Consider the following 273,762-nt stretch of genomic DNA (forward strand, 5'->3'; position numbering starts at 1 on the left):
ACTATGCGAACTGGACCGATCTGAAAGTCCCATTGTAATCGCAAAGAGAGACAAGCTGCTCAAAAGTCTTGCCTTTAACCCGACCACGAATCAGTACCACTTTGATCCCCGCAATCTTATCCGCGACTTGGAAACCATCACCCAGGTCGAGAAGGATCGTGCTGCCACGCCAGACCTGAATTTTCCCATGACATATTCAGGAATTCATGCCATCGCTTCCCTCGTGTTGCTAGATAAATGTATGTACTCCGATTGCTTGCACATCTTGGAGACAATTTACGCCGTGTATCGGAACGTCCCACCCAACGCAATGCATCCCGACCTTGCAGCAGGAATTTTGGTTTGTTGTATGAGAATGGAAAAGGAAAAGGTGGTGCTAGAAAAATGGGCAGAAGAAGTGCGCTTATGTTGTCGTCTTCACAGTGCCGCGACAAAGGTGGATTTGACTGGATAATGGATTCCAGGCCGTACGGCCCGAAGGGCCGTACTGGGCCTGACCATGCACTAGATAAAATGAGGTTTTATGATAAAACTACTGAAATCATGAAGTTTTGATGAAGAACTTAATTTATGCTAGTTTCAATTGCATAGTGAGTTGATCTGAATCCATTCTAACCCACTAGTTATTACATATTGAAACTTTTTCTTAGACATTTGGTCATTTTACGGCCAAATTTGTAATTTGTAATTTCTCAAGACCCTGGCCTCACAATTTAGGCCTAGGCCTCTGGTCAGAGGCTATAGGCCTCTCCATTTAAAAGTGAGGCCAACGACCTCTCGGCCTCTCATCGGGAATCTTACGCGTCAGTGCGGCCGGTCTCGGCCTCGTTAGTTTTCAAAATATAGGCTTCAGACCTCACTGGGCTCGACCTCAATATCTTCAAAGTGCCCGAGGCTTCCCATTACTGTTTAGGCTCATGTATGTATTTTTCCTTGAGGAATCCATATTTTTGTTCTTCAAATTTGTATCTTGGTTATTTGTATTTCCTAGTTTAATCTATTATCTTCCTGTTAGCTTGTTTTTACCATTTTATTACTTAAGTAAATTTCAAAAATTTCTCGAACTCAGCGTAGTACTACAAAACTTTTATATGTTCCCGAACTTATGAACTTTAATCTTATGCAGACATCAAGGATGTAAGGCGTGCGCATTAATTTAAGCCCTTTCCCTTATGACTAACATAATGCACTCAAATAATTTTTAATTTCATTATATTTATGCGATACTTTTAGCGCAATTTCAGGCGTAATCAGAATCTGTAATCAGTTTTTTTTGTAGCTTGTTTGGTTCAGAAATGCGAATTAAAAAGCAGCAAGCACTCAAGAAAGACAGGAAAAAGGCAGTACACGACTTCCACGCTGTGGATCTCGAGCGGACAAAAATTACACAATACTAAACAGATATGGGGAACAAGAAACAAATACTTTTAAAAATCTTAGTTTCAGATCTGCTGTCCAGCGACGAAGAAAATGTGAAGAAAGCTGGAGAAAGCGTTTATGACCAATGTAAATGTTTTAAGCCGTGCTGTGGCACCTTATCAAAGTCGTACATACGTCAGACGAAAGCTATCAAGTTAGGGATGAAGACTTTGTAAGTAATTTCAGCCCCCAAGTACAATGACGCACAAAAAAATTCGTGATATTACGAACTGTCAGAAAAAAAGGCGCTGACAGAAAAAAGTCGATTTTTTGAAAGGGAAAACGCTTCCAAACTCCCCCAAACTCATCCGATAGAAAGGTTTTGGGCGTTATATGAAAGAAAACATTCCCCCAGAAAAAACGTAGCCAAAAACGTCCATCATTTTTTTCGCACTTGCAGTGGGACTACCAAGAAAGTTTCAAAACGAGTGGACAAGCCATAACTGCGAGCGCTGGGCAAAAAATTCGAAACAGAGTTAACAATTGAGAATTGGGAGTTTTCAGGACTGTACTTAAATCGTAAAATACACACAGCTAACATGATTAAAATTTGTCTACAGTCATTCTTTCCGTTTTATTATTAAAATTATTTTTCAAAAAGGGCTTAAGTTAATGGGCACGGCATACTTCAATTTTTAGAAATATTAAATTTAAAAGATGTTTAAAATGTCAAACTCAAGCCGGTATTTTTTTTAGTGAAGCCATTTTAAAATAGTTTTAATTTTCAATTTTTTATGCATTTTTAATGATGCAGGCATAACATGAAAATTTTAGATTTTAGAAGTTTTTAAAAATGAATTTAAATAATTACAGGGGAGTAATTCTGAGCAAGAATCGTGCTTAACTTTTGAAATCGGGTTAAAATTCGAAAAGTGAATTTAATAAATGTAATAATACCGCCACAGGCGAAAATACAATGCACATTCTAGAAAACGCAAAAATATTGGTAGGTTGATTTTGATGCTTCAACAATAAAAATTAGTCCGGTCGTAATAGGAGATAATCACCTTACATCTCTGCTCTGTAACCCCAAGCTAATAACATACATAATTCGATTTCTCGGTCATTTATCTAGCGATTTTGATTAAGTTTTGAAGGGCAATGGGAAAAATATATGAAAAATGTGTTCTTCCCATTTTCCTGAAAATGTGAGTTTCTACCAGTCGAAACCCTGATTTTGGCCAGACTGGTTCTAAATTTTAATGGCTATAAAAAAGGCCGTACAATTGTTCAAAAATCCAGGCCCCTCATTCGCTTGTCGCGGCACTGCGTCTTCATGCCGGTACGTTGGAACATGTTCGGGCAGGAGATCATCCCACACTGCCGGAAAACTTGAAAAAATTTGGGATTGAATTCTTCACTGATTGATTGGGGGATATTTTTTATTTCCGGCTATTTTTGTACGTATTTCGTATGAGTTTAGCATATGGTAATTTTCTTTTGAAAGATGTTAGCTTCAATTGATGAATTTGATGGATAATAAAATTGAAATAAGTGAAAATATCGCCTTTTTAAGTGTCTGGGACTAGTTATTTCCATATTACCTTGTCGTGTCATGTATTTTGCCCTCTTCGTTTTAATTATTGAGCTAAATATCACTTCAATTTTTGTTTTCAGTTTGAAAATTAATTTGACAAGAGGATTGAACACTAAGTAATTTACATGCATACATATTTCAAGCAATTGTCATTTTAATCGTCCTTTTTAGCCTTCTTTTTCCCCTCCTTGTCAACCTTGGTCTTGTCATCCTTCGCAGTCTCTTGTGGTTTGGGCGGCTTGGCGGGATACAGCAACATGGTGAACACGGTCAATCCGACGACCGGACCCAACCAGTAGACGAGGACGTGCTCCCACACCGCATTACCCGCACAGTTGAACTGCAATGTCGATGCGAGGATGGGGTTGAGGAAGCCGCCGGTTAAAGACATTCCTGAGGATCAGAGAAAAATTAGAATTATGTTTTAATTCGTAAATATCAGGTATGAAAAATTGAGATTTTTTCTGTAGGACGAGACGTTCAGAATTCTAATTGCATGCATGTTGAATAGTCGCGAAAGGGTGAGGACAGAGGGAACAGGACCTCAAGTTGTTTGATGTCCCCATCGTCTGGCCAGTTATATAAACCCCTCCCTCCCATATCCTATCCCATATGTCCCACGGCTTTTGCGGCCACTGTGCGTGTTTAATGTAAAACATGATTACAATTTTTACTGAAGCTCGGTTTATTTATGTGCTCATGAAAATCTTTTAAAAATCCAATTTTTTGATTGTCTAATAATCAAAAGTATCAGTATCACCTGCCATGCCAAGTAGAAAGCTTGTGAAATCAAAAAATGGAATTGAATGCATGACACGAATCACTCGTATGCACCCAATCTTCGTGAAGATTTCGTATTTTCTGACCGGTAATTTCTGAATTACGTATTAACAGAGCTACATAAACATTGCATGTTTTTTTGTACTAATGTACATAAATATACTCGCATTAAGCAGTTGGCGCGTCCAGAGTTACGACAGACAAGGTAGAATTGCAACGTATATAAAAATGTGTACAAATTCGCACCTTTTGTACATACATTAATTTGTCGTCATTCAGGTACATTATTTTCCTTACCAACAATTTTAATCGCGGCGAGAGCTCCCGGTACTGTGACGAAATTGTACTGCAGCGTTCGCAGAATTCGTGCACAAATGTTGAACGCAAGGGTTCCAAAGGCCTCGAGAAATGCTCCATTGTACACGCCGACCTAAAAATATTGCTAAAAATTTGACAAATGCCAATTTGCACTTAATGTTGCAAAAAATACGTATATTTTAACATGGCATTTTTCAATTTCTTGCAAAAATTAAGGACAAACTTCACTATCACACCTTCAGAAATGAAGAACACGACGCCACCCCGGCCAATCTGGCTGTGTGAATCGGCAAGAATCCCAGTCCCCAGTATTGCTTTACGTAAAACGGGAATACTAAACTGGCTGCGAAAATTTCTGCCAAAATAAATCCTACGCTTTCCACTTTACTCCCGTTACCCTTAATCATGTCGACGATGTGATTGTGTGGCGCAGCCGTCGCGCCACGCCACGACCTGCCCCAATAATTCGCCATGATGATTAACGCAATCACGAAGGCTGGGAGGCCGTAAGTCTGCAAAACTGCAAATACATAATTAGTATTTATTAATTTAATTATTTCTTTCTTCCATGCAATTTTGAATTTGCGCTTACGGATCCCTATTTCAAAAACGGTCGCCAGAAATTCGAAAGTCGCTAAAAATTCGAGAATCGCCCTCTGCAAGAATGGCGATGTGACAAAGGACAAAAGTATGCTTCTTGTGACTGCAACGAGAAATGCGGTCGCGAATATGTAACCAGAAGAGACTATGAGAACGGATGTGTCCATTTTTTTTACAGAAATTTTTAAAGATTTAAGGCCAATTGTACAACTAAATTTATGTATTAAGTTTTATTTGACTAAATTTATACTGCGGAGATTCGCCAGCTGACATGACATGACTGGTGAGAATCTTGTCCAGGTTGGAGAGTGCATATGTACACAAGTCCATATGTACATACGGTGAAGATGAGAGTGGGGAATTACGTAATGTGCTCTCACTAAATCATTTTACACGGTATGGAAAAGAATATCCGTGTTATGAGCATCTCCTGGACTATGTGCATGTACGTTATCTTACGTGGGAAAACCGGTTAAGCAGTGGGATGTGTAAGTATGTATGCACATAAACCTGTATGCATAAGGATGGATGAATGCCAGGTAACCCTTTCCTCTTGGGTTAAATAGCAAGTATTTATGTATGTAACTGCAATGCAACATCTTATGATAAGTAACTTGCGTGGTGAGAGATAAATATATGTATATATGTACAGTATACATAACATATTTATATGTGCAAAAATGAGCTATGTATGTATATATGCAGGTGTATTTATTTATACATATTATATGTATGCAAATATCTATGTAGCATTTAAATATGTACGTATATACATATGTGCATATAAACTGTTTGTTTACGCATCTAATTATAAAATTATAAAATAATGTATAATTATAAATTATACATAGTTAGTTTCGAGATAAGCCTTGTATACATTTAATGTCTCTCTGGATACAGATATAGTTATTTTAGTATACCGGTTCGACATATTCGTCATTGAATATGTACATAAATCGAGACAGATGTGAAGTTTCAGACATAACGTCCATCTGCGGACTTATGCAACTCCTACAGAAAGTATAAACACGTTGGTGAAAGCCGTATCTGGAAATTAGTATCCATCCTAAATATCGTGGATACATGCAAACAAAATATTTCCATAAAGGGGTAGCATTTCATTTCACCTCTTAATACATATGCATGTACATAAATCGACTAGTCGGAGTTGATTGATTTGGTTGATTGGTTAACTTTCGCACAGTATTATGTCGAGCAATCGAATATTTATGTAAATATGTACATACATAATAATAAGAGCTAGATATATGTGCCACGGAATCTCTAACCAACTCAATTACTCTATATATACCGTCTGAATTGATAACCTCGTCACCTTATTTACAGTTAATCTTCTCCATTCGAAAATTCGGTACGCAATTTCAACAATCACGCTAATTCCGAGTCCTCCTATCCAAGCTAAAAATACGATTTGCATCCCTTCACTGGTTTTCCCACGTGCTAACTGCTGACTTACAACGTTAAGATCTGTCTCATCTACATCTGCGCTCACGTTATTCTTTCCGACATGATTGTACTTCTCAAACCAAAGTATTTCGTTGTAAATTCCAAAATCCAAGAAATTCTTAAAGCCTCGCACCAATTTATGAGTCTGATCGGTCGGGAAATTCCATAACTTGACTGCAACACGAATATGATCTCGACTTATGTGAAATTTTTTCGCGGTGGGATATTTCTTTTGTAAGTAATCCTTATATGATTCTGTGTCCTGCTTGGTTCCAACGTACACTGATTTTCCACAAAGGAGTAATTCCTCCTCAATTGCGGGCCAAATTTGTGCATACGGAATTTCCTTAGGTTTCTCCAGAAAAGAGATAAGCTTCTTAGGAAATGGGCGTTGTCTCGGATCTAAGAGCCGTTTTAATAAAGGCAAATCGGAGGATTTACCTGCCCATGCAGACAAACTTGTAGGTGCGAAAAAATAGTGGAAAGAGTAACTTTCTACGCTGAAATAGTCCAACAATGGAATTGATGCAATCCTTGGAGCTGAAAGGGTACTGTAGCAGGATGCGTTGGTGATAACAGATCTTCGATATTTAGTTACGTTCGGGTAAAGAAGTCTAAATACTATGACTTGATGGAAGTACAGCGGGTGAGAAATATCTTAAAATAGAAGAGAATACGTACATATATATTTTGGTGAGAACGCTTATACAGCTTGTTCCTAATGAAAATGAGTGTTTAGAGTAAATGTGCTACCGTATATGTCCCATTTATTTTGGAAATTAATTGGGAAGGGTGGGAGAGGCCCAGCATGACAAGAGATTTCCTACGGTAAAGAAATACATATTTATGAACTTATAATGAAATTTTTGTTGCGGTTCACCTGACAAAGGTCAACGCCTAACAATTTTCCCGCGGCGCCGAATTTTGATGATTTTTCGACGGCGTGGCGCGGCACTCCAATGTTAAAATAATAGGCTTTCAGATTTATCAGCGGCGTTCACCCCTGCTCTCTCCATTCTCAGTGTAACGTTTAAACGATAAGGATTGATTTACATGAAATTAAACAAACTCACCTCAAACGTGTCGGGAAAAACGAGTCCCAACGGTGAATTTAAACTCATAATGATCAAACTTCTATACCCATGTGTCATCACGGTGCAGACCAAGATCCAAACTCCGACGAGGATTCGGAATGCGGAATAGCGTCCCACTTTCATCCCAACTGTTTCGATTTGTTCGAGTAGCGTGCCAATCACCCAATACAGTAGAATAAACGTGTCCAGCCCATTCCTACATTTTGCCATCCCGCCCAACTTAGCTTGTTCAACACTTATCAATTTAAGGCTAACGGTCACCACTAGAGCTGATAGACCCACCCCAGTCCAAGTTACCCCATCAAACGGTTTCGCATAAAGGTTTAAGCTACTCTCCGTCTTCGAGTTGCACGTCAAGAAATGCACGTTTTTTGATCCAGTAACCACCGTTGAAGAATACCAAATTGTCTGTTCCCACCACTGCGTCGAAATATCTGCCCAAACCTGGGGCATATTGCATTCGTACGTTTCATAGTCTTGGCACCGGTTTTTCAGTGTGATGTTTAGGGATTTCCCTAACGCTATGAGAAGGATGTACATATCTCCCGCCTGAATTTGGTTTAACCGCTTCACACCAGCCGCCTTTTTCCAGCTGTCGGAAGAAATCCCGGGAAATCCGATCCCAATGAGGAATAAGTTTTGATCTTCGGTTGCTCTCATTCGATTCATTATTTGGCTACCATGTTCGCTCGAACATTGTACATTTGCATACACCGGTGGCGACATTTTTGGAGAGTGGGTACATATCGTAGCCGGAGCAGGATCCCTGGGCAGCAGGAGGACCCCAAAATGTTGCACTATTGATAAGGTGTTATATTTTGTCTCAGTTTCTTTCAGAAGATATGCGTACAATGCGTTCTCCTTGGATATATTATTGGTAACCGATAAGGCGTAGCAGTTTGGGGTTAGAAACGTTTGATAGTTTAAGGTCATTCTAATATTTTCGAGTGGGTAGAAGAGCAAAATGTGGAAACGCAAGAGGTGTCCGAGGGTTTCGGGGTCAAAGGGTGGATTTGCGTAGAAGAGGAAAAAGTGGCAGAAGCCTTGGTGATGAAGGGTTTGGCGGACGTGGTCATGTTTCTTTGTCGTATTTACGAGATGATTGAACCCTTCCGGCCAGGAGAGGGTGGGTGGGGTTGGAAATGTGACGATGGGATGGACACCTTTGGCTTGGTCGTAGTTATGGAAATCCAAGTTGTGATGGACAATGTGGGTGATACAGGGGTGCGTTTGGGATATTATGTTGGTGAGATGGGGTTGTGCAAATGTGCCAAAATTGGGGGTGCCCAGGGAATTCGAAAAATTGGAAAGTATAATAAGAAATAGTGGAAAATGTGCAAATTTCCGGTTAATTCGTGGCGTCATTTTTCCAGTCAATGGGAATGAACTTTGGGTAGAATGAGAAACCAAGTATGTAAGTGTGCGTTTCAACGGTGCATATAATATTTCCGCAACAAAATACTGAAATTACCTAATGATTCACTAAAGAAGTATTCTACCACCGGATTATAACCGACGAAGCTAAAAAAAGAGTGGAAACATTAATGATGTGTCAAAACGAGAGGACAATTCAAGGTCATAACACTCACCGAACGTGGGCTATCCATCTATGTTCATGTAATTCTGCAAATAAATTATTTGGGGTAAATGTGAAAGTTTCATCTGAAAGTTTATGATAATTGGATAATTATGCATACTCATTTGAGCAAGGTGGCCGGTTACACCTGTGCGAAAAATGTTAAATTATTCAGAACATGCGGGAAGCGGATTAAATGTCTTAATTTCTTATTCAGCCGGAATACCTGTATTTATAATATGCTTACTTCCCCATAATTGCAGCCCAATTCCGGCTCGCATATACAATTATTTTTACACTAAATAAATTTGTGTAAAATTTACTCAAGGCAGAGTAAAATAGGGGATGGTATACAAAAATGGGGCAAAATTTATTCACTGTTCCGTAAAATGTGTCCAAGCGTTGAATAAATTTTACCCAATTGTTTTGTCAATGACTATTTTACTTGAGTAAAATGTACACGATTTTTATTTATGTAGAGAGTGTAAATGAATATTTAATAGTAATCAGGGCATAGCATACATATCTGTATATATCTGTACCACTCGCACAGTTAATGTACATATGTAGATAAGTACAACTAGATAACACACTTCACTAAAGTATGCATTCATATATGAAAATTGTATTGAGACAATTGCCTCAATACGAAATACGTCAGAAAATAATTTTAATTATAATTCAAAGACATAATTTACATTTTGTAGTCGTAATTGTAATTTAGAATTTATAACAGAACTATGATATACATACATACATAGATAATTGTAATTTGATTTTTAACTAATTTTGGCAGGCCTGTACATAACAGGTTTGAGTCAAATTTCAAAATCTTTTACACAAACACTTTATTTCCATATCAAAACTTACGAACTCTTAAAGTGCTGATTAATGTCATATGTGCAATGACGTTATCACTAATAATAATCATCCCATTCCCGTTCCCATTCCCATTCCCGGTCCCATTCCCGGTCCCATTCCCGTTCCCGCTCCCGTTCCCATTCCCGTTCCCGTCTCATATCCTTGTCTCGGAATGCTAAATAATCTAAATTCGCCACAGTGAGTATTGTACTCTAGGGGATCATAATACCATCTCCTGTCGAATGGGCAAAAATATTTTCCGAAAATCCAGTTGCTAAAGGAGTGAAGTCCATCACCGATGTCGGTGAGAAGGCCGCGACCCTGGTGTTTAACTGGAAAAGTAATTGTCAAAAACAGTACCCAGGTATTACTCATTGTTACTCAAGTTACCCGAGTGCTTTGCTTCGTGCTCATCCTCATCAGGTTCTTCGGATTCTATGACATAAATATGAATAAATTATATAGATTAACTTGCACTGCACTAAAAAAACTGTTCGGGTTAGCACTAATTTATTACTACCTGAAGATTATTAAGAAGATGAAGATAATTACCTGAAGATTCTGCAGATTTTTCATCCTCGTCGAAATTATACCTTCGAACTTTATAAGTGCGACGGAGACCCTGACTCATACCTATATGATATTTAAAGTGAGACCAAAAAATCATCATGAATTAATTATGTACTAAGAAAAAATAAATCGTAGAAATGTTAACATTATTTTTTGCTAGTCTGATGTTCGGTCATATGGATACTGGATACTCATAATTACGTAGATGTTGCCAAATGGAAGGAAACCGTATGTTCGGGAAAATTTATATTCAACATTGACACCGTAATTAATTTGAGAATGATATTTATCATTTGGCGAGAAATTATAACCAAGCGGCCTAGTAACTCTGCAAGGTAACGATTATATTTCTAGTACACATATTACATTTTTACCTGCTTGGAGAACCAGTAGGACTGCAAATAATAGAAAAAGGCGTTGCTGCAGAAGAAACGCCTCCATGACTGGCACCCTTCGTTATTCCATGTAATTAATAAATTCCTGGGTTTTACTGAATCGGGATAATTTATTACTTAGCAGTAAAATGCTACGTGTGAAATTAATTAGCACGATAAGTCATTTTTCGTTTCCTGGGTTACTTACATAACAATATGAGGAAGTTGATAGATAACAATGTTTACGGGAATACCTACGCCTTTAACTGGAACAAAAAAATTGACTGCGGTTCAGTGTTTATACAAAAAAATAGTGCTTCATACATGTGCGCATATTTATGTATGTCTGCAAAGTGCCTATATAGCAAAATTTGCGTGTATGGTCATAAATCTACATACGTGTACTGCCATGAATTCATAAAAATAATTTATTTTAGTATTTTTAAAATCACCATCTTCAATTATACTTTACATACCTATTTACATGCTTATAACATTTATCCTACGCTTTATTGTTTATATCGTTATTTAAATCTAACAATTAGTTTAACCTTATCTGAGTTACAAATAGGCCTACATATTTAAACAAATTGATAGCTCCACTACAGGAATTACAATAGATACATACATAAGTACTTACATACTCATCATTTCAATTCATTGATTGATTGATTGATTGATTGAAGTTTTTATTAATGGTGTCGTATGAGCGTCAGCACAAGTGCTGGTTTTCAGCCCTGGACACCAAGCGACAATTTCGAATAAAATTCATCCTAATGTTTCATTTAAAAGTCCATGGATCTGGCGAAAACATCCCGCCACTTCAGCAGCATATTGTCTCCATTTCAAAAACAAGTATCGCAACCCCTGCCATTTAATCGATTCACCCAGAAAAATCAGTAATCCAGCCCCAAAAAGTACTCCCACCAGCGGAGGAACGCTGTCCAAAGCAGAAACCGATACGGATTTCTCCTCTTCAAACACAATTTCTTTTCTTACTTTATACAACCGAGTAATTACCACTTTACGATACAGCTCGTCCGTCGTATATTTCCTCACTGTATTCATCAATTCCGAAAAACTGGTAAGTTCTATCCAAAAATCATACAATCCTGACTGAGCCAATTGACCAAACCCATGGGAAATGAAGGGATAGAAAAACCAGCGTTTCACCAGGATCGGATTTTGTAGAAAAAATATTGGTTCTTCTAAACTTGTTACAATGTGAGGATCCCCTTTCAACCCTATCCCGGCCAATATTTCGGCTAAATCACCCTCCAAATTTAGCACTGCAAACGTATCCGCAGCTTTTTTAACTTCTCCAGAGTCAAATTGCACACGCCATGATTCAGAAATATTAAGCCCCACGGTAAAAGAGGAATGAGTAGGGATGAATTCAACACTCTTATTTAGCTTGGAAAGTATGCGGAGAAGTCCCGTGTCACTTTTCGTCATAATGCTAATTTCGTCCCTGAGTAAGTCGCGCAACATTGAGCCGTATCCATGATGGTTAGTATATCTATATGTTGTAGTAATAATCTGAATTTCTGAGTCCACCACGGATTCCAGATCTGAACTGAAGCTTGGTGGCTGCATCGCAATCAGGGATGAAAATATGGCCCCCTGATAGAAAACTGTCCCCACGAGGAAGAACATTACGACCCAGAAAATCACAAATACCGCGCAGGAAAGCGCCGTCACACTTAAAATTGCCGGAGTTCCGTGGTACTGTCCACACAAACAGCAGAAGATCCAGTACGCGCATTGAGTAAAATTTGAGACACAATCTCTCACTACCCCAGACTTCTTGTAGCCAATTCCCCCCAATAAGATGGATATGAGAATAAAGCTAATCCCCGACGCGGCCCACGTGTAGACATCGAGGGGCAATGTGATACCCTGAACACCATCCACTTTCAACTTTTCGAATGTCACGACAGCCAATTTAAACTGATAGATCGTTCCACAATTTGGCAGCCAAGAATACAATGTTCTAACGGGGTGCAAGATGCCTTCGAAAGTTTGCTTTGTAACGGCCATGTTGTACAAGATATCGGGATAAGCCCTTGGTTCGTCGGGGGGATACTGGCGTCCAGGTATTTTAACATCGGTGTAATTATACTTATCCCCAAGGGTTAATTGGGCGCATGTGAGCACGTGCGAAAAGGCGCGGTTACCCCGTTTGATGGCTCTACAAGTGAATTTATTTGGGTCGAAGGATACTGAGGCGTATGCCTGGATATGGTAGTGATGTAGGTTTGAATTTTCCCGCTTCCAGTAAGCATAGAGGGCGTTGATGTCGTCTACACTTTCAGCGGGAACCTCCACCAGTTGAACTGGGCAGGTGTGACAGATAACATAGATGTGAACTAGGTCGGAAATAATAGACGGATGATGCATTACGAACAGACTTGTCGTTTGCCCCGCCCACGCATGAATATCAATTTTTTGTATCGTGGATAATATGAGAAACATATATGTTGGATTCTCTCCGCAGTAATTTAATTTGTTTTGGAGGTCGTAAAACATTTGGGGCTCTATTTTGGGGAGAAATATGACAAAAATCTTGGTGGCGTAGTGCAAATAATATTTTGGGTTGTCAGTGTACTGGTTGTGGCTACAATTCTGATACTGCAAACTGTGTTCGATATCATTGTTTGGAAGAGGGTGCAATACTTTAGAAAATTTCAAATTTTGTTGTAAAAATTTGAAAAGTTTGTAGTCAAAAAGCTTAGGATGTGAGGTGTTGAAATCGCCCATGATATTTAATACGGATTGGTGAGGGAATAACCGATCAATGTGGGAAATATTGACTTGGCCGGGTTTTGAGGTGACGGAAATGGTTTGGAGAAAAATAGCGAAATATATTTTGAGCAACATTTTTCTGAAAATGTAAAGCTTCAAGGTACGAAATTTGGAATTACTTGTAGTTTCAATAAAGTGCATGACGGAATTGAGAAAGAAATTAATTCTGATGAAAATATTTTTAACTTATTGTTTTCCACGTGTGGAGGCGAGTTTATGATAAAATTCTTTTTAAAGATTAAATAAGGCGGGGTAAATATATGTGTACAAAATATTATACGATATTTTACACAACAACAGTATTTGACCAAATTGATATGAAGTAATTAAGCGAACCTATTTACATATATATGTACATACATATGTACGACTGATCGACACGCATTTAAGTAATCATTTTTGACGCTGGAAAGCTCATTCGTGATATGATTTTGATTCCCAAAGTTTCTAGATTAGAGGAGAAACACGCGCGAACTTGTTGCGCACTGTGTAAATATGTACAGATGTACATAAATATGTAAAACAGAAATAAAAATATGTATGCATGTATATACCTACTTCTAAATAATGCACATAATACGTATGTTTTTATGCTATATATTTACTTACTAATAAAATGCATATACTTAGCATGAACGTGCACATGTGCTGGTCCCTGTTTTGATTAAATGTATTTGCGCTCATACATACATATGTTTGTATACCTTGAAGTGTAGATTGGATACATACATATATATGGAAATACATATGAATGTACATATGTACATATGTATCTCTCACATAGAGGAGATTTCATGAAGCCATGCAAACTATTTAATTGCACAGTATTAATTGATTAAACTCATCCGTAGTAAATAAAATAGTGAAACTTTTTTCTTGCAGATAATGAAAATCGTGCAACTACACACTATGTACATACGTATGTACATATATATCCACATAAATATATATGTTTATGTGAATGCCAAATAGCGAATGGATCAGTGGAACGACATGAAAAAAATGAGATACCACATAATGCACTTTTAGATTCGATTTACTTATTTAATATTTATAAATCTGTTCTGTCCATTTATTTCGAATTCATTTTTACGCATGTTAAACAAAATTGTACGCAATTTCGGTACATTAAGATTTATTAATTCGATTTATTAAGTGAGAAAATATAAATTAATGTTAAATTATATAAATTCTCATTTGCATAAAGCATCACACTCTTCTTTTGTATTAAACTGATTCCGATTCCCTCCACACCCGCCGTAAGTGAACTTCGAACAGCCCTTTTCCTGGTCGTAGTAATACATGGGGATGATGGCCTTGCATAGACCGGGCCCCACGGGAAGGGCGCAGTCCTTCTTGCTCTTCGCCAACTCCTGGTCCTTCTCCTTTTCCACGAGGTACGGCGTCTGACACGAGTTGATGCAGTTGTCCGTGTTGGCAAAGGTATTCTTATTACCGCCACACCCTTTATATATCATGGGGGCACATTTTTCGCTCAAGGGGTCAAAGTAGAATGCCTTCGCTTCTTCGGACGCCTTGCCTGGGCAGGCCTCGCCATGATCGGGTTGCATGATGCAAACGGTTTGGGCGTATGTAGCTGAAAGAGGTACATGTGCTAATTAGCTGGGGGTTAAACTGTGGGTTTTTCGAGAGTTGTAGAATTTTTTGAAATTTTTATGTTTTAAAATAATCTAAGTTGAAGTCAATCATGCATGTTTTGTGCTACCGTTTATTAGATATGTAATTATTAAATTGTATCAAAATTCACGAGAAATTTGCAAAACAAAAGTACCTAGTGCGTGAAGCAATGTTTAAAATAGTATTCGAACGAATTGCTTCATTTCATGACGTGCTGATTTTTTATTAAATTTTGAGCAATACCTGGAACAATTATGCTATGCGTGCTTACGTTTTTTTGCAGATGCGAGCCCCACTGCGAGTACGATGATGTTAAGTACGATGACGGACCGGAAGGCCATGGCTGCAGGAAAAAAAATGTCACTTTTTGTAAAACTGTTTCGCTGTCGAGAGGAGGATGATATTTGAATGAGAGGATTTTCAGAAAATTCATGAATTAGGTAGCTTATAATTTTATAACTTTTCAAAACACATAAAACTAGGCATTGTTCTTAAGGAACAATTGAGATATGGGTGGATGTGACGGTTGGGTTTATTCCAGACGGACAGATTCCTATATAACACAAATTTCATGTTGATGACGTGGATTGGAAGTACTAATTTCTTAATGGGCATCCTGTTATGCGATTCATATACAAATATGGGAGAACAGTTTTTTAAGAACCGTTCAGAAATTACGGGACTAATTTATTCAATGAGACATTTTTTATCATATCGTCCCAAGTAAGTACTTAATACTGGATCATACATATACGTAGTCACGATTTTTTACGATGTAAAACCTGAACGGTCCTCCTGGGTTCGCTATTTTACCTACATGCATACATACATCAGTTGTCAGTATTTACAATTTACATCCGCATACTCTTCTCGCACATGGCACGCGGTGATATCAAAATCAATCGAAAATTAACAATGAACTTGACAATCTTTGTAATTTTTTCGTATTTCCTTCAACAGAGAAAAAATTTAAACAGTTCATATGCATGTATGTACATATGTACTTCGTAAAGGACATTGTGAAACATTAACGCATTTATATGACTAGATAGCCAAAATCAGCACATTTTTTATCATTTCTCGGCTCTGGGAATTTGCTTACAATTCTGAACAACAAATTTGTGGATCAGGTCGTCGTCAATTTAAAAAATACATACGCTCCAGATTTAACAGTTTTTGAAGGTCGGACTCAGCAGAGATATCAAAGTTTGAGAAGCCTTCAGGAAAATTTGTATTTCTCGAAACTGGCTTAAAAACCTCACTGCCATTTTATTAATCAACTTATTGACCACAAATTTGTCGTCCAGAAGTTGAAAATAAATTTACAAACTAGACCAATCGTTAATACTGTGTTTATATGCACGATTTTGGTGATGAATCATCCAGCACTACCTTAAGCTGTATGTACATACATATGTACATATGCATATGTGTAATTACTGTATGTGAAAAATTATACAAATATTCATCAAGGAAACAAGATCACATTTATTGAAAGTGTGTAAGCAATACACTGATTTATAATTCTAGAAAATGAATTTGAAATAAAATATATTTGCATATTTCCCATGAAAAATTTGAACTCTGAAAATGTATCATTACGTCACAGCAAGTATTTAATCCGTGCTTTTCTCTGTAAGAAATATTTCCCTCAATTCCTCAAATTCTTCCTCTTATCGAACCTCGGCTTGTAGGTGGTGAGCATTTGAAGCGTCCTGTTATTCGATGAACCTAACCTCCCCCTTTGTCCAGGAAGTTCGAACGATCTTCCCGATGGGGTTTGATTGATCAAAAATCCGAACGCGACATTTAGTCCGGCTGCGATGAAAGGAGCGCCAAAGCAGCCGATGACATACGGCGTCATAGCCTGAATAACGACGGTGCCGGCACACTGGGAAAATGCGGCGTAGGATTTGCAATAGTATTCCTTCCCGTTAAACACCTCTGTAAAATTATGCGTATAAAAATGTTTGCAAAAATATTATCGATTTTTGTCAAGTTTTGGAACAGTACCTGCCAATTTGAAGCAGGGCTCCGCCTTTGGGATAATTTCGTTTCGCAAGGATTCTGGAAAATTCTCCCCAAAAAATATGGCAGCTGCGACTTGATCGAGTGCACCTTCTTCGTCGATCTAGGGAAATTTGTGGAATGGGATAAATTTGCATTATGCACAAAAATTGGTACACAAATTCAAGCAGTTATTGATAACGTGTAAAATCAGCAAAATGAAAAGATGCCCTTGATCTGACAATGAGTATGTTTACAAAAATGTGTAGATTATTTTTCTTCAGTAATTCGGTGGTTTAGTAAACGTTTTGGTACCAGTGTGACGCTGCCAAGTTTAATAATATACAGTTCGGCGACGGCTTTAATTTGTCACCAATTGATAGTAAACTTTTACTTCGCGCTAAATACTGTTACCGGTTTTTTGCAGAATTATTCTACATTCGGTAAGTCGGTAATCTTGCAAAATTATTAAGGAGCTTCCACACTTACCAAGGCCAACTCGGATAAAAGGCATTTCACAAAACACTGTAAATAATATCAGTTAGTTAAACCCATTTGTTAATTTTACTTAACGTAAATAAATTATGTTGCGTTTTATTAGAATATTTTCTCACAAATAGTCGTGTCACAACTTCACCGAGGTTTTGGATTTTGAACGAATTTGCTAAACATGGTCCCACCGCGTCAAACACGATACTGAGGAGGTCAAAGATCCATTTTTGACATGATTTCTCCACCGGTGCCTCAACTTCACCTTCGTCTTGACAAAGGATGGGAGAAATTAGCTGTAAATAGCAAATTTTCATAAATTCCATTGGCATCGAATTAAAAATAGATATTTATGAAACTACATATTTAAAAAAAAGTAAACCAAATAAATTTTTGTCATACCAAAACTATGATTGCGCTGTAAATTCCAAAAGTGCAAACGAACTTCATTTTTATTAAATTTCCTAACAAACGACAAAATTTGTAAGTATTTTAAACCTGGTCTGGCCAGCTACCAGAATTCGACACTGGTCAAAACATCCATCGAACTGTCGCTTTTATTTGCACTGGAAAATGTCAGGTTCATGGCGAAAAAATGTTTCCGACGATGCGGAAGCATCACTTTTTTGACATTGATCTTGATATTGGAAATTATTTTATGGTCAATAAACACCATAACTTTCACCTCGATAAGCATTTTTTATTAAAAATTTTTATTTATCATAAACTCCTGGAGCGTGTATTTAAACAGATATTTATGAACAACTGGATGGCGAGTTAAATGAGTAAATCCTGGTTTAATTATTGGAACCATAAATTGAAGGGATAATACTTGCATGCGGAAGTTACCTACATAGGTAGTTTGTCACATTGTTTAGAAATGGACAATTAAAATTTTTAATTATGGGTTTATTTATGTAGTATAAAAACTTAATTTTTATCATGCCATGATCCTGCGTGAACAATGTGCTTCTATGCATGTGAACATATATCTATGTACGTACGTACAGATATACGCATACATTTTTATGTAAATTAGATATGGTGGTGAATTGTGCCATATCAAATTATGTATACAAAATAATTGGTCATACAGTATAGGCAGAAAGTCATTATACCCTTATACTTTTTGTACATAAAGCCTCATATTTTTCGAGAAGCTTGAGAGGATGAACTGCAATTTTGCACAATTACTTACTATGATGCAGGGTTTCCAGAACCATACTTTGGATAACGGTGTGATACAAGCAACGACACGGTGATATTATATCCAAAATTCCGACAGGAAAAAAGTCTTTATACCCCAATTAAAGTTTAATAGAAAATGTGTTGATAATTTTTTTGTGTCAAATAACAGTCAAATTAGCACCTGGGATGTCCTCCCCCATCGCTTAGGAAGGCAAAGACACATCTTGGCATCGAGCCAAAAAATAAGCTAGTGACAGAAGTGTCCTAATTCTCCTATTCAAGCCTTATGGCGAGGACCAGTCCTTTGAGGTTGGATAGCGTGTGCTGAGAAATTTTGGGTTTCATTGTTGATCATAAATGTCATTTAGCATGCTGTCCGATGATTGTGGAAGGCAATTCAACAATTCAACCTCCTTCGTTCTAAATCAAATCCTCAATAATTTTGATGTATGCTTAGGATCGCCTTACTATTTGAAAATATAATTATTCCCCAACGGTTATTTCCTCACGTTACCATCAAATTCCAACTCAGAACGTCGCAGAGGTAGTTGGAGTACATTATTACTTCGATTGTACTAAAGTTTCGGACGCCCTTCCATAACGTCACGCCCAAAAAATTCGATTTCCTCCCCATTCTGAATGGTTAGCGTACGGTAGTTGATTTTGTAAGCGTCTCTTTGCTGAATCCATATTCCACTGGTCCCAATTTGAACCAAAGAGGTTGATGTTGACGTCGGCGAACAATATCAGGAGTTTCTAATATTTAGCCGTCCAATTACCATGATTTTTAGCACATTTAGAGCTGTCTGCAATATAGGCCTCGCGGAGAAATAGAATTCTCCATGTTGCTCGCTATGCAAATTCATCTTAAGCGATCCTACCCTTTGTAATTCGAACAGAACTCGAAGATTTTATTCCTCCCTCGTTTTTAAGTTGATTTTTCGTGGAGATAACCGTGAAATCTTTGGCTTTTGGAGAACTTGCCGTGATCCGTCCATGGGGGCGTGATCCATGTACACGATAAAGCTGTTAAATTCCATTCGATCCCAAACTTTTTGCAGTTCTAGACTATTCTGGCAACTCTACCATTCTTAATGGGTAGTTAGTCGGAAATTCTTTGGTGTCGAAGCCTTTCATCATCAAAATTTACGACAATTTGTTTCAGGCCGGGATTAAGGTGTTTTTGAGTGATTATGAGCTAATTTTAGTAATGGACAACCAGTTCAGTATGAGACAAATGTTATTTTTCAATTAATAATGAATCATTTGGTGCGAGAAGGGCGATTTAAGATTTTATTTTCAAAAATTACATTAAAAGTACCAAAAAGTCAATGGGTATAAACACTTTTTTCCTGTCGGAATTTTGGATATAATTTCACAGTGTCGTTGCTTGTGCCAGGCCGTTATCCAAAGTATGGTTCCGGAAACCTTGCATCATAGTAAGTAATTGTGCAAAATTGCAGTTCGTCCTCTCAAGCTTCTCGAACTATATGAGGCTTTATGTACATAAAGTATGAGGGTATAATGACTTTCTGCCTATACTGTAACTACATACAAATGCATAAATAGCAGTATGTGCATAAACAACTCTCAATTTTTTAAAATACTGCAATTCATAAATACAAACTGTTTATACAATTGAATATAGAATTTCGGTGTATGTACATATATAATTTATTATGTCAGTATGTAACCCCTCCATAGCAAAGTTAAAACAATTACGATAATTAATATTTAAATATTTGGTTGATAAAAAATATAGTTAATTAGTTCCAGCGTAATTTTTGGGGATATTGAAGTTAACTAGTAAAAGAAGCTATGATTTGTATATATAGCGAGAGGAAACCTGATTAATTTTACGGAATTTTATTTATGTACTTATGTACATAACGTGCTATTTAGCCCTCACTACGTATTTATCTATCAAATTTAAAGTTATTTAATAAAATTTGGGAAAAAAATGTCTTAAAATAACTTTAGGTATTTAAAAAATTAGACAAACACAAGGTATTTAAGTCAAACAATGCACTATTACTTAGAAATTTGGTCTACATATTTGTAGTCACGCAGGTATTGATTTCTCAGTGTCAAACCAGCTACGGCTTGGTATTAAAATTATACCAGCCCGTAAAAATAAGTATGCTACCAATATGGCAGAACTTTAATACCGAGTTATTACTCCATAGTATCACTTATCTATGAATACTACTTTGGTATAGGCTCATAAGTATATAAATATGTACCTCTTGGTATTATTTAATGCTGGATTTGGATAAGAGTGTATGCACAAATGCAAATATGAATAAATGGTATTGCTATCTTGCTGTTATTTTTTTGTATTTTTTTAAAATAATGACAAGAGAAATAAATTAAAATCCCGACACCATGTCCCGTTCTTCATTTTTATTTGACATTTCGTTCCTAAAATATGAAACACGGTCCACCGCAACTCCACTGTCTACGGCAGTGTCTGCCATCTTCGCAGGGGACATAGACACCACTCTGGCCGTAAAACTCGGTCGTGTAGCACCACCCAAAATCACACTTGGCCCAACACAACCCTTTGTGACATCCGCAGTCCTTACTGTATAGGCACTCTAGCATGCGCCGGCCAAAGGAAGGGTGACCACGGTCGTGATGGTGTCGTTTGGCACGGGGTTGTGTCACGTTAATCAGGGATATCGCAGCGGTGGGTGAGTCAGCTACTGAAAATATGTCATTTAATAGAAGTTAGTAAACTGATAGCACCTGCTGAAACTCATTTGAAATAAGGTTAAAATTAGAGTTGCATATTTTTACACATTCGCGAGAGACATAATAAAGAGAGTTTATACAACATGGAAAGCCCGTATCGCCAAAAATGGACATAGTGAGACTTCTGCAAATGAGGGTGGAATTATAAATGCCGAATGAATTTCGAGTTAAAAGCTAGAAATGAATTTTAACTACTTGTTAATAGGTTTTACGCACTAGGTTCGTTCGAACTCTGAGGTTCGTAATTAAAGAAATAACTTACTGTCTCCAACAATATCGGCTGAAACAACGTCGTCTCTGAGGCAAGCTACTGTAAGAAGAATGAGGAGACATGTCATCCGAAAAGCTGTCGGACCCTCCATCCCGGCTGACCATATAAATTTCACCAATTTATGGGTGATCCATAAATTACGTCACGCAAAAATCGCGATTTTCAAGACCCCCCCTCCCCCCTTTAACATGGATTGGAGCCTTAGACCCCCCCCCCCTCCCCCCTCTCGCGTGACATAATTTATGGACCGTCCCTTAGCAAATATTTTTGTATTAAAGTTTGATTTGTATTTGCCATATGTTTACATACCGTACATAAAATTTGGAACCGTGCGATGGAAAATGTATGTTTGTAAAGGAAGGCTGGTCGAGCTGGTTGGTCTTTAAGCTTTAAATGAGGACTCGGAACGAATTGTATTGCGAATATAGGTATTCACAAATTGGTCTTATGGGTACTTGATATGACCTTTAATTCAAAACAATAAAGACCAAGTTCAATATCTTCACATTTTCAATTGTATAATAATACCTATATGTACCTACAGATATCCCACTAAGAATCATACCCTGTAAATCGAGCATATTTTGTTGAAAACATTGTAAATCGCTAGGAAATGTAAATGACATGTACTTTGGTTCACTGAAACATGGATTATACAGTCTGACATTTATTATGTAATCAAAACGAGGTTAGAATTGGCATTTTATAGATTAGTAAAGTGGTAGTATTATGTTTCCGTAAACCACCGTAAAACACATGTAGTAAGTCCGTAAAACTTGGCCAATAATACAAGCATATTTCACTCTATATAATGAACGTAATACCCCAATATGCGCGGCCACGCTTTTCTCGCCTCACCTCCTCGCAGCAGTGAGATCTTGGACGGTGTCTCGAGAAATCTCTATTAATTTGACCAACTTGTCAATTTCGAAATTTTAAATATTCGAACCATTGGATTATCCGAATCGGTGTAGTACAATCCTGTTTGGTAAGTTTTCTTAGAAATTATTGGTATGAGAATTATATGCAACCCGGTTTGCCTTATCGCTTTTTATTTTGTATTTAGGGACTACAATGTTTGCTGTTGTCCACTTCACGTCATCAGACGACGATTCAGTGCAACTCGTTCCGTCATCATGGTTGGATAAGACCAGAACTCAGTGTCGGTGGCCATCGGGACCGAAAGCAAATCAAATTGCTGCATCCCTTATCAAATCCTGCTCACTACCACAAGACAATTGGCCTTATCTGCCTTGTTCGTTTAAGAAATCTTTTTGTAAGCACAAAATATATTTAGTTAAAATTTATATGAAATTTTTTAAGACATAATTAGAATCTAAATCGTATTTTTTTGAATTACAATCTAGCTGATTATCAAGCTGGGAGACGGACTGAAAAGAAAATAGCAGAAGATTCAAATCTCTCTTCCTCCGATCCTGACGTTGGGGCTGGCAGGTTAAGGAAAAGATCCAGAATTACGAAGAAATTATCAAAACACATTGAAAAAGAATCGGATGATGATTTGCGGTCGACCTCCCCTGTTATTGAGTCGGATGATGAAGCTGTAGCAAAACTTCCAAAACTCGGTAAATCTTGAAGGATGAAGGATTGTGTGACCAAAGTGAGATATCGTTGTATACCGTAGTTAAATTTGTAGGTCATAACCCAAACAACGTGGGACAATTCAGTCAGGGGATTATTGGCACGAGCTCGGTCGACCACATCGAAGAATTAAACAATCCTATGTCAACTACTTATTTATACGTGGATGCAAATAGTCTGAATTTGGACTTGAATGAAGAAAATTTGGATTTGGAATCAAGGAATACAGATGAAACTGATCGCAATTTAAACACCATTAGCACCTTCATTAATTTGCCACCAAGTTTGCCGACGAATTTGCAGCCGGAATCAACCCGTCGGGAAAACTTTTACAGATTTGTGGAATAGACAAATTGGTATGTTTTTTTTATTATTATAAAGAATTCAACTTGGAGCTATTTATACAAAAATGAACAAATATTTTATTAGCTCTTGAGAAACTTGTGGTTTCATCGTTCTCAGCAATTAACAGTGGAATCGGTCAACTACTTTTAAGAACTAAACAGCCCAGTAAATCCAAAGAAATACAGCTTCCAATCCAACTACCGTTGCAGTCAATCGAGGACGTCCAAAAATTAGAAGAGTGGATAACTCTGGAATCCAACGCTCAAGATTTGGTGAGATTAATCCAATAAAAACCAATATCAATTCTGTCATTCCAAATAAAAATATGCATCTTAATAAATTCAGGTGGAGGTCCTGGGCTCATTTGGAGGAACCACGCCACAGAAGGTGGTGACTACTATGTTATTAAATCTCCTGTCTAACTCGTTGGCAATTAAAACGAATTTCATTGGAGCAAACGATAAATTTGGATTCAAGGATTCCAAGCTGTTTGCATCTGTAATTAGTAAGTTAATAACAGTGGTCTAATTATTTATAATCTTATTTAAATTTATTAATTAATAGTCAAGATAAAACTCCTACAATATATTTAATTGTAGGAGCTCTTAACGAAAACGACGTATGCCGATCTTCAAAGAAAGCTGAATTTATCAAGTGGATTCAAACTTGGTTACAGAACGCCAGACCAAAAAAGAACGAAAATGTCGTACAGCACGAGGCGGAGGAAAATTAATCAAGAGATCGCATCTAATCTAAATTTTTTAAACAACATCTCCCAACAAGTATCTCAAGCTGAAACCCCATCCCCACGCGGTGCATTATTTTCATATCGTAAACAATCTATCCAAGACCTTCCAGATTTAGTCATTGATGAACCAGATCTCAGGATTAGTTTAGCACAATCTAGTACAGAAATTTTATCTTTGCCGGATAGTCTTAGACAATGGAGTTTTAATAATAATATTACTCATCATGCGCTGGACGCGCTGTTAAAAATAATTTCACCGCACATTCCAGAGTCTCAAAACTTACCTCTTTGCTCAAAAACATTGCTACAAACCCCTAAAATAATTCGAACCACAAATATTGTAGGTGGTAAATATTTTTACTTTGGTATCAGAAAACAAATTGTTAAATTCTGTCAAGCGGGTAACTTTTCATTGTCAAAATTACCAATTGTATCCAAAATGTGTCAGAATTTAGGAAATGTTATTTCAATTAGTATCGGAACCGACGGTTTTCCTGTATGTAAGAGTAGTAATGTACATATGTGGCCTATTTTGTTCATAATTGATCAGTTTAGAGGGTTGCAACCGATGTTGGCAGGTTTATATTGTGGTGAAGGTAAACCAGGCTGCCTTATAGAATTTCTCGAGCAATTTATTAATGAAGCTAGAGATTTAGAAATTAATGGAATAGATATTTGTGGAGTACATTACAATTTTAGGATTAGTTGTATTATTGCAGACGCCCCTGCACGTAGTTTTATTAAAGGTTGCAAAAATCATAATGCGTATCACGGATGTGAAAGATGTATAGATGAAGGCGAGTGGGATAAAAGAGTTTATTTTTCGTTCAAACCATCTGCAGATAGATCTGATGATAGTTTTAGTGAAAAAAGAGATGCAGATCATCATATGTATGATTCGCCACTAAATATTTTACAAATTGGACTAGTGTCACAGGTAGTTATCGATTATATGCATTGCATATGCTTAGGAGTAATGAAAAAGCTCTTGTTGTATTGGATTTCGGGTCCCCTCAAAACTCGCCTACCATCAACATCCATTTCCCAAATTTCGAATTATCTGAATTCTGTATCAAATCATCTTCCATTTGAATTTAAAAGAAAACCTCGTGGATTGAAGGATGTAAAGAGATACAAGGCTACGGAATTCAGGCAATTCTTGCTATATACAGGGCCTATTGCACTTCGTGGAATTTTGCCTGATAATTTGTACAGCCATTTTTTATTGCTAAGTTCTGCTAGTTATGTTTTACTATCATGCAGCGCCAGTGACCCAAACTGGAACGCCATAGCCAGACAGTGGATGCACAATTTCGTTGAAGGGATGACATTTAATTATGGAAACACGTCAGTCATTTATAATGTGCATTCACTTTTGCATATTTCAGATGATGCTAAAAATTTTGGTGGCCTTGACAACGTTAGCGCCTTTCCCTTTGAAAACTACTTACAATTCCTAAAGTCGTTAGTTAGAAGTAAAAGGTTAATGCTGGAACAAGTAGTGAAGCGTGTTACAGAGCATGACAATTATAATTTTATAAGAGACAGGAAAATAATAAAGCGTGGAGCAGTTGGGATCAAAAACGGGTTCGCTAGAAAGTATTATTTACCAAAATTTTCTGTAGGTTTAAGAAAGGGAGACAATTGTTTTGTTTTAAGTAATGATCAAATTGTACTTGTTGATAAAATTAAAATTTGTAGTGATCATCGTGTTACTGTCGTTGTAAGAAAAGTTTTATGTCGCACGGATATTAGCCGGTACCCAATACGAAGTAGCAAGTTGAACATATTTAAATGTGGGTCAAGCGTGTCTGATAGGATTGAGTTAAATATTTTAGATTTGAGACAAAAATGTGTAATGTTGCCGTTTAGAAATGATATTAATTCTTTCGTATGTATTCCTATGTTAGAAAATTATGCAAATTAATTATAATTAATATTTAGTAATGCCTTTTAAGTAATTTAATTCATTGTAATCATCAATTGGGATTTTTCTTAATAAATTAAAATTTTAGCAATGCAATATAATTTCAAATGATTTTACACTCGTTTTACTGCTTTATAATACATCAGTCTAACGAGCATCCCATGTCACAATATTACGGTGGAATTACACTCGTTTTACATAATTGATGTATCACTGTAAATTCAATGTTTTACGCACGTAAAATTAATGAGTATTAAGGCCGTCACTTTCTTCCAAATACTGTGCAGTTTACTGGGCCTTTTTACCTAATGTAAAACGCCTGATTCACAGGGAAAATTCTTATTGGGATACTCTTACAATGCGATGTTGCGAAGCGTAACCTTCGGAATTGGTTGAAATTTTAAAATTATATCGTCCAAGTCATATGTACAACCAATGTTTCTTGAGGCAGTTTGTGCGATGGGTGCAATTAGTCAAAATATTTGAGGTCAAAGTTGAAAGATGGGCGATTCTTACCAAGCGGAAGAAGCTATAACCCCACTTCCATTACCTCCGAATGGAAAAATCATTTTTCAGCTTTCACCTCAAATATTTTGACAAATTCCAATCGATGGTTGGAACATACTGCCTCAAGAACCAATGGTTTTGATAATCTTAAAATTTCAACCAATTCGGAGGGTTACACTTCACAACATCGCATTGTAAGAGTATATTTATGTATGTAAATATGTATTAAACAATTGAAAATGAGAAGATAAGTATTGAACATGGTTTTTATTATTTTGAATTAAAAGGCCATATCAAGTAATCCTGACACCAATTTCGAATAATTTTGTTCGTAATAAATAGATTTCTAATCCTAAGTGGGAAGTATGACCATCAGGGGAATAAATTTACAAGGGATAAGTCTATCCAAAACTAATTATATGATCGCAGCAGATCGCACCCTAATTTGACTTTTATTCGACAATTCGTTCCTAAAATATGAAACACGGTCCACCGCAACTCCACTGTTTGCGACAGTATGTGCCATCGTGACACGGGACATAGACGCCACTCTGGCTGTACAACTCGGTCGTGTAGCACCACCCAAAATCACACTTGGCCCAACACAACCCTTTGTGACATCCGCACGTTTTACTGGTCAGGCACTCCGGGAAGTGGCGTCGGGCAAAGGAAGCCGATATGTACATAGATATTCAGAATATTTTGAGCATCCTAGAAAAATGAACGGGGCGAATACAGAAACTTATTGATCTAAGTTAGTATGAAGGAAGGGGTATTTTAGCTAAATTTTTGCAATGAGAAGGAATGAATTTTGAGTTAATAGATAAAAAAATGAATTTTAAATGAATATTTAACTAGGTTTTACCAGGTTCGTAATAAAAATATGACTTACTGCCTCCCAGAATATCAGCTGAAACGTCGTCCCTGAGGCAAACCGTTGTAAGGACGAGGAGACATGCCATCCGAAAAGCTGTTGAACTCTCCATCACGGCTGACCATATAAATTTAACCGGTTTAACAAATATCAATCAAGCAATTTCTGTTTTAAAGTTCAATTTGTATTTGTCATACCTCAAAAATTTTGAACCGTGCAGTGGAAAATGTATGTATTTATGTAATGGAAGGCTAATCGTCTTATTTAGTATTCAAAATTTAAATGGGAACTCGAAATGAATTTTAGTACCAGTAACATTATTCACGTTACAAATTGGTCTCAGGGTTCTTTAGTACTCCCATCCCATAAATTTTAAAGGGCAGCAAACGCCAAGTTCGATCTCGTCTTATTTTCAATTGTTATATACATATGCAAACAATGGAACGTCCTTTGGTTCGATTATTGATGTATGCATACAAATAGTTAGTATGACGTATGTAGATCAGGGGCATTTTAGATGGCAAGATATGGATTCTTCTGTACTGTGTAGCTTTGGGAAGAAATTGGTAAATTTGATTTATTACACTCTAAAAAAACCGGTAGCAAGGCCGCTACCACGTGGTAAATACATACATGTGACGCTACCCGCATGTTAATAATTGTCTTTAATTTTATTAAGTGAACATTTAATATCTCTCCAGGTAATTTGGATCGAATAGGTAAAGTTAACAGGTAAATATTACGAATAAGTCATTTAAACTTAATCCAAAATCAGCTTGACTACTGCACCGACGATAACGAGGAGGAAGGACGCCCCCAAAATTTGTCCTCCTCCATCCGAGCGAGGCGTTGTTGGTTCCCCAATGTCATAAATCTCCCGGAATCGGTCACAGTGAGAATAATCTCCCGTATTTGCGATCACCATGTCGCAGATGTAGTCCAACTTACAACTCACAGTGTAACAGGGGCTCCGGGCATCGGAATCTTTGTGGTAAAATCTGCCACAAATTGAGAAAGGTTTAAAAATACCGTAAATATTAACATATTTTGGACTTGATGACTACTAAAATCGTCAAATTTAACAAATATTTTAAATTGTTTCTCGGCTCTGGGAACCTATTTTAAAATTCCGGACGGTCAGTTTGTTTAATTAAGTTTGGATAAGTTACAGTTTTTCCGAACCGTTCTAAAACTTGAGATACCCTAATTCAAAAATTGTCAAAATCTGGAGTATATATTTTTAAAAAATTGGTAACAACCTGCTCCAAAAATTTGTCGTTCATAATTTTAAAATAAGTTCCAAGGCCGAGAATTGATTAAAAATGTGCCGATTTTGGCAATGAGTCCAACGTTAAATTCACTATTTTTTTTACCTGTGATACATCGCAAAAAGCTTATCATCAAACAACATCCTTTTCGCCAAACCGTCGAAATCCTTCGGTCTGAAGGACGTCATGTTAAACGCCTCCTTCGCCGAGTACATTTTCTTCCAAGGCATCGGCCCATTCGGCTCGACATTGGTGTTGGCCTCGGTCAAGTTGTAAATCCAGGTCTCGTGGTCCATAATTTCCCACGTGGAATCAGCCCCTCTCCCCCCGTCGGCATAGTACACTTTAAACCCGGGATTCAGATTGGTCAGGGCGGTCGTGGAGGCTCCGATGTATAAAGAATTCGCTGGACGGGGCGGTTTTTCGGAGGAATCGTAAAAAATCTGGACCGCGTCGTTATGCGTGTGACCGTAAAATTGCGCCATAATTGTGGCCTCATACCGGACAATGATCCTTTCAAACTGCGCGCTCCACGTGGACCAACAGTCGCTCGAGCCGGGCGGCATGTGGCCGAGAATGAAGACCTTTTCGTTACTCGCTTCAGCAGCTTCGAGGGTGTTGGACAACCATTGAAGTTGACCTTCGGCGTCGGGCAGGTGGTAAAACAGCCAGAAATTTAGGGTGTAGCCAAAGTTCGTGTTGATAGCGATGATGCGTAAATTGGTATCTTTATGTTTTATGGTGTAGTAGCCGGTTTGGCGGAATTGGGCGAGCGCGACGGGGTCCTTGATTTGGTCGGCGTAGGCATCAGCGAAAGCGTTGTACATCCAGGACTTGTCGAAGTTGGATTCGTTCCAGACGGACCGGGGTGGGTAGAGGTTGCACGGGTGGGGTTCGTGGTTGCCAAGGACGGGGTAAATCGGGACGGATCGGTCGGTCGGGAAGAGTTTGAGGAGCCGGTCGTTGGTTCGCTTGTAATGTTCCAGGTTACCGAGAAGGGTCGTGTTCCAAATGTTGTGCGGGGGTATGTCACCGGTCATCATGACGAAGTCGTAGTTCTGAAATAGAGGGGTAAGTTGAGAATGGTAAAGTGCAAAAATTTGAGGCAAGGTGGAATCGAATGGAAGAATTTACTAGAAAACGGTCAGATTAGCCAGAATCCTTATGGCGAAAAGCTTTCGCCATAAAATCGTTCCATTTAGCGAAAAAATCTCTCATTTTTAAAGTATTTTGAAATTAATTTCACCCATCTAAATAATCTAATAATATTCAAACAATTTATTTTAAGTGATTTGGCATGAATAATTGAAATTCATATTTCGCCAAATTTAATTTTAGGAGTTTTATTTTTTTGCAAAATGTGAGATTAATTTCGCCATCTGGTACTTCACGACATTTGGTTCTCACACTGGCCAAAGTTTATTTCCGCCAATTTGACTTTCGCCCAACTGATTATTGATCGAAATTTACATATATCTACTTACATAGCCTGGGAGCGCCGCGGAATATTCGAACAGCTCATTCATCGCGGAGATTGGCATGTCGCACTTGAAATCGCCATGCGGTCCGGCACTCGTTCCGTTGGCGTCGACCCCATCTGCCTCCCAGGTTTGGCAGCACATAGGTTTTCCACAATCTGTATCCTTCCCAACTGCATAGTCAAGGTCGAGATGGATATCGGTCAGTTGGAGGATCTTGACCGGGACGGCGGATTCCGGGACGGGAGCGAGTTCAACAATGGCTGGTTTTCCGTCTTTCAGGGTTGTTGTCCAGTTGAAGAATTCTTCAGTTCTATTACCCTCACAATCTTCTCCAGATTTTCCGAGAAGAATGGTGCACACATCGATCGCTTTGAGGGCGGGGTTATTGTCGATGATGTAATGGAGATCGTCCTAAAAGGATTAAGATTAAGGATTTAATTTTCTTAAGGTTTATATTTAAATAGGAGTAAGGATTAGGATTTGGGATTAAATTTAATACGAGATTAGGATCAAAATTTGATTAATCTTCCTAGAATTAATTGTTTCGCATTAAATTTTATTATGCTAGACTTTAACTACTGAGATTTTGTAAAAAAATCTAGATTATGCTAAAACTTGGAATTTTGTTTTAAAAATTGTATTAAAAGTAAGATTTTCGTCACTAATTATTTTCACGCGAAAGTGACAAAAGTTTAATCCGCGAAGATAAATATGCTAAAACACTAGTTTTCTCCAGTTAAATATGTGTACATATGTATGTACTTACCGCGTACATGTCCAACGCTCCGGTGCAAACGTCTGGATGAAGGACATTGATAACGTCCGCAGCAAAACAACCGATAAGTTTTAATATCGCGATTATGGCCCCAATGCTGTCAGTTGCTCGCATTAATTCCATATAAACGTTCATCACCACGCGGCAAGCGAGACACGGGACGGATGCACGACCCGCCCTGGGTTGCGACAAGGTCAAGTCCAGCAACCAGTCACGTGCGAGGTCGCTAAAATATGAGGCAAATTTAGTATCCAATTTTTTGCAAAACTTTTTACTATGAAGAGAACAAAATAATTTATCCTAATATTTAAAAATGCATACATACAAAAATGAGAAAAAAATAAATAACTTGAAGTCTGCTATAAATTTAAAGAATGAGGAAATTCACAAAGTCTTTGGTAACATTTAAAATAAATACGTAAGCTCTGAAAAATAATTTTGCAAACTTTTGCCAAATACACTCTTAGAAAATTCAATATCTTTTCATGAAGTAAAATGGAACGTTATGCGCTTTAAAGTAAACCTCACTTGATTCGAAGTAAAATGGTTAACTTCATTCGAAGTAATGACAAAAGTCACCAAATGTGAAGTAAAACCACTATTTTCTAAACCATAAAGTAAGCTATTATACCATTTAGAGTAAGCAAACCCCATTTAGGATATTCTTGGTCAAACCAGACGCTGACTTTTCCCTCGCTCTCATTACAACTCGCAGCTCATCCAGTCAGTGCTGGTTAGTTAAATTGATAATTAATTTATTAGTTAGTTATTAACTTATAAGCAAATAATGGAGGCAACAATTTGGACGGGGACGCTGAAGGGTAAGAAATTTGCATAATTTATACACAAATTTAATTTACATTGCGTTTAATTTTTATTTTAATTGTCTTTAAACAGATGATGATATTACGGACGAGACTCTGTTAATAATTTCAGGAGAAAATTGTCAGGTTTTCTAGGTCATTTTAGGTCGGCTTTGGAATGCATTGTACAATTTGTGAGAACTTGGTATATCTTTGTTTTAAGTGCAAAACTAATTTTAAACCTTTAGTATAACATGAAAAAAATTATCTTAAGTTAACAGGGTCCAGCGTTTACAAATATCCTCACTAGTGGTTCATAATAAGGGTAATTTGTAATGCAATGTTGGATGTGAAATAAAATATATTATTAAAGTACTAAATACTGCGACTACGCTTAAGTAACTTTTCCTGGGGTCATCAAAGCAAGAAAGTAAAGTCATAATCAACGCGATTTAGGGTTACGGTCGTTACCCTATTGGGCGCTCAGTTACCCTGTGAATATTGTTACAGGGTAAAATGGCTTACTTTGTGGCCGAGAGAGAGCGATTCGCTATAAGTGGGGTAGTGGCACTTTGGAAGTTATATCGGGTTATATTTTACGTCATATAAAGTATGGATTTCTAAGAGTGTAAATCGCCCTTGATCTGTGTAAATGTACAAAAAAAATTTAGGCTAATTTACTACTTAATTTTCCTTAGAAATGTTTGTAAAAGTTTACAAGTTTACAGAATTTACGGATTTTACAATACAATGTTACCAAGGTCTGTTTGAATTCCCTCAATGAGTTTCTTAAGTAGAATCGATAGAATTTCACAAAAAATTCCTAAATGGACCATGACGTGCTTTATGCACGGTCCCAGCCCCACAAAATTTTTGCATATTACGTTTTAAACTTACTAATGCTGAATTAGATCATCCTGAAATTCTTTTTTTACTGGGAGCTGTCGCACAAGGTCGATCTGTTCTTGAGACATTTTCCCCTCCGTGGACCCACTAAAGGTCACGGCAATGAAACACATGGTCAGTAAAGCCCAGCAGAACTTCATGGTGATGAGTTGGTTGTAAATTTGCGACTGGTACGAAGGTCTTTGGAGTAAGACTGAGGTCACATTTATTTAATTGGGCACGGTTCTCGAGTGATCTGTGTACGAAGCGAATTCCAATCGATCGATTGCAAAAGAGTGGGATGATTTCGTTGGTATTGGTTTGATTGGTTTGGACATTGATGTTGCAATGGGATGAACAATTGTTGTTAAGTGCGATGTGCGGATAGATAAGTTGAATACATATTTAGGTAAAGTATGTATGCACATAATGGGTGTAAAGGTGACAAGTGTCAGGGTTACGTACTGCTTATCAGCGTGTTCTTTGTGTGATCAGTCGGCGGTGGGTGGGTGTGTTTTATTGGTTAAACTCAACTGACCCGAGGTTATAAATATGATGGATTCGCTCTGGAAAGCATTTTAAAGTAAAATACTACATAATAAATATTTATTAATAGAAGCGACTTTTTTCATGTTTTAGAGGTATTTTTTATGCACAATTGTTTTTAACCAGGTAGACATTGCTTAAAAGCAATTGTATTTGAATACATTATTTTATGTATTTTCTATTTTGTTTGGGGTTGATAAATATTACAATTAAACTATGTATGTACATGTGTATGTACATGCGTTGCAGAAATTCACAAAATCCACAAACACCCATGCACATGAATCATAAAACGGTCATAACTAAATTAGAAAAATATTGTCAATTGTGTTTTTCGTAACCCTGTTTTTATAGATGTGTGTGCATGCATATTTACATATATGTATATACATATCTATTTATACATACATACATACATACATAATTGTAAAAGTGCTAATCATTCAATTAATTGACAATCAATTGTGAAATACCCAACGGTAAACTGATTCCTGATCTGGAACCATTTTTTCTCAAGTTAAGTAATTACGTAGGTAAATTACGGTTGGGGTTGGGGTACAATGTACATAAATGGTTTGGCCAGTTCATAACGTTGACATACATATGTACATATTTACATATTTACATCGATTTGTGCCTTAATGATACGTGCACATCTTCCTAATTAGTATATATGTATGTAATTGTATTTCAAACTTCACTATCATAGACGTGTAGACTAGCTGCTGGACAGATACATATTTATTTAACTTTGTAACATTGCGGTACTTTAATAGTTTAAAATTTAGGGACAAAACCACTTTAGGAAAGTATGTACATCAGAGTGTAATCTCCATGAGAAGAAGTGCATATTACGTAATTTAACACCTGTAGTCCTCCACAACAAATTATCTCTTTCTCCATTTAAACAAGCGTGACCACGCCCTCCAAAGAAGTAAAAGCATTACTTTTCCCCATTTCCAAGTCTTGACAAATCCCCTCATAATTTTAGCCCTATGCCCGACCACGATTTCCAGCATGGCTGAACCAATGGCAAGAAGTAAGGTGGCCCCACCAATGACAAATATGGTCAAGAGATTTCCCCTCAAACCTGCGGCTTTCTGCTTTCCTACCGAATTAAGAGCAACATTAGGATTATGTTCGATGCGTCTCTGCCGCCTAATTTCCTCTTGTCGATCACTGAGCTCCACCCACTTTGCAAATATTCCTGAATGTTGTAAACTCCAGAGTCGAATTAGCATGGAGAAGTGTCCCCAGCGATGAATTTGCCATCCGTACTGTAAAGATTATAATAAGCAAAACTGAGAATTAGGATTTTACACTAAATTTTCACACAAACGCTAAGTTTATCGTTTGTATAAATCGTGAGAATTTAATGTGAAAACCCCTTTAATTCTCAATCACCCCAATAATAAAAATCGTCACAATCATCAAATTGTCACCGAGCGTAGCCATCAATAAAAAGCATCATGGTATTTTTTTCGAAGGGTAACTAACACTACTTTTCCAAGGGGTTACGATACAGCGGTATAAAATTTCCAGTGCCACCAGACGGTATAAAGTTCTAGTGGAAACCCTCGATGAAAATTTTGTTAGTAAATAAACATTTACATACGATTGATTTGAAAAAGACATCCTTCCCCAAACCGACTTTTTCTCGGATGTGTGCAAATTCTCGCCAAGACAGCAAATTTTGGTAAACATATTTCAAAGCTGTTTTCGAATAACGGCCGTACTTCCACCATCCAAGTAGGGCGATATTATTGCATCTGCCGACCACATCCTCATACGATGTTACAAAGGATGGGTACACATACATATCGGCGGCGTCCTTATGCAGGGTTATCTGCCCTTCGTCATACAACCGTCTGAACAGCTTGAACTCGGTGGTATTTTCGCCTGGGCGCCAAATCAGAGACTGTCTGTTAAGAATGTAGATTAACCCGTAGATTTCTGTCCGCAGGTCGGAGTTGGTTATGGTGGGTTGGTCGCCGTCGTCGAAGTTATCGTAGTTTGTAGTGAAATCGCGATATAAGTCTGAAAAGTAAATATACACAGGAATGCAATATTTATTTGGAGAGTTAATTGATGAATGAAGTGTCTAAAACAGCCATTTTAACCACATTTGCTTAAAACTTGCGATTTCTACTTTCGAGTTCAATGAATGCATCGAAATAAACAATTTATTGCAAAATTATGTAATTTTTTTTTACTAACAAGGGAAACTTTCCATATGACACACGCCAATTTCTTTCCAATAGGTATTGAATGAAAGATAGACCACACTCGATCACAGAATACCTATTTACATAAAGTGGAAAGTTCGAAAGATAGGAATAAGCGAACTCATAACTAGGAAATATTCAACCCAATTTTGGAAAATATTAAAATTTTAATAATTTAGCTTTCCTATATTATATCGTATGACTGTGCGTTACACATTTTACTTACCAGTATCAGGAAAACTATAAAGTTCGAACTTCTCCTTCTCAAGTTGGTCCAAATGTTCGAACGGTTTATTCACCAGTGGAGCAATAATCGCCGTAAAGTTTTCCCCCTTGTACGCATTCGTCACCACGACGGCCATCAAGATCCAAACGCCACAAACGAAATACATCCAGTTCAACTTTTTCGAATTAATGGCAAGATCGTCACCCTGTTCTAGAAGGACTTTCAACCCCATAAAGTACGGGGTCGCCTCCATGGAAAACCTTGATGCACCCGACATCCAGAAGACGGCATGCAAAAATACACCCACGCCGACATAAAAGGCGCCAATTGCGACCCACACGGCCATCTGGAAGGCTGAGATGTATCCGCTGAAATTAATTCTGGCCTCGTTTAACACCCCGCAAGACAAAAAAGTGAAGAAATCTTCCTCCCGCCGAATCGCGACGCCCCAGCCTTGCCTATAAAAATCGGCGCGTGGGTACGAATCATCCTTATTGTAGGTGTCACATCGCCCCGAATCAATGTCTGCATCGTGCCCGCAAGGAAATTCGGAAAAGTGCGTGAAAACTGTGGCGTTATCGATTAGTATGCGGAACAGGATATCGTTTATCGTGATTCCTCTGATTTTTGTGATCTCCTTTAGATTTCTGAAAGAAAGTTCCCTCTTTAATTTAGAATATGGCGTAGTGTAGAATATTTTTGTGTCGCGAAAAACAAAATTTACGGCCGGGACGACCCATTTTGTTGAGCGGGCGGCAAAATCAAGTGCGTCGAAGGTGGTCGCGATATCTGGCAGGGTTAAGGGTCCTCGATACGGGATGTATTTCCGGATGTTTACCGTGCAGAATTTGCAGCCGAGTTTGAGAGTAAAATTGGTTTGATTTGGAGGATGAAATTCCAGGACGATAAGGTAACTCGTGTGGTGATGCTCGAGAACGTCGTTGAGAGCAAAGTTAAATTCGATTTGGATCTTTTTTGAAGAAATTTCTTCACTCTGAACGACGAGGAGGTGGTACCAGGGGTGGGTTAGGGTGTCGAAGTAGTCAATCTGCTTGAATTTAGAATGGTACGTGTTCATCCAGGTTTTTTGGAATGATCGCGGAATTTGCTGGAACCATCTACATTTCTGGGAATGCAAGATAATTTATGAATGATGAAAAGTTAATTCATGTCAAATTCAGTTCTTAACGGGATTACATATGTATTTTTTAATCAGGTATTTTTTATTTTCAGATTTAAAATAGAAACGATAGAATACAAGTGGCTTCGGGTGAAAGTAACCACTTCCAGGAAATAACGTGAAGAAAAAGGTTCTTTTGCAGATATTTGACCTGCAAGAAATGCAGTTTCTTGAACCTTGTATTTCTTGTTTTTCAGTGCATTAAACTAGAAAACCTGCGAAAGACGAGCCACGAAAATACATATTTACATATACCTACATACATATGTACGTATACCCTCTTTGATTGCACACATATTGATCACAAATTTCTCTGGGGATCTAAAACTATTCCTGCTAAAATTTGGCATCTAACATTTTTGTATGCATAACCTTACCGAGTCTCTCGACGTGGATTCTTCAGGTGGGAACAGGTAGATTTGCAGGGAACACGACCACCCACGGTAACTATTGGCTCGATAGATTAGAGGAACATATTCCTCCGTATATTTCCACCGCTCTTTCGACACTTCGATTTCTTTTGGTAATTGGGTACCATTTTCTAACAAGAATTGAACATAATCCAGCCTCCGGGTTGAGTTTAGGAAATCCTTGTTTATCAGGACGTAGTCGTATCGTGAAATTGCTACCGGAACTTGAGCATCCGTAGCTATATCGATATTCTGGTAATTTATGAGGTGAACGAAACAGTGGGAAAAGAGGGTTGTGATGGGGTCCAGGTTTTTATAAGAGAAATTCAAGTAGTTCGGACTTGTTGGCCAGAGTCCATCGTTAACTAGGCGGGGGTCCAAGGAGGTTGATTTTACAGATGAGGAATAAATTAAAAGGAGAAGAATGACCGTAAAAATTGGCATATTTATGTATTTGATTTGTAGAGATTGTATATACGTAGGTTTTAAAAGATATGTATGATGGATATGATATTTATGTAGCAACTATTTTCTATGTAACTCATGTTTTCCGAAGTCGGACATGGTAAAGATTTTGACCATATCTATTTACCACTTGAAAAAGAATGTATTCTTTTTTCAGGCACAAACATTCGTGACAAAAAGAGTATACTCTTTTGTCACGAATGCTTGTGTAACCAATATTCCATTCATTCCATTAGGATATTCCTTAGTAAATGGCATTTATTTAATTATGTATTTGTAACTCTAGGTTTGTATGCATACATATTTATGAATGTACTTTAGGTTTTTGCATAATTTGACTTCAGAGCAATCAAGCGACATTAAAAACCGTTCCTCAGCGTACTTAAGTATGTACATACGTACATAATATGTACATATTATGTACATTTCTGTATGAATTTAATGAAATAAATAAATGCTTAATTATGTACCTAGTCGGAAACACTCAAGTGTCAATGACATATAGCTTTATTACTTTTGTAATTCTCAACTTAGCAATTTTTGATTTATTTTACCGAAAAGCCAGATAAATTTCAATTCAAAAACAATTTTTTGTCTTAATAATTTCCTCCTCCTGCGTCAATGCCACGCTGAAGACGAGACGACCACTCCTCGATGGAATTACGCACAGATTTCGGGGACACTTTCTGGCATTCCGGGGTTAGAAATTTTTTCCAAACCTCCGCACTTCTACGGGGCTTAGAACACACCTTTGCCCATAACTTTGACCATTTTTCATATTCCGGTGGTTCAAATCCATCAAGGATGATGACCATTTCTGATTGGAGATAAAGACCGGAATTTGTTTTTTTAGCTACGCTTGGGTCATTTTTTGCACTATAAATTCGTGCTGAGTCCTCCTGAGAGGTCCCATCGATTCCATTGAATTGGATCTCACTTAGGGGATGTACCACGGACTCAAAAACATATTTTAAGAAATTTAATTCCCCCACCTCCCCCCAATTTTCAGCAAAATGTAGAGAAATTACCCCAATTAGCTCCCACCTGCCAAAACCATGACAAAACCTGGATAATGTGACTTTTTGACCTTTTGTCTATATCGGGGGATGTCTCTGACCGATTTTGCGTAGATTAGGACAACTTGTTTGTTAAAAGATTTTTCCGATGTTAAAATCTCCTCATTTGTAAAAAGAATCCTGCTCACTTTTTTGGAGCGTACCGCTTGAGGTGACTCATGCATTTATTTAATTTGGTTTTCCTTTGGGGTACGATCAGGATGTGTCAAGTACCACATTTCAAAGCCTTAAGCCCAAGCTTCAATTTGAGCACTCATTGGATAATTTGCATCGACAGTGTCAGCAGTGAGCTCGGTTTCCGTTGGAATTTCGTGAATTTCTTATAATTCCAGGCTTGAGAGGCTTCACGATGGGTGTGGTCCTTCGAGGTTTTCAAAAATTCTTCTTCGACTGTTCTTAGTGGATTCGGTCCCCATGAACCTTTTTATAGTCCGTTGGGCTAAATTAAAGTACACCTTTGACTTTTTCAGCACATGTCAAATTCACTATTTTTCTTCGATTTTTTTTGTGAAAAACTATCGCCGCCCACTTCTCTTCAATTTCCTATGTATTTATCCAGATGTTCAAAAATTACGAAGTCCATAGTGAATCATAATGTAAATCGCATGGCGAATCTAATGCACTTATCAGATTTTAATTTTGCAGCGTAGTTTTTTAGCAATCAGCTGTTGACACTTGAGTGTTTCCGACTAGGTACATACATACATGTATGTACATGTGTAGTAATGTACACATACATCTCGACGAATACACTTTGTAGATTTTTATAGTAAGAACATTTACAAATACGTACATAGGTATGTATTATGTACATATGTACATGTATGTATGCAGTCGTAACAAGAAATACATATTTACGTAGTGGATACGTTACATAATAATACATATTTACATACATACGTATGCGAATATGGATGTGTGCGTACAATTTCTACGCGTATAACATGCCAATTTTGAACACGGTTCTTTTACTAATGCCAAAATTCCTTTTGCAATATCCCGATATGATCCAAAACAGTATCGTGATAGATAACTAATTAAAACGCTGGCAAGTATTCTTCAGAATATGTATTTATTTCACTTTAGAACTATGCATATACATACAATTCTTTCAAAAGTTGACATATTTTCGTCACCCTCATATGTAAATTAATTAACTCCTCCTTCGTCCATTGTTGGTCTCACGCGAGATAGGCCGCACATTAACGGAAGGATTTTCCGTAAAGAAGTTTAACGGTTTGAACCAGAATCCAATATTTTCGACCGGCATCACTGGCAAATCTTCCACGCGGACGATGTGCGTCACCCCGAAGACGTGCCACAGGACGACGTCCGTGTCCGTAATGTCGACATCGGGATCATCATCGACCCACTTTTCCAGGCCGGACGAATTTAAATAAAATCCTCCTGCGTAAAGTTGGTCTTCTTTGTAGGGCGTGACCCAAACGTCGTAATCGACAAAGGAGAACCTCGAGTGTTGGACAGAGTCGGCTTTCATCATGAGGTGGATGGCGTGATCGGGGGATAAGCGCCATCCCATGGGGTCACCCGATATCGGGTTTTTTTTGTTAGGGTCACCAATTATTCGCCAAAATCGAGCCTTTACTGGTTCAGCTTTAGTCCGAGCTTCGGATGGGGTGGTTAGAACGGTTTCGGAAATTGTGAACCCGTTACCGTACGGATTTGTGGTGCTGTTGGAGGGTTCTGGAATGTGCGACAGGATGCATAGAATTATTTATATTTTTGATGTGCAAAAATCAAAACGTTGAAAATTTGCAAACACATGGAAATTGTTTAAGTCTTAAACTTTAAGGGTGTGTAAAAATGTACAGTTGTTTTTTATGAGAATAGGACGCTCATTTTTTTTTAAATGCTACAGACTTAAATTTGCACATTCAAAAAACGGGGCAAAAATGTAAAGATCTTACAAAAATAAAGTTCACTAATTCTGAGAATTTGCGAAATTTCTCAAAGGAAATTAATTGCACAAAGTATGAAACACTTTTTGACTAATATCTTGTACAATTTAAATACAATTTAAATTTCTTGAAAAAGTAAAATTTAGCGAATGTGTTGTAAAAAATGCAAATAATTGTGCGAATTTGTTCATCTAAATTTCAGCTATTTTTTAACCACATCTTACCAACATCTGGTACTGCATCCACGACGGAGACGGTATTTTTATTGCCATCGATCTCCACGTCTAATCTGGCCGTGAAGAAGTGCTGGTGGTATTGGGCGTTGACATTTGGCATGCCAATGGTGCCATGACCCATCGGGTTGCCCTCTGCCCCCACCAAATTCTGACTAACAATCCCTGTCAAAACAAGGTTCAGCCGGATTGAGGCATCCTGATAAAACTCCCATTTGATTTGGTAATCGTAGTTTGACACCGTCGTGATAAACGTGACGACCAAGCGTTGAGATCGGGCGGTGAGGACGCGTCTGTGAAAATTGATATATGTAATTAATATAATAATCATAACACAGTCTTAGAGTCGAGACTAATTTTGTCATGGGAAAAAATCATTATTTAAATTTTGCCAAAAATATATGTATTCAAATATAAATATTCGTACAAGGGGAGTATTCATTACAAGTTCGCATGTTCACATAATTTTGAAAAAAATTGCGAACTACAAATACATACTATATAGTTATGCAAATGTTATTAAGTTCACAAATAAATTGTCAGGCCAATTTTTTTTATCTTGCGAACCTTTTTTCCTAACGATGTGAAGTCATACTTAATACCTCAAATATTTAGCACACACATTAAAATGTTAGCAATTTGATGGAATATTTTTGCAAAAACAAATAGTTGCTAAAAAGTGCACTGTTTCAAAAAGACGCAGCTTCGCCGGAACTTGTTTTGTTGCATTTTTCGTGATATTAGTGATTTTCCAAATTACGTGAGAAAATTTTTTTAATTAAATTTTTTAAATGAGTGCGATACCCTGTAATTGTGTGCATCTTCCTCCACAAAATTCCTGCATCCTCTTCATACACACAAATCCCATTTTTGATTGCTTGTCCACTTCCGGCCATGTCGTTGGTGATGAGGTCGATGAAGTAGGTCGTACCACGGCAGCCGTCTGGGGAGCGGAGCTCAGACGCAGAAAATCCGAGACCATATTCCCCTACATCCATGGCCTAAATAGAGTTTCAAAAATTCAGACCAGTTAAAAATCGGGGAAACTTTCAAAAATTTAGAAAACGAAGATTTAGCAAAACTCCTTTCTTCCTCTCGCAAAATTGAAACCTAATTTTTAAATAATTATAAATTCTGCTTACCGTTTTTCGGTGATACGGCGGTCTGGGGTCCTATATATTATATAAATTTGATTTTTTTCCTATATCATTCATAATTTTTGACATCCTTACTCCATAAGGGACGAACAATTCTGAAAGGGACGCTCTGTAAATCAAGGGGCGCACGGTGTTGGAGTCATTGTAACTGATAAGATGCAAGATAAGCCCCTCACGCCCATTATGTCTGTAAAATGAGAGAAAATAATTTTTTCCATCCCATGAATTTGCCATTCTTGTGCATACCCGATCCGCATCTTAAAATTCTGCCACTCTAATTTGTTCCCATCGATGGAGTAACTAGGTCCGCCGGGTTGTTCGATGTTGATGGGTTTAATGTCGTCCCGATACCACCTGGAATTAGGTTTGGTAAATCAGATCCGATAATACCCGATCGGATCGGATTTTTTTACTCGACCGTTTTCGATAACATGGATCTGACAATACCCTATTCTTCGGATCGTGTCAGATGGATTTGTCTGACCCATATTATAATAAGTGGCCGAATAATCCGATCGGATCGGATATCTGATTACCTGGAAGTTATTTCTGGGTCGAAGTTACCCGGTTCGTCGGGCACCTTGTCTCCGTCTCGGTTTCCCGTGTCGAAACTGTCCTGGATTGGCAATTCTTCGATGGCGACGACTTTATTTTTTAGGGTGTCCACTATAGCGAGGAATCCCATGGGGTGGGCTAAATCAAAATTTCAAATTTTATGGGTATTTTTGAAATGTGGATTTTCGTATTTTATTTTTCATTTACCGTAAAAATTGTCATTCTCTCCGGTTGTTAAATTTCTTCCGTAAAAGTAAACTTGAGACATTCGCTGGCCTGTGTAGTTGTCTCCTTTGTAACCATATTTCCTGGGAATGTACATATTCAGGTACTTACATATTTATAAATTTTGAATGCAACAAAATAAAAATTCCGAAATTAATTAGTTTAATTAGCATTATCTAGTGGACATACATATATATGTACTTATGTACTAAACCTACACATACGTAACTCATAAATTGAGTAACATCAAATTTGAGAAATTTCGCAAAACTTTTTGATCGAAAACCAGGAGATTTTTTAAAATTAAATTTAGTTAACAAATGAACATATACTTTTATTTACCCAGATTATTTCATAAAATATTTTGCAAATTAGATTCTATGATAGACTGTGACGTGAATACGCCCATTGTATTATATATTTTTGCATTTGAGGCAAGTTGAGACAGATTGAAAATAATCTCTATAATTTATAAAATTCTGATATTTTTTTACAAAAACTTACCACACGTCGGCAATCACATTTTTCGGATCGCCGTAAAAATCGCCATATTTGCTCAATCTTTCCAGCACGGTGGCATCTTTAAGAACCATTTCAGAAATTTCGGTCATCTCATCTCGAGCAAAACTTGTATCCGCACTTGTTCCCAATTTTACGAAAGAATCGACCTTCTCTTTGTCCAGGTCGACTATGCCCTCGTATGCGGATCCGTCTGCAGGATTCCACGCTACAGCGATTGCTTTCCTACAAAATTACGGCAGAATTTATGAATTCCATACAAAATTTTCAAGAAAGTTAATTATGAATTTGTCCAGTTTGTAAAATTTATAAAAACTTTAATAAGTTGTAATCAAATTTCAACTTTGTACAATAATTGTTTTAGGAAGAAAACGGAAGGATGTAAAATATGGAGAATAAATGAGCCAAATCACGCAGGTCTTCGTAAAATCCGTAAACTTACAAACTTTTAAAAATATTTGTAACGAAAATTATTTTACAAAGTTTACAAAACTTTGTAAAAATGAATGCGTGAATTGTTTCAATGAAAAATTGTTGACCGTATTTTAAGCCAACGTTTTTTTCTACTAGTAAATTATGAATTACAGTATGCACACATATAGTGGATTATAACGCATGACGATTACTTTATGAATAAATAATAGTTCGCAGAACTTTATAAAAATTTGCAACATTTCGAAAAATTATTCCTATGCATGTATGTACATATTTACTTCTCAATTCTGAGTCAAATTATCTGTATAATTTTTATTCGTGCTTAAAACGTCAAATAGAAAATTATCCCAAAGGTTTATAACCATGTAAATTTATTAACTTTCGACACGCTTGCCCAGATTATGAAGGAGGAAAATTTGCTATAAATCGATCGATGAATTGATTTTATTTTTTATGAAATTTTAAATATTTTGCAAAGTTATTAATACTAATGTTAGAGTTACTTAAAATCCAGGTTTTAAGAATAGTTGAGAAAATAATGGTAATTTCTGACCTTGGAATAACACCGGGTGGAGGATCCCTGTCCTCCAGGAAGTAGTCCAGCATGGCAGACTTTTCCGGTTCTTTGAGCATCACCCAGATAAAAATCCAGGTAACTTTCTTCATATGATCGCGAAATATGTGGGACGTTTTGTTAATTTCGGATCGGGAGAGGGGATCGAGTGGGTGGGGATCATAGTCCCACGCCTCCTCCTCACCTGTAAATGAAATGTTATAAAAATTTAAATTTTACGAGGTGTTTGCAAAGTTGTAATGAGATGCATCCGTTTAAACAAGCTAACAAAGATTACATAAAATTAGGTTATGAATATGTATATTGGGCGTACTCAACACAACCTTCATAATTCTGGCAAACCTAATAAATACGTCAACAAACTTGCTAAGTTGTGCTAAGAAATGTTCCCTAAAAATTTAGCTTGTATTTTCTAAATTCTCCAAGAAAATTGGAATATCATTGTTTGGATAAGTTATTCCGCAAACTTTGTTCTAAATGATTTATGACAAATATTGCAGTGAATCTGCCCACTGAACATATGCATATTTAGCTTTTGAAATTTTTTGAAATATATAGAATTGTACAAAATTTCCACGATTTCGCTCGGTTACAAAAATCCGAGTGAACTCAATAATCTCATTATGTACGAATTGTTTAAAATCCAACAAAAATTACCTGAATCTCCAAGAACAACATTTTGAATGAACAAAATCCCCGTAACACACAAAATTAGTAATAATCTCATTTTTCTCTCGGTTAAATCTGAATTAAAAATTTAGATGAAAAATACGGATTGTTTAATGTCCCATCTCAAACCTTAGTGTCCCATTCAAATGTGAAGTGCACTCCTTTTTATAAAAATTTTTAATTCATTGCATTTTTATGAAATTTGTGTTACATGTTTGTTATCATCACGAGACGATAAGAATGAATTGACACCACGCCACTTTATCTCCCTCGATGAATAGCATCTTGACAAATAAAACAATAAATCACTCATCCGTAGGTACATACAAACTCTTGGTTTAAGGAAATTTCCTTTTAAACCAAGATGGGTTAAGGAATGCAATAAATACAAATACGTCTGGTGGACGTCTCCGCTGGACTTATCAAGAGATAACATAACCTTCATGAATTATGTAATCTTCGTAGGTGTGCATTAGTCCATACTTACCCCTGCAACGATTTTAAGCATAAACATACATATTTACATACATATGTACACATTTAAATATTTACATAAGTAAATATCTACATTGATAAAGTACAGGAGCTGTGTTGCACCCATTTTTATTATGTATTCATATTTCCACACTTTTGATCCGTCATGAAAGACAAGTTTGTTCTTTGCGGAGATATGTATGTATGATATCAATCGAACAACACATGTCATTTATTCAATTTATTTAACTGAAGAAATGTATTCATCGGTAAAGTCTAGACTTTCCCCTTAATGCAAGAAAGAAAAGTTTGATAATTATGTAAGGGGTAATTTGTGCTCATTTTTATGTATACTTATTGTGATACTTGCCTAATTAGACTTTCGCTTGACAACATAAATTTCAATATAAAGCCAAACCCCACACAAAAATAGACAGATGACATTTAAATGCATGCATAAATATGTATATGTATATGTATGTATGTACATATGTACATATTCGCTTATACATACAGATACATATGTACATATGCACATACACAATTCTTGTAGATATTCTTGTATTGTAGACATTTATCATGTATCATTGTATTGTATGTATTATGTATAAGATCATTAGGAGCATGCTTTACTTATGTGTGATCCGTAATTGAAAATTGTAAATAGGTACAATTTAATATACATATTTAGTTATTTCTGCGCTGGTGATATAAATAAACATGGACAAGATGCATATATGTACATACTTAGCTGGTATCTCATAATAGAGATATTGTCATCCCGAAATAGTAATTGCACATGGGTCGAGTACAAAATTAACACCCTGTTCAACTTATAAATATTAACATAATAATATGTATGTAACTAAAACTAGCCATGACCCTGATTGCAATGAAATGATCTTGACAATGAGCATTTATTATTTTGGGTACATGTAATAATTACACGATTCGTACTGTGGATGAAGTTCTAACCCTGCAGACTTATTACACCGCTTTGTAGCATTAATTTCACGACGTCACCGGTCAAAAAAATTTTTTCCTCCAAACTGGTCCAAAATAAAAGTCTAGCATGGGAATAGTATAGAAAAATTATTTTTAGCGTTCTATGACCCCATCAAGGGCCCCTGAAGGGTCAAATAGCGTTCCCTGATAACCCCATGCAAATGGGGTATCAAATTAATCCCCTGGACCAGGGGAACCAGAAAAATATTTTTATAAATTTTTATGACCCTTGAGTCGTGAACTAGGAGCCCTTGAAGGGTTAAATATCATTCCCTCACAACTAAAGGCAAGTGGGGTATCAAATTAATCCCCTGGACAAGGGGAACCCAAAAAATATTTTTCTGGATTTTTTTGACCCTCAGGTCAAGAGTTAATGGCCCCCGAAGGGTCAAAATAGTAACCATGGTAACCCCATGCAAGTGGGGTATCAAATTAATCCCCTGGCAAAGGGCAAGCATAAAAATATTTTCCTGAATTTTTTTGACCTATCGGGCAACAGTTAAGGGTCCCTGAAGGGTCAACATAGTAACCATGGTAACTAAGGTGAATGGGGTATCAAATTAATCCCCTGGACCAGGGGAATCAGAAAAATATTTTTTGGTTTTTGTGACGTATAGGTCAAGAGTTAAGGGCCCCTGAAGGGTCAAATAATAACTTATTGTATTTTACTAAACGGGACATTATTTTAAAGTTTTCAGTTTTGCAAGAATGTTAAGTAGAGAGGGGTAGGCATATTTTTGAAAATTTCGTACAAATTTAATGAATAATAATTCTTAACACTATGTACAAATCGGATTCACTATTTATAATATTTATTATGTATTGAATCCATTGAAGTTAAAATCTAGGTTGATTCTGGTGGGAAGGTTAATCTCCTCCTAGAAGTTGCACATTCTTCTTCAGGCAAGTCTTCTTCTTCCCCAGCCTGTGAGTATTCAATATCATTGTGTATTTGCATTCGGAATCTATCAACTACTTCGTCAACATCGTCAGGGTCCTCATCTTCGTCGTCAGACACATCATCTGCTGCTGTAATCTGTATATTATGTATAAGTTATGTATTTTTTTACTAATAGTTTACTGTCACCAAGAACTCACTCGAATGGGGTTGGCTGAAGCTACACGTGTTTGGAAGTCATCAAGGAAGTCATCAAAATGTCCATCATTTTTCCAATACTCGTCCTCCAATCTATTTACAATAATAATGTAGAAATTGCGAATTATTCCCATAATAGCGAATCTTGGTTTTACGAACCGGTGCACATGTTTGATGTGTTTCTGCCATTGTTCCTTTGTGTATGTTGTCATAATTCTCTCAGCCTCAGCTTGTGCAAACTCAGCGGTCCCCTGTGTGTTTGCAGCCCTAACTGCGTGCTTGATGTCTTTCCACACGTACTCAATTGGGTTCAAGTCGCTAAAAATAGTTATTACATGAATATTCTTATTACCGTTACCTATGATTACCAGTTCTTACCAGTTATATGGGGGTAATCTGGAAAATACGTAAATACAGTGTTTAAATAAATATTACAAATTATTAGTAAATTACCCATGAATAGAAAATAACTTTACCGGACAACAGTGTTTCCATATTTCAATGCCTCCTTATCCACAATGTAATATTCATTTCCGTTTTTAAGGTCTTGAACCATTTTCCATAATTCAGGTCGTCTCATTTGCTTTACAGGTTTTAGTTTCAGCTTTTCAGGGCCCTCTAAATTATCATTCAGCCAGTCGTATAGCTCTTGTTTTCGGGATGTAGATTTTGGGGCTTCCTTGGTGCTGTGATACGGAGCTGACAAATTTAAATAAATGAAATTCAAATTAAAATGGAATTTACAAATACAAATTATTGGATGATATTACCGTTATCAATAACAATTATGCATGGACCATAATTATCTTTTATCTTTTGATTAAGATCCTTCCACCAAGCCATGTAAGCGACACCGTTAACGTTTGCGTGGTAATCCATCTGGACTTTCTTCTTTGATACTGGATATACCTTCATAGCGCCAGGTACGAATCCATCCTCTCCACCTGTGAAGATAATTATTATTTTGAAATAATTTCCTATTTAATGTGGATAGTTGAACTGCACCTGCATGCATCACAATGATACGTGGTCCTCTAGAAATTTTCGGGTTTTGGAAGGAGTATAAAGCCGCTTCATGAAATGACTTTGGTGAATTAATAACCCAGCCTTTTCCAGTTCTAGCATAACTATCGACCCACGTTTCATCTGAATAAATATAATGCATTAATAATTATATTAAATTAAATTAAAACATTTTTGATATTTAATCAGCCAAACCTGTGTAGACAACACATTTTGGGTTCTCGGACTGACGATTTTTAATCATTACGGACAGATATTCATATCGCTTCTGCACGATGTCTGATCTCATGAGGATAACTGCTCGCTTATCAACAGTTTTGAATCTAAATCCTAATTGCTTAATGAGTTTTCTTAACGTCCACTTGGAACATTTGAACGCTGTAAGAGTTTCTCCTCGGGCTATCCGACCATCTTCTTCTTCCTTGACTTCCTCCATCAGTTTTGTGTATACGTTATGCATTGTTGGTGCTTGATTATTAGCATAGAATTGATGAATGATTCGTTTAACGTGCTCAGTTCGGAAGTCGTCAAACTGATCCATCACTGGCGTTGGTCTAATACGTTTCTTACCAGGTGTTTTTATACTATTCGTTTTGTAATTCTCCATTGTCTGATAAACTGTTCTCTCTCCAATTCCTAGAATCTGGCTAGTTTTGGTGACAGAGTTTCCTGTTAGTATTTCACACTGTACCTGGTTACTGTCAAAGAATACTTTGGCGTTGACAATTAACTTTTGAGCTGTCGCCTGTAGTGAAACACCAAGTAGTTGGAATGGGAGTTTAGTATTTGGTTGTTTACAGTCGTTTTTCGCTTTCGGTGTTGCTTTCTCAATTTCAAAGGCTAATTGTTGCATAGGAAAACTCGTAGGACTGCACCTCGAAAGACTAAGGTAAGGTTTGGTTCCATCATTCCGTCTAGGAACATCAGATAAAGGAATTCGCATTTCACCTTCCCCCAATACCTGTTCTTTAGCTCTGAGAAGGGAATAGAAATATCCACACTCAGAATCCGGACAAGGAGGACCAACAATTAGGACATCTTGAATGAACTCGTTTATAAGGTTCATCTTTTCGTCGTTTATGGGGGTTGGGAGATAGCCTACCGTGTCACTGCCGGGTGGAACATTTTGGATTAGTGAAAAAGATTGAACTGCTTGATGAAATTGCCCTTGATTGTGTCCGAAGTGAAGTAAAATTATGCAGTACGTCAATGACTCGGCAGGTAAGATTCCTTCGAGATGGTCACTAGTAATCTGGCTGTCAGAAAACAACATATCTGGTGCAACTTGTTTCGATCCGAGGACAAAGTAGAAATTTTTTATTTTGCGTTGCGTAGTTTGTTTCTCTTGTATGATTGAGAAGATCTTGTTCTGGAAAGATGCGTACATTACTTGGTGGATAGTCATCCCGCCCACAAGGATTATTTCAACGAATCCGTTAAGTGAATTAGTTTTTGGAGGACGAGCGCCTTGGGCAAATACGAACATGTTCAATAAACGAAATCTGGTTATCATCATTCTTGGTTGCAAATTCGTTCAAAATCATCCTACATCCCCCTTTGTAAGGGGCCGTTGGGTAAATGTCTGTTCCCACACATGTATCTTCACCTTCTGTACTCTTGGATGCATACTCTGTATTTGAAGTGTCCATTGGTGATTCACCGCCAGGAGCTGACCCTTCCCCTAACTCTTCACGTTGTCCACAGTGCCCACGTTCATCATCTCCATCACCATCCTCCTGTATTGATCAGAACAAAAACGTACATGAGCTTGTTACTACAATAACAATTTCACGATGTCCCCCACAACATCCGCGGTCGCTGCTATTTATAAATATGTTGCAATATTTCTCACAAGTGCGTCTGCATTGGTGTCCATTTCATCCACATTTGAGCATGGCATGACGAGGGAATTCATGTCAGACTGTTTTTGCTAAAAGTGATAAACTTGTATGAAATGCGTCTGTGCTCTCAGACAATAAATCGATGAATCTGAGCTAGCATTAATAGTGCAAAAATATAATCTTACATCGATATGCGGTGGATTTACATTAGTTTCTGGATCCACCGTGTAGCAGCTCCCTAGCCAAATATTTTGCAGAATACTTATCCACTTTGACTCCTGAGCTTGGCCTTCCCAGATGGTTGTTAGTGTTCCTGCTGAAGTTTTATCGTACACCGTTTCATGTGCAAAATGCAAAGTTAAACTGGGATAAAATCCTGCTGGGTAGAAATATAAGAAGGATGTATAGGACCCTCCAATTTGACTTTCGAAATATTTTTTGGCACTCATTGCGGCCGCAAAAAGTGGGAACAGATCTTTTCGATGTAATTGCACAGTAGTTAGAAGTGCCTCGTCTGCCTCTGATGGTAGAACCCCTAGCAAATAATCGACGTCATGTTTGCGGCATGCTGCATCTGTGAATAATATCAACACACAAATTATAAAATTAATTTTCACAAATTTGACTTGGTTAGTGTATGAGCATAAATTGGGCAACAATTACCAACAGCATTTATTGGGCCACCGAGATCATCCTGCTTCTCAATATCGGTGGCAGGCCCGCAATATCTTAATTAATACCAATAATAAAATTATGTTAATAAAGAATCATTTCATAAAGATTCCAATCGCAACTTTAAAAATAAAAAAACTCATCCAAAATAACCAATTACCTATATCCAGGGAGATTGAAAGGTAATCCGCTTGGCGCCTTTTTAACTTTAGCTTTCTCCAAGGAAAGTATAATACCACGTGGGCGTCGGAGAGATCCAGGATGGAAAAATGCATCTTGACGAAGATGAAAGCAAGATGGCAATTTACCTTCGTTGGTAGGAATAAACGTGTGCTTTCTGGCAAAGAAGGCTGAATGCAGGAGACTTGTGTAGTTGAACCTGATGCATGATATTTGGTTGCACAGAATTAGAACTGTGCATGCAGAAGGAAGAGGAGTAGTGCCTTGAATAGCTTTAGTTACTGCTTGCTTGGTGGTACAGTTCTTCGTTTCAGCCGCTATATTACAATAAGTGTCACTAATTTTTTCCTGAGTTAAGTCGGATAGTTTATTAAATGTGTGGTTGGCGTTTGAAATTGTGATGTTATTTAGTAGATAACGGCTGGCATCCACGAAACTTTTAAAATAAAAAGTTACATAGCTTTCACTTCCCCATATCCGTATCTTTTTATTTTCATACTCTACTTCTTCAATTTTGATAGTGTCACTGAAGAACATAACAGTTTCATTAATTTCCATACACATCGTTTGATTACATATCAGAAATTCACTGCAATTGGATGGTAATGTCTCCTTGAACCAGATAACCAATCCACCCAGGTTATCCGTCTCATCACACACAACTTTAACCTGTTTATCTATTTCTATTTTATCGACATTCGCGCAACTTTTACCACAAACACAATGAACTATATATAACACATACAGTGTTCCATAAATTAAGTTATGCAACGTCATCTTCAATTTTAAAAATTAATAATTGAGCGGATACCAGTAAGTACAAACTCCAAAACTTAAATTTCAAAATGTCGACTGGAGAAGCCAGCAAGGATAAGGGGTCTCCCATCACCTCATATATTTATAATGCATCAGTTTTTAGGGGATATTCATCACCCCAACCATTAACCCAATCCTTCCCCAAACAAGATGGTGCATAAAGATATGTATATGAGAAAGGGACCAGTTTATACAAACATAAGTATGCTGCCTGAGACAGACTATGAAGCCTGGTTACCATGGTTACTATGTTGACCCTTCAGGGACCCTTAACTGTTGCCCGATAGGTCAAAAAAATTCAGGAAAATATTTTTATGCTTGCCCTTTGCCAGGGGATTAATTTGATACCCCACTTGCATGGGGTTACCATGGTTACTATTTTGACCCTTCGGGGGCCCTTAACTCTTGACCTGAGGGTCAAAAAAATCCAGAAAAATATTTTTTGGGTTCCCGTTGTCCAGGGGATTAATTTGATACCCCACTTGCCTTTAGTTGTGAGGGAATGATATTTAACCCTTCAAGGGCTCCTAGTTCACGACTCAAGGGTCATAAAAATTTATAAAAATATTTTTCTGGTTCCCCTGGTCCAGGGGATTAATTTGATACCCCATTTGCATGGGGTTATCAGGGAACGCTATTTGACCCTTCAGGGGCCCTTAATTCATGACCCAGGGGTCATAGAACGCTAAAAATAATTTTTCTATACTATTCCCATGCTAGACTTTTATTTTGGACCAGTTTGGAGGAAAAAATTTTTTTGACCGGTGACGTCGTGAAATTAATGCTACAAAGCGGTGTAATAAGTCTGCAGGGTTAGAACTTCATCCACAGTACTACTTACGTCATTAAATGAGCATTACATTAAGGTTTGCGATAAATTGTGCTTTCTTTGTTAAATGTAAAGGATTCGACATTTATAATGCATTTATTAATTTGGCTGGCTGTGCAAATACATAATGACACCAGACCCATACAAAGATATCATATTATGATATCTATTTCCGTGCCGATCTCTACAAATTTTTCAGGAAAGATACAAAAAAATTGTACTCTCGGAAACAAAACCAAAAAAAATGCTATGTAAGGTGGTGTTTGTAACCCTACTACTAAACAAGATCTACTTATGTACATAGTCCGACCATATGTTCCCGTGAATGCATTTCCGGTGATAAAGCCCAAAGTATTAGAGCTATCTGATAGAAATTTTTGTGGATGAACAAGGTATTAATCTTGTTTAGAAATCATAACTTCGTTTTCACAATTTCCTCCACGGGCTTGTACACAAGACATAAGTCGTGGCGAAAACTGCTCGATCGCGGCACGCGCCAATTTTCGTGGGAAAAGCGCCAGATCTTCAGTAAGTGCGACCTCAGCCCTTCCACACTTGGGTGAAATTTAGAGCATACTTGTACCTATAATTTTCACCACCAGTCATAATTTAGGGGATTAAGGTCTGCAGATACTGAGCACCGTTCTACGGATGAAAAAAGTCATGAAAATTCGTCTGAAGCCAGTTTTGGACAACTTTGCACCTTGCGCAGGAACAGGGTCTTGTTGAAAGGTCCAATGTCGATTTTCGGAGGGTCCAGGGTTCAGGTTATTAACGTTTGGCTTTAGGACACTCTGAAAATAATTCTTGGCTTCAACTTGTACCCTTTGCGGTAAAAAACAGAGATTTCATTTCTCCAGCCAACTTGCTCCCATGCACACCACGGTGATGACTTCGTATTGACTTCCGCATACTTAAACGGATGTCAGACTTCTGTACAACAAATACAGTCAATGGAAAAAGTATTGGCAACCCCCATGCCAGCTAAATAAAATTGGCTGTAACCTTGTAATGCATTATACAATTGGCATGAAAATTTGTTCGCATTTAGCAAATATAACGTAGTTTTCGATTATAATCATGATTTATTAATTAAAATTAAATAAACACAGTTTTTAAATAAGTTATTGGAAAATTTGCAAAATTCACCAGCAAAAAGTATTGGCAACATGTGGCCAAATTAATTACGCGAAACAACTTTCTTAATCAACTACCACACTTCATTACGGTAAGTTAATTAGGTGACAAAATACGACGATAGCTACATTTTAAGTCAGCAGTTGTGTTGTCTGGAACCAAAATGGCGACACCTAACGAACTGTATTTGGTGCGGTGAGAAATATTCATTTCTTTTTCGCAAAAAAAACTTGGACATCGAAAAATCAATGGAAAACATACTTTTCCATATTTACTGTTGGAAATGTAGCCAAGAAATATAAAATGGCAATCTTAGTTTCTGCTTTTCCATGATGCAGAGGAAAAAAAGTCACCTACGCCCGACCGCAAATGATGAATCAAAAAACAAATTACTAGAAATCCGAAGATTTCAACACCCAAAACCACTTAGAATTTGAGAACCAACTGTGGAGTCAATATTTCATACAATATGGTGATCAATCAAAAATCACGTCATGGAGTTTCCGGGTCCAGTAGCCCCATAAAAGGGAAGGCTCCCGAAACGAACCAACTCAAGGTATTTAAATCAGCTAAATACCACCCTAAATAGACTTCCAATGGATGAAGAAGGGTCTAGTGGTCTCACATAAGTAAATTTAACTTATTCGGTGCGGGTTGGATGGTTAGAGTTTGGAGGGTGCAAAATGAGGCTCTCAAAATGAATGCTGCCGTCTGGTAGTCAAGCTCGGAAAAGGATCGATTATGGTTTGGGGTTGAATGACTAGGTCGTTGCGTAGTTAGCTGGTCACTATCGATGAAGTTATGACCAATGAGGTCTAATTAATCATTCGAAACGATAATTTGAAAACATTTCACAAAAACCTGACCTAGGAAGTAATTTCATATTACAAAAATGCGGTGGCCCCAAAACATGCATCCACATTAACCATGCACATTTTTGGAGACAGAAAAGACTAAGCTTCTTTCGTTAGCTGCACAGTCTCCCGATGTGATTCTGATTGTCCGGGATGAGAAAAGAGAGACTGGTGGGAAATCACTCTACAAGAAACGAGCTTGTCAAAAGTTCGAAAGAAGATTGGGAAACCATAATATCCAAAAGCGTTATAAAGAAATCTGTCCAGTCAATTCCAAGGCGTATTTCTGCTCTTATTGCATCGAGACGAGGTGCTACGCGGTACTGGAAGCAGTTTATCGAAACAAAATTGCCGTGTCTTTGATAATGACTTTTAAAGTTAAGGGTTGCCAATACTTCTTGCGGGTTAATTTCGCAAATTTTCCAACAAATTATTTAAAAACTGTGTTTATCCAATTTGAATCATTAAAACATGATTATAATCGAAAACTACATTATATTTGCTAAATGCTTACAAATTTGCATGCCAATTGTATAATGCATTCCAAGGTTATAGCCAATTTTATTTAGCTAGCGTGGGGGTTGCCAATACTTTTTCCATTGACTGTATCTGGCCTTTTTTTCTATTAAATTTTTTGCCAACGGTGAAAAGTCTGAAATACTTTTTGCACGAAAATTGGCGCGTACCACGATCAACCTGTGGCCGTCACGAGTTATGTCTTGTCTAATTGCCCGTGGACGAAATCTTGACAAAGAAGTTATGATTTCTAAACAATATTAATACCTTGTTAATCCATAAAAATTTCGAACAGATAGCTCTAATACTTTGGGATTTATTACCGGAAATGCATTCATGAGAACTTATGACCCCACTATGTACATATGTACATACAACATCTAGGAAGGTAATGGGAATGGGAATGGGAAAGTACTTATTTATAGTACACATGGACTGATCTATAATGTACAAATATATAATAAGTATGCTTAATGTCAGTGTATTTGATAATTCTTAATATCATGGGCTTGTCGTCGGGTGTTAGTGCAATTATCATAATCCCACTAATTGTGCAAACTTCGCAGCAAGCTATGCACTTTTCTCCCCCGTTCTTCCCGAGGTACGCCCAGTTTCATAAAATATTTCATCCAACCAAGTCTTATCAACTTTGTATAAACAAATTTGAATCCTAGATAAAATGGAAGTTTTCCAATTTTCAAAATTTTCAAAATTATCCATCATATTTTTATTTTCTGTCCTATATGTCCACTCCGCCCTAGGAAGAATCCCGATATCCTACAGCGTTCTCCCAATCACGGAAAGTTTAACCTTCATCGCGGCTGAGACAACGTTGCAATTTAACGATTCTTGCAAATGGGGAGACGAACTAAAGCAACGCGACGGATTTCGAAAGATACAGAATTTGACGATGGGCAGTGACGAGGAGCAGGTCATTCTGCACGAATCCATAAAACAAACGGAACAACAGGGCGTCTTTTTTTGCGGAGATGTCCGAATGCTTGTCTGCAACCAGGAGACAAGTAGATGCGTTTGTGGACAGACCCAGGCAGCGGTACATAAAATATTTTATAGAATTTAGAAAATTATTATTGAGCGTGTATCTACACGACAATATCTTACTGCGACTCATATAGCTATCTAATTTGCGAAGTTCAAAAATTTTTTATTGTGCGGGGATTCGCAAAATTTAATTTGACAAATCTGTGCAAACAGTTCTGTTATCATATTTTAATTTTCATGGATTATTTGCAATTTCTAAAGCATTTCATAGAGATGATTTCACGAATAATCTTGCGAAATATACAAACATGCCCCTTTGCTAGGTAAATTTACGGAAACAATTGTTTCGTTTTACAGCAACATCTTTGCAAAATCTCGTAAATTTCGCAACTTAAATATGTTACAATTTCCGAGATCCAAATGTCGACGTGAGTACGCTCATTATTTTTAAATATGTAGGTATCTTTAAATTGAAACAGAAAGCCCTTGTAATCTGTACTCAAGTTAAAAAGCTTTGACATATTTTTAACCTGTGTGAAAATTCTCGGTTAACTTAAGAAAAACTAGTTTCTTCCAAATTTTATAAATAATTCCATTGACATTATTCAGTGATATTTATTTGCTATTCAACATAAAGATTGAGACCTGATACCAATACTCAAAATTTTGATGGACGTACATATATAAAAATTAGTGTTTACTTTCCAATTTTCATAATTTTGAGGACAGAATATTCTATGCAAATAGGTCGTTCAAGGCGACGCCTACAAGCCTTCGGCCTATATCACGGAACAGGACGGCAATGGCGAAACGGTGTGTCGATGGGGCGAATCGACGCATTGTATCCCACCTGGAAACAAGTACAACGAGGGCCTTAATTTCTACAATGTCGAGCTGCCCCCACTCCAATGTGCTCACGGATTGGAATGTTTATCCTCGAAGGATGGTGTCAAATGCAGTAATGAAACGGTGAAAGGATACTTTGAAGATAAATTTGGTAAGGAAAATAAACCCGTGACGAACGGACTGCTCTGGGAAGAATTGTTGTCCGGAAAGATTTGCACGTGCGGAAAATTAAAAACAACATAATTTTCAAAAACTGAAATTGATGGAAATAAAAAAAGTTTATTAATATAAATAATACTATTTAGGAAATATTGCTTCCCATAACAAAGTCATTTTTAGGCCTTTTAAGATGGCCTTATAGATTTACCAAGAGGTTTGTCTGTCCGTCCGTCTGTGCGCACGATAACTCTCTTTAAACACAAGCTATCGACTTGAAATTTTGCACACTTCATCTTCGGGTCAAAAGTAAGGATGAGTTCGGAGATGGGCATGATCGGCCAAGTAGTTGGCCAGTGGGGGTCTTTTCCACCCAAATGTGTTGCCATTAACTACCAAGATGGTATAATGCCATCTTAAAAGGCCCCGCAAAGTTGCTTGGAGTAGGTTTTATACATAGTTCTGAAATCGTTAAGCGGTCACATGATGTGACTCACACTCACATCAAGAACATTTTACATGTCACGGATCAAATTGAATTTTTTCAACTTATTCGACATATTTACTATTATTTAAGTCATAAATAAAAAACAACGTATCGTATCTTCCACCGAAAATAGGACGAGAAACTTATCCAGAATTACCTAAAACCAAAAATTAACTTACTAAAATAACCAAATCTCATATCTGTTCGAAATTTGTAACACTTACCGCTTTCAAAAAAATTATATCCCATCAATGTCATTTTGTCTAAAATATGAGGTCCAAAAATCCGGGCCGGTTCCAAACATCCAAACGCCACGATGAAATCATGTTTCACAATTTCAATCCACTTCTTAATAAATGATGCACTCGACGCCCCATTGGTCAAATGAACCCACAAGATGGTCATGGATGAAAATACTGCAGGCAAAGGCATGACGGTCTCTTCAGTGACGAAGTGAACCTAAATACATATTTGAATACATAAATACTGATATTTACTGATATTTTGTCGGATTAAAAATATTGAATGCAACCTTTTCCAAGATGGTCAAAGCTTCTCGGTACATCTCCAATGCGACGAGTCTTGTAGATAGCCCCATAAATACTGGATCCATTAAGAACACATCCAACTTTGGATTCACTTTTTGTAGCGAATCCAACTCTACAATATTTCTTATAATTTTTTTGGCCATTTTTGGATTCAAATAGTTCCCTTGCACCGAACGTCGAATGGATTCCAAGACCTGCTTTCTCCGTTCCGTGATTAATGATCCGTCCTCCTTCCCCTGAAGCTCACAGAGGAGGCAGGTGCACGTGAATTCATACTCTCTAAAAAGGGCCGTCCTCTCTGGGAAATCATTGTCCGGATTGATGTACGCAATGAGGACCTCGTCCCCCTCTGAAATTGGTCTCGCGGCACGAACGAACATGAAATCTCCGTAAATATACCAGGACGCGTTGGCCTCGGAACATGAGTGATTAATGAAGGCCGGGAGCGTCCAAATCCCGCTGATGTCCGCGGTCGTCCCGAGATTCCGGGGGGAGAAACTGTTGAACGTTACGATCCGATAGATCTCCTGGACCGTTTGGAGGTCACCTTCTTTCTGGAACGGACGCAAATCTTCTTCCGCTCCAGAGAAAAGGTCGCGAAATTCCTGACTTAATTCGTTTTCGAGTGCGATTTTCTGCATAATCTTTTTCGTGATTTCTAATTTGGCGTCAGTCGCGTCAGTATCTTGATCGGGTTTGTGGTAGGCAAATGCTTTGCAGCACATGAGGAGCTCGCCAGCCTTGAAGGATTTCTTTGCCACGGTTCCAAAACCCTTTCCTGAAATCTCGGTGATTTGCAAGTACCCGAAAAATTCACCAATGTCGGGATTTTTGTGGTCATCTTCACACGTCTTGATAATGTTGACCATGTCGTAGATCCCAGTCTTACTGTGGATGTGTAATTGTTCCCCCAGATTTACCAGGTCGGACAGCGCGGTTTCCTTTCTCAGGTGTGGGAATGTTTTGAATTTGTTTATCAAAAATGTTAATCCTTTCTCGTATTTGCAGAGCCCCCAGAGAGCTCGAACGTGTCGGTAGATTCCTTTCATATGGCTGGAATCCTGCTCCAGAACGGCGGCAGTATCGATAAGGGCGACCCGATAGCAACCAATTTTGATATAAGTGGCGGCTCGATTCGATAAGAGGTCAATTTTCAGAATGACGTCTTGAGAAAGATCCAGTGCATTTGTGTAGAAGAGAATCGCGTCAAAATATTTCTGCTCGATGAATGCCTTATTCCCCGAGTTTTTTGCGGCGATGGCTTTCACTTCATTATCTGCCGAATTGATAACCCCGTTCCAGGAAAGAGTTGGAAATGTGGTGGCAAAAGTTGCTTCCGAAATGGGGATTATGTTGGCAGGTTGGTCGCATTGAAGGATAAGACCGCCATCCCGGCCCACCTTGAGGAGGGGGTTCATCACCGACAGGATTAATCCGACGGGGAGGAGAGACCTCAAATTGTCACCGGTCAGGTCGGAATAGTTGTAGAGGGCGAGTCGAACTGCGTTTTCACCTTCGGGGTCCTCCACAATTAGCAGGATTCCCAACGTCGCCGAGGGGGGAGCGATTACACGACAGAGGAAGAATTTGTCGGTAATTGTGTGGTTTAAATGGGCGAGCAAGGTAGCAATGTTGACACGGTTTTCCTCGAGGAGTTTTATTCCACTGTCGGGGTACGTGGGTATGGAAGGGACAAAATCCGTTGAATTGGGAACATCATCGGCATTTTCCAGCTGGACAAAACGTTCTTGATATGTCAAGAGGTGAGCCTTGCTAAGCCATAAGTGGTATTTTAATGAGCGTGTTATTGTGGGGCCGCTGGAACTATGACCACGTCCAACAGGCCGCCCCAAGTTGGCGAAAGATTTGACCATGTCTTCCATCTAAAAATACACATACATAATTCATGAGGTAAAAATTAAAAATGCATTAATGCTAAATGCGCAAGTTGGACTTGCTGGTTGAATTGATAAGCTCTATCCTACATACATTTATTTGAACTTGTACAATGGCAAATTTCAAATTCTTGCGGTGTGGAAGATTTTGAGGATAGCCTAAATAATGTAAACATTGTGTAATTCACGTAAACCAAATTAATACAATAGTTGAAAATTTAGCTTAAATAGGTTTTCACCTCTTCTAACTACTTAATTTAATTTAAAATTCGAGACCACCTCACACGTCCATCATTATCGACAAGAGGTCACACTGTCACAGGTTTCCGAGTGAGAAGACAAATCTGAAACAGAGGGAACAGATTAATTAAATTGGGCCCAGATTTTTGTTTAACCATCTTTTAATTAGTTGTAATTACGTTACACTGCGAAACAATGTCAAATTTTGTAAAAAAAAAAGTGGAGAAGAAAATAATATCAACAAAACAAACATCACCTGTTCACTGTTTGCAGCCTGGTTTTATACCCGGTAGTCAAGTTTGAATTTCCTTTAAATATTGGGGTAGCGTGCGCCTCAGTTGAGGTATTACAGTTGAAAAGGTCAAAATTTGACCTTTTAAGCATAAGGTTAAAATCTCATCAAATCGTTACCCTATCATAAGATTACGATTTGATGTCCTATGGATCCCAGATAACAGGTCGCTATGAATTCGCTTAGAGAATTCGCAGAGAATGTCGCGCAAAAACAGAGAACTCGAATTCTCTCAGATTTCTTTATTATTATCGTATCGAACTCGCATCGAATTCGGTAACTATTTTTATTTAAATTCGATATTAAGCTCATTTCAGAATTCGTAATGAATTAGACTCGAATTCTTAGAGAATTCATCTATAGAATTCGATACGACTTCACTATGAATTCTTATATTAATTCGCTGTTATTGTAGTGAGGAATTCTCCCCGATTTCGATAGGATTTCTTCTTACAGGAATGGGAGACTATAAACTGTTCGCCTTGAATCTCGAATTCGTAAATAATTCTCAGAGAATTCACTGTGATTTCTCTCTTTCACGCTTTTATTGTATTTTTAAGTAATTTTAGCTGCCACATTCAAATCGTTCCTCATGGGAAGGAGACGACTTTTTCAGTTGAGTGCTCGCCACAAAAGAAGACTTTTAAAAAAACCAAGTGAAATTTTCGAGGAAAATTTAAGTAACGACCTAGTCCAGGCCGAAGAAGAAAACATTTATTCAGAACAAGCGTTCGAGGAAGATCTGGAAGAAAGTGAAGTCGAAAGTAACACGAGTGAAGTAAGTTCAGCTGAAAAATTTAGCTCGGAAAGTGAGGGTGAAATTAATACTTTTGATATTAGACATAGTATCCAAAATTGGTCCCTTGAATTTAAAATTCCTCATAATGCAATTTCAAGTTTATTAAAAATTTTAAATGAACACGAGTGCTTCAATTACTTGCCATTAGACGCCAGAACTCTTTTAAAAACGCCAACGTTTACTCCGATAAAACAAGTTTCTCCTGGGCGATATTGTCATATAGGATTGACTAATGCAGTTAAAAAAAATTTTAGTTAAAATAATCTGCCATCAAAAATCGAACTGCTTTTTAATATTGATGGATTGCCAATACATAATAGTTCCACCTCCCAACTCTGGCCAATTCTTTGCAGTGCAGTTAATTATTCGAAGGTTTTTGTGGTAGGTATTTATGAAGGACACAGTAAGCCAGATGATGTAAATGAGTTCTTGCAAGACTTTGTTGATGAGGCAATAGAATTGACTAAATCAGGATTTTCTCAAGACGGTCGCAGTGCTCAAATAATTATTAAAGGATTTATCTGCGATGCTCCGGCCAGAGCCTTTATTACCTGCATAAAAAGCCACACAGGATACTATGGTTGTGGAAAATGCTCAGCAAAAGGCAAACATCTTGAAAACCGTGTTGTTCTTCTTAAATCAGATGCAGAATTACGGACAGATACATCATTTAGATCAAAAATTCAACCCCAGCATCATACGGGATTTTCAATTCTTGAGAAACTACCCGTAGATATGGTGGGTGGATTTCCTTATGAATACATGCATCTTATACTTTTGGGCGTGACAAGAAAATTGCTTAGATTGTGGACCGCTAGCAAATTTTCCAGTTTCAAACTTTCTCCACGAATAATTAAAAAAATATCAACGCACATTTCTTTTGTACACAGGAATTATAGTGCTTCCGAAATACCTTCCAGAAAATCACTATAAACTATTTTTGTGCCTATCGATTTCAATAAGAATTTTGTGCACAAATTCATCAGAAAGAAATATTTGCTATGCAGACTCACTATTAAAGTATTTTGTAGAAGAGTTTAAACTATTATACAGAAAACATAACGTATCCTATAATGTTCATGGGCTATTACATCTTGCTGATGACGTAAGATATTTTGGAAATTTGGATTTATTCAGTGCGTTTAAGTTTGAAAGCAAGCTTGGAGATATTAAAAGGTTCATAAGAAAATCATCATTAACTCTATCACAATTACATCATCGCCTCTATGAACAAGATCAAATCTCGCATGAGGCAAGAAGTTCTGAAAAAATAATTATAATGGGAAAATTAAATCCTGATAATACATACCAGAATATTAAATGTGATACGTTTCTAATTGCCCCAACCATAAAGAATGGCATCTTTCAAGTTCGAACTGGTGATGTTGTACAAGTGAAAAATATTACTCAGTCGTCTAACAATGATAATATTGTGCTAGAAGGTCAAATTATTTTTATCACTGACGAATTTAGTTCCCCGTGTCTGTCATCAAAGTTGGGAATTTATACTTCAAATTTAAACGAAATAATAAGTGACACAATATGTCTTTCTATTTCAGACATTAAAAGTAAGTGTGTGTGTATGCCAAAATCTCGTGATTCGTATATTGTGTTCCCGTTGTTACATACACAACCCAAAAAATGAGTCGCTTCGCTATTGTCAAATTCCCAAAAGAAAATAATGCCGTCGCAGTAGTCCCTAAATCATGGTTGAAGGACGATTGTTGTTATTGGCCGCCCAGAGGAGCTGACTCAGGCAAAATGGCGAAAAAAGATACAGCTCCAGATACTGATAAGTGGTCAAAATGTGAAGCGATTGTGATACAATATTTTGGTATGTAAAAAATACTTCATTGGCTTATATTTGTACTATTCATTGCAACAAACTAATCAATTCATTTTTAAATTTGCCTAGACGACTATAAGGATGCCAGAAAAAATTTGAATCCAGCAACAATTTCATCCGATCTGGATTCCAATGACTCAGTCCGTAAGGAAAAGCCGACCCATGAACTTCCCCTCCCGGATTTAGATGAGGACGTTAACGGACAAGATGACATGGGAGGAAATTCATTAATTGCTAATGACGATCATCAGGGGGGGTCATCTTCATTTGTTTATATTATTGACGTGCAAAAGGAAGAGAAATCAACTCAAACCGCAGAATTTCAAGATACTGAAAAGCGTAATTTTTTTGGTTGATGATTTTAATGCCCATTGCTATTTAAATGGTGTTTATTTAATGTCGAATTTATTTTTCAGTTTTCTCGCGAATAGATGCCATTGATTTGAAACTAAAGGAAATCATTCAGATGCTAGTACCAATTTTAGCTAGTAAACAAGTTCCAATTTCTGCAGAAGCTTGCCCAGAAATAAATAGCCTAAATTTTCCATTAAAATCAGAGGAAGAATTAACTAACTTTTCCGAGCTTTTGCTTTCAATTTCCCAAGCTGCACCAACTATGGTATTATACCTCTTTAAAATTATTTAAACTAAATAATGTTATTACGTTTAATTATATTAATGATTATGTGAATTTCTATTTTGATTCAGATTGAAAAATTAAAATCTGCTGGTGGATCTGAAGTGGCTACCGTGGTCGAGAGTATTCTCAAGAAGCTGATGACTGATGAGTTGCAAGCTAAGTATAGTCTTTACGGAGCAAAGGGAAAGAACTCTTTGGTGAAAGTTAAGGGGTTAAGACAACTCATTAAAGGTATTTTAGCATCTAATTAAGCAACACTCTAAAACATCTAAAAAAATATGTTAATCTCAGATGCGGTGGCAGCTCACCCTAGGACTCCAAATTATCCAGACGAGGGCACAGTTGACGAGGAAATACAAAAATCCCTTAAGAAAGTCGCAGATAGAGTTGGGAAGCGTATGAGGTACAAAATACTATCGATAATAACTGTTGCAAAAGATTTTAGAAATAATATTAGTATATTTTCAATAGGAAGTGACTTGACGTCGAGGCAAATTTCACGACCCGGGTCATCTGATTATTCAACTTATATTAATTTTAATACAACCATGTCAGGCCAAAATGAAACATGTTTTTTTTCTGATAGGGGCGATCAATCTTTTGATGACACACTCTTTCAAATATATAAAGCCCAAAATTCATCGTCTTGGTGGAAGCGAATAGATTTGAGACGCTCCCATTTTTGTCGATTCCCACCCATTTTTATGTATTTTATTGGCAATTTTTCTTGGGTTTGAATTTATATTTTGAACGAAGGTCATTTTTACTCACATGAGTGAGTAGAACTTTACACGATTGACGCTTCGAGGTCAGCGGAGAAGTAGTTTTCATCATCCATGACGTCAAATTTCTGGGAGTCGATTTTAACATTTTCTCAACAAGTTTTCCACAAATTGCTTTGGCTCATCCTTTTTTAACTTCATTGTATTTTGGCGCGGTTTTTGTTTTGTAAGTTTTGAAGCCCACCTTATTGGGTTTGATCTTGCTAAGATAGATAAGTTTCTGAAATTTTTACTTGTCTGGGTGTGACCCTCACGGATATGTTGGGGTTGCCTCCAAAAGATTTTTTCACGTTTCTCGTCAGTATATCGGTCTAATGGCGGACAGGTAGGCAAAGCCAAATTTTATATTTGCATTTTCACGATCCTTAGATATCTCTACTAGAGATTCTCTAGTGTATGACTAATTTTGTCCAGGTCATCCCCTGAAGAATGAAGTGGTGACGAGTCCTTTTCTGATTCGAGAAAAATACTTTTTTGACCGAGTGGCAAACTAATTTTTCCACTTCCTCCAAATTTTGTGCTGTCATTTCACTCATCACAAAACAATTCCGGATTTATAGTTGCAATTTTCTAGCTGTCGGTTGTTTTGGGCGTCATTTTCTCCTTGTGCAAACCATAGCTCGCAATGAACCATGGTCCACTGGACCAAAATTTTCCATCATGGACCATGGACCACAATTGTCCATGGTCCATCTGGACCATGGACCATGGACCACAAAAAAATTGGTCCATCGATGGACCATGGACCATGGACCATTTTTCAAGTGGTCCATCGATGGACCATGGACCATGGACCATTTTTTAGATTGTCCATCGATGGACCATGGACCATGGACCATTTTTCAAGTGGTCCATCGATGGACCATGGACCATGGACCATTTTTTAGATTGTCCATCGATGGACCATGGACCATGGACCATTTTTCAAGTGGTCCATCGATGGACCATGGACCATTTTTTAGATTGTCCATCGATGGACCATGGACCATGGACCAATTTTCAGATGGTCCATCGATGGACCATGGACCATGGATCATGGACCATTTTTCAAGTGGTCCATCGATGGACCATTTTTCAAGTGGTCCATCGATGGACCATGGACCATGGACCATTTGTGATGGACCATGGACCATGGACCATTTGTGATGGACCATGGACCAATTTATTGGGAGCTATGGTGCAAACAAGTTCAAAACCAGGTAACGCAAATGACTAATAAACCATTGCAAACGAAATGTAGCAAAAGGGTCACCCGATCTCGGGTACAAGTGACAAGAAGTTGTCACTTTAACACAATTGATTTAATTAAAAAAAACCTTAATCTAGATTTAACTCACAAGGGACACTCACGACCTGTCGTTTGAGTCCAGGGTACCCACTATGTTTTTTAGAATTTACTAGGACCCCCGATGAAGGATTCATTCATATTTCCGTGTAAAACTCATATTTGGCGACGTGGCGTGGCGCCAAATTCGCCAAAATTGAATGTTTTTATTTTTGAAACCGCCATAACTTTTGAAATCCTGGACGGATTTTCAAAATTTTTGGCAAAAATCATGACAAGGAGTTCAACTTTCTTATTCCATGAAATTTTTTCTAAAATTATCGCTTTTAACTTTTCGCAAACTTTTCGGGTTGTTTGACTGGTACGTGGGGTCTGACTTTGTCGCCACTTCATTCACCAGTTTGACCGATAATTCCAACTTTATGGTCAACATTGCTTTGTGGGCGGATGGAAAGAGGGGCTTCACGGTGGGGTCACCCTACAAGAAATTGAGCCAGGATATCTTGCACGTTGTGGAGAAGCATTTAATCGAGGAGGGATTTCAAAAGGAATATTTCGTCTATTTGGATTACGACCTGTGTTGAAGTGATCATGATTGTTTTTTATGCAAAAATTGTTGTTCTAGTTCGATTACTTAGGTTTTGGCATTTCAAGTCATCAACTTGTTAATCAACACAAAAATATTTGACTAAATTAAATCCAAAATTTAAACAATTGTCAACAATTGACAAACCTGGTCCAGTCTGAAGCCAAGCATTTGGAAAATATGGTAATAAAAAAAGACATGAACTTTCAATGAGTTGCAAATTTATTCCTGTTGTCAAATAATCTTTTCACCGAGCTATCCTTAACACGAGACTCTGTAACGAGGCAAACTGAAAAACTAATTACTTTTCACCAACGCAAAAATCCTGACGCCATGGGTCGTTTTCAGTTAGAAATTTGCCACGATCTGCTTAGAGGAATGAAATATTTGCACTCCAAACAAATTTTACACTGTGACTTGAAGCCGGATAATATTTTATTTACCATGTTTGCAGTTAACTCGTTGGAGAAATTTTGACGAAAATGGGAAGCACAGATTTTTTAAAATCCCGTGGCTTGTCCATGACTTTTGATGCAAGTATGAAAAATAAATTTTGCATGTACGGCAGGGAAAATCTGCGCTATCAAGCGCCCAAGGTGTGACTTGGTGAGGAAAAAACGACCCTCAGCTCGGAAATTTACTCGATAGGTTTAATCATTTTGGAAGTTTTGTTCCCATGCGATCAGAATTGAGCGATCTGGCAGAAAAATTGGTTGTGAATTATGGATGAAATAGCTGTACAAGAAGTGATATTTGGATTGAGATCATTTCTGCAAAGTGAGGAAAAGGACAGGATGACGGTACAAGAGTTTCAAATGTTTGATCTAGACTGGCTACATTTGCATAATTTCGGTCGGGTCAAAGTGCAAGAAAGACTTAGAGAAATTCTTGGACAAGCGGAATGATTTTATTAATTGTATCGAAATCAACTTTATTTCATAATAATAGCAATTAACACATTTCACTTATCTAAATGTATTGAATCAATCTTAAATATGTATGTTGCTTATTGCACAGTAATAAATAAGCCATGTATAATTTATTACGTTTTACTTCATTTTTTTGGTTAAGTTAGATTAATTTGTAGTTTGGAATATTTGCAGAAATTTCATGTATATACATAAGTATGGACATGACATCCACGGCTTCATCATTAGGAAAATTTTTCTCAAATTAGTTGAAAAATTAAATTTTATGGATTTGCACCACAATTAAATTAAAACAAATCCTAATCAATTCGAAGAACGTGTTGAACAAAAATGGAACATATAAAATTGAAAAGGAAAGCATACTTACTTAGGTATATCAAACCGCTTCAACTTCGAGCATCTCAATAAAACCGCACGCCAGACCTAGTCCCACCCCTTCTGGTCGTGTTACCTCAACTTGAAGAAAATTTCCTAAAGTCGTAAACTCTCCATAATTTGTGACCACTCGGTTGAACATGTTTGCAGGGAACACGTCTTCGTTCAGGTTCAAATTAACTCGATCAGTTTGGCTGTAATTTCTGCGATAGTTGTAGTAGACCTGACCAGATAAGGTCACCACGAGTTTAGTCCAACCGTCCTGCTGCACCATTTGGTAGGGTGGTTTCAAGCAAATTTTCAAATGGTCCTGTTCACCTGTCGCGCAAATTTCGTTGTCGAGCTTACACTCCGATTCACTCCCATTGGAAATTGACAATGTGGCTTGCACTAAATCGTACAAATATTTCGAGCTAGTGCTGTTAACTTGCAAAATTGTTGTGGGAACCGAAATGGACTTGAGGAAAACATTTTCACTGGCACGAATCCTGAGAAACAATTACAGCCAAAGTAAATACTTGTCTGTATATTATCAAGTTTTATTGACTATTTAATAACCAAAGCTGTGCTTGTACATATATGTACTTAACTCGTTGGTAACTTGCGGCATAGTTAAATTATAATAAAATTGGCACTATAAGTTACCAAGGAGTGGCATAAAAAAACTGTTACAAACTTGAGCAGCGATCCGGACAGATGAAGAGATGCGCAAAATTCGCAAATCTTTGAATACGAATAGATGTTCAAATACTTACATTATTGTCTCTGTGCCATTTGCATTTCCGAATGAATCGACGTTATCAATTGATCTTTCGTTGCCAGCAACGGCGCGAGTAATGACTGTCTCTCCACTAATGAAGTTGCGAGGGCTTGATACAAATCGACCAGGTGGAAGCATGTTTCTGTGCATGGTGCAGATATTAAATTCCAAATTGGCAGATAGATAATGAAATTCTAATTACCTCCTCTTCGGTGGAACGAGGAAACAGGTGACCAGTTCCATTGACTCATCCATGTTAAGAAGCTTCTTAGAAGTCACGTTCAGAGCAAATTCGGCAGGGTCCATTAGTGGGAAGCGGACGTGGCTCAACGGTTTGCGAGACAGGTTTTAAGATTCTCGACGTTTGCAGGATCCAAATTTTTTCGAGTGCACTCGGCCACACCCCACCTGGATTGATAAGTATACTTTAATTTACAAAATTAACTAAGGAGGGGATTCACTATTTCTTACGTATGGTTCGTATCGCAAAATAGTTTCGAAAAAAACCTATAGGTCAAACTTAGTAGCGCAATTTATGATGACAAAATCTTTCGACGCTTACAAAATCGCGTAACCGTCGTAACTTATTTTACGATACGAAGAACACTAAAGGATGATACACAAAGGAATGATAAATATGATTATGATTATTTCTCACCGATGTACTGCCTCAAAAACCTTCATTTCATTCAAAACTTTAAGCGAGTCCTGTTGTATTATTTCTACCAGACATTCTAAACGTAGCTTGGCGAAGTCCTCGCATTTCAGGATTGTCGCGGAATTCCTACGTTCCGTACGAAAAATTAAAAACAATGTGAAAAAACCAGAGTTCGATAGCGGTCCAAATTAATTATGGATAATCATACTCGCAAATAAAGTTCAGCGTGGACTGAATAAAATCCCCGTGAGCGTATTCCATCCCACTTTGGAACAAGGCGAGCACATTGTCGAGGGACAAGTCCCCCTTCAAAACAGTCGCACACTCGTCCCTTAACCCGGAAACTTCATACTCCGTAGCGAGCTGCATTAGTTCCAAGGCGTCGACCATTTCCACGTTTGATTTCCCAGTGTAAAAATACTGGAAATAAAATAATAACGTCGTAAATGGTGAGTAATTCCATACGTATAAAAACGACAAGCTTATTTAATTATTCACCTGGAGAAGAATTTTAAAAATACGGGTGTCCACATTGTCAATAATTAGCTCTTCGGTGGACTTGGTTATCTTGCCATTTAGCACTTGCGACCCAGCCTGGAGGAAGATTCGATGGACCGGAACCTATTTATTTATTTATAGTAGACCATAAATTAATAAGATATAACTTATTAAGTACATACAAATTGTTTATAATAGCTAATTAATTTTTACTAATTAACGTCGACCAACCTTTAACCCTTCTTGACCCAGGACAAGGATCAGATCACTTTGGAATCCGGTCATGAGTAGATTTTGCAGTCGTTGGTCGTGACATCCAATCCATTCCCATGCGGAAACGTCATTTCCGTTTCTTGGAATAGCTCCATTGTCGCCCATATCGCCAATTATTACCTTACTCTCGAATTAATCTACCTACTTAATTAAAAGAGGATTTAATGTTAAGTTTTAAGTTTTAACCGAAACTCGAAATTAAATTTAACAGTTAAATTAAATCGTATGCATGTACAGACTGAAGTATCACTATTACTTATTGCTTCTTACTGCAATAATTATTCAAAGTTGAATTAAATGTGAAACTTTTCTAAAATAATTAATTTGCTTTGTGCTTACTATTAGTTGAAGTTAAATATGCATTTCTTGAAGGGGAGTGAAAGATGACAGATGCATTTTTATGTAAAAGATAAAAAATATACATATTATGTAGACATATGTATTATGCATATTGCATAGCAGCCGCATCCTCTTTGTTCACTTTTTGCATGGAAAAGTATTAATTACCGAAGCTGCTATCGAAGTAAGTGTGCACGAATTAGCGATATTAAACTCCAGATTTTTGAATAAGGACGAAATTACTAAATTAGTAGTCCTAGATAAATAAGTCAATATGTGTAAAGTGAGTAGAATTATTGCATGCAATCATGCAAGTTGCATGATTCATTATTCTAAAATAATTTATGATAAATATGTAAATGAGCTCTATTTTGACTATGCACAAACCACTGCAACCTACAAAACAACATTATAAATTCAGAAATCTAATTTTTCTAATCTATTTTCCTAATAAATCCAACAGATTGTATACGGTTGACAGTAATTTTAGTATAAAATTTAGCATGATGAAACTAGAGAAATGAACGTCTATTCTGCATGTGTGAATATCTGGCTAAATTACTTATTTATATTGCGGTGTACTGATGTAAGGAAACAAAATACTATGAATTTAATAATTTTTCAGTTGGGAAATAAATGACACCTGAGATACATAGATTTAAATTGAAGGAATTATATTTATGACTTCATTCTCATTGGTACATATGTTAAATTTTTGTACTATGTCGTAATAAGCATTCAATTATGTGTTCATTAGTTAATTAACAGTTCGACTTATTCAAAACGTTTGAATTACAAAAATACTTTTACATAAATATATGTGTGTTATTCAATAACGGAACTTTAATTTTCTGAGAGACAAATATAAATAGATCATTTCTTCTTCATAAATAGTTGGCATTTAATATTTATAACATAAAGTGTCTTGGGTGAAATACATAAATTAATTATTATCAAAAGTAACATCACACACTTGCACCTGATTATCTGAGCTAATGACTTACAATTAAGGTACAAAACTGTAGAGAAAATAAGTTTCTGTAAAAAAATTGGTTGATTATTCCTCCTCCACGTTATTATGACTGGGACGCCGCGATCTTTTTGTAAGCTGCCATGTCCTACAAAAATCAGGCCATTGTAATATTTTCATACATCTCCCCTCAGAGATTATCTTACTGAACTTACCGCATGGTAACGTTCTTTGTCCCTTTGCGCCATAATTTCGTATTTTTGCCTAGTTTCGGCATCAGCCTGGCCCCACAATCGTCCCAGTTCTTTGGCACTCTCGCTCATCCCGTAGTCCGGAAACTGCTCCTTCACTTTGGGCCGCTCGTCGTGGCAAAACCAAAAAAAAGCGGAGAGAGATCTTTTCGGTGCGAGGGGATCTTTCCGGCGGCGCTGGCAACGTTTCTTCTCGACCATGAAGGATGGATCGTATCTGTGCATTTCCTCCTCAAATCGAGCCTTGTCACGGTCAGACATCACGTGAAAAGGTTTCTTCTCCTGGTCGGACATGGTCTACAGAAACATATATCATTTCATAAATGTGTTCATCGAAGCAACTCACGCAGTCCTTGGTAACTTGTACAAAAATTTGTCAGCAAATTTTCCTTAGAAATATTTGTCGTAAAAGTTTATAAGTTTCCAGAATTTGCGGATTTTGCAAAGTTACCAAGGCTTGCGTGAATTGTCTAAGTTACAAAATAAGCGCATTATTAACGACCTTCCAGCGGTCCGCAGCTTTCCGAGAGAATTCAGAAAAAGCATAGCTCTTATCTGGAGCCGTTCTCATAACTTCTTCTCGGTATGCATGGACGAAGAAGGCGTACGCAGTGATGCGACCGCGCGGTTTCGAGATGTTTCTTGCTCGTCCTGGCATTTCTGGTTTGATTAGATTATGACGACTGAGGGGGACTTAATGTCCTTGCGAGAATAGATAAGTCTTCAACGGCGACGGGGAGAAATCAGTCGAGGGTCTGAAATTAATAGTGTTCATTAATGTATAGTTGTTGTTTTTTTAATTTATTTGTGACAATTTGACCTCAACTCTCTTACACGCCAAACGCTGACCAAATTTTGGATCTAAATTGACTAGATTTTGATTACCATTAGGCAAAAACTTTTTAAACCATTTAAACTTCAAACTTGTCTGGAAATATGAAAAATGTTGATTTAAATACTGCTGCCCACAATTATATTCGATAAGGATAAAATTGTACGTAAACTTACCAGATAATGCAACTACTACATACGTATGTAGGCTCTCACTTATTTTTCTTTGTAATTGACACGGAAATTATAAATCAATCGATTAATTAAACTAGCTTCCTGAAATTTCAGACTGCGATGAAAAGTCAGAGCAGATGACGACTGGCCGATTGCCGCTCTCTTTGTCCAAAACGTTTTTGCATGCAATGCTACTGGGCCTGACGTAAAGAATGTAGCTAATAATTTTTCAAAAATTCGGACTTACTACAAAAAATGATTATGCGAAATAAATAATTTCAAATAAGTGAGAATAAGCTGTTTTGATACCTTGAACGATTCTTTATTGTGATATATCACAAACCAAGAATTAAAAAATGCAACACCATGTGGAAAGATTTTGTGTCAAGACAGATAATTCACCTAAAATCAACGTCATGTTATCAAAATAAAAAAAGCGTCCCTTACAATGTTTGCATTTTCCGTGCAAATTTTATCGAATAAAAAGCGTCAAAAAAATGTGGAACGCTTCACGATTTTGCGTGTCATCCTTGCGCAGGGGCCATGCTAATCTTCTCTGTATCGTTCCAATTTTAGTATATGTCCTCCCGAAGGAGGACAAAGTTACTTGGAGGGCTCTTCATATTTATAATACACTTTTTCACCCTTTCAGTTCTCCAAACTTAATTTTAGTTTACACAATGTTATCATCATTGTCATATACATCAGCATATTCTAATTCCAATAATTACACAAGACAAGTTAAAGTGAGGCTAATTATGCATTAAAAGTATCAAAAATTGTTAAGATAAGCTTGAAAATTAGTAATAAGATGTTACCATTGTATGCAATGGAGTAATCAAGGTGTCCAAAACATAGCCCATGTGTTTGTAGGTTAGACGAGTTGAGACTTTTGGACAGCAGTGGAGAATTTTTGTGGGTGCAGGTTTTGCTATTGGGTAGCTCTCTTCGCACGTGGAAGCGCCCATGTAGCACGTGGTGAAAAAAGTGATTTTTTACAATAAGTAGTACTTAAGTAGTACTAGTACAATCATAGCTCGCAATAAATTGGTCCGTGGTCCATGGTCCATTGCGAGCTATGAGTACAATAAGTAATAAGTAGTATAAGTAGTATGGATCTGGGATGGTGGTGACGTAGATTGTGAATATATTTTCAGTTTTTCATATCTCGCATGACACGGATAGAGGGAGGATGCTTCCTGTTCATGAAACTGCGTTTCGGCGAAAGAATCCGATAAGCATGAAAACTTTGTTTGAAAATTGTAACATTTTTATCAAACTTGATGAATAAATTTGATAAATTGTTAAAACACCCCTTATGCAGTTTTTTAGAAAAGCATGTTGACTAAATTAACTTGTTAATTAACGTTGATACATACGCATGTATTTCGATGGTCAAGGACATGCAATTCCATTTTTTCGTTTAATATATGTAAGTTTTTATTATAAGTAGTGAGCTATCATTATAGAACGAAAATTTCCATATGAGAGAGCACTGAAATTAAACGGATTCAAAATTACCTACATATAATCTTCAGGAATTGATCGCTCACTACAACAAAAAATCTACGTACATACATAAAATTATCTTATTTCAAGTTGTAAAAAACGACGCATCCCCTTGTTAAAGTTGATTAACATCTCCAACTCAACAGCTCGACGATATTTGTCCTCCTCCAAATGACGAGAGAAGGCTGTGAAATGTTTAAAATCCAAAACTTTCAAGGAATAACGCTGCAAACTTCGCAAACAACATTGGAGCATATCACGAATAAATATGCCGTTATTTTCTCGGCTCAAAATGTCTCGAAGAGTTTCATGATGGTCTTCCAAATAAGAAATTTCACAATATTGTTTCGCAAGTTGGAGAACTCTGTCGGACTGGATGTGGGCAAAGGTGACACTGTCAAACCTTTCGTAGTAGTCGGTCACGAAAATGTGACACATTTCTGGGTCAAAAAAGGAGTGAAATCGGCCGAAAATCGTGGTAATATAGGTATCCTCGATTTCTTCTTCGCGATCCTGAACATTGTTTCTAACGTAGGCCTCAATTCTTTCTGTAAATCATAGATAATATGTAAATTTTTGATTTAAATAATGATTCGACTTATGTATGCAACATAAATACCTGCACAGTCTTTGACTTCAATATAGCGGAGACAGTCCACTAAATTCCTTATCGTGGCAGTGCTACCATTAGCACTTGACCAGGCATCTATAATACTAGTGAATAGGTCAAATGGGGTCTGATTGACATTGAGCTGTACAAACTTGTGACCGTGAATTTCGGAAGGACCGAGGTATGCAACAAATCGAGACCAATCATTTACTATTATCGGATCGTTAATTAGAATATCCACTATTCTAGGTTTTTGCCTGGAAGAAATTTTGCAATCCATCGAGACGACGGTTGGCAGAGGATAGAATGAAGTTTGTAGTTGATGGTATAACTTTAGGGCATCATGGTAATATATGTATGTGGGATGTAAATATGCCTGTTGAAATGTTATCAGGCTCCGAATGGACAAGTGTTAAAGTGATAAGAGCTGATCTACAGGCATTTGTTTGTGACATGTTCATTACTAATTGGAGGTGGACGTTCAATCGCAAGGTCTGATTTGCAGCAGGCTCACGAATAAAAGTAGTGCGGTTAATGAGCCGAGCTGGCTGGCTCACCTCGATAGTAGACGAGCCGAGCTAAACCACTGGTTGGGCTTGATATTTTCCAGGAAGTAATTCTGAGCAAAATTTGGGTTTAACTTTAGAAATGGGGTTAAAATTCGAAAAGTTACAGCGTTTTTAAAAATCCAGATTTTGACTGAATTTTTTTAAAAATTCCGCAACGGGCGTAAACATGCCCTTTCAGGAAAACAAAAAAATATGGGTCCACTTATTTTTGAGTGTGAACAACTTAAAATTAGTCCGGTCGATAACTACCTCACACCATCGCATTGTCAGCTAAAAACCCGGTTCGCTCGCTTCGTGACTAGCACTGTTGATTTACTGGACAATTTCCTGCTTATCGTCAGTTCGTTATCATCGCCTCTCTTTGTCGTAGATAAGTTTTATGCTTCATTACCTTGTGACGACGTGTGTATGATCAGATCGTACATATGTGTGTAACATACGTATTTCGCTCTTTGCAAAATCGCACTATACGTGAATAAGCCATAACATAATTCCAGTGAATTAATTACATCAATATATTGATTTGAATTGAGGAAAAAATATAGATAATTCTTCAATAAGTCTTCAAGAATCTACAATCTTTGGAAATGGAGAGTTTCAAGTTGAAAAACTGTTTCCGAAAATTGGTCCCAATCATAGCAGACGAATTATCCGAGGTAATACATAAATAAAGGCAAATAGATTACAAGAAAAAATTGATACTCTTTTATCACAGGAGTATAATACCGATGACGACGGTACCCGTTTGTCCAAAGTATTCGACATTGATGCAAAATTTTCTTTACTATTCCAAAAACACAAAGATGTAAAACTGCGAACCCAAAAAATAATCCACTACTGGATCCTTATAAATGGGGGAAACCCAACAGTAACAGACCTTCTAACCTTACTGGACAGGAATGGGATGTCCAAGGCGAAAAGTAATTAAAAATACGTGCTTAAAAATTATTATGAGTTGGTAATTACATAGATAAAGGGAAAAAAATTTAGTTTATGAGAATGCATTGTCTGTCCGTATCCACAAAAACGCTTGTACCGATTTGATATTTACAAACGTGTTTCTATTTTTCGAAAGAAACTAAGTTCTAAGATGGGCGTTGTTGTAGGTAACAAGGTCCAAAATGTGAAAATTTAAACTTTTGCCGTTTTAGATATTTAGGCGATTTAAAATGCGATACCCCATTTCACATTTGGTTTCACCCCTTTGCTGCATTCGGTTTAAACGGTTTATTATTATTTAATTTTTAGACGCAATTTTGACAAAGATATCCATCGGCCGATCTGAATTATTGGACAACGACGGTGAGATTTAGCAATTAATTTTATCCAGCAGTTACTTTATGCTTTCCCCATTTTCTTCCAGAACCAGGACACATTTCGCGTCTGAAAGAAATTGCTGCAGCTTCCGAAATATTTTATGATAATCAAAGTCTTCTAGTCTATGGCGAAATTGGGGTCGGGAAAACGTATTTTGTTAAACGATTGCTAAAAATTGCCTTTCACGATAGTACACTAATTGGTCCTAAGGATATCATTGTTTGGCTGGACTTTACCAATTTCTTGAATTCTTTGGAAGAAACATGTTTGAATTTGGGAATTGATATGAAAGAAAGACAACCGTATGACTTAGTGACAGATTTCCTAAAAGCTCAACCGGATTTCGTAATTGTAGACGGGTTCAGTTTTACGCACGAACTGGGACTAAAATACCTCACACTGTGTCAAGACTTTCAGAAGGAGTTTTATTTTAAACTAATTGTAATCACTGACGATGAAAAATGCAGGACAGATTTTGATGTAATGGTTCAAATCAAACCATTCGACGAAGGACAGGTACTGAAATTTTTACCAGAATTGGGACACCTCTTGCATGAAATAACTGACCACTGGGATAGGAACGCAGCCGTCTTGAAGAGATTAAAGACGTTAATGAAAGAAGGGACACTAACTGAAGAAGGCTTGAAAATGCTGATCGGCCAAAACTTCAAAATTGGCAAGAAAGATACTGATTCAGATACAGGTGAGCTTATAGAAAATTAAAAACAACTAAAACAACACAATTTTTGATAATTATGTAAAGGTATCAGACACGCATATATAAATATGTACACTCTAAAAAAATTCGGTGACTAACGTGATGATGTAACCGAGCATTCCCACGTGGTGATTCCGCTAAAACCATTAAATAATCGTTATTTACGTACGTAGATGTGTCTCCTAAACTTGCACCCTGCGATGCAAAAATCATGGCGTCACCTATCCACGTGGGGGAGCCAGTTCAAATCGTTAATTTCAAACTCCTTCCCAATCAACCATCCCGACTAGTCTTGCACAAACAAAATCTGGAGCACATCCTACGACAGGTAGGAAACACTCCCATCTGCCTCATCTCCATCGCCGGTGCATCCCGTCAAGGTAAATCATTCCTCCTCACAGTCGTTCTAAACGCGCTTGAATGCTTATCTCGAGGACAAACCGAATACTGGAAGGATCTCGACCGGTTGAATAGCCTGAGCGGATTTCACTTCAAAAATGGCACTGAACGTGACACTGTTGGTTTGTGGTTATGGTCGAAGCCATTCTTCGTCACGAAATCGGATCGTACAAAAATTGCTGTCATGCTGATGGACACTCAAGGAGTTTTTGACGCCTACACGACGGAAAGGGACTGGGCGATGATTGTCGGTCTCAGCCTTATCACCTCTTCCTGCCTTATCTACAACTTATTCACCAACATCCAGGAAGATACGTTGAAAATATTTCATAATTTTGTCGAATTTGGAATGCTTTCACTAGAAGAGGATTCCACTGCTACGAGTGCTTTTCAAAAGCTCATCTTTCTCATACGGTATTATAAATATTTAATATATGCAAATTTGTCTAAAACGTAACACTAATCCATAGTTTTCGAGTAACATCTAAAACGACTGTAAAATTATAGAACATTGAAAAATAGTAAAATTACAAGAAAATTATCTATTGTAGGGACTGGAATTTTCCAAACACTCACGCATACGGACCGCTCGGTGGTTCCGACTTTCTCGAAAAGAAACTATCCGTGGAACCCAATATGCCACCGGAAGTTACCAAGGTGAGACAAACGCTGACCAAATGTTTTGAAGAAATTTCTTGCTTTCTCATGCCCAACCCGGGCGAGGCCGCAAAGGAAAATAACTTTTCCGGAGCTTTGAGTACTCTTAGTGAAGCATTTCGTGAAAATCTGCGCATCTTTGTGGACAATCTGATTACTTTTGATGATCTAAAACCAATCAAAATTGGCAAAAATATCATTGACGGAACCAGCCTGCTAAGTTACTTTGAAAAATACATTGAGGTTTTCAACGGGAAAACGATGCCACCACCAAAATCACTGTATCAAGCCATGGAGGAAGCCAGGTTGGGTTCAGCAATTACAAACTGCTGCGAACAGGCGAAGGAAAAATTGGAAACAGTTCTAAAATCATCTGAATACATTCCGAGCCATGAGTTCAAACTGTACTGCGACACTTTAGCACAATATAAGGCAATTTTGGCAGAGAAAACACAACAAACTCTTCTCGAACAAGAGTTGGAAGACATAATAGAATTTGAAAAGAAAAACGTTCTACTTAAAATTCGTCAAGATTTTGAAAGAATGGATGACGCATTTCAGAAGGAGGCTGAATCCAAAATCAAAGAGTTAGTGGACATAGAAAACACAGCAATTAGAGACCAAAATTCCACTAGATTTAAGGAAATTGAACGCATCTGTCAAATATTGCTCCACAATTGTACCCAGCAATACTACAGTCTTATGAACCTTGCTTTAGGAAGCGATCTAAAAAATGGCACACATGAAAAACTGAGGCAAACTCACAAGACGTGCGAATCCATGGTCCTTCCCAAATTCATGGGACCACTCGAAAACGAGTCACAAATAATCCGTGGCCACTTTCATCATCAATTTAACTCTGCAGTCAATCAGATTCTAGGACAATATGCAGAAAAATTCTGCTCAGCTCGAGATGGAGCGTCATCAGTTGCAACAAATTTGTACAAAGAATCGTTCAACGCTTACACGACAGCAATGACCGCACTGGCGGAGTCTGGCACCGCTTCGGAAACTGACCTCAAGATGGAGCACCAGTTCAGAGTTTTGGAAGCATGCCACAAATTGAACCAAATTCATATTATTTGCTCCCCAGAGGAGGGGAACGAGTTCGAAAACAATATGCGAGAAGAAACCACACACTTTTATGACAATCTTATCGCTGATATGCAAAAACATAGGGAACAATTCGTGCAAAATGCGGTAGAAGTTTACGATAGAGAAATTAAGAGTTTAGTCCATTCCCCGGCTGATGCACCATTGTCAAATGAGGATTTTGTAAATAAGCATGAAGAAATTCTTGGCAAAATTTTGAGCAAGGTCTCCGTGTCGGAGTGGATCACTGCTGAAAATCGTCCAACTGTAAAAACCCAAATCATCCGAGAGGTTCAAAATTCGTATCAAGTTGCGCAAGCCAGAAACAATTGCAACTTAGAACAGGCTGAATTGACAGCGTTAGAAAAATCTAAAACTTTCCTTGCCATGTATGATGTAAAAATGGATGCACTGATATCCAGAATTGTCCCACCCGTCCAGCAAACTGAGCTAGAAAGCACTCATAAAAATTTGGAACAAGAAATAAGAAGAATTATAATGCAGACGTTTGCAAATTTGCCAAAATACATTGCTGATTCAATCTTGGCAAAATTAAAGCAGGATATGAACAACAGTTTTGCAAACTTTAAGGAAAAATTGGACTTGAAAGCCAAACAAGATCAAGTAAAAATGTCACAACTAATTTCAGATCATGTAGAAATGTATGAGTCGGACATGAATAATTTAATTAGGACCTCAAAAAATATTACGGATGCAGAGCTGGTCAGATTCCATGAACGAAGTAAATCCACGAGTGTACGACAACTTGGCTATGTCCTTCGCCTGAAGGAAAATTTTGATCGCGAACAAGTGCAGAAAGAACTTGAGGAGAAAATTGAACAAGTTTTTTCCAAAATTCGCAAGGATACTTCCTATCTTCTCAAAAATATTGACGCCCAAATTTTCGAGCTGCGCAAAACTGCTAAAATTAAATACCAGAAAAAAATTAAAGAAAGACAAATCGATGCTCAAAATGAGGAGGAGGTGAGGAAAATACACGAAATCGTATTATCCAAAGTTTTAGACGAATTTGAACACAGTTTTGCAGAGATTGGAGATATGCAAAGGTTCCGGCAAGAGAAAGTTGCTCTGCAATCCGAACTCCAAGATTTACATAGAAAATTTGTCGATGATTTCCTTGAAACGAATCTCCAAAACGACAAGAAAATTAGACACGCAATTAACGATACCTTGGAGAGGTACAAGACACTGATACAATCTGAGTTGGACCGATATTATTGTGTGTCGGATACAAAATTGCAAACCCTACACGACCGTGTATTTTCCGACGTATTGAAACAATTTCAACAAACCGCAAAAATTCCTCTAAACTCAAATGCAAAAGTTTATGATGACCTGATTCGACAAAAAATTAACGAGGCTTTTAAATTATTCAAGAGTAAAAACATCGCCAAAAATGAATCCTTGCGAAATACCATTAAAGATCGAGTGGTCCAACTTTCCAAAAAATTTGAAGCCGAGCTCAACACAATAAATAAAGTGGATGACATGACTTTGAAGAAAACGACCGTGAAGTACATCAAATTATGCGTCGATTCTGTGACCAACGAATTTTATATTGATGACGATGCAAGTGTCGCTGCTTTATGTGAATCTCAAATGACGGATGCTTGTATGAATGTAATTGATACTTGGAAGCAAACTGAAGTCCCACATGCCGAGGCGGATTTCCATCTTCACAAAGCTAGAGATACCTATATAGATGAAATGGATAAAAGTATTTCCTCCCGTCCTGGAAAATTTTTACCTATGGCCGAGCTTCATAAAATCCATATCAAAGTCTCCACCCTGGTGAAGGACATATTCGAAAACAGTGTTCGACAAACTCCCAAAATTCAGCAGCGGTTTCACGACATGCTTCACGACCTATATCGAAAATATGATCAAGATAACACCCTCCGAGCATCGGAAATTGCAGAACCCTCGATAGGAATCGACCTGGGGACGACGTACTCTTGCGCAGCAATCTACGACAAAGGGAAAATCATTATGATACCAGATCACAGCACTCATAAGAATGTCACTCCAAGTTATGTCCTTTTTGAAAATCTGAAGCAATTCGTAGTCGGAGAATCTGCAAAAGACCAAGCACCCATTTATCCCGACGCCTCAATCTTTGACATCAAACGATTGATTGGACGCAAATTTACGGATGCCATCACACAAAAAGATATTAAGACGTGGCCGTTCAAAGTGGTTTGTGACGGTGGGGGAAAGAATCGTCCAAAAATTGAAGTTTTTGACCAAACTTATCACCCAGAAGAGATCAGTGCAAAGATTTTGCAGAAATTGAAAGACGACGCTGAAAAATATTTGGGTCGCAAGGTCGAAAATGCTGTTATCACGGTGCCCGCTTATTTCAATGATGCGCAGAAATTAGCGACGAAAAACGCTGGGAATCTTGCGGGTCTTAAGGTGATGGGAATCTTAAATGAACCCACGTCCGCAGCAATTGCATACAGTTTGAATTACACGGACGACAAGGAGAGAAATATTTTGGTGTATGACCTGGGTGGTGGTACTTTTGATGTATCGGTGTTGACGGTGAAAGGAGGCGATATAAATGTTCGAGCGGTTGGAGGAAATAACCACTTGGGAGGTGAGGATTTCGATACGAACATGCTCACCTATTGCATCCAAGAGTTTCAAGCAGAGCACAATATTCAGCTTGATAAGGATGGGATTGAATATGAGAGAAATTCACGACTTGGACGAATCCGAGCACGATGTGAAAAAGCAAAGATTAACCTTTCGGTGTCAGAAAAAGTAAAAATTGTTGTTGATCGAATTTATCAGGATTATCACTTGCAAGTGGAAATTACAAGGGAGAAGTTTAACGAATTGAATGAGCCCTTGTTTCAAAAGACATTAACAATTGTTGGGAAAGCATTAGAAGATGCCAAGATGGAGATAGAAGCGATAAGTGACGTTGTTCTTGTTGGAGGATCCACAAGGATTCCAAGAGTTCAGGAAATTCTGAAGGAATATCTCAAAGGGAAAAGTTTTAACTTGGCGATAAATCCAGATGAAGTAGTGGTAAGTGCATGTCTAAATTAAATACACTGTGTTTGTAATACTTTTGGCACTTTTATTTGGTTGAATTTATGTAAGCGATATGAATTTCATCTGATTGTTAAATATGCAACTTTAGGCACAGGGAGCTGCTATTTTAGCAGCGATGAAAAGTGCTGCGAATGTGAAGGAACTAGGTCAAATTCAGGTAATCGTAATGTCGATATCTGAATAAATATATTCCTCTTTACACCATCAGTTAACCCATTCGCCTTCTAGTTGTCCGACGTGGCACCCTTCTCCTTAGGAATCGAGGTAGTAGGGGGCAGATTTTCAACCATCATAAAGCGCAACACAAAGGTCCCCTGTAATAAAACGGAGGTTTATGTCACATCGGAAAACCAACAGACGGTCGTCAAGATTTCCATTTATGAGGGGGAGGATAAAGGCGCGGCGAATAATAATTTACTCGGAAAATTTGTGCTGAGTGGAATTCCTCCAGCTCCTGCGGGCAAAGAATCTATCGATGTCACGATGTCTTGTGACGCGGAGGGGATCTTGCATGTCACTGCAACATGCAATTCGACCGGTGGGTCGAGGGACATTACCATCAAGTCGAAAAAGACTGGACTGACCGAAGAAGAAATGAAGGACTTAAAGGTGATACATAAATATGTACGCAAATAAATTTGTATCGAGGTTGCAACTTAAATACTAATTTTGTTTATATTGGCAGGAAAAATAGCTTTCCTTGTCATGCTCGGTGATGGTATGGCTGAAGAAATCGACATCCAATATTCTCGAATATCCAATATTTTGATTTTTATCTACTCCTGATTGGCCCCACGTTTCAAACGCAAATGGCAAACAAAGGTTTTCCTGGACACAATAAATAATGGTTGCGGTGTATCAAGCAGTATTTTTGTCCAATTTTCTCCTCATTTTTTCATTATTGGCGATGCACCAAACCTCAAATTTTAAACTTGACCGTGTGTATTTATCTACCAGAGATGCCTTTACAGACAATATTACCTTCCTAACCATAATAAATAAACATGCTCAAACCACAAACACTTCGCCATACATAATGGGTGTAACAGACAGAACAAAGCATGTAAATAAGAGATAAACCATATAGAGAACTTCATCTTTAATTTCGGAACTGAAGCGTGCACTTTGCAACATGAAAATGCACCTGAAATAAAGATCAACAACAGACAACTGCAAGAGTTCAAGTTCAAGTTCGCAATTTAATGATGAGTTTCACTCTCACTGAAAATCAGTCAACCACACAAAACATGATCTCACGCACCACTTTTAGTTTTATCTCAACCTAAATAGATTGAAGTTTTAAATGGAAACGTAACTAAATCTAGTTTAATTATGTGTGCAGCTTTTAGTTAGAAAAATATTTAGTCTGCAGTGCCAGTTTAGCTGACCCCATGGGGTCTCATTTTAAGTGATATTTTTAATTAGTATTTAGAAATTTTGAAATGATTTTAAAGTGACATGACCCTTACTCGAACTGCTTTGCACGTAAAAGTGGTCATAATAATATTAATTTCCATCCTGGTAAAATTTTCTCTTCAAGAAATGGTATCTCAAGAATCAAAAATAAACTCTCGACGCCCAATCAAGTTACTCAAATCAGAACCCGAATATATTCAGACAAAATTTCCGAAATCCATCGTTCTTAAAAAGAGTCGGAAATATTATAAAGAACCGAAAACCCCAGCTCCTCAATCGTACGAAGTTGTGGATCATTTTCATGAAACGCTACCCCCACAAGAAGAAGATCACGGTGACCTTATTGACCACGAACCCGCATTCTTTGAGCCAGGCCCACCACGAAGTGTGTCACAGTTGGAGAAACGTGTAAAAAAGTTAAAATTTGGCACGCCCAGATTTCACTTTGAGGTAGAAGTTCCCACGAAGAAGGCGCACCCAGAGCCGCCACGTGCTCACGTCCACCCACACGCGGGAAGAAGGAGGAGGAAACCACCCCCCAGATCTCGTCGACCGAGAAGATGGAGAAAAAAGGTTGATTTTTTTTGTGTGGAAATTTTAATTTTGAATTTTTTGAAATTATATTTATTTAAGATTTGTGTTTTACTTAACAGAGTCGAACATTTACTAAGATCGGAGCCACTCTTGACTTTGCTAACAGTGTACGAAAAAGAATAAAGAAACGGGTAGGAAGAATTATTGCTGGCTCGGTTACCTTGAAAGCCAGGGTGTTAGCGAAACTTATAAATTTTGTGTTCTCATTTTAAATATTTGTTCATAGGGAGTTAAGAAAGATGAATAAATTATAGATATAATTAATCTGTAAATTATGTTAAATAAATCTGTAATATCAATATGTAACTATCATTATTTTAATTAGTAAGTCGTACAATCACAGTGATTTTTTTTGCAAAAATTCCAAGTTTACAATGGGCGTACTCACGTCAGCGTCTTATTCCGCATCGTAGTTAACTCATCTTTTGAACAAACAACATATCAATTTGTTAGATAAATTTACGAACAAAAATTTCATGGGTTTTTAACAAAAACTTTTGCAAAATTTAGCAAATTTGATATTTCGCAAAATTTTACAAGACATATTTTTTGTTTATTATATTATTTGTCATATGCAAAATTTGCGACCTATGCAAAGATTGTCGCGTGAGTACGCCCACAATTTTAAACGTGAATTTGAACATTACACTTTCTTAAATTTTAACAACTTATTTAGTCGAGCCGTTAACTTTGATATTAATCAACTCTTACTAAAAAGCTCTGTAAAAATGGCGTGACTATTTCCATCCGTCATAAACCAGTCATCTTCTTGTGGGCATTTGCACCTGTGCTGGTAGTACTTGAGATGTCTCCTCCCCCGCAACATGTCCCACCTGTCGAAACGGTCGATACAGCGATCTCCAACGACTTCCAGCTCCTCCAGCACCGGTGTTTGGGCGACGAGTTGGGTCAAGTTTAATTCCCCAATCTGCAGCAATTAATTAAATATAGATAAATCTAATTACGCTGTGAATTAAATCAAATGAACTCCCCCAGACTCACCCAGATCAATTTTAGCACCTTCAAATTTGCAAAGACGTCACCAGGTGTAAAAACCCGGCGAAAATTTAGCATCTCTGTTTTCTCCCAGCACCACCGTTCCGTCCAATCGCCCGGATTTGCATCCCATATTTCAATCTCTGGAATAAATTATGACAGAAACTTTGGCAATAATTTTGAAATTTCAATACAATTTTCACACCTGAACAAATCCTATGTGGAAATAACCCTTTGACATCGTCCCCTTCACCATCCCCTTGATACCCCAAGACCCTTAATTCTCTCAGCCGTTCGGCAAACTCTGTCGCCATCATGGACACCGTGTACCCCCTCCTACTCTCCAAATTGGACATTCGTATCCTCCCCAAGTTTGGAAACTTTTGCAAAATTCTGACACAGAATTCCCCATAGTTTTCCAAAACGGTATAATTTCTATAAATTTGAAACTCTCTCCTCGACGGGAATCTGATCTCTGCCGTGACCACGGTTTCATGCGGGTTGTCCACCCACCAATAATAGTAAGAATTTGGCGTCTGTTCCAGCGCGTAGACCCAGTCCCAATAAGTCGCCCGGATTTCGGTGAGTTGCGGAAACCTGGTCATCGTCACGGTGGGGAAGGAAAGTTGGGAATTGCCCGCATTGAGAAGTTTCACATGCGGCATGAGTGGGGGGAAGGGGACCGGAGAGAGGACGGATTCTGATCCCGTGATGAAATGCAGTTCTGTCAACTGATCAGCGAGAAGGGCGAGGATTTCGGAAAGGTCGGGATAGGTGACGGGGACCGTGACCTTGGTCAATATTCGGGTCATGCTGGACGAAAGTAAGCGTGTGAGAGGGAGGGAGGTCACATTGAGGTGGAGGGAGGTCAATTTTCCCAACATTTTGAGTCCTTCCGGGGTCTGGAGAGCTTTCCAGAGCTCATCCCCATAGGAAATTTCCGAAATTTTGAGATCTTTCAGCTTCGGTGCGTTTTGGAGGAGGTGGATCCAAAATGTGGGTGGGACATCCTCGCCCCCGTTGTTACTGACTGATACGGCGGTGAGGTGGGGATAAGTGTGGGTAAGAGGGAGGGTGGCTTTAATTGTGAATTTTTGAAGGTGCAGTTCCACCAATTGTTTCGAAATGGGGGGAATTGTGTCGGTTATTTGCACCCCAGTGGAAGCTTGCAAGTATAACCGGAGAGCGGATGCGTGTTGAAGTTGCAGGGCTATAAAATCGTTCCAAATGCAGAGATGGAATGAAAACCCGAAAAATTTTGAAGGCGTTTTTACCCTGTAATAAATAATTATTGTTTATCTAGTGATAAATATTTTAAATTAATGGATAAGCAACCTTTGAGGAACAGTAAACTTAAGAAATGTCTCCAATTTGGCGATAGAGTCGATTCGGACGAAAGATTTTGTTCGGATCACGGACCAGGCATTTTTAGCCCATTGCAAATTTACAAAGCGGCACGTTTTCACGTCTTTAAGCGACATTTGCGCAAAAATTGAGCGAAGGATCTGGAAATTAAGTGAAAGTTAAGTATGTAAATAGAAATAAAATGCAATCTTACCGGGTCCAATGCGAATATTTTTTGACATAATTCCTCCTCCTTGACACTCCCATAGCCCTGTAAAGCTTGATGGCACGACATTCAGAGTAATTTAATTAGTACAAGTAGAATTCAAAAGAAGAATATTTGCGAAATATTGCAAATTTTTAAGTAAACAGAGAAATAATACGGATTCCGTATTACGGAACAGGGAAAAGCAGCTGATTCATTAGTGGTGGATCGGTTGAGAGGAAGGGGGCCGTGCATAAAGAACTTCGTTTTATTTGATTATCTAATGTTTGGTTATCGATCATTACAAGACGACGCGTTGAGAATCTCAACTTGAGATAAGACGTTGTTTCAGATTGAATCAAATTACCCATATACATTATGCACAGCCCCAATATTTCATGGCGTTTGGGGCATGATTTTCCATGCAAAATTTCAACAATTTATTCATTTTCGATAAAATTTCAGATTTTATTAAGCCACACGAAGTTATTTACGAAATGTATATAATTTCTAAATTGCATATTGCATATTGCACTCTTCATTTTTTATTTCGCATCGTCATGTTGTTGTGTTGCAAGGACGGAGAAAAGTTCGTAAATTTTTAATAATAAGTATTTTGTTTTAATTTTTCAAGAAAGAGTTTTACATATTTTTTAATTTTCTTCAGCTTGAAAGAAAAATTTATGTACAAGTCTTCATCAAGAAGTTATGTATTTCATAGAAATTTACGTCTTCACAAAGTTTGACGTTATACAATTGACCACAGTTACACAAAATGACTGATTAGACATCATAATTATATATGTAAATTGTTTAAAATCGGTTATATAAAGTTACGTATTTATTAAATTCGACATACTTAACATGAAAACTTTTGATTGTGTGACTCACTCATTAAAATTCCGTGCGTGTCAACCACATCTGAAGCTTTATTGACCGGAGGCAGTGCTAAATATAATTTGCCATTTCGCCTGCTCGATAATTATTGTGACCCAGATAAAATCGGAAATTTCAAGTGGTACGAATGTACAATTTCATGCGTATACCTCTTTGTCAAAGGGACATTCAGAAATTTTGTGAATTATATTGCATTTTTTAATACAAATATGGGAATTTTACAAATCGGGAAACCTATTTAAAAATGGGGAATTTTAAAAATTGCATCTTAAAAAATTGCGAGTATTTCATTAATATTGCACAATTTACGAATGTTCCGTAAATAAATATGTGACAAATTTCTTTTGAGGATACGTAAGTGGCGGATGTGATGCAGGAACCTGACCTTTGCTCCGAGAAAAAAGAAAGTATCGTGACAAAAGCGTAAAGAATCATGTTTGTGCATAATACCCGTACAAGTGTACTACCCGGGTAGCTTAGAAGTGCGAAGTTGGACAAGTGGAAATTCGCGTGTGGTCGCGATATATTTATGAATACGGGGCAGCAAGCTTGTTCATCACTCTCCGGGGATCGTAATCTCACCTGAGAAATCGGGACAGGTGGAAAAAAATCAAAGAATGCTTTGCCTTAACTTTGCTTACGTGCGAGGTTAGGGTTGTTTTTTAGGGGAGGTGGTTTAAATGGGAGATTTCATGATTTATGCAAATTTTCAGAGTGTTACACATTTCTAAAATTACAAATTGTCAATATGTTATCCACATTAAATGTATGCATTTTTAGGACAATATTATCCGTTTGCATACATATATAAATCTATTTTAACCATTATGAGAACAAAATTGTCAACATTTTGGTAATGAACGGTGACAATGCTTATGTATGCATTATTGTACTCCACAAAATTTTAATTTATCACACTGCAGTTACAAATCTATATTGGTTTAATGTCGTATGATCTGATTACCAGTAAAAAATAAATTGCAAGCACATTTTCACAAATTTACTAGCTCTGTGCCCAAAAAAGCTAACAATTTTAATGAAAATTATTGCAATTCTTTTCGGAACCCTGTTTCAAGTTGTATACATACATACGTAAATACAAACACATAGTAATAATCTAAATATATGAAACATACATACATACATATGTAATAATAACTGGAGACCCGCATTACAATGTAGCCACCCCTCCCTCTCTCCGTAGTGAAACCACAGGTTTGACCACAATAACAAATTAATCTTCCCGTGTGTCATAACAAGGTGGAAAAGAGAAATAAAATATGGACAACCTTTTGATTCCGATTCTGAGTGCACTGCAGGCCTTAACCTTGCACCAGAGTGGACTATCGATCACGGTCAGATTTTATAGATCTCGGATCAGATTGTGGTTTCCCAGTTATGATACGGACAAAAATTATGGTGACCGGATATAACAAAGTGGCGGTAGTGGCGAAACTAGGGGGGCGTTCTACGGTGGTAGTTGCTATTAAAAATTGTGGGTGTTCATTACGAGTTCGCATTTTCGCAAATTTTCCCCAACTGATTTAGCAATTCATTTGCTTAACCAAATTTGCAATTCTTTTTTTCTAACAATGCAACCTCTTGGCGAATACCCTCATTGTTTTTGGCATTGACTGACAGTCCTAGACCTCAAGAATTACTTTGCATGTAGACATCTGAGAATGAATCTTCAAAATGTGAACCCTTCCACAGGACGGACACATGGACGGACCAACTGTTCCCATAAAGCAGCTTATCCTGCATAAAAATCTGTACGACTGCATAGAACTGCAGACGAACATGTTCTTATTTACGTATATAAATCACCAGGAGGTGAAAGGTGAAAGCAAAGTGAGCCATGAAAGCAAATGTACATTTGTAGCCAGGAAAGAATTAATTTGCAAAGTCCGATTCGGTCAAGTCCAGTCGAGAGGAAAGAAAAAGAATTGGCCTTGTCGGGTTGGTTGTAAATCGCAGAATAAAATCAGTTAGCAATTAGTCGGCACGGAAAGTGGTGTGTGTTCTTGCTGTGTTAATGGAACATAAAAATCTGTGTCAAAGAAGCGTTAAAACTGCATAAAGGCTAAAATTCATGGGAGATTTTATTGGCGTGTCTGCTTTAAGAAAATCACTAGTTCAAGTGCGACTTTGCAGACAGCAACACGACTTTTTTGTCCGTAGTTATCGGTCAAGTATGTAGTGTGGAGAAAATAAAATTTGTGTCAAAATGCGTATTTGCATATGTGCATAACTAGCAACGGACATTGTGTTAAGTTATGTGCAGAGATAAACAATGGATAAAGGAATACTATACTGCGAACAAAGTGATCATCATTTGTGTCAAATATTAAATTTCGTTACCGGCTGTGAATTTAATTCTCAAGCAGACTGAGTTTCTATAATTGTCAAAATATAAAATATACAATATCGCAAAATCTGACACTTTGTCGCAAAAATTACTAAAAAAAATTAATCAAATAATACGCTAACTTTATTTTGTGGGCAATTAACGCGCACAATTGCACGTGGTGTGGAATTAGCTTCATGTATCCCGGAAATCAATCCTAGATTGATTCCGGATTGACACAAATCGAATTTTAGACTAGACTATTTGTTGTTCGTAACGAATTTAAAATGCCGCCAAGACACAAGAATTGGAAAGGAACTCTCTTTCTGCTCTGTTGTTTGGGTGTACTCAAAGGATTTCATGGACCCTCAACGTTATCTCTGGTCGACTATGTCGTCGAGAATAAAAATTTCACGTTTGACCAGGTAATATCATATACCGAAGAAAAATACATATGTACATATGTTTGAAGTTTTTGCACAATGTAAGATAACAAATGTGAAGTATTATCTATTAATTTCATATAATTATATATGTGGAAAATTGTTTCATATAAATATGCAAAGATACAGTGTTTCGGGTGCATGTAACCACCTGCAAGAAATAACCGCAAGAAATTGGTTTCTTGCAGCTATTTCTACCCGCAAGAAATGCAAAGTGCAAGAAACTCCTTCCCGCCGCCATAGTTCTGTAGGCGCGTCACTAGATGGCGCTGTGTTTCTTGCACTTTCTTGCATTTCTTGCACCTTGCATTTCTTGCGTTTCTTGCTTTGCAGTGCAAAGAATGAGAAAAACCCGCAAGAAACGAAACACTGCAAAGATATTTAAATTTACATTGAAAACAAAACAAGAAATCTGTAAATTTTCCTTGCAAACTTTTAAACTACATATTTATGCAGCTTATGCATGTTCCTGTGTAGTTGCAACTTTACAAATTTCTGAACCAAATGTCTCATTTTAGTTTGGCATTAACTTTTTGCACAAGTGCATATGTATGTACATAAATATTTAGGTACATATGGGTAATATGTACATATTATGTAACTTACACATTTCTCATTTTCTAGATGATCTACGAAGTTATCCCTGCCATAATTCCATCGCTCATGCTCTCCTTCACCATCCTTCTCATGATCACGGACGCCTTGAATTACAAACCCATAATTGTGGTGGGGTCAATATGCAGCGTATCCGCGTGGGTCGTCCTCATCTGGTTTTACGACAGCGTCACATTGACCAGGGTAAGTTGGCCGGCAGTAAAAAAAATTAACGATGCGACCCAGACAACTTAAAAAGTCGGCTGGAGTGACATAATTATTTTTTACGATTATGTGCGTCCTGCACAGACGAGAAACTCAAGGAATAAAACTTTTCTTTGAGTGTACTCACAAGTCACAATAACGTCTTAGATAATTCGCATCGCAACTCATTTAGCAAACTTATGAGACTTAAAAAACTATCGGGGAATTCGCCAAATATGATTTCGCAGATTTCCCAAATCTGTACAAAAATTTATTGCCAGGTAAAATTGTATGATTTTTCGACAAAAGTTTTGCGAAATTTCGCAAACTTCGCAACTTATGTATGTGGCTATATATCCTCAATTGCCGAGATATGCGAGATACACGAAACTGACGCTATTAATAGTACGCTCTTTATTAATGTTTCCCTATGAATTTTAATATTTCCTGAAAATTTTGACTTCAGGTCCACCAATGGATACACGGCGCCCACACCGCAGCCTATGAACTCGCCTACTACACCTACATTTACACCCAGATCGACAAATCGGACTACCTCCGAGCCACCGCGGCCACCCATGCGGCCGTCCTTCTCGGCCAATTCCTGTCCTCCCTAGCTCCTCAAATCCTCCTTCCCGCCAAAATTCTCACCCTTCCCCAATTAACCTATTCCTACCTAGGCGCCGCCATCGCCACCCTATTAATCAGTCTCATCCTCCCCAAAGTATTCGACGCCGTGGTCGACGAGCACAACGACATGCACGTCTACACCGTCCCCACGGTGCCACAGCGTAGAAAAAACCAAGTCTTTACGACCTCCGAGGGCGACGATTATAATCGCACGGGCGACCTCCAAACGCCAAATGACGCTTGGTACCTGAAATACCGCAACTCAAACGGTCCCGCTGTGCAGAAGCGGTTTTTTCAAAAGATGAAAGAAGCACCGACCCAGTCCCGCCTAAATTTTGTGCACGCCTATGGAAACATGCGGATTTTGAAGTGGTGCATCTGGTACGCGTCATCGTACGGGGTTTTCTGGCAGGCAGAAGCGTATCTGCCGACCGTGCTGTGGGGAGAGATGGGGGGAAGGAAGAGGGGCAAGTGGGATGGGGGTGTGGTGCTTGGGGTGGGCGCAGTATTTAGCGCCGTGGTGGCGTTAATCGTTTGGGGAACGAGGTTAGGCAGAATGTTCGAGTGGAGAAAGTGGGACGGTTATGTGCTGGGTGGGGGGTCCATTGTGCAAGGGGTGGGGTTACTCGTGGTGGCAAAGACGGCGGATTTGTATGTCGCGTGGGGTGGGTGGGTCGTATTTGTGGGGGTTTTTCATGTCCTGGTGGTCGCGGTAAAGTAAGTGGAATGTTCTTAGCTTATGATTGGTCTAATTGGTTGTATTTTTAAGTAGTGGAGCCCCTTTTAAATTGACGTAATTCACGCAAGGCTTGGTAACATTGTAAAATCCTTAAATTCTGTAAACTTACAAAGTTTTATCAAACTTTACAAATATTTCTAACGGAAAATAGCTTGCAAACTTCTGTGAATGTACTGAGATAAGATCAAGGACGTCTTTTATTTTTTTTAAAGTTGGTAAAATTATTTTACAAAATGCACGGATGACGGCGTGAATTGAGTCATAATATTTTTGAAATTCTGTATACTTTTTACAAATCGTACAAAGTTTAGTACAAACTTTTTAAACTTCAACTTAAAACTTGTCGGGGAAGGATTGATTATAGTAAACAAAAACATTTCTAATTTAAAATACATCTTTTTCCATGTTACACATAATTTTATAAATTTGCATATTTATCTCTTCAATTGTCCCCCAGTTTGCGATTTTCCTCTAATTGTATTCATTCTGTCATTCATTTGCAGAGCCAAGATTGCCGAAGCCATTCTTGAACGGAGTGAGGCATTCATTTTCGGAATCAATAGTTTAATGGGGTCAATAATTTATGCCAGTTTCACGTTCGTCATCACTTCAAGATTTGGACTGCAACTCGGGATCAGAGAACAGACCTCATTTCTGGGAGGATTTGCCCTCCTTTTGGGGATAGGTTTCATAATTTTGGGGATTTTGAAGTGGAAAAAGGACGGGCATTTTACACCTTGTGCGAAATTCTTGGAGAAAGGGAAATGTTGCAAGAGAAGGGATGGTCAAGCCGCTTGATATTCAGTGGGGTAGGAAATTGTTTTCGGAATTTTGCAAAATTTCGAAAAACATGTTAATGGCGATTGACCCTATTTACGAATCGGGCACACATTTGCGTATTCCTATACCTTGTTAATTACTTGTGACTTTCCATTTCAAAATCGTGAGGAGTCGATAGTTTCAAATCCTTGTTAAAAACTAAAATTCCAAAAATGTCTATAATAAGTCAAAAATTATTTATATTTAGTCTTACATACATAATTGTCCCTAAATAGATTGTAACTAGTCCTAAATGCATATATTTACTATCTCTATCTATTCTCTATTGCCGATGACCTGTTCTAATTAAATTACATTATATGTAAAACATACGAATTATACATGCATGATAAATATGTAACTAAATAATAATCATATGATATGACTAAATACTTAACTGAGAATAAAAACATTACTTTATTTACTGTAACTTAATTGTGTCGATTTCGCTGCCAGAGGCAGATAGTGTCAAAAGGAAATGAAGTAATTAATTTCCACATTTATACAACCAACCTATGAAAATTTGTGCATACAATTTGCATAAGATAAATCCAGAAGAAAAATCGGGTTACAAATGCACGCAAATTTAAATATACTAAATTAGTCGGACATCTCTTTTAGTATAATTTTTTATAATTTATGCAGATATATAATATGTATGTATGTCTTTATTGCATAAATGGCCATTAGCCCTTGCAAATCATTTTGTTATTTACAAATATACAGGGATTATTATAAATCATGGTGAGAGAAAATTTTATAAATAATTTATGCAGATATTCAAATACAAATTTTGCATAAATATTTAACGAGACAACCGGAGAAAATCTGCACATGAGGGAATTTTAAATTCATTCATAGTCTGTCAGCCGCAACGTCTTGACGAATCTCACTCTGACTGAGGTGTAAAAGACAAAAAATATTCCCCACTTGGGTACACCCCCCCACTGCAAAAAGAATCAAAACTAGTTGGAGACTGGACATGGGTCCTAAAAAAATGCAGCCCCCTCAGCCAGGTCAAAAGAGAAAGGGCGCCGTAGCCGGACACCCAGAAAAAGGTTCCATCCTTCGCGACACGACGAGGGGAAACGTTATCTCCGTCATGAATCGCATCCATCGTGAGGTTATCGATCCCAAAAAATTTGAGGAAACTCGATCTCGCCGTAAAGAGCGAGAGTTAATGGTCTTGCAGTATCCAGATAATAATCACTCCGAGTATGACGAGAGCATGGAGGTGGAACTGAAAATGGAAAATTGTGTCAGTATCGACACCTTGGTGAAGAACGTGGGACAGGTACGAATTGCGGGGTCAATTAGTCAAAAGTAATGCATGTCATAATTTAATTGATATGTTGTTTTGATTTTAACAGGTTTTGAAAGGGAAGTTTTTACTGTGTCGAACGATAACCCCGTCGAGCAAGATGGTCGGAGTGGACGCTGGTGTGGAGGATGTCAAAGGAGAGAAAGCCATGCGACTTGCCTTCTTCAATTACTCGGTTGATGCTAGAATGGGGAAGTCGGATTTCGAGACGGTCCTCCCCTTGGGGATGATGCTGATCGTGAAGAACCCCGTGTTTAAGAAGCCAATTCCCGAATCACCCAACTTCGGGCTGATTGTTGATAATCCAGCCGATGTCGAATTACTCAGTCCGAAGAGAATGGAGGCACTCTTTCCAGGTAAAATTTGGACATGATTTATTCAGATTTATATATGTAGTTGATTAATAAATATTCTTTTGTCCAGATGTCCACTGGAAGTCTGATCTGCCCGTAGAATCTCGAGCCTTGTTTAAATGTCCCCTCTTCTGGGAATTCTTTTCTACCCAGAGTGATCTCCAGATTGCTACCAAGTTGAAGAACGTGGGAAACAAGGCTTTCGTCGAGAATAGGACAACCGACGCGATCCGATTTTACGACCTTGCTTTTGAATACATACTTGTGGAGGAGGAAGAGGCTCAAGCGTCGTCAGCACTTTTAATGGACATCTTGTCCAACAAGGCTGCCTCTCTGATTAAATTGGAATGTTTTAATTCAGCCCTAATTTGCACGGAAAAGGTTCTAGGAATTAATAGTGGTCATGTCAAGGCGATCTACCGCCACGCCAAAGCCCTCATCGGACTTGGACGCTACTCTGAAGCCGACAAATTTCTGGACGAAAAGCTCAAGCAGCTCGGAGATGAAGAGAATAAAGATATTCTGAGATTGAGGTGCGATTTAAAATCCAAAATTATTTTCAATATGTATTTCAATCAATGATTGGAAATTTTGCTTTCATCCAGATCGGTTGTTCCTGATCTGTTGAAACCACCAGGAAAAGAAATTATCCGTACGTTGAGAACCCCCCGACTAATAACTGGGTCTGATCAGCCTCAGCCAGATTTGCCAGTCGGAATGGCTGACCGCATCTCCGAATTTCTGGGACCAATTGAACTCGGGAAAAGCAAAATTTGCGATGGTGATGGTCTCTTTGCCACTGAAGATCTCGAACCTGGAACAATTCTCCTGGTTGGCAAACCTTTCTCCGCGCTATATGTTCCGCCAGAGGACAAGGAGGCATTTTTATTGAACACGACCACCCACTCGTATCACATCGGGGTGATAGCAAACAAGATCTGGCTGGATCCCGACCTTGGGCGTGACCTTTACAAACTGTGGGCTGGGCCTGACCTAAAACCCTTGCTGGATAATGCGGATCCCAAAATAACAAAAGTTGACATCGCTCGAATCAATAAGATTTGCGACTATAACGTCGCCTTTTCTTACGGTGATCTGGAGAAGGAAGAAACTTATATCTCCGAAGGTGTTTATCCCTCCGCGTCGAAAATAAATCACAGCTGCATTGACGCCAACGTTATCTATGCGCATCATGATTCCAGTCTTGTTATGACGATCACAACTTTTAAACAGGTGAAAAAAGGAGAAGAAATTCTTATGAGTTATGTCGACGTGCCGCTGCCAAGCGAAGATTTTATGGAGATTTATGGTGAGTATCATACTTTTATTTTTTAGAGATCATCAATAATTTGATGAAATTTTACACGAAAAATTGTATGTAATATACAAAAATTGAGTAGTAAAGTTATAATTATTAAAATAACTTAGACAAAAAATCCCTTTACTTCTGTATTCTGTAGTAATCTGTTACAGATTATCTGTACCTATATATCTTTCTAATGTTTTGACGTTTCTTCATAAATATTAAAAATATACTTCCGCTTGTATCTACTTACATCTCTATGTTATCAATAATACGTTAGATGACAAATGATATCAATTCGTATATTTTTGCAGGTTTTATTTGTAACTGTCGACTATGCGAACTGGACCGATCTGAAAGTCCCGTCGTGTTAGCAAAGAGAGAAAATCTTCTCGAAAGTCTGGCCTATAACAAGGACACGAAGAGGTATTTATTTCATCCCCTCCTTCTCGCCAACGACTTGGCAATACTCTGTCAACTGGAACGTCTCCGCGCCGAGACGCCAGACCTGAATTTCGCCATGGCGTATGCTGGAATTTATAAAATTGCCTCCCTCCTATTCGAGTTACTGGGTCGGTATCCAGAGGCTTTGTCCATCTTAGAAAAGACTTACGCCGTGTACCAGAACCTCCCAACCAATATTAACCATCCTAAGATTGTTGCAACCATTTTGGCGTGTTGCGTGAAAATGAACAAGGAAAAGGGACTTCTGGAAAAATGGACGGAGGAACTAAGGAAAAATTGTCGACTTTATGCCGGTACGCTGGAGCATGTTCGAAAATTGGATCATCCCACACTTCCAGAGGACTTGAGAAAATTTGGGATTGAATTCTTCAATGAGATGGATTATTGAATTGAATTGATGCTCAACTTATGTTTTTTTACTGTTTTTTAACAGTACTGTTTGTACGGATATTTATGACTTGATGTATTGCATAATTATTGTTAATTTTCTTTTGATCATTTAATGTTATGAGTTTGATGAACATACTTATTTACGCAATAAATAATTTTTAAATTTGAATATGATATGTTAAATTCCCATGCAAAACTGCTTGAGGAATCCATTGCACTTATCTGGCTTTTATTATCTCCAGCTATTTTGAAGCTAAGAGCAGTGTTTCTTTTTGTACGCACGAAATTAGTTTTATGCATGCATAAAAATGCATGAGACTGGATGAAAATGAATGAAAACAAATGAAATGCTATTCATGCAGGGAATTTCATATTTTCAAGAAATTTTATATTTTATTACCCTATCAAATGGGGTTCAGATTCAGTTATCTAAACTTCCACTGGTTTCGAGCCTTACCACACCATTTTCTGTCAAGGCTTATGACATAAGCCTTATGTACCCATCATAGTTGTCATCGATTACGCCAAAACTTACCTTATCGATTTGGAATTCGTTACACATATCGAATAGCATAAGATTGCTATTTACTTGCCAAGAAAATTTCAATCACGGATTTGTTTTGTAATAAAATACAGCGTTCATCATCAAATTCGTTCATTTTCAAAACTTGCATTCATTTTTCATACTAAAAAATGGGGATGCCACTAAAATAGTAAAATAACGAGGAAAGTATGACACAATAGCACAAAGACTTTTTAATTAATCGAATATGTATAGCTATTAATATTTGCAAGAAAATGATTTTCGTGCATTTTTGTGCATTTTCATGCACTTTTCCTGATTTTTGATGGGTGCGAAATGACACGCGAAATGACACGCGAGGGAATTCTAAACTCACGCAATCAGTCAGCTGCTTCTCCATCTAACTCAACACACAAGTCTCTTTGTGAGGTGTATAAAATAAAATAATAATTCCCACTCACTAATTCCCCCCTCTTGGGCACACCCCCCACTGCAAAAAAGTCAAAACTAGCAGGAGACTGGACATGGGTCCTAAAAAAATGAAGCCCCCTCAGCCAGGTCAAAAGACGAAGGGCGCCGAACCGCCAGGGCCGTCCGTTGCGGTTCCGTCGGAACAAGAGTCCATCCTTCACGACACGTCGAGAGAAAACGTCATCTCTGTCATGAATCGCATCCATCGTGAAGTTATCGATCCCAGAAAATTTGATCAAGACGGATCCGGCAGCAAAGAGCGAGACTTTATGGTTTTGCAGTATCCGGATGACCATGCCGTGTACGATGCGGCCATGGAGGTGGAAATGATAATTGAAAATTGTGTTAATATGGACGCACTGGTGGAGAATATGGGACAGGTGAGTGTTAAGATAAAGGTAGTTAATCCAAAATTCCGAATTAATTGATTAAAAAATTGTGATTTGTTTTTTATCAAGGTCTTGGCCGGCAGGTTTTTACTGTGTCGAACTATAACCCTATCCAGCAAGTTGGTCGGGGTGGACGCTGGTGTGGAGGATCTCGAAGGAGAGAAAGCCATGCGACTTGCCCTCTTCAATTACTCGATGGAGGCGAAAATGGGGATAACTAATTTTGAGACGGTCCTCCCCTTGGGGACGGTGATGATCGTCAAGAATCCCGTGTTTAAGAAGCCCACTCCCGAATCGGGCAGCTTTGGACTGATTGTTGATAATCCGGCCGATGTCGAATTGCTCAGTCCGAAGAGAATGGAAGAACTCTTTCCAGGTGATATTTGGACGCGATTTATTTAGTTAGCTGATAATAATTTATAATACATTTTTTGTCCAGATGTCTGCTGGAAGTCAGATCTGCCCGTGGAATCTCGAGCTCTGTTTAATTCTCCCCTGTTCTGGGAATTCTTTTCTACCCAGAGTGACTTCGAGATTGCTACTAAACTAAAGAATGTGGGAAACAGGGCTTTCGTCGAAAATCGATCAACGGATGCCATCCGATTCTACAACCTTGCCCTCGAATACTTATCTGATATGGAGCAGGATGACGCATACATACTTTTGATGGACATCTTATCCAACAAGGCGGCCGCTCTGATTAAATTGGAGTGTTTTAATCCAGCTTTAATCTGCACTGGAAAAGTTCTTGAGATCAACAATGCTCATGTCAAGGCGATCTATCGTCACGCCAAAGCTCTCGTTGGACTCGGACGGTACGTTGAAGGTGGCGAATTTGTGGACAAAAAACTCTCCGAATACCCATCCCTTGAAGAGGAGAGTAAAGATATTCTCAAGCTGAGGTTTGATTTAAAATCCTAAATTATTTGCAATTTATATTTTAATGATTGGAAATTTTACTTCTTTGATCCAGATCGCAGATTCCTGACTTGTTGAAACCACCAGGAAAAGATATTATCCGTGCGTTGCGAAACCCACGGCCACGTGGGACTGACCGGCCTCAGCCAGATTTGCCAGATGGGATGGTAGACCGCATCTCCGAATTCCGGGGACCAGTTGAACTCGGGGAGAGCATCGTTGGCGACGGCGAAGGACTTTTTGCCACTGAAGATCTCGAAACTGGAACAATTCTCCTGGTTTGTAAACCCTTCGCCGCGCTGTATCTTCGGCCAGAGGAGAAGGAGGCATTTTTATTAAGCATGTCCACCCACGAACATCTCGTCGGTGTGATGGCCAACAAGATCTGGCTTGATCCCGCCCTTGGCCGTGACCTGTACAAACTGTGGGCTGGACCTGACCTGAAACCCTTGACGGATGATGAAGACCTCGAAATGTCGAAAGTTGACATTGCCCGAATCACCAAGATTTGCGACTATAACATCACCATTTCTTACGGTGACGCCGAGGACGAGGAAAGTTGTATCTCCGATGGCATTTGGCTCCCCTCGGCGAAAATAAATCACAGTTGTGTTGATGCAAACGTTACGCTTTGTCATCATGATTCCGCCCTCGTCACTTTGGTCACTACTTTCAAACAGGTGAAGAAAGGAGAAGAAATTCTTACGTCCTATTCCGACCCGTTGAATCCGATGTCAAGCAAAAATTATGTGGAGACTCATGGTGAGTATCGTGCATACAACGGTTTATAAAAAATGATTTATTTTGCCAACGAGCTCATGCAGTCAGTCATTGGTAAGTTGTAAAATCCGAAAGTTTTGTGAAAAAGAACCTCAAAGGGTAACAAAATTGTAACCTAACTTTCCTTATAAATATTTCTACCATTTATTAAGTTTACAGAATTTACGGATTTTACAATGTTACAAAGGCTTTCCGTGAATTGCCTCAATATTCGATGAGATTTTAGACAAAAATTCGTGGGTTCGATTTTTAGTGCAAAATGCGGGAACAAACCCTTTTTATGGTCCGCATGTTAATTTTCCGGGATTTTATTCACCCTGTTGCCCTATAAAAACAGAAATCAAACCCATGCGAAAAATTGGCAAACAATTCTAGTACAAAAAATGAGCGGCATAATTCGAATTGCATATTATAATAATTTGGCCAAGCAATCTTTACTTAAATGTTTTCGAAATATTGTTCGTAAATTTTAAAAACATGTTTCCGCTATTTTCCAAACACACTTACACATCACCATTCTAATGCTGTGATTAATACGTTGCATTTATCTATACGTGAAAAATGATACCAATTTTTGTATTATTGCAGGTTTTCTTTGCAAATGTCGACTCTGCGAGTTGGACCGATCTGAAAATCCCGCTGACATTGCACATAAAGATAAGCTCCTCAAAAGTATGGCTTATGACAACGACACGAACGTGTATAAATATCATCCCCTCATGCTCGCCCGCGATTTGCGAACAATCGCTCAAGTGGAACGTCTCCGCGCCGCCACGCCCGACCTGAATTTAGCCATAACCTATTCTGGGATTTATACTATTGCCTCCACCGTCCTGTTCGGGAACCTGCGTCGATATTCCGTGGCTTTGCCCATCTTAGAAAAGATTTACGCCGTGTACCTCAACGTCCCAACGAACCATAATCATGCTCAAATAACTGGGACCATTTTGATGTGTTGCGTGAAAATGAAGAAGGAAAAGGCAGTTCTGGAGAAATGGACGGAAGAACTACGGAAAAATTGTCGACTTTATGCCGGTTCGCTGAGACATGTTCGGGCCCTAGAGCATTTCACACTTCCAGAGGAATTGAAAAAATTCGGGATTGAATTCTTCAACGAGACGGATTAATTAATTGAATTGAATTGGTGTTCAACTTGTGGTTTCTACTGTTTTTTTAATAATAATAATATGGGTATATGTATTTTTCGACTATTTCTGATATTTATGAGGTGGTATCTCCTTAATTTTTCTTAATTTTCTTTGAATAACTTAATCTTATGAATTTGATGATTTGATGTACACAATGGATAATTACATTGGAATAAATAGATACATACATTTGTATGTCCTATGTCCATAAGTGACGAGCAAAGTTAGTGTGCTTCTTTTCCAACCCACAATTAACATTTCGCAGCATTTATGTATGTACCTCGCACCGTTGCAACTTGATGCTCAAAAGGTTGTAACTCTTTTGCAAGAAATTAGAACACAAAATCCTCTTCCTCCGGTTCATTACAAATTTATTATAATAATTTCATAACTTCAGAAAATTATATGAACTATTTTTAACATGTGTATATGTACCTATTCTCGTTCAATTTTTATAAAAGTATACAAAATTCGATGTCTTCTGTTAATTTTTTTTCACTGGATGATCAAAATATCTGTAGGAATTTTGAAAGCAGCCTAAAATCCGGTAGTGTATTTTACCAGCAATATGCGTACAGTGAAATTATTTGTGTTAGTCGCCTCATTTGCATACATATTTTCACGCGTTCTGTATTTATAAAGGCAGAGTTACATATTTACATGGAAAACCCATATCACCGAAAAGAGGCATAGTGAGATTTGTGCAAATGAGGTGAAACAAGTAATTCCACTGTAATTCACTGTATGTTTGTTATGTATTGCATACAATTACAATACGTACATATCTATACTATACATACGTACAAACATACACCTGTATGAATGAAACGATGAGGATTATTTATAACCTATCATAATATATATACTTCTGTAGGTATAGGATTGCGTAGTATATATGTACATAATATGTACATATTATGTATGTACTATACTTGAAGTGATTTAGTTATGTGCTGTGCGGATGGAGCTAAAATCACGAGAAACCCTAGTCTCAGCGCAAGATACTTTAGGAGGCCGTAGGTTTAAGCTCCACCCGCACAGAACATAACTAACTCACTTTATGTATAGCGTATAGCCCGGCCAAGGCCGGGTTCTAGAGTTCCAGTGGGGGGTGTGCCCAAAGCGAAAAATCCGTCATACTATACTTTAAATAATTCCCAGTGGAGACTTTGTCATACCACATACATACATCAGAGTGAGGGTTTGCCCAAGTCATACTGCATTTTAATTAATCTGGTCACAGTACAATTTGATTCCCCCCTGTGGGAGTAGTTGAATAGCTAATTACTTAAATTCCCGTCGCGTATTAGTAACTGCATAGCTAACTATTGAAATTCCCACGCTTCACGCTCCCGTTAAGTTCCATAAACCCCGTTAGCTTCTACAATTAACGCCAAGCTATTGACGGATTCGGATTCAGCGTCAAAAAACATTCGAATTGATATGCGACTCGCTGTGGGTGAAGTTTCTCAAACTAAAATAATTAATTAATAGTGTTTATCAAGATCACTTATCATGATAACCACTATTGATGAGTGATGTATGGATGTATACTGCTCACTCACTCAATTTACTTGCACACTGTGTTTATATACAAAGGCATTTAATTTGAGATTGATGGCAAGCGTACGTGAAAGTCACATGCAGGCGAAGTGAGACTCATGCAGTATGAAAATTCATGCATGCAGTGGTTGCTCCGCTTCCTTCTTTGTCTCTCTACGGGGCAACTTGCATTGAGAGCCACAGGGACCCAGCCAGGCAGCCAGAACTTAACACTAACGCTTTATTAGAGTAGACTAGCGTATAGCCCGGCCAAGGCCGGGTTCTAGAGTGGGGGGTGTGCCCAAAGCGAAAAATCCGTCATACTATACTTTAAATAATTCGCAGTGAAGACTTTGTCATACTACATACATACATCAGAGTGAGGGTTTGCCCAAATCATACTGCATTTTAATTAACCTGGTCACAGTACAATTTAATTTCCCCCTGTGGGGGTAGTTGAATAGTTAATTACTTAAATTCCCGTCGCGTGGGAGTAACTGCATAGCTAACTATTTAAATTCCCACGCTTCACGCTCCCGTTAAGTTCCATAAACCCCGTTAACTTCTACAATTAACGCCAAGCTATTGACGGATTCGGATTCAGCATCAAAAATACATTCGAATTGATATGCGACATAACGAATAAGCCATATTTGGACACCACGGTCACGGCAAGGTCACGGGGGCCTCGGAGGTCAAAACCATTAATGGCGTTGGATTCAGCGTAAAAAATACATTCGAATTGATATGCCACTCGCTGTGGGTGGAGTTTCTCAAACTAAAATAATTAATTAATAGTGTTTATCAAGATCACTTATCATGATAACCACTATTGATGAGTGATGTATGGATGTATACTGCTCACTCACTCAATTTACTTGCACACTGCAAATATACAAAGACATTTAATTTGAGATTGATGGCAAGCGTACGTGAAAGTCACGTGCAGGCGAAGTGAGACTCATGCAGAAAATTCATGCATGCAACCGTTGCTCCACGTCCTTCTTTGTCTCCTCTACGGGGCAATTTGCATTGAGAGCCACAGGGACCCAGGCAGAACTTAACACTAACGCTTTATGGAAGTAGATGTGCATACAACAGAAAAAGTGGGACTCATGCTCGAACAAAGGCACAAGCTCACCTGAGTATATATTTATGTATTACCGCTACATTGCTAGATTGGTTTTTCCGTTGTAACACGTTAAGTTAGAGCAGGTCTGGAGGAGTTATTTACCCATCCTCCCCCCAAGCAGCCCATATAGCACAGCGGTCTTCACGGCAAGCCTCAAAGTTTTGGGGTCGTGGGTTCGAACCCCGGTCGCGGCATTTATCCTCGTTTGCATTTTTCTTGATTTTGTAGACCTTTTTTTAGTGGGGGTTTCATAACTTTGACATATGATGACCTGGTGACTATGTGCACCGAAACCGAATTATCCTAATATTTTACACCAGTTCATTTTATTTTGGCGTTCAAATTATTAAATTTGGATAGTTGAATGATTTTCACGCCAAACTAAAATAAACTGGTGTTAAATAATAGGATCATTCGGATGATTCGGCTAATTTACTTCGATTATATTACCCGAATCAGCCGAATTATCCTATTATTTAACACCAGTTTATTTTAGTTTGGCGTGAAAATCATTCAACTATCCAAATTTAATAATTTGAACGCCAAAATAAAATGAACTGGTGTAAAATATTAGGATAATTCGGTTTCGGTGCACATAGTCACCAGGTCATCATATGTCAAAGTTATGAAACCCCCACTAAAAAAAGGTCTACAAAATCAAGAAAAATGCAAACGAGGATAAATGCCGCGACCGGGGTTCGAACCCACGACCCCAAAACGCTTGCCGCGAAGACCGCTGTGCTATATGGGCTGCTTGGGGGGAGGATGGGTAAATAACTCCTCCAGACCTGCTCTAACTTAACGTGTTACAACGGAAAAACCAATCTAGCAATGTAGCGGTAATATGTGACTGTCTCCATGAAAAGGGACCTTATTCACCAAATATCTACTTTAGCGACTTTAATTTATTATGGAAGTTCTTGCCTCAGGCTTTAATTTGCCATTTATTTTAGCTCAATCTGTTAACTACAAGTAAAGTTATTTAAATTCAAAGTGCTGCATCGAAAATATGGCAAAACGACATTTTGGCGAAAATTTTTATATTGATTAAATTTAGAACACTGTTTTAAAATTTAGTATTGTAGCTCATATGGCGCTAATAATAGATTTGCATAGGCCAATACAGGCCTGAATGACCTTACATTTTAAATTTGAGGTTTATCGCCCCAGGTTAAGTGTCTAGGTCACGTTAAGGTGCTCAAAAAGGTCAAGGCGCAAATTTCATTATTTTATTAGGTAAAGCAAACCTGTACAACCTTAAGTTTTAAATTTGAAGTGGAATGCTTAACATTAATATTTATTTCGCCAATTCAGCTTTTTCTATTTTTTCTATCCACGTTCACTTGCTGGATGTGTATATGAAAGGTATAGTATGTCAGCAGACACTCCAATGTTAAATAAAAATGCTCGTGTGGCGAAACCTTACAAGATAGAAAGATAAGGTAAAAGAACTTTATGACCGTCTCCCAAATCTAGGTATAGGGCACGCATACCGTTTTTCGAAATTTTGAAACGTTTTTGAAATATGCACCAAAACGTTTTGTTTTACAAAATAACACTAAATACCACCGTAAATGATTTAGGCCAAAGATTAAAAAAAACCAGCGACAGGGTTATATCCACAGGTGGAATAGCTACAAATTTTAGTCGGAAATTTTTTTCATATCATGCCTCCTTTTGGCGCGAAAATTCAAAATGTCGATTTTCGGGTCGTGTCATTCTGACAAGGGTAGCATGAACAAGATTGACTTTTTGAAGATATTGCAACTAGATAATTATTCCTCAGAGCTATGTGGTATTTCCTCTCATAAACCATTTTTCGAAATGCAGCTTGTGTCTGGCGCTAAGTTCAAAGCTTTGAAAATTTTCGCAATTTCGGCTGCAAATTTCTTACCAATACTACAGCCAAGATGTTACATTCTAGCGACCGAAGCAAAGTGGGACCGTCTTTGGAATGGCCCACCTTAGATTTCTCCTATTTACAATTTATTCGAAATCGACCTGGTTTTTGAGCTATGGCGGGATATCCAAAATTCGACTTTTAATGGGCATAATCGTGGGATATAACGTACTTAGTGTTAAAAAATAGTTCTTTTCCGCGGTTTTACCGCATAACTTGTTGACGAAATGGGTTTCGCTGAAAGTTTTCTGTTTTGGTATTTTGCCGCTTGTAGAAAATGAGAAAAGTATGAACAAGGTCCCTTTTCATGGAGACAGCCACATATGTGCCCAGCCCATACTAAATTTCTTGGAATTTCCCCATTTATAGCAGAGCTAAATATACCGATATGTACATGTTTATATTTACAATAATGATTATTGTCCCAGTCAAATTATTATCTGATTATTGAATAATCCGATAATAATTTGACCGCCACAGGATATCCTCACGAGCTTAATAAATAAGTACATATTTGTGACAGGATATGGACACCAAATTACTTAATAATGACAAAACATTATTTTAGTCATCACTAAGGGAGCGTCCATAAATCACGTGATCGATTTTTGGACAATTTTGACCCCCTCCCCCCCCTTGGTGACCGGTGGTGATAATTTCGCTACCCCCCCCCCACCGGTCACGTGACAGGAGATGATGCTCAAATTAAATCATGTTGTCCGGAATAACAACATTTTTTAAATCATTAATCAAATTAGAGGTACAATACACACGTGTAAATAACTGTTTAACACGCCAGTCAGACATAAGAATTTAAGTCGAAGCAAGTTTCTAAATATGCTAAATGAAAATCAAATTTATATAAAGTGCGTGTGGTATGGCAAGAGAGTATAACTCTCATGACATTTATTGACGTATATAAAAGTTAAAAACTTTTACTCATATCACGTGACATCTGACCATCTACCCCCCCCCCCACCGTGATAATTGGTGACAAATTTCAGACCCCCTCCCCCCTCTAATCGATCACGTGATTTATGGACGCTCCCTAAATACCAACGGATGTGCTGATACGGTCAAGCATTTCAGAGTGGATTCAACTCCACTCAAAACTGATAAGATTAACCACATTTAGCAGATAAATACATACGTATGTACATACTTATTTATGACGTATAGTGTGGAAGTAGTTCAATCAATTTTATGCCCAAATGATAAAAATATGTGCATATGTACATGGAAGTTTGACCCTTCACCTTTATTCCTTAAGGGTGCCGATTGAATTACTTTTTTGAGTATCAATCCTTTAAAGTTCGAAAGTATAGAATTTGGAATACTGTAGTCGTTAATGTGAATCCAAGTCTATGTAATACATACTTGCATTTCTAATCTCTATGCCAAAAAAGGTGAATGGAATTGTTTACGTCACGAGTTCATATAAATCATCCTACACTTAATCTAATCAAATCAATTGTGCACCACTTTACTTAATCGTGCCCCCAAATATATAAGTACAAAACTTACTATATCACTCAGATCATTTTGTTGTCTGACCTTTAGTCAAGTTTAATTATTCGAACGGACAGCAAACAGAAGCCAATATTTGCTACAAATAGATCGACACTTCATCGCTACACTGTCTTTTACGTTGTAGATATTGGAAAACAATGGCTCAAAACCCAGGTAAAACAAATGTTTTAACAACAATGTGATTGTATAAAAAGTGGTAGTCGCCATGAGGCTATCAAAATGCATAAGTAAAAAAAGACCATTGCTTTGAGCTTTAGTATCAGTAAAAAAAATGTCATTTCATTATATTTAATCCTATCCTCCAGGTCACCCATGGGATTTCGAAACCCTAGAACTTTTAGGAAGTGGCGCGTTCGGCGTTGTAATTTCTGCCTTTAATAAAATTGACGAGTCCATCAGTGCCGTAAAACTAATAGTCAATCGAGACGAAGGAATTCAAGTGGAGGAAAATGCGAAAATAATCAAAGAAGCGAAAAATTGCGCAAAGCTAAACCATAAAAATATCGTCAAGTACAAAACCTGCAACTTTTTCCACTTTCAATCCCTCGAACTAAAAGAAATTCTTCGACCTGGTGCCGAAAATCTGCCCGAATTTATCCACGACTGCTTAGATTCTGGTGACGAGACGAGCATAATTTCCGGTTTGTATATTCAAATGGAACTTTGCGGCTACACTTTGCGATCTTGGTTAATTAAGGAGTCAGACGATTTAGAAGGAGTGGATGAAGATTTTTCAAGAAAGTTCGATAGAGCCGAAATATGTCAAGGGTTGATCGATGGGGTCAACTATATTCATCGGGAGGGTCTAATTCATCGAGATTTAAGACCGGAAAACGTCTATTTTAGTATCCCTATGAAAAATGGAGATTTTGGCCTCCCTATAAAAATTGGGGATTTTGGCTTATCAAAATTACTATGGCTGGAGGAAACTAACCGAGTAGCCATAACTATGACGGAAAAAGTCGGAAATGAGACTTATCGCGCGCCCGAAATGGATATCAGCCATCCAAATAAACCCGGCATGGCGCGGTACGGTCAAGCCGTGGATGTTTATGCGGTTGGGCTTATCATTTCAGAGATTTTCGATCCATATCCGCAAGATAATTTTGCGAGGGTGAAAAAATTTGAAAAGATAACGTATAGTGGCATCGTTGGGGAAAGGTTGGCCAGAAATTATCCAGAATTGGGCAAATTTGTGGTCAAATTGGCAAGTGAAGATCCAAGAAAGAGGCAGGATTCGGATTTGAGAGGGCGTCTCGTTCCAATCGAGGTGGGCAGGAAGCACTTTTTCCGACATGGGAGCAGCGATAATTTTGGTTCTTATGTAGCAAGAAATGAAGGATCAAATTACGTCGACTCAAGAAAATTTGACGACAGCACAGAATTTTATACCCATCAATGTGTATATTCTGGTATGAAATCTTGGGGGTATTCATTATGAGTTCGCATGGGGAAATAATTTTGAAAAAATCGTGCGGACTATTTAGTCTTGCAGCCACATAAATAAGTTCCCAAATGAAATTTCAAGTCAATATTTTTGGTAAAATTGCTTCCCATGCGAAGTCGTAATGAATGCCTCCCTTAATTTTATTCCGGTATTTGTGTCTTAAGTGTAAAATAATTTTGGATTTGCAGACCCTGGCATGCGTAAAGTAGAATATCTCCAGACGCATAATGAGCCCAATAGCTGTCCAACTTTAACCCAGAGTCCTCTTAAGAAACAGAGTAATTAAAAATATTTTAATTGGATAAGCCAATATGCATAAGTTGCCATTACATATATGTTTAAACAACTTTCTTCAATTTAGATATTCAATTTTTGCGAGAATTGCTGCAAAAATGTAAGCAAATTTGGACATATGAAAACATTTCGCTGTTTTTCAACAATCTAGAGAAGACCGATGCACACAAGCCGGAAAATTTCTTCAAACCGAGTTTGAAAACCACTGTAAATGAAAATTTGTACAGATTGGAGAAAGAAAAATCGTTTCTTTTGAGCAGTAAAAACTTGAAAAGTGCCGTGGACAAGTGTGGAGTCAGACACTTGGCAGGTTTGAAGAAATTTATTTTACTTATTTATGAATTATGATGGAACGTAATAATATTTAAGTATTCGTTTTTTTCAGGAAAAATTGACGAACTGTTTAATAAACAGTGTTTATATGATGACAAAACGGTGTAGTTACATAAATATTATATCAAATATGTGTAAAGTGAAAATGTTCCTATGAACATATACAAATTCCTAGAAGAAATTCTATGCTAAAATTTTTGTTTCGATATGTGTATCTAATTTAATACCACTTATTTACATGCATATGTACATACCTACATTAATTTAAAATAAATTAATATGTAGATAGATTTCCAGATTGTAACGTGGCTAGAATGAAATAATTTGTTTCGTACATACATATTTACATATGTACACATTTTATAATTAAGTATTTTGCATGTAAACTTATGAAATGTCGTTAATTATGATTGGAGAATTGAAATAAAATGTTCCCAACGAGTTCCAATCACTTTCTTTAAGTGATTAACAATTACATATGGCAGAGCACGCCATGATTATCGACATAAATGTACATTGCCCAGACAAACAAGGATCATCCTCCAAGATGGATTACAATTACATTGAGGATACTATATAAGTTAACCCATTGTTTATTTAACACGCGGTGGAAGAGTGCTCTCTAAAAATCCTTAAAAATATACACAATTCACCAACATAAATGCATGCATAAATATGATCTAGGTATACAAAGCGAGTGTTGGGAGAATATTAGCATGGAAAATTTTGGAAATATTCCACAAACTCCTTTGTGAGTCAACTTGAGGTCCAAGGGTCTCAAAAAACTTGGGATTTCCAGACGGGGTCGTCAGTGTACATATGTAAAAATGCATTTGTAGAACGACAGTTGCCAATCTTACGGATATTTTTAAGGTGCACTAGCAGTACGCCACCCAAAAACATGGAATCCATGGTCAATTTTTGGTACTTGTAAAAATCAGTGTAGATTCGATAATATGTAAATATGTTCTTTGCGTGAAGGATGTGATCGATTTTTTTACCCCTTTCGTTGAACTCAACACACAGTAATTTCCAATCAGAGGGACATGCTGGTACCCTTGAACAATCGCATGCTTCATACACGTGATGAACCTCGCTTGATTTACAGACAGATTTGTCACAACTCATGGGAAATCCCATCCTACAAAAGGCGTTAGGACATGGTTTTGACGAATTCGCGGATGAATATCTCTGGCGGGGAGTTGAATTTTGAACTGATTTTTTGTAGGCTGTAAGATCATACTCTCAGAAAGATATGTTTAAAATTTTAGGGCGATAGCTTCAAAAATCCCCCTTCAGTGCCCCCAGAGTTGGAAGGAGCCAAAAAAACACTTTCCAAACTGAATTACTCATATAGCATGATAACCCAAGAGGTCAGAGGTGGATGATTGTTAATATTACAACCCTAGATAATCATTGCATGAAATAATAAAAGAATCCACAATGAATTACATAACGTTGTGCCTCCATCGTCGCTGATACTTTTCCATGAAAAGTGATAAATCGGACCGTGCACCGGGAAATTGACCTGCTGACCTTGAAAACGGACAGACTGGGTCAAATGAAGATTGAGGGTAAAGCTGGAAGTGTCCTAAGTAATATTAAAACAAACAGTCAAGATTTTGTATAAACAGTTTTAGAGAAGGACCCGAGTTAATCAGCTGTCGCGGAATCCTAAAAAACTCGTGAACTTATTTGGAAAATTAATGGTAAAATTTTTTCGAAAATAAATTTTAATAATCTTTTTGTGTCCCCTACTGCAGAACTATTTTATCTACAAGGTACAAGTGCCAAAATAATAAAATTATTGCGTTTTGGTTAGTCAAATTCGTCGTACACAATCAGGTAAAACTATTTAGACTAATTTTTTACCTAAATTTTCCAAATTATTGTTTCCTTTAATACAAAGTTTCAATGGAGTGATCAACTCAAACAAATTTTTAAACCGATTTTTCCCGTAATGTCTAGAAATAATCCGTATCTTTTCATTTTTGTAAGGACGCAGAATGACCGAATTTTCAAATATTTTAGAAATAGAATCTATATCGTTCAAAATCGTGCAACTTTTTTAAAAAATTGACAAAAATTGAAAAAATTACTCTTCAAAATTTACAAGTTCGTTTTTATAAAATTGCCAATTTAAATCTAAAAATTTGTATTTATTTTTCAGAAATGCTGTCAATGCGAGTCATCCTTTCCTGCGTGGTGGTCCTGCTGATGGTCGCGTCCCTAACGGAGGGTCAAGTGGGGAGCTCGGGGTGCAGCAGCAAATGGCCGCCAGCCGGGTGGTGTTGGCGATACTGTTCGGGATCTTCGGGGAGCTGGTGTTACACGGGGAAACAGGGGCCATGTGAGACTGCCTCCTGCACGGGGGGCTCCTGTTCGGACATCAGTTGTGAGGGGGCTGACCCCGGTTGCGTCGGTTTCTGCCCGTGATCTCTGCATTTGAAGAAATACAATTTATTGTTTTCATATTATATTATTCAATAATTTTGTTAAAAATTCACAATTTATAGCTGATTTTAAAATTGACAATAAATAAAATCTTATTGACTCATATTCAAAACAATCTTATTTTTAATCGATGTAAACTGAACAGCAAGAAAACAGAAATATACTGTGGAATTATTTGTGCGTGTCAGTCACCTCATTTGCATATTTCGACGCATTCGAGGAGGGACAGAGTTTAATTAACGTGGAAAGGAAAGTCCGAAAATGGACATCGTGAGATTTATGCAAATGAGGTGACACGCACAAATAACTCCACTGTATGGCCATAAAGTGTTAGTTGAACGCAATTTTTTTAACCGATTGAGACAAAATGATAAGCATGTTAAAAGCATTATTGTTATTTGACTTACAATCGGAGGTTAAGTAACGTCCCATGCAACTTACTGATATCAATATGATATCAAAATGATACAAAAACTTGGATATGAACATATCCACACGACATCAGTGAGCGTCAGAACTACATCAGTGTATGTCTAGATTGGATCGCTATTTCCCAACTTTTGATATCATAAAGATGTTCACTCCGACATCGCCACGATGTCAGACTAAGTCTAACCGCTGATATTGTTTAGATATCGTATTGATGTCTGATGGATGTCATGCGTTGGCACAAAAATGACATACACTGACATGGTATTATTTTCTTCAAAATTTATTTATTTACTTAACATTCTACAAACAGTACACGCATTAATGATTTTAAGCTAAAAAATTATTTAGTATTGGATTTTTTAGTAGTTTGCTCAGCCTTCAGTCGGTCACCTGCGTGCTGGAACCAGGAAATTACAGCTTTAGCCAATTCTTTCTCTGAAATTTCCGGTTTGGCTTCACCTATGTAATCTATGGAATGAGACATTTACAATCAGTACATATTTATACTGATTGCAATTACTATATACTATAATATTATGCATACGGTACCTGACATGACAGTCCAGCACGTTGTTGATGAAAAATTGTAATTTTGCTTTAACCCTTTAAAGCTAATCCCAAGAGCTAAAAAGTTAGTAAATAGCTTCTTTAGGATGTCGCCAACGACTTCCGGGACTTTTGAGCTACCTCCACGAGAAATGTGACGCTTCTGTAAAAAATACATGATTAATATTTAAATAATTCTCTCAAAAAATAGTTCATATTTATATATAAACAAGCCATCTTACAAGTCTTAGTTGTCTTCCTTCATTGTGCATAAGTGACTCGTCAAATGCGAGAAACTCAGCTAAATTGTCAAATGGTTTTTCAATTATTGGCGGTTCCTTGGATTTTAAATCCTCCTTGCAAAAATTTGTGAGCCTCTTATTTATATTATCCAAGTTAAGTTTAATTAATGCCACGTCCGTAAGAAGTTTGCTCCACTCAGCTAAATTTAATAAAATCATAAAAGTTACAATGTTTATGGAAATAAAAAGTGTTACGTCCACCAAAAAATGTTACCTTTTGGAATATTGGTCACAAATAATGGCTGTGAGGCTTCAGCTACTGTCCACTCCATGTTCTGCCGTAAAATTTCAGAACCTTCGGCGCACTCAACGTTTAGTTTTCCAACAACGTTCGAAGGATTTTGACTACTTGACCCAGAAGCGCAGTTGAGCTGATCCATGTTTAGTTCACCTATTTTTAATTAATAATATTTTAATACAACAAAAGGAACTAAGGATAAAGTAAATGGGAGAAGATAAATGATAAATGCATTGTATAATTTTTTACTTACCCACGTCCAAATTCGTCATCACAATTTGTGATGATGACGAATTTGCTAGAATAGCACCATCTGCATTCTCAAGTACGACGTCCGCGTTTTCTAATGAATCCGATGTTTTATCATCGGTACAATGTCCAACTAGTGCAAGACTAGGCATTTCCGGAAGGTGAGTTTTGACGACCTCAGTGGTTATTTTCGAATGTGCGGAAGCTGTTGAGAAAAATAAAATTAATGAAATATTAAGAAGGAGATAAGAGAAGCGATAAAACAGACTTTTATTTACGTTTCTGACCTCTTAAATCGTGTAAAACGTTGTCGTCATCTGAGTCCTCTACGTCATTATCGCTTCCAGGAGATGTGAATCGTTGCGGTTTTCTAGTCCTTTTGTGAGGTAAATCATCCGCCTCGGTACTAGATAAATCTGAAGTCAACTCGGCTTGCACAATTTTCTTCCGGGCCTCCTCGTATGTGGCTGAAATAATAACAAAATAACTAAGAACAAAGAACAATACCAACGCAATTAACTAAATCATAAAATATCACACCATATGCATGAAGAATCCTAGCGGCATATCGGGGAAAGGATGATTTTGGGGGGCGGCCGGATTTTACGACTACTGCTGCATTTTTTGAATTTGGCCATGCACACGTCTGGTTGTCGAAATATGATTGTGGCACCACTGCAACCCATTTCTTTTCGTCCTCCTTCATTTCAACAATGTAGAACATCTTAAAGCTGGTGAACTAGTGGAAAGACGGCGATAACTCCTGCAGAGATAGGAAATACTTGGCATTTATATACAACCTCGGAAGCACGAATTTGACAGAGTTTATAATGATTTTCGTCAGCTCTATAAATCTGAAGCACTTTTGACGAACACGGCTGGGAAAATAACGAGTCCAATTTACTGTACTTATGTCCAACTAAATAAATCTCACTGGTATCATTGTCTTGAAGAATGTTAAGAATCCGAAGCACTGCGCATTCACGTATTAACACGAAAGTATCGCGGCGAAGCCTACAGTTAATTGTATAATTCGGTGTAATTAATACGTGATACTGAGTAAAATTTCCAATAGATTCTTCTAGATGTGGTCCATTGTTGTGCTGTGAGGATGGCCCGTTTATTTGAATGTTTCGCGCCTCCAATTTTAGTTCCCTCTCCAATAATCTTTGTTTCAGTTGCTCCAGTGGCAAATTGGGCGTCCTAACTAATTTTCTTAACTGTCCAAGTTCATTTTCAAATTTGAATGTGCTAAATCTGTCCAACACACCAAAATTTTTCACGTCTTCCGCTAAATGAATGAGACCGTGAATGTTGTAAGACACCTGTTCTTCTCCATATAGGATTTTGAAGGCTTGGACAAAGTAAATTAGTAATGACTTTGCATAATTGTTAAGGGAAATATGTAATGTTTCAGAACACAATATTCTAATCGCAATGGATAAACTTAAAAATAAATTGTAATTTTCGTCAGTTATAATATTTTTCAATACCACAGGGCCACAATAAAGTAAAAAGTATCTCAGTTCCGTTGCCTTCCATTTGTCAACTTCTTCTAATGATCGTGGTTGACGGGAAAATTCAGATGAAGTAAATTTTTTGAATACTTTTAATCTTGCTGAAATTTGAGATATCTGGAAAGCTGACAATTTTTGATGCTTTGGTTTACCCTTTATCCACAGTTTCAAAAGTTTTTTGACTACCCCTAAACAGACTAAGTGCATGTAGTCGATAGGGAATGAATTAATCATGTGCAATCCATCTATCTTCGTCAATTCCGTTGTTCCAATATGATGGTCTTCGTCATTTTGTTGGCGAAATTGTAAATCAGTTCTCAGTTCTTTGTTAATTTCGAAAAAACTCATACGCCGATTTATACTCCTTCCAACCGCGCAGCACTTATCACAACCATGGTAGCCATTATGCCCTTTAATTGCCTTCACAAACGACTTTGCCGGCGCGTCGCAAACAAAACACTGTATTTTAAATTTGTCTTTTGTTGTAATTTGTTCTGCATTGACATCCGCAACTAATTTTTGAAGGTATAAGTTGACATTCTCTGGTTTCTTATTTCCACTATAAACTCCAATCACAAATGGATTGAAATTTAATCCACCAAAATATCCCAGTATTGGCCAAAATGATAATGAACAGCTTTTGAAAACTTGAAGACCATCAATATTGATTTGAAGGGGGATTGAATTTAATGTCGGGTGTAGCTTTGTGACCTGCTGAGTATATGTCTTCAATCCAAAATGCACATATTCTCCAGGGACAACTGTTTCTGTAGGGGCGTTAAACTTCACGGGCTTGATAAGAGTTCTGCTGTCTGACGGAAAGGTTTTAAAACAATCATGGGTACCTAGGATTTTTAGAAGTCCAGTTAACTGACTGTGATTAATTGAGTAGTCAAAGGCCCAAGATTTTATGCTTTCTAGGGTTTCAGTAGAGGATGAGGTCACTTTTTCACAATTTTTATAATCACTTTCATCATCACAATCTGAAAATTGGATGGAATTGTCACTAGAACTTGTGGAATTAATATAACTTTCCTCGTGATTATCAATTCCCTCCTCGGACAAACTATTTATTAACTGATCTGGTTCGTGTAACTGACTACTTGATTGATAAGTTATACCAACAGATATTTCGTTAGTTTCTTTTTTTGCAAGTTGTTGTAATCTCTTTTTACCTACTATACTTTTTCTCATTTTTATTGTAAACAAATTCTACTTAAAAAATTACCTTTTTAACAGAACTTGATGTCCACGCCGCTACACTCCAACTTGCACTAATTGAATATTGCGGTTCAGTTTCAACTTGGACCATATCCTATTCATGTCATATCTCGTGATATGTCAACGACATCATAGTCTGATGTCGTTACGATATCATATAGATATCGCAAACTGATGTCGTTTTTAAATCATGTAAATGACGTGCTGGAGACTTGATCACTGATGTCGTTCCGATATCAATATGACAATCGATTCCTGATATCAGGCAATATCTTAGAATGATCTTGTTCTGATATCAGATCGATATGGAATGTTGCATGGGGTTAGACTCGGATTTTTATGATAAGAAACCTCTGCTGAGGTAATTTGGTCAATCCGTAAAATTTAGTAATTTTATAACTAGGCGAAAACGCTCGTTTCTTCAAGAAAAAATATTTTCTAGCAGCTAGATAAAGTCAATTAATCCTTTATTAAACTGTCAACAAATTTCAATTAAAATAGACCAACTCGTTTTTCATTAAATTTACTAATATGTAAATATGTACAATAGAGGGAACGTCCATATATTAGGTCATTATTTTAGTGGGTGAGTGGTTTGTTCCTATATTTCCCATGTTAAAATTCCCTATCCCTTAATGTATAGTATACGTTGGGTGGGTGATACAATCGAGAATTTTTGACGACGTAATATATGGTAAGCCCAGATGGTGGTCTTTAGAATATGACCTGGCGATTTTTCGGTTTATGAGCGAGATACTAAATTGATACTATTAATGTATGGCATATGTATGCACATCGATCATAATTAAGGTGCACATCGATTTTCCTTTTTTGGGCCTCATTATGCAAACCTAAGCTCTTTTGCCTCAAAACTTTGTATGACTATCTGGTAGGTTAATTTTCGTTTCGAAGTGCAGCTGGTAAAATAAATTATCATTTTTCCAGATATATTTTTAACTGTACATAAACGGCCTGGCCCTTACGGGCCCGAAACTACGAAAAATACACATCTTGCAGCTAATCACTTAGGCTCTTCGTACCAAGCTTCTACGGTTGTTTGCCCAGTTGAGCTAGTTTCAGTTGAACTAGGCTCAGTATGGTCAGGCTCGGTAGAGCTAGGCTCAGTATAGTCTGGTTCGGTAAAGCTAGGCTCCGAGGTGCTGGGCTCAGTATAGTCAGGCTCGGTAGGGTCCGTAGTGCTGGGCTCTGTATAGTCAGGCTCGGTAGGGTCCGTAGTGCTGGGCTCAGTATAGTCAGGCTCGGTAGGGTCCGTAGTGCTGGGCTCAGTATAGTCAGGCTCGGTAAAGCTAGGCTCCGTAGTGCTGGGCTCAGTATAGTCAGGCTCGGTAAAGCTAGGCTCCGTAGTGCTGGGCTCAGTATAGTCAGGCTCGGTAAAGCTAGGCTCCGTAGAGCTAAGCTCGGTAGAAGTAGGCTCCGTAGAGCTAAGCTCGGTAGAAGTAGGCTCCGTAGTGCTGGGCTCCTCAGTATAGCCAGGCTCGGTAGAACTAGGCTCCGTAGAGCTAAGCTCGGTAGAAGTAGGCTCCGTAGTGCTGGGCTCCTCAGTATAGCCAGGCTCCGTAGAACTAGGTTCCGTAGAGCTAGGCTCCGTAGAACTCGTATAGCTAGGCGTACTTCTAGAACAAGGGTAACTTGTAGAGCTATTTGGCATAACTGTATATTTACCCCTATGTTGTGCAGTAGACTGCATATTTTCTTCGTTATCTTCATATTTTTCCTCTATTTCTTCCCTATCCGTTCGGAACACCCAAACTCCCGGTTGTCCCGTTTTAGATGTGGATGCCAGTTGCGCCACCTCTGCACTGCATGATCCTGGAAGATTGTGCACATAGCGTTCCTGGCCTTGCCTCCATGTAGCTACGAACCCGACTTGCGTATGCATCGATTTTTTCCCATGATGCGGGTGAGCTATAATAAACATCACAATAATTGTTAAACGTATGTAATAATGAAAATAAGCATAGAGCTGTAGGGACATATGGGGGCATTAGCATTGAAGGGTTGGGTAAGGAGGTATTTGCATACTATGGGTAGATGATGGAGACATAGAATAACCGTGGGGACGTTCTCCTACACGGTGAAAATAGGCAATTCGTTCGTTCCTTAAAATACATATGTATCAACTTTACCCGGGCATTGCTCCGGAGCATCTACCCATTCTAGCTGTTTATACAGAAAAATGGTATAGGACTCCTTCGGGCCGGCGACAATCATGATTTGAATTCTGTTCTTGGGTCCTCCACAAGCGGGGACTTCGATGGATCCATGCCTCGACTTTTTGTTGTACGTGATGACGTATGTCCACGTGAGATTGCCTGCCTCTGGGAAAGCAGGTGCAATGAGACCTTTGACCGAGTTCATGATTGCAGGATCTATCGTCACCCTGTGCGTCACAGTACCCTTGTCCTTCGATGACTCGAAATAATTAAAGAAAGCCAGCACGGAAGGGTGCGTAGTTGGACCGGTGCAGAAACCACCGTCCACGTTCGTAACGTCATAGTTGACTGGGAATAATAAACAAAATATAGTAAAATTCTTAATTCTGTAATGGACGTGTGACATTGAGGCAATTCACGTCAACCTTCGTAACTCCGTAATCATGTAAACTTGCGAAGATGAGCTCACGAACTAAAAATATGCCTTTGATCTTCGTAAGGTTTTGTAATTTCGTAAGAAAAAATTATCTTAGAAAGTTTCATCAAAAGTTCGTAAGTTTCGTTAGTTTAAGTGGTTACGGTCTGACATGAATTGTCTCATTGATTCTGTAAAGCCTTTTGTGAGCGGTACATGTGCATATCTCTTAAATTGAGGCATTTTACGTCAGCTTTCGTAACTCCGTAACCATGTAAACTTATGTATGAACATCTCGAAAGTATCATCGCTTACGAACCTACAAAAGCTTACGAAGATACTTAAAAGGCATGTTTTTAGTTCGTACACTGATAATCGTAAGCTTTCGTAGTCACAGAGTTCCAAAGGCTGACGTGACATGCCCAATATTCAACTTACAATCTCCATGTCCAAAGTAAACACCTCCGAATTCGGCTTTTGCGCAGATAAAAATTTCTGCTTTAGCCAAGAAGTTGATCGGGGTGCCTCGTTCTTTCAGCGGACCGGAAGTGGACACGTCGATGCAGGAAGGAATGAGTGCGGTATATGCCACCTTTTCGTCTCCGTATTTTTCTCCAAAGGGAAGAAATGTTAGTTGGGATAAGCTTTGTTCTGGGCGTTCTGTGACTGGTGCTGGTTCCTCCAGGACCTGAGCAAGGGCTCCCCGTAAATATTCTGTAAGGAGCAGCACCCTCAAGTATGCAGCCATTAGAGCGATGAATGCGAATAATTTTCGCTTTCATTTTATAAACATATGTATGTACCTTCCACTTTGAGAATTGAATTTGACATGGGACAAATTAAGGTCAAATTTAACTTTTCGAGGTTAATTTCCCCATTCACAATTAATGAGCTGATTGATAAAGTAATACTGTCAGGGTTTGTTGGATAATGTTTTTTTGTCGGCTTTTTAATACTGGTCTTTTTTTCGGGATTTAAAAAATGTTAATGTTTCATACAACAAACAGTTTTCGGGTGACCCTGCTCAAGGTATATTTTTCAGGGGCACCTTGATTTTGTAAACTTTAGCACAATGCAAGGAAGTAACAAAATTTTTCCTGTATCAAAATTTTATTATATTTTGCCCACCTACGACTTTAACATCTTGAAAGTTTGTCATAATGCAGGAAATCATGCTTACAAGGGACACTCACGACCTGTCGTTTGAGTCCAGGGTACCCACTATGTTTTTTAGAATCTACTAGGACCCCAGATGAAGGATCCATTCATATTTCCGTGTAAAACTCATATTTGGCGTCGTGCCGTGGCGCAAACTTAAAAATTTGCATTTTCGACCAACTTCAAACCCCCATAACTTTTGTAATTTATGTCGGATTTTCAAACATTTATGTTTAAAATGATCACAAAAGTCGAAATTTTTGACAAAAAAATAAAAACAAAAAATTTTGAATTTTTGAAATATTTTTAGCATTTTTTTGACGAACCCCCATTTCTAAGAAAATTAAGAAATTTTGTGAAAAGTTAAAAGCGATAATTTTGGGAAAAATTTCATGGAATATGAAAGTTGAACTCCTTGTCATGATTTTTGCCAAAAATTTTGAAAATCCGTCCAGGATTTCAAAAATTATGGCGGTTTCAAAAATAAAAACATTCAAATTTGGCGAATTTGGCGCCACGGCACGACGCCAAATATGAGTTTTACACGGAAATATGAATGGATCCTTCATCTGGGGTCCTAGTAGATTCCAAAAAACATAGTGGGTACCCTGGACTCAAACGACAGGTCGTGAGTGTGCCTTGTTAGCCTATTTTTAGGACCATGGTCCTAAAATTTTGTGGTCATATCGGAGAAGAAAATGCATTTTCGTGAATTGCCTCAATATTTAACTTGCAATCGAGATTATTCATATAAATAGCGTTATTTACAGGGTAGAGTGGAATTCTTGTTGTAGCAGGTCACCGAATTTGCATATTTTGACGCGAGAGACATAGAGCTTATTTTTAAAAATCCTTAACTTTTTTATTTCAATTATTAAATTTTCGTCATAACAAATTTCCTAAATTTTTTACAGACTCCTTAGCAGAACATATGCATAGTTGGAAAAATATAACAAGAGAACTGCTGAATTACCAGTCTGTCTTTTTCCGTCAAAAAGTATACTTATTTTTACTTGCTTACTAAATCAGCACATAAATACCTGTTACTACATAAGATTTGCGTCATAACAAAATCGGGTTTTACCATTCTGGCCTACATAATTGTACAAATTAAGGCGGTAAATATTTCAACCGTGATCTTTCTGAAGCATTCCTGTGCCTTTTCTCATGACGAGTTAGAAGCGACTTCTGTTTAAATTCTCGCCCACAAAGTGAACATTTATATGTAATTTGGAACGCACTGACTGCAGGATGGCTGGATCTAATGTGGGAGTCGAGATCGTCATGCGTGTCAAAATTAATGGCACACTGGACACAGCGAAAATCATGTAATTCAGTCATATTATGAGTGTGACACCCTAGGTGTTTGTCCAGTTCTTCCTTTTTGAGAAATTTCTTTTCACACAAGCGACAAAGGAATATCGTCCCGTTGTGGGCGCTAAGAACGTGTCTGAAATAAAAATAATTGTCATTAAATTTCATGCCATAATCTATGTAAACACAACATACATACCTAAACACGAGGTGCTTATATATGAACGTTTTTCCACAAGTGGGACAAGGATATCGGGTTTTGGGTCCGATGTTGTTCATGTTCAGTGAAGTTTCCGAATTTATCGCTCCCACTTGACAAGACGATTTGGAAGTACGCCGCTTTTTAGTCGGACCTCCTATGAATACCTGATGATAAAAAATAACGGTCTTACAATTAAGGTCATTTCTTGCACCCGAAACACTGGATTTATTTAATTTTATTTAATTCTACTTGTGGTTGGGTGGATGAATAACCAGGATCAGGAATGTCGCCAAGTGGGTCGTCAAGAAAAACTTCACCTTCCTCCGGTTCCCCCTCCCACGATGGAAACTTACAATTTGTGGTAAGAACATTATCTTCATTTTGGTATTCAACTTTAATTGTGTGATCGATTTCGATTTCGACGTCCGAATCCACATTGTGATAATCAGACGACATTGGATTGGACGACGTGGCCATGTCGGCATTTTCGTGTGGAATGGGGAACGGGTTATCTTAATTAGGAAATCAAAATACAACATGATACATGTAAAAAGTTTTCTTTAGTAGATATTTTGCAAAAATGTGAGAATATGTATTCGTACTTCGTACCAGGTTTGTAATTTGTCCATTTTACTAATTGTGATACCATTGCTTCCAGAGAAGCAACTCGTTCCAATAGTGCTTCCATATTTGTTAATTTTTAAAAATTGAGGAAGAAAATCAAGTGCTTTAAAATAATCAAGTATTTTCTGAGGAAAGAAACTGAGGTGAAATTTTATGCAGCTGAATGAAATAGTGAAACCGCCTTCACGTTCGCAACCCACCGGCAACCGGTGAGAAACGAACTTTCACCGCAAACATCTCTTGCATGGAATACTTTTTCATGGAAACTTTTTAAAAAATCTTCTCATTATTAAGTAGCGTCAGCTACTTATTGTGATCGTTTTGTCCGTCCGTCTGTCTGTCCGTCTGTCCGTAAGCAGGATATCTCCAGAACGAGTCAACATAATCAAACCCCGTTTTCGCCATTCTGCTTCTGATTTTTAGTTCTCGGTCGAGTTCGGAAATTGGGTCAATCGGACCACACCCAACGGCGCCAGGGGGTGTGGTCGAAATTAAATTGGACGTTAATTTTCATGTGGGGTGTCATTTTAAAGGAAATTTGATGGAGATCTCAAATATGTTAGTAGTTTTGACCTCATGACCTTGACGACGAGGTCAAAGGTCAAAAATACATAATTGTCATATGGGGTGTCATTTTAAAGGACATTTGACGGAGATTTCAAATATGTTAATAGTTTTGACCTCGTGACCTTGACGACGAGGTCAAAGGTCACAAAATAAACAATTGTCATATGGGGTGTCATTTTAAAGGAAATTTTACGGCGATTTCAAGGACGTTAATATTTTTGACCTCATGACCTTGAGATCAAGGGTCAAAGATACATGATTGATGATTGAGATATGGGATAATTGTAAAGGAAACTTGGATCACTCTGACGCTACTTTTTTATATTCGTTTGGAGGGTTTATTTTATATTTCCTAACATTTCTAAACATTGCAAATTTAGGAACTAACATTCAGACTATGACGGAATTGGCTAAACCTGAAATGTGTCAGCCTAAAATTGTAGAAATCAATTTGTTGTAAATATCCGCAGAGCTTTTTAATTAGCCACATTTCTAACTAATTAGTAATTGATAATTAGAAGAAAAATATTTTGTCTAATTAATTGGTAAATAGTAATTAAACTGAGTTTGCTAATTAAGCCAATTAATTAGCTAATTAATTCGCCCATTGACCAATTAATTGGTGATTTTTAGTGATTTTATAGTTAATTAGTAATTATAATTAGCCTCGGTAGTACTAGTTAAGGTTAATTAGTAATTAATAATTAGTTTAATCATGCTATTTAATTAGATAATTAATTGGATTGACTAATTAATTAGAAAGCTTTGAATATCCGATATATTGCATGTGTAGGTAGTAAGTTCATTTTCTGATGATGAGACTTGGATAACATGTGCTACAACAGTGGTAAAAAATATTTTGCATCAAATACGAGGGGCTGTGCATGACGCAAACAGAAATTCGCCGATGTTTGAATGCGATGATCGGAAATTGAGCAACTGTTAAATTTCCAGGACGAAATTAAATTCAAAATCAATCTGTTATGGTATGAACAGTAGACTAATTTGCATACCGAATAATAAGTTTTAAATGGAAAATGTAATTGTGCATTAGTTTATTCAATGAAATCCTTCAGAATTTATTGATTGCCAAAGACACATGTCCAATATTTGTTGTAGCTGCAGTTCGAACAATCCTGCACGGCACACCCCACGTGCTTAAAGTTTCCCAAAATATTAGCCTTGTGTCCGGACGAGTTCATCCAGCTATTCATCACAGATTTGCAGTCGCCCTGTCCCGCCGCGATATTTTCGCCCGCTCCGGTCCACCTAAAAGTATTACCAGAAAATAGTATTGGTAAAAATTTCGGCGAAATATAATCCGTAAAAGTTTAATGAAATCATTCAATTTTGAACTTTTGTGCCAAATTATAACCATTTCAGGCAGCCATTGATTTCTCGGGATATTAATGTTCCACCGCTTGGTATTAAAATTATACCGATCCGTAAAAATTTACTACCAATTTGCTAAAACTTTAATACGGAGCTATGTATTCCTACGCGGCATTAGTTATCGATATCACCTTGGTGGGGTCATATATGAATACCGCTTGGTATTAGATTAATACTGAATTTCTAAGAGTATCTATGTGTACCTGTATCCAGTCGCGGAGACACGGTCGCCTAAACTGGGTTCGCCGGAACATTGATGGCTAAAGCAGTTCTTGGAGGTCATGACGGAATTGTGGTTTCTGGCGGCTTGTTCGAGCTGGGAGCTGTAGGCGAGGGGACCCTTCCCATTTTGGGAGCGGTATGAGTTATGATCATCTAGGCAAAGTCCAGCCGCGCGAGTTTCAATGGTTTCACCCGTCCCGAAATTATTATTCCCTATCGCGTCAGACTCAAAGTTCTTAACGGAGAGGGAGTTTCCAATAATTCCGCTGGATAAGGCTGACAGGAAACAATAAAAAAAAATATAATTAAAATAGTACAAAAGTTTGGCACCTGTTAAACCGCTGAATTTTTCTGTCTAGTCACTTCATTTGAATATTTTGACGTATTAGCGACGGACGTAGAGTTTGATTGACATGGAAAGTCCGTATGTATGGGCATAGTAAGATTTATGCAAATGAGGTGACCCACAACAAAAAATCTACTATCAATGGGGACGCAAGCCATGTTCAATCCAGATTATTTTGACAATGTTAGTTTGAAGAACAACTCTTTAGAAACAACCTTCGGTGCGGCGGTTGAGCAGATGCGTAAAATGGGCGCCACAAGTTCGAGAAAACTGGCAAGGCACAGATTCCGGTGGGAAACTAGTTTTTCGCGAATTTGTGGCGCCTAAAATTTGCCGAATTTTTCGCATCTGTGCAACTTCCGCACTGAATGTTGTTTCTTAAGAGTTGTCCTTCAAAATAACATGGTTAAGAAGTAATCTGGGTTTAACATGATTTGCGTCCCCATTGTAAATATATCTATGCTTTTTCAAAATAACGTACAAATTTTTAGAAAATTGTAGTTAGTTAGATTGGAAGCATCCGAAAAAATTTCCAAAATTTGACTAAATAAACTACTTATTCTGCGTGCGAACAATTTTATTTATTACCTCCATTACACCCTAGCACGACAACGAGGACAGTTAAAGAAACTGGGAGAGCCATTTTGGTTAATTTATTATTCTTATTAAGGGTTCTATGTATGTATGTATGTACCTCAGAGAAAAGTTGAATGAATGATTAACAAATTGCACACTTGATGTCTTTTTATATCGAGTTGGTACGCATTCTGCATAATGTGATGTCATTGCTTATTACTCTTTATGTATCATTGACACATGTAATGTATGGACATTCTGGGAAATTAATTCCATAGAATATTTCATCGATTGGAATTACTAATAAATTTAAATTTTGAATGTCGCTTTCAGTAGAAAATATTGTTAAATCGGTACATAAATCATGTCTGTTTATGCGGAATTGTACGAATCAATTTAACCCGGATCTGGTTGTGGGTGAGTTTCTGAGTAAGCGAACAATTTACGTGTGGCAATGTGTCATCAAATTGTTTATTTATTGACGTGAGGAATATATTTTTGTACTGCGTTAAATTCTAGGAAGTAATTAGTACGGAAAAATTGATGAATTGTACTATGGCATTAATTTCTATGTACTTTATTAGAATTAGTCGTTTATATATGTATGATATGTACATACCTGATATGTATGTATCTATGGATGATAATCATAGGTTTGCTTACAACTTATACGCATACAAACACAAATTAGTAACTTTGTTGTACAAGAACCCTTATCTGAGTTCATTTTAAGCAATTTGCGAACGTGAAGATATCGATCAGTCAAAATTACAGTAAATTATCCAGTTTTTTTAAACTATGTAACAAATGCAAATTTATTAGTTTGTTGGACTAAAATGCGGTTGTTTACGTTTCCCAATTATGTATGCTACAAACTATCATGTTGTACAGATACTTTCAGCGTTTTTTAAGAGCAGATGTACATAAATTCAGTAATATGAATGTGTGGGAAACCTTAACTCATTTACCTATCTGGACAGGCTAAATTATTTGTCGTTAGTTAACATTTGCGTTAACAAAATTAATTAGTTAACAACTTTGCTACCCCATAACCAATTATCATGTACATAAATACAGAGGGGTGGGACAGAAGAAGGAGCCACTTTGCCTAAATTTATTCCGGCCTTATTATTCGTTTGTGAAGTTTGGTAATTGGTTCAGTGTGAAGCCCTTTAGTTTATCTAACGAGCCTCAGTCGCTTTTTCCAACCAGTCATGACCTTTGACACAATTTTCAGAGTGATTCTGCACCACTCGTCCTGAACACTTTTCCAAAGTCCATCAAAACGCACGCGTTTTCCTTTCAAGAAGGCTCTGTTTTAAGTACTCGAATCCAAAAAAAAAACATCGGATTGATATCAGAGGAACTAACGAGAGTTTCTATAGTAGGAATAATTGTTATACCCAAACTTTTTTTAAAATCCTTCGTGTAGGCTGATATTTTGTGAAAAATAAGTTGGGATGAGAGCATGATCTCGGGATTTCCTACGAGTCACTTGCTGTAGGTCATTGTGAATGACTCTAGAAATGTTCTCCTACTAACGTTTAACATTTTCGCCATGCAACTTTTAGTTGGTGGATTTACCGTTTTGGCGAAAAATTGATTTTCCGGATAAACTTTTTGGTTCAAGCGGATCTTGGGTATCCTTTCCGTGGGGGTGGAGCTCTAACCGCTTTTTCCCTCCGCTTGATTCCAACGTTTTTAAGTACATTAGAAACGTACTTTCGATCGACGATAAATCCATTTGCAGCAAATTTTCTAACAATCGCTCTCTGGCTCAGTATGTCTTTGGAAAACACTTTTATGCGTGCCTCGCACTCTGGGGGGTGCTGCAGGGGCATTTTTAACCGTAGGGAAAATCTGAATAGTGCTAAATTTTCGTTAACTATCTGGGTATGACATATGCAAATTTTGAAAATGCCGCGACTGTGCATCACACGCCACCCCTAAAATTCAAGTGGCTCCTTCTTCTGTCCCACCCCTGTAAATAGTACTTACATATATCTGAATAATTATACACTTTTGTGCATCGAAAACTCATGTACCCAGATAAATATGTACATATGTACATATGAGCATTATGAGTCCATTTTAATCGGCCACATGAATCACCAACTAAATGCATCTAAATACAAACAATGAATGCATGCATCTAATATCAATGTGTATGTAAAAGCCATAATAAAATAGTTCTGTTTTACAATTCAAGTTTATAAACATGATTACAAACTCAACAGGCTAACTTGACGAATTATGGAAACCGGTTATTTTAGAAACATGTCACTTACTTACATATGAATGCAGCATATCCATAAATATATTTCAAATACACTTGCATAGCAGTTAGCATGTTACGGCAGAGAATCTGTTTTAAATCTGACCTGAATTTTCGGTATTCTCATTGTCACTAATGTTGCCAAACAGTGGCGTTGGGACCGTTCAATCATTTGTTGAGGGAAAAAACTGATGAATCCATAATCTTATCTAATTTGCATATGTATGCATACCATACTCCCATTTTGTATGTATTTGGCAAGCATAAAATAGTAGAAATGGGACCGACTGCCCAAATTGATGACATAATATTTGGACGAGATTTTTTATTTATGTTGTACCGACCGGTGTCTATTTGCATAATCCAAGTCTTAAAACCTAGATTTGTTGTCAGTCTCATTTCATAAGTCGACATGCCACGATCCGGATTTGCTATTCACGTCTCAAACGTGATACTAATTTTTATTAATCTTATTAGCCCCGGAAATTTTGAAGAGTTTAGGGAAGCTTTATTCCGACGAAATTTTACAATACGTGGGGGAGACATTAGTTTTAATGAAAAAAGTAATAAAAATAAAAATATTATTGAGGTAATTCACCCGAAAAGTTGTACATTGTGATAAAAAGTTTTGGAAACGCGCAGTCCTTTTGTGATTTGTTTATCAATATTTAAGATGATTTTCGTTAAATTATTAAATTTCCGAATTTGTTGCAAAGTTTGCAATATTTATGCGAGTGAATTTCTCAACGAATTTCCATGAAATATTTACAAAGGTGTAAAATACTTTCCATTTCATAGATTCGTCAAATTTCCGAACTTCTCGCCAATTCGGTACTTATCCCGGAGTTCCGATAAGTTGTTATTATTGCAACATGTTCTACGGGACGGCGGGCAACTACGGTGGGGACGGGAATTACGAACCCGATGATAATTATCACGGATTTGAAGGGCAACCAGACTGGAGTGATTTTTCCGAATCTGGGAACATTCAAAGCCACGGGGATCGCGTTTATGGCGGATGGTTCGCGAAAAATGGACAATGGCCGTTCGTCGTTGAAGTTTATGTTAGCGGTGCTTCTTGTACGGGATCTCTGTACGATGTTAACACCATCATCACGGCGGCACACTGGTATGAGATACGTATATATTTAGGCATATTTTTATAGTCGCATGTAAATATAAAAAATTGTAACTTTAGCTTAGATGATGTTGAAGAATGAATGGTTACACATATAATTTGGAAACGCGAATGTATATAATTACTAACTCGATTTTCAACAAGTTCTGAAAGGAAAACATATAAGCGTTCTATTATCAATAACTAATTTTTGCGTCGAAAATTCTACACAGTTTATCCAAGGAAATCTAAAGTTTTTGACCTCAGTGTGGAACAAATTTGTGAACAATTTAAAAGAAAGATCTCTGATCAGATTGTATTTAGCAACTTGTTAAATTTGTCATAAAACTATTTCACCTTCAATTGTAAGGCTTTGCTTTTTTGTATGTTTGTGTAAATACATTTGAAATTGTTACCATTCATTCCTTCACATCCTCTAACAATGCGATGGTGTGAAGTGTAACCCTCCGATTTGGCTGAAATTTTGAAATTAGGTGGTCCAAGTCAATACAACTAACGTTTCTTCAGCCAGTTTGTGCGATGGTTGGAGTTACTCAAAATATTTGAGGTCAAAGTTGAAAAACGGCCGACTTTTTTCAGGCGGAGTGAGAAAACTCCACTACCATTCTCTTCCCCTCGCTTTGATTTTATTCAGCCTGGTCACTCACACATACGCCTTCATACACAAGCATAAGCAGTGATGCAAAATAACCAATATAAAATATTATTAATTTCGGCTTAAGTAAGAATTAACACGCCTCATACTCGCCTAATTTAATTCATAACTGAATAAGTGAGATTTTTACTTCTTTGGATTAAAAATTATACAAACATTAATTTATAAATTCATCAGCGGCAAATAAATATGGACAAACTTAACTTGCTTTCCATTTCGAAACCGTTGGTTATTCTGATTTCCAATTCATTTGAAAACAAAGACCAAGACATATGTGCAATGAATAATTAATGTTTTTCTATAATAAATTAAATTTAAAATTGATGAAATGGATTATTTTTCGGAGCGAAAATCAATGCGAGAGGAAGAGAATGGAAGTGGAGTTTTCTCACTCCGCCTGAAAAAAGTCGGCCGTTTTTTCAACTTTGACCTCAAATATTTTGAGTAACTCCAACCATCGCACAAACTGGGTGAAGAAACGTTAGCTGTATTGACTTGGACCACCTAATTTCAAAATTTCAGCCAAATCGGAGGGTTACACTTCGCACCATCGCATTGTAAGTATTTTTATAATAAGAAAAAATATTGATGGCCGATTTTTATTCTATTTTTCAGCGTAGTTTCCGAGAAAAATGTAGTTTCTACTGCAGACTCCGTAAGGATTTATGCAGGGTCGGTGGTGCATGGAAAAGGAGTGCATCGCTATGTCGAGAGCGTCAATCCCCACCCGAAATACAAGCCCCATCTCGGCACCTACTTGTACGACATTGCCATAATCAAAGTTACCGCGCCGTACAATCTGAGTGACACGATTCGACCCATACCCATCAAGCAGGGCGTGTCCTTGCCGGTGAATAGTGAGTCGCTTACGTTTCAGTGTTTTATAAATTTTATGGTCAAATTAGTAAACAATTGGTAACTTCAGTTAATGAAGTTTTCGTTACTTATAATGCACATCCACAAAGTGAGTTTCTCTGATTTTCACCGAATTAATTTCAAATTCATCACTCACAGAAATAAGTATATCCGTATTTTTGAGTTTTCTTGAATGCGCTGGTTTTCGCCTGTGGCACAATATTTATATAAATTTTAAATAAGTCTAAATCAGGCTTTCTATTGGCTGTAGCTTTTCGAATTTTTACCCGACTTCAATAATTAAAATCATTAAAATACAGATAGGAAAATATAGATCGGCTTATTTCTGTGCTTGAAAAATTAAAAATTAATCCGGTAAAAATCAGAGAAAATCACGCAATTGTTAGATAATCAAATAAATTTTTCTCTTGGTTGAAACAGCACGGTGCATAATCACTGGATTTGGGGCAATAACGTAAGTAATGCGTCCTAGATAGTTTTGAGGCAAAATCAATAACCGATTCATAAATTCGGAAATTCTTTAAATTAGTGGAAAACCTGGCGAAGCTGAGCATAACCTGACCTATGCCAATATGAGGATACGATCAAACAAGCTATGCGTTGACACTTACGGTGCATCTGATTACAAATCGGCTATTACGATTTGTGCGGGAGGACTTGGGACGAGCATGTGCTACGGAGATTCCGGCGGTAAATTTAAAGTTTTGATATTAACATTACTTGATGCATTTCGTGTCTTATCAAGGTTTATGGACGTATTCTTGATGTACGTATTTATGTAGGGCCGTAAATTTCAGTGGGGCTTATTTACATAAAAACAGCAGAAATCGCAATATTCGAAAATTCCCTGAAATATTTTTACCACGATATTCTCCACGAGATGTGAATATGTATTTATGTCAGTATTTTTATTTATTTACGTAGGTCCACTCCACTGTCCGAATCCGAACGGTCATGGTCGCGTCCTATTTGGCGTTGTTAGTTTCTCGTATGACGGAGATGATAAGAATAAGCCCTGTAACAGCCCGTATCCCGGTATGCATACAGAAATTTGTGCACGTAATATTATCGATAAATAAATATGTGTTGCCTAATTTTTTCACGTACGTACGTAGGCGTCTTCGTGCGAGTACCTGCATTCCATCGCTGGATAAAGAACTGTGCTGCGGGAAATTGTCGGCTTCCGACTGGGTGATGAGAAAATGGGCGATCACATGCATGGAAATATGTACAAATTATGGAGAATACGTATGCATGCACTGCGCTTTTGTCGATTAATGCGGAACTCGAAATTCGACACTGGTTTAAACAGGCGTTTTCCCATCATAGTTATTTCCCCTATTTACATATTCTTCGACAACAAGGACGAGTGTAAAGACAAGTCTAAAACATGACCTCAAATGCTTTCAAGTATGTACATAATACGGATTAATAAATATTTAGCTGAAGATGAGTGTATATTTAAACGTACTTGTTATCTGTAGATGCAAAAAAATGACGTTCATTTTTTGTTCATGAAGTTGTTACAAATTTTAAAATTATGTTTAATTGACTTAAGTCATGTTCCTCATGGTGATACATAAATACATATGTCAATACGCTACGCACAAATAATATATGTATAAGAACTTGAGCTAATAAAAAACCTGTATTATTTTCTTAATACAACTTTATAAAAAAAACTACAAATTTGTACCCTGCCGAATACCTAGCCCGGTCACCATCTTTTTTCGTACAAATGTACTTTACAGAGATTCGCATGTCTATCTGAAAACGAATTTGTCGTTGAATAACCCCGGACCGGTATGTCGCAGCGGGTCAAAATTTTGAACAGACGAGCATGTTATCCTCAGATGGGTTTGTGCAAAAATCCAACTCTCTAATTTCAAAACTGCCTCCCCCACAGCCCCCAGAAGTCGAGACTGTCATTTCAACTCTTTCCAAACTCCGGCTAAAAAATTCGGTTTCCGCAGAATTTTTTTTCTTTTCACGTATCCGGCCTCAAATAAGCCCATTTGACTTACATCGGGGGATTGTACAGGTATTTCACTATTCAAAATGATTTTTATCCCCAATATACCCTCAAGGTTCTTTGCATAATCTTGGGTCAACTTTGCGGTCTGGGAAGACGCTCCGTCATAATGAAAAATCACCTAATTTATTTTTTTGCCGTACAGTTTGGGAAAATGGTATTCTAAAAGTGGTTTCAATACACGGTCCACACAATACTTCGAAGATTCCTTCACTTTTTGGAGGACTTTTATAAGTGGGAGGACACCACGACCCGACATTGCACACACGACCATAAAATGTTTGGAAAAGTTCTCCTCACGGGAAAGCACCAACTTGCGTGAATTGTTTTCGGCATTTGTCGTATAGTAAGCTCTTTGAACCCAATTAGTAACTTAGAGAAAATAGTGCTTCGTCAAATGTCACCAAAAACTCACTCTTATTCCTTAACAGAAAATTTGAATAATTTTTTTTGCAAACACGGACGCGATTTTTTTCCTGTTTTTCGGTCAGCTTATGCACACGAGTTTTCCGACGAAGTCGTTTCTTCAAAATCTTAATTTCTCTTTTCACTCAAGGCTTAGACACCCCAACCTTACGGGAAATTTACTTTTGGGTCGGTGGATTGTCTTTTGAGATCACAAGGTCAATTTTTCTAAGTACGGTCGGAATTAACACTTTTCTTTGCTTTCTTCTAGGGGTGGTGGTTGCCCTTTACTCAAAATTTCTCACTTTTCACCTATATTTTTCAATACCTTATTGATTCTAGATTTCGAAAATGTATTCCTTTCACTTTCAAGATGTTTAATTATTTTGGTGTATGAGCATTTAAGTTTGGAAAGACTTTTTATGACTGTCTCGACTTCTGGGGGCTGTGAGGGAGGCAGTTTTGAAATTAGAGAGTTGGATTTTTGCACAAACCCATCTGAGGATAACATGCTCGTCTGTTCAAAATTTTGACCCGCTGCGACATACCGGTCCGGGGTTATTCAACGACAAATTCGTTTTCAGATAGACATGCGAATCTCTGTATCTGTTGTTCTCGTAAAAAAAACTCGTTGTGGTATCGTAGTTTTCGTATTGTACATATCAATGGTTAAATATGTCATAAAATAACAATTTTCAGAGGAACAACAACCCCACTCATAAACATTTGAGTACTAAAAAATCAACTTAAACCTGGCTAGCGAAAAGCGGATAGGTTTTATGTATATTATGTAAACCGGTTATTTTAGAAACTTGTTAATTATTTATTTGGCATATCCATAAATGTATCCAACAGGTAGATGAGTATCAGTATGTTAAAGGCGTTTAATAATATTAAATAAGAATACATACATTTGAAGGTACATATTTACATATGTGCAATCTACCATTCAATCTGACCTGCATTTGAGGTTTTTGCCCACACACTTTACGCAGTGTCACGAATATGGTTCTATGTTGACTTCGACTCGTTCAAATAATACGTCGTGGAATAACAACTTCTGATGCATTTCATACATTTGCAGACATATTTATATAGCATTATGGACGATAAATAGAGATATGTTGAAGGCAAAATTCATAATGCGACCAAATTGATGGCGTCGCAAGTGAACGGGGTTTTGTTTACTGATGAATGTCCATCAAATTAGCCGAATTTTTTAAACTTGCACAGATTATTTGTCAGTCTCACTTGATAGGTCGACATCGACATGTCACTTCGTATCTCCAACTTGTGGTTAGTGATTTTCCTAGTTTTTATAGATCGTATTAACCTTGGAAATTTAGAAAAATTTAAGGAAACTTTGATCGGACAAAATTTTACGATACGTGGGCGAAATATCCACTTCGGTTTTACGAATGAAAAAAGTATTATAAAAATTCATTGAATGCATGCAATTCACTCGGAGCTTTGTAAATTGTGTATAACCACAAAATTTTAGAGGCAGAATTTTTACGATAGAATATAATTACATATAAAAAATCATAATATTTCGGAATTTACACGGTTACAGACATCGGAGTAAATTGCTTAACAAAATATCCACATAAACTAGATAAGTATAAAAACGTAAAATAATTTCCATTCCATATACCACAGATTCGTCAAGTTTCCGAACGTCGCGCCAATTCACTTCGTATCCAGGAGTTCCGATAAGTTGCTATTATTGCAACGTGCTCTACGGAACAGCGGGAAATTACGGCGGGGGCGGGAATTACGAACCCGATCATAATTATTACGGATTTGAAGGACAACCAGACTGGAGTGATTTCTCTGAATCTGGGGACATTCAAAACCACGGTGATCGCGTTTATGGTGGATACTATGCAAAAACTGGTCAGTGGCCGTTCGTCGTGGAGGTCAGTGTGAACGGTGGTTCTTGTACGGGATCCCTGTACGATGTCTACACCATCATCACGGCGGCACATTGGTATGAGACCGTTCTTTTCGAAATGCATGTTTGTAAGGCTAAAAAATTAGTTACTACGTAAATATGTTGTGACTTGTGACATGTGTTATTGTGTGAACACTGTACAACTTCAAGATGCTAAAATGTTCACATTAAGTTACGGTTTGATTTTTTTAATAAAGAAGCTTTGCATGTAAAAAAAAGTTTCTTAAAAAAATTCAAAAAGTTAAAAAATCCAACCATATGCTGTAAATCAGCAATAATACTACCATTAAAAATAAGTGAAAAAAATTAGGACCTTTGGCCTGTTTCATCTTTATCCGAAACAGGAAAGGTGCCACCCTCATTGTGGGTTATGTATGTACAATCCTGCAAATTTTCAAATTTTTGTATTTTGAGAAATATTCGAACATTTTTTATGGTAGTATAGACTTTGTGTCGATATCGACGGGGCAGTTCCTCTTGTTAATCCCTCAAGTTTACTTATCTTTAATATAATGTTTATTATACACCCTTTGCAATATTCATTATTGATGAGGCCAATTTTTTATGTACTTCTGCAGTGTCGTTAACATGCAAAATGTCGTCACCCCGGCAGGATTCGTTGTAATTTTTGCGGGGGCGGTCGCACACGGGAAGGGAATCCGTCGTTTTGCCGATAGCGTGCACCCCCATCCGAAATATAAGCCTAAAACTGGCATCATTCTTTATGACATTGCCATAATTAAAATTTCCACGCCGTACAAGCTGAGTGACACGATTCGACCCATACCCATCAAGCAAGGGACGTCCTTACCAGTGAACAGTGAGTGGCTTAAATTTGTGTACTTACAATGCGATGACGCCAGCGGTCTCGCTCTGATTTTGACGAAACAACGATAATTATGTAGCTTTCCACAAATAATTGAACACGTGTTTCGGGATTTTTCATAATGCTCAGCTTAAACGAAATTATGACGTGATCCGTGAGCGAGAATTCCCATTTCCACCGTGACATTTTTCTCGTGAGGGAGAAAAATCCAGATTCAGGCTTAGCGATTTAATTTTAATTTTGTTTAAACTTAAAATGCGTGGGCATGAAGTGGTTTTCTACCGATTTCAAATTGCTCGCACAAATTTTGAAAAATTTTGAAAATTTTGAAAATTTTGAAAATTTTGAAAATTTTGAAAATTTTGAAAATTTTGAAAATTCAACAAAACAGAAATTTCGAAAATCAACATTTTTGAAAACCAGATTTTTCTTAAGTTACTCAATGTAATTATGTGCAAAAATCTTTATGCATTTTTGAAACCGGATAAAGATTTGAAAATTTACCGCATTTCGATAAATCCTTAATTTGGCTTAAAATTTATTCCAAAATTCAGCCACAACCGAAATAACCCTACCCGTTTTTTTACTTTTTCATGAAGACGCGTGATTTCGGTTGTAGCGGAAATTGAGTGACTTAAGAAAATTCGATTGAGTAACTTAAGAAAAATCTGGTTTTCAAAAAGTTTGATTTTTCGAAATTTCTGGTTTGTTGAATTTTCAAAATTTTCAAAATTTTTCAAAATTTGTGCAAGCAATTTGAAATCGGTAGAGAACCACTTCATGCCCACGCATTTTAGGTTTAAACAAAATTATGATGGAATCGCTAAGCGTGAATCTGGATTTTTCTCCCTCACGAGAAAAATGTCACGGTAGAAATTGAAATTCTCGCTCACGGATCACGTCATAATTTCGTTTAAGCTGAGGATTATGAAAAATCCCGAAACACGTGTTCAATTATTTGTGTAAGGTTTCATAATTATCGTTGTTTCGTCAAAATCGGAGCGAGACCGCTGGCGTCATCGCATTGTTAGTAATTTTACGACCAAATGACTACCGAGGGAACGTACAAAACTGGTAACTTCAGAAAGTTTCCGATAAATTTAAATTTCTCTCTTGGTTGAAACAGCACAGTGTATAATCACCGGATTTGGGGCAATATTGTAAGTAATGCTTCCTCCTTACAATGCAGATCGCCCAGCGAGTGATCTCAGATTTTGAACAAATTAGTCTTAATCAATCACAAATACATACAACATTTGAACAAGTAACTTTCCGCCAATGATCAATTTCAGCGAGATGATTGCATCCAGAGGGAACATGTCATAGTAAACTTGACAAATATTACACTTTTCAAATTTACTGCGCGTTTTCTCCTCTTCGGATGCCAATATTTCTTGCAAAACATTGGGAGTTCGTGTCTTGTGCAAAATGTGTAGATTTGAAAAAGATTGACACTTGTTTGGTCAGGTTACATGTCACTTTGCATAATGCATTTTGCATACAAAATTATCCCCTACTGCATTTGACCTAAAGAGTTACTTTGCATACGAGGTCATTTTGCATACTACTGTTTTGCATACATGTATCTGTTCTCTCTTTTTCTTTATCGCTATCCATTATATATTCACTACACCATCAATCAAGTTTTAAAATATGTAATGTTAATAATGGATACATTATTAAATTCTTATTAAAGTCTTATTAAAGATTACAAACTTATCAAAAGTACCAAAAATGAGTACCTGGTTGCTTTTTATAGATATATTTTTGAAAAGAATCATGTTAATGGGAGTACTGAATACTGCGTGTGCAGATAAAATCCAAAGGTTGCACTGGAGGAATATATTGTACACGGAAATGTGTCGAAATTTTGCAGGTAGGGCAGCTACATTGGCTGTTAGAGATTCAAAAGTTACATGGTATTAGTAAAAGACAAATTTATCTATGTGAGACTTAACATCAGAGTCTGATGATCAGACTAATGAATGTCGTTGAATCGTATACATACGTTGCAATATTCGCAAATTATGCAATTTATGAGAAAATGTATTATGGAAAGTGGTTATTTATACCATGTGACTTTTATGGAATAAAAATTCTGCAATATAACCGTTATGGAAAAGGGATTATGCAAAGTTACCGGACACGGTTTGGTCAAAATCGGAGAGCCTACGCTGAGAATGGCTGAGATACCTCCCTTGTCAGTTTGACAATTAAAAAATCAATAACTTAAATTGATATTTTCATTTAGTGGACGAAAGAATGAAATTCAACGCAACATGACCTATGCAAATATGAAGATCCGATCCAACAAGTTGTGCGTGGATACCTATGACACCGCTCATTACAAACCGTCCATTACTCTATGTGCAGGAGGATATGGGACAAGCATGTGTTACGGTGATTCCGGCGGTAAATTTAAACTTATAATTAGCATGCAAAATCAAAAATCTTCGCAAGTTTCCAAAATTTCTCGAAATATTATATGTATGTATCGTGGAATTATCTATTTGTGCTAGTCACCGCATTCCCATATTTTGATGCATTCTCGAGAAATAGAACTTATTCAGCACAGAAATCTTATATCGCCGAAGGTGGGCATAGTGAGATTTATGCTAATGAAGTGACACGTACATATAATTCCACTGATTTATGTATATTTATGTGTGTATGCATATGCATATTAATTAAGTAATGTATAAATTTAGGTCCACTCCACTGTCCGAATCCGAATGGTCATGGTCGCGTCCTTTTTGGCGTTGTTAGTTACTCGTACGACGGCGATGATAAGAATCAACCATGCAACAGCCCGTTTCCTGGTACGTAGGCATTCGTCCAGATAATTTCATATTTGATGCACGTCCCTCAATCCTTCATACCTATATTTTATTTTAGGAATTTTTACACGCGCACCTGCATTTGATCACTGGATTAAAAATTGTGCAGCGGGAAACTGTGGGCTTCCTAGTGGATGATAATAGTTTTAAGGAAATTTATAGCGAAAAATTGGCAAATGAGTTAACTATTTTTTTCAAATCGAATTGCTTCTAGTACCGAGAATTAGATTTAGATTATTTAAAATATCAAAAGTTGCATTTATCTCAAAACTTATGGAGTTGATTCAATTTTAGAAATTGCATGTAAAGACATTGGATAGGGTGAGATTTACATATAATTTGATAGGTAATTTTATTTATTATATTACTGTTTAATGGTCAGGAATGGAAGACATAAAATTCAGTTGAGATCCAAATTTGGAAAGAAATTAACATTATTGATGTCTGCATTGTTTTGAAAAAGTGATTGGTCTTGAACGTTCTTCCATTAATAAAAAAAATCCCAGAGTCCTGGAGGACTTGGTATTTATGAATATCTTTCATATTTCTCTCATATAGTTAACTAGCGTATAAGCCCGTCTGCCGCCGGGCGAGAGTTGATTTAGTTTTTAATATTAACCATTTAAATTGTCTGCATTATTAGCTGAACCTTTGATGCCGATGGAAGTGAAACAAATTTGTAAAGAATGTCAAGAAAGTGAAAGCAAGTGGAACGTTGATGGTAGGAAACTAAAATAATATATCTCGAAAAAATTCACATGGCTTACTATATTCACCATTTATACCTTCCCATATATTTCTCAGCTCGATCCACACTCCAGACAAACATTACAATTATAGCATTGGGCTGACTGCATGTCGGCAATAAGTTAGGAATTCGACTTGGCCTATTACACTCTGCCAGTCCAAACTGCCATACGCAGTGCCATTGGCATTGGCAGTGGCAGTAATAGTGGAAGTCTAACTGGGTGATACGCGTCTACTGTCTACCAACCAAGACCGCCACTGGCAATGCCAACGGCAACGGCAAGATAACCGCCCAAATTAATTAACAATGGCAACAACGCCCGATTACCCCCATTAGGCCGTAACACCTCGATAACCACCAACAGGGCGCCACACCCCGATAACCACCATCAGGCAACAAAGACCCGATAACCACTATCAGGCAACAAAGACGCGATAACCACCATCAGGGCGGCACACCCCGATAACTACCAGGCAACAAAGACCCGATAACCACCATCAGGCAACAAAGACCCGATAACCCCCATCAGACAGCACACTCCGATAATCATCATCAGGGCCCCACACCCCGATAACCACCATCAGCGAGTAAAGTCTCGATAACCCCACTAGGGCACCACACATTGATAACCAACATTTATATTTTAAATTAAAGTTTTTGAATTTTCGCGCCATTCGAAACTTGACATTCACTACTTTCACTTCCGTCACGGACAAACTTCCGTCACACAGATTTACTTTCACTTCCGTTGTTACAGACATTGCCTCTTATAATATAGATTATTGAGCGTACTCACGTCAACCTTCGCATATCTCGGATATTTCGCAAATTGAGCGTAGCAACATAACTTGCGAACTTTTGCGAGCGAGATTTCGCAAAAATTTTGCCGGAAAATCATGTGATTTTTTCGCCAATTTACCCAGCATTCATTAATTGGGCATGTTCGCAAACTCATCCTCACCATCGCCAGCAGGAGAAATTAAAGAAATCCATGTACATTTATATATACAAACATATTCAGCAATCTATGAGTAAGGTTTAATTTTAACCAAATAAAAATTCCTAATACGAAATAATTTATATGTATCTTCCAATTAAATCTATATGTTTCAGATTAAAATCTGATTAGAGTAGAGCATACGTCTTATAAATTACAAGGTTAAGCTTCAGCACTATCCACGTTAAAATTTTGTTTGAAAACGAAAAGTTAGATGATGTCTGGATTTGTTAAAACTTCATGCGAATTAAGGAATTAATTCGAATTCGAATTATTTATTTTTTATTAACCTTTTAAGCATTTACATTTTATAGTCGAAAATGGGGAATGAACTTTGACCATGAATGTCATGGAGAAAAATTTTACACCAAGTTTCCAAAACCATGGTGTTCATGTCATATTTTTTATACATCGTAAGACCAAAGCCATGTTAGTCATGGTCACAAAAATTTGCATTGCAGGACCAATACCATCAAAGTCATGGCGATTGTTTTTGCAAGAAAATACTTTGACCATGACATACATGGAAGTCGAAAATAATAATTTTCACAGCTTTTTAGCCCGAGTTAGGGCTTATGGAACCGTCATGTCCGTCCGTCCGTCCGTCCGTAAACACGATAACTCTCTTTAAACACAAGCTACCGACTTGAAATTTTTACCATGTGCATATTGGACAAAGTTAGGAATCGAGTTCGAAGATGGGCGAAATCGGTCAACTGGTTACCCGGTGGGGGTCATCTGAGTGGGTGGGGTCTTATGCACCAAAATTTCAAAATTGTCGTAGAAAGCTGAAATTTGGCACAGAGGTTGCTAATGGCTCCTAATAGATAAAAATGTGTTCAAGTTGGAAAAAATTTCATGTTGAGGGACCCTAGGGGGTCCCCATACGGATTTTTCAAAATCGTCATACCGAGCTGAAATTTGATATGAAGGCTAAAAACCACTTTTGGATAGCAAATACAGCTTTGTCCAAATTCAAGATGTTAAATAAGCCCACTGATCCTTGTAGTAACGGGAAAAATTTGTAAATCCTTCAAAAAAATTGGTGCCAAATAGAAAATACCTAGCAAACATTTAACCGTCCATAAACCGGAGGTTGGTGATATTATGTCGATAATTCGGAGAATTTAGAAGCGGGTTGTGACTCACCGAGTCAGGGACTCTGTCCCTGACTCGGGCTAAATGAAGTCTACACTGTAGGTTTTTACGTTTATAATTTCTTAAAAATACTCTTCGTTCGTCAAAATTGTTATAAAACTCGCTTCCTTCTAGCCAATTCATGGCCCTACATCATGCTATTTGGAAAAACTTGCCTGAAAAACTGAAAAATAACCGTACTAGAGTAGAACTCATTTATAAAACCTATCAGTAAAGCTTTGCTTAGCCCGAACCAGGATTGATTATCAAACCCTTGTTTGTCAGAATGTAGCAGTCAGTTGTTAGTATTACTTGGCACCAAATTCTAAAAATTTCAGCTTTTTAAGACAATTTCTGAATATCAATATGGGTATGGGTCACCCCAACGGGTCCTGGCATATGAAAATTTTATCAATTTCACTTCATATTCTTCCATTAGGGGCCTCTATACCAATTTTCAGCTCGATTGGATGAATTTGAAAAATCGGTATGGGTCACCCCCTCGGGTACCTCTGGTTGACAAATTTTTCCAATTTCACTTCATATTCTTCCTTTAGGAGCAACTAGAACGCTCTATGTCGAATTTCAGCTTTCTAACCAATTTTGAAATTTTGGTGCATAATACCCTACCCACTTATATCACCCCCACCGGTTCAAAACTTTTCTGATCGAACCCATCTTCTAACTCGGTCGTTGCATTGCCCAGATACATGTCTGCACCAAATTTGGTCAAAATTGGTTAACTCGTTCGACAGTTCGACTGACATAACAATTACATAAGCCCTGGTTCGGGCTAAAAATCACGACTCGAGAAAAAGTCAGTCTTTGGATGTAATCCGAATATTTTAACGTTGCGATGTGATTAAAAGTCGACAATAATTACTTAATAAATTTCGTAAAAAATTGATATATGTAACTAAGGACGGATCTTTTTAATTGTTGTGTTTTCGTCCGGCACTTCGTGTAAAATTGTTCGCCATGACATACATGGTCAAAATGCTTAAAGGTTAAAAAAGTTTGCAAGTCATTAAAATAAATGAACCCAATAAAATCAACTTTCTAATTGTTCAAGTATACTATTTTGTCTCATTTTGCCTCAACAAAGATTTTGTCGTCCGGCAGGCTATAGCAACTTGAATATTTGGTTGTTGTCTTGAATCACATGACAGCTCTACGTTCTACGTTTTTCTTACAACCAGACCAGAACTTTAACTATTTTGTGTTATCAATTGTTAATTTAATTGTAAGCTTACCCAATCCACAAATAATTAGTGAATTACCATCCATCCATTAAACATGACGGGACGACCTGCCAGTAATTTTTTAACTACTTTACATACATCGCACTTTTTTAAATACGTTTTTAATTAATTAATTTTTTTCAGAATCTTCCACCAACGGAGGTGCTGATACAAGTCGTCGTGCCAACAAGCGTACCGCTGCCACGCCCTCAAGCAAGAAGATGGCCCAACATTACGTCGACTTATCAGATGAATCCTCCTCCGACGAGGAAGTTGAAGTACGGGGCGCTACGTCGAAAAATACGAGCACAGCAGAGACGAAAAAATCTAAAATTAGTGACGACCGGGAGGAGAGCGACGAGGAGAATGAGCCCCCCAAGAAAAAAACGGCCCGATCTGGAACATCGGCTTCTGACAAGCAGTCGAAGAAATATGACGATGTATCTATGTACATAGTTCATTACGAACATTTTTGGCAGGATGATAAGATTTTTAAACCCATTCGTTGACAGTCCCCACGGCCGCGGAAGCCATGCCATTGGGATATTGAAATTGTAGGATAGGGGGGAGGGGTTTATTTATATACCATGGGCAGATAATGGGGACATCAAATAAACGTGGGGACATTGTCCCTCTTTCTGTCCCCGGGAAAGCGTGGGGATAGTGGCTGGGAAAGTTTCTCGGCCACTATCCTCTATCCAGTTGTGCGACACGATTTGGCCCGACTTTGCTGTATATCATATCTTTAATTTACAAAATTAAAAATATTATCCTTAGAATCTTTGTAGCAGAGTTCATCAAATGAGTGAATTAACTTTAAAAAGTGTCTGTTTTGTTTGTTTAGGGGGTGCCACCTGTCCGCCCAGAGTTGGGTGACCATCTCGACTGCACCATCTGTCTGGATAAGCCGGCCTATCCACAGTTGCGCCAATGGCCACATCATTTGCGGGATCTGTGCCGACAAGGTGCAAAATTGTGGCCTGTGTCAGACGGCGTTGCACGTGTCAGCTGTTGCGGAACGGCTTTCTCGACAGGTTTGTCTTGTTAACTTCGATTTTTGCTATAGTTTAGAAAATATAATAATGCACGATTAAACGATTGTCCAGCTCTAATTGAAATTGTCGTGTCTAAACCAAAATTCTGGGTGTACTGAAGTGATTTCTGCTACAGAAATGAAAAAACATCTTCTAAATTGTGACTATCGGTATGTATTAATTATTTTGTGAAGTTCCATAACTCAAATTAAATCACTAATTCCCTTATCAGTGAAATAATTTGCACCGAAGGATCTCATGGAACGACAAAAGTGGTCATGCACGAGTACGTCAAACATTTAACGGAATTCCATAAGTGTCGTGAGCGATCATCTCGACGTTACTCGTTGACATTGAAGGATAACAAAATATCGCGTAAGTGTCTCATAACTTTAACAACTAAAGAACCCGTTCTCCGAATTATTCTCTAAATTAATCTCTAATCCATGAGAGATTAATTTTTGTTTCCGCCCATTGATTTCAGACGACATGTTGGGTCGCAGATGGCCAATCGAGATATTGGAAAAGGACGGAAATACTTTCCTCCTACATTCTCGCATTAGTGCGGATGATACGGTCTACTTCTGGATGACAGTGCTTGGTGGCAAGGAAACCGCAGAAAAGTACATGTTTGAGTTTAAATTGCTCAAAAACATTGGAGGAGGGAAACAGGTAAAATGTAACGAAAATAATGAGGAGGAGTAACTAATGATTAGTTACTAATCAAAATTTTTCAATACGTCGTAGATCGAGGCTTCATGGAAAATGCCGGTCTTTGCGTTTCACGATCGACCGAGTTATGTGAAAGGTTTGCCTTGCTACTATGTTGTCATCCCAGCGAAAATGTTGGGATCCAAACATGCGGGCTTATTTGAGTTGCAGTTTGATGCGTCTTACAAAATTATTTAGAGAATTTGTCTTGACTCAATATGAACTATGTATTTTTAACGTTGTGTGCAAATATGCATAATATTTATTTATAAAAAAGCGAGCATTAATGACAATTTATTGATTGATTTCGAATATGATTTTCGCATATGTATTTTCCGATATTTAATATTTTTATATTTAAAACTACATACCCGAAAGATTTTCGAATTTTAGAAACCAAACCCCGAAGTTGGACATTTCGTTTAGACACGTATAGTAGCGCAGTTTTACAATTGGAATACGCAGAGCTTATTGCGATAAATATTATTGAGCACATCCATAGGTCCAAGTTTATTGAAACCAGTGTTGTCGAACGCTTCGACTGTAAATCTGAAAGACATAATTTCGTTGAGAAAGCTGGCAGGATTTAAATTGTTGGGATACTGTGCACCTAGGTCCTTGACATAGTTTTACTGCTACACCGGTTGAATCAGCAGCTTGGAATCCCACAGAAATCCAAAACTCCATGAATATTCTTTTAGATGAATAAACCGGCGATTAATTTCGGAAGAAAGTTTCTTCCTCAGCTTATCGAAGAAATTTGATCTACTTAAATCTTTCCAGATTTGTCAGTCATCGAGCTTCTACTTAATTCGGCTCGTCCGTGTACCGCCTATTCAATCCGTCTTCGCCGAACATATTCAAAACCAGTTTATAAATCAGTCACAACTCTGCTTGCAAACTCTTCAAAAAGTACATTTGACTAATAAAATCCGTAAAGAGTAAAATCTTTAAGTAATAACTGAAGGGTCCTCAACTTCTTGACAGCAATATCACTGTCAAGATTCATGTCTTGTAATTTCAATTGGCAAAGATTGATCTGGAATAAAATGCCGGGGATGCGGGTACCGGATAACCACCCGGTACCCGGGGCAATGTTTTGCTAATAACTTCCCCTTCATGCTGAGAAAGTTTCCTCAGTTGTCTGCCTAAAGATTTAGACTGGATCACAGCCTGGGATCCAGTCGAAACCTTTCCTTTCCTGGCATGTCCTGGAAAGCTAGATTATTTTTCGCTAGCAACAGGATTGCATTCCGAATATCCTGGAAAACGGTTCTCCAGTACTTCACATTTTCAGAAATAGGTAGAAGCTTACAGGAACTTTCCTCGTTAGAGATAATGGCCCCTTTACATATGGTTATAATCTTGAAATCTAGTTTTTCTGCGTTCCCAATTTGTCCAAGGTGTCTGAAGCGAACTCTTAATCGAAAATACACAGCAGGACAAGAAAACTTTCGACAAGAAAGGGCAAGAAAATAAACACCATTTGACATGTTACTGTAAAGGAGCCAGCCTCGAAAACATAATTTTCAGTTCGTTTCCCTTGCCGAGTAATATTTTACTAAAATAGGTGTCCCTCAACTGGATCAAACGTGTTTGTTGATTCTGAATCCAATAAATTTGGCAGCAAAAGCAGAATTAATTTTCCATCGTTTAAGCTTAGCGGATGAAATTAATTAATTAATTAATTGGTTCCATCAGCCGCGTCATACTAATAGGTACATATTGCCTCTAGCATTAAAATTTACTGCCATTTGATGATCTTGGATCGACGGTTCAGAATCGGACTCGGACGAAATGGACGAATTGTCCTTACTTGCGCCAACAATATTTTCCTGATTTTTGTCATTAAGACGGGCATATAGGCTAGTAAATTATAAAAATATAACAACATTAAATTTTATAATTCGTGGGATATACACTCTCATCGCTTTCATTTGTTTAAGACTTGCAAAATTGCTATTATTTTTTATCGTTTACGAGCGCCGGAGGGTTCCTTTCCGTGTTACTGACAGGTTTTTTGTGACTGCTTTCCGGTTCCGTACCATTTTATTTTCTTATGCATAGAAATGAAGTTTGTAATTTTGTAACTATTAATATCGCAACGAATATATGCCCATGAGAAAAAAATAACCTGTTATATAATTAGAAATATGAATTTCGTCACAAAAAATTCTCTGACTTTCCAACTATGAGATGTATGGAAAATCTTTCCAGCGCTGAAGTCATTTTTAATTTGCACAAAATTTATTTAAAACGATGTCGTTTATGTTTTCGACAAATTTAATTTTTTTCTGGGACGCAGGCCCGGCCCCTGCGGGGCCCGGCCCTGGTGTGGTACACCACCTGCACGCGGAGGCCCTGCGTATAAAATAAGAAATGCTTTATTGATAAAGAAGTGTGACCATTTATTTCCATTTACTTTACATCAACATGATAAATATATAAATTACAACATTGCAAATTTTACCAAAAATATAGATAAAGTCTTGTACAAAATACATTGTTGTCAGTATTCTTAATACAAATTCTGCCGTAGAATCCAAGAATATCATCTCTGTAATATGAAATACATAAATTTCATTTCATAAATAGAATACCACTCAGGAGGACAACCCTTCACCGACAGAATCACCGATCTTGATGCCCTTTGGATATGTTGTAGTCCTAGGTGAGTCTAGCAAAAGTGAAGAAGGATTTCATTCAATGGCCCCATTTGCGCCCGCCACACCCACTCAAAGGTGCGAAAATACCCTGTTTTGGTTCATTAAAAAAATCACCAAAAATCCAATTTTGGTCGGATTTTCACAATTTAAGCATTTTTGTGACCCTAGATAGTTGCTTTATCATATCCAATAGCAAACTCAACTTTTTTGAAATTTTGATTTTTTCGAAATCTACGAAATTTTCGAAAATATTCAAAAAATTCAAAAAATTGAAATTCATGTCGGATACGATAAAACAACTATCTGGGATCAAAAAGGTGCAAAAATTATCAAATTATCATTAAAAATGGATTTTTGGTGAATTTTTTAATGCGACCAGTTTGGCATAAGATTCCTCTTTGAGTGGGTGTGGCGGGCGCAAATGGGGCCATGGAATGAAATCCTCCTTCACTTTTACTAGACTCACCTAGGACTACAACATATCCAAAGGGCATCAAGATCGGTGATTCTGTCGGTGAAGGGTTGTCCTCCTCAGTTAAGGATTTGACTGTCCAATCATTCTCACATGTTAATTAGAAATTATATAAAAATTTACAATCTAAAAAAAGTTTGTCAGACGTCTCTCGCATTTATAAATCGTCAACGCTATCATGATCTTCATCGGGGTCAAGAATGTCGAAAATCCCACTACTCGTAACACCATTCTCATAAAACTCTTCCATTTCATCGCCTTCCAGTTTCACGCCACCCACCATGTCAGCACCTTCCGCGTCTAGTTCCGATAACAACGAGCTTTCATAATCATCCACGTCTAGCTCTTCTTTAATAATCATTTCTTCATCTTTTACTAAGACAACGCTGTTCTCTTCCTCAACGTCATCCTGGGATGCATGTTTTAGCGCCAAGTGGGCGTAAAGTTTGTTGCCGAGGTCGAAACTCTCCCCGCAAATGGCGCACTGACGCCCACCTTCGTCCCCGTTTTTCTTTTCATGAACAAGTCTAATGTGAACTTGCAAGGAGGGAGGACTGGGGAACGACTTTCGACATGTGAAAACGGGACAAGTACGACGTTCACAACTGGAAATAAATAAAAATCTAAATACAAATTGTCCTTGATGGAACTGTAGGAGAGAAGAATGTCCATAAATAATGCTCCAATATTAAGTAATTAAATAATTACTTACGTTTTATTTTGTAAGTGTCGTCGCAATGATCTAGTGTAAAGAAATGTGACGTTACACTTGTCACACTTTATTACTCTTCTTGCCTTCCTAGAATTGCGACTCCCTTTGGGGACAGGGGGCGAGTGAGAGTGACTTTTCATGTGTTGCTCATAGTGACGCTCAGAGTACGTTCGGGTTTTGGGTTTAATTGGTCCGGTACGCTTAAAGCGAGGGTGCTTTTGACTGACGAAAGTGAAAACAATGTTATGCATTAGATAAAATATCCTGATTTTATGGCCATCTTTATGTAACATACCGTATTCTTCTTAAACGAGCTAATTGGGTTCGGTTGGAACAACTAAAAAATACGAAATACAATACAAATTAATGTGTCTAATGTTTAAGTGATAATTTTAATGACTCGATTTAATTCAAAACTCACTCTTTGACGTAGTTCTGGTGTCGTCCGAGTGAATAATTCGAAGCAAAGGTGAGTCCACATTTGTCACAACTTATTCTCCCCAATGCACTTTTTTCCCTTAATGGAATACAACTGCAAGAAACAAAAATCCAATTAATTTTCTAAAAATATAATAAAATTAACTAGCCAATTAAGTGTTGTATTCCTTAAATGTTGTTCCAATGAGCTAGCTTAAAGAAATATGACGTCGCACTTATCACACTTTATTACTTGCCTAATAGCATTAGTTTCGGCAGGGGACGAGTTGAAGTTAGTTTTCAGTTTCACGTGTTGCTCGTAGTGAATTTGAGATCTATCGATTGCGACAGTTTTGGGTCCAGTAAAACCTACCCGCTGCCTAGGGATTAGCGAACGTGAAAATAAGATGTGTTAAAATGTTAAGGTCATTTTCATTTAACATAACGTACCGTTTTCTGATTAGCTGAGCGAGTATGATTTTGTTGGAACAGCTAAAAAATACGGAATTCAAATTAGTGTTAGTAATTTTAATGACTCAATTTAATTAAAAACTCACTCTTTAACGTTAGTCTGGTGTCGTTCGAGTGAATAATTTGAGGCAAAATTGAGTCCACATTTGCCACAAATTATTCTCCCCAATGGCAGTGCACTTTTTCTCCTTAATGGAACAGGTGTTTTGACGTTGAAACAACTGTAAGAAACATAAAAAACTAAAATTCTGTCGACACATCAAAGAAAATTAAGTGGGCTAGACAATAAAGTAATTACGTTTTATTGTTTAAATGTCGTTCCAGTGAACTAGCGTGAATAAATGTGGCGTCGCATTTGTTACACTTTATTCTCCCTGTCTTCTTCATATTGCTACTCGATGGAGTTTTGACGCTCGAGCAACTTTAAGAAGCAAAAGTGTATCATAAAAGTTTGCATTTAGAAAATCCAATAAAATTAACTAATCTGTAAAGTAAAAGTAATCACCTATTGTTGCTTAAATGTCGTTTCAATGAAGTAGCGTGAACAAATATGACGTCGCACTTGTCACAAGATAGATCGATCGCGACACGCTGACACTGTCGGACCCTGTTTTTGCGTTTATCTGGTCCAGTAAAATCTACCCGCTCACTGAAAATAAACCAACGTGAAGAAACATGTACCAAAAAATTAACATCATTTCAATTCAACGTACCGTATGGTTAGGTTGGAACAGCTATAAAAGACAGGATACAAATTAATCCTTTAGTTTAATGAGTCGAAAATTTTGTGTCAAAATACTCACTTTTTAACGATTTCCTGGTGTCGTCGGAGTGTAAAATTTGTGGAAAAAGTTCTCCCACATTTGTCACAAGTCAATTTAGTTTTTACTCCTGTGTCGGATTGTATTTGTACCGGAGGGAGAGATTTGGTATCGGCCAGGGTTGCATTTCCTGCGAAAATGGGAGCCGTTTTAGTTAAAAGTTCGCAAAATCATTTTACATGATTTGCAGAATTATGCGTATAGCACACGTATTTATAAGATTAGATTAATTTTGTAAATTGAGTTGAGGAAAATAAAAACGAGGAGGTGAATAAAAACACAATTTCATCATAAATTATATACAAATTTACGAACTACCCCACAATTTACCTGCATTTTGGAGTGTCATTAGTCCTTGCACCACAGCTTGAAAACCTTCATGAACGGTTTCTTCTTTAATCTCATCATAAGAGCGAAATTTTGCGATGAACTGTTTTCTCTTTCTGACAGGATTTTCGGAACTTAGAGGAATACCTATTAGGTAATATTCTAGTATGTATAACTAGACTTGGAAACCTTCAAAATTTTCAGTTCCACAATAAATTTATTTATGAATAATTACTTGATCTAGATTCCTCCAAAGGTTCGCATAGTTCGACGACGTTTTCAAACTCAAACTCCGTCTCCATCTCGACCTCGACTGGGACGAATAGCGGACTGGCTGCAAATTCTTCATCAAGATCAGTTTCTATTTCCGGTGCTTCGACAAGTAATTTGTCCAATTTTAATATTGGCGTGGGAAAGGGGACCGTGCTCCATCCGGCAGAACTAGGTCTGTATAATAAGGTCAAGGTTATGGATGAGTACAGTAATTAATAATTAATTTATTATTCTGAAATTCATCCTCACTTTCCATGCCCAGCAGTCCAAAGATGAATTGCGGCCAGGGGTTTGGAACGGAAAAAGGTGCCACACTTGTCACACTGGTAAAACACAGGGCCTACAACATATGACATTACTATTTTTTATTAAAATAAACGATTTAATTAAACATTATATTTACTGCCAACCATAAAATAAAATATTTAAGAGTAAAATTTGAATATCATGTTCGTACCTGATTCTTGTTTTCCATTTTCCTTGATGTTATCTTTCATTGACGACATGACTAATTCCTGAAGGCATAATAACAAACAAATCAAAACCCGAAATTCAAACTTAGTTTATTTAATCTCTAATCTAAATTTAAAATTTATTAATTTAGATAATTTAGAATACTTACATTTTCTGAAATATCTCTCACCCAGGCAGCATAATGAGTTAAATATGACCTGACTTTAAATAGAAATTAGCAAACTTACAGTAGATTAGAAAACACAAATAATTAGTAAATTGCAATATTTCTCAATTTACACTTTAATTTTCATTTATTTTTTTCGTTTAATTAGCTCAGCTGCTGCTCATGCTAGTGTGCTGGTTCCCGCAACACGTTTGCAATTTGTTCAGTGAGACGACGGCTTTGTTCATCAGCAGCGTATGAAAATGAAAATGAAAGTGTACGAAAGTTATCAAATTTTGCTATTTCGTGGGTTTGAATTGTGGTGAGGTTGACGTTGTCGTCACCTTGCGAAAATATTTAGAAAATTTCAGGTTTTCCAGCATTTTAAATAAATTTTTGAACATTTTTTGGAAATTTGGAAAATTTCCGGAAAATATCCAGCATTTTTGGAAATTTTGACCTTCTTTGTTTTTTTCGGGTCTGTTTTTTACGAGGGGTGGCAATTTATTTTCTTCTCCCCGTTTTTCTGGAATCAAGTATACATAAATCGAACCAACTTATTACTTTATTATGTCCAAACTGAAAAACGCACAAAACTGGATTAATGTTTACATACATAGGTAATCAAATATTGCAATTTTGATAATTTTGCTGTTATATAATAAATAGCTTAATAAGAAATTTACATTCATTCTGATTTTATGAATTTCATTTGCTCTGAGCTTGTTTTTTGCTGAAAATGATGAAACAATTGGTAAATGGTAAACAATTGGTAACGTTTAGCCCGTTGCAAAAACTTGTAACGGGCTAAATTTTCGTATCTTTTTGAAAATTAGTAAAGAAATTGATGACAAATTTTTCATAATCATCAAATATCTAAAATCTGAATCATCACAAATATCACAAGTCCCACATTTAAGGCGGTAATACAAATATTCAAAGTTATTCTTGAGAGACAAAGAGAATGAAAAGTGTAAAATATAAAATTCTGCTCCGATTTCCGGTTTTCAATTTAAATCTAAATTCGCAATTTTTGATGTCAAATGTTAATTAATAGTTAGCTATTCAAGTAGTTCATACAGTAGCATTTAATAAATTTGCATAGTTATTTTACATCAGGGAAAGGAAACATGGCTCAAAATTTTTGTTGGTTAACCGAAAATGGTGTCTCGGTAAGTTGTATGATAAGGGTACTCAATAATAACAAGTAGTTAGGTTAGGTTTGATAAGCCTGAAAAACATTGTTGTTATTAAGTTATTAATATTAACTAATTGCAGAAGCTGATGAATGGAGAGGACATTAAGAAACCAATTTTCCAAGTTTTAGTATGCATAAGATGACCGTTATTTATTTTCATAATTTGGTTTTAAATCTGTGTTTCTCTTCCCCAATTGTGACAGGATTTCAAAAAAATATTGTTGAGAAACCGTCAAGACCACTTTATCATAACGCTTTCGGATTCCACCCAGTTTCACTCGTTCGCCATCTTATCGAATCTGATTAACATAAATCTAGTCAAATTCTTGGCCAAGAATTGTTTAATTCAGGTGGACGAAATTTTTTCAAAAATATTTTGTGGCGAGTAAGAAATTCAATAGTTCAAATATAATTCGTTATTTATTATCAATAAAGGATCTTTAATTGACGTATTATACTATACGACTTGTCTCTTTTTGCAGGCGTGTCGTAGTGATTCTTCAAGTCACCGTGTTGAGACATTAACATGAAGCTGGGAAATCCTGTCCCGTTCAGAAGCCATTTTCAAGTCAGATCAGGGTCAAATTTGGATGAAACAGGGCCGTTGAAAGGTATTTTTGCCGAATTTGTACTGCGTTTTCTTAGTTAAATATTTAATGATTCATTGATTATTTTAGTTTCAGAGCCGTGTCGACACAATGACCGTAAATATACCGCATCAATTAGAAATGAAGTTTCTGCCTCGGATTCGCGACCTTCAACACCAATTCGTGATATTAATCCGTATATTAGCAGGTTAATAAATTAAGTAGTTTGGAGGAGTAATTAGTTAATTGAATGAACGAATAACCATAATTATTAAGCTAGTTAAATTTTACAGCAATGTACTACTCAGAGCTAGCCGAGTAACTAGCAAGAGCCCTATCAATACTTGGTCGAATTCGAGAAGAAGTGGCAAATTATTTAAGATAGACTTGTTAGATGACAGTGGAGAAATTCGTATGACTGCGTTTAATCAGCAAGTCGACGAGTTATATGATTTTGTCAAGGTTGGAATTTCGAGAATACTGTTTTGTCAACTTTGTTTCGAATTGTTATTGAATTTTGCAGTATTTTATTTATTACGCAGGTTGGATGTGTCTACACGTTTCGAAATTTCGGTGTGAAAGAAGCAAACAAGAAGTTTGTCATGCTGAAAAATGACTATGAATTGATTGCCACTCAAAATACCAAGCTTGCTCGCTGTACGGACCCCAGTAATATTCCCGTTGTGTCGTTCGATTTTATGAAAATTGCAAATATTGAGCAGGCTGAAAAAGACAAGGTTATTGGTAAGTAAATTTCAGATAGATTAAATAAATATGATAATTATGGGCGTAAATATTTATGACAACGTCTACTTTCGCATCGCAATTCAAGGGTTGCTAAATGAGAAGATGCAAAAATTTTGGGATAAATTTGCAAAGAAAAATCTTATTGTTTTCGTGCAATTTTTTTGCAAATTCTCGCAAAATTTACAACTGCATGCTTTATTTGCAAGATATGCGAAGATATGTAATTGTCGTGAGTACGCCCACCACAAATATTCGTGTAACTAACTAACCTTGCCAACAATATTGTACTCTGCATATGTACATAGATGTTATCGGAGTGTGCAAAAAACTTGGTGATGTGCAGACTTTCACGGCAAAAACTACCGGTAGACAAGTGACAAAGAGGGATATCACTTTGGTCGACAAAACCAAACAGGTAATTAAATAGTCAGATAACATCGGTAATATTATCATATCATCAAGTAATTTAATTATCCTTAATCTTTACTACAATTTAGATTAATCTCACCTTGTGGGGAAAACAAGCTGAAGACTTTCGCGACGACGATAATCCAGTAGTTGCTGTCAAACGAGTGAAAGTTTCTGATTTTAATGGAAAGAGTATTTCTTGTACTATGGCTTCTACAATCCTGGTAATTGCATGTGTACATATGTACACTTACACTCATTATGCGCATAGACCAAATATATGCAAACACATACACATGTATGCAAATTTATTTTTCGTTTTGCCCAGTTGAACCCTGACCTCCCCGAAGCGCAAACCTTAAGGGAATGGTATGATGATGATGATGATGTTACGACGCAGATAGGGTCACACTGACGGATCAACTTAATAATTCTGTAATAAATTAATTTTGTTGTGCATTAATTAATCCAAAGTGAAATTACTTATTATGCCACTTTTGCTTCAAACATGGGTATGTATGCATTTAAGCCTATTTACGATTTCAAAATAAGTTCCAAAAAATTTGTAGATGATTAGATCACGAGTTAATAATTTTGGCATATTTGTTATCATCTATTTTCCCTTGTTTTTTTATTATTTCGGAACTTATCTGCTTAGAATTTAGATCTACATATGTACATATGTAAACAACGTTCAATTCGAAACGTCCAAGCTATTTGGCCCCGTTCACAAATTTGTTCCTATTTTCGTCGATTCAATTTCCCGTATCGATCCGAATCTGCCCCTTCATCCCGTAAATTGGAGACTCTATGAAAACCTGGACCAGTCCGAAGAGGACGGAATCAGCAATTTCGAAATAGAGGGGGAGATTTTCCTCTTCGGGAAAGTTGCACAGAAGCATATCCTTAAGTTTTTCATAGTCTTGGATGTTATCGCTGAAAAAAGTTATAAATTCTAGTCAAAATAAATTCACTATTCGATACAAGCTACATTTTCACAAAATTAAAGAACTTAAGTTTGAAAAATTAATGAGACAATTCAGACAATTCAAAAAATTTTACAGATTTCTAAGGAAAATTGACATACAAATTTTTGCAAACTTAGTCAGATGAAGGACTTCTTGTTACTTTGTAACAGTTTGTAAAATTGTTTTACAAAACTAACGAATTTTATAAATTACCAATGACTGCATGAATTGCCTCATTGTGTCTTAAAAATTAATTTAAGTTTTGTTAGCATACTTTACATTTTTTTGTTCATTTCTGTGCAAGTGAAAATATGTCTACAGTATCTCACTTTATTGTAGATGCAAGGCATGCGTGCATTATATATGTAGTACAAATACTCCACAACGGGTTAATATTTAAAATTAGTTTTTAGACCAATTATTAGCAATACTAATACTACATTCGTGCAAAATTTCAAATGAATTGGGCTAAAACTGACAAAATTATGGACATTTAAATGTCAAAAAGTTGCATATTGCATGCCACAAAATTGTAGATGCAGCTGAACAACCAATTCAATATGTTGCTGACCTACTTTTAGCGGCAATGCCAGCTTGAATTCGTATTAACATCGAATCTACCAATCTATTAGTGACACTTTGGTCAATCTTCCACCACTCTTTTGTGACTATGGTTTTCAGAGAAGCTGCATTTGTCGGTTTCCGTTCTGCCGCAGGAAGCTTCAGGGCCCACCATGAATGCTAGATCGGACTGAGGCCAGGGGATTGAAAAACCCAACCCAACACCTCTATTCCATTACCCTTGAAGCATTTTGAGAAGATTTTTTTAAATATTTATATAATACTCGCCATGTTGAAGGATAAATCGCTGACCAAAGTCAGCTTTTGTTATAAATCGACAAAGATTTATTTTCAGCAAGTCAAGATAAGCCTTGTTTGTCATGACCTAAGCGACAGATTTGAGTGTTAATACCCCGACCTAACTGTGACTGCCCCCAACAATTACATTCCTGCAAGAATTCAGAGGTTTCACACCATATACTATATGTACCCACAGCTAAGATTTCCTTGACACGTCTATTTTTTACAATTGGTCTAAGAAATCAATTTATCGAACTTTCGTTTTGATACCGCACTCTGGTTACTCCATCTGACCCAGGAAATGGAATTTTGGCGTAATCTGGAAACTAAAATTTTTTCCTGACACAAACGGACGTCCTGACTTCTGCCTAACCAAGGCTAAGTAGTTCTTATGGCCTCTCCTTGAGATCTTTGGTGTTTATTTTGCCAAATCTCCCGATAATTCAGTGAATACCTCCCTGTTTATAATCCATTATAGGTGGTCATCAGTTCATAGGTCACTTTAAACACTTTTCGGAATTTTTGGTTTGAGCAGACGAGGATTATCCTCACTGTTCTTATAATTGCGTCATCGTCACTCGGCGATGTGCTGCGTTTTTGACCACGGAAATGATTGTTCACAAGAGTTTCCATCTAATCCCATTCTTTTGACAATATTTTGTGAAATTTCATGTTCTCCGAAAATTTTTCCACAACTTAACCCTTTTTATAACTCACGACATTTTCTGCCCGAAATCCTAGATTGACCTCGTTGTCATGTACGATTTTGGAATAAAATTTCTACAAAATATTTTCTATTGACAATATAAACAACTGTTCTTACCCAAAATAAACATTCTCGAGCAAAATTTGTATGTAGACTGAAAGACTGGGTCGTTATCGTAATTAAACTCAGCTGCATCTACAATTTTGTGGCGTGCAATTTGCAACTTTTTGACATTAAAGTATCTGTAACTTCACCAGTTTTAGCCCAATTCATTTGAAATTTTGCACAAATGTAGTATGAAATATTGCTAATAATTGGCCTAAAAACGAATTTGAAATATTAACCCGTTGTGGAGTATTTGTGATTTATATAATGCATACATGGCTTGCATCTACAATAAAGTGACATACTGTATATATATAATTTAATTATCACCCCAAAATTGCCACCTCCTCATCCAACGCTCGTTTAAGTGGCGTTCCTCTCTTCACCTTGAACATGACGATCCCATTGCTTTCACCATTTTTGATATCCTTTTGTAATCCGAGGATGTCATTGAAGGCGGCCGAAATGTCATCCATGACGCCACGAAATCGTGCAAACACCGGATCTCCAGTAAGCTTAGGAGTTAACGTAGCCGTTTTCGTGATTGCGATGATTTCGACCATTAGCAATATTGAACCATCCTATTAAACAAAATATTGAAAAATTGACAAAAAATTAGCAGTTTTATCACAACTTCCCAAAACGAAACCATGATTTTTACTATATTCATCATAAATTACAAGCTCAAAACTATCAGAAGATTGGAATTTGGAACTTTTGTTTTTGCAAAAATTCTCATTTAACCACTTCGCCCCTATAACGACTATGTGGCGTATTTGACCTTTACACCGAATACGACCATGTGGCGTAAGTTCCCTTGGCTCCGGAGTACGACGATGTGTCGTATTGACCCTTGACAACGGATACGACTATGTGGCGTATTGCCCGTTCACACCGGCCTACGACTATGTGTCGTATTCGAAAAAAAATTAGGTCATTGCCCTTCCAAGTCCAGGAAAGTATAGTTTTGAGACAATAACCCTTTTTTGGACGGAAGATGAATTGCCTCTTCGGAATCAATGTTATAAATGATAGTAGAAACAATTTATAGCCAGGTGGCTATATCTAGCCAACACGCCCAGTTTTGAAAATTCCTGTGAGACGGGATTTTCGTCATCTATTTCAACAGCGCTATCAGATAAGACTAGAGAAATTGTTTTTCTCGGATTTGGAACGCACCAACGGGCGTTTTTGGCGGGAAAACTAAACGTTCGATGAATTGTATGAAATTAATATTATAGGACGAAATACGTCAAAATTAATTATTACGCATCTGGAGCTGGTGAAATCTCTTTAGGCGGGAAAATTAAGCGACTGCCTGGAATTAATAGCATTTAATTTTCCCGCTTAAGATTGAGTTCTATTCACCAAATGCGTTAAAGTCTGGCTTAGAAAAGTGGATGCTATAATTATTCATTCCCGCTGTTGTCAATTTAAACTAATTTTAAGAACTTTTGGTCTTCCCGCCCAAAGTGTGCGTAAATTTTATGCAAGCTAGATGTACAAGAAACAATTTTTACACATTTTAATGTAACCACTAAATTAATTATAGCCTATGTAAAGAATTGAAAGCAAGAATTGCGAAGTTTAATTTTCCCGCCCAAATCGGCTTTTGGGGCGCTTGAGGCGCGATAATCGATTTTTTGCGAATTTACGTACTATTATGTAAGTATTACTCAATGTTTGTATCACTTTCAATGCAATTACAATCACTTTTAAAATTCGGCGTGTTGGCTATTTTCGGCTATAAACATTAGTGGTCGAAAAAATGCACAAATGCAAATTACAACTCAAAATCCGTTCCCAAATGGTTATTCGTATCAACTTTCATAAAAAACTGTCCAGAATAATTCCGTTGGGAACACCATTTTTCAATTCATTTCCTAGTAATTAACGTCATGCAGTAGGTGAAAATTCCGGGGTCAAGGGAAGAAAAAATTCCACGTTGTTAGGGGTGAAAGGTATGAAAATATGCGTCTCTCAGGGGTGAAGTGGTTAATTTAAATAATGCGAATCCAATTTAGTTGCGAATATTTAACTTGGTTTTATTTTCTCACAATTGCTCTAAAGTGCCGTTGCGTGCTGAGGGAATAATCATCCATTTGCCCGTCTGCCAGTAACAAAGCGACGTGAACGTCCTTAAATAATTTTTCGAAAAACCAACGCTGATCGAGAGCGTTCTCTCTGCTTCCGAAAATCGTCTCGGTGTCTAGCCCAACTTCAAATGCGGATCCGAGCAGCATCGCGGCATATTTGTTGGACTGGATTTCCTTGTTTTTGAAAAGCTTGAGCTGAATGGCTTCTTCTGTTAGTAAACAGAATTTAAACGACATATTTGAAGAAATATTTGATTAAAAAGTCTGAAATTTCGATGAAATCTGAATTTCTTCGGAGAGAAAATCATTGAGCGTACTCAAGTCAACCTTTCGCATATATATCGCATATTTCGCATATCATAAACTGAAATTTGCAATATTCTAGCAGATGAGTTTACTGTTAAGAATCCGGTAATGAAAGTAGAAACTGAACTGCAATTTAGTAATGAGATTAGTGATTATTGTATGAAAACTCTAAACTATATGATATGACACCAGTTGAAATAAGTATAGGAGAAGTGCAAAAATGCGTCACTGCTACGAAAAATAGAGGAACCAATTCTAATATTTATCCAAGTAGGGACATAATAAAAAAGTGTTTAAATATTCAGTTGTCTCTCACACTACTCTTTGCTCAAATGTTATCATACTTTGTAATTCCACAAGCCCTAAAAACTTCAATGATTACTCCTATATACAAAGGGAAGGGCGGTACAAAAGTTGCAAAAAACTACAGACCAATATCAATTATCAATGTTTATTGTAAAATCTTTGAGAGATTTCTATTCAATAGATTAAGTATGAGAGTGGAAGCACAATTAGTTGATGAACAACATGCTTACAGAAAAAGTAGATCATGTATAACAGCAATTAAATTATTATCTCAATACATTTACAATGAACTAAACAAACCAAATGTAAAAGTTTTACCCATATTCATAGATCTAACTAAATGTTTTGATTCGATACCACATCAAGAACTTATAAGGAAACTAATGTATAATTTTAAATTAGAGCCATGGTATATCACGATAATTAATGAACTATTTCGCAATCGGTTATTTAGGATTAATAATGACAGAAAATACCACGTAATGCGGAGAGGCTTATGCCAGGGCTCGGGACTTGCTTCATTATTATATAGTTGTTATTCAAATGACGTCACAAAAAACCTATTATGTAACACCTTATTGTATTCTGATGACATGGTTATATATAAATCTGGCACTGATATAGATTTGTTAAAAAAAGAACTAACCAATGAACTCGTGAAAGTAAATGAATGGTGCAAAGAAAACGGAGTAAATATGAACTTTGATAAAACCAAATTTATGATATTTAAAAAACCATGTGACAAAACGTGTGATAAAATAAGTAGCATTAAACTAAATGATGACATAGAAATTGAAAGGGTTGTTAGCTTTAAGTACCTTGGTGTTATTTTAGATCCTCACATGTCCTTTAATTTACACTATGACCATGTTGTAAAAAAAGTAGCAAGTAATCTCAAATTTATGTACGGTATAAGACGCAACCTTAATGACCATGTGATGAGAATAATGCTAAATGCGTATGTACACTCAGCAATAGACTATGCATTAGAAATCTGGGCAGTCCAACCACAACAGAAATTGAAATCACTGCAAAACAAAATCGACAGATTCCTAATAGGTTATTTCTATCCGATAATTGTAAGGAAAAGTAAGAAAAAAGGAAGAATTAAACTAAATAATATTGATGCGAATGTAATCAGAGCGAAATGCAAATTCCTGACTGTCTCTGAAAGACGCGACTTTGTTACATTAAAGGGTGCATATAAAGACTACAAAAGAAACAAGCTATCTTTATCACAAAGAACAATAACAAATTGTAAACCCTTAATAGCCAGCCATAATGTAAAAGCTGAAATTTAAAAGAAATCAATAGATCATAGAACCAAAATATTATGGAATGATCTACCGAGATCACTCAATGTCTCCGAAATGAACTTCACTACTTTTAAAGAAGAAATAACGGAAATCATTGTACAGAAAAGAACTAAAGAATTTTTATACTATTAACTAGTTAGCAATAATTAGTAATATAGAATAGTTAAATATATGGTATATGACCAGTGTGTCACCAGTGGTAGACCATTGTTGTTGTACTTGTACGATAAATGCAATGAATTGGGAAAGACAGTAATAAAGATATACATACATACATACATACGCATATCTCGTAAATTTATCATATCAACATGACTTAAGAAGTTTTATGAAATTTACGAAAATATTTTGCTGGAAGATTTTATTCGCAAACTTACCCAGCAATTGTCTTTATTTCGCAAGATTTTTTCGCTAATCATCCTTTCTAAATGCTTTAGAAATCTCAACTAATCCGTGGAAATAAAATTAAGATCGGATAACAGAAATACTCATACAGATTTGCAAGATTTACAAATTCATGTTTGGCGAATCCCCTCAAGATATTTTTCTTCGCTTCGAGATATATGAGAGCGTTTTATTTCGCTTATGCGAAATAAAACGCTGTCGTGAGTACGCTCATTTATATTTTTACGATAAAATTGTATTAATTTTTTTCATACCGATTAGAGCGACATCCAAGGTTCGTAACTCATTTATCGAGTTGTGCAAGGTTTCCACCCCGTGGCGCAAGAGGGTCGTATCCAATCCGTAAAATAATTCTTTATCATCCGCCATGAAATCGAGTAAGAGTCCAATCGCCATGGGTTTTGCAATGCTGAGAAATAAAGCGGAATCGAGAGCCACGTGCGGACCGCAGAAGGTCACATAGGTCACGACATGTCTCGCAATTTTGGTTGAACTCCCAGACTTCAAAACCGTGGGAAATTGGTTGTCCAGCCAGGACGCCAGTGTACGTTGAAGACCTTCCAGGATTTGGATGTCATCCCGTTCTGGGCGGATTACAAAGTTTGCGTTAAATAAATCGTAGAAGCATAGGTACTGGAGAAAGTAGTTCTCGTGAAATAAAAGTATTACTGGTGTTCAAAATTATTATGTATGCGGTAAAAATCTAAAAAGGTTATTTGGCGAAGAATTGGGTTCCATAATTTGATTTTGTCTAAAAATACACTATTCTCCAACTTTTATCAGATTTTCAACTAAAAAGCAGAATAAATATGCACAATTTTGAGGACTTTAGTGCATATTAATTCTGAACGAATAGTAGCAAGAATTTGTATTTGTAGGCATATATATAATTATATCAAAAATTGTACGAAATCTTAGTGTACACTTATAAAATTTAAGAATTGCAATTTGCATAAGCGCAATTGAAACGTACTGATAAATAATGTATTGGGTGTACTCACCTCAAAGTCTTATTTTATATTGTAGTAACTCAAAGTAATTCACGAGGTAAAAACACTACCAGTTTACTGAGAAATTTTGTTAAGCAGAAATTTCCAGGAAAAAACAAGTTGGAAATATGTATACGAAATTTCCAAGTACTTTGGCTATACTAAATATGCTAAATTTATAAAAGTTCGTCACAACAGCAAATATTTACCTGCGTTGGTCAGATCTTCAAAACTCTTCCGGTACAGCGTGGGAAGGAAAAATGGGGTTGTAAACTCATACTTATTTCCACTCACAGATTTTACACTTTGTTTAATCGCGTTAGAAAATTTATCTGACACAGCAAAATTGATTGATACTTGAATCTTGACTGCCTGCATTTTCTTCACTATTGATTTAATTCTATCAAAATTTTAAGGAAATCTTACCATGCTACGGCTGAGAGTGAGAAATTCATACTGTTTATCATTTGTAAGCTCGATGTGTGATTATATTTGAATTTTACTAAAATGCATAGCATGCCATTAAATGTGGGAGTCCCTAATTTGAAGGTCAAGGTGAATAGTGCGTTCCCAGTTTTTAAACAGCGATGTATAAGAAAATCATATTGTTATCGAAGAAATTAGATAGTCCTGCAATTTCCCTAATATATGGATAAATACGTGCAAATTACAGTAAATAAAATACCCAACTTCTTATGTACATATGTATGTACATATATGCATACGTACTGTGCATGCATAGTGAGAAATACAGTCTTCTACTTCTACTTCTGTAGGTGGTGAAGAAGTTTCCATGATTTTTTTTTAATCATGTCCAACACGCTTTGCGTTTAGAGGATCCGGAGTTATGGGAAAAAATTCATTTCAGATTTTCAGTCTGTGGACGCGTTTTTGTGAAACAGTTGCATCATGCATATCCAATCATCATGAATCATCCTTTAGATAACTACGTATACATATAATTAAGTATGAAACAAGAATTGAAAATTTTAATCATTTCAAATTTTCGGTAAAAATACTTACTTATTTAAGACAAAAATTCTCCGAGTAAAATGTTTATATATATACATATATCACATTGTCATTAAAAGTATGGGTATGTTGACCTCTAACCCCAGGTATTTAAATCGACTACTAAATATGCAAGATGTACATATGTATACACTCACCTGCTGTATAATGGTACTACATAGTTTAGTTGAACTGTTTTACACGGACAGTTTTTATCTAATTATGTCATCCGGTCCAATTTAATTTACATTTAGACCAGGCAAATAATCAATGCATACATACAATTATTAGTAAATGAGCCAGATTCTTATGTGCCAAGTCGTATACCTAGTTGTAAAGGCTCAAGTGTCAGTAACTTAGAGGGCTATAACTTTTGTAATTTTAGCAATACAAATTTCTGATTGATTGCATTTAAAAGCCAGTTAAATTTCAAGTTGGACACAATTTTTAGTCCTAAAAAGTTCCTCCTCCGGCGTCAATGCCACGCTGAAGACGAGACGACCACTCCTCAATGGAATTACGCACAGATTCCTGGGGCATTTTGTGTAATTCCGGGGTCAGAAATTTTTTCCAAGCTTCCGCACTTCTACGGGGCTTAGAACACACCTTTGCCCCTAACTTTGACCATTTTTCATATTCCCAGGATTCAAATCCAGCAAGGATGCTGACCATTTCTGATTAGAGATAAAGACCGGAATTTGTTTTTTTTAGCTACGCTGGGGTCATTTTTTGCACTGTAAATTCGTGCTGAGTCCTGCTGAGAGGTCCCATCGATTCCATTGAATTGGATTTCACTTAAGGGATGTACCACGGACTCAAAAACATATTTTAAGAAATTTTATTTCCCCACCTCCCCCCCATTTTCAGCAAAATGTCGAGAAATTGACCCAATTAGCTCCTACCGGCCAAAATCATCAAAAAACCTGGATGATGTGACCTTCTGACCTTTTGTCTATATCGGGGAATGTCTTTGACCGATTTTACGTAGATTAGATCAACTCGCTTGTTAAAAGATTTTTCTGATGTGAAAATCTTCTCATTTGTAAAAAGAATCCTGCTCTCTGTTTTGGAGCGTACCGCTTTAGGTGACTCCTACATTTCTTTAATCTGGCCTTCCTCTGGGGTACGATCAGCAGGTGGCAAGTACTTCGTTTCAAAGCCCTAAGCCTAGGGTTCAGTTTGAACACTTATTGGATAAGTTGCATCCACACTGTCAGCAGTGAGCCCGGTTTCCGTTGGAATTTCATGAATTTCTTCGGATTTCAGGCTTGAGAGGTTTCACGATGGGTGTGGTCCTTGGAGGTTTTCAAAAAATTCTTCTTCGAATGTTCTTTGTCGATACGGTCCCCATGAACCTTTTTATAGTCCGTTGGGCTAAATTAAAGTACAACTTTGACTTTTTCAACACATATAAAATTCACTATATTTCTTTGATTTTTTTTGTGAAAAACTATCGCCGCCCGCTTCTCTTCAATTTCCTATGTATTTATCCAGATGTTCAAAAATTACGAAGTCCATAGTGAATCATAATGTAAATCGCATGGCGAATCTAATGCACTTATCAGATTTTAATTCTGGAGCGTAGTTTTTTAGCAATCAGCTAGTGACACTTGAGCCTTTACAACTAGGTATATGTACATAGATTGTCACACAATAATCACAATACTTAAATACATATGTATCGTACACACAAGTCAGAATTTTGTCCCCTAATATGATGTATGTCATGCTTTACTGGACGAGTCTTATCTTATCATTTGATTGACCACCAATTATTAATTTTATCCGATGAACACACCGAATGAAAAGTGGAGCTCGCAGTCTGCTAAGGCATCATTCGATTAATTAAAATTAGTGAGAATACATACATACCCTTAAAAATGAGTAAATTACGGCTCCTATCGATTGTCTTGCTCTCCGCGATATCCGAATCGTGGGGGCAAGTTATTCCAGCTAACATCATCTTTTACCGAAGTGACGGCCAGTCGTATCCCACGGGGGGCTTACTCCCTTTAGAGGTACCTGACATGAGTATGGCGACAGAGTTAGTAACCTTTCTAACCCCACCAGCCGGAGTGACCATTATTGCGTGTGCCACAGGGATGTAAGTCAGAAATATACGTATGCAAATGCGTTTTGGGCCTGACTAAAGATGTACATAAATACGTCAATTTAAATTTAAAAGCCGCAAAAATTTAACTATTTAAAAAAATGCTTTCAATTTTTATAATCGCATCAGAATTTAGAACGAAACAGCATTTTAAAACTCCCACTCCGGGGCGACAGTCAAATTCTTCCATTTTGCAGCCAGTTTGAAATACAAGGCGCAAGAAACCACTTCCCGCTATATTTTGTACGGCTCTTGACTAGATGGCGCATGTATCTTGCACCTTGCATTTCTTGCTTTTCCGTGCAAAAATTGAACCAACCCGCAAAAAGCGAAACACTTTATGCAACGAGTTTAAGGTCATATGTAAAAATTTAAATTAAACCCCTAGATGGAGATTCTTTCCCCTCCCTACTTATGAAGTTGTCAACCCCTCCGTGATGGGATATCAACTCGGGGCGAATGATAAGGAGATATGTTACAATGTTGGGACCGGAATCGAACTCAGGGGCTCACGTTCATATCGAAGTATTAGCGAACAAGATTTGAATCTGGACGCTATTCACATCTTTACCGAAACTTACGGGGGTGGAAGCAGAAAAACCTTGCCCCCATACGCAACCGATGGGGAAGATGTAGAAGCCAATATCCCCTCACTTTTCGGCAACGTCAGATCCTTCGCCATCACGGGAGCTCAGCCGTCTACCCCAGACGCTACTGGCGGAAATACACCGGTTATCAAAATCATGTCAGACCCCTTAGGAAATCCGGCCAACGGAGCGGTCTGTTTTATTCTCAACGGGCAAATTAGTGCTACGGAAATTGGACGGATGCATTTTCAACAGGTCATGAGATACGTTGATGACGCTGATGGATTGACAAAAGAACTAACGATGGGAAGTTTTCGCCATTTTACGCTCGATTTGGAGGGCGCTGCTCCTACGGATTGTCCAGTAAGGTCCACAGTCGGCCAGCTGAGGACACCAGCGTTTGGAATTCCGCAGATGTTTGAGAGGGTGGAGAATTTTAAGAAATTTGATTAGTTTTCATGCTATGGAAATTTTAAACAAAATTGTATGCAGTTTTTATTGTACATGATTGGGGTTAGAAAGTTTGTAATAAAGTTGAATTGCCAAATTTCGAAATAAAAATATTTCGTTTATTTTATCTGTGTCGATATGGTTACATGCTTAATATGTGCATATATATTAAGGAAATAAATATACATACATACATTAGGCAAATGCGATGTGGGCAAATGGTTTTTTGGAGTATGTCAGAATGATTGGGCTACTGATAAGTCCATTTGTGAGAGATAAGTGGACACAATTGGGTGTTATGTCACCTTGTTAAAAGTTCAGGCTAAATTTTCACACGCCAATAATGTGTCCATTCCTTTTAGGCCATACCATTTTTATTTGAGTATAACTACAGTATGTACATATGTAGGTAAAACTGTACGCTCACCGTGTGCAAATGTATATGCAATTGATACCTAAAACGAACTAGTGTATGTAAAATGTGTCAATAGATACGAAATGATGTTCAGCTTTCAATGCAAATCTTTCCTGGAATTTTTGCAACATTAGTTGATTTATTCATTTAAATGTTCAACTCATTTCGAATTTACATATTTCGTATGAATTGGTACATACCGTCTGAAGATAATTAGTTCGTAATGTATACAAATTTGATTCCTGTGTCTTTTTATCATCAAATGGCAAGTTTTCAGATTTATGCAAACCTGGATACATAATTGAGAAAAGAAATACCACTTATCTTATGGGCTTATTGGGGGGAAGGTTATCGGTCCTGCGGGTACTGTGGGGAAAGTTATCGGTGCGATGGATACTGGTATCGTAGGGAAGGTTACCGGTCCGGTGGGTGCTGTGGGGAAAGTTACCGGTCCGGTGGACAATTGTACTGTAGGGAACGTTACCGGTCCGGTGGACAATTGTACTGTAGGGAACGTTACCGGTCCGGTGGACAATTGTACTGTAGGGAACGTTACCGGTCCGGTGGGTACTGTAGGAAACGTTACTGGTTCAGGGGGTACTGTAGGGAAAGTGACTGGTCCTGTAGGTACAGTGGGGAAAGTTGCCGGAGTAGGTGGTACCGTAGGGAAAGTTACCGGTCCTGTAGGCGCTGTGGGGAACGTTCCCGGTACGGTTGGTGTAGAAGACCCTTCATCAATTGTTGCAAAAGTTTCTGAACCATTATTTCCCATTATTAAGAAAGCAAAAATAAATTAATGTTCGAAAGTTGAATATGAAAAACCTGAAGCTGTTGACGGACTAATAGTTGTTGCAGGATCGGGTGGAGGAGGAGGAGGATTTGCAGCGTTGAAAATTCTGGTCAAAATGTTCTCAAGATACCATTTTCCTGGCAATTTTATTTTCCTCCCGTTCCGGAATCCAGTGATTTTGTCGGAATCTTTGACTAAATTATGAGATGCGGGATTCTGGAAAATTGGGAATTGTCCACTTCATTATTATTTATACGTATAAATATGTTAATGCGATTTTTAAGAACAATGGGCGTACTCATGGTAACTTTTGCAAAATCGCAAACTGAGGAGGTTAACCTAATCGGACAAGTTTAGCAAAATTTTCGAGATTTTGTACAGCTTGCTGTAAAACGATGGAATTTTTGTTCGAAAATGTGTCTAAAAAATTAATTTATTCATATGCTTTTATTTCGTACGACTATTTGCTAAATAACATGGGAAACTAAATAACACGGTGTCGTGTCGTGAGTACACCCAAAACAATTATGGACAAAAATGCTACGACAAAAATTAAAATTTTTTGAAAATTACCTCAATACTTCCTCCCCCATTGGCCGGACTTAAACCTGTAGTTAAAACTATGAAAAGAACACATAACAAATGTCGACGTCCCCTAATATTAGTTAAGTAGCTCATGTTTTATTTCGTTAAAATCTGGGAACAAATTAAGTACCGTAAAGTGATTTGAAACCAAGTGATCAATTTAACAGACAGTTGATTTATTTATATGCACCAGAAAAACTCCAGACAACCTTGTGCATAATTTCTGTCCTAGATTTTCATAATCTTCCATATCGGAATTTGTCGCATGCATTAGCAGCCCCACATTCCAGGTGTGGTCTGACTCAATTAAGTGACCTGACCAATATGCGATACTGGTAACAGGTAAGCAAACGTTATCCACTCAAGAATTTCCTGCCGGATGTGTATCAGAATTTGTCCCCGTTGGCTTGGCGAACTAAACTAAATGCTAGTAGATAATGCGTACGCATATGCAAACTTGAAATGCATTACAGTTCCTAATCTTATCCATACTTTTCATATTCATTTCAGTGTCATTTTGCAAAGTTTTACTTTCATTTTCCACTCTGTAAAATATACGACTACAAAAACGACTAAAATAACTTTGCAAAAATGCAAATTGCAATTTCAAAATTTTATCACAAAGATGGAAAAACGTCTTAGAAATCCAGTATTAAAATATCTGTAATATGTACGTACCAAGCGGTATTCATAAATATACATAAATACATATGTATGCACATACATATGCCTCTGTTCTGTCCAATTGGTATTGATTGATAAGTACCGTGAAGTAATACCTCGGTATTAAAGTTTTACCATACATTTGCTTCTGTATTTACCCGACATGTGATTAAAAACGCATTCGGTTTGAAAAACATCATGCACCAGAAATTGTTTTTTTGCAGGCATAATTTCTTGCACTAGTGTAATTAACACTGTAAAAATGCAAGAAATAAGCACCATTTAACGCACAATTAGATATATTTAGTGTGAATAGTGGGCAGATATGTAGCGCTTACTTATTTCTTACAAAGCAGTAGTGCAATAAATATGGAAAAGGTACAAGAAATTAATCACTTTTGGTTTGAACAATAATTTTTATTTAGCACAAAATTTAAATTCGTCGCAATCATAAAATATCCTTAAAACAATGCTGACCGCGTGGGTGGCGACCCCGTCGGTGGTATTCCACTCGGGCTGCACATGGACACTTCAAACGGTATTCGGCAAGCAAACCTGTCCCACTTGAAGACAAGAACCAAAATTTGAAGTTATTTACGTACTTAATTAACTTTTACATATAAACTTTAACGTATATTTACATAATTACCGAATCAAAAAAGTATCCCCCACCGCATATTTCTAAAACTGGAGTGGCTGGTGGGGCACAAGTGTAATAAAGCGAGCAGTTGAATGGGTGACCAATGTTTCCGGCATAGCCGTCCGGACAAACCCAGTCGATGGGATCCTTCTTATTTCAACATGTAAATAGTTTATTAAATTTCTACACTCTTAGAAATCCAGTATTAAAATAATACCAAGCGGTATTCATATAAATATATGACTCTACCAAGGTGGTATTAATAATACCGTGTAGTAATAGTTCAGTATTAAAGTTTTACCATGTCGGTAGGAAACGGAACCGGTATAACAAGCTATTCAACTTTAATACCGAGAAATCAATACCTGCCTGACTATACTAAATTTCTAACTGTATGCAACTTACCAATGTGCTTCCTGGTGAAGTTGTGGGCGGTCGTGGCGATCCTGTCGGTGGGACTCCCGAACTGCACATCGGTACTTCGAACGGTATCCGGCAAGCAAACCTCTCCCACTGGATGACAAGTGTATACATACACAAAATTTGAATAATTACCAAATCAAAATAGTAGCCATTTAATTGGAGTAACTGCATACTAAGTTTAATAATTACCGAATCAAAAAAGTATCCCCCGCCACACAATTTTAAGATTGGCGTGGTATCTGGGTCACATGTGTAGTAGAGCGAGCAGTTGTACGGTGACCAATGTTACCGGTATAGCCGTCCGGACAAACCCAGTCGATGGGATCCTTAACGTAAATATTTTAGTAAATTTATTTTCTCAGGGAAAATTTGCAGTTGACTTCTCAACTTACGAGAGTGGTTACTGAACCCGTAGGAGACGAGGTGGGGGCTAATGTGGTCGTTGGTGGTGTGGTTGTGGTCACTACTTCGGTCGTAGCAGTCGGGTCGGTCGTGGTTGCTTCGGTTGTCGCGGTGGTTTCTTCAGTCGTGGCAGTCGAATCGGTCGTGGTCGTCACAGGACTGAAACCCATAAGTTTCAAAATTTCAAGATTTTGTATCCAATTTTTTTCTAAAAACTCTTACTTGTCTCCTTCACAAACGTAACGTAACAAAGTTCCTCGGAGACTACTGGACCACGTGGATGTCGGTTTGAAAACGTCATTGGTAACGGTAGCAGCGTATCCGGTTAAATTCATCGGGTGCCCAGCTTCCCATTCGTTCAACTCGCCAACATTGACATCCTCTCCGGTCGGTGCCCAGATGTACTTTGTCAGGGCAGGGTTGTACGCGGCTGAGGTCCATACTGTAAATTCTGCAAATGAGAAAAATGTAAAAAAAATGGTCAAATAAATGTCTAAAAGTATGAATGGTCCCTCACCAGCGTCATTTTTCACCATGAAAAGTCGAACTTCAAGATTTTCTTGGGCAGTCTCGACAGAAAGAAGCCTCATGTCGGTTTGATTACATGCGACCAAGGCTCCATTCCAATTGCTCTAATGTTCAAATTTTTATTGGAATAATTGTATATTTTTAAATAACTGCATAATTCAAGTATTTTTATTTTTCGAAAAAAATGAGAGAATGGGTAACCTTAACTCTAAAATTAATTACTGAGTTTATCAATTATTTATTTTGTCTTACTGTAGCCTCGCTAATTGTATAAGTCGACAATGCTGTAGAGCCGAGATACTTGAAACCTGGATTAGATAGATTTAAAAATCAATTAAAAAGTGTATCAAATTTTTAATTAATATTTATATAATTAATCATTTAGCACAAATAAGATTCACCTGTAGCCGTAGCGGCCGTGCAATAGGCTCCTCCAAGAAGTGTGATTGCCCAAAATTTCAGCATTTTTGTAACCATGACAATGACATGCGAACTGGGTGACGAGGACAGGACTCACCAAAAAAGTGTCACAATTGGTCGGGTGGACTCAATTAAGTATAATGAAAGGTGCTCATAAGTACATATATAGATTTAGATAAGGTTCATGTATGAAATCCTGTGCTTTGATATTTGCCCGCAGAGATTTTTACACGAGCAGATGTGATGCAACATGACTAGTTTTGGACTAATTATGGCTTGTTAAACGTTATCAATTAATTACCTTGATGCATAATTGTCGGAGGTTCACAATGAACTTGACTGTCATACCTTCCTTGATGTACCAGGGTTCGTAAAGCGTGAAGAAATTCCAGTTTAAATGTAGTTACATACATACATACATATATATATGTAGATCATATGTATTTGCATATTTAGCCACATTATGAACTAGACATGCATTGTCAAGACTTCTAAATTTTGGACTAATGTATACAACTAGACTAGTTGAACTAGTGTACTATCACATGGCCGGACTTTTGAAAGTGGCTGATAGTAGAGTTTTAGGATTAGAAATGCGTACATTTTTTAGGAACTCATTTAAAAAACTGATTTTTAAATGTTTTTAATCATTTTTTTATTGTAATTAATGATTTAGAAACAAGTTTGTAACAAAATTTGAGATGGATTTAAACAAGCTTACGTATGTGAACAGAACGAATTACATACATAAATATTTTTAATATGCAATTCACTTGTATACATAGATACATACATATTTAGACTACAAATTAAAATAGTCAAAATGTGATAATTTACATTAATGTGCATTGTTTTATGCATATGAATATATATCATAGATAGAATTTAGGGATGGTATAATTATACTGTATGTACATAACAAAAAATTACACCTATCATCATGACTGTATTCTCCCGTCTAAAGTTTCGTCCTTGTCCCTATTTTTATTGTAGTCGGAGCAGTCACTTAGGGTCCACTTACTGTAGTAGATATCGTAGGAACACTTACCGGCGGTGATCTGATTGTTGTAGGGACAGTTATCGGCGGTGCTCTGATTGTCGTAGGGACAGTTATTGTCGGGACAGTTATCGGCGGTGGTGGTGTAATTGTCGGGACAGTTATCGGCGGAGGTGGCGTAATTGTCGGGACGGTTATCGGCGGAGGTGGTGTAATTGTCGGGACAGTTATCGGCGGAGGTGGTGTAATTGTCGGGACGGTTATCGGCGGAGGTGGTGTAATTGTCGGGACAGTTATCGGCGGTGGTGGTGTAATTGTAGGGACGGTTATCGGCGGAGGTGGTGTAATTGTCGGGACGGTTATCGGCGGAGGTGGTGTAATTGTCGGGACAGTTATCGGCGGAGGTGGCGTAATTGTCGGGACGGTTATCGGCGGAGGTGGTGTAATTGTCGGGACGGTTATCGGCGGAGGTGGTGTAATTGTCGGGACGGTTATCGGCGGAGGTGGTGTAATTGTCGGGACAGTTATCGGCGGTGGTGGTGTAATTGTAGGGACGGTTATCGGCGGAGGTGGTGTAATTGTCGGGACGGTTATCGGCGGAGGTGGTGTAATTGTCGGGACGGTTATCGGCGGAGGTGGTGTAATTGTCGGGACAGTTATCGGCGGAGGTGGTGTAATTGTCGGGACGGTTATCGGCGGAGGTGGTGTAATTGTCGGGACAGTTATCGGCGGTGGTGGTGTAATTGTCGGGACAGTTATCGGCGGTGGGGGCGTAATTGTCGGGACAGTTATGGGCGGTCCTGGTGTAATTGTAGGGACGGTTGTTGGCGGTCTATATGTGGTAGTCGTTGGTGTTGTTGTAGTTGGTTGGGATGTTGTAGTTGTCGTAATTGGTTGCGATGTAGTTGTCGTAGTTGGTAGGGATGTAGTAGTTGAAGGGGTTCTAGTTGGCGGCCGAGGTGGTGGATTTGCTGCATTAAATAAGCTGGTCAAAATTCCCTCGGCGAACCAAAATCCGGGCCCCTTGAATAACTTTCTCCCGTTTCGAGAGTTGAGGGCTGTGGTATTAATAAAGTCTGAGTTCCGAACTTGTGTCTAAAAATACAAGACGCGTAAATTTAAATATTTTAAACTGATAAAACAGCCTTAAAATCAATTTTTTGTTATTATCCACTTTGAGCGGAAGAATTTTTCCGGCTAGTTACCTCATTTGCATATTTTGTCGTATTAACGACAAACTTGCAGTTTATTCAACACGCTATCGTCGAGAATGGGGACAGTGAGATTTATGCTAATGAGGTGACCAGCAAAAATAATTCCTCGGTATGTACATATATATGTATACAGATTTAACTTTTGACGTATTCTTACTTGAATTAATTCCTCAGCCAGAGCATTTCCAAAGAACACCAACGTGAAACAAAATAGACCGCAAGTTTGGAATGACGGTAATTTAAAATTTTTCTCCAGTACATAGTTCAGTTTCTTCATAATTAATTGTTTGCCGAAATTTCACCCATGCAAGACTATTTTGGTGTTTACAAGGTGTAAAATTACTACCGAGGTGATCAGACGACTATGTACTAACTTAATTTGAGTTTGAGGTTTATATACCGAAATTTCATGCAATTACGTAATCTCATTGCCTCCAGCTAATCCCACTACCGGACGTAAAGTTCTTATTATGCATGCAAAATATGTCATGCAGATCTTCATTATTTACATAACTAATTGCATCAAGAACTTAGTCGTACAGATAATCCTCTTTCCGGAAGTGAGTGCAACCACGCATTTGTTGATAAGCATTATGTTCATGAGAATTGTATAATTTTGACTCGATTACATTGGAATGTTATGGGGCACATTCCATCGTTATTTGATATTCCCTAAGAATTATGGATTTTCTGGCAATATATTCTTATTCGAAGAGTTGTACATACATCCATAGATGCAAATATTCATACATAGGTATGTATGTATTGCGTGTTTCCATAACGAATGAAGACCTGTACGGAGTAATCAGTAATTGTAATTGAGTTGTAAATCATTAATGATGATGATGATTAGTTATGTAAATCAGTAATGAATAATTAATAGGAATTGTAACTAAAAATGCGAAGGCATGAAGTGATCTTCTCCGATTTTGACCCTACAAATTTTAAATTGCTAATGCAGAGAAATAATTCGACCCATACCTTTAGGTTTTCTTTAATAGGCCTAATTTCGCTTTTACATAGACGAATTTTGAAATGCAGTAACGGCTAAAATCAGAATTTTGCATATTAACTAAAATTCGAAAGTCAAGCTATTAAATGTAAAAATTACACATAATGTTTGCTCTAAATCCATGCAAAAGTGTAAGCCAATGAAATTCATATAAAAATAATTACACATGAAAAACAAATGAGATCTACCAACTTAACGTTAGAAAATTTATTTGCGTGGAATAATTTTTTTGTAAAATCTTTAATACTAAAAAAAGTCCATTATATCTAGTGTAAAGCTAACGACCCGGCCCGGGCCCTTGTGGATCCCGGGCCTGGTATTTGGTACCACCATATACCACTGTTGTTACGGTGCTGCTAAGGGGGTGGTGCAAGGATGAATATTTTTTTTTCAAAAAAATCAAAAAATCAAAAGTTGGGGAATTGCATGCAATTTTGCGATGAATTTGGTTGTCAACCACGTTTCAAAAATGAAATAAATACATTTTATCCTGGCCTTCATCTCCGGAAATGAAGAATAAGCTCGGAGATTGTTAAGATCGGTCCAGTAGGGGTCATATAGGTCGGATAAGGTCGTTGGTACAGAATATTATAATTTGTAAAATTAGGCTAACAACCAAATTCATTGCAAAATTGCATGGAATTCCCCAACTATTGATTTTTCGATTTTGTTGAAAAATATTCATCCTTGCACCACCCCCTTAGGAGAAACCACGAACAAAAAAATGTTCTGGGTGCATCCGTTCCAATTTCCCCGTTATCTATTTCCCAATTAGCCTGCACAAACTTACATGTAATGTAAGATATGTAAGTGCAATGCGCTTAGTGCATGTGTTGATGTTCAAATAAAGATGTACTTCATGACACAAAATATACAAATATATAGACCACAGAGGCTCGAATTGGGCAAACTGATAAGTAAACACAAAGGTGAAAAATAAAAGTGTAATCAAATGCAAAGACCCAAATTTCAACGGTATAACCAGGTTGAAACAATTTAGTAATCTTATCTTCAAACAATGAACAATACGTTCACCTAATTAATTCCAACGCAATAAAATGCTTCGAAGAGGATAATATGTAAGTAATTCTGACAGTAAGGTTGTAATTGATCGTCTGAAGAGAAGCCGGCTTAATCTTTGTAACAACAAAGTATCCATGGCGAATTTTGATTTTCTCAGTTGCGTAACGCTGCTTGTGATTTTCTCAGCAACACTGGGAACAGGACAGGTTGCAAACATTCCCAAACTAGATTTGATAGAGATCGGCACTGGAAACACTTTACGGCTTGAAGGGCGAGTTTCTAATGTTCTTCTGGATCCGAAGGGTGTAGAATTTACCGATTTTTTCACAAATAATCCGGGCACGATTGCTGCTTGTGGTACTGGAATGTAAGACGACGAATAGGGAGCGTACTCACGTCAACCTTCATGTATCTCGCGAATAAGCATAAATATTTAGTTTGTGAAGTTTTGCGAAATTTACGAGATTTCGCAAAACTGTTGCTGGAAATGATTTTTTCGCAGATTTACCTATGTATTTAGATAATGGACATGTTTTTATTTGATGCAATTATGTTTTCCCAAACTCATCCCCACAATCACAATCAATCAATCAAAAAATTACAGAAATCCATGGGAACAACGTCAAAATAGTTGTTTTTAGTAGATTTATGCAGGCTTATTTAGCGAATCTCTTTACGACACAAATTTTTTGATCTTGGCAAGATTGCTAAATGAGTTGAGACGCGAAATAAGACGTTGTCGTGAGTACTTACCTTCAGACAAAATATTTATTACTTAAAATTTATGAATTCTTTTAAAAAGCACCACCATTATATTCACAATTAATAAAAATTTCAGCTGGAGATTCTACCCTCAGGCCGACTTCACCGTTCCTAATCTACTCACAATCGGGTATCAAATTGGTTCCAGCCCTGTCGAGGAATGTTTCGATATTGACGGGATCAGGGATTCTCTCGCGACAATGAAATCATTCCGTTCGATGGTCCTCCCCCCGGATAACATGAACCAACCAGCAATTCACATATTTAGCGGAGTGTACGGAGTCGGAATATATAGCCCCCTGTTCTTCCCAGACGATTTTGTGAATGGCCCCGTAGATATCTCGAGATTCGGGCCGGTAGGTTCCTTTTTGATTACGGGACAGGCGGACGTAATCCCGACTAATCCACAAGACCAGTTGGTGCCAGTATTTAAACTCTTTCCTTCCGGCACTCCCGACCCATTGAAGCCGCCGGTGTGTTTCATTTTGAGAAACGATAATTCAGCCAGTGCCAACAAGTTTCATTTTCAGGGGACAATGAATTTCGATGATGAAAACGGAGTTCCAACAACGATCACAGTGGGGGCTATTGATTATCGTTCGTACGACCAGATTAGTGACGATCCGAGAGCATTTTGTCCAAAGAGCGTGGATGTGCGGGGGACTGACAACTTGGGGTTTATTCCAGGAAATGGGGTGACTCAGAAGCAGAAAATTGTGCGGGTTTAATTGGTGAATGAATGGAATATTTATGTATGCGTCACATTACTGATTGCCTGCCACAATTTTACTTAAAGCAATTTTAAATTACTTTCTGCTACTATTATTTTAAAAAAACATGCAATAAAATTGGAGCAAAAGTCCGAGTTGGTACAATTTATGTAGGTTAGTCTTACGCCGATTCCGTACTTTATGTACATACGGATGTACATACATGTGTACATACTTATGTATGTATGTACATTTGCAATAATGTCTAATTAATTAAATCTTCCCTGCTAATCTTTTGCATAATTAGACGCATGTAATGCGACAAAGTGTATGTATGTATGTTGCACGTTGTCGGGCAATTCACCCATTACAGTTTAGAATGAGGTAAAGTAAACAAGTTCCTGTGCTTTGTCACTCTGGATTATAAACGTGTGCATGTACATCAAATATAGATAAAACTATTCTCAAAAACCCGGAGAGAAAATTATGTCTCTCGATTACATAAGTACTTTTTTGAACATGAACATGCGTTTGGTACGCAAGGAGGGGCCATGTAAACCAGATAAGTGTGCAGTTCTCACCATGGTTATCTGCACAAACATTAAACTCACAATTGCTTCAATACACGCGGATATTGATGGATCTACGAGTTAAGAAAGTGCATTGATTTTGGAGTGGGTGATTGTTATATACGCTTTGATTTATGACCCGGTAACCTTTTTAATTAATGGGATTGTATGTTGAGCGTTATCAATACATTTAGATATTCAATTTGAGAATGAGATCCAGTAAATAAGTGCCTGTTGTGTTCGTTAGCCTATAACCAGTATACACATAAAATATAGATAAAGCAATTATCGGAACAGCGGTAAGAGATTGTTGTCATATAATTATGCATTTGAACGTGGAAAGTTCACTTAAACCAGATAAATAAGCGTGCATTTTCCATCATGCGACATGAATTCACAAACGTTGCATATGTAGGTATTTATGTACATAAGTGCAATTTGTCGCTAGGATACATACATATATAAATGCATATACTCATATGTATGCATATGAGTATATGTATACACATCAATATAATATAAGAGTACCTATATTTAACATGTATATTTATCAATATGAAATATGTATATATGATGGTGTACGTATTTATATTTAATTATCGTAATTTATAGTTATGACTCAACGGTTTATAATACATATTGAATATTGCTACTAGATTTTACCAACATTAATTGTGTTAACAAAATTTTTGAATTTTAACGAGCGTTCTAAAAAATGTATGAATCCTTGTTTTCTTTAGTGAATGGATAATATTGGTATACAGTAACATATGCAAATATATTAATTAATTCTAAAAATTCTACTTTATACATAAGCAGTTGTAAAGTACTCGTTTCATCTTAAATGTGAAATTAATGTCAATATCGATATCATCAAATTTCGACATTGGTGCAAGCAACATTTTGAGATTTCTAAATATCTAAATAAAAAAATGACTCTAACCTCAGCCGTATAAAATAACTCGGTCGTACTCCATATCCAATCAATTTACTCATCCTCAATACTTTTAATCTAATCTCGATTTCAATTAGGTAAAACATGTCGATTAAACAAATAATTATGTCAGACGGTGCATTGTTCAATTTTTGTAGGTTGTATAACCACAAAAAACCTGGTTAATAAATGGATCATTGGCTTTCCATTTAATTTTCTTTGCATAAATATATTCCTTATTTAAATTGGCAGTATAATAAAATGGGCCATTTTTGTAAAACCATTCTGTCCGTAGTGCTAATTGTCACCATAGCGGTACAAATTAATGGCCAAGTCACTCCAGCCGTACTAATTTTCACTCAACCTGGAAATAATTTAGGACCGTACAGTTTAAAATTGGAGGAGGCCGATGTCCCCAGCAACGAGCAGGGTTTCATCGATTTCTTGACCCTCATTCCAGACGTGTCAATCGTCGTTTGTGGGATCGGAATGTAAGTAATCGAACACATTATGTGAATGGATAATTTCGTAACAAAAATTAGTAGCCCGATTCACTCGGATGTTTGTAAGCTGGGAAATTTTTGTGGAAATACATATTTTAAAAATACATAATAATTCTAAATCTGTGCGCTAAAATTGATGCAAATTTGCAACTTTCGTAAATTTTTTGTACCCTTTCTAATACAAGTTTGACATTCCAGAATTTTACAGGGTTACAGATCAGCATGAATTATTGTTAGAAAATTGAAACTATTTCTACGAACTTGCAGATGGAGGTTCTATCCTGATGCCGATTTCCAAGGTAGCCCGGGCAACATAGGGTACCAAATCGGTGGGAACTTACAACCTCAATGCTACGATTTGGACACACTTGGTCCTGCCTTTGCCGCCATGAAGTCGTATCGCTCTCTCGGCGGGGAAAATTTAAATCAGCAAGCAATCCACGTTTTTGAAGAGGAGTTCGGAATTGGGAGAAGTTTCAGCATTCTCGCCCCGATAGATTTTACTAATGGACCAATATTAAATATTCCGACATCCTTCGGACCCGTCGGTTCATTCCTGATCACAGGACAGGCCGATGCCAACCCATCCGTTCCAGATTATGCGTTGGCGCCAGTGTTTAAAATATTTGATGACGAGACCGCCAATCCCTCCTTGCCATCGGTCTGTTTCTCGCTGGCGACTCCGGATGAGTCGGGAGTCTTAAACAAGTTTCACTTTCAGGGTAGGATGACCTATAATGATTCAGGTGTCCCGACCCTGATCACGATGGGAGCATTGGATTACGCTTCGTATGATTCGATTAGTTCAAATCCGGTCGAATTTTGTCCCAAGATAGTGGAGGTGAGGGTAATTAAGGAAGAGCTAATGGCCCCACGAATGATAAAGTCGATTCGATTAATGTAAATATTGAGCGAATCAAATTTACTTGGTTAATGAAATATTTGCATAGGATAAGTCAAATCTTGGATGATTAATTAGTTTTTGAAATTTGAATTCAATTTGTGGAATTATTAAATTGAAAAATATTCATAACGCAATTAGTGGACAAATAAATAAATGGAAAATTATTGATTTCACCTGTAAAGGTTGTTAACGATTATTTATTAATGTAATTACAGATACATTCATAACTCGAATATTTTATATACCTAAGTCTTAACGCAAGGGTAATGCAATTGCATTACCATAAAATACACTAATTGCTTAAGCAATTAGTGTGTTAAATATAAATATGTATGTACATACAGATGAACGTGGATTTTATGCACATAATATGTACGGATATATACGGATGTACTTAGATATTATCTAAGTACATCCGTATCCAATTATAGAAAAGCTGCTATTACTCTTAAGACGATAAATAGAAATTGTACATGTACATAAAGTATGTAAGTAACCATTGAAAGTGCATGGACATATTATGCAAATGTAACTACTCACGTGCTGCAAATAGGTACATCTGTATTGCTGGGGTTGTATTGCATAGATAATTACCTACAATTCTCCCGAGACCTGTAATTATGTACGTCTAAACTTCTCCGCATTTGCTGGTATTTAATTAAAATCTGTCTGTATGTATTTAGCATGACTGCATGACCTAAAACACAAGATCCAACCTTCATCCGGAATGCCACGGAAAACCTCCTACCCTAAAAATATACGCATCTAAAAATATTGCAAAACCTGTGACTGTACACAACTGGTAATGCATAAGAATACGCGGTTTTTAGTGACTCACACCTCCATATCTGTGACTCACACTGATAAAGTGTTACCATGTCTATATGACCATATCCATAATAACGAGCCATCGCGTTGTGACGATGAATGGTGAAAGTTCCATGCATTTCCATGCTGTGACATCCGAGTTACAAATGTTCACCGGATTTCTTAGCGTGTAGATTATTAGTCGGATAATGGACTAGACACGCCGTTCAAAAAATGATGAGCGTATGTATGTATCTGAAGCCAATTTTATTTGGTAATTGAACCCGTTCCCAAGAACACAAAGATGGTCAGATTGCGCACCATCGGAATTATTGATATTTAGCTTAATTATTTGTAGGGTGGTCATGCCACAGCAATTAAAGGCACGCCTGGTACGTATGTACATAAAGCTGGACTCCAATCTGGGTGTTTCTGTCGTCCTAATTTCGCAACAGTGTCACAGTATGGTAACTTATTTAGAATCGCGTGGACTGGAAAATCAATTCGTTTTGTTTTCACGTTACAAGGTTACGCTACCTATTTTTGGCTATGTAAATATTTGATTTTGCGTATTTACTTGTGTGAGAAGCATTGTTTTTTATGATATATCGATACGCCTTAACACCATAGTCAGTACGAGTAATATGCAGAGGTTAGATATCTCTGGTTGGATTCTAGACATTGTTTGTCTGTAGTGGGTCTAGAAAATTTAATATTCAGGGCAATAAAATTTCGCGAATGTAAATAGATTTGAAATTGGTTTGGAATGCTTTAAAATCTAGGCTGAGAAAGTAAATGCGAAAAATTTGAAATCCTTCCGTGATGCAATGAAAATATTGAATAATTAATATAGAGGAATAAAATGATGTGTTTTTTCAGCTTCCCATGATTTGATTGAATGCAAGATAGCTTATAATTTGAGGACTTTTAGTAGATAAATAATCCGTCAGAACGTTGGGGTAGGGGCCTCGGTAGGTTTCAAGATTTGAGAAAATATACGAATTTTTTGAAAATTTTAAGAATTTAATTTTTGACTAAAACTCTACTAAATCTGGCAAAATGGTATCTATCGCACTGGAAATGATACTAAAATGATTTCCCAAATGGTGTTAGAAATAACTAAATTATTTTTGTAAAATATTCGTGCATGATTGTCGGGTTTAGATTTCCTTCAAAATACTTAATTAGTAAAAAGCTTGAATTAAAAAATTTTAATTTTTAACCAGTGTAAAAGAACAATTAAATAGGTGATCGTTTTGACACTGCTTCTCAGTTCTTGTTTGCCTCACCTACGGAAAACTACACCTTACACGAAATCAATTAGTGATTCCTACCATTTTTGGAACAATTATGTCGGTGGTTTGAAAAATATTGATGACTTGGGTCTTGTCGATCATTTCGTGATAAACCCAATACTACGAACGCATAAATCTTTGAAATACTATTGTATTTATAGGTATACATACGTCGTGTGTGTAGAAAAGTGTGGGCTTCCTTCCTCGTTCTTATCAGCGTTAGTATTGCCTAGTGGAATCGTGGCCATGCAAGCTGCCGGGTCCTTGAGGAAGCGTCGTCGTCGTAACCTCGCTAAAGTGACGGGGTTAGGTCTCCATGGTTACGAAGAGGGGAAGGACCGTTTCGACGTGAACAGATTATATCGCGGTGGTGGGATGGGGGACATTTGGGACGAGAGGGGTGAAAACGGTCTACCCGGTGATCGTGACAGGTTAGAATTCAAACTTGGTTAGGCAGTGTTTTGGGAAAAATTATCAATTTCAAGGTACATACACTCGTACAAATCGAGTATTAAAATAATACCAAGCGGTTTCATATATATATATATCTACTAAAGTGGTATTGATAGGTCCTTAATACGATGCATGCAGTAATAGCTCGGTATCAATTTACCATATCGGTAGTAATTTTTTACGCACCGGTAACTGTAACTTTAATACCAAGCGGTAGGAGGTTTAATACTGAGAAATCAATATCTGCTTGGCTACACTAGATTTCTAAGAGTGTATGTTTTTGCATTCCAATTAGACTTAATTCTATCTCCCCTTAAATAGTCTTTCGTCCGCCGGATCCTCCACCGCTACTGGAACCACCCGTCGAACCCGATATCCCCACCCACCAACTAATACAGACCCCGAACTCGGCGACTGGGCTCAATGGGGCGCCCCCACAATTACCACGATATCCCGCCCACCCACGGCGGAACCAGGCTCAACTAAAGCCGCCCGACCAACCCTGCTCAGCGCTAGGGCGGTGGGCCGACTCCACCAAATCTGCCTAGTTGGCGCCCTCGTGTGGGCATTACCGTGGCGATATGACACTAAAGCGAGACGGGTTATCCGTCACAGTCCCGGCGTTCATAAGGTGTGGTCCGTGGTCTGGTTCATCTTCGCGATTCAGAACACGATCCTCCTGGGGTATCAGTTCTACTCGTTCTTCGCTCGCGTCCAATTGGACAAAGGGAGCTACCGCCCAGTCTTTATGAACTCGTTCTGCGTCTTCTGGTACCTCTACTCCATCTCGTTGAACACGTTGATGTACATTTACCGAGAAAAGTTCCGGAATTATATAAATACGTTGTTGGAGTTTAATGAGAAGTGTGTAGGTAAGTGTGGAAGGGGTAAAGTGAGATAGGGCGGCAAGGTTGATAGGTTTCTTCTAGACAGGTACGTATTGCACCTGGATGGGTTGGAAGATCGAGGAAACGCTGTGCTGAAGGTTTGCATACCCGCGAATTTCGTACAGTTGGTGTTGTCCTGCATCCTGTACTTGTTCATGCCGTTTCAACCGTGGTACTTGACGAGCTATGTGTACGAGCCGGGAAATCCGCAGTGGTGGCTGGTCCTGGGTGCCTTACAGGTAATGGAATGGTTGCTATGGGGATGGTATTCTGTATTCTATAATAATCTTTTGTCATTACCTATTTTCCAGGAAATGGTCATGGCCGGTCAGACCATTGCGGTCTTTTGTCTCTTAGCCTGGATGTCTGTCGCACATGGGAACAGTGTCGAGTTTTGGCTGATGGAGGCTCAGTAAGTCAAAGTTTATGAAAACTTGGGAATTTTCAATTTCAGTCATTTCCATTTTCTCGCAGTCATAATAATGACACCGGGTACACTATCGACCAACTGCGGGATCCTCACACGGCGGTGGAAATGTATCGATCTCTTCAAGTAATGACTGGTCTCTTGAACGAGTGCATTGGTCCGGCGGCATTCCCAATTATGAAGGTAATTCGTTACGTCTTGTGCTAAATATTATGGGATGATATGATTTACGATGAGTAAATAATTCTGCAAGTCACGATTTTCCCTTCAAAAAGGTCTTACGGCATGCGAAATCTTGCCTACAATATTTTGAAAATTACCGTTCATATAAAATATCGCGATACAAATTTTGAAAATTACCCTCTTACGAAATTGCACAAAAGTTTAATTACTATTACGAGGAAATTATGCCTCTACAATCTGATTTTTCAAATTAACACCCCCAATTTTTAGATGGTCAACTGGACAGCGCTCGTTTCTTGCGGATATGTCTTGATCCGCTCCATGAATAACAAATTCATAGAGGAATTTCCAGCCATCTTGACCTATCCATTCGGTGTGGTCATTTGTGTCTGCTGTAGTTACGGGATGTTACAAATCTCCGCGGAAATGTTTGACATTGCGACATCCTTCCTCAACTCGTGGTCAGAAACGAAACATCAAAATCTGCGAAGGATTATGACATCTTGCGCCACGCTAAGAATTCAAGTCGGACAGTTTTACTTTGTCACGGTCTCCACGACGGTCACCTACTTTCAGAAGACATTCGACTACATTATCGATTGCATCGTGACGTTCCCGTAGAATATGTAAGGGGAAATGTTAAGATACAGATTTACCAAATTTTAGTAAATTTTTCGTCTGTAGATAGGTAATAATATGTAATTTCATAAAACCCCAAAGTTATATATTTAGTTTAAATTTCTGTGTTTAAATATTTATGAAATAGCTGTGACACACATAAAGTTTAATTGAAAATAAGTAAATCATAACGAATAATGCGTAAGATTAATTGAAATCCGTTTGCCACTAGGCCTGCATACTTTTTTAAGTTTCGTTCTGCTGAATAAAATGATTCTGAGGACACAATTTGTAAAATGTTTATTTCATGCACTCGTCAAGGTGGGTAAGACGATGATGCAATGTGACAATATGGACTTACGAATAAATTTGAAATTTCCTGTTTGAATTGTACCTAAATTTACAATATTTATGAATAAGGGTGCAATCATAAATTTATAAATTTATGAAAAAATCATGATTTTATATTCAGACTGTACTTGTTTAATTTTGCTATTTTTATGTACAAAGTTGAATCGATGTGTACTTTCAACTTTTGCATATGTGTATGTATGTTGCTCAATGAACTGTTGCCTTATCGGAATTTAATTGCAAATATATATCGATTGGTTGTATTTTTTAAGTATCATTACCATACATACATAGATACTTATATATACATAGATATGTAAATACACATATTAGCATCGGTGTATGTACATATGGATTAACACAAAATCATCTAGATGAGCCATTTGCCTCGCTTTAGTGAACACTTTTGTGTCTGAAAGTTCTCAAATTGACGAATAAATCTGACTCCGAGCCAACGTAATCCGTATGCGGCGGCACACCCACCATGTGATGTTCGGAAGTCGATCTCGCCATTCGTATGGGCAGCATGCCTGAAAGATAAATAAAATATTTATTGGAGTTATCTCGCAATCCTTTATAACATTAAATTCTGTAAACTTGCAAACTTGTTTTACAATTACATATTTCTGAGAAAAATTAGCTTACACATTTTTGAAAACTTAAGTACCCAGAGCAAGAACGTTTTTTTTACTTTGTAAAAGTTTTTAAAATTATTTTTAAAAACGTACACTCTAAGCAAGTTGGTAGCAAAAACAATTGCGATTTACGTTGACTTCGGTGCAAGTACATACACTCTTAGAAAACTGGTATTAAATTATTAATGGGTGGAGTGACTCTACCGGCATGGTAGCATTTCGAGTAAGCAATTTTGTGGTAATGAAAAATTTATCACTCAGAAACAAACCATCTGCTACAAATCCAGTAGGAAGTTACATTATGTTACATTAACTTACATATTACCAAATCAATACCAGAAAGGAGTGTATGTACATACATACGTACATACGTACAAATATATGTATGAGAATGAGACTCTGACTCTACCAGATTTTTAACGGTGTACTGATATGCACCAATGTCATACATATGTACATATGTATGTGCATATATTTACATTACATACAAGGGATCAGCACATTAAAGGGAACCCGTATTGATGCCTAAGCGTCCCTTTAATGCATAAACAATACCATTGAACTAGTTCCCACAGACAGAATTCATGCATCCGCATACATTGTATGTATGTATCAAAAAGCATCCTGAGCATTTTCATACAACTGATGAAAACAAAGGAAATCTGGATATGTTCAGTTTTTCCATGGTTGGTATTAAAACCCAAGTCAAACTACGGAACATTACGGTATTTGCTTTCTTTCCGAGTGGATGTTTGTTGCGTAACAAGGGATACAGATTCTGTATTACAGAACCAATAGATACAGTAAGTAGAAAAATATACATTATTTTCTTGCCAAAGCTGATTTTTTCCTGTCATAAATTATTTAGAAATCTGATATTATTGTTGGACTTGCTCATGCAACTTCGTCATCATGCCGAAGGAATCATTCAACAGAAAGTTTAAAGCAAAAGGAAAAATTGGTAATTAAATAAATAGAAAAAGGTTTAATAATTGGAAAGCAAAACGGGTAAAGTTCTAATGTTACATTTTTAGCTGAAATGGATAAATTGCCTTGTTCGATATTTACGAATCATTTGGTAAGTCGGGATAAGCGTTTAAGTAACTTCTTTTGTTCCAGGTTATCATATTTACCGAATTTACATAAGATTCTAATAAAATAAACTGCACCAAACGCATATACGGATGTATATATATGTATGTACATAGCTTTAGTGCGAAGAGCGTATTGTGGACATACATATTTAGGAGGTATTTAATTGTACCGTTTCATCACTAGACTCATCCTCGGTTTCATCAATGTCTCACTTTGCCTAGACACCTCCGATAACGGGAGAAGAGTAATTCTGTTATAATCAAGGCTGTATGGCCCGCTTCTCGTCCATTGCATTATGACTCATCACTACCCGAGCAGCACCATAAATTCATGGTAAGTACCGGACAATTTTTGCTCCAAAAATTTTAAAACCGAAAATTTTATGGTTTTTTGCTACCATAATATATACCTGGACATATTACATGATAAAGCTTATGGATTCCCGTTCGAAATTAAATTTTAGTTAATTAAATTTTTCAGGAAAAACTTAAAACCAAAATTATAGCGATTCGAACGGAAACCCACTATGTAATATATTTAGATATATATTATGGTAACAATAAACATCAAATTTTCCGTTTTAAAATTTTTTGAGCAAAAATTGTCCGGTACTTACCATGAATTTATGGTGCTGCTCGGGTAGTGATGAGTCATAATGCAATGGACGAGAAGCTGGCCATACAGCCTTGGTTATAATTCATCAATAGAATCAGTTCCAATTCCAACAATAGCCTCATTTTGCCCCAACCGCATCAACTGATAATCAGGGGGTGTGGTCGTGACTCTGTATTGATTTATGGTGAAAGCCGACTCGAAAAATACTGCCTACTTCAGAAACTACGTCGATTTTACTGTAAATAAATTCATACATAGGACAAAAAAATGCTTAAAATGTGCTGATTTTTACTTTGATTTTGTTTGGAATGCAATATTTTATCAGTAACGTTCCATTTTCAGATCATCACCGCCATCTTTTCGAACTTATCTGCCTCCACCCTGAAAACGGCCCGTCTCGTCTGCCGCCTCTGGCAATCCGTGGCGACTCCACTCCTCGGAGAACTATGTGTTCTCGTCCCTACGAAAATGTTCCCCTGTTGCAAATCCGGCCTTACCCCTCAAGTTGACCCCAAACTCGTCAAGTACATTCGACTAGACAACCACTGTCGATCGGGAAACTGCCACATGCGAAGCAATTTTATGGAGCAGGGCGACCATCTTTTTTGGTGTACCAGCAACTCCCGTCTTGTTAACCCTTCCTTGTCCACAATTTTTCGCGGTTTGGCCGCCCAGCATCCGGAACATATTGAACAAGTATATTTCCGACTGGTCGACGAACCCTTAGAATACTCTGCCCGTTGGCGAACCAGGGCCGTGAGCCGGACGAAAATGTCAAGTTACGACTTTGCCAGTTTACCAAACCTCAAACTAATTTCGATCCAAGCCCCCTCAACGAAACGGTGGGGACCCAAGAACGAGATCAAGTTTGACCGATGCGTCCCCGTAGACGATCTGGTGGAAAAACTCTACTTTTTCCCCTGTTTAGTAGATACGGACTACGTTTTTGAAACCTTCGTCATGTCCACGGACCATCTCAGGATGTTGCGATTTGCAGAGACGAAATTACCCAATATGATAAGGAAGATTGAGAAGGAGTATGACAACACGGTTCAGAGGACGGTGAAGGAAGTCATGTTTGATCCATATGTGAAGGACGAGCCTCGTTGGATGCGGAACTATGTGGAAGTCTCGGAGGAGGAGGAGGAATTGGTTACTAAGGTATGCGTATTAATTAGTGATCAGTCAGGGTTCCTATGCTTTATTTTCCATGGTAGTTTTTGCAAATTTAAAATTTATAAAAATCAGATTAATTAAATTTTATACGAAATTTTGATGATTTTGCTGGTGAAAAGTTGTTGTTACTTGCTAAGCAAAGTGAATCAAGAATGAGCTGTAAAATTTCCTCAGATTAAAATTTTAATTAGTCTGATTTTTGGAAATTTCTAACTTGCCTAACCCTGTATAAAGTATAGGAACCCTGATCTGTGACAAAACTGAGAATTAATAATTAGTACATCAGGCAAGTTAAATATTAACCCGACTGATATTTTAAGGTGGCGACAATATCGTTCGATAAGTATCGTAATCGTAGGAAGGAGGCGAGAAAAACGAAGCATGCTGGACCACCAGTTCGCAAATATGGACTTCATCAACCTCGAAGGAACTGAATAACATAATATTAGTGCCTGCATACGTAGTTTCGTCGTCAAATTTTGCGACCATGTACGAACGTAATTCAACTTGAAGTTTAATTTAATCTAAATAATCTAATTGTGTTCCATTTAAAAGACTGTCTTGCAATACATACATAAATATGTCTATTGCATACATATTTCGGGTAAATTACAGACATTAATGTGAGACTCACATTGTGAGTCATACATATTTAAATTAGTAGTTGTCATTGTTCTTGATGGAAGAAAGCTATATACACATATTCATAACTGACAATTGGCTCAAATTATTTATCTGTAATTGGAAGCTCGCTGCATAGAAAGCAAATCCTATTTACATTTTAGACACTTTCTTTCCAGGAAAAATGGGAAGAAACATATTTTACTATTTTCAAACTACTGACTTCTTGAGTGAATTTTTGATAAGGTTTGATGACATCAATTTTTAAAGATTAGAGTGTAAAATGTACACCTATTGGTAGAAAGTTTTTATAATATGTAACCACGAAAACTTTCTAAAATACTATTTATAATCGTAGCTCAAAAGTGTGCAGGTCATTTATATAAAAATTTAATAAAGTTGTCTTTGTTAAAAGTAACCTGTTTTTGAAAGACTGACTTAAAATATTGAATTGCTGCAACACCACTATATGCATAAACTTACATAGATAGATATGATACATATGCATGTAAACAATTTTGCAATATATCTGACTAAATATTTGTGGCGAAAGGTGGAAATTGTTGATGTGCATATCCCCATTAAGAAAATGTTAATTCTGATAACTTACCAGTATAACATACTACCTGCTTCCGCGTATGTTCTGAACCCTAGATTTGGAAACGCTGTTCCACCACCTTCTTCGACATCTGTCATCTAAATAAAAATAAGTATTTACTCGGAAACTTCAATAATTTGTAATTATGTTCCGCAATAAATTTGCATCCCTTACGTAAAGTACGATTGAGGACAACCTGTGTCCTTTTGTCGGTAAGCCATAATCGTCCAACCCATATAAATGGTCACAATGCATGATAGCGGGGGCACCTTACTTAGTGTTATTAAATGGGGTCAATTTTAAGTTGATTAGTTAACGATGCATAAAAGTCGTATGTATGTACGTACCATGCAGGTAAGAATTGATGACATAAGTGTCGGACGCTTTTCCTTTTATCTTCACCTTGGTAAGAAACTCCATTTTGGACACGAGACCCGGGTGTAACGCTGTGTCCTTAAAATCTGGAATTTAATTCAGACAGAGAAAATTTACTGTATGCATAAATTGGTTTTGAAAATTTGCATAAAAATTATTGAACAAACGTGGAAAATAGTTGCGCATATATGAACTAAAAAAAACCAATTAGCTGACAATTTATTACGGGTCGGTAGTAAATTTATATGGCTGGTTGAGAAGGTTATGTATGTATATCATTAGAGAAGTATGTACATACATTTGCATATATGAGCTTAACAATTTACCAAAAAATTCGAAATTATTTTTCAATTTCTGAAAAATTACAACTTTTTCTTTGAAAATAATTGACTTACGAGCTTTATTTATTGCCGCGACGATCCGATAAGTCGACCCTGGTCGTGGATCCGAAGCTTCATGAGACATTTTCGACAATCCTGCCGCCTCCAATTCCAGTGATGCTAAAGAAACCGAGGATTTGACAACTGCCGCGGACGCACTGCTACTCCACGTCGATCGAAAGTAGTACTTTGGAAATACTTTGTGCATCATGACGGCGTACGGGTCGTGACTTAAGACTTCCATTTTAATCGGATTGATGGCAAAGTAAGGATTCTGCTTAGTTTCAAGGCGGCAAAATAAGGTTTTCTTCACAGATTCGGGCTAAGGATGAAGTAAATCAGCATCTTAAGATTAGTTATTTGGCAGTTAAATTATGTACTTCGATGTACAGTCTTTGCAAAATCTTTGTAAACCTTGCAAAAATTTTTAAACACAATTTTCCCAACAAAATGGAATGCATGCATATCAGTAAATCTACGATGGATATGAAAACGAATTTTGCAACGTGTTATAGAGATGCTTGAACTTTATGGAGTTTATGGGTTGCAAATATCGGACTGATTGACTCACTGGTTTATGAATAACTAACCTCTTTAAATTGATACCGTAGGAACGTTTTTTTAAACTTGGTGAACGAATTTTGAATTTTACTCACCACGAACTCATTTCCGTTGCAAATATTGAGCAAATTGTAGTACGCGACATCTCCTTGATATGATTCATGTCCGGATGGCGCAATTCCATAGTAGTTTTTCATTTTGACCTCGCGCATCGTTCTAGCCGACATATTGTTGGACAGCTTTTCTTCAAAGAAGTAAAGCCCTGTGGATAGCTCAGAATCATAATCGGTGTCGTGCTATGTAAACAAAAGTAAAATAAAAAATCTTTACAAAAATGTGTGTAATTTGGTACAGAAAGGAAGATTACACAAAACTAACTGTAGCTTATCAGATTTATTTCTACCTGGTCAACTAATTTCGTCACCAAGGTGTCAATCTCCACACTTGAAGTCATGCCGGCATCACGGTACAAGTCTTTAGCAGCGTATAACCAGGAAAGAGATAATGTGTACTGTTTCTTTGATAGGGCAAATTTTCCTATTTCGAGGGCATGGATGGCGTTGAGGGACGCATTGGCCTGGATTGTTAGAATTCTTCCGTGCACTAACTTTTGAGAATTTTACAAAAATTAAATTTACGAATTTACGAAAATATTTGCGAAAGTTTATTTTGAAAATTGAGATTAAAATTTCACAGGGTACAAACCATGAGATATTTGGTGGTACTCACCTTACTTGGCTTTAGACCATAAAACTGCTGGAGATTTAAAATCGATTCCATCGTTTCATGAAAGTCGTCTAGTGTGGGATAAGCGACAAGGCTGAGGAGGTTGCTTATCTTGGGTGGGATATCTGAAACGTGTTAACAGATATCTACACACGTATATATGTATCTGTTTACATTACTTATTTTTTGTATGAACAACGGACAAATCGTGACAATGACCTGAAATCTGGATCAGGAAATAAAATATAGAGGCAATTCACGTAGTCTTTTGTAAAAATGTACGTTAAAACATTCATAAATGATCCACAAATTCTGTAGGCTTACAAACTTTTACAAAATTTCTAAGGAAAATTAGCCAACAACTTTTTGCAAACTTACTCAGATCAAGGCGTCCTTGTGCATATTTGTAAAAGCTTCCAAAATTATTTTACGAAACTAATTTTGCAAAGTTCCCAATGACTACGTGAATTGTCTCATAAATAATTTAAACTGTATCCTAAGCACCTTGATTTCCAACAGATTCGAATTCTTTAGTTGCATCTTTGAGTTGCATTACAAATCGTCTCACCATCCTGTAAACGGAAATGGGACATTTCACCACTTCCGTTGCCGCATACCATGAAGTCCGTCCAATTCTACGGGCATTAAAATAGTTTGCTGACGCTTCCGAAAAATCCTGGATATATCTGGGTACATAAATAACATCAGAAAAGAGCGTCATTTTGAATTTTCTCGGGATAAATTTGTACTTGAACATATTAATTTTAATAATTTACAGCTCAAGAGCTGTACTTATTTTTTCATCCTTCTTGATTTTGTAGGATTCCAAGAAGTTAAAAATGTCGATGTCCGCTTTGGCCAAGTACATAAGGTAGCCAGGAGCGAGTGGCACATCCAGAAATATTTGGGATGGATGTCTCGTCTTCCGTGAGTTATGTAAATATAGATATTCAAATATTTTAACTATGCATGTATGTACTGCCCTTTTATGAGCTTTGTAAGTTTATAAATATTTGTTAAGTAAAGTAAATACGCATACGTATTTAAATTATTAGGAATAAATAAGAACCATTAAAAAAATAAAATTTATCTTTAGTAAGAAAGTGATCCTTACATCATTCTCCATGAATCCGGCAGAAACTGGTGAAAACGTGGCATGAACACCCCACACCATGAGGATGATAAAATTCATTAAAATTCTGCAAATATGATTGCTTACTTATAAATGTATGTAACTGTATATGCATGCAATCTTGATAAAATTTGCGTTAAAATACCACGTGCCTCCTGCTGAATAAAATGTGAAACTGTTCAGATTTAAATATTTACATGTGCAGTTTACTATTTATTTTATGTATGAAAGTGAAAATTTCGAAAACTTTTATGAATGTAGTCATTGTACTGAAAGATGATTGAGAATGAATAAGTGGTTGACTTGTTTTAAATAATTCGTAACAATTGACATTGTTTAAATGAACAATTTAATTTCCAAAATGGGCAAGGCATACATGAATATGTATATCAAGAAGGCATACGTTGACAATCACATATGTAATGTAAGTCACAAAAATCAAAAAAAGAGTAACAAAATCAGATCTTTCTGAGAAAATTAAAATTGATGGAAAACTTGCAAAAAAAGACACCTTGAAATATGAAAATCATACAATAAATAAATAATTATAAAAATCATGTGTCGAGTCGACTCCGTCCATGTCCAAAAATCCGTGTCCATAAATAATCGGTCCATCAATATATGTTAATTTAATTTGAAGAAACTTGCTCCGTCAGATTCTCCGATGATTCTCGAGCCTTATTGATCCAAGGGTTGTGAACATTCGGGAACATTTTTGCAATTTCGTCCGCCCTGGCATAAAGCTGGCCCGATTCCAAAGTTGCTTCAGTCGGAAGGTCGAGATGTCGCAAAGTTTTGTAAACTTGAGATCCTGCATCGCTAAATCCGAAAGGCAAAAATGTATCGAAAAGAGCATTATTTTCGTTAACATTCCTCCCCCAACCATTATCGTTCCCTCCCAACTTCAAGGTTTCCAGGCGAGGAAAATGCTTGGCGTATGCGATGTCATCATCCCCATCGAACGACACCTTGAGTGCAAACGTTTCATTTTCCTCGACCCAAGAATCTTTGTCCACGTAGAGTTCTTTGAGCGATGGAAAAATGGGCAGGTTAAGAATCGTATCGTTCTTTACACAATTTCCAAGCGTAATCTGCAGTGAGGTCAAAGTCTGGGAATGTTTCCGAAGGAGTCGCCCAAAAGCGAGGTATTGCACTTTTTTCCAATATTCAAATCTCCCAAGATTCATTTTTCTTAAAGGATTCTTCAATTTATTCAGAAACTTGAGCCCTTCCGGAGTAATGTTTCGCTGAATGGTAATCTCTTCCAAATTCCGGAATGGCTTAGCTCGGTCATAGAATGTGTCCAAAAGTGGGGAGAAAGTACAGTTCAGAATGAGGACGCGTACTCCTTTGACGGCATAAAGCAGTGGGGTCAACCAAGAGGACAGGGAAGAACAGTCCTCACTGTGATCTCCGTCGCCTTCAATGTCATAACTCCCAACATCCATCGAGAGACCGAACGTTTTCAAGTTGGTGAATTTAATGCTCCTAGGAAATGTATACCCTCGTCCAGATGCTTCATCCTGAATCCAAGTCCAGCCTAATTCGAAATTTTCAATAGTTTGTGTTGGGCACATCTCCAAAACTCTGATTTGTGCATCGTAGTCTGATTTGGATGCAATCGTTCCCGCAAAATCTAACGATGTAACGTTGTGCGTCTTCAATCCTAGGAACCAATGGAGACCTGCGATGACTTTTTCTCCCTGGGCTGGGCGGATCTCATGCTGATAAGTTTCCAAGCCGATCGAAGGGATTGCAATTCGCCAGTGGGGGATTGGATTTTCCTGCATTTCGTGATTGTAGCGGAAAAGTTTTGTGGAATCGTCCAGTTTCTTGTGACCGGGTGAAAATTCGAATCGCACGCAACCCTTCTTCTTAATGAGGCGGAGAGCTTCTTGATTCCAAACGTTTGAGAGGAAACGCACATTTTTAAGATCATCGAACGGAAGATATGACAGAATGTGGGATACCACCTGGACGAATTATAAAATCACTAAATTGACCAAAATAAGTAGTTAAGCTTAGTTAACTACTAATTTACCAATTCGTTCAACTGTGGAATAAATCTCGCTTCTTTCTTCTCCTCGACATGTTCCAAATTCAGGTCAACATTGCTTTCGTTCTTGCTCGTTTTCTTTTCTTTCTTTCTTTGCTCCAGCTCCGTCTTCCAGAAAGAATCAAAGTCATATTCTCTCCTCTACAAAAAAGTGAAATAATGCAACAATTACAAACTCAGATATAAAATTTTTTTATTATTCAACTATAAAATAATAATAATACCTGGAATACCAAAACGAGGCGATGAGTCCTCTCAAAAGTATTCAATTCCATTTTCGCCCAAGGAGGCAGGTCATCCTCAACATCAGTAGTAGGAAAAGGCATTAGTCTAGGATAGGTGCGCTTCCAATTTTCCAGTTCCTCTGGAGTCGCGGAAACCCCTAAGGATAAATAGTCGCCAAATTTCAGCTCTGTTCTTCCCTGAATTTGGACATCATTCACGGCAACGACCTCCCCCTGAGAAACACGAAAACAAGGAATTATGTAAACAATTTCTACAAAATAGCCTTAATTTTTCTTACCCCGGATAATAAAGGTGTGACCCAGTACTTATTTTCAGCGCAGGTAATCTCACAAATCGGCAAGTTTCCACCCGTCGTAATATTCAATTTTTCCTTCATGGGACGTTTCCAGAAGATGAATTCTCCATGTTCTTCTCGACTGGCGAAAGTCTCTCCAATAGTAAACTGCAAATAATACATAAAACAAAAAAGTTACAAAAAAAAACGGTTCAAAATTTGAACTTCAAATTTCGAATTTGATAATCGTATCAACTATTTTTTAAACATTATATTTCAGATGAAATAAAATGCAATTAATTATATTACAAACCTTTTGACCTTCAATATTTGGCAGAATTGCGAACGGTTTCCACAATTTATCTCCAACTTGTCGAATGAAACTTGGGACCTCTTCATCTCCGCCGAACACGCAGCAAAGACGACAGAAACAGTGCGACGCACCCTTGAAGGTCCTGCAGAGCAGTTCCCCGTCGAAATTGGTCATGGTTGAGGAATTATTTAATCATTCGCAAATAAAATCTTGTTGAAATCTGAGAACTGCAAACTGCAAACACAACGCGTAAACACAACGAATGATGAATGATGAATGACGAAAGCTGAAAGAAAGGCAGGGATTTTTGTCCGCTGATTTCCATTGTCCCGGCAAGGTTGCTGAGGAAAAATGAGCCTCCAGTTACCTCAAATTTTGTCTCATTTTGTTCAGATTTACAGTTCCACATATTAGTGCAACCGTTCAATTAACATAATTTTTATACGTTTCGGATGTCACAGTACTCATGAAAATGAACATGTCCATCACGCAAACAATCGATTTTGAGAGCATTATCAGAATCAATTGTTTGCTAAACACTTTACCAAACGGTTCAATTATTTCAGGGAAATTGTTAAATTCTGAGAGAAAAGTGGTGAAATAAGTTTTTCATTTTCCGAGGCTTTGCACTTTAACTTCAAACACGTGAAATCCGATTTCTATTACGAGAATCATGGCACAACCAAATGGTGTAGAACCCTTCAGAAATTCCGGTCAGGTTTTTAATCAGGAAAAATATGACGAATAACCCTTTTTTGAAAGGTTTAACATCTGCATCCCGATAATTTTTTGGGCTGGAAATCAGCCCATAAATTTGTGTCAACTAGAGTGCGTGTGGCATACAAGCATTGCAATGATAGAGGTGACCATAAGAATTTTAAATTTTTTGCTAATTTTCTCCGTAAAATTTTGCGCGATTGGGTTTGCACTTTCCGATTTCGATCAACGATTTGGGCAGATTTTCGTGAAACTGACAAGTTTTCTTGATCTGGAGGAAAACTAAGAATCACACGCAACAGCGAGAAATTGTAATTTCTGTTTTGACAAAGTCTTCCGAAGCGGTATGGGTGTTACCAGTGGTCTCAGATTTTGGATACCGGGCAGAGTGGAAAATAACGGAGAGGTTGAATAAATTGGGTACGATTAGGTAGAACAGGGCGAGGGCGAGGTTGACGAAAAATAAGATGCCAGGGTAACTTTTGTAAGAAAGCGAGTAAATTAAAGCTCTTTGGTCAATGCGTAGTTTGTACGGAATATATCCGTAAATTTGGGCCGCAAAGGTGAGCGTTTTTGTAATGTGGGAAATTGTTTGGTTAGACGACTGTTTGGATTTGAAATTGTGTCCGTGGTGGTCAAAGGTGGGTGGTAGACATGTGGTTACTAGATGGGGTGAAAATCTTGGGATTTTTATGGTTAGTATTAATGATAATATTTTATTTCAATTAGAAGAATTACTACAATCTGCACGCCAAGACCTTCACTTACAGGGGCCGTCCATAAATTACGTCATGCAAGAGGGGAAGGGGGGTTTAAGGCTCGAGTGATATCATGCCTATGTTATAGATGCTAAAGGGTGGAGGTAGGTCTAGAGAATCGCGATTTTTGCGTTACGTAATTTATAGACGGCCCCACAGTCCATATTATTAACTTATCTTATCTCAGGGATTTTGGCGTCACACTTTATGACGTAGACAGTATACGATGACGGTTTTGCCCTTATCTTGCATACTTGCCACGAGCGCATCGACTGATAATAGGTACATAGTACATATTAATGCGCAATTTACTATCGTAGTGACACATTAATGTATTTATCTCCCTAATTTTTAAATTAACTTGTCCGGATACATACATATAGCATGGCTTTTTCATTTATGTAAGTATTCTGCTAGGAGTTACCCGTGACGTACGAATCCTGTCTGGGTAAAGAAATTTACTTCATTTACTATGTATGCAAACCGGCAAACGAGAGACATTAGGGTCTCCCAAGTTTGTAAAAAAGATCGAAAAAAGCGAAAAGCCAAAAAATCTGAAATCCGCTTTTTTCGCTCAATACTTGACTGTCCCGATTTTTTATCACTTGAATACGCAGGAGCAGAGAATGGGTGGTCAGGAAACTTGTGAGTTTCTTTTAAAATTTAAATTTGCTTCATGTTGGATATGATAAAACAACTATCTAAGATCATGTAAATCCAAAAATTACCAAAATGGGATGAAAATAGGATTTTTGGCAAAGGTTTGAATGCGGTAGTTTTAGTGGTTACAATGCTTTTCAGGGGGTGTGGGGGGCGCAGGTGGGGCCATGGAGTAAAATCCTCTTTCACTTTTCATACACTCACTTTTTATTGCAATATATTCCATAGGGCATCAAAATCGGGTGATGTCCCCTTAAACATGTCTCTGAGAGACTGATTTTTCACTCAAAGTAGTAAAAAGAGCGAAAAAATCATCTTAAAGTAGATTTTATTTTTGAGCAGAAAAAGCGGAAAAAAGATCGGAATCGCATGCGCAGTGCGGTTTACAAAAAGAGCGAAAAAATCGTGAGCGGAAAAAGCGATTTTTTTTACAAAGTTGGGACACCCTATTAATTAATAAATAATAAATACATTTTATTCCTCATGATATTATTAATATTGTAACGCTCCCTATTCTTTTATGGGATTCCGTGTCCTGATTCACATCCACTTTCGCGGATGCCCCTTTTCTTTGTGTCGTTGTGCAATAAACTTGTAGTAGAAACTCACTTTTTTATAAGAATTATGATTAAATTTATTTACATCAATACCGACTGAAAAATATTGACTTTACAGAAATGCTCGTATTATAAATACGTGGGAGAGCTAATGCTATTATTTAAATTTTAACTAATTATCTAGACAGGAACTTATTATTAAGTTTCCGAAGCCTTAAACCTTGAACTTGATCTTGATGATCACTAAAACTAAACCTGCTGATCCTGAATCTAAACCTACACTCTTTTCTTCTTCTCTCTGCTTACTCTATATATACGTGATCACATAAGCCACGCCTTCTTGATCATTACCTTTACTTATGCTACATATGTATAAACTACGCCCTCATGATCATGATGATCATGATGACGTAGGCATCATTCTGTGCTCCTCATTCCTATCCTCTCTTCCCCTTCATGATCTCCTGCACACAATATGGTTTGGACACACATGAGAGGCGAGATACTTATGAAAACTACATCTATGTATTTTGAATCCCTTCACCTTTGAAATGCTGATGTCACATTTGCATCAGCGTTCCAAAGGTTGCAATATTAAAAGTAATGTAAGAAGAATATTATGATTTCGTAATTTAATTAATTTTACCAAATTTGTTTCAACTTATTTAAGCAGAGAAAAGTAGTTACATAAGTTATTTAATTGATTATGTATTTGCATCATGAGTAATTAGCTTAGCGATTTCCGTAATGCTAGGAAAATTTGTATTGAATAAATATTTCAATTGTTAACAACAATGGCGGAAAGTTTATTTGTTCTTGCTGAAATAAATGTTTCATTTTACATTGGCTCAATTTCAATTCTTGGACTTTACCAGTTGTTGGAGAGCGACACATTTGTTAATTTTACAATCTCTTAGATTACGAAGAACTGCGAGGATGAGCAATTTATAGATAAGGCTATAATTTCAATGAATTTAAGCAAGCATGCCACGTCAATATCAAGGTATTTATTATCTGGGTCAAGTTTTCATAGAAATAAATACGTAATTATGGGATGATTAATCACCAGTCATCATTGCATCAGCATTGGCAAAAATGGAATGCGTTTCACTGTATCTATGTACATTCATTCATTCATAAAAATATCATTATCAACCGTATTAAGCTCTGAACACTTAAATTGCTCGCTGAGTGCAACCTTTCGTCGAAATTTCGGCAAATCTATTATTTACAAGATAATGTTTACAATTCCTCTGCATTTCTCAGTTTCTCGGTTTGCAACCTTAACTAAGGCTAGGATATAAATTAACCGTTACTTACAGCGTATGTAACTAAGGGGTGAAACCAGTGTGTTATTCGTTAAGATGAATATCATATTGTTTTTGCCCGTCTGTCTGAATTTGTTAAAATCTGTCAATCATCTATTAGTCTGACGTCTTTTTGACATTTCTAATAAATCAAATTTCACATTTGGTGCCTTTTCTGTAACTTTTTTGTCACGTTTTGTGGCCTTTGAGGTGAAAACGGAGGTATGTATGAAGGGTTAAATTTCCTTTTAAATTTACAGGTATATGGAACTTGACCTTTGGTAACTTTTGTGACCTTTTTGACCTTGAAGAGTGTGGCCTATGGCTCCCAAATTGCATTCAGTTCTGACCCTTGACATAAGGAACTTACTGTTAATAATAAACTCTGTGCGGTGGCAAAAAGGAGATGGGCGATCCATGAAAAGGTCACCCACATACCGCGTAACAAAAAAATTAGTACCTTAATCCAGCGAGAGTTCGGGTTTATTGAGCTGGGAATTGAAAGTTGACAACATGTCCCACATGTGTGCCAATTTTTTTTAAACTCAATCACCACAAACAATGCAGAAAACAAGGAATTTCGGTGGAACTAGATTTCGGGCTGGCGGAGGAAGCAAGGTTATTTGGTTGGGAGCGCTGAGGGCTACACGAAATATTATTTAACACCAGTTTATTTTTGTTTTGACGTACAACTTATACAAAATTGAATGACTTTTACGTCCAAATAGAAATAAACTGGTGTTAAATAATATTTTATTATTGTAGCCCTGCGCGGCGCGATCGCCAAATCACGCCTCCACTCCTCCGCTAGCCCGAAATCTAGTTCTACCGAAATCCCTTGTTTTCTGCATTGTTTGTGGTGAATTGGTGATGTAGTTTTAAAAAAATTGGGACACATGGTACACATTATGAACTTTCAATTCCCAGACCAATAAACCCGATCCTTCATTAAATTCGACTATACATAAAGTGAACGAGTTATGTACTGTGCGGGTGGAGCTTAAACCTACGGCCTCCTGAAGTACCTTGTGCTGAGACTAGGGTTTCTCGTGAGTTTAGCTCCATTCGCACAGCACATAACTAACTCACTTCAAGTATAAATCGTTATCAACTTGTCATGCACACAAGCAAACAAAAGTATTCAAATTAATCAGTTTCACCCTTAATAACAGGTCACAGAGGTGAAATATCGAAAAATTTTATGGGAAAAATAATTTTCTATTATTTTTTTCTAAATACTGGCAAAGTTTGAAAGTTTTTTTGTTACGTGGTATGTGGGTGACCTTTTCATGGATCGCCCATCTCCTTTTTGCCACCGCACAGAGTTTATTATTAACAGTACCTTCAAAATTTCAACTCTGTATATCGTTGCATTCACGACTTATGTATACATATCAGAGGCGTTCCTTGGATTGGGACGGCCTGGAGCACACATTGAATCCGGCCTTTTCAAAACTTGTGTAAAATATCTAGTCACTACAACATTGTATGTACATATGTATCTATCATATGTAGCTTCAAAGTGCGTCGTCAAATTAGGTGACATCTAGGCTCTAGATCTTTCAAACCACGGAGTAAATTTTGCATGAAAAAAATGTTCTGCTCATTTTTATTTCTTTCTCAATGATCGTAGTTATCATTTGTAACGCAGTATTGAAACCTCAAAAAACGGTACCGAGGGAGGTCCATAGTTTAACATTTGCAGGAGTATGTATATGTATGGCTAACAACAGTAAGATGCATTAATTCTGGAACCATATAGGTGCAGATGTTATGGTCGTGGTGCGGGAGGAATAATTCAGTGATCCAAATAAAAGTCGAAAAAAGTTGCAGAGTCCGACATTGCATTAGACTTACAAGGGACACTCATGACCTGTCGTTTGAGTCCAGGGTACCCATTATGTTTTTTAGAATCTACTAGGACCCCAGATGAAGGATTCATTCATATTTCCGTGTAAAACTCATATTTGGCGCCATGGCGTGGCGCCAAACTTCAAAATTTGCATTTTCGACCAGTTTCAAACTCCCATAACTTCTGCAGTTTATGTCGGATTTTCAAAATTTTATGCTTAAAATGATCACAAAAGTCGAAATTTTTGAGAAAAAAATAAAAATAAAAAATTTATAATTTTTGAAATATTTTTAGCATTTTTTCGACGTACCCCCGTTTGTAAGAAAATTACGAAATTTTGCGAAAAGTTAAAAGTGATAATTTTGGAAAAAATTTCATTGGATACGAAAGTTGAACTCCTTGTCATGATTTTTGCCAAAAATTCTGAAAATCCGTCCAGGTTTTCAAAAGTTATGGCGGTTTCAAAAATAAAAACATGCAAATTTGGCGAGTTTGGCGCCACGCCATGGCGCCAAATATGAGTTTTACACGGAAATATGAATGAATCCTTCATCTGGGGTCCTAGTAGATTCTAAAAAACATAGTGGGTACCCTGGACTCAAACGACAGGTCGTGAGTGTCCCTTGTTAGACTTACAGTGCGATGACGCCGGCGGTCTCGCTCCGATTTTAATGGAACTTCGATACTTATCTAGCCTTACCTAGTAGGGCCAATTGTTATGACCAATGAATAAATTAATGTAGGGAACCCACTTGATGGAATTTTGGAAAACTAATGATACCACGAGAAAGCCCATTAAATTCCCTTCAAAATATACTAACTAGTTTTCAAAATGTTCTCCTTTTGAAGCTACAAGAGCCCGAAGTCTTTGTATCCACAGCTCACTCGCAGTACGCACTCATTTCAAGGCATATTGGTTTCATTTCTAACCGATAGATTTTTTCTCGGATTTCAAACTTGTGTGGGGCTTAGCACATGTATTTATCTTCAGTTTGGATCACGTGTTATATTCCAGAAGTTTGAGGTTCGGCGGCAGTGAATTTTATTTTCGGTCCAAAATGGAGTCAGAAATTTTGGAATTTTACTTCATTTTTACTATTTTGGCCTTATCAGAAGGTCTTGAGTCCTGCTCGAATATCTAGCAGCTATTTTTTAATAGAGTGTGGTCTAGTGGTTGTTCCATTCGCTCGATAACTTCAAAAAATACTTTTTGACAAGAAATTTCACCCCCAGAGGGAGAAAATTCACTTTTTTGACCAAATCCAATCTACGCCGAATAAAAAAATCACAGAATCTGGATGGTGTGTCCGATGAATATTTTAAAAAATTTTATGATTAATATGGACTGGTGGGGTGTCGACAAAGTGCTTTTGCTAATTTAATATGGCTTCAATTGTGAAAGTTTACTTATCTTTGAAAAATACTTATTTCCATTTTTAAAGCGCGTACCGCACGATCAGTGCCCGCCTTTCAAGGGTACTATTTTTACTTGGCGTGAAGTTAGCAAGTGTTTCTTTTTACATCTTAAAGACATAGGTCCAAGGTCGAGTTTAGGGGCCAGCGACGTAGTTTTACTTGGACCGTTCATTTGTAGGGAAATTTTTCTTAGGATCCGGCATGAATTCAGCCGAATTCAGGCTTTGCGCGCCTTCGTGATTTTTTGTGACCTTTTTGACCGTTCCCTTCAACTCGGTTTTCGGTTATCTACACCGCCAATGTTAGTGGATCATTTTATGGTACGGTCGACCATCTTGCGATTAGTTCCGATTTTTAATGAGCTATTGAAAAATGCCGGATTTTTATGTTTACCAAAATGTTTCTGAAAAATTGCAACACGTCGATTTGTTCGATCTGTCGTTTTAGCACCTTGGGTCACAAAAAATTTCGGAACATAGTTTCTGATAGACAATTGCATGGGCATTTCAATAAAAAATACTACAACTGTCTAACATATCTCCTACTATTTTTTTTGGCGCGCGGAAGCCGTTGGTCATTACAATTGTCCCTACTAGGTAGATAAATAAACCCTCCAAACAAATGTAAATAAGTAGCGTCAGACCGATTCAAGTTTCCTTTAAAGTTTCCGTATATGACCCCGTCCCAACGGTCATCAGGTCAAAAATATTAACATCCTTGAAATCGCAGTCAAATTTCCTTTAAAATGACTTCCCATATGACAATTATGAATGTTTTGACCTTTGACCTCGTCCTCAAGATCATAAGGTCAAAAATATTAACATCCTTGAAATCGCAGTCAAATTTCCTTCAAAGTGATACCTCATATGACAGTTATGTATTTTTGACCTTTGACCTTGTCCTTAAGGTCACGAGGTCAAAAATTTTAACGCCATTGAATTCGTGGTGAAATTTCCTTTAAAATGACACCCCATATGAAAATTAATGTTAAATTTGATTTGGACCACACCCCCTGGCGCTGTGGGGTGTGGTCCGATTGACCCCATTTTCGAAATCGACCGAGAACTAAAAATTAGAAGCACAATGGCGAAACCCGCTTTTGATTATCTTGAGGCATTCTAAAGATATCCTGCTTACGGACGGACGGACAGACAGACAGACAGACAGACAGACGGACAAAGTGATCACAATAAGCAGCTGACGCTACTTAATAATTGAACACATGTTTCGGGATTTTTCATAATGCTCAGCTTAAACAAAGTTATGATGGTTTAAGTGGCCGAAAATTCGACTTTCTCTAGTGAAGTTTTTCTTTTTTTATTGTTAAGGGAAATAAATGCGAATTTTCGGCCACTTATACTATCATAACTTTGTTTAAACTGAGCATTATGAAAAATCCTGAAACATGTGTTCAATTATTTATCTAAGGCTAGATAATTATCGAAGTTCCATTAAAATCGGAGCGAGACCGCTGGCGTCAATGCAATGTTAGATACATATGTTCAAATTTTTAGAAAGAAAGTGTTCAAATCTAACACTCAATTGCACATCCCTCAAAATCACAAAAGATTTTGCATTCGTCGCGAAGAGAGAACGGCGAAAACCAGTGTCTTTCGAGAAACGACAATTATTTTGACAAGACATTTCTGCGGTTTTCGGGATAATGCTTGATTTTACTTGATACTACTTGACAATTATTTTCGTCTTGCACCATGGCTACAATTTTTCAAGGCAAATAAATAGTATTACTTCAGAATTAAAACGTTTTCGATAATACGACAAATGTCTTCGTTCGAATCAAAGAATTAAAGCAAAATAATCGGGATGGAATTTTGACGCGAAGCTGTAGATTCTTTGATTTCTATTAAATTACTCCTTCACAGGACTTCGGAATTTCACTACAATGTGTATCAAGCGGGAGTGTTTCTTCAAAGAAACTTCCCAGTTTTTCCCAAGGTATGCTACAACCCTCGGGTTTTTGGGGTATTAGGGTTTTCGTGAGTTTTGGGCTAGCAAATTTGAGCAATACTACCCGCAAAACGCAGGTATGTAAAACCCCTGAGTGTGGGTTTTCAATAGCAAAACCCCGGGGTTTACCATGGTTTTTGCTAAACGTTTTCATGCGAAAAATCCGTCTTGGGGACTAAATAGGTTTAAGCTCTAAGTAACTTCGGTTCAATTAACCAGAAATCATAAGCTAGCCATACAAATAGGGCGTCCCAAATCGGAGGTTTAAGAAAAACGGTTTTGCGATTACTCGGGTTTTTCGAATTGTGGTAAAACTGGTTTTCGATTAATCGGATTTTGGGAAATTCTACGGAACGGGTTTTAGATTAATCGAACTTTGGAAAATCGTAGGAAACAGGGGTTAGATACTTTGCACAGACCGGTTTAAAACCAAATTTTAAAATCCGTTATATTGCAAATTGTAAAAAGTTTGCAAATATATGTGATAATCAAAGAATGCAAAATTAAAGTTAAAAGAAAACTTGGGAATATGAGATTACACCAAAACTAATTCTTATCTCAACAACTAGAAACAGTTAACATTAGCTACAAAAACGGTTGATTTTATTAAAAACGCAAAAACTGTTTTCGAGTGTGTAAAAACAGGTCTTTCGGAAAATTGTGAAACCGGTTTTTGGAAAATTGTAAAACTAGTTCTATGTTAAATTGAAAACCGATTTTTAGTATTTTCTACGAAATCCGAAAAACCAATTTTGGAAGGCCTACTTAGAAACCGATCGAGATTTATTTTCAAATCACGGAGTTCAATTCTCTCTCATTTCTTGAAATTAAATTTTTCATGAGATTAGGAGTTCGTGGAGGTAGGTCTGAAATTGTAATTCTCTATGTTGTATGATGCATAAAAGTTCTCATGAGCTAAAGGTCTATCCCCGTAAGAGCATATTCGGGTTTAAAATTGTTAATTTGTTGGCTAGAACCATCCGGCCCATCAAATGAAGCACGTCTGCCTTACGTTTTCCCACACTTAATATGCATTTATCTTGTGGCGTGTGAAAGGACAGTTATATCTAGTGTTGAGGGCGTGCCGGTACGGCCCTTCGGGCCGTCCGGCCTGGAGCCAGCGCTCCACCTAGAAGCATCGTCGGTACGGGCCTGATACATATATAGCACCAACACGCAGGCAGACAGACGGACGGACATACAAACGATCCTTAAATACCTCAATTGGGTTTCCCCATCATAGATTACACACTAATCACAAAGATAAGATTGTGCAGTTTATTGAGCCACAAAAAGAGAGTTGTGGCTCCGATATTTGCTCAGATCTGCATCAGCTTCTGACATTAAACCAGTCTCGCTCTACATAATTAAGTCCCACAATAATCTAAATATACAATGGAACGGGTCTTAAAATTTCTAACCCGCCGTGGCAATGTGTTCACAATTTTGACACTTATCGGCGTCGCTGTAGGTCTCGGTTTGGGAATCGGGCTGCGAAATTCCAACGGGGAAGCATGGACCAAGCGGGACGCTATGTACCTTCGTCTCCCGGGTGACCTATTTCTCCGCTGTTTGAGCGGAATAATGCTGCCCCTCATCATTTCCTCCCTCGTCTCTGCGACGGGATCGCTGGATTTAAGCGTGAGCAAAAAGATAGGGTCCCGTGCCCTGGTCTATTATCTGTCCACGTCGGCCATTGCGGCAATTCTGGGCAGTGCCATGGTGCACTTCATAAGCCCAGGGACAAGGTCGGATGATCAAAATTCAGAAGATTGTGGGGGCGAGGGTGGGAGTACAATTGACACGATTTTGGACTTGCTCAGGAACGTTTTTCCACCCAACATTATTGCAGCTACGCATCAAAATACGAGGACGGAAGTCACCCAAAACGCCAGCATACGTAAGCAGAATAACTGGACCAGCTTTTCCCTCATAATTTTAATTCAATTTAATTTTAATTTTAATTCAATGAGGGTATTCATTTCGCATCGCACGATAATTTTTTCGAAATTGTTAATTTTGCGAAGCAACGAAGTAAAGACATTTCGCAAATGACAGTTCATGAATTCAAATTCTATGAATAGAATTTAGTGTATGAAATTTCAAAAAATTCAGAAGGCAAAACATTAGTATGTAACTAAGGAGATTTATGGACCATTCCAATTGCAAAATTTTCCATGTTTGCGAAATTTGGCGAACTACTAAATATGGCGATGCGCAAGTTTGCGAATCAATTTTCATGCCAAAATTTATTGCGAACTTAATTTTTTTGAGAACGTTGCTAACAATGCGAACTCGGAATGAATACCCTCAATGTAAAGTTTGACACCCCTTTTGATTTCAAATTCAGCATTTGAGGACCGAGACGTCAACGTGAGAACGGTGGAAGGCACCAACATGTTGGGATTAATAGTGTTCTCCTTAGTGCTTGGGATAACCCTGGCAGAATTGAAGGAGGTCGGGGCCCCACTTCTCGCAGTTTTCTCCGCCACAGGAAGTGCCATGCTTAGGATTACGACTCTCATAATATGGTAAAAATGAGCTGTAATGAATCACTACATTACCTGTCATGCAATACATAAATTAATTATTTCTTATAAAGGGCGGGGCCATTGGCAGTCTGTTTTCTAATCTCGGGCTCCTTGGTGGAGCAAGGTGAAGTTTCCGAGGTTTTTAGCAATTTAAGCTGGTACACCGGAGTGATGGTGGGGGCATATTTATTACATGGGTTTGTCGTCCTCCCAATCCTATTCTTCCTTTTGACACGGACCCTGCCATTCCAGTTTATCAGGAACATCTCTCAAGCAATTTTCACCGCTTTTGGGACTGCATCAAGGTGAATTCTCTGAAAGAAATACTTGAACCCTTCGACTTTATACATATTCGTTCTCCTTTACCAGCTCTGCCACGCTTCCAATTACGCTCAAATGTTTGGAGGAAAACCACAAGATGGATACCAGGCTTACCCGCTTTCTCATCCCGATTGGAGCGACGGTCAACATGGACGGCGCGGCAATTGGGGTTCCTCTCCGCGTCATTTATATAGCACAATTATGTGGACGATCCCTCAGTTTTGGAGAATTGGTTTCCATTACGTAATTAATTAAGTCTATTTTTATGGTTTAATGACAATTTATTTAACTTAAGACGATTCTTTATAGGTTGACCTCTCTCGCCGCTAGTGTTGGATTGGCCGGAATTCCTGGGGTCGCTATGGTGGTTACCATGACAATTTTGGGTTCGATGGGCCTGCCCGTGAGTAAAATTGCCTTTGTCCTTCCTGTCGATTGGCTACAGTAAGTTTGCAAATATTTAATGGGAAGAATTGCAAAAGCTTAAACGAAAGTTTAATTTCAGAGACAGAGTGGGAACAGTGGTTAATGTTGTTGGCGACGCATTTGGAGCAGGAATTATTGGACATTTGAGCAAAGCAGACTTGAAGAAGATTGATGATGATAACCTGACATCAACGATAGTTGAGGATCAAAAGGAAGTTGAGGAAAAAAGTCCTTCAGCTGAATTAGTTAATTAAATGGACGCAGCCTGCTGAGATAAAATATTTTTAATATGTTATACTTAAGAATTGGTGCCGAAAAATCATTATAAATTACTAATTGAGAATAAACCTTTAAATACATACATATAATCGTAACTTATATACATAATAGGGTTGGCTTATTTATAAATAAGCATTTAATTTGTTTTAAATTTAATTACACATATAAATTGGTTTACATTTCTTCCAAATCGCATTCTACGATTTATTTTTTTTAAACAAAAATTAATAAACTATTTATGTACTTCGGTTGAATTTTAGCTCGTTATACGACATGTAAAATGAAGCAACATTTAAGCTGTTTGGTTTTCTATGCATTTCTGTAAAAATGATTAAAATTTACGTAAATAATTAATTGCAAATTGGTGACAATAAATTGTTTGTACATTTTTTTTTACCAACCACAGATCACTATTGTTTATTATCCAGGAGTTATTTCGTTAATTAAATTTTATAAGTATTTATTTTAAATAATCCACATTCCCATACAAATAATACCAACATTAATTATCTTTAGAAAGTTTGCAAAGAAGTAGTTTTTAGGCAATTAGGGCTTCATATTCTTTCATAAGAGCAAATATCTTGTGCGAAATGCTTTCCACCTTTTCGGGATTTTTTTGCATCCAGTTGTCCATAATTTTGACAAAAGCAGCCACCATCTCGTCTGGAGTGGTACCGAAGTCTTTGATATCGACATCTTTCAGAGCCCCAACAATTGAGAGGAAACCAAGGTGTGACACGTAACCGTAATACGAGCGTTTTTTGAAGTCATCCATAAATCCCTGAATAAAAAATGAAAGTTTTCAAGAGTACACTCTAACTAATTTGGGGCCGGTTATAAACAGAAAGTAGACATATGCATGCATATGACTCCACCGCCATGACGATAAATTTGTCACCGACTCGTTATACAACTGGGGACAAATTTATAACCACGGTTCATTGCAGTTGAGTCATGTGACTCCTTCCAGTGATAATTCGTAACCGAATTAATAACAGTGTAACAAGCATTTTATAAATATGTACAACAATTACATCAAAATTTACTGGACTCTTCTTCCCAAATCCGCATAATGTTGTTTGAAAAACAGAAAAATATAGAATCAGCAATTCTCTCAACCTCTCCGTCCTGGTTTCAGTTTTCACTGAAGTGTACAAATAATACAAAATATCCGCACATGGAGAAGCGAGCCTGGGCACCTAAAAAATTAATATTAAATTATTATTTTCTAAATATATATTGCTAATGAGCAATATTTATTACATAGGTAAATTGACAAATATATTTTTCACCTGCAGATCAACAAACACGTGGTCTTTCACGTGTTTCTTCCCATTCGATAATTCATGGGTGAAGAGCATATTATTATTTTGGCAGTCTCCTAGATTTACTACCAACAGTTTATCTTGGGCAGTAAATCGGACACATTCAATAATTTTGTCAAATGATTTCCCAAGTAGGGCTTCAAGTTTTTCCACGGCTTCGACATATCCCGGGACTTTTCCTCCCTTGGGGTTTAAAAAAATGTAAAATACTGTTTTATTTGAACTGTCTAAATAATAAACTAATAATGAGGACGCAAACCTTGTTCAGCCCAGATTATTTTTTGACAATGTTAGTTTGAAAGAGCAACTATTTAGAAACAACATTTAGTGCGGCACTGGCGCAGATTTGAAAATTCTGGAAGTTTTGAGCACCATGTTCGCGAAAAACGCTCGATTTTCTAGCGAAATCTGGGCGTTGCGGTAGCAGTTGAGTGTGTTCGCGAACTTGCGGCGCCTAAAACTCGCTGAATTTTTTGTCTGTCCCATAGTTTTTAATGAGTTGCTCCATCAAACTTCCATGTTCAAAAAATAATTGGGCTGAACAAGGTTTGCGTCCCCATTGTAAGTATTCATTTAAAACGTTTAAAATAAATATAAAATTCACCTTAAGAATTGTTATGCAAGTTGTAATTCCATTTTCTCCAATCAATTTACTAAATTGTGGGGCACGTTCAGCCGTAAAGAAAACTTCGGAGCGCAAAAGCTCCCACTTCTTAAGAAATGCATCTCGCCCACAATTATCTTGTAGAGCGTAGGTTACGGCATGAAATTTGGCCAGATTCTCAAGTACAATTCTGAAAAAGTAAAAGCTTTTATTCATTAAGTTTTTACAAAAATATTACAAGAATAATTAAAATTTCATTAGTGTTGAGTGTATGTACATACATACTTGGCCGTGTCCAAATCTTGCAGTTGTTCTTTATCCAACATCACGAATCCCTTCTCCTTGCAAAGGTTCTCCAAAACTATCATTTCATCATCAGCGTAAAAACAAGTGGGGAAGAAATTCAGAAGATTTTCAAACCTAATTAATTAGAGAGCGTACTCACGTGAACCTTCGCATATGTCGCATATCTCGCAAATTGAGCATAGCAACATATGTAACTTGCCAAGTTTTGCGAGATATGCGAGATTTCGCAAAAATTTTGCTGGGAAACTATGGGATTTTTTTCGCAAATTTACCCTGCAATTGGGCATGTTCTTATTTCGCAAAATTACATCGCAAGCTCATCCTCATCATCGCCAGTAAGGGAAATTCAAGAAATCCATGGAAACAATACCAAAATAGGTGTTCTTCAATGGATTTGCGAGATTAGAAAGATTTGCATAAATCATATTTTACGAATCCCCTCACGACAGAAATATTTTGATCTTCGCAAGTTTGCTAAATGAGTTGCGATGCGAAATAAGAAGTTGTCGTGAGTACGCCCATTACTATTAATTAACTAATATAAGGGGCCGTTCATAAATTATGTAACGCGAGAGGGGGGCCTAAGGCTCCTATGATATCCTGCTTGGTATAGGGGGAGGAGGTCTAGAAAGTCGCGATTTTTGCGTTACGTAATTGATGGATGGCCTCTAATTATTAGTAATTATTAATTAATTTTAATTAATTAATTGAAATTATAAATAGATTTCATGAAAGATAAAAATCATACCCAAACTCTTTGCAGAATTCTTTACAAGCTGGGAGAAAAGTGTTATAAAACTCTGCCTCTTTCTCCATAATTTTCCCTCTTTTCAAACTCTCCGTGAGGAATTCGCCACTAGCAAACCTTTTCAGAAAGAGATTTCTCTCATTGACCATCTTCCCTTTAAAGTTGATTGTCACATAGACGGTGGAAGTTGCAAAATGTTCTCCTTTAAGATGTGCCGGTTCAGTTATTATTACAGTATCAACTTGATCAGTGATGCCATTTCGGACAAGAATACTTTCAAATTTTTGTTTCACTTCGGCCGAAGCTTCGTAGGAGGCAGAATCTTGATTTTGAGAAGCCATTTTCAGGTATTTTTTCTGTGATATCAATCAAGTAATAATTGTAATCGATTGAAGATTAAATTTCGACTGACTCAATGAGTGGTACAACTTGAATTGAATTAGCATGCACGGTATGTAATTCATTTGCTCACAAATATTAGCATTGAATGCTTACGATGGAGTGAAATAGGCATAAAATGTTGCAAAAAATCATTATGGTCAGACATGGACACATTATACGTACATATGTATTTGAAATTGCAGACATGGAACAAGTCACGTATGGACAGGTGGTCTGTCGCCTCGCAATCCGTCCGGTGCAGGGTATGTTAAATACGTGCAAAAACCATCATAATTGAACCGTATGCGAATATGGGACTGGATAAAAATACGTAATGACATATGGACAAGATAGCCATGTAAGCCAGCACCTGCATAATAGAAGCTGGCTTTAATACTCTACCGCAGCAGGCCGAAGTTTGGTCCTGTCTACCTACGTCAAAATTGCACCCACGCAGGTCCAGTGGGACGATCCTAAGAATATTAAGTTAGAGTGAATTTCAATGCAGTACAAAAATAGTAAATGTATGTATAGTACTTGTATTCAGGAAAAAAAACATTATTTCGTAATCAGGTGCCCGACTCGCTCTTATATACTGGATTCTTCTTGTGTCGTGAGTTTAAAGTGATTGTTTCTTCTGTTATAAACTAAATATTTGTCATGCATGAATAATCAGACAAGGGATGGTTCCCGATAGCTCCTCGTGTCCAAGCTACCGATTATTTTCTAGAATGACTAGGACCCTTAAATGAATGCGCAGATTTTTTTTCGTATTCAGAAAATAAATGACCACCATATGTATGTATGTGTACTGTATGAATGTGAAAATTTCGCAAACTTTTGATCCTTGTGCCGAAGAACTATTCAGAATAACTAATTTATTTTTGTTTTAAATTATTCGTAACAAATGACACTGTTTTAAGTATACATACATAGGTATACTCAATTTTATTACGAGGCAAAAAAATTATTTGGTTAATGGTATGATTTCAGTACCAAATGTAACTTTTATGTACATGTGTAAATTGTCAATAAATAATTAGGAGGGACAATGTCCATGGCAACTCTAAGATAAGATGTGTAGCTCTGAAATATCGCGAATTCTCAGTAGAGTAAAATCAATCACATTTCTGTAGCGAAATCCTAAAGAATTGTTTTACCGAGTCAGATTATCTGATTATGCTCCGCAGTCTAAATTACGAAACGATGGAAACTTAATTGCATGGACTGCCACTTCGTTAATTATTAAATTTCTCACTTACGGACGTCCCAACCGCAGCAGTTGCAACAGTGATAAAGAGGATCGACTGGGTCTTGCGTTTCATTTTTTGCGGGTGGTTTTGAAATCGTGATGTTATACTGGGCCAAATTGTTTGAGGGTGTGGTCCCATTCACATCAGTGGAAAATATTCCTCGGAAAGCTCCACAATCTATAAACAAAAATGGACCAAAATAATTATCAAGCTCGAAATTTTAAAAATAATTTCAATTTACGGATGTCACGCCCGCAGCAATTGCAACAATGATACGTGGGGAAGATAAGCTCCATGTGGACCGCTGTCACGGCAAGACTGCAGATAAGAAGGATGAAGATTAATGACTTCATGTTCGGTAAAAGATGCGATCACTAAAGTTGTGTAGAGGGGAAAGATGCAGAAAATGGGAGAATTGCTGCTTAAATACTTATTCCCCAGAATTTTAATTGATATTTATGATTCTCAGTTGAAAATTATTAAATTAAATTGATCCGATAAACATCAACAATTCTGGGGAATATGATTCAGTTAAACGTTGTGGAACTTTTTCATGCCTTCTTTTCATGGACAGGGTAGCTAAGGTTGTGTTTTTTGGCTGCTAATCCGATAACAATTGTACAAGTGACGATATATTTACTTACCCGATGTGCTTTGGTCATAAAATATAAGTTTTTAATAGTTTAGTACACAATTTTTTTGGAAAATAAAAAATACATATTGAACATTAAGGAAAATAAATTTGTGTTTTTTCCTGTAATATATGCCTAAAAGTGTTACTGATAAGAAACCCTGCCGATTAACCTGTCACTGAAATGTGGAACTTTCCGATATCGCAGAAATCATAACAAGGAAGGAATAATGACACACGTGGAATATTTTAGTATAATTTAGCATGTGGATGGGATGACTAACTTTGATTGTGATGAATTAATGAGATATTTATCAGGATTGAATGTATGTATGTAAATATGTACATGCATATGTATTTCTAACAAAAACATTACTCTGTACTCTGCGATACAATTCATACTTTTAACGAGTAATAAATTTATGTATACAAAAACATTTATTTGTATGCCGACTGCTTACACTGTAAATTTTATGAGGAGAATAAGTCAGGGAATTTAAGATGTGAATGTTTTTAGGATTGCTTTACCTTGCTGCTAAAAAATGTGATAGATAAATCCCTGCGATAAAACATTTTTGCATGGTTTAATTTGTTTTACATATTTTTGGTGATGAAGTGTGATGCTAAATAAAATAATTTCAGTCAAGTTGCCACGAGCCATGTAAACCGACTTGCATGTCAAGTTGACCTATCTGCGCATTTAGCTACCTACGTATTTTTAGGACTTAACTTATTTTTTTCGCGGTAACAACATAGTAACAAATTGTCTTCTGTGGGTAAGAAATTGCCTCCGGTATCGGTAATATTTTTATTACCCGAGCGCTGACATTGGGGGCAGTGCAGGATTTAGCCTCTGTATATATGTTACCCTTCGGTGATAAATTATTACCTGAGCGGTAGAGTTGCATAGTACCTCCGCCGGTAACAATATCATCAAAAAATTATTGAGAGTGTATTTATCCACTACAGGATCAATTTCATGTTAATTAAGGTTCTATTGGATGGAGCAAAAACCTGCCAAGTTGGTTAGTTATCCTGATTGATCGAAAGTCGTAATATTTCTCGACTCAGAGTTAGAATCGCCACTTATTTTCAAACATTGTCGTGACCTTTAACACTTTGTTAATTATAACGTCAATAGCACAATCAAATGATGGTTTGCATTATGTGCTTTGTTTAGCATAGCTTAATAATATAACATGTAATAATATAACAAGCTATGATGTATGATACACGGCAAAAACCATGAGATTGGTTTCCATTTTCTGTTGATTGGTAAACATTTCATTATCACCAAAAACCGTGATGATCGTTCAAATTGATAAATTGAACCAGAGCGATACTAGAAAATTTAACTGCCATTTTCTTATAGTGTATGAAGGTTATGCCTGAAAAGTATGGAAGGTATGTACGAATCGCTCAATCAATGTCAATGCTAAACAGTCTTCCAAAGATAGCATCTTGATTACTTGCTTGTAAATTTCTTACGTAGGTGTCACGATTATATATGCACGTACACTTGATGGGAAATCAAAGGAATTTACAGCCCGAATCAGTAATTAAAAGGCTATATACATATTACGTACTTGCAGGCATTAGCACATTTGAATAAGTATTGGTTGTCACCACTCGTTCGACGCAATCTTTCTTTCCAAGACGTACACATCTTACCTGAAAATCATCAAATTCCACTTCCAAATTTGCAAATTTGCGAAATGTACACCGTTCGAATTCGACAAGAGGTCGGGGCGGATGATTTTAACCAAAAATCCGCGTCACATTCGTATGTTTAGACTTCAATGCGTGCTCTCCGTTGTTTACACGGGAGCCATGTTGGCCAATATTTGCTTCGGTTGGTTAACTCTCACCGAGCGGTTTCAGGGATTCGTCTTTTTTTCGCTGTATTTCTTTTGCTGTATGCAAAGGTGGAATTGGAACTTGGATATTACAGGAATTCAGGTTATCAACTCGTTCCTGGACTATGAGGATGAACTACTGGCGGGTAAGGCGATTGATAACACAAGTTTTTCAAGAAATATAGCAATTTTGAAATTATTAGATAACCTGCCGCCACCACTTTCTTTTGGTGGTAAAATGATGCGGATTTTCATACCCGCCGCAGAAATGTCTATACTTGTCATTGCTGTCCTACAATTCTTGCTACTGACGTACGTCCCCTGTACGCCTCCATTCATCTTGTCGATGCAACCAAAGTGTACGAAAACGATGGGATTTGGCGCAGTTCATCTAGGAGTACGTATATTCGAGGGGTGGATGGTCAGGCACATGATGCTGGCTGGAGGGTGCTGGATTATCTATGCCCTTTTCACGGGAATAGTTTCGATACTGAGCTACTTCAGCATTCTGAACAGGTTTATGTACATTTAGAAATCTAACATACATAGGTATTGATTTCTCGGAATTAAAGTCGCTATATACCGTTTTGAATTCAAATTATTCTGGCCCGTAAAAATTTCCTACCGACATAGTAAAAGTTAAATACCGGGCTAAAACTGATCACTGATCAGTACCACTTTGGTGGTCATATGCATATGAACGGTATTATTTTAATAGTGAATTTCTAAGAGTGTAGTTAACAATTAAGCGTAATGTACAAAAACCAAAAACTCTGTGAATATGAATTTTCTAACCGCAGCGAGAAATATTTTACTTATAACTTTTACATATTACTTTTCAAAAATTTGATAATGAAATTTAAATTGGATTGTAATCTATGTATTTCCTAGAAAAATTGAAGCCATCAAAACCGAGGCGGACTTGAACATGTGTATTCAATTCTACCAGCGGATTCAAATCTTGGAAAAATTATACAATTCCTTTCTCCGTGATCGCATCTTGCCATCGTTAATGCTCTGCGTCCCTGGGCTGCAGGTAATCACGCAGTACGTCACGATAAATCATTACTCGGACATCGCGATGCCCGGATTTCTGGCCTTTCCCATGATCGCCGTAAACTGTGTGGTGACCAACGTACTCGCGTTCACCTTGGCGTCATTCGTCAACTCGGCGTCGGAAGAGGTGATGAAATCCTTGGGGAGGAAGATGAGGGGATTTTCCGGGAAGAAAGCACTGATTAAGCGACAAATTCGGGGCTGCGCCGTCCTCAAGGTAAAATTCGGATCGAACTTCATCGATCGAGGAACTCCTCTGGTCGTGCAGACGTTCTGCATCAATCAGACCGTATCGCTCACATTGATCAAACAGGGAAAAACCGTTCATTAAGGGGTTCTTGGTAATAAATAAGGCATGTCCCAGGTTTTATTAGACAGTTGAATTTTAAACTATACTGCACAATTAGTGGAGATTGTTGTTAAGCTATATTATTTTTTTGAAACGCAATTTCAAGGGCAACCAGCGGGTGCAAAGCATTTTTTGTTAAAATGACAAAATTCAATAGAAATCAGGGTCAAAGTGAAAGCCTCGAGAATCGAGTTTTTCACAACTACAAAATCGTCGCTAGAAGTGAATCGAAAGAGATGTGGCAGTACTTTAAAACGGCAGAATATCCCAAAACGAAAATCTACATTTATATTTCCAAGTCTTAGGATTCCAAAAAGCGAAATTCAAAAATATTTTTAAGCCACCTCTCGTCATAGTCACCAACAAAAGAGTTAAAGTCATAAAAAAACTTATTTACCACAAACTCTTCCACGTCAAATCGTACCGCTGCCCGGGTACTGAAAATTTCAAAAAGTTTGTTGTGCAACCTAAAAGTTAATAAATCGGGGATTACAGAAAACAATAAATTAAGTTGCCCAAAGTACGTTGAAGACCAAAAAATCACTATCCAAAAATTTTGCAAAAAAATGTGTCGATAAATGTCATTAAAAATTATCATCGCTGATGACGAGACCTACGTCGACCCTGATCCTTTAAGCACTTCGGGAAACACATTTTTTCACGCAGGCAGTCCTGCCAGTATAGATTATCAACAAAAGTTGTATCTGCAAACTAAATCCTCTGCAAAATTCCTAATTATTCATGCCACGGTTAACATTGAGTAAGATACCCTTAAAACAGCCAACCCCACAAATGTCCCTCATTTATGATTAATCTATAAATTTTGGACCTTGTGCCAAAGAACATACTCTAATCTTCACTTCTTGGCGAAAAACTTGGAAAAATTCGAACGTTATTGACCAAAATTCGGGAAGGACATTTCTCAAGTGAGTGGAAAATCGCTAATTTGAGGGTTGGTGCGAAAATTGTAATTCGTGGCCAAGAAGAGGCTCAGACAAATCCTCCGCAACAAAAACTGACGGATATGGAACCCACCTACATTACCCCAAAGGTGTTATAAAAATCTCCTAACCAGGTCCAACCCTACAGGTCTTGGATCATTGTCTAACGAACCCTGGGACAGGGTATATGTAAATCGGTTTGAGCAAATTTTTAATTAATTAACGAGCACCTATGTAAATATAATTTCCAAAAATGCTTAAGGCGCTGTGGGAAGACTTGGTGAAGAGTCATACTTTACAATGAGGATGAGTCAAGCAATTTCAAATGTTCATGTTTTTTTTAGATTACTTACTCTATCACACATACCAGTAAAGAATGTGATAAATCGCTTCAATAAAATATCTACACATTGTGTTACATGTATCTATGAAATGTGAGAAATGGGTGGCTATTAATGGGCCCTAAAATTATCTTAAATCATCCGGTAAAAATGTCTTAATTTAGCTTATCTTAATTTGCCCTGAGTTTAGGAAAAGATAGCCTTTCTGATATCTTAATGAGCCCTGACTAAATTTACGTTTGCTTAAATATTGAATCAAGCCAAGTTAAATGAGAAAGGTATAATAAATGAGTAATAGTCTGAGTCAAACTTCCACAACGGACACGCAACAAAATAATTCGATTTTTTAACATTTCAAACAAATCCCTAACATAGATAATGTTGGGGATCTAAATTATCGATCTGACTCAAGTGAATCTGAAGATGACCAATCTCCTCCTCCGAAAAAACGAAAAAGGGCCCAAAATGAATGGGCAAAAGTTGAAGTGTTTGAAACATTTGAGCCGGCGAAGTATCACATCATCACATCAAATTTGACACATACAGAAAATGTAAAAGCAGTCTCTGGCAGGTCACATACAGTACAGTACTTCGAATTGGATGACTTCTCAATGTACAGTGCGCCAAATATGACCTCAAACGGTCAAGTATTACGGTCACCAGAGTAACAACGAGGCCCTCATTTTTTGGCGATTTGTGCAGGATTGAGCATGTCATTGTGCGTTCAAAAACTTGCGATTCGGCTGGGTAAGGTTATCTTGCTGCCACTGTACTCTTCGTTTTAGACTTTCCATCCACCCAAAAGAGCTTTGGATCAAGCAAGTCAGACGTCGAGAAAGGCGTCCAGGCACGACGTCCAAAAATTATATTAGCCGAGCCTGCCGAATTATCCTAGTATTTAACACCAGTTTATTTTATTTTGACGTAGAAGTCATTCAATTACCCAAATTCTTGACACGAATTGAATTATTTGAACGCCAAAATAAAATAAACTGGTGTTAAATACTAGGATAATTCGGCAGACTCGGCTAATATAATTTTTGGACGTCGTGCCTGGACGCCTTTCTCGACGTCTGACTTGCTTGATCCAAAGCTCTTTTGGGTGGATGGAAAGTCTAAAACGAGTAGTACGTGCCCATCTTTCAAGAAAAATGGCATTTGCAAATCCATGATAGGAATAGCTATAATTCGCAAAGATTTCATTGTTAAAGATGAAGCAAAGGCGATCCCAATTGGGGTAGAAACGAGAAATGGGGCGACCAGCAAAAGCAAAGAAGGCATTATTGGCTGATTGAGTTATTTGCAAATTCTATACACATCAAAGATTGTTTTAAAGGATGTTTTAAATTAATAAATTGCCGAATTTTTTACAGGGCTGTATTAAGACATTTCTGCATTTAAAAATCTTTATCTCAGGGCAAATTAAGATAAGCTAAATTAAGACATTTTTACCGGACGATTTAAGATGATCTCAGGGCCGATTAAATTTGAACCTGTGAGAAATTATTAATGAAATAATAAAATTTCTGTAAAGTAGACACGTGCCACTGTATGCCTCATGAAGCATGACGGAGGGACTTATTTTTGGCATTGTTTTCGCGATTCTACTCAGAGCATGCCAATAATTAAGTTTTTACTACAAGTCAGGATCAATTTCATGTTATTTAAGATATATACCGTGAGAGTCATATTGATAGTTTCCCCAGTAATGATACCAGAAAATTAAATTTCCGTTATCTCCGTAGTGTATGAAAGTTATGAACAGTATGCAAGTTCCGAATGGCTCTAGTAATGCTCAATACTGATCAGTTTTCATGAGTTTTCCAAGGATAACATTATGATTGCTTGGTTATACGTTTCTTGCTAAGATATCTCGATAGTATGTATGTAGATTCTTGATACAATCTCGAAAAATACCGAGCCCAGAGCACTAATTAAAGGGCTACGTGCCGACATTAACGCATTGAAGTATTAGTAGCCGCCACTTGTTCGACGTATACCTGAAAATCCTTAAATTACATTTTCAAATTTGCAAATTTGTAAAATGTGTTCCCTTCGAGTTCGAAAAGAAGTCGGGGAGAATGATTTTGACCAGTACCGTACCAACCGTGGTATATGGTGGTACCAAATACCAGGCCCGGGGCCCGCGAGGGCCCGGGCCAGGTCGCTACCTTTACACTAGATATAATGGACTTTCTTGAGCATTGAAGATTTTACAAAAAAGTATTCCACGCAAATAAATTTTCTTACATCTAACACAAAACTGCTAGATCTTATTTGTTTTTCAAGTTCAATTATTTGTGTATGAATTTCATTGGCTTCCACTTTTGTATGAATTTAGAGCTAACGTACTTATAATTTTAATTTTAATATTTGATTTTCGAATTTTAATTAATATGCTAAATTATGATTTTAGCTGAAACTTAATTCAGAAATTAAGTAAAAAAGAAATTAAGCCCATTCAATAAAACCTAAAAGTATGGGTCGACTTATTTCTGAGCTTGAGCAATTTAAAATTTGTGACTTGTAGGGTAAAAATCGGAGAGGATCACTTCATGGCTACCCATTTTTAGTTACAATTTCGACATATGTAATGCTACATATTATACTTATTTTGTGGGATTGTGAGGAATTCTGTGTGTGTAAAGAGTTACTACATTACAGGGTGGCCCTTCGTAACTGGTAGTGAAATGAAACGCTGTAGCTTCAACATTTTTCATGCTATGAATTTCTAGTAAATTTTACTGGAAAGCCAGTTAATTTTTGAGTAGAAAACAATTTTTAGTTTTCTAAATTTCCTCCCCACGATTTCATGCAGCGCTAAAGACGCGGCTTCCAGCCCTTGATTAAAGCACGCACTGAATTCTCGACATATTGTCTCATTCCGTGGTCAACCATTTTTTTAGAACTTCCACACTTATATAAGGCTTAGAACACACCTTTGCCCCGAACTTTGACCAGCTTTCGTAATTCTGGCATTGAAATACACGAAGTATGATGGATATTCCGAATTGGAGATAAAGTTCGGAATTTAGTTTTTTGGTCGCGCTTGCACCATTTTTTGCAATAAAAGCTGGTGCCGAGTCCTGCTGGAAGGTCCAGTCGACTCCATTGAATACGATCTCATTTAGGGGATGTACCACGGACTCGAAAACATATTTTAAGAAATTTGATTCCATCACCTTCCCCCCATTTTTGACAAAATGTAGCGGAATTGCCCTATTTTGCTCTCACCTGCCAAAATGATCAAAAGACCTCGATGTGGTGAACTTTTGACCTTTTTTCTATATTTGGGGATGTCTTAGACATATTCTGCGCCGACAAGGTCTTTTTGTTTGTTAAAAAATTCCTCCACAATGAAAATCTCCTCCTCTGTAAACAGAATCGTTTTCACTTTTTTGGAGCGTACCGCTTCAAGTCGGCTCTGCAGTTACTTAATCTGGTTTTCTTTTGAGGGATGTTCAGCATTGGACAAGTACCACATTTCAAAGCCCTAAGTCCAAGGTTTAATTTAAGCATTCGATGGATAAAGTGCATCGACACTGTCAGCTGTGAGGCTATTTTCCGGTAGAATTTCTAGAATTTCTTCGGATTCTGAACTTCAGCGCCTTCACGATGGTTGTGGTCCTTGTAGGTTTTCAAAAAATTGTTCTGCGACTGTTCTTAGTCGACCTGGTCCCCACGAACGTTTTTATAGTCCGTTGGACTAAATTAAAGTGCACGTTCGATTCCTGTCACACTTTTCAAATTCGCCATTTCTCCTCTCATTTTTTTGGTGAAAAATTATCGCCGCCCGCGTGCCTTTAATATTTTCCCTGTCGATATGTTTTGTAATAATTAAAAAATTGATTAGTGGCTTTTATGCAAAATCGCACGACGAATCCAACGCACCTATCAGATTTTTATTATCTCCAACGGTTTTAAAGTTAAGAGCTACTTACAGGTAGCCTGGGCATGCTATGTATTACCTAATTTCTTGAAACCGAAAATATGCTAACTTTGCAAAATTCAACGTGAAAAAAGCAAAGATGCTTTGTGGCAACTCAAATGTTCCTTGATAGGGGGCAAATTTAGCTTAACCCAGGGACAAACTTAGGTAAATATGAACTTAACTGACTCTTAACTTACAATGCGATGACGCCAGCGGTCTCACTCCGATTTTAACAAAACCACGACAATTATGGAGCCTTTTTACAAATAATAGAAACCGTGTTTCAGGATTTTTCATAATGTTCAGTTTAAACGAAATTATAAGTTTTGTATTGTATTGCTTTATTTCACCACTCTTTCGGGCCAAGCGGCCGATAGAGTACGACAAGAAAATTTTGCATCATTTAACAGTAAAACCATTACATATCAAACTTCAATTTTTCAAAAACAACAGATATTACGAACTTCGATTCATGGAAATAACTAACCAATTTGACAGGTTTTAACATTCTGTTCAAGTTACATAGCAAGATGATTACCAGTACAGTTTACATGACAAGTTTCATACAATAAACGAAATTATATGGAATCGGAACGAAATTATATGGGTGAGAAAGAATTTCCATTTTGACCGTAACATTTTCTCGCTAGGGAGAAAAATACAGATTCTGGCTTACGAATTCCATCATAATTTCGCTTTAAAATGCGTGGGCATGAACTGGTTTCCTCGAATTTTGACGCGGCCAATTTTAAATTGCTCACACAAGGAAATAAGCTGACTTCATTTTCAGCCAAATTTGGATTTTTCAAAGTGATGAAAATTTTTAAATTTTGACCCTATTTAAAAAATGAAACAACATTTTTGCAAAGAATTATATTAAGTTTAAGAAAATTCTACATTTCAAAAACTTTGAGTTTGAGGATTTTCTGGTCTGGAGCATATTTTCAAAATCCCGAAATTGTATACAAATTTTGAACGTTAAAAGTTTTTGGAAACACAGTTTTTGTAAATTTATGGAAGTAATTTTGAGCACTACGTTCTTTCACTTTTAAAATAGCGTTAAACATTCAAGATGAACAACTTTGAAAAATCCTGAATGGGCTGAAAATGTATTGAAAAATTCTGTCACACCCGAAAACGCGAACATTCAGGAAAACGAAAATTACGGGTCGGGTTGTTTCAGTGTGTGAGTAATTTAAAGGTGGTCGGGTCAAAATCGGAGGAAACCGTTTTAGGTCTACGCATTTCAAGTTTAAACGAAATTATGATGGAATTCGTAAGCCAGAATCTGTATTTTTCTCCCTCGCGAGAAAATGTCACGGTCAAAATGGAAATTGTCTCTGACGGATTCCTTTATAATTTCGTTTAAACTGAGCATTGTGAAAAATCCTGAAACACGTTTTCTATTAAGTATTTGTCTAAGGTTCCATAATTATCGTGGTTTTGTTAAAATCGGAGTTAGACCGCTGGCGTCATCGAATTGTTAGTCTGACTGCTTCAGGCCCAAATGCTTACAATTATTTTTTTTATTCTTACCGCTTGGTACAATTTTAAAAGTATCTTCAGTTAAACCGTTGGGTTTTCACCATACTGGATGTTTTTGAATATGTCCTGAATTCAAGAAATAATACAATAAGTGGTCTAAGAACTAAAAGGAATTGAGTTTTGGGACCTGCATTTTCGCCAATTCGAAATGAGTCTGGCACTTTTTCAAATTTTTAAAATGGATAGAAAAGTAATTAATCGCAAAGGGTTTAGGAAGCTTTGGGAAGTAGCGAAAAGTATGTCATATTCGCATATTTATGAAACTTAGGTTCATATAATTCATTTTTCTCCGTCCCGCCGATGTTTTCAAAAATATGGCTGAGTTAAAAGCGCAAGTAAATGTCACCATTTTCCCATGGAACTGGGAAAATAATGTGCTCTTAATACTCGTAGAATATTATCTACTTCGTTCCAGAATGCTCTAATATTCTGGAGCGAAAACGATAACATAATATCGAAGATATTGAACTTATGAAAGGGCCCGGCACTTAAGCTCATACCAGGCCTGACAATTTCGCGGCACGGCTCTGATTTTGACAAAAAATCCGCGTCACATTCGTATTTTTAGGCGTCAATGCGTGCACTCCGTTTTGTACACAGGAGCCTTGTTTTCCAATATTTGTTTCGGTTGGTTAACGTTGACCGAGCGGTTTCAAGGATTCGTCTTTTTCTCGCTGTATTTCTTTTGCTGCATGCAAAGGTGGAATTGGAACCTGGATATTGCGGGGATTCAGGTGATCAACTCGTTCCTGGATTATGAGGATGAACTCTTGGCGGGTAAGCTGTTCGATAACACAAGTTCTTCAAGAAATATGTGTAGCAATTTTGAAATTATTAGATAACCCGCCGCCACCACTTTCTCTTGGCGCCAAAATGATGCGGATTTTTATACCCACCGCGGAAATCTCTCTACCTGTCATTGCTCTCCTACAATTTCTGCTACTGCGATATGCCCCTTGTACGCCTCCATTCATCATGTCGATGCAACCAAAGTGTACGGAAAGGGCGAGATTTAGTGTGGTACAGTTAGGAGTTCACGTATTCGAAGGGTGGATGTTTTTACATATGCTGCTGGCTGGAGGGTGCTGGGTTATCTACGCTCTCTTCACCGGAATAGTCTCGATACTGAGCTACTTCAGCATTCTGAACAGGTTCACATATTTAGTTTATTTATTAGCTAACCATTAAACGCAATGTAATGTATGTACATCTACATATTTTAGCATAAAAATCCGTATGAATCCCCCTATTTCAGCGAGAAATATGCCATGCATAGAGAATTTAAATAGTAAGGGTATTCGTTATTTCTTCATATCCTTAGTATCGTAATATATACGAAGATAAAACAAGGGGTAAGGTTTCGTAAAAATCGTAAGCGTAGTAAATATGTAACGTGATTTTCGATGAGTAAATCTTACGACGTTTACAAAATCTTGTAACCGCCGTAAATTATTTTACCATACGCAGACTTAGAATGAATACCCTCAGTATTTTCCAGTTTTTCGTTTCTTGCGCAGCATTTCTTGTACTGTAAAACGTGCAAGACATATCCGTTTACAGGCCCTATGAATTATAGCGGCGGAAACTAATTTCTTACGCCTTGCAATTTATGAAGGTCAAATTAGCAGCAAAAAACCACGTCGATGCAGACATTTCTTGGACCCGAAAAATTGGTATTTTCACTTATTTTCTAGGAAAATTGAAGCCATCGAAACCGAGGCGAACTTGAATACGAGTATCCAATTCTACCAGCGAATTCAGATCTTGGAAAAATCTTACAATTCCTTCCTCCGTGATCGCATCTTGCCATCGATGATCCTCTGCGTCCCGGGGATCCAGATAATCACGCAGTACGTCACGCTAAATCATCACTCGGACATCGCGATGCCCGGATTTCTGGTCTTTCCCCTCATCGCCGTCAACACCGGGATGACCAACGTACTCGCTTTCACCTTGGCAGCATTTGTCAACTCGGCGTCGGAAAAGGTGATGGAAACCCTGGGGAAAAAGGCGAGTCTATTGCCGGGGAAGAAATCATTAATCAAGCGACGAATTCGGGGCTGTTCCGTCCTCAAGGTAAAATTCGGATCGAACTTTATCGATCGCGGGACTCCGTTGGTAATGCAGACGTTCTGCATTAATCAGACGGTATCACTCACATTAATCAAACAGGGAAAATCGGTTCATTTAGGGGTGCTTGATAAATACGTATATGCAGATTGGTTGGAGAAGATTGTTAATTAGTTAATGGGGACCCCTGTTCTGCAAATGTTTAAAGGTCTAAAGGATATCTCGTTGATGCGTCACAGAATAACTTTATAGAATTGTAAAATAAATTCATATAACTGAGAAATTACAATAAATGTGCTGATTTTTTTTAACTGTGGCGTCACAGGCGATGAGTCACTGAATCCAACGTTAAACGCTACCATCATTCAAAATAGTTTAATGCAAATTTCATGGGGTTTACGCACAGATTATGAAATACAATTTCATGGGGTTTACGATAAGTGCAACTTTGATATGTTAATGTAGAGCTAATTTTAGGTGTTACAAAACCTTGAATTGCACAAATGTGTTTATAAATTCGTAATTAGTAAGTATGCAGATACATGAATGAATGCATATTTGTGATGTGAGAAGAAAGTGCATACATTCTTGCAAGTTAAATGTGTAGAAATGCTGTAGTAAACTGAACAAAATTTGAGTTAAATTTGAGGTAAAATTGGTTCATTTTTCACGGATAATGCTGTGTATAACAATGAGAAAACAATGCTGTCGTAATAAAATGCTGTAAGAAAGTGAGAAAAATTTTGAGATAATTTGAGACACATTTTTCCTCAACGACCCACCCGCGAGCATCAAATGAAGCCAGCGGGCGTTCTTTTTCTTTCATCTTCGTTGGCAAGTTGTGTGCGCAGCTCTCAGATTTCAACAAAAAATTTAGTAAAAAGTTTTTACTTGCTGAACAATAAATTAGTTACTCGACAATGGCAAATTTCGATGGGGAACTGCTCAGCAGGACATTCAGGGGCGTGCCGTACTGCTTCTGTCGTACCTGTTGTATGTTTGGCGGACTGCCGAGAGAATTGCCAAGTTTTATTCGACAAGTTGGAGGAAAGTTGTGGAAGCCGTTCGCAATTCTGCCAAATATTGAAGGTCAAAAGGTATGCAATATAATTAATTGTATTTATCACAACATTTTTATCAATAACGAGAAGACGGCAGTCTGTCATAAAATATGTAAAAATTTGTTTAATTTCATCTGAAATCTAAAGTTCAAAAAATTGATAATTTGAATTGGTGTTTAGTTTTTTGTACTCATTTTGTGTATTGTATATATGGTCTGCAGTTTACAATTGGAGAGACTTTTTCCAGTCGGGAAGAACACGGTGAATTCATTTTCTGGAAACGTCCCATGAAGGAAAAATTGAATATTACGACAGGAGGAAACTTGCCAGTTTGTGAGATCACCTGCGCGGAAGATAAGTACTGGGTTGCTCCTTTGTTATCAGGGGTAAGAGAAATTAAGGTTATTTTGTAGAAATTGTTTAAATAATTGCTTGCTTTCGTCTTTCTCAGGGGGAGGTCGTTGCCGTGAATGATGTCGAAATTCAAGACAGAACAGAGCTAAAATTTGGCGATTATTTATCCTTGGGGGTTCCAGCGACTCCAGAGGAACTGGAAAATTGGAAACACAGCTTCCCTCCATTTATCCGTTTTCCTGATAACGAGGATGAGATGCCTGGCTGGGCTAAACTGGAGTTGGATGCGTTCGAGAGTACTCATCGCCTCGTTTTGTTGTTCCAGGTATATTATTATTACTTTACGGTTCAATAATAATTTTTTTGTACCTGAGTTTGTAATTTTTGCATTATTTTACTTTTTTGTAGAGAAGAGAATATGACTTTGATTCGTTCTGGAGGAGAGAGCTTGAGCAAAGAAAGGAAGAAAAGAAAACGAGCAAGAACGAAACCGATGTTGACCTGAATTTGGAACATGTCGAGAAGAAAAAAGAAACAGGCTTTAGTCCACCGTTGGACGACTTGGTAAACTATAGCTAACTTTTTCCTGGTCAGTGTAATTATTCTGTAACTAACTCTTAATCGTTCAGGTGGTGTCCCTCATTTTGTCATATCTTCCGTTCGATGATGTGAAAAATGTGCGTTTCCTCTCAAAAGTTTGGAATCGAGAAGCTCTCCGCCTCATGAAGAAGAAGGGTCTCGTAAAATTCGATTTTTCACTCGGTTACAAGAAATTGGACGATTCCACAAAACTGTTCCGCTACAATCACGAAATGCAGGAAAATCCAATCCCCCACTGGCGAATTGCAATCCCTTGTATCGGCTTGAATGAATATGTCCATGAGATCCGCCCCGCTCAGGGGGAAAAAGTCATCGCAGATTTCCACAGGTTTCTCGGATTGAAAACGCACAACGTCACATCGTTAGATTTTGGTGGAAAGATTGCATCAAAATTTGATTATGATGAACAAATCAGAATTTTGGAAATGTGCCCAATCCAAACTATTCAAAATTTCGAGTTGGGCTGGACTTGGATTCAAGACGAAGCATCTGGACAAGGGTATCGTTTTCCGTCCAGAATTAAATTCACCAACTTGGAAACGTTCGTCCTCTCGATGGACGTTGGGCACTACGACATTGAAGGCGACGGTGGACCCAGCCGGGACTGTTCTTCCCTGACTCCATGGTTTAGCCCATTCCTTCATGCTGTCAAAGGAGTACGCGTTCTCATTCTGAAGTGCACTTTCTCCGCCCTTTTGGAAACGTTTTATGACCTAGCTAAACCATTCCGGAACTTGGAAGAGATTACCATTCAGCGAAACATTACTCCGAAAGGGCTCAAATTTCTGAACAAATTGAAGAAACCCTTAACAAAAATGAATATTGGGAGATTTGAGCACTGGAAAAAGCCACAATACCTCGGATTTGGACGACTCCTTCGCAAACATTCCCAGACATTGACCTCACTGAAGATTACTCTTGGAAATTGTGTAAAGAGCAATACGAATCTTAACCTGCCAAGTTTTCCGTCGCTCAAAGAACTCCACGTAGCCAAGGATTCTTGGAGCGATCAAGACGAAACGTTTCCACTTAAGGTGTCGTTCGATGGGGATGATGGCATTTCGTACGCCAAGCATTTTTCTTCCCTTGTATCCTTGAAGTTGGGAGAGGACAATCGAGGTTTTCTTGTGAGGAGTAATGAGAATGAAAATGATGATCTTTACCATACATTTTTGCCCCTCGGAGATGGAGAAGATGGCAATACAGGATTTCAAGTCTGTAAAACTTTGCGGCGTCTGGACCTCCCGACCAAGGCAACTTTGGAATCAGGTTCGCTTTTTGCCAGAGCAGGCGAAATTGCAAGAATGTTCCCAAATGTTCACAACCCGTGGATCGACAAGGCTCGAGAATCATCGGAGAACCCGACTGAGCAAGTTTCTTCTAATTAAATTAATAGAAATGGATGGACCGATTATTTATGGACACAAATTTTTGGAAATGGAAGGAGTCGACTCGACACATGATTTTTTTTTATAATTATTTATTTATTGTATAATTTACATATTTCAAACTCAATAATCTTTGTTTACATTTTTTTCTATCAATTACCCAGAAAGAATTGAGTTTGTTACTATTTTTCGTATCTTTTTTACTCAATTGTCCAGATTATTGTTGATATGTATAAATGTAATACTTTATAAAAAGTACTGAATTTCTGAACGTATGTATGCCTTCTTGACTTGAACCTTATACTTTTTGGATATTAAGTTTTTCATTTAAAAATTATTTATTTCAATTTAAGGTTAGTTGCGGCCAATTATTCATACAAATCTCATATGTATTATATTATAGCTTTCGTACATAACAATACCACATTTAATAAGACTTCACATCATTGGAAAATTTCTCGCCTGTTCATAAACATGTGCACTATGGGTAAACTTACATACATAAATCTGTTATTTCAAGGGCGTCGTTGACAGATAGATACTTTAGATTCATAAAATTTGATGTTCTAGTTACAGATTTAAAATACAGCGAGGATTTTCATATTTTGAATTTTTTTAAACCACAATTTGAAACGCACAAATGAAATTTAAATATTTAAAGCGTTTTTACACATTTACTAACTCAATCCATCTGAAAATCCTTAATTGTTCGCATTTTTGCTAAACCATTCCACAGCTTCGTCAATGCTCACCTTTCCGTCTTTATTTGTGTCCGCCTCCTCCACAAAGGTTTTATAGTTTACCGTTGGGAAGGATGGGTCATGAATTAACAACATTGCTACGATACATTTGAACTCGGATTCGTCAATAAATCCGTCCTTATCTCGGTCAAGTGTGGTAACATGGATTTTCATTAATGCTTTCGTGTCATCAACTTTTCCAAGAACAGCGATGGCCAAGTCCAAACTAAATTTGTCAGTCACTCAAAAGTTTGAGGTATGCGTTCATCTGTTCTTCGGTGCAAGTGTAGGCCAAGGTTTTGAGTAATAGGTCCACATCAGCGGCGTCAATCTCGTCATTGGAAAATGTCTTCATTTTCTTGAAAGCTTCCTCCACCTCGACCTTTGAAAGATTACGGTTGTGAGTCATCTAAAAAAAGCAGTAAAATTTAGGAAATTTAGGAACAAGAATCTAAATGAAGGTACGGTTTTGCTAAATCTTTCCAAAATTTCGCATGTCAATTTATGTACGTACATATTAAACAATTTTTTGAAATTTAAGATATAGATATGTAGACGAATACCTTTTTCAAGTCGACTTTGCTGTAGTCAAATTACGGTAACTTGAAATCTAAAAGTATATTCAAGCAGAGCTAGGTTAATCTTCTTTGTTAGTATTCTTTGTTAGGCCACCCTCCAAGATCAAGTGTGCAACTGCACCGGGGTTTTTCTTTGTTAAATTGCCAATAAATCCAGACATATCGTAAAACTACTTTTGCCAGTCACCGCATTTGCAGAAATATCGCTATGCAAATTTAGGCGATACGGGCTTTCCATGCTGAGTAAATTGTGTCTCGCTAACGGGTGACGGGTCTAAATACAAATGCATGAAAATGAGGTGACACATACAGTATTAATTCTGAGGTATTTAAATATATACATACGTAGGTATATGCACTTAAATATGTACATACATACTCTCAAATTAGACCGGCATATCACTTATTTGCATAAATTTTGATGCATTGGCGAGTTTTCGTACCATGGAAACCCCGTAAAAGTGAAAATAAGCATTTATGCAAATGAATTGACGACAGACAAGCTAGTTTACTTCGAGAGTAAGTATCACTTTCATTTGAATAAAGGTGCAAGCAGACGTAATTAATTATCCTACGACACGTCTGGTATTCAGTGTTTGGTCTGACTTTTAGTTTTTCACGTACACATTATGTACCATTCTATTCTCTGTGATAACTTATCACCGATAAGTACATTGTTTATAGGAATATTCACTTGGCAGTACTTTTATCGTGGCAATTGGGTGTCTTCGCGTCAGGCTGATTTATTTGTTGAAGTTTTGCACAATTCGCTTTCACTGTTCCGTTGAAGATACATAAATATTTGAATTAATGAGCGTATTCACAACAACATCTTATTTGACACAGCAACCCATCAGTGGAAATAAATCGTTGGAAAAATAATAGTTGTCTTAGGATGTAAAAATATTTGCTTGATAAAAAATCCAGTGCATATTTTAGCAAATTTCATAAATGAGCGTGATATGTACTTATGTATGTACATATCATACATATGTTTGCGGATATCGTGAGTCCCTAACATGCATAGATATGTACATATGAAAAAATTACGAAAATTTAAATCTCAAAAAATCTACTTCAATACTTATTATAAGAACAGTTTGTGCACTGTCTACATATTTTGTCGCGAAAAGATAAACTATCGGGAAATGAGATTTCACTTAAATTCTTTGTTTTCGTTTGGCAAGCAACCAACTATCGCATCTGAACTTTCAATTATGCAATTTCCATGCAAATTGTGTTTACATAGGATACATAAGTGGGAAAAAGATAAATAAAGGTCAGGATCATGCAGGAAAGCATGTCTTAACCTGCAGCCACAATAAATAAGGAATGAATTCTTTGTTGAGATGGAATGAGTTAACAAATTTTGGTTTGGTTGTGTTTATTTTTAATGCTACTTAAAAACTTACATACATTATACTATGATCAAATGATCATCAGGAGCACAATCCTGTGCTTCTGAATAAAATAAAACAGTAAATTACAAGACATGTCTCATTCTGCCTCAAGAATATACTTTAATTAATAAAATTCACCCAACTTATTCAACAATTTCAAGTTCATACATATATTATGTAACAACTTAATTCTTATGATTAGCTAATGAAGCCAAGCTACATAGATATATGTATGCATATGTGAATACTTTGTATTTAATATATTGGGCAGTAAGGAATAAATGATCGCAGGTTTAAATTGAATTTCACCCCGCTCCCAATGTAATCAAGTGGGCACGTGATTTTCGCGCGAAAATATCCTGCGATCATTTATTCCATAATGACCAATAGTTTATAAACCTTATTTGCCAATTAAGTACACATTAGGAATAATTAGTTTTGCAACGGTGATAAATCCATCCATAAAATCTCATCTGCTGCATGAATATTTTCTGGATCAGCGAAATCCATAAGATAGCCTCCGATGACATAAATTCGGTTGAGCTTCCTCGCATATACTGAACTGGTGAAAAATATGCTGTTTGAATTTTTTGGCAATCCGAGGACCGAAATTGAAGTGAAGGAATGAGTGAGAGGATTAAATTGAAGAATTGTTTCGTTATTATTCTCTTGTGCATATCCGCCGATAAGGTAACAACTTAACCCATCCGAGGTGAGGGATACCAATCTCTCAATTTGTGGGAAGTTGAGATACCAAACTTCAGACAGGTTGGTGGATGGATTGTATTTTTCCACGGGCTGGATAATAGATGGTTTTCTGTCCTGAAGTTAGTGGTCTCAACGGTGCGGTTCGGTTCGGTTCTTGGAAGAACCGGTTTAGAACCGAGAACCAGAATTGAAGAACCGAAACAGAACCGAACTTTTTTTAGTTGGAACCGAACCGGAACCGGACCAAACCGTGACCGAACCGGCGGTTCGGGTCAAACCGGTAGTGTTATTAATATGCAATAAACAACAAACAATGCTAATTGACGTGTTTCTGATGAAATTTCACATATAAGCCAATAACTTATCTGTATTTAAACAAGCAAATTCTAATACATGTCAACAGCAAAACCACTTATGTATATATTATTGAAGTTAGAAAACAATTCCAAGTTTGGGGTGCAACCAAGTCAAAATTTCATTTTGGAAACATTAGGGGTGTGACCAAGTAAAAATTTCATTTTGGAAACATTGGGGGTGTAACCAAGTCAAAATTCCATTTTGGAAACATTGGGGGTGTAACCAAGTCAAAATTTCATTTTGGAAACTTTGGGGTGTGACCAAGTAAAGATTTCATTTTAGAAACTTTTGGGGGTAAAAATTTCGTTTAGGAAACTTTGGGGGTGAAAATTTCATTTTGGAAACTTTGGAGGTGTCATCAAGTCAAAATTTGGTTTTGGAAACATTGGGGATGTAACCAGGTCAAAATTTCGTTTTGGAAACATTGGGGGTGTGACCAAGTCAAAGTTTCATTTCGGGAACTTTGGGGGTGTGGCCATGTCAAAGTTTCATTTTGGGAACTTTGGCAGTGGGGCCACGTCAAAATTTCATTTTGGAAACTATGTGTATTTCGGGAAATTCGTAAAACTTTTTCGAAAATATGATTAACTTCGCTAATGTATTTATGTATGAAGTTCGGTTCAACCCGAACCGGCCGGTTCGGTTCGGTTCTCAAAGACTTGGAACCGGAACCGAACCGGTAATAAAAGTTTCGGTTCGGTTCGGTTCTCCGTATAAACCGGAACCGAACCGAGCCATCGGTTCCGGTTCGGTTCTATGAGAACCGAGAACCGTTGAGACCACTACCTGAAGTGCAAGGCGAAAAATTAGTTGTTACATAAGTTAGGAAAATGTTTAGCGTGGTTTGCATAAAAAAAAACACTGACAATAAATTACTTCGAAATATTGCTTTTTGTAGGCATAATTTCTTGCACGAAAGAATGGCATAAAATAAGCGTCATCTAGCGGAAAATCCTTACAATTAAGTGTAATGCAACGGTAACGCATAATTCGCGCATTTGCATGCCTATTGCACAGGTGCAGTAAATGCGAGAAAGCTGCACATTTTTGCATTGCAGTAGTGCAAAAAATGCTGACATTGTGCAATAATGGGCAACAGAAATGTTTAAAATTTAAGTTACCAATGAAATCAGAATATTCACTCTTATCCATATTTTTGACAATTATAAACTAATACATATTTAGAAAGTTGGTATAATTTCTGTATTTTGGAAATTTAAACCTCTAACAAATAGAAATATTTGAGATACGAAATGCCATACTTACACTAGTAATAGCTTTCTCAGAACTTTGTTCAACCCCAAAAACCCACACGTTTCCAGTGACTGGATCTCTGATTGTGGAAAAATACATTAAATCTGCCAACAATCCGCCCACAGTTGTTAAGGTAAACGTTTCCATGTCAAATTTCAAAATCTCATTGACTCCCGATTCCTCAAACCATTCTCCCGCCAAAACTATAAGTCCCGTATTACGGTCAGTCTTCACAGCCCCCGGGGCAAATTGAGGATAGGGCAAATACCCTACCACAGCGACGGCATTGGTTTCCGAGTTAAATTCAAAAATTTCTGAAGAATCTCTCCGCATTTTGAATCGATCATCCTCTCCCCCAATGTAAAAGTAACTTGTGTTCGTTCTTCCCGCCAGAACGGCCCCGAATCCGACCCCCCAGGGAAATTGGGACACGATTGTTAAATTGTCCGCAGAAATCGAGTACTTTAGAATTTTATCGGAATACAAAGCTACTCCGTCGTATCCGCCAAAAATAAAGATGTTGTCATCCCCGTCGTACACGGACGCCACGCCGCAGGATAAATAGGGTAGGGTGGCGACAGACTTTTCGACAGTGAGGGTCTGAGAGGTGGAATAATTGGGGAGAAGGGTAACAATTAATAGGGAAAATATGGGGTAAAATGATCCCATTTTGGTAGTAATGATCGAACTGTGATGAGGTCGAGGGGATCGAATTGAGTGATAACTATTAAGTTAGGCCAGGAGAGTTAATTGACTTTGGCCAGGTGGCTTGTCTTATCTGGCATGAGGTTAACATTTAATTAAGTACGTTAATATAAGTACCCGTATCTTAACAATTCCGACAGGTAAAAGTCCTGTTGGAAAGTTTAAAGTAAATAAATGCTCATTGTTTGTATTGACCAGGTGCGAATTCAATTGTACATACATACTTACACACATTTTTTTTACTCAATGTGAAATGAGTGTCGATAAGCATGGTTATCATTTGATGTAAATATGTCATTTTGTCATTAATTATGTTTGTCAGTTATTTTGAAATTGGTGTGGTTTCTGTGAATCATACTTATTTAATGCATGCATGTATCAATGAACAAGTTTGTTCACATTTTGACCATTACCTGATCTGATTGGAATTAGGAAATTTAATGCAGAATTGAACTTCGTGCGAGGGTCGATATGCAAGAAACATTCAGAATTCCAGATCGCACAGTACATTATAAAGCATGAAATCGATTTTAAGAGATTAGGACTAAGGCGTCAAATCTATTTTTATTTTATTGTACCATGAGAACATGCATACACATGATCAAAATTATCTGAACAACGATAATGCTCCATACTAATTAATTACACATCATCATCGCCTTCGCCATCTTCAGCCTCGCCCGTGGTCTCGGTCGAGGGTCGAATTGTGGTCGTTGTTTGTACCGGCGCCGGTTGTGGGGCGGGTGGTTGCGCAACCACCACAATTGGCTGTTGCTGTTGTTGTTGGTACTGCTGGTACATCTGTTGCAAATATTGCTGTTGCTGTTGTTGCTGTAATTGTTGTAAATACTGCTGCTCCAGACTTTGTGCTTGTTGTTGCTGTTGTTGAAATTGAGGTTGCGGTTGGTACTGCGGTTGTAGAAATGGGGGTGGTTGTTGCTGCTGTGGTTGGATAACGGCGATGGTGGCGGCGGGCGCGGCGGCGGGAGTTGCTGTGGCTTTGGTTTGATTTAAAACGGCGCTAATAGCTTTAACGGGAATGTCGGCGAAGCCTTTTAAAATGTTGGTAAGTAAGATGGCCACGTTTCCTAGTGTTTCGGCGGCACCTTCGGAGTTTCCGATGGCGGAGATGGCATCTTCTACCCCGTTTGTGGGTGTGTTTTGGCGAGGATGCTATATATTTTGGAAGTAAATAATTAGTAAAATGTTAATCATGAATACGATAAATGCATGAGAAATATTGCATGGTGCGATAGATCGAAAGTGATGGGTTTTATAATTTATGAACTGCTAAATAGAATTTAATTAACAATTCTCAAGAAATTTTGCATATGCAAAAATTTACAACTGATAAAAATGCATATCTATTTGTTCCGTTTAAAAATAACTGTAATAATTTTGAAAAATTTGCTGATATTTGACAATTCAGATTATTTATCGTTAACCGAGGTATGAAATTTAATAGAAATTCGAAATTGGGGTAGTGTTCTTTACATGAGGTTAAATAATCGAGTACAACTCACTATCTAGCTTAACACTATATATAAGAAGTATGTAAATATGTATGTAAGTTCGAAATTCTTACGATTTGGATATTTTCATTATTAAGTAAAGGGTTTGTCCCAACTCTCCCGATGGTTAAGGTGATCTGGAAAAGTACGAAATGAATTTTTTAGTCAAATCTAAATCACTATAAAAATTAAACTCTTACAAGAAGCCATGGTAAGGTTTGGCTTATCCTGGACGTGGGCCTTAACCTGGACATCTCTGCTGCAAGAGGGAAATATTTAACTTTCTAAATGCGGGATTAAATCTGCTCATGGATGGAACTAGGTTGATCTGCAGATTAATAACTCTCTCTTTCTGTTATCATGTGGATTGGGACAATGCGACATGAAATGTTCACCAGGTTTGAGGGTTGTACATAAAACATGTGATAGAATTGAGGTCAAGATATCCTATTTCTTGTTCACTTTTCCATATGTCGTCGTTGGTGGTAAATATGAGGAGTCAAATTTCTACGACCAAAAAGGCCACATACTTTATGCACAGTCCCCATTGAATGGAAATGGTTATAATTTATTATTGGCATAATAGATCTGATATGATGTTACTTTCTATTTCATTTGCATTTTTTACTACGTGTTCCAAACGTGGACAAATACCTATATTGAGCATGAGACGATATCCGATCACCACTCACCAGATTATTACCCTGTATTAAAAACATATACTGAAGCTGGGCTCGGATCTGCTTCCTCTAAAAAGTCCTGTTTTGATGGGTTTTGAGCGTGCACGCACTAGCACCTACTTTTGCACCACGTAGACATGTGAAATTTTAAACTTTGTCCTAGAGATGCGAAATTTGGCATGCACATGCACCAAGATATGCCGCATCATAATCTAACATCAATTCCCGTTCCGTTCGCTATAAATTTTTCAGGAAAAATCAAAAATCAAACGGAATAGGGGTGACATTTAGTTTTTGATTTTTCCTGAAAAATTTATAGCGAACGGAACGGGAATTGATGTTAGATTATGATGCGGCATATCTTGGTGCATGTGCATGCCAAATTTCGCATCTCTAGGACAAAGTTTAAAATTTCACATGTCTACGTGCAAAAGTGGGTGGGAGTGCGTGCACGCTCAAAACCCATCAAAACAGGACTTTTTAGGGGAAGCAGATCCGAGCCCAGCTTCAGTATATTTATGTATATGTTCCTAATACAATCCTATCGGATTGTATTTATAAACATAACCATGCAAAGTATGTACATATGTGCAAACGTAGTGAAAAAATAGTTGCAAATGTGATTAGTGACTGGGAATTTGAATCGGAAAAACGGAAAACCTCACGAAACCATAATCGAAATAATGTCGTAAGTCTGATAGACGACGCCAAAAGCTGTGTAAAGTTATCCTAGCAATAGAAGAGTAAAAGTACTCGTACATACATCAATCTTGGGTCCTTCCTATTTTAATATACTCATCAATCGAAAAACTAAATTACGAGGCCGAATAGGAAATAATTTTACTGTACATTTAAATGTATATTTTGAGGGTAGAAATTAAATTTTCATGAGACACATCATCTATAATACGGTACACACACATCCCTTCAGAGAAGATGAGCTCCTTCATCGAGGAGATTTCGCTGCATACTGATGGTGGTGGACGGTCAAAGTTATCTCAGACCACGAACACATTGTTCGGAAGAGAGAGAGAGAAATTTAACTCCAGAAATTCTTGAAGGGTTGAAGAATGTAAGAATTCAGTTATTTTTTGTGGTGGAATAGTTTAAAACCTGTTGGAATTCACTGTCTCACAAGGGAACCTCAACTACTGTCCCATCTCGATTTCCTTCGTAATAGCCTTAATCGGCAGATAATTTAATGAAACTAAAACTTTGTCATAGAACATGCGGTGCAAAATCGCGTTTTCGCGAAATATTTGGCGAGAGCTGCACCAAAACCTGCATTTTCCCAATGCTTTTAACATAGCCCCCAGCCTTTCGATTGATGAAATGAACTTTATAGGATATTGAAAACATATTTATGTACCGTCCGCGTAATTTTAGCCCGATCACGAATATGCAAAAAGTGAATTTTTTGCAAATTGCGAAAATCAGAAAAATTTCGCAAATTTGAATTCTTCGTTCCTTTAAATTCAACAAAATTTTAACTAATGTAAAATACAATTTTCTTATTGCAAATAATTTGCAAAAATTTGCAAAAATCGAAGTACGCAATTTTTCAATTTTTCAGTTTCATTATACAAACTAAAAATTATCATTTACATACCTATGCATGTACGAATGAAGGAAAAGCTAATTTGTTTAACAACTAAAAATCACACCACACATTGCAATTTTTTGTAACTTGCAAAAATAAATATCGCAAATAATTTCGAAAAATACGTAAAAATAGACTAACATTGGTTATTTTAACTAATTTTCATGAAAAATTGCAAACTTCAATTTTTGCAAATTTTTCCAAATTTTTTGCAATAAGAATATTGTATTTTGCATTTTGCAACTTGTTAATTTTGTTCAATTTAAATGAACGAAGAATTCAAATTTTCGAAAGTTTTCCGATTTTCGCAATTTGCAAATAATTGGCAAATGTCGGGATCACTTTTTGCATATTCGTGATCGGGCTGAAATTACCCGGACGGGTATATAAATATTTTTTTCAATATTCTATAAAGTTCGTTTCATCATTCGTAACGCTGGGGGCTATGTTAAAAGCATTGGGAAAATGCCGGTTGTGGTGCAGCTCTCGCCAAATATTTCGCGAAAACGTGATTTTGCACCGCATGTTCTATGACAAAGTTTTAGTTTCATTAAATTATCTGTCGATTAAGGCTATTACGAAGGAAATCGAGATGGGACAGTAGTTGAGGTTCCCTTGTCAGATGCAAGATGATCAAGTCTGGTCCGACAGGAGCCTGACCGTCCACCACCATCAGTATGCAACGAAATCTCATGGATGAAGGAGCTCATTTTCTCCTAAGGGAAGTATGTGTTTCTTCATTGCAGTAAGTATAAGTTGTTTATGCAGAGGATGCTTGCAGAATTACATTTTATATCATTACGAAAAGCTAAACTTCCAGCGCCACACAAAATTAAAAAATTGCATCGAAAGGGATGTATGTATCTGTATATGTACATGTATGTACATGCATAAGAGATGTGTTTCATGAAAAAATTTATTTCCACCCTGAAACTAAATATTTATCGGTTTGTATACCTACTGAATATTTGCCTGAACATATTCGTAATTGCTCCAGAACTAAGTAAATATGGATATTTTAATATAAGACTTTATTACTAAGAAATTTGCAGTCCCTCATTCAACTCTACTTCCCATTTTTCATGAGTTATTACTTTTTGTATGTATGAAATTTGAAAAAAATTATGTGTTATTGCTACATATTTTAGCCCTTTTTAGCATGATGCAATGGACATGTAGATGCTGAATTAAAGCCAGTTTAGCTGCACATGAACGACTTTGGTATATAAATATTCAAAATGCTCAAAAACTAAGTCCCACCCCGACCATGAAGCAATTTGCAGTGAAAATTTCAGAAATTTTTCAAGTTTTTCATTTACGTATTTAATGCACGAGAAATTTAAAATCGATGAACATAACTCCATGGAAGCAGGTTTATGTTTTCTTATGGTTTGCCGATACATATGTATGCGTGAATCATTTTTGGAAATCTTTCCCTTTGAAAATTTATACACTTCATAGCACAGTCAATAGTAACCTGATAATATTTATTTATGCATGCACTTGTACATATGCATGTGTCTATACGTACATATGCATACGTATACATACGTACAAAAGTGAAGAAAACTCTGTAAAGATGACGGGGTGAATAGACGCCTACTCAAGGGGGCAATGGTTACATGAGCCCTGGAGACAAAATACCTATTCTGTTCCTACAATGTTGACGGTTTCCTTTTTTACCTTGGCAAACGTAGATACATATGCACATCTCTCTAATATCGGACGTAATGGTAGGAACAAAGAAAGGATTCTTCAACCAACAAGGCAAAGACAACAGATGCCAAGCATGGAGAAACAAGAATCTTCATCCCCTAAACAATCTTCTCTACATTCTACTCGTATACTGGGAATTTTCTTCAGATAAAAAGTTTAACGTGAAAGGGTTGATTTTTATGTATCCTGCGGCTGATGCAACTTTAGATAACGGGTTTAGAACATCTTTGAAGCTTCATATGGATTCTATCATTTTGTATCTTAGCACCACCACCGAATCCAGAAATTCTTCGTGTTCGAAGGTATGTAAGACATGTAAATACATAGAAACTTGGTATTTATTTTCTGCATTACAACCACCACCAGGAATTCATCACTATTTTTGACGTATTCCTGAAGAATGTTCACTTGTGTTGTGTAGTAGGAAAAATCTCATGCGAAAGGAAACTATGCAAAACACTATTTTTAAGCTATTAATTACTGGATAAGTACAAAAAACATTGGTTTGAAAGACAGCATTATGAAAATTGGGTAGCGGGATTAGATGAAAATACTGGAAAATAGAATTTTAAATAATTAGTTTAGCAAGTTTTTTTACCCAGTATATGCATCCATTTAAAAAAAGCTACGCATTTATATATGCACTTGGAGAAGTCCAACGATAAGAAAACCCACCATTTTGACAATCCACATCGTCCTTATGATAAGCTGCGGATCGCCAAAGTGATAAGAACGATTACAAAGTATGTGCCAAAGTGAAAAAAGTGTTTTATGTCTTAAATAAGTAAAACAGAAAACAAATTTTGTAACCAAACCGGCTGCCAAAAACTGCTCCATTTTTCTTCGCATACAGGAAATCATTTTTCGATGCAAACATCTAATTTAATAAATTGCTTACAAGAATGTAAAATCAGATTTGGAATCTTGTTCATATTTAGTTACATACATACATATGTATGTATTTACATAATTCCGAAATGTCAATCTATATAATCGAAATAAATAATACAGTTGAAGAGAGAACAACTTCACTCCACCAAGTCCTGATCTCATCTGAAGAGTTGAGGAATGTAAGAATTCAGAGTTTTTTTGTGGTGGAATAGCTTAGAAATGTTGGAATTCTCTGCCCAAAATACCAAATGATCAAGTTATGTACATACATAGTGGTCCGACAGAAGCCTGACCGTCCACCACCATCAGTATGCAAGAAAATCTCATGGATGAAGGAGCTCATCTTCTCCAAAGGGATGTATGCAGATATGTGCTTATGTGCATTAAGGATGTGTTTAATCGAAAATTTAATTTTTTCCCCGCAAAGTAAATATTGATATGCACATACTACATATGTGTAACCAGTCAATATTTGTATGATTGTGCATATTGAATATGTTTGCTGCATTGTTAGAAATCTGGTTTATTCAAGCTAGTATTGATTTCTCGGTGCTAAAGTTGCTACTGCTTGGTTTTAAAGTTATACCAGTCCGTAATAATTTGCTGCCGATATGGTAAAACTTTAATACCGGGCAATGCTACAATGACGTTATCAATACGTTAGTTATCAATAACACTTTGGTACAGTCATGCCATACATATATGTTAATCCTGCTTGGTTTTATTTTAATACTGGATTTCTTCTAAGAGTGTAGGGAACTAAATAAATACTTATGGGTTATTTGAATATGAGATCTAAATAAGAATTTTGACGCCGTTTTGTAAATGCTTCACACATTTTAAATAACCTTTATCTGTCATTCCTACTGTTGCTTAGGACTTTTTCCATGATAAACTGATGCACTCACAAAAATTAAACTTCCACATTGCATGGTCAGACTTTAGTACAGATACATACTATACATACATACATATGTATGTACATTTCTTAATCTGAAGAAAATTTCCCGCATATACATAATTATAATGTGTAGACAAAGGGCATAGGTACATATGTATGTATGTAATTGTTATTTATCCACGCTTGGCATCTGCTGTTCTGTTGGATGAAGAATGCTGTGTGTGCCCCCACCGTAGCAACCCGGTCCACATTACAGGAACAGATATTACATCTTGCATTCCTTCGTACACGAAGAATTTCTGGATTCGGTGCTGGTGCTAAGATACAAAATGATAGAATTCATATGTAGCTTCAAAGATGTTCTAGACCCGTTATCTAAAGTTGCATCAGCTGCAGCATACATAAAAATCAACCCTTTCACATTACATTTCTTATCCGAAGAAAATTCCCAGTATACGAGTAGAATGTAGAGAAGATTGTTTAGGGGATGAAGATTCTTGTTTCTCCATGCTTGGCATCTGTTGTCTTTGCCTTGTTGGTTGAACAATCCTTTCTTTGTTCCTACCATTACGTCCGATATTAGAGAGATGTGCATATGTATGTTGGCCCAGGTAAAAAAGCAAACCGTCAACATTGTAGGAACAGAATAGGTATTTTGTCTCCAGGGCTCATGTAACCATTGTCCCCTTGAGTAGGCGTCTATTCACCCCTTCATCTTTACAGAGTTTTCTTCACTTATGTACATATGTATACGTATGCATATGTACATATAGACACATACATATGTACAAGTTCATGCGTAAATAAACACATTGCTTATTAGGTTACTATTGACTGTATTATGAGGTGTATCAAGTTTCAAGGGAGAAGATTTCCAAAAATGAATCATATGTCCATAAGAAAATATAACCCGGCTTCCATGGAGTTACATAGATTTTAAATTTCTGGTGCATTAAATAAGTAAATGAAAGAATTGATAAATTTCTGAAATGTTCACTGCAAATTGCTTCATGTTCGGGATTGGACTTTGTTTTTTGAGCACTTTGAATATTTATATACCAAAGTCGTACATATGTACCTATGCAGCGAGACAGCATGAAATTCAGTACCCACATGTTACTTGCATCATGCTAAAAAAGCTAAAGCATATTAACAATAATTCATAAATTTTATTTAAAATTTCATGCATACCAAAAGTAATAACCCATGAAAATGGGAAGTAGTGCTTAATGTGGGACTGCAAATTTCTAAGTAATAAAATCTTATATTCAAGTATCTCATATTTGCGTATTTATTTAGTTCCGGCGAAATCACGAACAACAAATATTCACTAGCTAGTGAATATTCGTGTACCCACTTATCTGTAGTACTAGGTATACACACCCAACTAAATATTAGTTTGAGGGCGAAAATGAATTTTTTCATCAAACACATCTCTTATGCATGTACATAATACATACACATCCCTTAGGAGAAAATGAGCTCCTTCATCCATGAGATTTTCTTGCATACTGATGGTGGTGGACGGATGAGGCTTCTGTCAGACATCTGATATCTAAGACAGAAAATTCCGATAGTTTTTAAACTATTCCACCACAAAAAATATCTGAATTCTTACATTCTTCAACCCTTCAAGAATTTCTGGAGTTAAATTTCGCTCTCTTCCTAAGTATGTGTTAGTGGTCTGAGAGAAGTTTGACCGTCCACCACCATCAGTATGCTACGAAATCTCCTGGATGAAGGAGCTAATCTTCTCCAAAGGGATGTATGTGCATTTGAGATGTGTCTCATGAAAATTTAATTTCCATCCTCAAAATATTTAAATGTATCTACAGTAAAAATTATTCGACATGTGTTTTGTAGATAATTTATTTTCTATAGTCAAAGACTTATGTATGTATGTATGTATATGTGCATGCAGTAAATATTTTGGCTGAACATATTCCAATAGATTTTCTTACCGATTGTGACGTGTGATTCATGTTTGGAAATCTTTACCCCTCAAACCTGGTGCAAATACGGATTTCATAATAATGTCCATACTGGTCGAACAAGGAAGCGTGACCATCCATCACCAAAGATTTAACCTTTCATTGTAAAATTTAATATAGATTTGTACATAATTGTTTAAATATATCTGTTGCGTAACAATAGATATTTCTCTTCTAATATGCCTGATAGCAGGTCTTCATTCATTCATCTCATATTTAGTTCAACGATTAACAATGTAAAAATTTCAAATTGAATTGCTAGAATTTTGACTTTGGTAATATGACAAATTAAGCGTACTAAAAGGGGGGGGGGTGGGCTAAATCACACCTCAAAATAGGTACATCTCGTAAAACCCTCCACGTACATACATATGTACATATGTGTGTATGATTAGCATCAATATTGTGCTAATTATTGCTCATTAATTTATTACTATTAGAGTTATTCACGGGAAAGTCGGTACTGTCTGTTGCAAGGTTAGATCAATACATGTCATTTGTATAGATAAGGTTGTAATTTTTTGCTAAAGAGGTAAAAGAGGGATCTAATTGCATAAATATGCGCATGTATTCTACCCCAGGCTATTCATTAATTACACATGTAAGCATTTGTTTCGTCGTAATTTGATACATTTTGCATCAACGCGCATCAATTTTACTTGCATAACATTTTCTTTCCAGACGACATATGTATATAATCGTTCATGCAGTAGCAGTCGGTGCGAGAATTGAGGGGGATGTTAGGGAGCGTCCATAATTCACGTGATCGATTTTTGGACAATTTTGACCCCCTCCCCCCCCCCTTGGTGACCGTTGGTGATAATTTCGCTACCCCCCCCCCCACCAGTCACGTGACAGATGATGCTCAAATTAAATAATGTTGTCCGGAATAACAATATTATTCCAGTGTTTTTTAATCATTAATCAAATTAGAGCTATACACATGTGCAAATAACTATTTAATACGCCCGTCAGATATAAGAATTTTAAGTCAAAGCAAGTTTCCAAATATGCAAAATGAAAATCTAATCTATATAACGTGTGTGAGGTATGCCAAGAGAATTTATATATAACTCTCACGACATTTATTGGCATATACGGCATATACAAAACTTTACACATGTCACGTGACATCTGACCACCTACCCCCCCCCCTCGTGATAATTGGTGACAAATTTCAGACCCCCTCCCCCCCTCTAATCGATCACGTGATTTATGGACGCTCCCTTATCTTTTCCTAGAGTGCTGGAGTCAGTGGAATGATGATATACTTAACAGACAAACTTTTTCTGACAAAGTAACAATAAGTGAAATCAAGTTGATTAGTTTTGAGCAAAAATACCGGTGTTCGGTGTTCGTGCATATGTAATTGAAATATAAATATGTAAATATGCACATATAAAGTATTTATGTACTTAAATTAATCCTTGGAAATTTATAAGTCTGTATAGTTTGTGGAGATGCATATTACAGATATATGTATCGGCATACTAATTATTACACATGTATTTATGTGAGTGATTAAATGTTTCTCACCATAAGTACATATTAAATAGATCTGTTTTACATAATTGTATTTAATTATGGTTGCAGGGTGCAACTTTATAGCTGTGCTTTATGTAAAAAAATATACATTTTTAACTTTCGCCCGGATTACCTTCAGAACTGATATTGTATAACTTTCAATTGTCTGCCAGCATTGTGTATTAATCATTCTATACGCTGAAAATATATGTTTTTAATCTAATTCAGTCAAATAAAATAATGTCCGTCTCAATCAAAAACGGGTTCAAAAGATTCGGAAATGGGAATTTGGTTCTTCGCAATATAAACGTCAGTGTATGCAGTGGAGAAATGTAAGGTTTTCTTATACATAAAACCCATTTGAAATATTTTATTCATATTTGTTCGAAATTTTAGTTACGGTCTTTTAGGTGCTAGTGGTTGCGGGTAAGTTGCAATAGGACATGTAGATATTAAGTATGAATGTCTGTAATGTTGCCGGTATAGATTCATAATTATACTATTTGATCAAAATACTTGTGTATGTATCTAGCAAGACGACATTGCTCTCATGCATCGTGGGATTACGCAAACTTGAGTCTGGTCAAGTTAACGTGGGCAATCAACCCAGACCCGGCAATCTTGGCAGTTTTTGCGGATATATGCCCCAAGTTCGATGTCCACCATATTTTAATCATGCATAAATTTCACGCGAACTGTTGACATAAAATTATAAATACGTATCTATGTATGAACATTAGGAGACTTCACTTTTAAGTGTGCTGACGATCCGAGAGGTTTTAAAGTATTTTGGACTCCTTTATGGCATGGACATGCAAGAAATAGAGCACAGGACACATTTCCTGTCAGATATGCTTGACCTGAATCAACTGGACGTAGTAGTTAATAAGTTGAGGTTCGCACGTATGATGTAGTACTTGATTAGCTTTAGCTTTAGTCTATCCCGTGAAAATAGTATGAAATTCCAATTTGCATACAGCGGTGGCCAGAAAAGGAGGGTGTCCTTGGCCGCGGCAATGATTCATAATCCAGCCCTACTAGTGCTTGACGGTTATAATTTGACCTTATATTTAATTAAGATTAAGGCGATGTAACTTATTGATGACCCCATTTTAGAACCATGCGTTGGATTGGATCCATTGTTGCGACAGAGGTACTCATTTACAATTTAATATGGCCATGCATACTTAAATATGTAAATATGTATGGGGTTTACATGTAAATGCTGATGCATTTCATAAATAGGATTTGGGAGTTCCTCACCGAAATTTCTCGAAAACAAGGGAAAACCGTGATAATTTCAACCCATTATATCGAAGAGACGAAATTTTGTGACAAAGTACGTTTAAACAGGTTTAGCATTGGAAAATCCCACTTTCAAGAAATTGTTTCTTGAATGGGTGCAAGAAATGAAAGAGATAAGCGCCAGGTGGGGCATATTATTGCGCTGTTAATTTCTCGAAATTTCTTGAAATGTAGGACAAAATATTTGTATGTACAAGGTGCAACAAACCAAACATTACATACAAAAGTAATGGATTGTTGTACTTATGAATTACAGATAGGTTTTTTACGAGGTGGTCGTCTTTTAGTGGAGGACAGTCCGACATCGTTGCTGGCCAGGTTTCAATCCACCAAATTACCCGACGTCTTTACCCAGCTTTGCAGAAATGACGAAAATATGTCTCATCATTACGAAAAGAAGTTTGAATTGGTCAATAATCAGCGATTTTCTGAGAATTTAGCACCCATGGAGCATCTCCCGGACAAGATGTCTTCTTTGAATATTAGACGAAACAATGCGTCCATTTTCCACGCTTTATTTTCAAAGTGGTGGCATCGAACTAGACGGGATTGGAGGTTTGTCCCAGTTCTTACTATTAGTTCTAAGTACAATTCATGACTTACATACTACCATTTTGTTTTGCTCGAAACCTTATTAGATTATATATTGGACAACTTGGGATTCCTATTCTGTGCGTTTTCTTCATGCAAAATATAATAGGCCGAGAACCGAACAGAATCCCGGTCAGTCTCGTTTACAATAACGCAGAACTCTGTGAGAATCTCAAGCATTTGAATTCTTCAAACGAATGCTTTTCCAACATCGGAGTTTGCAATTTACTTGATAAATTCGATGATGAATTCATTTGGGTACGTTACCGAAATTCAGTAAAGATCGAATACCCTTTTCGTGACTTACGATTGCCTAAATATTGAAATAGATTCCCACAAATTCATATGAAGATGGCGTTGAACAAATAAAAGTAGGACGGACTAGACTGCTCATTGAGTTTCCCGCCAATTACGAAACTCATTTCCAGCATAGAATTATCTATCGTCATTTTGCTAGTAATGAATCCCTTCAAGGATCAACGATCTCGGTCCGCATAATGGAATCAGGTATTTATTTATCTCTCGCATGCATTAAATACTTTGAAATCAACAGTGTGCACTTTTAGGCTTGATTTTGTCAATGTGGGCAAGGAAATTGATCCTTGAAAGGTATATAATTTACCTCCAAAATATTATGTTGGCCTGCTCGATCAGCGACGACGTTATCAAGCCACCACTTCAGGTGCGTATTCTAATTTGTCAACTTATCAAGTTCCATGTCTTCATACTAGATATGTTAAGTATAAGATTGTTAGATCTATTGTTCTACGTTTTAGTTCCGCTCAATCTACGGGAGTTCAGAAACATTAGACTTGCTTCCGTATATGCAGCTTGGCCTCCTAATTTTGTGAGTTAATACATAATTTTATTTCCTTTACATATGTATGTTACCCGTAACATTTCCAATTTTACACGTGGATTGGTTGCAGTGCACATATTAAAACCCCAAATCATATCATACCGGGGTCAGTAATTGATTTCCTTCAACTTTTTCACGTTTCTTGAATGCAATGCACGAAATTGAAGAACTGCATGAGATAGGCGCCATCTAGAGGCACACTCTTTGTACTAACAATAAGGAGTGTCCTATCCACTAGATAAGATTATTTCTTGTTTTTCCAGAAACTAACACTGCAAAAACAATTTTTTGCAAGTATTTTTTACAAGAAAACCAAATAAAATCCTACGCCCATCCTATATTTAGATTTCTTGGAGGGGATTTCCTAACATTGGTTGCTTCTTCTGAATTAATTCTAGGTTAATGTTTATAATGCCAAAGTGCCTCGGAATACTCTGGATGGAAGATAAAGTAGCCGGCCTAGAGGACAGAGATTATGTGACGGGCGTCTCTCTCTGGCATCGACTCATTGTCAACACCGTCACTCAAAGTTTCATGATTTTTATGCAAATTGCAATTTTCTTTGGATTATTCTGTGGCGTGTACGGCATGGAGATCAAAGGGCCATTGTTGCACGCGGTGGGTTTAGTCTACACGATTGCCCTATGCTCAGTGACGATTGGTAATTTAATTTAATTAACACGTGACCCCTGATCTATTAACTTTTAATTAAGAATTAAACTCCGCAGGTTTTTTGACTAGTACCGTTTGCGAGGGAACACTGGAAGCTATATTTATCACTATTGTAGTATCAACTAGCCAACTGTTTTCGTCAGGTATTTAAATAACTCTGGTCACAGTAAATAGCAATATGTAATATTTATTTTGTGTGATTAACAGGAATTTTGTATTCGACGGAATTGGCTCCTCCGCTTGTCCGTACAGTCTTCCATTGGATGCCGCTAACTGATGCAATTGAAGCGTTGCGGTCAATTTGTACGAGAGGGTGGGATATTAGTCATCCGGTCGTTTGGATAGGATTTCTACCAGCGATTGGGGGGATATTAATTTCTGTAGCGTTTTCCTTTCTGGCGGGACGAATGAGGTATAAGTAAAATTTGGATGTACATAGTGACAATTGTACGCCTACATACATACGTGCATACAGTACAGTAGATACTTTTAAACATTTTAATATAAACCTAAAATTTAATTAAGTATGTTAAACAACATTTTTTGTCCGAAATAAAATTTAATCCCCATGGATAAATTAATTTCGAACCCAATAAATATCTACTTATTTCTTTCATCGATTAAGGTGCATAAATGGCTGAGGCGCCGTTCATAAATTACGTAACGCAAGAGGGGGAGGGGGGGTCTAAGGCTCCAATGATATCGTGCCTATGTTATGTTAAAGGGGGGAGAGGGGGTCTAGAAAATCGCGATTTTTGCGTTACGTAATTTATGGACGGCCCCTGACCTACGATGACATGTTGCAGTGCCCGATGGAAGGCTAAGAAAACCCTCAAAATTAGGATGTATCAACGTTTGTAGGTATTATTGTAACGACACAAATCCGAGAAGCAAAGCCAGTTACACTGTTATTATTATTGCTTGAACCTTGAACGCATTAAAAATCTTCAGAAAATTCCCAATACAAACATACGGAAAACCGCAGAGAAAGCATCAAACAGACAAAAATTCAATTGGACATTGAAACGTAAAAAGGCATGCATTTTTTCAAAAAAAGGCAGCCCCTTTCTGCACACTTTCTATATAAGATTGTAGGATTCTGTAAGTCAAATTTCGAAGTAATATATGAAATAAACGGTATTATAAAAATCTATAACCCACCAACGTGTCACCCTATAGCTAGCACCTGAAGAATTTTCAGAAATCATATTTACGTGTTACCCCCACTAATTACCTAAAGTACTTATTTAACCCGATTTAAATATATTTACAAATAACTTTTTAATGAGCCGTTCTTCCCTGTTTGATCAATGTGAGTGATAACGTCTGATTGAAGCAGAACGTCTGCATGTAAGGACTGAGACAGACCTTGACTGGCTAGTGAGTAGCCAGACGCCACCCGAATCATCATTGATTATGTATTTATATATTTACATGTAAGCAATTATCTAATTAGGTTACATTTACCTATCAGCAGTCAGGATTGACTTGCTGTGGGGTATAAAAGCCCAATCAACTATGTATCTCTTAACCATTCTCTCACTGGCTGCGATAGCTAGCTGAGCTCTGCTAGAGAGTAGCAGCAATAAATCCGATGTATGTTAAAGCGGATGCGTTCACACATGCACTTTCTTCCTCACGCTAACTAGAGCCCTGCGACAGGCCTCTGCAGAGGAGTGCAGAGAACACTAACTGTGTACAGGTCTCACTCTCCACGACCGCATTCGAGTCCGCATCCTCTCAACCAGGCCTGATCCTCTCTCTCTCACTCCCTATTCTACACACATGCACTCAACTGCACCCGTGAATTCGCCGCCCTGCTACTTTCCTCCGTGGTATCAAACCACCAGCATTGGCCTGACAAACCAATAGCGTAGCATTAAAGCGACCTCACATGCACTACCAGCGGGGTCCCCCGATCGATAAAGTTCGATCCGAATTTCACCTTGAGGACGGTACAGCCCCGAATTTGTCGCTTAATCAACGCTTTCTTCCCCGACAATTGGCTCGCCTTCTTCTCCAAGGATTCCGTCACCTTTTCCGACGCCGTGTTGACGCCGTGTTGACGCATGATGCCAAGGTGAAAGCGAGTACGTTCGTCACCACACCGTTGACACCCATAAGGGGAAACACAAGAAATCCGGGCACCGCGATGTCTGAGTGATGGTTTAGCGTGACGTACTGCGCGAGAATCTGGATTCCGGGGGCGCAGAGCATCAACGAAGGCAATAGGCGATCACGGAGGAAAGCATTGAATGATTTTTCTAAGATTTGAATCCGCTGGTAGAATTGGATACATATGTTCAGGTGCGCCTCGGTTTCGATGTTTTCAAGTTTCCTATGTATAATATGTTAGGGAATTCATACATACATATTCACAGATTTTTGTGCATCTTCGTAACTACTGACTACATACATTGCATTTAATGATTTTACTATGTATACCCGTTAAGGATCTTGACGTAGCTCAATATTGAGAGTATCCCCACGAAAAGGGCGTAGATAACCCAGCATCCTGCAGCCAACATCATGTGCCTAAACATCCACCCTTCGAACAGATGTATGCCCAGCTGTATCGCACTAAATCCCGTCCTTTTCTTACAATTTGGTTGCATCGACATGATGAACGGAGGCGTACAAGGGGCATATCGCAGTAGTAGGAATTGTAGGGCAGGAATGACAAACAGAGAAATCTCTGCGGCGGGTATGCAAATTCGCATCATTTTTGCGCCAAGAGAAAGTGGCGGGGCAGGGTTATCTAATAATTTCAAAATTGTTATATTCCTTGAACAAATTCTGTTATCAAACAACTTACCGGCCAGTAGGTCATCCTCATAGTCCAGGAACGAATTGATCACCTGAATCCCTGCAATATCCAGGTTCCAATTCCACCTTTGGATGCAACAGTAGAAATACATCGAAAAAAAGATAAATCCCTGAAACCGCTCGGTCAACGTTAACCAACCGAAACAAATATTGGAAAACAAGGCTCCCGTGTAAAAAACGGAGAGCACGCATTGAAGTCTAAACATACGAATGTGACGCAGATTTTTTGTTAAAATCATCCGCCCCGACCTCTTATCGAATTCGAACGGTGTACATTTTGCGAATTTGCAGAGCTGGGTGATTATTGGTTTTTGAGGGTGGATTATGGATTATGGATTAACCACAAAATAATGTGGATTGTGATTAAATTATTTTCGTGAGATTAATTTATGTCAGGATTAATCCGGATTAATCCATACATTCTGGAAATTTCAGGATTATGGATTATGGATTAATAATCCTGATTAATTTGGTGATTAATGATTTTTACACTATATCTAGCGCAACAAATTTCAACTATGTGGGTTCACATAAAATATTTAAAAAGCAGTTTCAATTGATATATATAGTGCAAGGCAGCGAGAACATGTTGACTCTTCAAATGGTAGCTGACAGAAGAAAGTTGTGAGAACTTGAGACTTCAAGCTACACAGAGTGGGATGAAATAGAACTATGGGAATTGAACTGAGTAATCCAGATTGAGAATTAATCATGAATACGTAATCATGATTAATCATGATTGGGATTAATCTGGATTAATAATCAGGATTACTAATCATGATTGGGATTAATCGGGATTAGTAATCCATAATCGTGATTATGGATTAAAGACACCTGACGGTATTATTCCAGGATTAATTCTCATTCCTAAAAAACCGGGATTATGGATTAGGATTAATTCTAACAAACTACCGTTGCCGGATTATAGATTATGGATTAATAATCCTTAATCCGGGATTAAAATCCATAATCCTTAATCAGGATTATCCCAGCTCTGCGAATTTGCAACTTTGAAAGTGGAATTTTAGGATTTTCAGGTATGACGTGTACATCTTGGAAGGAGTACATGGGCAGATTGCGTCGAACGAGTGGTGGTAACCAATACTTAAATACATACTAATCCTAAGTTAGTGCATGCAGGTATTTAGCCTTTTAATTATAGAGATCCGGGCTCTAAATTCTTGTCATTTCCTACATTATCAAGTATGTATGTACATATATAATCGTGACACCAATGCAAGAAATATAATCAAATAATAAATATAATCAAGTAATCACGATGGTTGAAAACTGTTTAGCATTAAGCATTATGTAATGCGGCTATTCGTACCTTCTTTACTTTTCATATATAATGCTCATACACTATAGGAAGACGAGAATTAAATTTTCTGGTATCACTACTGGGCAATTGTATTATCAATGCGTCTCTCCCTGTATCTTAATAACGGGAATTAGGGTTTGGTAAGGTGGTGGTAATGAAATATTCACTAATCAACAGAAAATCATAACCAATCCCGTATAAAATTATTTCCAAATCGATACAAGTGCGGAGAAATCATGTTATTACGCGGCATACGAAAATAAAACACATACTAATTAAATTGTGCACAATTTAATAAATATGCGACGAAATTACTTGGCTTTCAATAAACATGTTCATTGAAAACCAAATAATTTCATTGCACAATCGACGTCATATTGATTTGATTCAAAGACGTTTCATTTCATACAGATAAAAGGGTTCGATTCGATTTTTCGTGCCACCGTGCAACCGGAGTGCCCGCCTGCCGGGAAGGGGGCGAAAACTGGGAAAAGAGGTTAACCTTAAAAAAAACTTCTGTGAGGGACCGTCGGCGTTGGGGGTATCTTTTTTATCCCAGTTTTCCTGGATTTTAGTTTCTCCCATTTCCCGGAACAAAGCCAGAAATCAAACCCACAGATAAATCTGCAAAGCCTAAATTAAACGGTGTAAAAATATTTTTTCTAAACGGTTTATAACATTTTTAGCAGCACGATAAATGAATCCTGAAAACATTCACATTTTAAATTGCTTAGCTCTAACTGTAAACCCTAACTATAAACTTTATAGTTTAAACAGCCAGCAATGACTTATTTCTTAATTATCTTCCGGTACCACGGGAATTATGTATGCACTAACTAATACATAAGGTACATTCAATCTAGGACAGCTTGCATGAATGTTATTTTAGGATGATGTTTTGTAATGATTTTTAGTCTTATTAAGTATCTACATATGTTCCACTATTGTGATCTATGAAACCATTTGAATTTGTATGAATAATTTATCAAAACTAACATTATAATAAATAATTTTTAAATGAACAATTTAATTTCCAACAAAACAACACGTGTTAAGAAGGCATAAATTTAGAAATCCAATACTTTTATCAAGCATTCCATTTCTAAATACCAAATATAATCTGGACAATTTAGTCACAAAGATACAAAAAAAGGTAACAAAATCAATGGTTTCGAATTGATGAAATACTTGCAAAAAGAATATTGACAGTTGGAAATATGAAAATCATACAATAGATAAATAATTTAAAAAAAATTGTTTGTCGAGTCGACTCCGTCCATATCCGAAAATTCGTTCATAAAAAAGCGGTCCATCCATTTCCGTTAATTTAATTGGAAGAAACTTGTCCAGTCTGATTCTCAGATGCTTCTCGAGCCTTGTTGATCCACGGGTTGTGAACATTCGGGAACATTCTTCCAATTTCGCTTGCTCTGGCAAAAAGCTGACCCGATTCCAAAGTTGCATCAGTCGGAAGGTCGAGATGTCGCAAAGTTTTGCAAACTTGAAGTCCTGCACCGCCATTTCCAAGGGGTAAAAATGTATCGAAAATAAAATCATTTCCGATGGCATTCCTCCTCCACCCAATATCATTGTCCCCCAACTTCAAGGTTTCCAGGGAAGGAAAATGCTTGGCGTACGAGATGCCATTTCCTCCATCGAAGGATACCTGAAGTGGAAATCTTTCATTTTCCTCGACCCAAGAATCTTTGTTTACGTAGAGTTCCTTGAGCGACGGAAAACTTGGCAGGTTAAGAATCGTATTGCTCTTTACACAATTTCCAAGAGTAATCTTCAGAGAAGTCAAAGTCTGGGAATGTTTGGAAAGGAGTCGTCCAAATTCGAGGTATTCTGCATTAGTCCAATGTTCAAATCTCCCAAGATTCATTTTTGTTAAGGGTTTCTTCAATTTGTTCAGAAAATTGAGCCCTTTCGGTGTAATGTTTCGCTGAATGGTAATCTCTTCCAAGTTCTGGAATGGTTTAGCTTGCTCATAAAATGTTTCCAAAAGTGGAGAGAAAGTGCATTTCAGAATGAGCACGCGTACTCCTTTGACAGCATAAAGCAGTGGGTTCAACCAAGAGGCCAGGGAAGAACAGTCCTCACTGTGATCGCCGTCGCCTTCAACGTCATAACTCCCAACATCCATCGAGAGGACGAACGTTTCCAAGTTGGTGAATTTAATTCTGGACGGAAATCGATACCCTTGCCCAGATGCTTCAGACGTACTCCATCTCCACCCTAACTCGAAATTTTGAATAGTTTGGGTTGGGCACATTTCCAAAATTCTGATCTGTGTATCATAATCAAATTTTGATGAAATCTTTCCCCCAAAATCTAACGATGTGACGTTGTGCGTCTTCAATCCGAGGAACCAATGGAGATCTGCGATGACTTTTTCCCCCTGGGTTGGGCGGATCTCATGCTGATAACAGTTCAAGCCGATAGAAGGGATGGAAATTCGCCAATTTGGGATTGGATTTTCCTGCATTTCGTGATTGTAGCGGAACAGCTTTGTGGAATCTTCCAATTTTTTGTAACCGAGGGAAAAATCGAATTTCACGTAACCCTTCTTCTTCATGACGCGGAGAGCTTCTCGATTCCAAACTTTTGAGAGGAAACGTACATTTTTCACATCATCAAACGGAAGATATGACAAAATGCGAGACACCACCTGGACGAATTACAAAATCATTAAATTGACCAAGAAAGACAACACTTATCTAAATATACTATACTAATTTACCAGTTCGTCCAACTGTGGAATAAAGCCTGTTTCTTTCTTCTCCTCGATATTTTCCAAATTCAGGTCACCCTCATTATTGCTAATTTTCTTCCTTTCTTTTTCGAGCTCACTCTTCCAGAACAAGTCAAAATCATATTCCCTCCTCTACAAAAAAGTGAAACAATGCAAAAATTGCAAACTCAAGTTAAAAAAATTATTACTTCACTGTCAAATAATAATATACCTTGAATAACAAAACCAGACAACGAGTACTATCAAAAGTTCCAAATTCCTCTCGAACCCAGGCAGGCAGGTCGCCCTCCTTTTCAGGCTCGAGTACTCCCAAGGATAAATTGTCGCCAAATTTCAGCTCTGTTCTGTCCCGAATTTCGACATCATTCACGGTAACGACCTCCCCCTGATAAAGACGACAACAAATATTTATGCAAATAATTTCCACAAAATAACCTTTACATTATCTTATTGCTGTTACCCCGGATAATAAAGGTGTGACCCAGAACTTATTTTCGGCGCAGGTGATCTCACAAACTGGCAAGTTTCCGTCAGTCGTGATATTCAATTTTTCCTTCATGGGACGTTTCCAGAAAATGAATTGTTCTTGCTCTTGTTCCCCTTGTTCTTGCCTACCGGTGAAAGTCTCTACAATTGTAAACTACAAATAACACACAATATAAGTACAGTACAAAAAATACCAATTTAAAATGATATGATGATGAAACTTTAGGTTTCAGGTAAAGTTAAATATATTTAATGACATTATATACCTTTGGACCTTCAATATTTGGGAGAATTGCGAACGGCTTCCACAACTTTCCTCCAACTTGTCGGATGAAACTCGGCACATTTTCCGGCCGTCTGCTGAACATGGAACAACCCCGACAGAAACAGTGCGGCTCACTTTTCGTGGTCCTGCAGAGCAGTTCCCCATCGAAGTTGGCCATGGTCGAGTAATTAATTACTTGCTCGGTAAATTAAAACTTTTTAATTAATGTTTTGCTTAAATATGAGAGCTGCAAACACAACTCGCCAACGAATGAAGAAAGATGAAAGACAATTTTTGCGCGGCTGCTGTAGTTTGATGTTCCCGGCGCGTTGTTTGGGGAAAAGTGAGTTTACCTCAAATTATGTCTCATTTGGTCAGTTTTATTATTAGGTACATCAATTTCATTTGAGTGTGAGGTAGATTTGTTGAAGATGACTCATCTTAGGAGGAGAGCGTCACCACCTGCCCTTCACAGATCTCGATGCCCTTTGGATATGTGATAGGGCCCCATGAGTGTACTAAAACCCTGAAGTGGTTTGACTCCATGGCCACATTTGCGTTAGGGTCGCTAGGGTCGCTTTTTGGCTTATTATTATAGAAATATGAGTTCGTTTGAAATATATAGTTGATACAATGTAACCTGTTATATTGCTGAATCATGCTGAGAATTAACTTGTAATTCTATGGGCCATGAGCCTTGTAAGAATTATTCATTGAATAAATTATTATTATTATATATTATTAAGGGGTGAAAACCCCTTTATGGAAATGTCTTGTCTGTCCGTCTGTCCGTCCGTCTGTATCCACGATAACTTTTGAACGGATTCGAATTTCGACATCCGGTTTACGCCAACGAGTTTCTAATTTTTGGGGACGGGATGAGTTCGAAGATGGGCGTTGTAGGTCATTAGGTCACGGCGCCACGGTGATGACGCCAACGGTCAAAGGTGTCGAATTTTTAGTTTCCACCGTTTTAGACGTATTTTTGGACGGGGATTTCAGAAATCGCCACCATTTCGACGTGCGACGACCGTGTGACCGTGTAGACGACGCCAAAGTCGAAAATTGGCGAATTTATTGTTGCCACCGTTTTAGACGTAGTTTTTGCGGGAATTTCAGAAATCGCCATCATTTCGACGTGCGACGACTCCATGACCGTGTGGGAGGTGTCGAATGTCGAAAAAATGACTTTTGTCATGTGGGGTGTCTATTGAAAGGTATTGTCGTGTACGTTTGAAGTACGCGGGTGGGGGTGTCAAAACTGGGCAAAATGAGACGTGGGGTAATGTGGGACAATGACGGGAAAGTGCAGAAAGACGATGTAGGCGTGCCACAAAGACAATTCCGTGTGTTTTCACCCCTTTGCTACATTTCGTTTGCAACGGTTTATTATTATATAGAAATATGAATGAGGTCATCATCGTCACTTCATTAAAATAATGTGAAAAATTCATTTATCTTTCATTTAAAATTGGGATGAACAAAATCGGTTGAGAACTGAAAAAGTTTTCCCCTTGGCATAAAAGTCATGTTGCACATGATAGGAAGTAATATTTACCTTAAACAATGACTTGTTCACATCGAACAATCACAAATTCCAGGAATTCTCCCACTAAACACATTCGTCGTCGAGTGGTCTCTCAGCTTCCTATTTCTTTAATGACTCTTCACTCTGAGAGGATGATCCAAATTGTAAAAGTGGGGGCTGGTCACATGGCAATACCCACTCATAGCACTATGGATTAATTAAAAAAATTACTAATATGGTTTTAAATCATTACTAAATCTTAAATCATTACTGGCCGGCGCATGTACATGTATGACTCTACCCGCATGGTAAGAACGAGCATTACCGTCGTGGTAATGAAAATTTACCACACAGAACCAACTTTCTATCAATTCAGTAGGGAATTACTATCAAATATATACCACTATGGAGTATCTATATGCTTCCATATGTACTAGATTTTTTACAGTGTGGTTAATTTATTTGATTCCCAATTAATTATCGTAATTAATCGTATCGTTATTAATTATCAATTAAAAGCTTAAAATAAACTAAACCCTAAAAAGGATTGCTTAGGTGAGACTGGAGTATGTGCGATTAAAAGTTTGAAATAACCCCCTCACTCCTCCCACACTAGAGAGAAGGTGATAGTAAAATGAGCATCACCGCCCTGGGAATGATCTCTGAATTTTGCAAAAATTATTAGAAGAATGATTTATCTCAATTTTGCACCCCAAAAGCTGAAGGCCGATTAGATAATTCTTGGGTTGTGCATTCAGGAATATGAAATAAACCGTAGTAACGTTAGAAGTAGCTCACCCTGCAATATAAATTAGGCTGTATATAGGGTTTTACATTGTCAACTTGTCATGACATTTTGACATGTCATAAATGTCATAAATGTCATAAATGTCTGACATTTATTCTTATTGACATTTATGACATTTATAAAAATTTGTCAAATTCGAAATTGTCAACTTTTCTGTCACTTGTCATTGACAATTATGACATTTTCGTTTTTTTTATCTCATTTTCCCCAAATAAGAATCATCGTAGCCTACGATTCGTAGAGGCGGTAAATATCAGCTAATATATTTTTTTACTACGAACAACACTGAAAATATTATATTGACGACTTTCGTTCTTACAATTATAACTTATTCCGTTTGCCGCTGATCATCAGTTTTATTTGGAGCATTTATTTGGAAAAGTTGGCCGATGCCAGATATGTTGCTTCCAATTATATTGACCTAAAGTCTCCTTTCCGATAACAAAATGTTTTTCGTTAAACATGTGAGCAATATGAAGCTTGGACCACTGGTAGTCTACAGAGTTTAGGGTCATCTATTAATTCACTCGATACATAATTCATCCAGCAGGATATACAGAAGATGCAGCCAGCTCGGTGCATATTTTCTAAAAGTTTCCAGTTACGACCAACTTGGTAAAGTTAACTGGATCTAATTGAGATAACTGTACCAATGCTTACAACGTTTAAATATTTACAGTTCTAGACCGGGAAACTGAATCTTACTTAGCAATCAAACTAAGAAACTATAAATAAAATTGAAGGCGGAAAAGAGGAAATTCCAAACTTTAAAGTTCTTGAATGAAACTCTGAACGGTCGTAATTAAATTTGACGTTATACTTAGATATATATAAATATGAGTGGATGGCGATAAAACAAGAAAATTTGTTGACTCGTTGAATTGCAATGAGAGAAAGAAGAGTTTTAATAGCTGTTACCAAGATTATCAGTAACGGGGCATATTGAGATTGACAATTATGACAAATGTCATAAATGTCCGTCATATTTGTCATAAATGTCATACATTTTCAAGCTATGACATTTATGACAAAAAATTGACAAATTGACATGACATGACATTTATTCCGTTGACACTGACAATGTAAAACCCTGGCTGTATATAATTTTGCACCAATGGTGCCGAGTAAGTGCACAAAATAAGTATACAACTCTATAATTTGGGTCCAATGGTGCATTATAATCGGAATATGTAGGTATAGAATTTTAAGATTTTTTGCATCAATAGTGTAGAATAACGCAACAAGATAAGATTCATAATGATTTTGACAACTTTGCACCAAAGGTGCGGAATAAGCCGACAAAAGAGATCATAATTTTACATATTCTTGCACCAAGGGTGCAAGATAAACGGAAGAAAGAGGAAAAGGCCGAATTAGTATGCATCACCTGCGCAGCATGAGCGACCAACAGGCCATACTTAATGTTGAAAACTTTATGTCAAAATTGTATGACTCTTTCTCCCGGAGATTCTGCACTATTGGTGCGTAGTACATCGCGTCCACCAATTATTTCGCATCATTTTGTGTTAGCGATTGTTAGATACCAACGGTGCCATAAATTTATTAAAAAATGAACCTGGTGTAACGAATATGGTTGAATTGTAATGGGAAGGGAGGATGATGTGAAATTGATATGTTCCCTCTTATATGTACTTATGTCCCTATTCGCGACCTAATTCTAACTTCCTGGATGAAAGTTATCCCGACTTTTCGGTGAAGAGCAGTTAAATGATAACGGCAACACAAAGGGGGGCTCTCTTAAATAACTAATATTTATTTTAAAGCTGGAATATGAATTATTTTACACGCTATAAAAATATTTAAAGAAGAAGAACCCTAAAATAAAGATGTTGCTCATAAGGAGGTATTAGACTGAATGTCTTTCCAAAAAGAGAAAAAGAAGGAGGAAAAAAAAGCTGAGACGAGAGCAAGGTTGCCTCGTTCTTCCCGAGTGGGAGAAAGATCTTCCGGCTATTGCCAGATGGCAGAAGGGATAGATTTCTCCCCGGGTGGGTCGGATTGAGACCCGTATCACTGGTGTGATCAGCACCAGTGGTACGGGTTACACTGGTACATTTTAATTAGCATCAATTGATACAAAAAAGTCGTTAACAGACGGACGGACAGACGGACAGGAGGAATTCAATAGCTCTTGTGCTACGCAGGGCGAGCTAATAAAGCCCCACTTACATTTGAAAACCAGGGCGGTGATGCTCATTTTACCAGCACCTTCTCTCCAGTGTGGGAGAAGTGAGGGGGTTATTTCAAACTTTTAGTCGCACATACTCCAGTCTCACCTAAGCAATCCTTTTTAGGGTTTAGTTTATGCATTAAGTTTTTTTCATTTTTAATAAAGCATATACCATATATATTCATAAGTCTAAAATGAATACATATCTACTTACATACTTACATACATACATACATAAATATATGTACATATATATCAGTACTGCATAAACCACCCTAGTATATTTATACAATACTAGTTTATTCAGATACGTAATACGAATAATGACAAAAATTTACCATGACCAAAAGCATTATATCATTTACATGAAATGAGTGAATGTAGTTAGGAACGCCAGTTTATAAATTTCTAAGAAGTTTACCAACAAACGCACACGACTTACAATTTTTCTGGCCTTCTACCCACGCAAAACTGGGTTGACTTGAAGTCATTCATTACAAAGGAGAGAAAATGAACTATAAATCCAGTGAGTATTTTAGTGGAATCTCTGCAATATGAGATTTCGTTTGTCGCGTTTAACACTGAGTTTTATATTGACCTTTAACTATACAGGTTGTGCGTGAACGATCAATATCCTGGGAAATGCAAATACTTATTAGTCGTGCATTGATCGAATTATCCGTTTAAACCCCCCCCAGGATTGTGACGAACCACCCAGTCAACCCAATTGGCCAGTGTTTATGTCCTTGGCAATGCAATACTTACTTGCAACTGGTTGGATTGGTTTCGAATTTACTCTTACATCATTGTATCTGTAAACTCAGACTTGTGTGTCCCGCAATATGGCTTAGAGGCATTTTATTTGACTTAGGCGGCGTCATCTGGTAGCCAAAATACCTGGCCAGCGTTTGTAAATGAACCAAATTCCTGAATACTTCGATTTCAGTATCATCTTTGCCAATGCAATAACCAGCTTCCGCTGGAGGGATTGTTTTCGGATCTACCCTTATTCAATCTTCCCCGAAACTTCAGGCTTGTCTGACCCCTGAGCGAACAGATTTAGAGGCAATTTATTCAAATCTATTACTCGAGCCATCATGTGATGGCAAAAATTCCAGAAACAGAAGAGCGGTTGTGTAATGCAGGTGGGTAGCATATTATGCACAACTCGATTCACGACACCAATGATTGCAGTTTATTCGGGTATGCTCCTGTTCCAAATTCACGAAACTCTCGATCAACCGAAGTTTTCAGTATCAATATCGTTGTCAATGCAACTATTCGCTGCTGCTGGTGGGATTGGTTTGGAATTTGCTCTTCCTCAATTGTCCCTGAAGAATCAAGGTTGCGAAACACCCACAGGAAAAGATTTCGAGGCATTTACTTGAGATTTTGCAGGCGAGGCTTCGTTTGGTTGAAAAGCTGCCTGGTGAGGCGGCCCGCTTAATAATACTTGGGGATAGCATACTATGCATGTCCTTGGAAATGCAGATACAAAACGCCAAAGATAACGGAATGGCGGGTATGTTTGAGTTCCAAATCGTAAAAACATACCTTGGCCGGTATCAATGTCCTTGGCAATGCAACAACCAGCTTCCGCTGGTGGGATTGGCTTCGGATCTACCCTTATTCCATTTTGCCCGGAAATTCAGGTTTGTCTGACCCCCGGGCGAAAATATTTAGAGGCAATTTATTGAAATCTATTACAGGAGCCATCACGTGATGGCAAAAACACCAGAAACACCGGAGGGGTTTCGTAATAAGGGTAGGTAACATATTATGCACGACTTAGGAAATGCAGATTCACGACGCCAATGCACACTGCGGCCGCCTTATGGTATGAAATATCAGAAATTATTTTACGACTTTTTTGAGCTATTTATGCATATGAGGTAGTTTTGGGACGGATGACACAAATTTTATGACTGTAGTGCGACCACACCCCCTGGGGGAGGAGTTATCTGCATTTGAAGGGGCGTGGCTTTGAAAACTATTGCATTCGATAGATCTTTGAGAGCTACCCCAAATTCATATAAGTTACACCAACATACGATGCTCCAGAGCAAAGTTATCGGCCCCTAAACATCGAAATTTTGCATTCTGCGCCCACTTTGCGACCGTGTGGCGCACTGCGCGACCTGATTTATGGGTTCCTAGATATCTCAAACGACGCTATCCATACTGGAGCATCACGTCTAGCAAGAGGCTTCATGAGGTCACGCCTCATTTGGCCGCAGGAATTTTTTGAAAATCGTCAAAAATATAGCCGAAATAGCCTAAATCTGCACACTAAAATATACTTTTGATAATTTATTTAAAAGTCGTAATGTGCATTCCTTCCCTGCTGCTTGCATTAAACCGAGTAAAGCCCGGTATATGGCTGAAGGGTGAGAGACTTGAGGACGAGGCCCAGCAGAAAAATTGTAAACTTTCGAATTTTCGTTAATAAATACAACGAAATATATTTTAGTGTGCAGATTTAGGCTATTTCGGCTATATTTTAGACGATTTTCAAAAAATTCCTGCGGCCAAATGAGGCGTGACCTCATGAAGCCTCTTGCTGGACGTGATGCTCCAGTATGGATAGCGTCGTTTGAGATATCTAGGAACCCATAAATCAGGTCGCGCAGTGCGCCACACGGTCGCAAAGTGGGCGCAGAATGCAAAATTTCGATGTTTAGGGGCCGATAACTTTGCTCTGGAGCATCGTATGTTGGTGTAACTTATATGAATTTGGGGTAGCTCTCAAAGATCTATCGAATGCAATAGTTTTCAAAGCCACACCCCTTCAAATACGGATAACTCCTCCCCCAGGGGGTGTGGTCGCACTACAGTCATAAAATTTGTGCCATCCGTCCCCAAACTACCTCATATGCATAAATAGCTCAAAAAAAGTCGTAAAATAATTTCTGAGATTTCATACCATAAGGCGGCCGCAGTGTGCAATGATTGCAGTTTATTCGGGTATGCTCCAGGTCAAAATTTACGAAACCCTCGATCAACCGAAGTTTTCAGTATCATATAATACCATACGAATTTTTCAAATTCATGAAATCGAACTGAAATTTGGTAGACAATTTGCTTATGGCTCCTAATATAACAATATGTATTAAGATAGGAAAACTTTTCATCTGGATGACCTTCTTTAGTAACCCATACCGATTTTTTTAAATCGTCGTAACGAGTTTAAATTTTAATTTTTCGAGATGCATTTTTTGATAATTTCATGCAAAAAATTCGAATCGTAATAAGCACAACTTGGCCTGACTCGGGCTACTTATATCAATTCTGCACTGTAGGATTTTATTTAATTAATTGTTTAATTGATTTGATTATTTACCCGATGATTCATTTGTACTAATCACATTTTAAATCAAGATATTAATTCCCTTTGTTATAACTAACATGGGAATGGTAGGATGTCTTAACCAAACCTCTCCCCCATCAAATCGATCACATGCTTTCTGCATAGTCCTTAATAAACGTGTTTGTGCTTCTTTAGTGGTTTCAGACATAATAAATAGAATATTAGATAAATAGTTCAGCCATCGGTGAAACCCATTCCAGAAAATTTATCACCAACTGGAGTTGAGTCGTATACCTATTTAGCTTAAATAATTATTCTACTGGGTTTGGGCAAGTCGGCCCTCCGGAATTGTCCAGGGTTCAGGGTGGGTCGGGTTCAGGTCGAGCAAGCTTTTCTCGGGTCGGATTACGAAGGAGAACAGACATGGGAGAAAGAGCAAGCGGTGACTTAATCAGATTTAACGGTGAACGGAGAATAAAGAAATATTTACTGCATAATATGATAAGATTTATTTATCTGCATATTGTGCTATCAAATTTATTACAAATAAAATGTTTAACGCAATTTGAAATAGTTAGAGGTTATTAAAACGTCTATAAATATATACTTTAGATATGTATGCATACAAAATATTTTGTAAAATATTTAAAATTGTCAATAAATCTAAGGATAAGTTTTACTTGTACCTCATTCGGCTTGTGTGAAAGGAAAGCACTACAGAAATTAATATCCATCCAATCGCTGGTACAAATCCTCTCCAAACGACCGGATGACTAATACCCCACCCTCTCGTACAAATTGACCGCAACGCTTCAATCGCATCAGTTAACGGCATCCAATGGAAGACCTTACGGACAAGAGGAGGACCCAATTCCGTCGAAACCAAAATTCCTGTTAATCACACATAACATAACAAATATGTTTGTTATTTACTGTGAGTGAAGTTATACATTAAGACTGAAGAGCTTCGTTTTATTTATGCAGCCTTAATTGGCGTAATTCAACCCCTACGGCACAATGTTTTTTCTTAGGTGAGGCTATGGTTACTGAAAAAAATACCTAGGTAAGCATTCACTTGGGTTCTGAAAAGTGACCACAGCCCATAACTTTATCATTTCTCAACCGATTTTGCTCAAATAAAAACCCAGAGTCAATTATAATCATGAAGAATCTAGTTCTCAGCTGCCATGCATGAACTCTTCTTATTTTGTGTTTAATCGTTCAAAAATCACTTCCATAATAACATTTTGCCTTATTATACAGAAGTGAAGCATTTAGCAGAAAATTTGCGTGGATGGAAATGTGACAAATATAGCTATCTTTCATTTAAAATTATAATCATCAAAATCGGTTGAGAAATAAAAAAGTTTTCCCTTTGGAGAAAAATGAACCTTTGGGTTCAGGGCCGGCGCTGAAGGGGTCAGGTCGCCTAGCAATTGAAAAGCTTTGATTCAAATTTTAAAGGGTGCAGGTGTAAATATCATGTAAAATGTCTTAACCCAGGCCTGGGTTAGGACATTTTACATGATATTTTGCAAAAATTTGGCATCCGTCAGATAATTTTCATAATCAAATCAAATCAATTTTGTTCACAAATTTTCAGCACCTATCTCAAATATTTGAACCCAACCTTAACAAAGGTTTGAGTAACAACTCATTCACCGCGATATTACCAATTATATAAAAGCTTAAAATAAACTAAACCCTAAAAAGGATTGCTTAGGTGAGACTGTAGTATGTGCGATTAAAAGTTTGAAATAACCCCCTCCTTCCTCCCACCCTGGAGAGAAAGTGTTGGTAAAATCAGCATCACCGCCCTGGGAATAATTTCATCACGGTTAAATAAATTCGCCCCAAAACATCATGTACTTGGTCTATATTAAATTAATTCTAGCAGTTTACGCATCTACTAGTTTTATCGTTAGAATGACCATTGGTGGTTGTTGATTTTTCGTTAATAATGTACTGTAATATTATTGAAGACAAGTTCATTCGGTAAATAAAATAAGACATGGCTGGGGCTTATTTCACTTTGAATGCACAGTCAAGAAACAGATAATCAGCCATTCTTTTGAGATGTTTATGTAAATTCTATGTTAATCTTTTCTGTTATATTTGCACTGCAAAAACTTGCACAATTCAAAAATTATTCCCAGGGTGGTGATGCTCATTAAAAAATTAAAATTTACCCAAGAAAAACTTCTTTTTATTCGGTGACATCACAGGCTCAAAACTCTTCGACTTTCTCTAAACATGGGGAAATTCACGTATTATAACGTGCAAAATCGTTGAGTTTTGTAAAATAATTTTACAAACTTTTAACAAAATAAGAAGACGCCTTTGATCTGAGTAAGTTTACAAAACATTTGTAACCCAAGTTTAATTAGAAATATTTGAACGATTTTGTAAAAGTTAAAAGTCGAATTTACGGATTGTACATACAATTTTACTAAGGATTGTCTCAGTATTTCTTTCTTTTTTGACGACGGTAAATACATAAATTAATTTAAATACCTGACGAAAACAGTTGACTAATTGTTATTAGGATCGTGATAAAGATAGCCTCCAGTGTCGTTTCCCAAACAGTGCTTATCACAAAACCTATGGATTATAATTATTCATTAAGAGTTGTCAATTGCTTGTCACACATGTACAAATTAAATCAAAATACCAATCATCATCGCACACAGAGCAGTCATGTACACTAAACCCACAGCGTGCAACCATTGCCCTTTGATTTCCATGCCATATACGCCGCAAAATAGGCCCAAGAAAATTGCAATTTGTGCAAAAATCACGAAACTTTGAGTGACCGTGTTGGCAATGAGTCGATGCCAGAGGGAGACGCCTGTCACATAATCTCGGTCCTCAAGCCCGGCCACTTTATCTTCCATCCAGAGTACGCCCAGGCACTTCGGCATGGTAAACATTATCCTAGAATTTGTTCACAAAGGAAAAGCCTTAATTTTAGTCCGAGATACCAGTGTGCATGGAATCTTATGGACTAGATTTTCCCGTAAGAAGCATTTGCAAAAAAATATTTTGCAGTGATACTTTAAGGAAACAAAAGAAATAACCGCTATCGCAATCTTACAGACATTCCGTGCAATTATCTACATAGATAATTTGTACATATGTACAAATGCTGAGCCGCTAGGTTGCGGCTATCTCTTGATATGGTTAGGTTTGATTTTTTTAATGAGAAACTTGCAGCCATAGGTTTTGCATGCAAAAAAAATCAGTTAAAAAATCAAACCAACCTATTTGCAAACTTAGAAACGTTGCGAATTGCATCTGTGTGTATTGTATCATACAATTTGTATGCATGTATGTATGTACACCGTGTATTAGGAATCAAACTGTTATTAGCTCACGAAATTAGGAGACCAAGTTGCATATAAGGAAGTAAGTCTAACGCTTCTGAACTCCCGTAGATTGAGTGGAACTAAAACATAGAACAATCTCGTACATAAGCAATAAAGTTTATATGGGATTTACCGCGCAAAATAAGGAATTGGACAAATTAAAAGGGGCACCTGAAGTGGTGGCTTGATAACGTCGTCGCTGATAGAGCAAGCCGACAAAAGATTTTGGAGATAAATTATATACGTTTCAACGATCAATTTTCTTGCCCATGTTGATAAAATCAAGCCTAAAAGTTCAAAACTGATGAGTGTAAAGCTTATTAAATGCATGCGAGAGATAAATTAATACCTGATTCGAGTATGCGGACCGAGATCGTTGATCCTTGAAGCGATTCGTTGCTTGCAAAATGTCGATAGATAATTCTATCCTGGAAATGGGTTTCGTAATTGGCAGGAAACTCAATGAGCAAGCTAATCTGTCCTAATTTCATTTGTTTAATGCCATCTTCGTATGAGTTGGTGGGAATCTATTTAAATATTTAAGTAATCGTACATAAGTCATGAGAAATGTATTCGATCCTTACTGAATTTCGGTAACGTACCCAAATGAATTTATCGCCGAATTTATCAATTAAGTTGCAAATTCCGATGTTGGAAAAGCATTCGTGCGAAGAATTCAAATTCCCGTCATTTCCACAGAGTTGAAGGGATGTCGCATTATTGTAAATGAGACTGGCTTGAATTCCATTGGGTTCTCGGCCTATTATATTTTGCATGAAGAAAACGCACAAGACAGGAATTCCAAGTTGTCCAAGATATAATCTGCCCAGTTTTCGAGCAAAACAAAGTAGTGAAAATTCATGTATTTTATGCAGAACTTAGAAAATGAATCATATTAGATACAGACCTCCAATCGCGTCTATTTCGGTGCCACCACTTTGAAAATAAAGCGTGGAAAATGGACGCATTGTTACGTCTAATATTCAAAGGAGTGATTTTGTCCGGGAGATGTTCCGTTTGTGCTAAATTCTCAGAAAGTCGCTGATTATTCGCCAACTCAAACGTCGTGTCGTAACGATTGGACATATTTTCGTCAGTTCTACAAAGATGTGTGAAGACGTCGGCTAATTTAGTGGATTGATGTGAAGCCAGCAATGAAGTCGGAGAGTCCTCCACTATAAGACGACCACCTCGAAGAAATCCTATCTGTAATTCATAAGTTATGAATGATAACTGATTATGCAGTGTTTGATTTGTTGTATATACCTACACTTCTTTTTATGCTACATATTTAGGAAATTGGAAAATTAAGGCGCAACAAATGCAATAAATATGTGCTACCTGGCGATTCCACCCTTTGTATAACGAGTAATTACTTAAAGGGATTGTATGCCAAGTGGTACCATTACTTATTCGTTTCTTGCACTGGTACAAGAATTTATGCCCGCAAATGGGTAATTTCTTGCAGTAATTTCGTGCATGTGGGATATTCTATGGTTAACCTGCTTTTTTAAGCTTACTTTGTCACAAAATTTAGTTTCTTCGATATAATGGGTTGAAATTATCACGGTTTTTCCTTGTTTTCGAGAAATTTCCGTTAGGAACTCCCAAATCCTACGAAATTCAGAGGTATATATTTATTTATGTATAAACTCCATACATACATACATATTTACAGATGAATTCATTACTTCCTATTGAATTGTAAATTAGTACCTCTGGCGCAGCAATGGATCCAATCCAACGCAGGGCTCGTCTAAAACGAGTAGGGCTGGATTATGAATCATTGCAGCGGCCAAGGACACCCTCCGTTTCTGGCCACCGCTGTATGCAAATTTGAATTTCATACTTACATATTTTTGCAGCATAAGCTAAGGCTAATCAAGTATATGCACATGTTCGAACCTCAACTTATCAATTACTACGTCCAGTTGATTCAGATCAAGCATATCTGACAGGAAATGTGTCCTGTGCTCTATTTCTTGCATGTCCATGCCATAAAGGAGTCCAAAATACTTTAAAACCTCTCGGATCGTCAGCACACTTAAAAGTGAAGTCTCCTAATGTTCATACATAGATACGTATTTATAATTTTATGTCAACAGTTCGCGTGAAATTTATGCATGATTAAAATATGGTGGACATCGAACTTGGGGCATATATCCGCAAAAACTGCCAAGATTGCCGGGTCTGGGTTGATTGCCCACGTTAACTTGACCAGAATCAAGCTGGCGTAATCCCACGATGCATGAGAGCAATGTCGTCTTGCTAGATACATATCGTGAGAAAAGGTGCAATTTTTAGTCTATGTACAGATGTATATACCGACAACATTAATTACTCGGCATACTCGATGGCCGCAGAAGCTGTGGGACATTTGGAGACATTAACATTGTAGGACAGGGGTTTATAACATGGGCAGATGATGGGGACATCAAATCAGAGGTCAACGCCGACCGACTTTGCAGCTGCAGCGCCAATTTTTTTGGCAGCGTCGGCGGCGCCCAAATGTTGTAGGAATAGTAAATCAGATTTATCGGCGGTAGTGGCCGTAAAATGCTAACGGCGTCTGGCGTACGATCGGCGGCGTTGACCTCTGCATCACATAAGCATGATGACATTGTCCCTCTGTCCCCTCGCTTTCGAGGCCACTGGACAAACCGACACACTTACCCGCACCCGCTAGCACCTAATAGACCATAGCTAAAATTCCAAATAAATTCATAGGATTAAAATATCCAAATGGTAAGAGTACTTAAATTTTGCTCACATTTCTCCACTGCAAACGTTGACATTTACATTGCTAAGAACCAAATTCCCTTTTCCGAATCGTTTAAATCCGTTTTTGATTGAGACGGACATTATTAACTTGGGTGAAGTAGATTAGCAAGCTTTGTATATTTCCAGCCTGTAGAATTATGCACAACCCTACCAGACAGTTTGAAGTTATGAAATGTGCAATATCTTCTTGGGAGGTAGATCTTGGCCAGAGTTAGAAAGAAAAGTCGTATTTTTACAAGGTTGTAGGCCTAACTAAAGACATTTATGCAACAGATACGTATGTATCTATTCAAGGTATATTTAGTTATGATGAGAAATATGTAATCTCCATGATACATAAAGATTAGAAATAATACATAAGTATGCCCCAACCATATCAATTTCTGGAGATTAATTTAAGTACTTTGGTATGTACATGCAAATATTTGTATTGCAATTGTGCTCAAATACCCGATTTTTTTTACTCGGAACTATGTAATCAAATTAATTACTTACTTTGGCTATTAAATGAATCAACATTCCGCTGACCCTAGCACGCCGTGTGATAACTCGCATAAGAAGAAGATACATAATTGCCCCCTCAATTCTCCCACGCTCTGTTTACCACACGAAAGCTCATGTCGTGCGGAAACAGAATGGTGTACCAGCAAAATTGATATATACGCATTTATGGAAAATGTATCAAATTACGAGGAAATAAATACATACTTAATTGTTTAATAGCCTAGGACATAAAATATTTATATGTATGTATCAACATGCATATTTATGTATTTTCTGATGTCCCAGTTGTATCTCTTTGGCTTTTTAACTTGAAGAGATGGGAGACATTTTATGGATATAACCTTGGAATTGCTAACGAAGTCCTTATGAAACGTATACAACAAAGTATCCGTGGCGAATTTTGATTTTCTCAGTTGCGTAACGCTGCTTGTGATTTTCTCAGCAACATTGGCAACAGGACAGGTTGCAAACATTCCCAAACTAGATTTGATAGAGATAAGCACTGGAAACAGTTTACGGCTTGAAGGGCGAGTTTCTAATGTTCCCCTGGATCCGAAGGGTGTAGAATTTGGGTCTAGGGTAGCTCGTCGAAAACATGGTCGTCGAAAGAGTAACTCGTCGAAGACGAGTCGTCTGAAGGGTAACTCGTCGTTTGGGCAAGTGGTCGAAAATAATACTTGTCGAGAGTATTTTTTTTAATCGAATACGATTCTAAATATAAATTATAATTTTATAAAATAACATTTACATGAGAACTCTCGGCAAGAATGCCAAACCGCCTGTTCCAGGCCTCCACTGCATTATTGAGTCTGGAAAAATTATCTAATACACGTTGGTCGACGAGTATTGGGAACATGAATGGATCGTACACTATACCTATGTAGGATTTTTGAACATAACTAAAAAATTTATCCAGTTCGAGTTTAGTTTGACCTTTAAAATTTAACGATACTTTCAATTCTCGGAATGCCACTCTAAATCATCGAGCTGAACAAATGCGAGACCGAATATTTTTTTAATTAATACACCTAGTAACGTTAGAAATAGCTCACCCTGTCATAATGATTGAGACAGAAGTTTGCACCGAAGGTGCGAAATAAGCCGACGAAATAGATCATAACTCTTATATGTTCTTGCAACAATGGTGCAACATACCCGGCAGGCCTTAGCACCATTAGTGCAGCGCATCCGCGATACATAATTTTGAAAACTTTGAAAACCGTAGTAACGTTAGAAGTAGCTCACCCTGTAATAATGATTTGGTTCTAACTTGCCCCAATGGTGCAAAAAAATCCAACAAAGTAGATCAATAATTTTTATGCAATATTGCACCAAGGGT

General features: G+C 37.3%; 48 protein-coding genes, 1 long non-coding RNA gene and 1 other non-coding gene across 74 annotated transcripts; 20 read left to right on the forward strand and 30 right to left on the reverse strand.

Annotated features, from left to right (window-relative positions):
• Positions 1-2,922: 2,922 nt before the first annotated feature.
• Positions 2,923-4,961, reverse strand: LOC110861502 (aquaporin-11). Its single transcript, XM_022110630.2, has 4 exons — positions 4,647-4,961; positions 4,291-4,574; positions 4,034-4,166; positions 2,923-3,349 (listed from the first exon to the last, which is right to left on the reverse strand). Exons 1-4 carry the CDS (start codon positions 4,819-4,821, stop codon positions 3,111-3,113), a joined length of 831 nt encoding a protein of 276 aa, XP_021966322.1. The 5' UTR covers positions 4,822-4,961; the 3' UTR covers positions 2,923-3,110.
• Positions 4,962-14,594: 9,633 nt separating this feature from the next.
• Positions 14,595-15,443, reverse strand: LOC110842102 (boophilin-G2). The gene is made up of 2 exons (XM_022087815.1): positions 15,311-15,443; positions 14,595-14,998 (listed from the first exon to the last, which is right to left on the reverse strand). Exons 1-2 carry the CDS (start codon positions 15,378-15,380, stop codon positions 14,595-14,597), a joined length of 474 nt encoding a protein of 157 aa, XP_021943507.1. The 5' UTR covers positions 15,381-15,443.
• A 1,064-nt stretch (positions 15,444-16,507) lies between these two features.
• On the reverse strand, positions 16,508-18,080 carry LOC110843203. Its single transcript, XM_022089201.2, has 5 exons — positions 17,938-18,080; positions 17,661-17,831; positions 17,536-17,571; positions 17,053-17,170; positions 16,508-16,983 (listed from the first exon to the last, which is right to left on the reverse strand). The coding sequence occupies exons 1-5, from the start codon at positions 17,983-17,985 to the stop codon at positions 16,691-16,693; spliced, it is 666 nt and encodes a 221-aa protein (XP_021944893.1). The 5' UTR covers positions 17,986-18,080; the 3' UTR covers positions 16,508-16,690.
• Positions 18,081-28,298: 10,218 nt separating this feature from the next.
• Positions 28,299-33,257, reverse strand: LOC110863666 (sphingomyelin phosphodiesterase). Its single transcript, XM_022113028.2, has 5 exons — positions 32,976-33,257; positions 31,267-31,501; positions 30,504-30,911; positions 29,125-30,077; positions 28,299-28,749 (listed from the first exon to the last, which is right to left on the reverse strand). Exons 1-5 carry the CDS (start codon positions 33,122-33,124, stop codon positions 28,512-28,514), a joined length of 1,983 nt encoding a protein of 660 aa, XP_021968720.1. The 5' UTR covers positions 33,125-33,257; the 3' UTR covers positions 28,299-28,511.
• Positions 33,258-40,144: 6,887 nt separating this feature from the next.
• On the reverse strand, positions 40,145-45,500 carry LOC110862383 (copper methylamine oxidase). Its single transcript, XM_022111587.2, has 11 exons — positions 45,366-45,500; positions 44,688-44,892; positions 43,685-43,924; positions 43,163-43,263; positions 42,937-43,093; positions 42,647-42,754; positions 42,476-42,587; positions 42,386-42,415; positions 42,048-42,244; positions 41,235-41,536; positions 40,145-40,795 (listed from the first exon to the last, which is right to left on the reverse strand). The coding sequence occupies exons 1-11, from the start codon at positions 45,433-45,435 to the stop codon at positions 40,245-40,247; spliced, it is 2,073 nt and encodes a 690-aa protein (XP_021967279.1). The 5' UTR covers positions 45,436-45,500; the 3' UTR covers positions 40,145-40,244.
• A 1,935-nt stretch (positions 45,501-47,435) lies between these two features.
• LOC110841924 lies at positions 47,436-51,116 on the reverse strand. 3 transcript variants are annotated; one of them, XM_035860644.1, is made up of 9 exons: positions 51,002-51,116; positions 50,828-50,905; positions 49,171-50,711; positions 48,958-49,098; positions 48,723-48,896; positions 48,429-48,651; positions 48,331-48,348; positions 47,955-48,270; positions 47,436-47,892 (listed from the first exon to the last, which is right to left on the reverse strand). In XM_035860644.1, the coding sequence occupies exons 3-9, from the start codon at positions 50,489-50,491 to the stop codon at positions 47,701-47,703; spliced, it is 2,385 nt and encodes a 794-aa protein (XP_035716537.1). In that variant the 5' UTR covers positions 50,492-50,711; positions 50,828-50,905; positions 51,002-51,116; the 3' UTR covers positions 47,436-47,700. The 3 variants fall into 3 exon arrangements, with proteins under 3 accessions (XP_035716537.1, XP_035716534.1, XP_021943316.2); XM_035860641.1 differs by having other exon boundaries at positions 49,171-50,905; XM_022087624.2 differs by having other exon boundaries at positions 47,955-48,045; positions 48,112-48,270; positions 49,171-51,108.
• Positions 50,521-52,232, reverse strand: LOC118433993. The gene is made up of 6 exons (XM_035846577.1): positions 51,649-52,232; positions 51,480-51,544; positions 51,002-51,390; positions 50,828-50,905; positions 50,605-50,711; positions 50,521-50,530 (listed from the first exon to the last, which is right to left on the reverse strand). The coding sequence occupies exons 1-6, from the start codon at positions 52,230-52,232 to the stop codon at positions 50,521-50,523; spliced, it is 1,233 nt and encodes a 410-aa protein (XP_035702470.1).
• A 4,191-nt stretch (positions 52,233-56,423) lies between these two features.
• Positions 56,424-57,963, forward strand: LOC110863642. Its single transcript, XM_022112996.2, has 2 exons — positions 56,424-56,874; positions 57,570-57,963. The coding sequence occupies exons 1-2, from the start codon at positions 56,500-56,502 to the stop codon at positions 57,909-57,911; spliced, it is 717 nt and encodes a 238-aa protein (XP_021968688.1). The 5' UTR covers positions 56,424-56,499; the 3' UTR covers positions 57,912-57,963.
• On the reverse strand, positions 57,928-61,487 carry LOC110843313. The gene is made up of 6 exons (XM_035846140.1): positions 61,251-61,487; positions 60,994-61,098; positions 60,849-60,913; positions 58,844-60,742; positions 58,536-58,770; positions 57,928-58,468 (listed from the first exon to the last, which is right to left on the reverse strand). Exons 4-6 carry the CDS (start codon positions 60,740-60,742, stop codon positions 58,455-58,457), a joined length of 2,148 nt encoding a protein of 715 aa, XP_035702033.1. The 5' UTR covers positions 60,849-60,913; positions 60,994-61,098; positions 61,251-61,487; the 3' UTR covers positions 57,928-58,454.
• A 1,917-nt stretch (positions 61,488-63,404) lies between these two features.
• Positions 63,405-67,434, forward strand: LOC110843420. Its single transcript, XM_022089421.2, has 7 exons — positions 63,405-63,919; positions 64,001-64,270; positions 64,348-64,550; positions 64,640-64,802; positions 64,863-64,974; positions 65,043-65,678; positions 67,039-67,434. Exons 1-6 carry the CDS (start codon positions 63,727-63,729, stop codon positions 65,047-65,049), a joined length of 948 nt encoding a protein of 315 aa, XP_021945113.2. The 5' UTR covers positions 63,405-63,726; the 3' UTR covers positions 65,050-65,678; positions 67,039-67,434.
• On the reverse strand, positions 67,263-71,069 carry LOC118433941 (kelch-like protein 41b). 2 transcript variants are annotated; one of them, XM_035846462.1, is made up of 7 exons: positions 70,676-71,069; positions 70,445-70,567; positions 70,155-70,366; positions 69,947-70,072; positions 69,491-69,696; positions 69,284-69,430; positions 67,263-69,016 (listed from the first exon to the last, which is right to left on the reverse strand). In XM_035846462.1, the coding sequence occupies exons 5-7, from the start codon at positions 69,592-69,594 to the stop codon at positions 68,530-68,532; spliced, it is 738 nt and encodes a 245-aa protein (XP_035702355.1). In that variant the 5' UTR covers positions 69,595-69,696; positions 69,947-70,072; positions 70,155-70,366; positions 70,445-70,567; positions 70,676-71,069; the 3' UTR covers positions 67,263-68,529. Both variants share the same exon structure in this region, with proteins under 2 accessions (XP_035702355.1, XP_035702356.1).
• A 640-nt stretch (positions 71,070-71,709) lies between these two features.
• LOC110863540 (high mobility group protein DSP1) lies at positions 71,710-73,490 on the reverse strand. Of its 3 annotated transcripts, none has more exons than XM_022112883.2 (5): positions 73,286-73,490; positions 73,098-73,205; positions 72,780-73,032; positions 72,242-72,574; positions 71,710-72,174 (listed from the first exon to the last, which is right to left on the reverse strand). In XM_022112883.2, exons 3-5 carry the CDS (start codon positions 72,933-72,935, stop codon positions 72,133-72,135), a joined length of 531 nt encoding a protein of 176 aa, XP_021968575.1. In that variant the 5' UTR covers positions 72,936-73,032; positions 73,098-73,205; positions 73,286-73,490; the 3' UTR covers positions 71,710-72,132. The 3 variants fall into 3 exon arrangements, with proteins under 3 accessions (XP_021968575.1, XP_021968574.1, XP_035702530.1); XM_022112882.2 differs by having other exon boundaries at positions 73,112-73,205; positions 73,286-73,488; XM_035846637.1 differs by lacking the exon at positions 73,098-73,205.
• A 285-nt stretch (positions 73,491-73,775) lies between these two features.
• LOC118434200 lies at positions 73,776-73,881 on the reverse strand. The gene has a single exon (XR_004833829.1). It is a non-coding gene; the product is annotated as a U6 spliceosomal RNA (small nuclear RNA).
• An 822-nt stretch (positions 73,882-74,703) lies between these two features.
• LOC110841722 lies at positions 74,704-75,824 on the reverse strand. The gene is made up of 2 exons (XM_022087416.2): positions 75,411-75,824; positions 74,704-75,339 (listed from the first exon to the last, which is right to left on the reverse strand). The coding sequence occupies exons 1-2, from the start codon at positions 75,679-75,681 to the stop codon at positions 74,867-74,869; spliced, it is 744 nt and encodes a 247-aa protein (XP_021943108.1). The 5' UTR covers positions 75,682-75,824; the 3' UTR covers positions 74,704-74,866.
• Positions 75,825-76,366: 542 nt separating this feature from the next.
• LOC118436052 lies at positions 76,367-84,101 on the forward strand. Its single transcript, XM_035853072.1, has 9 exons — positions 76,367-76,626; positions 76,686-76,890; positions 77,219-77,272; positions 77,334-77,990; positions 78,179-78,818; positions 78,956-83,210; positions 83,326-83,394; positions 83,466-83,846; positions 83,923-84,101. Exons 1-9 carry the CDS (start codon positions 76,558-76,560, stop codon positions 83,929-83,931), a joined length of 6,339 nt encoding a protein of 2,112 aa, XP_035708965.1. The 5' UTR covers positions 76,367-76,557; the 3' UTR covers positions 83,932-84,101.
• A 146-nt stretch (positions 84,102-84,247) lies between these two features.
• On the forward strand, positions 84,248-85,511 carry LOC110857052. Its single transcript, XM_022105669.2, has 2 exons — positions 84,248-85,226; positions 85,307-85,511. Exons 1-2 carry the CDS (start codon positions 84,696-84,698, stop codon positions 85,457-85,459), a joined length of 684 nt encoding a protein of 227 aa, XP_021961361.1. The 5' UTR covers positions 84,248-84,695; the 3' UTR covers positions 85,460-85,511.
• LOC110857042 lies at positions 85,249-88,007 on the reverse strand. The gene is made up of 5 exons (XM_022105658.2): positions 87,802-88,007; positions 87,579-87,748; positions 86,449-87,518; positions 86,250-86,386; positions 85,249-86,175 (listed from the first exon to the last, which is right to left on the reverse strand). The coding sequence occupies exons 1-5, from the start codon at positions 87,880-87,882 to the stop codon at positions 85,948-85,950; spliced, it is 1,686 nt and encodes a 561-aa protein (XP_021961350.1). The 5' UTR covers positions 87,883-88,007; the 3' UTR covers positions 85,249-85,947.
• A 2,587-nt stretch (positions 88,008-90,594) lies between these two features.
• Positions 90,595-94,881, forward strand: LOC110843529 (folate transporter 1). Its single transcript, XM_022089530.2, has 4 exons — positions 90,595-91,461; positions 92,104-92,277; positions 92,744-93,624; positions 94,150-94,881. The coding sequence occupies exons 1-4, from the start codon at positions 91,324-91,326 to the stop codon at positions 94,442-94,444; spliced, it is 1,488 nt and encodes a 495-aa protein (XP_021945222.1). The 5' UTR covers positions 90,595-91,323; the 3' UTR covers positions 94,445-94,881.
• Positions 94,882-95,343: 462 nt separating this feature from the next.
• On the forward strand, positions 95,344-98,466 carry LOC110843626. The gene is made up of 5 exons (XM_022089652.2): positions 95,344-95,759; positions 95,836-96,142; positions 96,210-96,672; positions 96,745-97,448; positions 97,757-98,466. The coding sequence occupies exons 1-5, from the start codon at positions 95,448-95,450 to the stop codon at positions 98,293-98,295; spliced, it is 2,325 nt and encodes a 774-aa protein (XP_021945344.2). The 5' UTR covers positions 95,344-95,447; the 3' UTR covers positions 98,296-98,466.
• Positions 98,467-99,196: 730 nt separating this feature from the next.
• LOC110856199 lies at positions 99,197-102,749 on the forward strand. The gene is made up of 5 exons (XM_022104668.2): positions 99,197-99,671; positions 99,750-100,056; positions 100,120-100,582; positions 100,654-101,360; positions 101,967-102,749. The coding sequence occupies exons 1-5, from the start codon at positions 99,345-99,347 to the stop codon at positions 102,503-102,505; spliced, it is 2,343 nt and encodes a 780-aa protein (XP_021960360.2). The 5' UTR covers positions 99,197-99,344; the 3' UTR covers positions 102,506-102,749.
• A 5,701-nt stretch (positions 102,750-108,450) lies between these two features.
• On the forward strand, positions 108,451-111,145 carry LOC110843708 (eukaryotic translation initiation factor 2-alpha kinase). The gene is made up of 5 exons (XM_022089770.2): positions 108,451-108,783; positions 108,936-110,042; positions 110,266-110,355; positions 110,439-110,681; positions 110,757-111,145. Exons 1-5 carry the CDS (start codon positions 108,768-108,770, stop codon positions 110,810-110,812), a joined length of 1,512 nt encoding a protein of 503 aa, XP_021945462.1. The 5' UTR covers positions 108,451-108,767; the 3' UTR covers positions 110,813-111,145.
• A 2,707-nt stretch (positions 111,146-113,852) lies between these two features.
• On the reverse strand, positions 113,853-115,669 carry LOC118433983. The gene is made up of 7 exons (XM_035846539.1): positions 115,466-115,669; positions 115,213-115,392; positions 114,930-115,130; positions 114,653-114,829; positions 114,379-114,578; positions 114,140-114,299; positions 113,853-114,058 (listed from the first exon to the last, which is right to left on the reverse strand). The coding sequence occupies exons 1-7, from the start codon at positions 115,647-115,649 to the stop codon at positions 113,931-113,933; spliced, it is 1,230 nt and encodes a 409-aa protein (XP_035702432.1). The 5' UTR covers positions 115,650-115,669; the 3' UTR covers positions 113,853-113,930.
• A 6,578-nt stretch (positions 115,670-122,247) lies between these two features.
• LOC110841662 (zinc finger and SCAN domain-containing protein 10) lies at positions 122,248-123,729 on the reverse strand. Of its 2 annotated transcripts, none has more exons than XM_022087352.2 (4): positions 123,536-123,729; positions 123,176-123,438; positions 122,924-123,090; positions 122,248-122,860 (listed from the first exon to the last, which is right to left on the reverse strand). In XM_022087352.2, the coding sequence occupies exons 1-4, from the start codon at positions 123,612-123,614 to the stop codon at positions 122,521-122,523; spliced, it is 849 nt and encodes a 282-aa protein (XP_021943044.1). In that variant the 5' UTR covers positions 123,615-123,729; the 3' UTR covers positions 122,248-122,520. The 2 variants fall into 2 exon arrangements, with proteins under 2 accessions (XP_021943044.1, XP_035702733.1); XM_035846840.1 differs by having other exon boundaries at positions 123,529-123,729.
• Positions 123,730-125,145: 1,416 nt separating this feature from the next.
• LOC110863521 (uncharacterized protein YkwD) lies at positions 125,146-126,805 on the reverse strand. Its single transcript, XM_022112859.2, has 3 exons — positions 126,666-126,805; positions 125,713-126,007; positions 125,146-125,386 (listed from the first exon to the last, which is right to left on the reverse strand). Exons 1-3 carry the CDS (start codon positions 126,718-126,720, stop codon positions 125,197-125,199), a joined length of 540 nt encoding a protein of 179 aa, XP_021968551.1. The 5' UTR covers positions 126,721-126,805; the 3' UTR covers positions 125,146-125,196.
• Positions 126,806-129,732: 2,927 nt separating this feature from the next.
• LOC118433781 (trypsin delta-like) lies at positions 129,733-133,265 on the forward strand. The gene is made up of 6 exons (XM_035846007.1): positions 129,733-130,057; positions 131,337-131,578; positions 132,018-132,051; positions 132,127-132,287; positions 132,522-132,632; positions 132,713-133,265. Exons 1-6 carry the CDS (start codon positions 129,801-129,803, stop codon positions 132,790-132,792), a joined length of 885 nt encoding a protein of 294 aa, XP_035701900.1. The 5' UTR covers positions 129,733-129,800; the 3' UTR covers positions 132,793-133,265.
• Positions 133,266-134,876: 1,611 nt separating this feature from the next.
• Positions 134,877-140,169, forward strand: LOC118434000 (putative serine protease 45). Its single transcript, XM_035846588.1, has 7 exons — positions 134,877-134,889; positions 135,694-136,024; positions 136,567-136,808; positions 137,941-137,974; positions 139,066-139,226; positions 139,523-139,633; positions 139,710-140,169. Exons 1-7 carry the CDS (start codon positions 134,877-134,879, stop codon positions 139,787-139,789), a joined length of 972 nt encoding a protein of 323 aa, XP_035702481.1. The 3' UTR covers positions 139,790-140,169.
• Positions 140,170-143,671: 3,502 nt separating this feature from the next.
• LOC118434149 (nucleolin 1-like) lies at positions 143,672-145,836 on the forward strand. Of its 6 annotated transcripts, none has more exons than XM_035846971.1 (7): positions 143,672-143,848; positions 143,919-144,222; positions 144,619-144,808; positions 144,881-144,978; positions 145,041-145,183; positions 145,293-145,480; positions 145,556-145,836. In XM_035846971.1, exons 4-7 carry the CDS (start codon positions 144,947-144,949, stop codon positions 145,715-145,717), a joined length of 525 nt encoding a protein of 174 aa, XP_035702864.1. In that variant the 5' UTR covers positions 143,672-143,848; positions 143,919-144,222; positions 144,619-144,808; positions 144,881-144,946; the 3' UTR covers positions 145,718-145,836. The 6 variants fall into 5 exon arrangements, with proteins under 6 accessions (XP_035702863.1, XP_035702864.1, XP_035702865.1 ...); XM_035846970.1 differs by having other exon boundaries at positions 143,919-144,506; XM_035846973.1 differs by having other exon boundaries at positions 145,061-145,183.
• Positions 145,837-147,744: 1,908 nt separating this feature from the next.
• LOC110863110 (protein suppressor of hairy wing) lies at positions 147,745-152,497 on the reverse strand. 8 transcript variants are annotated; one of them, XR_004833626.1, is made up of 18 exons: positions 152,301-152,497; positions 152,136-152,193; positions 151,928-152,036; positions 151,641-151,852; positions 151,409-151,552; positions 151,061-151,208; positions 150,971-150,991; positions 150,763-150,906; positions 150,556-150,678; positions 150,344-150,478; positions 150,237-150,278; positions 150,044-150,166; positions 149,791-149,901; positions 149,665-149,706; positions 149,370-149,591; positions 148,751-149,262; positions 147,990-148,091; positions 147,745-147,880 (listed from the first exon to the last, which is right to left on the reverse strand). XR_004833626.1 is itself a non-coding variant. In XM_022112347.2 (17 exons), the coding sequence occupies exons 2-16, from the start codon at positions 152,182-152,184 to the stop codon at positions 148,815-148,817; spliced, it is 2,055 nt and encodes a 684-aa protein (XP_021968039.1). In that variant the 5' UTR covers positions 152,185-152,193; positions 152,301-152,497; the 3' UTR covers positions 147,903-148,076; positions 148,781-148,814. The 8 variants fall into 8 exon arrangements, 3 of the variants coding, with proteins under 3 accessions (XP_021968039.1, XP_021968038.1, XP_035702154.1); XR_004833622.1 differs by having other exon boundaries at positions 147,747-147,880; positions 147,990-148,076; positions 148,781-149,262; XR_004833623.1 differs by lacking the exon at positions 147,745-147,880 and having other exon boundaries at positions 147,903-148,076.
• A 764-nt stretch (positions 152,498-153,261) lies between these two features.
• LOC110843806 (replication protein A 70 kDa DNA-binding subunit) lies at positions 153,262-155,704 on the forward strand. 2 transcript variants are annotated; one of them, XM_022089882.2, is made up of 10 exons: positions 153,262-153,469; positions 153,576-153,623; positions 153,699-153,880; positions 153,978-154,106; positions 154,173-154,290; positions 154,376-154,544; positions 154,625-154,826; positions 155,135-155,244; positions 155,327-155,461; positions 155,566-155,704. In XM_022089882.2, the coding sequence occupies exons 4-10, from the start codon at positions 154,022-154,024 to the stop codon at positions 155,650-155,652; spliced, it is 906 nt and encodes a 301-aa protein (XP_021945574.1). In that variant the 5' UTR covers positions 153,262-153,469; positions 153,576-153,623; positions 153,699-153,880; positions 153,978-154,021; the 3' UTR covers positions 155,653-155,704. The 2 variants fall into 2 exon arrangements, with proteins under 2 accessions (XP_021945574.1, XP_035702781.1); XM_035846888.1 differs by lacking the exons at positions 153,262-153,469; positions 153,576-153,623; positions 153,699-153,880 and having other exon boundaries at positions 154,093-154,106; positions 154,363-154,544.
• Positions 155,705-155,736: 32 nt separating this feature from the next.
• LOC118434095 lies at positions 155,737-164,458 on the reverse strand. The gene is made up of 6 exons (XM_035846887.1): positions 164,319-164,458; positions 163,505-164,241; positions 162,561-162,890; positions 159,935-160,182; positions 158,208-158,458; positions 155,737-156,173 (listed from the first exon to the last, which is right to left on the reverse strand). The coding sequence occupies exons 2-6, from the start codon at positions 163,671-163,673 to the stop codon at positions 155,993-155,995; spliced, it is 1,179 nt and encodes a 392-aa protein (XP_035702780.1). The 5' UTR covers positions 163,674-164,241; positions 164,319-164,458; the 3' UTR covers positions 155,737-155,992.
• Positions 164,459-166,119: 1,661 nt separating this feature from the next.
• On the forward strand, positions 166,120-167,575 carry LOC110862720. Its single transcript, XM_022111937.2, has 2 exons — positions 166,120-166,410; positions 166,805-167,575. The coding sequence occupies exons 1-2, from the start codon at positions 166,187-166,189 to the stop codon at positions 167,454-167,456; spliced, it is 876 nt and encodes a 291-aa protein (XP_021967629.1). The 5' UTR covers positions 166,120-166,186; the 3' UTR covers positions 167,457-167,575.
• Positions 167,576-167,997: 422 nt separating this feature from the next.
• LOC118433835 (platelet glycoprotein Ib alpha chain-like) lies at positions 167,998-169,378 on the reverse strand. Its single transcript, XM_035846152.1, has 3 exons — positions 169,232-169,378; positions 168,691-168,874; positions 167,998-168,621 (listed from the first exon to the last, which is right to left on the reverse strand). The coding sequence occupies exons 1-3, from the start codon at positions 169,334-169,336 to the stop codon at positions 168,194-168,196; spliced, it is 717 nt and encodes a 238-aa protein (XP_035702045.1). The 5' UTR covers positions 169,337-169,378; the 3' UTR covers positions 167,998-168,193.
• Positions 169,379-170,302: 924 nt separating this feature from the next.
• Positions 170,303-172,434, reverse strand: LOC110842031 (cell wall integrity and stress response component 4). 2 transcript variants are annotated; one of them, XM_022087732.2, is made up of 9 exons: positions 172,301-172,434; positions 172,152-172,207; positions 171,889-172,003; positions 171,594-171,822; positions 171,362-171,530; positions 171,159-171,295; positions 170,952-171,059; positions 170,556-170,693; positions 170,303-170,469 (listed from the first exon to the last, which is right to left on the reverse strand). In XM_022087732.2, the coding sequence occupies exons 1-6, from the start codon at positions 172,374-172,376 to the stop codon at positions 171,191-171,193; spliced, it is 750 nt and encodes a 249-aa protein (XP_021943424.1). In that variant the 5' UTR covers positions 172,377-172,434; the 3' UTR covers positions 170,303-170,469; positions 170,556-170,693; positions 170,952-171,059; positions 171,159-171,190. The 2 variants fall into 2 exon arrangements, with proteins under 2 accessions (XP_021943424.1, XP_021943425.1); XM_022087733.2 differs by having other exon boundaries at positions 170,556-170,696.
• An 857-nt stretch (positions 172,435-173,291) lies between these two features.
• LOC118434186 (mucin-2-like) lies at positions 173,292-174,961 on the reverse strand. The gene is made up of 2 exons (XM_035847057.1): positions 174,688-174,961; positions 173,292-174,411 (listed from the first exon to the last, which is right to left on the reverse strand). Exons 1-2 carry the CDS (start codon positions 174,805-174,807, stop codon positions 173,326-173,328), a joined length of 1,206 nt encoding a protein of 401 aa, XP_035702950.1. The 5' UTR covers positions 174,808-174,961; the 3' UTR covers positions 173,292-173,325.
• A 1,658-nt stretch (positions 174,962-176,619) lies between these two features.
• On the forward strand, positions 176,620-178,206 carry LOC110861196. Its single transcript, XM_022110311.2, has 2 exons — positions 176,620-176,932; positions 177,404-178,206. The coding sequence occupies exons 1-2, from the start codon at positions 176,700-176,702 to the stop codon at positions 178,053-178,055; spliced, it is 885 nt and encodes a 294-aa protein (XP_021966003.1). The 5' UTR covers positions 176,620-176,699; the 3' UTR covers positions 178,056-178,206.
• Positions 178,207-179,683: 1,477 nt separating this feature from the next.
• LOC110863202 lies at positions 179,684-181,120 on the forward strand. Its single transcript, XM_022112457.2, has 2 exons — positions 179,684-180,031; positions 180,311-181,120. The coding sequence occupies exons 1-2, from the start codon at positions 179,802-179,804 to the stop codon at positions 180,945-180,947; spliced, it is 867 nt and encodes a 288-aa protein (XP_021968149.1). The 5' UTR covers positions 179,684-179,801; the 3' UTR covers positions 180,948-181,120.
• Positions 181,121-183,830: 2,710 nt separating this feature from the next.
• LOC118433861 lies at positions 183,831-185,987 on the forward strand. Its single transcript, XM_035846262.1, has 4 exons — positions 183,831-184,628; positions 184,701-184,801; positions 184,864-184,999; positions 185,270-185,987. The coding sequence occupies exons 1-4, from the start codon at positions 184,545-184,547 to the stop codon at positions 185,618-185,620; spliced, it is 672 nt and encodes a 223-aa protein (XP_035702155.1). The 5' UTR covers positions 183,831-184,544; the 3' UTR covers positions 185,621-185,987.
• A 235-nt stretch (positions 185,988-186,222) lies between these two features.
• Positions 186,223-191,169, reverse strand: LOC118433881 (prolyl 4-hydroxylase subunit alpha-2-like). Of its 2 annotated transcripts, XM_035846317.1 has the most exons (4): positions 191,056-191,169; positions 190,883-190,981; positions 190,721-190,806; positions 186,223-186,498 (listed from the first exon to the last, which is right to left on the reverse strand). In XM_035846317.1, exons 2-4 carry the CDS (start codon positions 190,961-190,963, stop codon positions 186,339-186,341), a joined length of 327 nt encoding a protein of 108 aa, XP_035702210.1. In that variant the 5' UTR covers positions 190,964-190,981; positions 191,056-191,169; the 3' UTR covers positions 186,223-186,338. The 2 variants fall into 2 exon arrangements, 1 of the variants encoding a protein (XP_035702210.1); XR_004833634.1 differs by lacking the exons at positions 190,721-190,806; positions 190,883-190,981; positions 191,056-191,169 and adding an exon at positions 186,614-186,927.
• On the forward strand, positions 187,299-190,528 carry LOC110862561. The gene is made up of 5 exons (XM_022111777.2): positions 187,299-187,406; positions 187,472-187,564; positions 187,638-187,681; positions 188,656-189,474; positions 189,810-190,528. Exons 2-5 carry the CDS (start codon positions 187,516-187,518, stop codon positions 189,921-189,923), a joined length of 1,026 nt encoding a protein of 341 aa, XP_021967469.1. The 5' UTR covers positions 187,299-187,406; positions 187,472-187,515; the 3' UTR covers positions 189,924-190,528.
• Positions 191,021-193,374, reverse strand: LOC110843904. The gene is made up of 6 exons (XM_035846605.1): positions 193,255-193,374; positions 192,754-192,875; positions 192,428-192,631; positions 192,120-192,320; positions 191,479-191,785; positions 191,021-191,169 (listed from the first exon to the last, which is right to left on the reverse strand). Exons 1-6 carry the CDS (start codon positions 193,319-193,321, stop codon positions 191,021-191,023), a joined length of 1,050 nt encoding a protein of 349 aa, XP_035702498.1. The 5' UTR covers positions 193,322-193,374.
• Positions 193,375-194,198: 824 nt separating this feature from the next.
• On the reverse strand, positions 194,199-197,320 carry LOC110855001. Its single transcript, XM_022103437.2, has 5 exons — positions 196,772-197,320; positions 196,462-196,626; positions 196,163-196,396; positions 195,924-196,079; positions 194,199-195,855 (listed from the first exon to the last, which is right to left on the reverse strand). Exons 1-5 carry the CDS (start codon positions 196,943-196,945, stop codon positions 194,512-194,514), a joined length of 2,073 nt encoding a protein of 690 aa, XP_021959129.1. The 5' UTR covers positions 196,946-197,320; the 3' UTR covers positions 194,199-194,511.
• Positions 197,321-207,320: 10,000 nt separating this feature from the next.
• Positions 207,321-209,655, forward strand: LOC110841883 (excitatory amino acid transporter 1). Its single transcript, XM_022087582.2, has 6 exons — positions 207,321-207,906; positions 208,357-208,537; positions 208,609-208,842; positions 208,907-209,101; positions 209,168-209,302; positions 209,364-209,655. The coding sequence occupies exons 1-6, from the start codon at positions 207,402-207,404 to the stop codon at positions 209,536-209,538; spliced, it is 1,425 nt and encodes a 474-aa protein (XP_021943274.1). The 5' UTR covers positions 207,321-207,401; the 3' UTR covers positions 209,539-209,655.
• A 294-nt stretch (positions 209,656-209,949) lies between these two features.
• Positions 209,950-212,985, reverse strand: LOC110841791. Its single transcript, XM_022087487.2, has 6 exons — positions 212,547-212,985; positions 211,778-211,912; positions 211,493-211,682; positions 210,856-211,071; positions 210,598-210,762; positions 209,950-210,344 (listed from the first exon to the last, which is right to left on the reverse strand). Exons 1-6 carry the CDS (start codon positions 212,885-212,887, stop codon positions 210,102-210,104), a joined length of 1,290 nt encoding a protein of 429 aa, XP_021943179.1. The 5' UTR covers positions 212,888-212,985; the 3' UTR covers positions 209,950-210,101.
• Positions 212,986-227,719: 14,734 nt separating this feature from the next.
• LOC118433957 lies at positions 227,720-231,242 on the forward strand. Its single transcript, XM_035846493.1, has 5 exons — positions 227,720-227,997; positions 228,183-228,347; positions 228,413-228,640; positions 228,724-228,879; positions 228,945-231,242. Exons 1-5 carry the CDS (start codon positions 227,821-227,823, stop codon positions 230,301-230,303), a joined length of 2,085 nt encoding a protein of 694 aa, XP_035702386.1. The 5' UTR covers positions 227,720-227,820; the 3' UTR covers positions 230,304-231,242.
• Positions 230,623-231,770, reverse strand: LOC118433958. The gene is made up of 2 exons (XR_004833693.1): positions 231,607-231,770; positions 230,623-231,452 (listed from the first exon to the last, which is right to left on the reverse strand). It is a non-coding gene; the product is annotated as an uncharacterized LOC118433958 (long non-coding RNA).
• Positions 231,771-233,035: 1,265 nt separating this feature from the next.
• On the reverse strand, positions 233,036-236,039 carry LOC118433061. The gene is made up of 2 exons (XM_035844627.1): positions 235,353-236,039; positions 233,036-233,843 (listed from the first exon to the last, which is right to left on the reverse strand). Exons 1-2 carry the CDS (start codon positions 236,007-236,009, stop codon positions 233,454-233,456), a joined length of 1,047 nt encoding a protein of 348 aa, XP_035700520.1. The 5' UTR covers positions 236,010-236,039; the 3' UTR covers positions 233,036-233,453.
• Positions 236,040-236,569: 530 nt separating this feature from the next.
• LOC110842123 (myb-like protein K) lies at positions 236,570-237,893 on the reverse strand. Its single transcript, XM_022087833.2, has 3 exons — positions 237,757-237,893; positions 237,631-237,693; positions 236,570-237,218 (listed from the first exon to the last, which is right to left on the reverse strand). The coding sequence occupies exons 1-3, from the start codon at positions 237,808-237,810 to the stop codon at positions 236,688-236,690; spliced, it is 648 nt and encodes a 215-aa protein (XP_021943525.1). The 5' UTR covers positions 237,811-237,893; the 3' UTR covers positions 236,570-236,687.
• A 779-nt stretch (positions 237,894-238,672) lies between these two features.
• Positions 238,673-250,848, forward strand: LOC110843997 (ABC transporter G family member 23). Of its 4 annotated transcripts, none has more exons than XM_022090117.2 (16): positions 238,673-238,924; positions 247,088-247,191; positions 247,256-247,285; positions 247,392-247,509; positions 247,600-247,754; positions 247,839-247,909; positions 247,976-248,012; positions 248,105-248,198; positions 248,421-248,719; positions 248,803-249,013; positions 249,085-249,262; positions 249,322-249,437; positions 249,532-249,602; positions 250,013-250,275; positions 250,343-250,429; positions 250,494-250,848. In XM_022090117.2, exons 1-16 carry the CDS (start codon positions 238,823-238,825, stop codon positions 250,706-250,708), a joined length of 2,151 nt encoding a protein of 716 aa, XP_021945809.2. In that variant the 5' UTR covers positions 238,673-238,822; the 3' UTR covers positions 250,709-250,848. The 4 variants fall into 4 exon arrangements, with proteins under 4 accessions (XP_021945809.2, XP_035702230.1, XP_035702231.1 ...); XM_035846337.1 differs by having other exon boundaries at positions 238,812-238,924; positions 246,577-247,191; XM_035846338.1 differs by having other exon boundaries at positions 238,827-238,924; positions 246,929-247,191.
• A 4,598-nt stretch (positions 250,849-255,446) lies between these two features.
• LOC118434101 lies at positions 255,447-258,220 on the reverse strand. The gene is made up of 5 exons (XM_035846896.1): positions 257,941-258,220; positions 257,649-257,828; positions 257,400-257,573; positions 257,177-257,320; positions 255,447-257,104 (listed from the first exon to the last, which is right to left on the reverse strand). The coding sequence occupies exons 1-5, from the start codon at positions 258,115-258,117 to the stop codon at positions 255,761-255,763; spliced, it is 2,019 nt and encodes a 672-aa protein (XP_035702789.1). The 5' UTR covers positions 258,118-258,220; the 3' UTR covers positions 255,447-255,760.
• An 8,038-nt stretch (positions 258,221-266,258) lies between these two features.
• On the reverse strand, positions 266,259-272,307 carry LOC110844082 (ABC transporter G family member 23-like). The gene is made up of 14 exons (XM_035846946.1): positions 271,909-272,307; positions 271,812-271,841; positions 271,289-271,406; positions 271,044-271,198; positions 270,855-270,962; positions 270,659-270,752; positions 270,046-270,344; positions 269,741-269,960; positions 269,488-269,665; positions 269,310-269,425; positions 269,148-269,218; positions 268,445-268,707; positions 268,288-268,374; positions 266,259-266,664 (listed from the first exon to the last, which is right to left on the reverse strand). The coding sequence occupies exons 1-14, from the start codon at positions 271,998-272,000 to the stop codon at positions 266,450-266,452; spliced, it is 2,046 nt and encodes a 681-aa protein (XP_035702839.1). The 5' UTR covers positions 272,001-272,307; the 3' UTR covers positions 266,259-266,449.
• Positions 272,308-273,762: the final 1,455 nt, after the last annotated feature.

Source organism: Folsomia candida, unplaced genomic scaffold, assembly GCF_002217175.1.
Source record: "Folsomia candida strain VU population unplaced genomic scaffold, ASM221717v1 Fcan01_Sc001, whole genome shotgun sequence".
NCBI classification, from domain to species: domain Eukaryota; kingdom Metazoa; phylum Arthropoda; class Collembola; order Entomobryomorpha; family Isotomidae; genus Folsomia; species Folsomia candida.

Bases quoted from the DNA above. Each gene is read 5' to 3' on its own strand.
- LOC110856199 (XM_022104668.2), top strand. From the start codon at position 99,345: ATGGGTCCTAAAAAAATGAAGCCCCCTCAGCCAGGTCAAAAGACGAAG. The intron at 100,057-100,119 runs GTGATATTTGGA...TTTTTTGTCCAG, and splicing joins AATGGAAGAACTCTTTCCAG to ATGTCTGCTGGAAGTCAGAT. The intron at 100,583-100,653 runs GTTTGATTTAAA...TCTTTGATCCAG, and splicing joins AAAGATATTCTCAAGCTGAG to ATCGCAGATTCCTGACTTGT.
- LOC110841924 (XM_035860644.1), bottom strand. From the start codon at position 50,491: ATGATGATAACCAGATTTCGTTTATTGAACATGTTCGTATTTGCCCAA. The intron at 49,099-49,170 runs GTTTGGCTGATT...ATATTTATTCAG, and splicing joins AAAATGTGTTGTCTACACAG to ATGAAACGTGGGTCGATAGT. The intron at 47,893-47,954 runs GTGAGTTCTTGG...CATAATATACAG, and splicing joins CTTCAGCCAACCCCATTCGA to ATTACAGCAGCAGATGATGT.
- LOC110842123 (XM_022087833.2), bottom strand. From the start codon at position 237,810: ATGTCCAGGTTAAGGCCCACGTCCAGGATAAGCCAAACCTTACCATGG. The intron at 237,694-237,756 runs GTAAGAGTTTAA...GTACTTTTCCAG, and splicing joins AAACCTTACCATGGCTTCTT to ATCACCTTAACCATCGGGAG. The intron at 237,219-237,630 runs GTAAGAATTTCG...CAAAATATATAG, and splicing joins ATAATGAAAATATCCAAATC to CATCCTCGCCAAAACACACC.
- LOC110843708 (XM_022089770.2), top strand. The intron at 110,043-110,265 runs GTATGAAATCTT...TTGGATTTGCAG, and splicing joins CCATCAATGTGTATATTCTG to ACCCTGGCATGCGTAAAGTA. The intron at 110,682-110,756 runs GTTTGAAGAAAT...CGTTTTTTTCAG, and splicing joins TGGAGTCAGACACTTGGCAG to GAAAAATTGACGAACTGTTT.
- LOC118434000 (XM_035846588.1), top strand. The intron at 136,809-137,940 runs GTGAGTGGCTTA...TGGTTGAAACAG, and splicing joins GACGTCCTTACCAGTGAACA to CACAGTGTATAATCACCGGA. The intron at 139,227-139,522 runs GTAAATTTAAAC...GTATAAATTTAG, and splicing joins GTGTTACGGTGATTCCGGCG to GTCCACTCCACTGTCCGAAT.
- LOC118433881 (XM_035846317.1), bottom strand. From the start codon at position 190,963: ATGCATTGTGACCATTTATATGGGTTGGACGATTATGGCTTACCGACA. The intron at 190,807-190,882 runs GTAAGGGATGCA...ATTTTTATTTAG, and splicing joins TGTCCTCAATCGTACTTTAC to ATGACAGATGTCGAAGAAGG. The intron at 186,499-190,720 runs GTAAGTTATCAG...TTTATCTTTCAG, and splicing joins GCAGGTAGTATGTTATACTG to GCATGCTGCCCATACGAATG.
- LOC110843904 (XM_035846605.1), bottom strand. From the start codon at position 193,321: ATGGTGAGACGATTTGTAATGCAACTCAAAGATGCAACTAAAGAATTC. The intron at 192,632-192,753 runs GTGAGTACCACC...AATTCTCAAAAG, and splicing joins ATGGTCTAAAGCCAAGTAAG to TTAGTGCACGGAAGAATTCT. The intron at 192,321-192,427 runs GTAGAAATAAAT...TTGTTTACATAG, and splicing joins TGACGAAATTAGTTGACCAG to CACGACACCGATTATGATTC.
- LOC110863110 (XM_022112346.2), bottom strand. From the start codon at position 152,184: ATGTCGTCAATGAAAGATAACATCAAGGAAAATGGAAAACAAGAATCA. The intron at 151,853-151,927 runs GTGAGGATGAAT...CTTATTATACAG, and splicing joins TGGACTGCTGGGCATGGAAA to ACCTAGTTCTGCCGGATGGA. The intron at 150,167-150,236 runs GTACGTTATGTT...GCTAATCCCTAG, and splicing joins GCTCAGCTAATCAGAAAACG to GCAGCGGGTAGGTTTTACTG.
- LOC118433993 (XM_035846577.1), bottom strand. From the start codon at position 52,232: ATGTGTATGGAAATTAATGAAACTGTTATGTTCTTCAGTGACACTATC. The intron at 51,391-51,479 runs GTAATTGTTGCC...TATTATTCACAG, and splicing joins TGGCCCAATAAATGCTGTTG to ATGCAGCATGCCGCAAACAT. The intron at 50,906-51,001 runs GTAAGATTATAT...TATCACTTTTAG, and splicing joins TAAATCCACCGCATATCGAT to CAAAAACAGTCTGACATGAA.
- LOC110842102 (XM_022087815.1), bottom strand. From the start codon at position 15,380: ATGGCCTTCCGGTCCGTCATCGTACTTAACATCATCGTACTCGCAGTG. The intron at 14,999-15,310 runs GTAAGCACGCAT...TACCTCTTTCAG, and splicing joins GCTCGCATCTGCAAAAAAAC to CTACATACGCCCAAACCGTT.
- LOC110857052 (XM_022105669.2), top strand. From the start codon at position 84,696: ATGACCCTTACTCGAACTGCTTTGCACGTAAAAGTGGTCATAATAATA. The intron at 85,227-85,306 runs GTTGATTTTTTT...TTTACTTAACAG, and splicing joins CGAGAAGATGGAGAAAAAAG to AGTCGAACATTTACTAAGAT.
- LOC118433983 (XM_035846539.1), bottom strand. From the start codon at position 115,649: ATGTTCTACATTGTTGAAATGAAGGAGGACGAAAAGAAATGGGTTGCA. The intron at 114,300-114,378 runs GTAAGATGGCTT...TATTTTTTACAG, and splicing joins AAGGAAGACAACTAAGACTT to AAGCGTCACATTTCTCGTGG. The intron at 114,059-114,139 runs GTACCGTATGCA...CTCATTCCATAG, and splicing joins GTGCTGGACTGTCATGTCAG to ATTACATAGGTGAAGCCAAA.
- LOC118434149 (XM_035846968.1), top strand. The intron at 144,215-144,618 runs GTATCTATGTAC...TTGTTTGTTTAG, and splicing joins AGTCGAAGAAATATGACGAT to GGGGTGCCACCTGTCCGCCC. The intron at 144,809-144,880 runs GTTTGTCTTGTT...ACGATTGTCCAG, and splicing joins CGGAACGGCTTTCTCGACAG to CTCTAATTGAAATTGTCGTG.
- LOC110862383 (XM_022111587.2), bottom strand. From the start codon at position 45,435: ATGAGATTATTACTAATTTTGTGTGTTACGGGGATTTTGTTCATTCAA. The intron at 42,245-42,385 runs GTAAGCAGAATT...AACTCTATTTAG, and splicing joins CGCCGTATCACCGAAAAACG to GCCATGGATGTAGGGGAATA. The intron at 40,796-41,234 runs GTAAGATGTGGT...CGCACATTCCAG, and splicing joins GGATGCAGTACCAGATGTTG to AACCCTCCAACAGCACCACA.
- LOC110861196 (XM_022110311.2), top strand. From the start codon at position 176,700: ATGGCGAATTTTGATTTTCTCAGTTGCGTAACGCTGCTTGTGATTTTC. The intron at 176,933-177,403 runs GTAAGACGACGA...TAAAAATTTCAG, and splicing joins GCTGCTTGTGGTACTGGAAT to CTGGAGATTCTACCCTCAGG.
- LOC110863202 (XM_022112457.2), top strand. From the start codon at position 179,802: ATGGGCCATTTTTGTAAAACCATTCTGTCCGTAGTGCTAATTGTCACC. The intron at 180,032-180,310 runs GTAAGTAATCGA...ACGAACTTGCAG, and splicing joins GTCGTTTGTGGGATCGGAAT to ATGGAGGTTCTATCCTGATG.
- LOC118433781 (XM_035846007.1), top strand. From the start codon at position 129,801: ATGTTCTACGGGACGGCGGGCAACTACGGTGGGGACGGGAATTACGAA. The intron at 130,058-131,336 runs GTATGAGATACG...TCTATTTTTCAG, and splicing joins ATCATCACGGCGGCACACTG to CGTAGTTTCCGAGAAAAATG. The intron at 132,052-132,126 runs GTAAGTAATGCG...TCTTTAAATTAG, and splicing joins ACTGGATTTGGGGCAATAAC to TGGAAAACCTGGCGAAGCTG.
- LOC110863642 (XM_022112996.2), top strand. From the start codon at position 56,500: ATGGAAGTTTTCCAATTTTCAAAATTTTCAAAATTATCCATCATATTT. The intron at 56,875-57,569 runs GTACATAAAATA...CTATGCAAATAG, and splicing joins GTGGACAGACCCAGGCAGCG to GTCGTTCAAGGCGACGCCTA.
- LOC118434095 (XM_035846887.1), bottom strand. From the start codon at position 163,673: ATGCAGGCAGTCAAGATTCAAGTATCAATCAATTTTGCTGTGTCAGAT. The intron at 160,183-162,560 runs GTATGAAAAAAA...GTTTACTAACAG, and splicing joins CTTGGATGTCGCTCTAATCG to AAGAAGCCATTCAGCTCAAG. The intron at 156,174-158,207 runs GTGATAATTAAA...AACTTTTTTCAG, and splicing joins GAGGAGGTGGCAATTTTGGG to CGATAACATCCAAGACTATG.
- LOC118433941 (XM_035846462.1), bottom strand. From the start codon at position 69,594: ATGGACCCTGCCGAATTTGCTCTGAACGTGACTTCTAAGAAGCTTCTT. The intron at 69,431-69,490 runs GTAATTAGAATT...CACCATGCACAG, and splicing joins CTCGTTCCACCGAAGAGGAG to AAACATGCTTCCACCTGGTC. The intron at 69,017-69,283 runs GTAAGTATTTGA...ATTGTTTCTCAG, and splicing joins AATGGCACAGAGACAATAAT to GATTCGTGCCAGTGAAAATG.
- LOC110841722 (XM_022087416.2), bottom strand. From the start codon at position 75,681: ATGGATTGCAAAATTTCTTCCAGGCAAAAACCTAGAATAGTGGATATT. The intron at 75,340-75,410 runs GTATTTATGTTG...TATGATTTACAG, and splicing joins TGAAGTCAAAGACTGTGCAG to AAAGAATTGAGGCCTACGTT.
- LOC110863540 (XM_035846637.1), bottom strand. From the start codon at position 72,935: ATGCCAGGACGAGCAAGAAACATCTCGAAACCGCGCGGTCGCATCACT. The intron at 72,575-72,779 runs GTCGTTAATAAT...ATGTTTCTGTAG, and splicing joins AAGCTGCGGACCGCTGGAAG to ACCATGTCCGACCAGGAGAA. The intron at 72,175-72,241 runs GTAAGTTCAGTA...TGATTTTTGTAG, and splicing joins ACAAAGAACGTTACCATGCG to GACATGGCAGCTTACAAAAA.
- LOC110857042 (XM_022105658.2), bottom strand. From the start codon at position 87,882: ATGTCGTGCCATCAAGCTTTACAGGGCTATGGGAGTGTCAAGGAGGAG. The intron at 87,519-87,578 runs GTTGCTTATCCA...TATTTATTACAG, and splicing joins AAGTTTACTGTTCCTCAAAG to GGTAAAAACGCCTTCAAAAT. The intron at 86,176-86,249 runs GTGAGTCTGGGG...TAATTGCTGCAG, and splicing joins AGGTGCTAAAATTGATCTGG to ATTGGGGAATTAAACTTGAC.
- LOC110855001 (XM_022103437.2), bottom strand. From the start codon at position 196,945: ATGACCAATTTCGACGGGGAACTGCTCTGCAGGACCTTCAAGGGTGCG. The intron at 196,627-196,771 runs GTTTGTAATATA...TATTATTTGCAG, and splicing joins CAAATATTGAAGGTCAAAAG to TTTACTATTGGAGAGACTTT. The intron at 195,856-195,923 runs GTAAATTAGTAG...TAATTCGTCCAG, and splicing joins TTCCACAGTTGAACGAATTG to GTGGTATCCCACATTCTGTC.
- LOC110862561 (XM_022111777.2), top strand. From the start codon at position 187,516: ATGCCGAAGGAATCATTCAACAGAAAGTTTAAAGCAAAAGGAAAAATT. The intron at 187,565-187,637 runs GTAATTAAATAA...TTACATTTTTAG, and splicing joins TAAAGCAAAAGGAAAAATTG to CTGAAATGGATAAATTGCCT. The intron at 189,475-189,809 runs GTATGCGTATTA...TGATATTTTAAG, and splicing joins AGGAGGAATTGGTTACTAAG to GTGGCGACAATATCGTTCGA.
- LOC110843806 (XM_022089882.2), top strand. From the start codon at position 154,022: ATGAAGCTGGGAAATCCTGTCCCGTTCAGAAGCCATTTTCAAGTCAGA. The intron at 155,245-155,326 runs GTAATTAAATAG...ACTACAATTTAG, and splicing joins TGGTCGACAAAACCAAACAG to ATTAATCTCACCTTGTGGGG. The intron at 155,462-155,565 runs GTAATTGCATGT...CGTTTTGCCCAG, and splicing joins CTATGGCTTCTACAATCCTG to TTGAACCCTGACCTCCCCGA.
- LOC118436052 (XM_035853072.1), top strand. From the start codon at position 76,558: ATGGAGAGTTTCAAGTTGAAAAACTGTTTCCGAAAATTGGTCCCAATC. The intron at 76,627-76,685 runs GTAATACATAAA...CTTTTATCACAG, and splicing joins TAGCAGACGAATTATCCGAG to GAGTATAATACCGATGACGA. The intron at 77,991-78,178 runs GTGAGCTTATAG...TTACGTACGTAG, and splicing joins AGATACTGATTCAGATACAG to ATGTGTCTCCTAAACTTGCA.
- LOC110843203 (XM_022089201.2), bottom strand. From the start codon at position 17,985: ATGAAGTTCGTTTGCACTTTTGGAATTTACAGCGCAATCATAGTTTTG. The intron at 17,171-17,535 runs GTAAGTGTGGAA...AAATTTCCCTAG, and splicing joins TTTTATCCGAGTTGGCCTTG to ATCGACGAAGAAGGTGCACT. The intron at 16,984-17,052 runs GTACTGTTCCAA...ATAATTTTACAG, and splicing joins GCCCTGCTTCAAATTGGCAG to AGGTGTTTAACGGGAAGGAA.
- LOC110843626 (XM_022089652.2), top strand. From the start codon at position 95,448: ATGGGTCCTAAAAAAATGCAGCCCCCTCAGCCAGGTCAAAAGAGAAAG. The intron at 96,143-96,209 runs GTAAAATTTGGA...TCTTTTGTCCAG, and splicing joins AATGGAGGCACTCTTTCCAG to ATGTCCACTGGAAGTCTGAT. The intron at 97,449-97,756 runs GTGAGTATCATA...ATATTTTTGCAG, and splicing joins AGATTTTATGGAGATTTATG to GTTTTATTTGTAACTGTCGA.
- LOC110841883 (XM_022087582.2), top strand. From the start codon at position 207,402: ATGGAACGGGTCTTAAAATTTCTAACCCGCCGTGGCAATGTGTTCACA. The intron at 208,538-208,608 runs GTAAAAATGAGC...TTTCTTATAAAG, and splicing joins ATTACGACTCTCATAATATG to GGCGGGGCCATTGGCAGTCT. The intron at 209,303-209,363 runs GTAAGTTTGCAA...GTTTAATTTCAG, and splicing joins CTTCCTGTCGATTGGCTACA to AGACAGAGTGGGAACAGTGG.
- LOC110843313 (XM_035846140.1), bottom strand. From the start codon at position 60,742: ATGGAAGACATGGTCAAATCTTTCGCCAACTTGGGGCGGCCTGTTGGA. The intron at 58,771-58,843 runs GTTGCATTCAAT...ATATGTATTTAG, and splicing joins CTTTGACCATCTTGGAAAAG to GTTCACTTCGTCACTGAAGA.
- LOC110843420 (XM_022089421.2), top strand. From the start codon at position 63,727: ATGAGTCGCTTCGCTATTGTCAAATTCCCAAAAGAAAATAATGCCGTC. The intron at 64,271-64,347 runs GTAATTTTTTTG...TTTATTTTTCAG, and splicing joins ATTTCAAGATACTGAAAAGC to TTTTCTCGCGAATAGATGCC. The intron at 64,551-64,639 runs GTATTATACCTC...ATTTTGATTCAG, and splicing joins CCCAAGCTGCACCAACTATG to ATTGAAAAATTAAAATCTGC.
- LOC118433861 (XM_035846262.1), top strand. From the start codon at position 184,545: ATGCCGTTTCAACCGTGGTACTTGACGAGCTATGTGTACGAGCCGGGA. The intron at 184,802-184,863 runs GTAAGTCAAAGT...ATTTTCTCGCAG, and splicing joins TTTTGGCTGATGGAGGCTCA to TCATAATAATGACACCGGGT. The intron at 185,000-185,269 runs GTAATTCGTTAC...CCCAATTTTTAG, and splicing joins CGGCATTCCCAATTATGAAG to ATGGTCAACTGGACAGCGCT.
- LOC110843997 (XM_022090117.2), top strand. From the start codon at position 238,823: ATGTGCAAACGTAGTGAAAAAATAGTTGCAAATGTGATTAGTGACTGG. The intron at 247,286-247,391 runs GTAAGTTGCAAT...GTATGTATCTAG, and splicing joins TTAGGTGCTAGTGGTTGCGG to CAAGACGACATTGCTCTCAT. The intron at 249,263-249,321 runs GTATTTATTTAT...GTGCACTTTTAG, and splicing joins GGTCCGCATAATGGAATCAG to GCTTGATTTTGTCAATGTGG.
- LOC118433957 (XM_035846493.1), top strand. From the start codon at position 227,821: ATGGCAAATTTCGATGGGGAACTGCTCAGCAGGACATTCAGGGGCGTG. The intron at 227,998-228,182 runs GTATGCAATATA...TATGGTCTGCAG, and splicing joins CAAATATTGAAGGTCAAAAG to TTTACAATTGGAGAGACTTT. The intron at 228,641-228,723 runs GTATATTATTAT...ACTTTTTTGTAG, and splicing joins GCCTCGTTTTGTTGTTCCAG to AGAAGAGAATATGACTTTGA.
- LOC110841662 (XM_022087352.2), bottom strand. From the start codon at position 123,614: ATGGAAGCACTATTGGAACGAGTTGCTTCTCTGGAAGCAATGGTATCA. The intron at 123,439-123,535 runs GTACGAAGTACG...TTCCTAATTAAG, and splicing joins ATGGACAAATTACAAACCTG to ATAACCCGTTCCCCATTCCA. The intron at 122,861-122,923 runs GTATGTATGTTG...TTTTTATTTCAG, and splicing joins TATAAGCACCTCGTGTTTAG to ACACGTTCTTAGCGCCCACA.
- LOC118433061 (XM_035844627.1), bottom strand. From the start codon at position 236,009: ATGGGATCATTTTACCCCATATTTTCCCTATTAATTGTTACCCTTCTC. The intron at 233,844-235,352 runs GTAAGTATGGCA...CACTAACTTCAG, and splicing joins CTGAGAAAGCTATTACTAGT to GACAGAAAACCATCTATTAT.
- LOC110842031 (XM_022087732.2), bottom strand. From the start codon at position 172,376: ATGGTTACAAAAATGCTGAAATTTTGGGCAATCACACTTCTTGGAGGA. The intron at 171,823-171,888 runs GTGAGGGACCAT...TCTCATTTGCAG, and splicing joins CATGGTGAAAAATGACGCTG to AATTTACAGTATGGACCTCA. The intron at 171,531-171,593 runs GTAAGAGTTTTT...TATGGGTTTCAG, and splicing joins TACGTTTGTGAAGGAGACAA to TCCTGTGACGACCACGACCG.
- LOC118434186 (XM_035847057.1), bottom strand. From the start codon at position 174,807: ATGAAGAAACTGAACTATGTACTGGAGAAAAATTTTAAATTACCGTCA. The intron at 174,412-174,687 runs GTAAGAATACGT...TTGTATTTTTAG, and splicing joins TGGCTGAGGAATTAATTCAA to ACACAAGTTCGGAACTCAGA.
- LOC110861502 (XM_022110630.2), bottom strand. From the start codon at position 4,821: ATGGACACATCCGTTCTCATAGTCTCTTCTGGTTACATATTCGCGACC. The intron at 4,167-4,290 runs GTGTGATAGTGA...CAATATTTTTAG, and splicing joins CGTGTTCTTCATTTCTGAAG to GTCGGCGTGTACAATGGAGC. The intron at 3,350-4,033 runs GTAAGGAAAATA...TCTGATCCTCAG, and splicing joins CGCCGCGATTAAAATTGTTG to GAATGTCTTTAACCGGCGGC.
- LOC110841791 (XM_022087487.2), bottom strand. From the start codon at position 212,887: ATGGCTTCTCAAAATCAAGATTCTGCCTCCTACGAAGCTTCGGCCGAA. The intron at 210,763-210,855 runs GTGAAAAATATA...TTAATTTTTTAG, and splicing joins ACGTGTTTGTTGATCTGCAG to GTGCCCAGGCTCGCTTCTCC. The intron at 210,345-210,597 runs GTAATTGTTGTA...TTTTTTATTCAG, and splicing joins AGAGTCCAGTAAATTTTGAT to GGATTTATGGATGACTTCAA.
- LOC118433835 (XM_035846152.1), bottom strand. From the start codon at position 169,336: ATGAGCTACTTAACTAATATTAGGGGACGTCGACATTTGTTATGTGTT. The intron at 168,875-169,231 runs GTAATTTTCAAA...CCAATTTTCCAG, and splicing joins ATGGGGGAGGAAGTATTGAG to AATCCCGCATCTCATAATTT. The intron at 168,622-168,690 runs GTTTTTCATATT...ATAATGGTTCAG, and splicing joins TAGTCCGTCAACAGCTTCAG to AAACTTTTGCAACAATTGAT.
- LOC110844082 (XM_035846946.1), bottom strand. From the start codon at position 272,000: ATGTCCGTCTCAATCAAAAACGGATTTAAACGATTCGGAAAAGGGAAT. The intron at 270,345-270,658 runs GTAAGCTTAAAA...TATGAATTACAG, and splicing joins AAACTAAATTTTGTGACAAA to ATAGGATTTCTTCGAGGTGG. The intron at 268,375-268,444 runs GTATTTTGATTT...TATAATCCATAG, and splicing joins TCTGTGTGCGATGATGATTG to GTTTTGTGATAAGCACTGTT.
- LOC110863521 (XM_022112859.2), bottom strand. From the start codon at position 126,720: ATGGCTCTCCCAGTTTCTTTAACTGTCCTCGTTGTCGTGCTAGGGTGT. The intron at 126,008-126,665 runs GTAATAAATAAA...GTTTCCTGTCAG, and splicing joins CGTGCTAGGGTGTAATGGAG to CCTTATCCAGCGGAATTATT. The intron at 125,387-125,712 runs GTACACATAGAT...TAATACTTTTAG, and splicing joins GTCTCCGCGACTGGATACAG to GTGGACCGGAGCGGGCGAAA.
- LOC110862720 (XM_022111937.2), top strand. From the start codon at position 166,187: ATGAGTAAATTACGGCTCCTATCGATTGTCTTGCTCTCCGCGATATCC. The intron at 166,411-166,804 runs GTAAGTCAGAAA...TTAAACCCCTAG, and splicing joins ATTGCGTGTGCCACAGGGAT to ATGGAGATTCTTTCCCCTCC.
- LOC110863666 (XM_022113028.2), bottom strand. From the start codon at position 33,124: ATGAAGTTCTGCTGGGCTTTACTGACCATGTGTTTCATTGCCGTGACC. The intron at 30,912-31,266 runs GTAAGTACATAC...TAATCCTTTTAG, and splicing joins GAGCGTTGGACATGTACGCG to GACGATCTCCATTACATCAT. The intron at 30,078-30,503 runs GTAAGTAGATAT...CCTCTATTTCAG, and splicing joins CCGCGGCGCTCCCAGGCTAT to AACTACGACTTCGTCATGAT.
- LOC118434101 (XM_035846896.1), bottom strand. From the start codon at position 258,117: ATGGCCAACTTCGATGGGGAACTGCTCTGCAGGACCACGAAAAGTGAG. The intron at 257,574-257,648 runs GTAACAGCAATA...CGTCTTTATCAG, and splicing joins TCACACCTTTATTATCCGGG to GGGGAGGTCGTTACCGTGAA. The intron at 257,321-257,399 runs GTATATTATTAT...ACTTTTTTGTAG, and splicing joins GTCTGGTTTTGTTATTCAAG to AGGAGGGAATATGATTTTGA.
- LOC110843529 (XM_022089530.2), top strand. From the start codon at position 91,324: ATGCCGCCAAGACACAAGAATTGGAAAGGAACTCTCTTTCTGCTCTGT. The intron at 91,462-92,103 runs GTAATATCATAT...CTCATTTTCTAG, and splicing joins AAAATTTCACGTTTGACCAG to ATGATCTACGAAGTTATCCC. The intron at 92,278-92,743 runs GTAAGTTGGCCG...TTTTGACTTCAG, and splicing joins ACAGCGTCACATTGACCAGG to GTCCACCAATGGATACACGG.